Source organism: Scardinius erythrophthalmus (assembly GCF_964197995.2).
Source record: "Scardinius erythrophthalmus genome assembly, chromosome: 2".
Lineage (NCBI taxonomy): Eukaryota > Metazoa > Chordata > Actinopteri > Cypriniformes > Leuciscidae > Scardinius > Scardinius erythrophthalmus.
Genome location: NC_138222.1, coordinates 52,183,060 through 52,453,099, shown reverse-complemented (window position 1 = coordinate 52,453,099; position 270,040 = coordinate 52,183,060). Strand labels below are relative to the sequence as shown.

Genomic DNA, 270,040 nt, shown 5'->3' with positions numbered 1-270,040 from the left:
AAAAGTTCAAAGAACAGCATTTATCGGAAATAGAAAGCTTTTGTAATATTATAAACTACCGTTTAAAAGTTTGGGATCAGTACAAATTCATTTTTTTCAATATTTTTATTCAGCAAGGATGCATTAAATTGATCAAAAGTGACGGTAAAAGCATTTATGATGTTACAAAATTTATTATGTTTCAAAAACATAAAAAAATCGTACCTATCCCAAACTTTTGAGCTGTGGTGTATATAAAGGCCTAAAGTTGTCATTCTAGTCAGCTTGGTGTTGTTGGTTAAGGTCAGACTTGTGACTGTTAAAGAGTAGATTGTGGTTCAATGGGATGGGGTTACTAACGGCAACACCTTTTCAGCGCTGCAGTATGAAGTCCACACTATGCCTGTCTTTGTCCCCACAAGTGCTGTCCTTTGGTTAAAGGGACTCTTTCTTGTGAAGAGTTACAACCTGTGATGGATTACACCCCCAATTCATTAACACTCTGTGAAGCACTTAAACACACACTTAGACTCTCTTTCGCCCGCTTTCTCTCTCTCTCTCTCTCTCTCTCTCTCTCTCTGTCTCCAAGTTCCTCTCTCGTCCTCTCATACACCCAGTTCTCCTTTTGTCTCGGTTTGATCTTCAGCCTTTCCAGTCTTGCGAAAGCCAAGTCGTCCATACAAAACCTCATCTTTATCTGCCATTATCCTAAAAGAATCCTTTTCCTCTCTCACCCCACCTTCTCTTTTTCCTTCTCTCACTAGCGTTTCTCCTCCCATGTCTTCTTGATAGCTGAAAATACCTGCTGGCTCATTAGCTCCTTCCTCACGGTGCTGCACACGCATAAAGAGCAGCGATGGCTAACAGCAGAAGCCTTTAGCTCGCTGTCACACACACAAATGCACACACTCTCACGCACACTTCCCTTAAGCTTGTGGGCTGCTCTTATTGGGCTGAAGGATTGAGTCCCACACCTCCATTTTTAGGCGCATCAGACAGGAGTTCTGCTAGACATTGGCGGTGGGGGGTAACGCTAGCACGCAGCACACACGTACTCTGGAGTGTGATCCAGAGGACTCCACTCAAGCGACTGGTCAGGCCCGTTGAGGGAACGGCACAGTAACCCGTGGCCGACCTCGCCACTCCTGCACGTAATGTGTTTAAACTGTGTTTGAACCCCACTCATGGTTTGGGGGGAGGTGGGAAGGAGGGGAACGGGGACTGTGTTTTGTTGGGCGTGTGGAGAACGGACTGGAAGGGCTTCACATTGTATATTTGTTTGTGGTTCCTTTTGGGGAGTTTATCACTGGCAGTTCCAAGCGCCCTCCAGTCTTTAATGAGCATGAAAGGTCAAAATGGTCAACGGGTCCTTTCAGAAATGTCACTCTTTTCAATGTAAAATTGCAGAGAAAACAACAATAAGGTGATGAACAATTAATGGCTGGATTATATTACCCGACTTGAACAAAGATGTTAGCCCCTTTTCTAACATGATTTTAGCTTTTTCTTGTGGCTGTCGGCTCCAATCTGAATGTTTTGCATAGTCAGAGTTGTCTAATTTTATGTATCATGTAGTATATAGTATGATACAATTTTGTACAAATCTGAAACTCAACATTGTAATCAATGCCATTGAATAAGCTTGACCCATTTCTGCATTCTTTTCATTTGTTAAAAGTTGAGTAATGTATTCCATCTTTAAGGTGACGTCCCACTTGCCAATTTGAACAATTCGATAATCCAAAAATTAACAATTGTTATATGCTGTATTAAAATTAATTTAGTTACTTTAACCTGTGGTTGTTTGAATTTAGTTTTCAAAGCGTACTTTGCTGTAAAAGTACACTGCTGTTCAAAAGATTGAGATTTTTTTAAAAAGAAATGAATACTTTTATACACTTTTATTGAAGCATTAAAATGAAGCATTTATAATGTTTCAAAATGTTTCTGTTTCAAATATATGTTGTCCCTTTTCTATTCATTAAAGAATCCTTTGATTTCCACAAAAAATATCACAATATTGCTGTTTTACTGTTTTTTGGGGGGTTTTTTATCAAATAAATGTCACTTTTGAGAGCAGAAGAGACTTTAAATAAAATATTTTTTTTAAATCATACTGATCCCAAACTTATAAATGGTAGTGTATGTTTAGTTTCAGTGAGATATTTATATTCAATAACTGCAAACTGTCCGGTCACAGTTTTCCTATTTTATTAGTCATTTACATTTAAATGAACCCTGAAAAATGCTCAGTTACACAATCATCATGTATAATAGTCACTTTTTAGTAACACTTTATTTTACAGTGTCCTTGTATCACGTTGCATGTAGTTTCTATATTAATTACTATAAATTATGCATAACTACATGCAACTAAACCAATCCTAACCCTAACCCTATAGTAAGTACATGTAGTTAATTAATAGTACTTAAATGTATAACAAGGACACCTTAAAATAAAGTGTAACCCACTTCTTCTTCTTTTTTTGCTATATGATCTGTAGAATGATACACACGGATTCATGTAGGACAGTGGCTTGGCAGTTACAACACGCAGATAATGTCCACTTATGTTTAAAATGTTTGTGTAACTCTCCACAAAAGGGTTAACAAGCATTTTGAGAAGCTAGCTAGCAGAAGCGGAGGTGGTGTTCCTCGTGATACACTGTCATATCATATACTGCCTTCATTTCTCAGCTCAGCCAATCGGATATGAAAGCAGCACTTACACGTGTTTGTCCTCTGTGCCTTTTGCACCCCAAAGTACCTTGGGGGCGTCCGCCTCTGCATTCATATTCCGGCCAGCCAGTCCGCAAGGGTCTGAAGCCCCCAGCGTACATCCAACACCCATCCGACAGCACCCAGGGTCCATTCTTATGGCACCTCTCCAAATCCAAACGAGCAGAGAGGAGTGAAAACTCCCCCTGGACTCCTGACCTCTGCAGTCACTGGCCTAAAGACTCGGAGCACAGTGGACACAGCTGACCAGAGGGCGAGGTGCAATGAGAACGATACTGATTGGGGTACTCAGTTGGGCTTTCTTTTTTATTATCTCGGTTACTTTTACTTGTCCTCGGGTGCTTGTCACTTGGCTTGGATTGGATTTTGAATAACGTGCAAATGAAAAAGAAAATTGTGATAATTATAGTGCTGACGCCAGAAGTTATTACTTCACATTATTTCATGTCCGATGGTTCTGATATTATGTAGGCCCCCCAAATTGCACATTGTGAAATAGAGCTGTGTTTAAGAGCACTAACTCTTGGTGCTTGTTTAAACATGGTTAATTAAAAAAACCCACCATGCAGAAAACACAAATGGAAGTTTGCCAAGTAGTGTGTACGGATATACACATACATTTAATGTATATATAATAAATGTAATTTAATATATATTTACACAGATAAAAAAATACACTCGTCTGTGTGTGAGTGTGAGTGATTGTAAATACATAAAGAGGATCCCGTTAAATGGTAAAAGAAGCCATTGGTAATCTTAGCTTTCCTAAAAATTGACTTTTTGCATCGAGTACAGAGTTGCTTCAAGAATCACATAATGGCTGTTCCCACTGTTGTGATTTGTGATGCTCTTAATGCATTGATGATGGGTAAAAGTACATAATGCTAGACTTTCAGGAGATAAAGGAAACGGAAGAAAGTAGGGTGGTGGTCTTCGAAGAATCGTATTATACGGGTCATTGTGATCTGTGTGGAATAATAATGGTTCCAGTTACTCTAAGCTGGTCTTCTTCAGTAACCTCTCCTGTTGCCCTGAAACATGTATGTGCCTCTAAAGAATTTCATCAGCATTTAAAAATAAGAAGCATTGCTCTGGAAAATTTGCTCTTGTCTGTCAAACAAAAAGGCTTCTGGACATGTACAGTGTTATTGCATGGGATATTTAACATGTTTAAACTACAGTTTGTGCTTCTATGCATCATTTAACATTTTGCTTACGAAACGCAAAGCTTGGAGAAACATGAAGACACAAGCTTATTGTTAGTGTTGGGAATCAAGAGTTGGTTATTATTCTCAACTGGTTCCATTTAATATCAGAATCAAATTATTTTCATGATGTTCAGTAAGGTTAACAAGTCTGTATGGAAGCTTGTTTCCGCCACAAAATAAAAAAAATAAAAGATAATTGCGACTTTTTATCTCACAATTGCGAGTTTACATCTCGCAATTCTGACTTTATTTCTCAGAATTGCGAGATATAAAGTCAGAATTGCGTGAAATAAAGTCAGAATTCTGAGATATAAAGTCAGAATTGCGTGATATAAAGTCAGAATTCTGAGATATAAAGTCAGAATTGCGAGATATAAAGTCGCAATTGCGTCTTATAAAGTCAGAATTCTGACTTTTTTTCTCGCAATTGCGACTTTATATCACGCAATTCTGACTTTATATCTCAGAATTCTGACTTTATATCACGCAATTCTGACTTTATAACACATAATTGCGAGTTTACATCTCGCAATTCTGACATCTTTTCTCAGAATTGTGAGATATAAAGTCCAATTCTAAGGGGGAAAAAAGACGGACTTTTTTTTTTTTTCTCAGAATAGTTTATATCTCACAATTCTGACTTTATAACACGCAATTGCGACTTTATATCATGCAATTCTGACTTTATATCTCCCAATTGCGTGATATAAAGTCAGAATTCTGAGATATAAAGTCAGAATTGCGTGATATAAAGTCGCAATTGCGAGAAAAAAAGTCAGAATTCTGACTTTATAACACGCAATTCTGACTTTATATCTCAGAATTCTGACTTTATAACACGCAATTGCGACTTTAAAACACGCAATTCTGACTTTATATCTCGCAATTCTGAGATATAAAGTCAGAATTGCGAGATGTAAACTCGCAATTGTGAGATAAAAAGTCGCAATTATCTTTTATTTATTTTTTTTTGTGGCGGAAACAAGCTTCCATAAGTCTGGCATTCATTCGCGAGGTTTTTTTTTTTTTTTTTTTTTTTTTTAGAATTATAATACAATTTATTTCATAATAATAATATATTTGGTTTACATTGCATATAAATATATATAGAAAGAAAAAATATCTTTATATGTAATGTAAACCAGACATGTATGTATGTGTGTGTGTATATTTTATAATATATACATATATACATTTGAAGTAGATCAAAAAAGTTCATCAAAGTTGTCCTAAGACAAGAACGGGTATTGTTCAAAATTCATGTATATCTTTGATGAAAGGTTTTGATCCACTTCAAATGTTGACTACTGTGTGTATATATGAAAATGTGTTGCAAATGCATTACACATTGTGATCTATTCTTGGATAAAGTGAAGAAAACTTATTTTTGACACTATCCCAGACTTTTTGAGTTGAGGAAAGTTAGTGTGAATTCAGGTAAGTTGGGCTACGTGCTTTGCAAATTTCCTAATTTACCTGAATTCTCCCCCTAAGTCTGTTACTTCAATCCAAACTCCTCTGATCCCAAAGCACATTACGTTAAGTGTCTTAAAACACAATCTCCTGTGAGATTTGTGGTGATTCTTCACAAGTGCCAGTGCGACCAACAAGAAGTAGCTGGAGGGCTTTGAAGCTATTATCAGTGTGAGGTTTTGTTCGGCGTGGAGTGTTATTTGTAACCCTCTTAAGGAAAGCCACTCTTAATGTTCCTCTCGAGAGCCTCTTGTAAATCACTTCAAGTGTTTTAAACTGATTTTGTTCAAGTGAGTTTTTGGCAGAAATTGTTCTTGCTGTTTGCATAAAGCACTTCATGACAATGATTGCCTCTTAATAATCCACTCATCCCTTTAATGATCCCAGAGGTTTCTATTGGCTCAGTTGGTTGTTTTTTCTTTATGTTTTAAGTGTGTCATTTTCTTGGTTAAAAATTTCTCCTGTCTCAGCTTAATGTGCAATTATAACTAAACCATTCTGGTTTTGTTTGTTTGAAATGCTGAAACTGATGTGAGTCTCAGGTGGGGTTATGTGTTTGTTCGATCTGTGGCGGACAGCTGAAATATTCAGGAAATCTGTTTAAAAACAGTCAGTATTATTTTAAGTTTAGATGTTTACTACCTAAGGATGTGTTTACACTTCGCTTGGTATTCACACACATTTTTAACACTAAACCTGAAGATAAAGAACAATAAAAACATTGTATTGCTTGTTGGCAGCATTCATAACAGAGCACCCTTAGATTTAAACTGTACCAAATGCATTATGGGTGCACAGTTCCTGCATTTCCACAGACAGTTGGACATAGAGTGTTCAAGTGTGTGTCATGTTCAAGTACTCTTAGTCACACTCTCTAGTATTGATTGGTCTAGACTGCTGGGAGGCTGAGAGTAGTATTTGAAGGGATGATGATGATGTTGAATATTGTATGCAATAATGGACTTTGAAGAGCCAAGTCAAAGTGGTATTTTTTTATTTTTTATTATTACACTTCAGTGTCTTCAAGTCGATGGACTGTTTAATGCTAATCTTTAGGAGCTTGTATGCTTTGCAAAGTAGTGGATGTGACCCATTTTTTTTTTCTTGTAGGCCATGAAAATATTTAACAACTTTTACAATATTATATTTAAAATATAATTTAATATGAATATTTTTAATATTACCTTTGTGAAATATTATATTACATTAAAGCCAAGGAATATTTTTTTTCTTTTTTTAATTACACTTCAGTGTCTTCAAGACAAGGGACTGCTGAATGCAAATCTTTAGGAGCTTGTATGCTTAGCAAAGTAGTGTTGCAACCCTTTTTTTCTTTGAGGTAATAGAGTAAATACTATTTAGTCAGTTTTTTAATTATATATATAAATATAATATAAATATATATTATATATTAGCCTTTTTATGCATTTCAGTGACTTAAAAACAAGAAAATGTCACATGTTGCTTCTGGGCTTTGTGGTTGCAACCATTTTTTAGTAATAAATATTAGCCTTTTTTATTAATATATAGTATTATGTTTTATATATATATATATATATATATATATATATATAATATATATATATATATATATATATATATATATATATATATAAAAATAAAATTGTTTAACAGTTCTCCCCCTGCATATCATGGGCTACTTTTTTTGCCTGCCAACTCCTTTTTTTAAAGAAATAGGTACAAATTGAAATTGTCATTATGTACTCAACCTCATGTGGAACAGAAAATGACATTTTTGAAGAATTTGTAGCTCTTTCAGATACAACAACATACTGACCACATCTGTTAAGCATTTGGAAAGGTTTTGAAACGACATGAGGGTGAGTACAGAATTTACATCTTGTGGTGAACTATCCCTTTAAGTTCCAGCATTTTCCAATCTGTAGATCCCTTCTCATGTTCTTCAGAATTCCTTCTGATAAGCTTAACATTTTGATCCTGGGTGTCCCTGATTGGGATGCATCGTAGCCTTGAGGGTTTCAGTTGGAAAGGATCTGAAGCTCTTAAAGGCGTGTGGAAAAGGCTCAGGGAAATTACAGATTGTCCTGAGCTTACACCGGCCTAATTTTTTAGGAACATGATTTACCTGCCGTTCAACAGACAATAGGAGATTTAGAAGAGCATTGTTTGGCGGGAGATAAACATCAACCTGAGGAAAAAAAGCTCACCTGAATCAAGGCTGCAGTTGCAGGTATGTTTGGCTTGTGGCGATTTACTGGCCGTACAGAACTGCATTTAATCGTGCACTTGACTACTTTTGACACTATGTGTGTGTGTGTACCTTGTGCTGAGCTCCCTCATTAGCCTCTTTAGCACAAGCTTTTGGTGTAGCTCATTGCCTTGTTAGAGATTAGTGCCCATGTGGGGCCAAGTTACCGTAATAAAACGCTTGATTCTAATGACTCTCCTCTAAGCCGTAACTCTACGCACAAACCGCCAAAAAGCTTGAGCCTCCCTGAAGGGTTTTTAGCAGCACGCTAACAGTTACACTTCTCGAACCATTTAAGGTGCATGGCCAAGCGTCTAACCCGATTTGTGTTCACACACTCTGTTTCGTCTGTCTGCAAACATGGGCTAGGATGTTTTCTCGCCTGTCTTAAGTCTGCAGATCTTCGCTGTGTGTGGAGGCAAGAAGCTGAAACAGGCATCACTGGCTAAAGGTGTTTGTGAGGACTTCTTCATTTAAACTGATCTCAGATTGTAAAGGTTTAGTTTGTTGTATTCAACAATATACGCATGCTTTTTACAGTTTTAAAAGTAAAAAAAAAAAAGAGAATTGCATTGTTTCTTAGCAACAAGGTCAAATTTTATTTAAATCAATTGTGACTCAAGTCTACCTTGGCCTTTCTTTTCCTTTTTGTTTTTGTCCTAACCAGCTACGACCACAACATGTGTTCTGTTACGACAGCTCTCGGAGTGTTTGGCATGGTAATGATTATGACAATGTTGATATATTTGGTCTTGGTGGAATAGATCTGCTATTCTGCTGTTGGTTGTTATTGCTGCTGCTGCACAGCAAGTATGGGACTTGCTACTCCTAATACATACACGATATGCTGCTGCTGTACAATATAGCATACATGAATTACCCTTAGCAGATCTATACAGGTGGAGCTGGGGAAGGTGGAGGGTTTCTGAAAGCACTCTGCACTGCTACAGCAAATGCTAACCAGTATTTGGAGGTTGAGCAGCGAGCTCATTGGCTACTAATACTGCAGGAACCAGTCAGCTGTGCCCTATAGAGAATGATGTGATTGCAAGCAAATTGAGTTTTGGTATGATATTGGACACATCATGATATTGGACATGAATGCCCTCTCAAGTCGCAAGCTGACAATCTAGATAGCGTGATGGATGTTTATATGGTTGTCAATGAATGGGATGATGAATATCATTTTGGCTTTAATAGGATTTCCCCAATAAATTGGCAAGAATAAACCTGGTGTCCTCCATGATTCTTTTTCTTTCCGACAAAGCACTTGAACTCGACGAGCTCGTAAGCACGACTGCAGAAGTGGCAAGTAGGACATTTCCGATTAGTACGTGAAGGCAGCATAAACCATAAACCTCTTTATGTAGGATTTCATACTCTCAGTGAGGACAGAAATTATTTGACTTTGTAAACTTGTCAGCACCTTGTCACACCAGGTTAGAATGCAATGTATCGTGTGTATGTATATACATTACCGTTCAAAGGTTTGGGGTCAGTACGATTTTTTTTTTTTTTTTTTTTAATAAATCATTCTTAAATTCAGCAAGGAGACATTAAATTAATCAAAAGTGATAAAATGTCTCACAGTTTCCACAAAAAAAAATTAAGCAGTACAACAGTTTTCAACATTGATAATAATAATGCATGTTTCTTTTGCACTAAATCATCATCATAGAATGATTTCTGAAGGATCATGTGACTCTGAAGACTGGAGTAATGATGCTCAAAATTCAGCTTTACCATCACAGGATTAAATTTCATTTTAAACATATTCAAATAGAAAACAGTTGTTTTCAATTGTAAAATATTTCAAAATATTATTACTCTTATTTCTTTTTAATCAAATAAATGCAGCTTTGTTGAGCGTAAGAGCCTTTTCAGCTGCTTGAATATAATAATTCAGTTTTTATTATAGTAATTTCGTTTGTAGCTTTATTTTTGCCCTCCACATTATTCTTTCAGCCTTCCTCTTACATCCTCCCTCTCTCTCTCTCTCTCTCTCTCTCTTTCTCTTTCAGAGACTGCACTTGCCTCCAGACCTGTCAGAGACGGTGAGTCGAGTGAGTAAAACAGAACTGGCAGCAGGATGTGGTACCACTGCCACGGGCAACAAGCACCTAGATTTCTAGCGGATTCCCATCCTTCCTGCACCCTCCCCCTCCAGTTCCCAGCACCACCCCTGTGATGTTCAAGGGCAGGAGAGCGCTGGAGCTGCACTACGACAACACTAGGTTACGGTCACACCTGCACTGACACGGTTTCTGTGAATATTAGTGAAAGAGATTAAGATGGCACAGCGTTTAGTAATTACACAACTTGGAGAAGAACGCAAGACAGTGATATTCAGTGTCACAAGAACCTGACAAGCACCTGTTGCTCTCTTTGGATAAAGCGAGAATGTGACGCAAATAACGATAACGTAATTTGGCTACCAGTGTCTTTTCAGTGCACTTCATGGCTTCCTGGTGTTTATTAGCTTATGTAGCTAATAAATATTTGGTGTCAATAAAGTTTGTAAAAAAAAATAAAAAAAATGTCATGTTTTTATTCAGGTTCAAAAATAAACGTGGTTGCAGAAAATGTTTTTATCACTTTTTTTTTTACAAACTATTTTGCATTTCACGTTTATTTTTTCTTGATTGAATTATTGCATTCGGGAACGTTCCTTTAAGCTGTATGATTAATTCAGGTTCATAAAGTGGCTCTGTTCAGGATATAATTAATTAATGGGGTCCTATTATTATTATTTTCTTTAATTTGTAGTGTGTAATGTTACTGTTTGAGCATAAAAACGGTCTGTAAATTACAACGTCACTCAAAAGAAGATTTTCTCTATTACGCCATTGTAATATTGAATTTTCTTCCGGCAACAAACACGTCACAATATTCCTCATTTAAATCCCCCTGTGGTGAAAATCAAGCTTTTAGTGTTGTTTATATGTCTATGTGGTGATTTGAATATGCTTTAAGACAAACCATGTGTAAGCTTGAAACATTTGGCCAATCACAACACACTGGTCCAGCCGACCAATCAGAGCATGTTGCGCTTTTCAGAAGGAGGGGCTTCATAGAGTCAGGAACTAAACAAAGCGTTACTGACAGACTGGGAAGACAGGGGCTGCAACAATGTCAAATTTGTGAAAAATAAGATGAGTTTTGAAAAACCAAGCATGAAAACCTAATCTAGTAGAGCCTAAAAACACAATCAAGACTTTGAAAAGGGTAATAATCAGTCCCCTTTAAAGCTGAAATGTTTCTTCTTTTCAAAGTGTCCATTAGGCCTTTTGTCGTTTAAATGGTACTTTTTACTGGACAGAAGAAGAATCTGTGTCTTACTTTTTCTCTCAGCCAACAGATATTCACCAGTAAGTGAGGAATCTTAAATTCAGGGGTTGAGAGATGTTGGAGCAGCTCTGTGGGTTGTACTCCATAACGCCTTAAAAATAATGTTATTTAAAAAAAGGGGGGGTCAATTATCTCTGACCTCATTAAAATAATGAAAATTTATGAGGAAAATGTGCATACATTTTCACTCAAGTTAATTTTCCTAAAAATAGGCTTTTTTTTTCCTGAAGGAATTATACTTTATTTTGGGGTGAAAGGTGGACATTTTCATAATTTTTTAACTCAAAGCATTTTTTTAGACTCCACAATAAGATACTGCCTTTATTTACAATTTAATTACAATAAGATCCTTTTGCATTTATAATATTCAACATAAATTTCATCTGACGTGACCCGGCTTGACTTTATGGGGAACTGTATTTGTAATATAAAAATGCATGCATGCATAAAATTTTTATTTCTGCGAATAAATAAAGCTGTCTGTGAAAGCATGTTTTCATCAGGCAAGTATGTTTTTATACACGCGTTATTGTTTCATAGCCTCATTTTCGTTGTCTGTAAGTAGATATAGCTGTCAGTGTTCACAGTTTTTATTGTAACCGTTTTATTATTTTGAATTATTTGAATATGATCACCTAGTTTTCACAATTTTTAATTTTAGCAGTGCACTTAAATAGTCACATATATATTTTTAAAGAACAAACATAGTTTCTCAATTAATTTGAGCTCATAACTGCATGCACAAGGTAATAAGACTGATACTCTTTTTGATAGTGCAATATCACAGTTTTGTCCAAGTATAACTTGGCTTTAGTTGTGATTCAAGATTTCTCCATCCTTTTCTCTTTCCATTGCTGTCTTTGTAGGTGCGTTTGAGAGAGTCTAGAGCCGTCCTGACGTCCCATAGGCCACTACCTGACCCGACTAACGTCAGGACCGACCTACCACCCCCAAAAACCCTTCCACGCGGACACTTTCTCTCCGTGTCTCTCCCCTCGGCCCTCCCGCCGAGACAGCAAGTGAAGCAAAATAACTCATTCTGCCACACAATCGCTTCATCTCTCCCTCCGCTCACCCTGAGCTCGCTCGGACCGCTTTATTCTTCTCGTTTCTTCCCCCTCTCTCCTCCCCCCACGCGCGCTCGCTTTTTTTCCCTTCCTTTTAGACCATCGTAACTCTACCAAAACAAGAGCTGGCAGTGCTGAATGGCATAGGCCTTTTCTATTGTGGTGTGTTTTTGTGATGTCTGAGTTGTGTGGAGTCGGCTGGTGCCTTTGTTCACGAGCTCTTTGGTGGTTATGAGGTATGTGGAGAGAAGAGAGGGGTTTTGACGTGCTGGTGTGTCTTTAAATGGGAAGTTTGTGGTCATGTTTTCAATTATAACTAATACTTTTGAAAACGATGCATCGTTTTCATTAGGAGTGCGTTACGTTAAAAGGAAATTCGGAAACAGATACTGTACAAAATGTTTTAATAGTTTTCACAAAATACATTTAGAAAGCTTTTAAATAAAATTAAATTGAAATATCTGCAAGACAGGGTAGACCTTTTCGCTTTCCAAAGCATTGCTCTGACACTAAAACCATTACAAGTGTTCATGTTTCAGGTACACAACAAAAACGCAGAATTCAAGAGATGTCAACATGTTTTTTCAAACCACAAATGTTTGTCGATCATAAATAAAGGACTGCGTGATTAAGCCGCAGTCAGGTATACTTGAAGCCAGTGTACTAGAATGTAAAACGACGTTTTTTTTCCTTTACAAAATGTAGCAACACAAGACTAACAATAAAAAAAAGAGAGAAGATTAAGATTGTTGTGTAATAGATGAAATACAAAGGCTTTGGTCTGTTTTTACAATCAACAATGGTTTAAGTCTGATATGTACTTGTAAACAACTGCCAAACACTTACGTTTTTTTAAAAAACTCTGTCAAGCATTTTTAATCATAATTATTGGAATTAAATATTTCTAGTCTCACAAAATTATTTGACCGTAGGACACTATAATACAGCTATACCTAATAGACAACTTGTACCTGACCTAAAGAAATGTTTGCCTTTTTTTTTTTTAAACAATGCATGAAAATCTGTATAAAACAATTAGTTTTATTTTTCTCGGGGCAATACAAATAACAATATATTTATGTTCCGCGATAATTCCAAGAGGGAAAACAAATACTCACAATTGGACAGTAGCAGAATGGATGAATGTTATGTTGATGCCAAAGTCTACCGTACTATAAAATCCCAATCATGAGACGTCACAATTATAAGTTATCAAGCGCAAACGGCCTCAGAATCAGTTAGTCAGTTATCTCCAAACCCTTATACATAATCATAAAGTACTCAGTAATTTACATAATGGCTGTTGTTCCTTTAGTAGATACAATAGTGTCATCAACTGAAGCCGTTGTGGGTTGATTTGAGCCTCGTCCTTATAGCCGGCAACTCTCCCAAAGTGAAAATATCGCATGAATGGGCTCCTCCTCTTGGTGTGTGTTCTGCTTCACTGGTTTGATATGGGCCTGTATGAAGTCTGATCCATAATCCTGATATTAGCTCAGTAGAAAACAGTCACAATATATTGTTCTGTTCTCCGCCATTTCAAATGGATGCGAGACCAACATATCTTTTGGCTGTTAAATCGTCTTTTCCTCTTTACATAGAAATGCCAATGTACAAATATAACAAAAAAAAAATGGAGTTCGAAAAAGGTGGATGTAGCAGAGGTTTGTTGCGTTTTGTTCCGTTCAAGTCTCTCTAGCGTCCGTTTTTTTCCTCCTAAAGGTAGTGCCGTGAAGTTTTTTCCGAATGTGGAAAGAGACCACACGCCGTCTCGTCCTCGTCTTTGCTTGTGTGTGTCTGTCTGTGTGTTTGTGAAAATACTGCTGCAGAGGTCCAGGTTCTCTCTTAGTCTCTGTGTGGAAGTCAAAGGGCGAAGTAACTCTTTTCTTTACTGTAATCTTGACCAGTACTGAGACATGTCTGGCTCAGTTCCGGGAACTTGGACAGGGACAGATACTCCAGGGGAGATGAGTCCTAGAAATAGAGAGAGAATGTAGGTCAAAAACACGTTCCTTTGCAAACTTTATGCTTTGGTGTTGTGTGCGAATTTGCATAGATTGAGAAGGACAATGGATCATCACAAATGATTAGACATTGAAAAGGTCTTTTTTTTAAAGTGTTAATGCTAAAAACAAAACAAAAAGGTTACATAAATGGGTGAGGAACAAAGAAACACATTTTTAGATACACAAAATCATGCATTTCAAAGTAAACGCTACCGTTCAAAAGTTTTTGAAAGTCTCGTATGCTCACCAAGGCTGCATTTATTTGATCAAAAATACAGTAATAATTGAAAATATCAGTTTTCTATTTGAATATATTTTCAAATGTCATTTATTTCTGTGATGTCAATTACTCCTGTCACATGATCATTCTGATATGCTGATTTGATGCTCAAGAAACATTTATTATTATTATCAATGTTGAAAACAGTTGTGCTGCCTAATATTTTTGTGGAGACCATGATTCCTTGACAAATGGAATTTGTAACATTATAAACGTCTTTAATGCAATTTAATGCATCTTTGCTGTATAAAAGTATTAATCTCTTTCAAAACAAAAACGTTACTGCCCCCAAACCTTTGAACGGTAGCATAAATGTGCTATAGGGTGAGTTTGTTAATCGCACAATGAACTTATTCTGCCTACCTGTTGAGGCGGTACCAGAAGTTGCCATTGTTTGGCTGTTCATGTGTGCCTGCATATGAGGGGGTGTGTATGTGTCGTAGCTTCGCCCATTCACAGACGGACTGGTGGGCAACATGCAGGAATAGGAAGATGTCTGGCTTGGCTATAAAAAACAAGAATATATGTATATAAATATATAGCTTTAGTTATATCTACAGGCACAACTGTAGTTTCTATAACACACAGGAGTTTGGGTTAAACTTGAGCTTGACTTGGGTGATGGAATGAGAGACACTTAAGGAAGCATCACACACAGCACATTAATCCAGTTATCAAGGGTAGAGGAGGAAACGGTTGTTCGTGATGCTACTCACTTGCATAGGCAGGTTGTTAGACATTGTGAAGCTGGGCATCGGAGGCAAACCCGCGTACGTGTTGGTCAGAGCCGTGTCTGGGCGGCCCAGCATTGACCCTGCTGTGAAGGACACTGGGAGAAAAAGAAAACAGAAAAGGTTTCATTTTTTTTACATTTCTTTATGTGCTTTTGCCATTTTATTCATCTTTATTTTGGTTTATTTTTATCTCAGTTTTAGTTTTAATTTATTTCCAGTTAACAATTTAAGTGCTTCAACTTCAACTTAAAACCAAGCCAACATTTCAAATTTCTGTTTAGTTTAAGTTTTTTAAAGGTACACTGTAACTTTTTTATTCATAATTAACTAAATTGAGTCAATAAATTCCAAAGTCCCTTCTTCCAAAATGTGTTTTTGTCTTACCCTGATTCACTATGGTAAACCTGTTATACGTGTTTATATTTTAGATATAGCGGGATGGTTTTTGCTGGAAATTGCGTGCAGACATAATTCGCCCTTGCATGTCTCGTCATATCCATAATTACTTTGACGCGTGGATGGTGTGGGAGAGGTTAGTTGTAACAATATCAAACCTCAAACCTCTGGGGAATCACCAGTTTAAAAAAAAAAGCCAAACACAGGAGAGTCTGCTGGCAAAAAGAGAACGACGGAGCTCGTAATAAAACAAGAATCAACATTAGCTTGGCTTTTCAGAGATGGCGAGAACTGAGGGATTTGAAATGTTGTAAAAGCGAAGTGGAGATGTGTTTTTATTACTCAACAGGTGAGTAAGGTAATTAATTGAACAGATAATTTGCCATATGTCGCTCTCTAACAGAGTTCATGGTAAAGCATTATCTGTTGTGAAGGCTCATTTCATAATGGTTGTTGTAGCGCTGCACTGGATACCATGTCTATTGATGGGTATAACGTCTTCAGCTAGTCAGCTTGAGATCCTTTCCATCTAAGCTGGTTATATCTCTTAAGCCTAGTAGTGAATGTTTTACGAGCAGTGGATAATCTCTCTCTGTTTAGTTAGGCGAAAGAACCATATTCATCCGCACAGAGCCTAAGCGCAACCAAAACGATGTTCTTCTGCTAAATTCATGCAGTTTGGACTTGATGTGAGGACATTATGCCTTATATGTAACCCTCAGGAATTTAGGTTGCCATTTACCAGGAGTGGTGGGTTGTGGCATTGCCTGGTAGACGCTCGAGTTGAAACTGCTACTGATGGGAATGTGACTGGAGGAATTGCTGGCTTGTCTTCGCTGGTTCCTCAGCTTCTCTTCCCTCCTCCATTTCGCTCTTCTGTTTGAGAACCATACCTGCAGGCACAGAGAAGGTCAGCATAGATGTAGACAGTACTGATGGTGAACATGCATTAGTTATGGTATGGTATTAAAATGGACCTATTAGCATATTCTCACCTGTATTCTAGCTTCTGGAAGGTCAATTTTTGCTGCAAGTCTTTCTCTTGCGAAAACATCTGGATAGTGGGTTCTTTCAAACTCTAAAACCGATGTGAAAACAAAGGTTATGCTTTGAACCTCAGCAGGATATGGGAGACGTGATTCTTACACTTGATGCATACCTTTCTCCAGGGCTTCGATCTGCTCCTGAGTGAACGACGTTCTGTTCCTTTGCAGTTTTCGTTTCAATTGCAGCCGCATTTGAGTCTCGTCGGAGTCCTCGCCGTTTGAGCTGATGGAGTTAGTGTTCTCGCCACTGTTGTCCGGTTGCTGGCAACCGTCTGCAAAATAAAGAGGGTGAAAATTGTAGAATTATCACGCAAACCACTTTTTGCATTACCTTGAGTTGCATCAGTGTTATATTTGTATTATGTATATAATTCAATTTTTATTTCTAGCTTAAGTTTGAGTAATTTTGTTATGTGCATATTGTTGTCATTTTTTTATTATTATTATTTTTTATTTCTATATAGCTTTTTTATATATATATATATATATATATATATATATATATATATATATATATATATATATATATATAAAAATTACATTTTTAGTCATTTTAGTACTTCAACTTAAACTTATTTATTAAAGATAGTTGTCAAAGCTACATTTCTAATCAAAGTAAAAGTTTATTCAGTTTTAAGTTTTTCATTCATTTTATTTTATTTTAGCCTTATTTTAATTCAGTTTTAGTAATAACAACACTGAGTTGCATGTGAAATGAATTGAGAAAAAAATTATACATTTGCAAAGTATTCTATTTATTTATTTATTTATTTATTTATTATTGCAATGTAAAACATTTATATTTTGATTGCATTCAAATCATTATATATAGCCTATATATATATGTGTGTGTATATATATATATATATATATAATTAAATTGTGTTATTCTGTATTTTATAATGTAGTATATAAAAAAATACAAAATAACAAATTTATTTTATTATTTATTTTAATTATGAATAATTTTTATTTATTTTATTATATATATATATATATATATATATATATATATATATATATATATATATATATATATATATATATGCCTACGGTATATATGTATGCCTACAAAATAGAAATAAATAAATAACAATTATTTTGTATAATATAATATTATAATATAATTAATATAATATTTCAGACTTATTTCAGATGGAAAATTAGCATTTGGTGTGAATACACCCCAAGACTTGAGACAAGAATTGTCAGCATTATCTCCATAGTTCCGTAACAAAGTACCAAAAGAAACGCATTGAATCATCCTCAGGTTCCCTTGGATGTTTTCATACACAGCACATATAATGTATAGGGATTCTTAGTGCTATTCACCGTATGGGTGTCCAGGGACCTATTGAGGTGACCACCAACACTTGAATAGAGAGCTGCTTTTCTCAATGACACAATACCACCAGAAGAATGAGGGGGACCATTAAACTGTGCAGACAGAGATGGGCTGCCAGGCCTTTTTCGTCAGGCTCAAATTCTCCCGAGGGCACAATTGGAAAGGAACAACAAAAAGAGGCATGCAGTGCTCAGCATTGTATAACACAAGGATCTAGTCAACAGACCTTTCAGTTCAGTATGTTAACCTCTACACACCACTGTCATTAATCAAAGAACCCCAGGCCTGCCCTGTTAAACGCCAGTTAGGATTTATACGTTCAACAGGAGATGACCATTGAAAGACCTTTGCTTGCTTAGTTAGGATGGGTTGGAAAAGTCTCTCCAATCTGACCAGAATCTCTCCAGGCTATTAAAGCAACAGTAAACGCGAAATGAAAATCATTGTCATTTCTAACCTGTATGCTGTTGTTTTAAAAGTATAAGAAAACATTCAGTGTCAGTTCATAATAATGCCATTTAAGCTCCAAAAATAGTATATAGTCCATATACTTGTGCGCTAAACTCCAAGTCTTCTGAACCTATACTAAGTCTTCAAAGCATAAAGACATGAGAGTGAGCATTTTCATTTTAAAGGTGTATTATCCCTTTAAGCAACACAAATACATTAAAAGATCACTTGCATTATTCTTATTTAATATCAATGATATCAGATAGTGTTTGTGACACTGTGAATATCCACACGCAGGATTCATCAACCTGATTAGAAACTAACTATTCATCAACTAAACTTTTTATCATTGTCTCCTCTAACCAAAAGCCTGTGGATGTTCTTTCTCTCCCTCAAAAAAAAAACAAAACAAAAAAAAAAACAACCTCTAATGAGCAATTACAGAGAGACCGAGCTGTGCCTGTCAGAAATTCTTGCATGTGACAGAAACATCTTTTGTCCCGGGACACACAGTGCTTTTCTCTCACTCCCCATGGGGTGCAAATGATGTCGAGGGGGGAGGGGGCAGGTGGTACCGCATGGACACCTCCGCCGAAAACTCTGTTCCTAGTCACGCAGATCCAAGACCCAGACAGAAGCCGTATTGAAATGAGCGATTAATTAGCACTAACTTCTCAATTAATGAGTGGCCTTTTCTCATCCAAGCATGTCAATGGCACGCAATTCTACATTCTGTATATTCATCTAATGCATCTCTGGATGGATTGACATATAGACCTAATGACTGCAAGAGATTTCCTTCACTTTTTCAGGACAAATAAACAAATAAAATACTGTAGATTGTTTGTCAAGTTAAAAATAATATAAAATATGTACAAAATATGTACATATACTACATATAGATACACTGAATAGTATACTTTTTTTATTTAAAATTTTTTAATAATAATTGAATATATAGTATACTTGTATATTTTCATATAATTTCAGTATGAATATAGTAAGAAAATGAGATAATAATGTATAATATAATTTTTTATAATGAATTATATTAACATATTTTAAAATTATTCTTAATACATACATATATATATATATATATGTATTAAGAATGATTTTAAAATATGTTAATATTATTCATTATTATTCATTATATAATATTATTCATTATATATATATATATATAATGATTCATTTATCATTATTATTCATTATATATATATATATGTATGTATGTAATACATACATGTGTATATATATATATATATATATGTGTGTGTGTATTAAGAATAATTTTAAAATATGTTAATATTATTCATTATAAAAAATTATATTATTATTATTTATTTTTTTTGCTTCTGTTGTTTTGTTGTTGCTGTGCCTTTATGTTGTTGTTATTCTAATTTTGCTCATGACAGTGATGCTCTTATTACTTTTAGACTGTCTCACCTTGATTTGGTTGTCCTGGCACAGACGTACCAGGGTACCATCCCGGGCGCGTGCCCCACGTGCCGGTCTGCCCGTTGAGCATTCTCAGCTTGTCGTACATGCCATCTGCACCCATCTGTTGCTTTTCGCTAGCCAGGTTGCGTAGGACTCGATTTATCGACGACACCTGAAAGGTATGAAGAAGGCAGTCAGTCAATTACTGTTTTAATGCATCAGCCATAAAATGCCATTTTATTTCATTCTGTTCCATCATAGCTCCGTCCATAAATGCCATTTGTGTTTATACCCGTAAATTTGAGCAATTTGGATAAATGCGAAATAATTAGCAGAATTGCATTGCAATTGCAAGAACACATGTATAAAAATGCATTCTATTAAGAAATGTGGTTCATAATGACGTTTGCACAATCCAATGATGCAGCTGAATCATAATGTGCACTTACGCTCGGTATGTTATCGTTGGTGCACACCCCCTCAGACAGTAGTCTGTCACGAATTTCCCAGGCAAAGATAGAGGGACACTCCCTCTTGTACTGTGCTATTTTCCCGACCACTTCAGGCGTCGCTACTCTCGGTTTGCTGCCTCCGATGGCTCGAGGTCGGATGGAGCCGGTCTCATAATATCTGCCCAGAATCTTGCTCACGCACCCATTCGACACCTGAATGGACAGCAATATACACAATTCACATACATTATTTAAGACTAAATTGAAATAAAGTAATGTACTTCAAACAATTATACGCTTACGTTCTTATTGTCCAGTTGGACTTTTGCATCATCATGGGTCTATGAACACAGAAAATACGCCTTAAAATTGCTAGGATGATTTCATTACGTTTAAAAGTTTTGAGAGCTAATTAGTCACACTTTACATGAGCGTTTGCTTCAGGTTAGCATCTTGAATTTTTTTTTATTATTATTATTATTGTTACTGCTTTAATTAATTTTATTCAGCTGTACTATTTGTATTATGGACATTGTGTGACCATGATATGACTTATCACTAGGTCCCGTAAAGCTTGTTGGATGTACTAATGGGCTTCAGGGTCACCTGCAAAATCCTGGAGATGTCGCAGGGTCGCGCTCCGCTGTGAGCGAGTTCCACGATCTTCTGTCTGGTGGAGTCCGGTAGCGGTCTGCCGTTCACAAAAACCCCGCCGAGCTGGTTGACGCCACTGTGACCTGTGGCACACGGAGACATAACAAATTGGCTCGTCTTTCCCCCTCGAAAACATTCCCTCAATGGGTGGTGTCCCATTGTCCAGAATAAAGCTCCACTTCTTGGAGCTTCTCTTTGATCGGCGTTACTGACGACCCGAGTCAGATTAGAGAGAAAAAGGCTGAGTTCTTACATTGCAATGTCCATGTTATACAATATAACATGTCAGTGTAATCAATAACGAGAACTTTCTACAAAACCACTGCACTTCAACAACTTGAGCCAGCAAAGGAAACTTTTTTTAATGAATTCTAAAGTTTTTCCATCATTAATAAGCTATACGCCTAGTTTTGAATGCTGTTACACAGCTCATTGTGCCCTACAAATCAACACTGGAACGTCATGCGCTAGACTCGAATCAATCAACAAACACACAGAATCGACTGATGAAATGACCTCTGAGTCTGAACATCTCCATTCAAGTGAACTGAAATTTTCATAATCAAATTGTCCTCAAGAGAACAGCTTTCCACAAGACCGTGCGTCAGTGTTTGGAAACTCTCATTCACACCAGACTAACAAATCCCTAACAAATAAGCACACACATCGCCACTGAGGAACAACAGAAAGAGAGCAATTATCGCAAAGCATACGGCAGCAGTGCTTTCCATTGGAGTGTCCGTTAAAAAAAAAACATGTGCAAAACAATTCGATATCAGATACACTGCAAACACGAGCACTGTCTCAGAAGGATATGAAAAGCGCATACCAGCTCTGTGTATTTTGATGCGATGTGAAAGTCCAGTGAAAGTCAATTCAAAGCGAGCAACAAAAACAAAACAGAGGCGAATCCCTACGAAAAGCCTCCCCGGAGTGTGTGTGTGCTCTAGCTCTCTGCTCCTCTCTCGTCTGACTGCAGGAGCCCGAGCTCCTAAGCAATAAATAAGCTCCAAATATAGAAGAAGAAGAGGGGGGAAAATATGATGAGCCTCTCTGACATTTGTCTTTAGAATAAAGCTAGCTGCACGTCAAGTTTGAGCTTAATTTCTGGAAATAGGCGGAGGTCGCCTCGGATCATGCATGGAAGGCTCATTGAAAAGATCAGCTGAAGTACTTGTGGCAGGACTGTCACTTTATATGACACTGCTCTGCTTTTGAAAAACGCATCGTCACGACAAATAGTAGCATGATAAAACGACCCTTTCTGTCTGCATTTGGATATCAGACAAAATTGGATTCTGCTCTTGTTGCCTTCAAGGGAGGCTTCCTTTTATTTCTAGCTACAGGAGCAACGCACGAGGACAGGGGCTTGCATGTTTCTAAACATATTAAATCTGACAAAGCTTTCTTTTTTTTGGAGTCTGTCGTACTGTTTGTAACAAACCCAACATCTGCTGGAGCATTGTGGGAAATGCAAGTGTCTAAATTTGAAATATACAGAGGAAAAAAAAAGTGAAAGGAAGGTATTTGACCCTTTAAAATTCATTGGTGATTCAGTCATGTGAAATAATACTGTGAAAAACCCCTACGTTTTAAATACCACATCCAACCGGGCTAATTTTAATGAACCTGATTCATTTAAGCACTGATGCTGCACAACAAACGTGTGGTAATCTCTCCAAATCCAGTGGAATAATCCACTGCCATCCTCTCTGTCTTCAATAATTCCTGGATTAGTTGGATTTAATAGACTCTTGAACGTAAGGAGGAGATTCCATGAATCCGTTTGATTGATGTCACCATCACACAGAAACATGACCCGGCCTGTCATTTCACAGTTCAAAGGTTAAGTCTTAATAATCATATAATTCCCCATGGTGTAGGACTGTAGATCTGGCCTGGTGGCAGTCATAATGAGACTTGGATTTTATTGCTCCCCTACTAATGGGGAAACATATGTTGTGAATTTTAAACATCAATCCTAAATCTCCAGGGCAAACTGGGTTTTAAAACAACAGTTTCTGGTGCATGAATACGAATTTCTCAATTTATTAATTATATGAGGTCTGTCTTTCTACGGAAATATTTTTACATATGACTGAACAATATGTGATTACATTACATAATCTCAGAGAACTAATCCAAGCATTTATCGTATGTCAGACCCAAATGCAAGATCTAAGTGACACTGAGCCGTTTACAGACTAACAGAACTCGTGTTTTCCCCCTCAAGCAAGCACAGAAAATCTTAAAAAATCAAATCCTGGAATCATCAAACTGTTTCATGTGTCCCGTTCCATGCATTAGCTGTTTCGGGAACTGTCTGTGGAAGTTGGCAAATTTTCTGCATTAATTCAGCCAGAGCTGCATTTATTTGTTACCAACTCGAGCAGAAATAAACATCTCCTCCCCCATCAGCCATTCATTAATGTATGCTCGACATGTATGAAAAATGCAGTTTGTATTCCTATGGCTTTTTCTTTAAATATTAACTTCAAATCATTTATGTGGGGGGGAATATATAATGCGCATTTTTAATGCGTCTTCATTTGACCATAAATCAGACTTTAGCACCTTTTATATAATTTCCCATCATGCACGGCAATTAAAGTTTAATCGTAAATGAAAAGAAAACAGTCAGCCGTTGGAGAGAAAAAACAACAAAACACACGAGTGGCTTAATAAGAATTGCACTTACTGTTTTGCATCATGGACGCCACTCCTGATTCCCACGTGGGTTGGTTATGGTATTCTATTTATGACAAAGAAAATGTATAGGGTTAGTTGTGAAGTTCAGATTTATTTCTTTTTTAATTGCAGTTTTGCAACAATTGCGGCTTTGCGTTTACGGCCGATGCATCTCAACGCACAAGGGGGTTAAATGATGTATATTTGGGAATAATCCTTTCTAAAGGAATTTCAGCTTTAAAAACTTGCCTGGTAACAGAAGTTGACTGTCCGTTTAAAAATTTAGCCCTTCATTTGCCTCTGACTATTTAGATCGTTCCTAGGATAGAGCAAAAGAGTAATATTAGTTCGAATGACTTGTATTGAGTCATGTTTTTAATATATAATAGAGAGTTTTTTAATTGTACATGGCATTTTACGCAGCATTTTGCACCTGCCGTTTTAATTTATGGCAGAAGAAATTGATTTGAGTTATTAAATAGGCTCCTAAAAGTAAAATCTAATATATAGAAAGGAAGAGTTAACGTCTCAATTTCTTGGTGGTCTGTAAAATATGTTCAACCTTCCTCTTTAGATCTTCCCGTCAAAAGTGTACAGTGACACACGCTGTCTACTTCGCATCAGTGCTCTGAAAAGTGAGAACTAGAGGGGGTGAGAGGATCCTCACAAAGCCTGCTGGAGCTCAACAATGCGCCTCTTTTACCTTCTATACCCAAACCCAGCCATCACAACTCGGCCTCTGCAACTAGCAACACAACCTCCCACCAAACGTACCAATACTTGCCCGAATACAAAGAGCCGAGGGCACCCTGCCCCCCAGACGACCATACACACACACACACACACACACACACAGCATCCACTGTCACTTTCCTGACGGCCATGACCCCGGTGCCCGAACCCCAATGCGTGTTTCTGTTTGTGAGGTTTGGGGAAATAGAAAAGTAATTTCGCGTTATAAATATCTGTAGGTGTTTGTGTAACGGGTGTGGGTTGTTAGGGGTTGTAAAAGGATGCAACAGCCCAGTAGGGTGCTCAATTGGGAAAAAACAATTGCAATAAAGGATCTATTCAGCGACATTGCTAAAAAGGGGCCCAGGGAAGGAAAGTCTTTCGTTTCATTTTCTCTCCCGACGCTGAAATAACAAAACCGGTGTGTCCGTTTCCATTCGCTCTCTTCCCAAGGTTGAAGAACTGAAAGTGTTTAAACATTTTAAATTTAATTGAAAAAGTGTTAGAAACTTTAACATGACAGTAAATTTGTATTTATACAATCTAAAAATTTGCAATTAAGCGTTCTACCGTTTTTTTTTTTCCTTAAACATTTTTGTGGATTTGTTTCTAAATAATTATTTTTTGTTAATCTTTTAACTCTCATATTTTAATTTGATTATTTCCCCACCACACACAAGAAACTAATTAATATAGCCTATACATAATTAAATTGTCTAATTAGTTAATATATAGGCCTATATATATATATATATATATATATATATATATATATATATATATATATATATATATATATATATATATATTATTTTGTGCCAATTGCGGTTAAACTAATCAGTAGAATTGTCCAGAACCAATGTCAGATTGGTATACTGTAGTTTATATATATATATATATATATATATATATATATATATATATATATATATATATATATATATATATATATATATATATATATATATATATATATATATTGGATTGTTGGTTATAAGTAGGCTAATTTATTATGTGAGTTTAATGTTTTGTAATAGTTGTCCTAGATGAATTTCCCAGAAATTGAGCAGTAAAGCATATTCTATTCTATTTAGAAATAATATGTCAAGAGGTTGTCAGCTGTAATTTGCCTTCATAAGTGTGGATTTTTATTATTGTTTTAGTGCCGTAGGCCTATATCTTACAAAAACAAAACAAAAAAACAAGATTAAAAAAAAGTTAGGCTACGTCGATTGGAAACTACAACCCGAAGGTAAATTCTAAATACCTTTACAGCCTTATTAGCTCTTAATCACAGCAAATGTTAATTGTTTTGTGCTCCTTTAATTCGCACTCGCTCCATGCATTGCGACTCTGCGTGTTCCCGTTAATGATTTATCTAACGTCCTATACAGGCTGTTGTTGTTGTTTATGAGGTTAATAGGATCTCATCTGCATTTGTTTCGTTTGTGTAATCCTTAACTACAATTGCTTTAATTAAACATGCTTATTCAGGAAACAGAGTTCTCCATAAACATCATTCACATGCAGACGTGCATCTGTACGTGTACAAAAGCGCAGTGGGAAGTTTTGAAGGATCTGACATTAACATGCCCTAATCATCTTATACTGCCATCGATGGGGAAATCTTTTGTGTTTTTGTAGCTACATTTATTTAGTGAATGTTTAAGAGGACTTGAGCGTCCTAATGCTCTATAAGTAGGCCTGGTGAACATTTGCTGGATGCTAAAATAAACGAGTCCGCTGTGGTGGTTTGTTTAAGGTTTTAAATTAGCCTGATAAAAATTAATAGAATAAAAAATAGGCTACCTAATAATTTTATTTATTACATTTCATTCGTGCAATGTACTGATGTTTACGTTTAGGCTATATATATGGTAGGCTAACCCAAAAGTGTAAAGTCTTGACAGTGCAATAAAATAAAAAATATTGAACTTTATTATCTCTCCTTTTTACCAATTACAAAAACTCTAAATACGAATATTCCTATCATGCAAATAATAATAAACAAGCAGGTCCTCGTGAGATTCAGGGAAATCTTTAAGAAGGCACTCGGCTGATGAATCATTCTGACACCTTTCCTCAACGGGTCAGTGCGTTCCCGTGCTCCGCAAAAAAAAAAAAAAAAAAAAAAAAAAAAAAAAACACTGTTCAGGCCTAATGTGACTTCAAACTCTTTCCTCTCACAGATACATATTTACATATTTACATAAACAGAAGCGGTTTTCTTCCTAAAAAGTAGTCCGAAAAAATACAACATAATCTGAGAGTTCAGCTTTATTTAGTAGCCTAATTTAGTTTTACACTAAACTATTAACAGCACGTTTTTATTTGTATGACTTGGGAAACACCCCTAACAATAATCCTAATGTCAATAAATATTAATAATAATAATAAGGTGGATCACTCCAGTAAAATAGTACTGGATCCCACACGAACAACTAACTTTTAGTTTCAGCATGCGCGCACTCACCTTTTTGAGGCATTCTGCTCCACCGCCTGAGCCCTTCCGAGCAAAATAGTGAAACTGGGAAAGAAACAATGGATCTCCAATAGTAATTTCTTAAAATATAGTTTTTTCCAGCGTCCCTCTATCTGGAAGGAAATTCCCTGCGAAGGAGACACAGATTGACAGTGAGCGGAGATGTCAGGACTGCTCAGGGATTGAGAGTGTGTGTGTGTGTGTGTGTGTGTGCTCGCATGTGTAGTGAGTGAGTGAGTGAGTGAGTGAGAGAGAGAGAGAGAGAAAGTGAAGGCGCATGGAGGGAGAGAGAGCGCGCGAGAGAGAGAGAAAGAGAGAGAGACGGAGTTGAACACACCTATCCTGATTGTTGATAGTACTGATGTATTTAGTCTGTCTGTTCCCAGTCGCAGCTCTTTACTGCCCCATTAGAGAGAAGCAGTGACCCTCTGCCATCACAGAACAGAAAACAGGCCACTTTTGAACCAACTAATCATTCCGCGCATGCAAATGCCGAGCGCCCCCTCTCAAACTCACTCAATATTGCTTTATGCAATGGTGTAGCGTTCTGTTTCTGTTGGATGCACTGCTTAAATCTCACCACTGGGCTTGAGCTCACTCAGAAAATACATTTTAGTGTCTCTTTGTCTTATGTATTTTCATTAGACTTGTTAATATTTGTTAAAAATGTTGCTGCAATTAGTTAATATCAACTTAAAATTTGCTTAGATAAATTAAATATCCAACCTAACTAAACTAAAGTTAACTAAACTTAATATTTTAAGTCAATCACACGAATACGTACTTTTTTAAGTCGAAACATCACATTATTTCTTATTCTAATGTTGACATTTATTTAAATCATGTTTTGCAGTGCCTCGAAATGTGTGATAAGTAACTCGGCAGTTCACTTAGGCTACTTAAATTTTTTATGTAAATAAACTTAATGCTGCTTAATTGAAAAAAATAAGTTGTGAACTTGACAATTCCACGTTAGCCTACTTAATTTTTTCGATTAAGCATGAAGTTTATTTACTTAATAATTTTAAGGCAAGTTAAGTCAAGTGATCACTTTTTATTGAATATTTCAATGAAAAGAAATAGCTTTTATACTATAATTGTTATAGCTATAATTATTAGAAGGCCTACCTAATTATTTGAACGTAATTATGTGTATGGGCTGTTGTTAAGTGTTACAGCGAAAATCAGTTTTATTGAATATTCCTGATTGATTGATTGTTTGTTTGCTGCATGGGGCTTTTAAGTCCTGAGAGATCTGGCTCTCCATGACACTGATAAAAGAAAGCAACCTGTTGACAGCTGCGAATTCAAAAGGAGAACCTGTTTGCTCTGTGCATTAAGTGCACTTGCAAATGGTCCCTGGTGCAACTGGCTAAAACAAACGCAAACACTCTCCACGTGCTTTTGTTGACACTCACGCGCTTTTGCACCGTATCTGCGCGTGGAGGTTAGCCTACCTCAGTGTCCACGTGGCCCCCTAAATTGTTCACTGTTCACTAATTTTACAGCTCGTTAATCGGAGTCGCAAATAGTGATGACATCTGTTTACAACTTTCTGTTTGCAACAGCCCGCGACCAAGCGGTTTGGAGAATAGATGGATATATGCAAATAAAATACAACAATATTACTGGTCCCTGAGGTAGTTTGAATTTGTTGTAGCTCAAGATAATAAATATTAGGTTTTGAATTTTTGCTAATTTAAAGGCTTGTTGTAAAGCAACCATTCTTTCCAAAGTAGGCTATGATTATTGTATATCGACAGACAAATCCAGTTTTAAAATTCTATATTCTTTTTGCGCTGCTTCTCGAACTCAGATATATGTTCCCATAATTGCCTGCTACAAAATTGTTTAGAAATCTACACTTATGCCTATAAACTGTGCAAATAATTTATATTGTGAAGTGTTTCAGTAAATAAAGGCTATATATATATAGCCTATATATATATATCACTGTAAAAAACAAGTTGCTGCCTTAAATAATTAGGTACAGTCAACTTGGATGTTTAAGTCATTTCAACTTAAATTAGGCTATATTAAACTGACTTAAAAAAAATAGTTGAAGCTTGTATAATTTTTTTTTAAAGTTGACGATTGCTTAACTTATTTTGAGGAGCAATGTAAAAACATATGTTGTAATAACTTATTGATCATATAATTTTTTACATTACAGCAACTCTTCCGCGCCCGTATTCGGCTGTTGATCCCGAGTCTATGGGAGCCGGTTAAGAGCTCATGGGATTTTACAAAGAAAAGAAGAAAATATAGGCCTATATATAGCCATTGCATTAACTTCCCGGCGTATGCAAAGTTAGGAAAAAGCCCACGCTCATCAATAAACTATCTAGGAGGTGAATAAAGAGCTCCTGAGAACCATTGCGACCCTGACTGTGGAGACAAACGACGCTGCCAAGGAGTTATAAAAGGCCTTATGGGAACGGATAATGAACAGCACATTCCCATATTGGCCGTGCAGAGTTTCTCTCTTACTACTGCAAATGTTTCCACAAATGAGCTCTTCTTATCTGTTTCAGCCCTCTGATGACTACCTTAATATGTTCGTGTTTATTTCAAATGTATTATAAAGAAGCAAAGACACTGCATTGCATACTAACCCGACAATCAGAAAGCCCTATAAGCTTAGTAATTGCGCCGTGGCTGTTGATTTGTCATTTAGATCAGTTGTAAATCCTCTCCGTGTTAATGAGGTGTATTTAGGAAGTGGTCTGATTCAGGGCGCATCATCAGCCTCCAGGCCATACAACCCCTCCGCATCACACGGACCCTGCAGATAGCAATTCTACACGCAAAGCAATTAGCCCAATTGAGATTAGTAACTGCTAATACGAAGTCGTGAAAAGTAATCCCTAATCTCGTATAGCCGTTTCGCTCTTGGGCAAAGTGGTCACTGTGTCTTCTGTTGGAAACTTTTTAGAAAAGGAGAACGAGGGGAGGGAATGGGACTGACGTCATAGTTCAGGAGAACACAAAAGAGTGAATCGATAAAAATAAAATAAAAAGTCACGAACGGGCTGACAGATTGTTTATACAGTTTGGGAACCAAATAAATTTACTTATACCACCAACGTTTTTTTTTTTTTTTTTAGTTGATATTTTTCATATAAGATTTAGTTATGTTATGTATGTTGTTTACTTTCTTTTATTGTTGTTTATTATTTTATAATAAGAACAAAAATGTTTTGTTTAACGTACAATATTAATAGAAAAGGCACCTCCGATTTCACAATTATTATTATAATTAGGAAAGAAGAATGTTTAGTAAACAAATTAATTCTAATTGCTGTATCAAAAATGGAGACCTAGTTTAACATGTTCTTTCACTTAGCCTACTTAATTCTGATGTTAATTTGCGTTCCTAAAACTGTTAAAGGTAAAAACTTATTTTGTGTTGATGTAACGTGTGTAGGCTACTGTATCTGTACTGTTGAATTGACGTAATTCATCACATGTTATGAAAATGTATTAAAATAATCATTTCAAAAGCAGAAATATGTAGGCCTATGTCTAAATTTAACATAATACGCATAGGCCTATTAAAGATAGGATAATCAAATGTATTTTCCTAATGAAGATATGCCGTGCATTTGCTTTACTGAGGACGGTGGGAAAAACATGCAGTATTTCTTAACTTACCGGGATATTTCTGACTTCTGATCAATATCCTGCAGTTTCAAGCCCTTGCGATTGAATAAAATTAAAACGATCTCAGATCGAGTCCAGACCGTGTTGTCACGTTTGAATCCCGTTTGGAGTGGAAATGTCAGTGAGAATGAAAAAACGGTGTATAACCCTCACTCACTGTAAACTTTCTCTTAATATCAGCCTCAGCTCGTCAGCGATTGGTCAGATGACGCGCTACGTCACGCTGGAAAATAGTTCTCATACAGCCATGCATGCAACATATCAGGGGAACTCCATGCTCTCACATTAGCCTCGATTTTCAAGACGTGTCTGGCGTGATTATTGCCCTATATTTCAAGTGAAGAATTAGGAGAATTATGCTTCTGTTTCTGTCTTGGTGTTTCCTAAAAGAAGGGAATTTCTTTGATATAGAGCGGGGCAGTTTTATAATATCAATGTATAATAAAAAGCCATAATTAATGTAGCCTAATAATGTAATGATACTATTAATAAAATATAGGCAATTGAATAATGTTTATGCTATATTTAAAATGCGCACCACTATATTAATAACAATAAATCATTTTTAAAAATAAATTATTTATGGTTTGCTAGTTCTCAGAAATCATCCTATTTTTACACTTATGCACATGGGCTATAGTTAGTTCATTTAAAATAATTATCTTTGATATATTTCAGTAACTACAGAAAGACAAGTTTTGGCGGTTTTTTATAGCCTAGGCTATCTGCAAAAAGTCTATTTTTATAATGCAAATATTTGAAACTTTAAAACGTCTAATGTTATTTTATTTATTTATTTATTTATTTATTCAGCCTCTCTTCTTGATCCTAAGTTGCTATCCGTCTGTTAAGCAAATATTGGCCAAGGCGTCACGGAGATCTTATTTACCCTACTCATTCAGGTGGAAAATCAAATGGTTAACCGGTACAACAGCGCGTTTAGTGAAAATGTTTGTTTCCACCTAGCCGTGTATGGTTTTCTTTAATGTCTACGACCATTCCTGGACCATTTTCTCGATTCTTCCTAAAAGGAGAGCTGTTGCGCATTTAACTATAGGCTATTTCTGAAATTCTGTGCAGCATCTAAACAAAGAAAACATTAGAATATTAGCCTAAAGGCGAAGCAAAATGGCATTTACTTCATATGACGTGACGTACAGATGTCACTGTTCATAGTGCGCAAATGCGCAACAGTTCAGTGGTGTGTCTCTCAGGAAATGAATGGGTTGTGTTGGTTCTTTAGGACGTATGGAGCAGGTATGGGGCGCGCACGAGCAGTATTCAGCCCTTTGTTTGACGTAACCACAATTAAGGGCCACAGAAACCGTGCAACGCTGCAGGGTTCTCCAGGTGATCGCTGGAAACCGCACGGCTTATCATGCGGTCAATAAAAGAAGACGCTGCGCAGCGGCCGGGCCAGGTGCCTCCGTTCCCTGTTCCACGACGCCCCGCTCTCAAGAACCCGACCAGGCGTGAAGGAAAATCTGTTCAGCCGGCCTCTCAGCATCCTCTCTCTCCCCCACTCTCTCTCTCTCTATCTCTCTATCTGTCTCACACGCTCACATAGACACACACACACACATAGGCTACATTTCTCTTCTATACAACAATAACAAGTTTTCAAGTGCTGTTGTATTTCAATAACGAGTTTGATATGAGCAATTCAAATGTTCGTTATTAAAATTAATGAATGTTTAATATTTAGTTTTTAATTCTTTTTATTACAATAGGCTAATGGCATAATCGCTTATGTATACACAACAATTGATTTTACGGAATAAGAAAGGTTTTACTGACAAATGTAGAAATGGGTCCAAAGATAAAGGAGGGGAAATGCTTTTTTTTCTTAAATCCAGTTTTCAAAATATAATTCTTTACATTCACAATGAATCTTTACATTCATGTTGGTTAAATGCATTCTCTCTTTTTTTAACCGTTTTCTAGAAAACAAATTACTCGGTCTTTAAATACACGTGAGCGTCATAATTAGGCTATTTCAAGAAACGTTTTAAGACATGTTATAAGGTATACATCAATAATATCGTTACTAATTTTCCAACGTTTTCTTTCAAAACGCGCCTTTATTAAAATATTATTGGCTGTTCGTAAAATTATGGATTTCATTTTGATATGATTCGCCATTAAAGAATTAAAGAACTGAAAAGGCAGACGGTTTGCCTTCTGTTCTGCTATATTGGAATAACTTCTCTAATGACTGGCCTTACATCTGTCATGGATCTTCTGTTTACTTATAGGCTACTTACTGTTTGCTTACACACAGTAAATCAGGTTCAGCTCTGACCAGGCATTACAGATTACATTATTTTATGCATTGTCATCATGTATGAATGTGCAAAGCTTCGTTTCTTTTCTCTTTCTCTTGGATTCAAAAGAACAAAAGTGCATGAACAATCCTTCATAATTTTGCACTTATAACATTTCCCTTCTTCTCATCAAAACTAGCCTATACTTAAAGAGATTAAGATTTAATTATATGAGTATAGGAGGTCTCCTCAAATCTCTACCTTCAGGTCCTTGTCGTCCCAGTTTTCTCCTAGAAGCTGAAGACTTTGTGATGTGTATTATGTGTATTTCGGTTTTTCAGCAATATGTGTGAATCTCTCCCCCTTTTTAATTTAAGCAGTCCACCCCCCGGCCCTGGACAGAGACATTAGCTGAATTCCCTCAGGCTGATCGCAATCAATTTGTCCGGCGCAGACAGCAAAGCCCTGGATGTTAGAAACTCACTTTACCTCAATGTGACAAGCCTGAGTATACGACCCACAATCTGAAAGCACAGCCAGAATAAAGATTCAGCGCAAGCTTCAACTGTACAGTATAGGCCTATACGCCCAAAGCTCAAAACAATCATATATGTTGAACATGGAAACTCTGCAATGATGAACATGCAATAGTTGTTTTTTAATTAACAGATTTATTATACAGTCGTCCCAGAAATTATTTCACGTTTACAATATGTATAAAACTGTGCAACAAATGATCCAGTAGTTGTTTTTTTTTTTTTTTTTTTTTTTTTTGTGTGAATTAAGTTATTTCCTCTCAAATTCACACAGGTGTCCTGGAAAATGCAGGTGTTGTATCAGAAGCGTTTTATCCTGATTTAGAAAAGTACTGTACAGTCGCGGGATGAAATGATTGACACCTGGCCGTGATTGATCGCTCTGCTGCAGTGCTGCCAGCAATAACACGGTAAACGGAGAGAGGAGACTCAGTGTCCGGGGCAAACTGTGAGCTGACAGGGCGAAATGAGAGCTAACGAGGCTGTCAGAGGCTCTGACAACACAAATAAAAGCTCGTCACTCCCCACGATTTAATCACGTTTAGTGGAAACGTATTGCTCAGTTCAAAATACACACCGTATTAATTATGAGGGGTGAATTTCCGTGTTAAGGCCTGAGGTTAAATATCTCAAATAAAATATATATGTATCATAAATATCATGTCTATCTATCTATCCATCCATCCATCCTGTCTGTCTGTCTGTCTGTCTGTCTGTCCATCCATTCATGATCCATTCATCCATCCATCTCTATATATCCATATCACTCTATCTGTCTGTCTGTCCGTCCGTCCGTCCGTCCATCCATCCATCCATCCATCCATATAATTCTGTCTGTCCATCCGTCCGTCCGTCCGTCCGTCCATCCATCCATCCATCCATCTCTATATATCTATCCATCACTCTTCTTTACTGTCCGTCCATACATCTATCCATGCATCCATATCATTCTGTCCATCCATCCATTTCTATATATCCATCTATCACTCTATCCAACAGTCTGTCTGTCCATCCATCCATCCATCCATATAATTCTGTCTGTCTGTCCATCCATCCATCTCTATATATCTATCACTCTATCTTACTGTCCGTCCATACATTTATCCATGCATCCATATCATTCTGTCCATCCATCCGTCCATCCATCCATTTCTATATATCCATCTATCACTCTATCCAACTGTCTGTCTGTCCATCCATCCATCCATCTCTGTATATCTTACTATCTGTCTGTCTGTCCATCCATCCATGCATCCATATCATTCTGTCCATCCGTCCATCCATCTCTATATATCCATCTATCACTCTATCCAACTGTCTGTCTGTCTGTCTGTCTGTCCATCCATCCATCCATCTTTATGGATATCTGTCTGTCTGTCCATCCATCCATCCATCTTTATGGATATCTGTCTGTCTGTCCATCCATTCATGATCGGATAATTATTGTAAAATATATTGCATATTACATAATTACAGATTTTCATTCTATATGTCCAATTTTTGTTCAACTTCTCTTGATTTAGTTGATTATACAGTATATTTTTTTATTAGTTTGCCGGTTATTTAGGATAATTTAAAACCAATTCTTGTTCTGGTGTCATTTCTGTGGTCCTGCTCGTCCAGGTGTGACTTCCCTCCCTGCGTCTTACGATAGGAACAGGAAACTTGGTTGCTGTGACAATGAGTCGGTCAAAGTCATTGATAAAGTGCATCTATTTTTACCCCCCAGCCCACATGTAAAGCTGATATGGCGTTTACGCTGAGTGGTGCTTAACAAATGATGTTACCATGCCAGATTAGAGTTAAACAAAAGAACACTTAACTGTGCAGTGTTGACCTAAGAGATAGATGGAAATATATTTGTGGCTAATCAAGGGTGGTTTGTAAATTTGGGAAGTGTGTGTGTGTGTGTGTGTGTGTGTGGCTTTGGCTTTATTTAAAAATGTCCTCACAATAGAGAAACATGTCAAAAAAGAAATTTGAAGCAGTTTTCACTATCAAAAAAGTTCATTTATTGGGGGTTGCTTAATAAAAGAGTATCATAAATATCATTATTTTAGTGTGAGAACCATTGTCTGTGAGAAGTCCTGACTATATTACCCATTCTTTTGTGATCACAATGGCTAAAAATCTCTACAAAAGCTATTCGTTTTTCACCTCTAAAATGCAAAGAGCTGTATTTTAAGGTTTATGCCTTGTTATTGTAAAACAATAGGAGTCCGTTCCCATTGAGATACCTAGCTAAACATGTGTGTGTGTGTGTGTGAGTGTGTTTGTTTGGTTGTTTACTGCTGTGTTCATATGTTTTTAGCACATAGAGTATATCCTCCCCCAGCCGTGTTTATGTCTGTAGTCTTACGTGACATAAAACTGAAATGTGAATGGCAAAGTCGAGCTGTAAAGTGCTTCATGAGGGACTCTCAACAGGCCCGGCGCCACGAGGGGGCAAAAGGGGGCATTGCCCCCTCAGATCTGATTTGTGCCCCCTCAGTTTCATTTTTGTTTTTATGGTTACAAATGAAATGTTTAACCTTTTGAGCGGTACAGTTCCATATATGGGATTTTTTTTTTTCAGTGCCCCTGAGAGTACGGTCCCACATATGGGATTTAGAATGTTCGGTTACGTGACATAACTGCCAGATTCAAACTGTGCTTTCGCGCGTTGGTTGGCGCTGAGCCAGAGTCGGACGCGCTCAGCGCTGTCATATATCACAACTATGCAGTGTTTTCAACCTCACAATCACAATGTTTATTTTAGGTTTCAGACATTTAAATACACATTAAGCACTAGTAAAACAATACATTTGGAGTTTGTAAAATACACACTGATGTCTGTGGAAGCAGCAATAACAATCTATTCAAATATAATTTTCCGACGTGTGTTATTCATATATCAGACAAACACAGTGGAAGTAACTATAAAGTAGTTTACTCTATTCTTCTATTCCACTTTCTTGCATGTATTTCGGGAGAAATTGATGACTCACAGGATTCTCAGAACTGCGGCGCAAAGAAACAGCCATCTCACGTTATAACGTTAGATCAAGATCAAGATTATTTATAAAGGTTTTTAAATGACCAAACACACTCACATACACATTTTTGAGAATCGGAATATCGGATAGTTGATGACATGGTAAGCAAGTTTGTGAGTATTTTGAATAAAAAAGGGAAAAGGAAATAAAAGCGATATATCCGCGGTGTGTCACGTGACAAATATGACGCGTTGCCATGGAAACATTTAGGGGGAACGTTCTAAATTCTAAAATAACAGTCGCCTTGAAAAAACTCAGAGTCAGTTAGAATATTAAAATTAAGCGTGAAAGGGTTAATATATGCATAATAAATGACGCTGGCTTATCTTTTTTTACTAAGCAAGTTATCAGTGTGTATTGTTCATTGATGGTATAAAGATAAGCCCCCTTAACAATTTCACATGCCCCCGCCCTCAGTCATTTCATTCTACAGCCGGGCCTGACTCTCAATAATAAACTATTAATGAAACGTGGCAGAGTAAAACCCTCACAAGAACGTGCGTATTTATAACGTGCCACGTGCCCAAAAAGGGTCACGACAGCATACTCTCGCTCGGGGCGAAAGCATGGGCACAATAAGGAGCACCTAGCGTGAGGAACTCAACGCAGATCCAAGTGATAGGTTTAAATGGATCCTGTTGCTAACCCTTTCCGTGTTCGACAGCTCACACTAAATCAGGCAATAACAACAGCAAACCATCTGGAAAATAGACTCGGGAGAGACCCCACTCATCGCATCTTACATCTGCCTGACGCATTCTATCATGCAATGTGTGTTTTTAAGATAATCGAACTGATTGCTGGGTGCGAATCCCATCCTTGAATAGGCCTACGAGTGATGCAAAGGGGAAAAAATAGGCCTCTTTTGCCTTTTGTACATGTTTCTCATTTTAATGGAAATGCAAAGCATCAATGAATCATGATGCAGAATATGTACATTCTGAAATGCTTTTCTACTGTTTAAAATATGATGTGGTGGTGTTGTTTTGGCCTCAATTTGCAAACCGGGGCAGATCCAGACCTGTCATATCCGGTCGGTAAACTGAGAATCTCATTTCAGTGAAAGTGTCTACTGCTTCTATTGAACTAAATGGGTCTGGATATCAACATTTGTAATATCACATGCATTTTCTCTGATGTTTACTATGTAAAATATAGGTCTACCTCATATATATATATATATATATATATTGAGAGAACATGTTGCGAGTAACACTGGTTATGTAATCAGATTACTTTTTCAAGTAACTTGTAAAGTGATGCAAAATATTCAAACAAGAAAAAGTAACACAAAAGTAACTAAATGCATTACTTTCCATTAAAAGGAACTAATGCAATTAGTTACTTTTTTAGGGAGTAACGCAATATTGTAATGTATTACTTTTAAAAGTAACTTTCTCCATGTGTGTAGGCTATACATATATATATACAGTGCTATGCATAAGTTTAGACACCCATACTAAAGTTGACTAAAAAGAGGAATAAAAAATCATATTTTGGAAACTGAACTTAATGCCTTAATTTAAAAAATTAGGAAAAATCCAACCTTTAAGGACACCAATTTTCTTTGTGAATGAATAATGTATCGTAAATAAATAAATGTTCTTCCTTAAAATACAGGGTGCATAAGTCTGGACACCCCTATGTTAAATTCCCATAGAGGCAGGCAGATTTTTATTTTTAAGTATTTAAAAAAAAAAAAAATTTAGGATACTATGCATCCTGATAAAGTTCCCTTGGCCTTTGGAATTAAAATAGCCCCACATCATCACATAGCCTTCACCATACCTAGAGATTGGCATGGTTTTATTTCAGTTAGCCTAATAGTTTGATTTGCATTGAGAGATGATCTTATGGAAAGTACCCCATGCCAATCTCTAGGTATGGTGAAGGCTATGTGATGATGTGGGGCTATTTTAATTCCAAAGGCCAAGGGAACTTTATCAGGATGCATAGTATCCTAAAATTATTATTTTTTTAAATACTTAAAAATAAAAATCTGCCTGCCTCTATGGGAATTTAACATAGGGGTGTCCAAACTTATGCACCCTGTATTTTAAGGAATAACATTTATTTATTTACGATACATTATTCATTCACAAAGAAAATTGGTGTCCTTAAAGGTTGGATTTTTCCAAATTTTTTAAATTAAGGCATTAAGTTCAATTTCCAAAAGATGATTTTTTATTCCTCCTTTTAGTCATCTTTAGCATGGGTGTCTAAACTTATGCATAGCACTGTGTATATATATATATATATATATATGTGTGTAAACTTAAAAAAATACAAAACCATTCAAGATTTGTTTGTTTTTTAAAGAAATTAATACTTTTAAATTAGCAAGGATGCATTAAATTGATCAATTGATCAGATTTCTATTTCAAATAAATGCTGTATTCTTTTCACTTTTTATTCATAAAAGAGTAAAGAGTAATGATGCTGAAAATTCAGCTTTGATCACAGGAATAAATGACATTTTAAAATATATTCAAATAGAAAACGGATATTTTAAATTGTAATAATGTTTCACAATGTTTCATACTGGCCTCAAACATTTAACATGAAAATATATTAAAAAGAATGTTACGTTTTTAGACGCTTGTATTGTTTTACAATATGGTCTTTTTAAGACACTAATTATTCCCACTCATTTTCAAAGACCTATATTGTTTCAAAGATGAGATCACAAACCTGACCATCAAACCTGTTTAATCTAACCTTATACTGAAACTCACTAGGACAACAGTACAATGCAGGCGAGGAAGTCCTTCTTGACCTGTCACTGTACCATCTGCTCTTTGCATGAATCACTGTTGTAATTAAAGGCCGTAGAGAATAAAGGCCAATAATTGAGAATTACACTTTCTGAACCCCAAGCAGATGTACCGGGCTCCGTCCACAGATAGATAAATGGGTGGGGGTTTAGGGGGTATAAATAAAGTTTGTAGTGGATTAATCCCCCCCAGTCTTGAGAACCTGAGCACATTTGTCATAACCAAGTGGGAGGCTGGGGTTTACGGTGTCTGTCATGACTGCCCTAATAGTTCTGTGACATCTATTGATTGTGGGACAGCTGTAAGGCTCAGTCGCAGAAGCCAGAGGCAGTCACAATACATTAGCTTGATGGCATAACTCAGCCTCCAACAGGTCCAATACTGACCCAAATAATCCGACTTCTGCTTCTTAATGTCTTAACTAAACTGAAAGGGGAAATGTCAAGTGCACTCTTTGATTTTTTGTAGACTTCTACAGTATACAGCCCTTAGAATATTTCTCTAAAACATACATTTTGGTTTTTAATTAATGCTGTAATGCACACACTGTATATGCAATAATGGTGGCATCAAGGATCTCCACTGTCAAAACTGCAGCTATGGCTCGAATATGCAATATTTTAACATTTGATTATTAAATACTCTTCAGGCATGAATTACACCTCTTTTCCCACGGGTCATTTAGATGATGAGATCTTGCATTATTCACATAATTACTCTTCGGTATGCGGCCCTTTAAGAACCATTTTTGGTTGCCCACAGAATCTTTCAGGGTTTTTTTTTTGTCCTGCTTCAGTGGTGTTGTTGGATGATTAATCTCTCAGGACTCTTAGAGTGACTAAAACACAACGTGGGTGTAAAGTTGCCCTGGAGCAGTGAGCTGACTCTTTTTTAGCTTAGTGAGCCTTCATTAGGCTGCATTGGAAGAGGAGTTTCATGCATTTCAGTTTTTTATTTTGCTTTACATATTGAGTTGTTCAAGTAACAAACATCATAATAGGTTTATATTACAGTTAATTGGCATGCGATTCAAATATTAGATGATTATGAGCAAAGTAAGCCTATCAAGCACAAAATGGGAAAAAAAAGTGCAATTATGCAGCAAATATTTAAAATCCAATATACATACATAACTCTCATAAAACATCCATACGCGAGTCTTTTGAGTATTGTGCAGTGTGCAGTGAAGTGAGGGATCTGAGCCTTTGGGTCTTGTTGATGCTGTGTTAGTGCGCCCTCTGGTGGTTTCTGGATCAAATTAATTTAATATTTTGTGGTTCAGCTGATTTGAAAATGGAACAAGGACTCAAAACACGTGTCTTGGTGCACTGTGAATTCAGTGTTATACGTTTTTTAATTTTTAACTTTGAACTTTTCTTTTGAACTTCATACCATCATGTAACGATGATGTAATTTCTACATCCTGGTACCACTATGCGCATAAAAATGCCTTTACCAAAACAACTTCTAATAGCATATATGTTTAATCTCTACAAAAACAAGTGCAGGAGGATCTCATGTTTGTTGTATAATGCCAGCTGAGTGTATCCATCATATCTGCATGCATTGGACCAGGTCAAAGGTCACTTAGTCTACTTACAGCAGGCTACTGCACATAGATTCTGTTTATGATAGGCTAGTATTACTTTGTAATTCTGAAATTAAATTATGCTTGAATTATTGATAGACTTACAAACACACACACACACACACACACACACACACACACACACACACATGTATAGTGTGAATACTGACAGCTGATGGTGCCTATGTTTAGAGTTCAGGCAATAATTATAAACTGCAAATAAGATTTGAAGTATTTCAGGAAGGTGAATAGAGATATCACCTTTCACCCCAAAAGAATGTCATTACATAACAAAATATCAAGTAACATCTATTTTTACTTGACAGCACAAACATGCAAGCAAAGTTCTAAACAAAAACAAAAACAAATATTTGTCAAATATTTTGTTGCTTAATGCGATTGAATTATATATTTGAAGTGTGACTTAAATGTAGATAGATAGATAGATAGATAGATAGATAGATAGATAGATAGATAGATAGATAGATAGATAGATAGATAGATAGATAGATAGATAGATAGATAGATAGATAGATAGATAGATAGATAGATAGATAGATAGATAGATAGAGACTGATCAAACATAGATGTTTAAAGAAAAGAATAGTTTGATTTCCAGTAGCAGAAAGAAATGTCAGCGCCACTGGAGAGCATATCTTCATTTTCTCCTCCAGTGACCGCATTACCAGACGCGCGTGCACTTATGGCGCTGGCGCGAGCGTATCGTGCGCGTTACTTTCTAACTGAGCTCGAACTGGTGCCGATTCTTTATTACTCAGTTTACTCAATTCTTTATTACTTTATTCAAATCCCTCATAAGGTTTTTTGTTGTTGTTGTTGTTTTTTACCTTTTCTTTTCGGACAATTAATTCAGCTGCACTAACTCTAATTAATTCAGCTGCACTAACTCTAATTAATTCAGCTGCACGCCTTGATGTTCCCAGTCAGTCTTCGTCTTGAATGATAGGTGATATCTAGTCCTATGTGAAATAAATAAATAAATTAATTAATTAACAAACAACACAATAAATAATAATATGAATTAATAATAGTGAAAATCACTTTGGTCAATTTAACAAGCGATTAAACCTTCTGAAGTCTGGCCTTAATGCCAACATATAATAAAAGATCAAACCCAAAAGTGATGCTGGTGGGTAACTTCATCTGCTTCACATGCATCTCAACAACTGATCTTCATTGTCACTTTCTGAAAAAGTTTTGAGATCATTTTTACACCATTAAAAAGTTTAGATTCTCTGTGAGGGAAGAAACTGCTACTTTTATTTACCAAGGATCTATTAAATATGAACCAGTAAAGACATTTCAGGTTTTTTTCTATTTCTTTGGCTCAATTCTCGAATAAGAATGTTTTCTCTCAAAACATTAATTTCAGATCTCCGAACAATTCGCGTTTTTTAACAACCAGATTTTAATTCCTTATTTAGGCCTAAAGAGATAGTTCCCCCTAAAATTAAAATTCTTTCATTAATTACTCCCCCTCATGTCGTTCCAAACCTGTAAGACTTTCGTTCATCTTCGAAACACAAATGAAGATCTTTTTTATGTAATCTGAGGTTTTTTTTACCTTCCATTGACAGCCTATGCAATATCTAGGCGCGTTCACGAGAGCACCGCATGCTGTTGTGTTTTGACGCGGGAGTTGTAAAAACGTCAGAGATTAATATTTTGAAAATAAAGTGGTAAATTATGTTTTTTTTGTGTGTGTGTGTGTGTGTGTGTGTGTGTGTGTGTGTGTGTGTTTTTGTGTTTTTTTTTTGCAAAAACAAAGCACTCATAAAACTGAGGTTAAACCACTGTGTAGTCACATGGATTACTTTTATTATGTCTTTACTACCTTTCTTGGGCTTGAATGTGGTACAGTAGTTGCGTACCTGTCAATGGAGGGACAGAAAGCTCTCAGATTTTATTAAAAAGATCTTCATTTGTGTTCCGAAGATGAACGAAAGTCTTACAAGTGAGGGTGAGTAATTAATGACAGAATTTTCATTTTTGGATGACCTATCCCTTTAAGCAAACTGAAAGTTTATTGAAGTGCTATTGTCTTTGCACAATAAAAAATTAACACGGCTGGCTTGCTGTTCCAAACTGATGAGCTGATTCTCATTGAAACTGTCTGTAACAATGTTTAAGTTCAGGGAAGTAGGAGGCAGGAACCGGCGAACGTGAAACATATCTTAAATAATAAAAAATAAACTTAAAGAACAAAACTTATAACTTCTATGTCCAAGGCCTGCTCCTCTCTCCTCCTCCACTGTCGTCACTCCTCATTTTTATCCTTTCGTGGGACTCGAGAACGGTCATTTACACTGGCGCCACCGGCCTCAATCCGTTCCCACGGCTCTCGGCCCCGTCCTGCTTGACACACTGTCACACTCTTCACAACTTCAAAAGATGCTTTCGTCATGTGAGCAATCACATGCAAAATGAACCATTCAGCTATCAAAATCTGTCAGACATATACACGTATGTTCCATAAATGTGTTTACATGTAACACACTGCTACAATAATGAATGTACCGTATACTGTACAAATATATAGGTCTTTATTACATGGCTTGGTTGAATTCCAATGTAGAATGCGTTCTGTTATTTCTTGATAACAGACCGCTGCTAAGTATAACACACCGTTGCCATGAAAAACAGAGCGTTGCTATGGACGCAGGATTCTAACCGTAGAGACGGAACGGACTATTTTCTTTAGCGGAAGCAATGCAATCGTTTTTAAATCAATAAACTCCTTTTTAAATCAATATTTTGTGTCAAATTATTGATTTATTTGGTAGGTAGTCATGTAATAAGCGGGATAATGTAGAGCGAGGCGGTTGTTATAGCGAATACAACCCCTTCAGGCTCTACATTACCCTTACATATTATTCTTTGTGTAGACTACTACTTTTTCCAAGTAAGCTTTTACCTACGTTAAAATTAGTCTAGAATTTGTATGGTTTCTGCATTTTGCAGACATGCAGAGTAAAACAGTTGAGACAATTTACTTAGAGAATGTTAAGAATGAGTCAAAGCGATTGAGACAAACCGTAAAATGTATAAAAGCAGCACAGTGACTTCTGTAGCCTACTGTTCTGTGTCTGTTCTTCTGTGACAAATCTTTCTTGATTACTAAAGCAGCACATTTTTGTAACATACAGGATTATGCAACACAAGATTTTATGAATGGCTGCTTAAAATGGGGCTTTACCATCTCTTGTATTTGACCCTTGACCTCTAAAATCATGCTGGTATAACAGTCATGACTCATATGCTTCTGTGATCTTCTGTCACTTGTGACCCTGAACTGACTTTACCTTGTGTCTGCTTTTCTCTTATATCTTTCTAAATGTATGTATGACTGCTGTGTGGTTGAGCAGGCCTTTCCAATACACACACCACAGCTGTACCTGTTCTCACAGTTATGCCAGGCTGTGCCAGCCCCGTCTGTTCTGTGCCCACACCGAAACCTCATCCATCTGTTTCCCAGCCTGTCTCTTTCATTCTGTCTTTCCCTGTGGTCCTGCATGGCCATACACACACAGTTGATTCTCTATCAGCATTCACATTCATAGTGACATATAGTGAAGTTTAATAGTGAGCCAAAATGTTTTGTGTATGTATTCAGACACATATCTGACTAAAAAGGTCCAACAGCCTCTAATGCAGTGAGTTGGAACGCTGTGTTTGGAGCCGTCAGGTGCATGAGCCAGTTGAGTTTGTCATTCCTTTCTCTTGATGAGAGCAGGAAAACGGCTGGCCAATGAAAGCATCTGTCCATGTTCTTCCACAGCTGCAGACACCAGAAGAGAAGCCCCTCTGGACAAGCTTTATTCTGGGATCATCCAGACCAGCAGCGTCCTCTTGGAAGTATGACAGAGGAAGCGAGCGCGTGCAGAGGTGTGAGGAAGAACACGCACACGCTCTTTGCTCGCAGAAAGGTGGACAATTCAGAATGGAAGAACTGGCTTTGTCTCAATTCTTGAGTGTGAATTTGAACTGAATTGGTCACAAGTTGATTTGAAATGACAGGAAGAAGAATTATCTGAATGGACCCTTTTCACATTTCCAGGATTCAACTTCTTTTTTGGAGCAGAAGTCACCATAGTTGGGTAAACTTATATGGTGACTGGAAACTACAACAAATATATATATATAAAAAAAAATAAAAAATCCATGATAGCATTTCTATGACTTTCCAAAAGAAAAAAAATATATTGAGAGTTTATTCAAGAAGTATTAGTATTCTTCTTTTATACTTTGTCTACTTTTTGTGTACTTCTCAGAAATATACTTTATAGGCTACTTCTCATTCTGTATTTTTAAAATGAACAGTAGCCTGAATTTATTGAACAAAATTAAAAAAAAAAATTTATAAAAAACAAACAGAAAAAGTACAAACTTGGCTAAAACGATTGTTTGAACAAGTATTAAAATAGTCATTATTAAAAAACATAATTTAGCTAAAGTATGTTTAAATTTGTGCCTTTTGCCCTGTGTGGGGGTAAAAGGCCCGCCTTGCCAAGATTTTTAAACAAACGTAAACAAACCACTTTTTACTTTTTCATTGATTTATTTTTGCACAAAATCTCCATCAATGTTCAATAAATTAATTAAATAAATAAATAAAATATTTCTGCAATCGTGCACTAAGTGTCACGGTCAGTTTAGTTTCAGTTTAAACGGACCTTCTGTTTGTATTGTCAGTCACACGTGTTTCTTTGTTCAGATTCCCGCCACTAATCTGTCTCCTTGGTTACCGTCATTATGAGTTCATGTGTAGCAGCTGTGTATTGTCATTTCCTCGTTTGCATTCAGTTCTTAAGTTTCCCCTTCACCATCATTCAGTGTCCGGTCACTGTAATGTTTAGTTGTGCTAATGCTTGTCTGTCTACTCTTGGATTGCTTGTCATTAAATTATGTTTGGAACTGTATTTATCTGTCTTCGTCTTCTATGCCTGTGACACTATGGGAGTAGTAAAATGCACATTTTTCTTAAGGTGTGCCTTTATCCCCGCTGTACAATATTTGTGCACCAGCCAGCTTATTGAGGTCAGAAATCATTTTATGATTGTGTGACACTCTGGTCGCCTCTGGCCCTGGCTGAAGCGTTAGATAACTGGCCAAGGAATTGCAGTAGCTAAAAGACAGATTACCCATCTACCCCCTTTGCTGACTGTGACCTTTGCAGTGGCAGAACTACAGGCTCTGTATACCCTTATTAACACACACTAATCAGCTATTAATCATCTGACTTTCCTGGAACATTCCGGGGCCGGGGGGTGTGATGAGGGCCAACGAGAGAGAGAGAGAGACTGCAAAAGGGTCTCAAATGTTTTAGGTGAAAGTCTCACTATAATCGTGTCCATTTCTTTAACCGGTGCTTGGTGTTTGTTAACCCTGTAAAGCAGGGATCAGCAACTCCGGTCCTGGAGGGCCACTGTCCTGCAGAGTTTAGCTCTAACCCTAATTAAACACACCTGAACAAGGCAATCAGTGTTTTCAGGATTACTAGATAGATACAGGCAGGTGAGTTTTTATCAGGGCTGAAGCTAAACTCTGCAGGACAGTGGCCCTCCAGGACCGGAGTTGCTGATCCCTGCTGTAAAGCCTGACTTGACGTGGGGGGAAATCAGAGAGGAGGGAAGGTTGGATCCACATGCAAATAAGGTTTAATTCACGAGTTCCTTTGCCCATTTAATCTTTAAGCTAATAAGGTTAAGCGTATTTGGCTTGCTCTCCGCAGTGGAGGGGCTCGAGGAAGCAGCTTCAACTCGAGCTTAGATATACCCCCCAGTGGGACTACTAATGCTTGGATGATGAGTATAGCAAGATGCCTAAATTATGTTGGTGGATTTGGGGAGGTGGAGGGATGCAAAAACAGCTGATACCAGAGCAAGGTGAGCGGCTGCCTATATGCCCCGGCAGTAAATAGAAAGATTATATGGGTTCACTCCTCCCGAAATTACATTGTGAACTTCACTAAAGATATAAAAGAGCTAAAATAAACCTAGTAATAGACTATGGAACTCCATAAAGGAAACAGAACTGAGCACACTAACATAACAGCCTTGAAAGACCTGGGGTCTCATTTATAAAGCCAAAAATGGCGTACGGCAAAAAATATTCAGAATTATAAAACCGTGTGTACGCCAGAACAAGCGCAAAATTCCCTTTATAAATCCCACTCAGTGGAAGATTGACATAAGTCTCCACCCTGAAATAACCATATATGGAGCTTACAACGCCTATAGTTTTACTATGCATATCCTCATCTGCATATAATTTGCATATGCATATTCATCCACGTGGTACCATGTTTAATGGTACAAGACATTAGGAAAATATGAGATATCGATATGCCGTGCTAAAAATCATTCAGTAGCCTAGCCTTGCCTTGCTTTTGAATAAATTTCCACTGGCCAAATTGTATTTTTAATTGCTTTATATTTTTAATGGAAAAAGATTATTGTGCATTATTGATCATTATTTGTGTTGCTATTATCTTGTTGTGTTTTTAATGTTTTTGCGTTTTCTTATGTTATTGTTTTACTTTAATTATTGCTTGTACAGGACTTTGGTAAACCCTCGTTTTTTTAAAAAAGTGCTATATAAACATTGAGTTGAGTTGATTATTTGCACGAAAATATTCCATGAGTTCTGCTATTATCATGCGCCAAGCAATCCTTGCTGTAGTTAAAACATTAAAACACAATATGCACAGAAAAAGTGTTCAAAAGCATCGTACCCACTACAAATATTTCTATTTATTAGACAACACAATCTCATGAAATATAGCACGAATGATAATTCTCGTATAATTTATACGCCAAAACGAGTTTTAGCGTTCAAATGATACGCACTGCAAACCCCTTGGGTAGGATTAGGGGTGAGGAGGGCGTGCATATTACACGCCATAAAGTGCGTATCATATGCACGCGAAAACTGCGTATCATATGCACGCGAAAACTGCGTACCATATTTACGCTAAAACTCGTTTTGGCGTATAAATGATACGAGATATTATCATTTGTGCTACAGATACGCACTTTCATTAGAATATACAAAATTTTGAGTTTGGACGTTCATTTACGACAACAGCGTTTTGCGGGCCTGAAAACGCAAACTTTTGAAAGTGGGTTTCAAAACGATAACGTTATCATCTCTGTATAAACTACAAAAACGCAAATTTGTGAAAATGGTCATACGCATTCGTATAGGCGCGTAGTGTTTCTTTACAAAGTGACATCGCTAACCATGGCCTGGCATGAATAAAACAATGTTTTTAGCCGTTTTACCTGGATCTGTGAATGGGGATCGTTTTGACAATCGTGGCATTTGTATGCAAAAAATGCGAAGGAAAAACTTTTCCTTTTTTTTTTTTTTTATCATTGTTGTTGTATAAACGTATTTTAGAATGAAGGAAAATTTTGAAAAGACCTTTAACTTGCAAAAAACTATGAACTTTCAATCAGACGACAAAAGACATGTAGCAGATTGTGTACAAAAGGTTTTCAGCAAAGTTTTGATCATGTTGATAATTAACTGGCCTTCGAATTTTGTGTATCAAATATGAAAGGCTTTATAGGGTTAAGGCAAGAATCACAGGGATTTGAACAAGTCCTTAAGAATAACTACTAAACTGTTTGTGCTACAGTCATGAATATCTCAAATTACACATCTTATATTGGGTTAAGTTTGGTTGTAACCTTTTTAAACACTTTATGTTGACGACTTAATCTAGTTTGATTTTTGTCACTGTCTTATATGCAACAGAAGGGACAATATTTAATACATTTGCATCTGTTCCCAGATCACACAGTTTGAATGAGAATATGTCTTTCTTTTTGCAGGGCCATAAAAGCATTTGAGTTCTCGTGAGGCGCTCCAGTTGGCTGACCGTGGAGAGATGTGTCTGTGTTTCAATCCAAGCTTGATGGTTATAATCATCACATCACTCACTCCACACAAAAGCACATCTTTCTTCCTTTTGTTTCCTCTCAATCATTTTTGCATCTTATGTCACTTCCAGATTTGAGATCACAGGAAGCATTTGGTGTCACCCCCTGATTACCTTGTCCTTGTCCAACCTTCTCTTCTGAGATCATTTTGATAGATACTGAATAACAGACATTATTGCTTGGGTGACGAAGGAGATTATGAGTGTGAGTGATATTTGAACCTTACAAACTGAATTTTACTTGCAGTGTAAATCTATCAAATGCAGCCTTGTTGAACATAAGAGACTTCTGCACATAAACCCACAAATTGTCATTTCTTGTTCATCTTCCCTCTTTATTCTTCTTTGTGACTTTCCTCTAGCGTTTTATATTTAGAAGGCGAGATATAGTTTCCAATCTATTGAAAACCAAAAACAATCTACACCACTGGCCCAGCCTGGCAGTTTATCATCAGTGTTACATCATGATCAGTTGTCTTAATTTCTATAATGAATTGTCAGGACAATGTCTTATATTATCGAATAAAAGACATGTTTATGAAGGCTAATCTAATTAATGGAACATTAGTGCTGGAAGTCAAACTATAGAGTTAACACTTCCACCGAGATGATGAGATGATTAGTACAGCCTTTGGGTTCGGAAACTGAAAATAAGCACAATGAATGCTTGTTTGAAAAGCACTACAGAGTAATGCAAAGAATATGCAGCTAAAAAGCATCCAAAAATACCAGTAAGCTTCTTTGTAAAGGAATTATATTGATTCCCAAAACATGTAATACTTTTTTTAACGGCTGTGGATATATGTTCTACTGTCCTTTTTTTTTTGTACAGTAAATGCAGTGGACTACTGTTTCTTTTGGCCTTCCCAGCTCATCCGAATAACCACAGTGACAGGATGCTTGCTGTCGATATACTTCCAGTTGATTAATGGCATAAAACTAGTCATGTAAAGCTAGATTAAGATCTATAAGATATTGTGCTTAAAACACGTTTAAAAATCTTTCATGATGTTCATGCTCAAAGGAACATTTCTCTGATAACATGGTGCAAATATTTTCCTCACTGATGCCCTCCATTTGCAAAAGGCTTTTTAATAGAAGCACAGAGAGCGAACACGCACGAAAGGCCTACAGATCAATGGTTAAGAGAATAGTAAAATGTAATGGCCATTTTCCACTAGCTGCTTGTTCCTGGTCCTCTCTGTGTTAAGCATGGCAGCACAACAATTATTTGCCAATTTAAAGGGTTAGTTCACCCAAAAATGAAAATTATCCCATAATTGTCTGACCCTCATGCCATCCTAGGTGTATATGACTTTCTTCTTTCAGCCAAACACAATCGGGAGTTATATCCTGGCTCTACCAAGCTTTATAATGGGAGTGAATGGTACCCAAAAAAGCACATCCATCCATCAGGGCTCCAAGGCCTTCTGAAGTGAAGCAATGCATTTTTGAAAGAAAAATAATCATAGATATATATTTATAAACTATAATCACTGGCTTTAATGGTTGTATGCGAGTCAGTTATTACAGTTTATAAAGAAATATGGATCATTTTCTTACAAAAACGCATTGCTTCGCTTCAGAAGGCCTTTATTAACCCCTGCCATATGCATTACTTTTATAATGGATTTTCTTTTTTGGGCTTCAAAATCTCAGGCTTTATTCGCTTCCATTGTAAAGCTTGGAAGAGCCAGGATATATTTTTTGGCTGAGAGAAGAAAGCTGTAAAAAAAAAAAAAAATTTGGTTTAACTTAAAAAAATTAAGTTACTTGGTTGCCTCAAAATTTTGAGTTTTGAAATAATAAAAAAAATAGTTAATACAATAAAGGAGGTTGGTTTGATTAATGGAAACTCAAAATATGATGTTATTAGAATCACATTAATTATATAAGTTGTGATAAATCATGAAAATATTTTTTACAGTGAGTCATATCTATATGTACACATATATACACCTGATATACATAGGATGGCTTGAGGGTGAGTAAATTATGGGATTTTTTTTTCTTTTCTTTTTTTGGTGAATTAACCCTTTAACTGCTGGAGAAAGGCTATTATGATTAGCCGTACTCATCAAAAAACAAAGTGCCTTTATCATTTATAGTTTAACGATTTCAATTTTTGTTTTAAAAATTGGTAGCGTTAAAAGTTAAATGTGTATCTTTTCCCTAGTTCTTTCTGCCAGCCTAAATAAATAAAATGAAACACAAACCTAAACATGTATGATGTTCCCAGTGTAATTTTTAGCCAATTTAGTCAAAGATATTTCTATAAATGTATTCACAAGTTAATACATATTTCCATATGTTCAAAATTTGCATCAGCTCATGTAATGTACTGTGGGAATAACTTGCTGGCATTGTCATCTCCAATTCCCCTCTACAAACAGGCCAACATTAATTTTGTCATTCATTATTTGCATAATATGCTAACACATGCCATCTTTTCCAGCACAAACTGAGAGACACAGCTCTCTGTTATGAAACTAGCCTAAGGCCAGTGGCCTTTTATTTGAGTAATGAATTGTTAATGTATTTAAATTATATTTGCTCTATCAATTTAAATCAGGTCAATCTGGTGATATTAATGAAACATAGTTCTATCTGACACAGTCTTCTAATTCTTTTAATCTTTTAATGTTGACTTTGTAGACTTCATCTGCATCATCTTTTCTCTGTTATTTGACATGATGTTTCAAATACATTTTGCAGATGCACTGATGTACAGTGTGAAAGATCATTTAAAATAAACACATAAGACAAAACTAAGAAATTGCAAATGTCAGTGAACAACAAACAAAAATGCACATGCTTGAGATCTCTTGATCCACAATTTTACCACTATAATGAGGACACTATACAAGAAGACAGCTACATGTTTTCAGTCAATAACTTATTAGACTGTGTTTTTGTATTTTAAGGTACTTTTGGATTAAGATTGATCCTTCAGTCTAGCAGCACCGTCAATATCTAAACAACTGCATAGCAACCCTAAAAATAAATAAACTAAAATATATTTTAAATACATTTATTTTATGCTAATTATACATTTACATATTTATGTACTTAATATAAATACCCTGCAATTGTACTTTTAGCATCTAAGTTGGTATTTAAGTCTGCTAAACTGGAACTCATTTTGTACTTAATGCACTTTAGTTATCCAAAAATATTACTGAAGTTCAACTTAAGTTATACTTAAGTATTGCCCATTTTGATTGTGCTGAAGTGGGACTACTGCAAGTATAACTTTAGGTATAGGCTACACTTTAAATAGCTTGCATACAGAGATCGTCGTATACTAATAGTGATATTAAACACATTTAAGGATGTGCTTCATGCAATAAAGAAGTACTCCGTCCTAAGAGAGTTTAGTTATATAATATTTATATCAGTAAGTCTCTCAAGCGATATGTCAGTAAACATTTTAACGGATTATACATTACAGTAAATAAATGTATTTTAAATACATTTTGGCATAGGTTTTTTTTCACTAAGGAATGCAGGGACAAGGTCACAATTAATAATAAATCTAGTATGAATTTAAGACTTAAGACTGGTCTAAATTTTTATAATATCATTTTGAGTTCTCCTACTACTGTGGTATTCCTAATTAAAAGAAGAAGCAGGCGCTGTGCGTGTCATCTTGCAACGTGGCGTTCACGCCCATCTCGAGTAACAGACAACCCACTGGCCAATAGCAGAGCTTCTAACACTCCCATAATTAGTTAGCCGCGCTATGATTGGCTGTGCGTTGACACGCATCCATGCAGGGTTTGGTTGTAGCCTTTAGTGATCCGCCGGGTATGTTTGAATCGAAAATGACTTGTTCGTGTTCTGATGACTTGTGTTGTTTTTCGCTCCGAGTTGATAGTAATTGAAACGCGTCTCCCTGGCAGCCGCAGCTTCTGCGGGTTTGAAGGCGGTCGATCAAATAGTTACAGCTTTTAACTTTGTGCCAGTTTTAAACTCTGTCTTTGCGTTGGATTGCGTCTTTCAGACATGGATGTGTCGACGTATTTATGGTTTTTGTCTGTTTGCTCGTGCCTGGTGCACGGGAAACCCACTCTTAGGAAAGAAAGAGTTCATCACGAGCCTGAATTGAGCAGACAGCCTCACGAAGATAACCAGAGCTATCAGTACGACCACGAGGCCTTTCTGGGCAAAGAAGAGGCCACCACATTTGACCAGCTCACCCCAGAGGAAAGCAAAGCCAGATTAGGGTAAGATTGGGGGTTTTGTTCAACAGACCTTCTTGAGCGGTAGGCTATTGTTGCATATCTCTATATGTGGGGCAATAGCACATATGACTGTTCTAGATCACAAAAAGGAGAAATTGTTTAATAATCTAGTGCACAGTTCTTAGAAATGAAATATTTGTATTCATATTTGTTCATATATTCGTGGGGAGCATGTAATACCAGGTTTAATATTCTAAGGGTTACTTCATTTGACCTCAAAGAGAGTCTATAGTTTAAGGTTGATAGCAAAATGCCCCCCTGCATGGCGCTTGCCACACTGGCATGACAACGTTTTTGGTGCTTGATATCAGGGTTTTTCTTGTTCCTTGCCAATGTAACATGTTCTCCATTTGAAATGGGTGTAGACGTGAATCTGGGTGCCCTTCCCACAGAACTCCCTCTCCTGTACTGTTAAATGCATGGGAGGGCTCACTTAACATCACAACGTGGCATCAGAGATAAAAATAATTTGCTGTTGACAGTCTTCTAGTTACTTGGACTCTAGTTCCTGTCAAGAACATTTCTCGGTTGTATTTCAAACCAAAATAAGCATAAATTATATCTTGCTTAAAGAAAACGAAGCCAAGAAAATGAAAGTTAACCATATTTCCCACTCAGTTCTCATCATTGTAATGCAAAAACATGTTAAATATATACATTTTGTTACATTATAAAATGTTATATATAGTATATGAAACATTATATATATATATATATATATATATATATATATATATATATATATATATAGCCTATTTATTTATTTGATGTATTAATATCATAGTAGTAATACCATAAATGAAAATGATCCCTTAAAGGGCATACATCCATAATAAAAGAAATCCGTACGGCTCCGGGGGGTTAATAAAGGCCTTCTGAGGCCTATGTAAGAAAAAAAACAAAAAAAAAAACAAGTCCATATTCATAACTTTATAAACTATAATCACTGGCCTCCAGTAACAGTTGTACGCAAGTGTAGTTCAGGCGGAAGAGTGACCTCTGACCTGACGTATTGACGAACGCAGAGGATAGAGCAAAACAAAACACTGTTCATGAATTAGAAGTCTAAATCAAGAATTTTTACAGAGAAATGACAGAGGATTTCGATATAAGAGAAGAGGAGCTTTATTTTGTTGCCCAGCCCTATTTGAACTGTGAATGGCGTCTACTCTCACCGAAGCTTACATTACTTCTACTACGTCATGCGTCGGGTCAGAGGTCACTCTTCCGCCGGAACTAGACTCATGTTCGGCCTTTACCGGAAACCAGTGATTATAGCTGATAAAGTTAGGAATATAGATATTTTTCTTACAAAATGCATCACTTCGCTTCAGAAGGCCTTTATTAACCCCCTGGAGCCGTATGGATTACTTTTATAATGGATGGATGCGCTTTTTTGGGGCTTCAAAATCTAAGGTAACATTCACTCCCATTATAAAGCTGGGAAGAGCCAGGATATTTTTTTTATATAACCGATTGTGTTTGGCTAAAAAAGGGCGAGTAAATTATGGGATAATTTTCACTTTTGGCTGAACCAACCCTTTAAGAATGAGAATCACCACTGAAAAGGAGAACTACTAAAAACAAATGAATTACAGTAATGACAATTTTGGTCCTAAAAATCAGATTGATTATTAAAAAATTGTATACTTTTTTTCCCAATTATATTGGAATGAAAAATAACACAGAATCTATTTGATCTGAAAAGCTAGAAATGTGTCTCTGAAAACTCCACTGTATATGCAAATATTTATTCTATGTAAAATAAAATTCTTTCTGTGCACTTTTAAATTCTGTAGGAAAATAGTTGATCGTATTGACAGTGATGTTGATGGATATATCAGCACTGATGAACTCAAGGCCTGGATCAAGAGAGTACAGAAGCGTTACGTCTATGAGAACGTTGCAAAGGTCTGGACTGATTATGACCTGAACAAAGACAACAAGATCTCATGGGATGAATATAAGCAAGCAACTTACGGTTACTACCTTGGTGAGTCACACTGTTCTCAAACTATCTGAAGTTTTAATATTGATTAAATGTTTTTGTGATAGATCCCTTAGTGAAATTGTTTTCCAGCCAATCCAGAGGAGTTTGAAGATGCAACAGACCAGTTCAGCTTTAAGAAGATGCTTCCGCGAGATGAACGCAGGTTTAAGTCTGCAGATCTCAATGGCGATTTAGCTGCAGAGCGAGAGGAGTTCACTGCTTTCCTACACCCAGAGGAGTTTGATCACATGCAGGAAATTGTGGTTCTTGTGAGTGTCAGTTGGATTATGGGTTTTGAGTTTTAGTCAGTTTAATAATGCAGACTGTATTTCATAAAGTAACTGATTCATTGCTTTCCTCCCTTCTATCAGGAAACTCTTGAGGACATTGACAAAAATGGAGATGGACATGTAGATGAGGACGAATACATTGGTTGGTTCATCTGTATTTTTGCATGTGGGGTATTACAAATCTTCTAAATGGGATATGATAGTTTTTTGTGAATTTTAGACACGGATTTTTGGGAAAATTATCCTTTTAATGTTGCGCATCCAAGGGAAGATGTTTTCAGTGTTTTTTTGATATTTTACAGCGGACATGTTTGCTCATGAAGATGGCGGTCCAGAGCCAGACTGGGTGAGAACTGAGAGAGACCAGTTTTCAGATTTCAGAGATCTGAACAAAGACGGGAAGATGGACCTAGAAGAGATTCGTCACTGGATCCTGCCGCAGGACTATGACCATGCGCAGGCAGAAGCCCGGCATCTGGTGTACGAGTCGGACACTGATAAGGTAAGAACCTTTTGAGATACTCACCAGGAGTGTCTCTAATCCTGAATCAAAATGTTAGTATTGATCCTGTAATACATAAAAGGTTTGGGTTATCACCCAAAAATAAAAATTCTGTCATTAATTACTCACCCGTAAGACCTTTGATCATCTTCGGACCACAAATTAAGATATTTTTGATGAAATCCGATGGCTCAGGGGAGGCTCCATTGACAGCTATTTAATTAACACTTTGAAGGCCCAGAAAGGTAGAAAAAAATCTTTAAAATAGTCCATGTGACTACACTGGTTCAACCTTAAGTTTATGAAGACGAGAATACTTTTTGTGCACCAAAAAAACTAAATAACGACTTTATTCAACAATTTCATCTCTTCCGTATCAGTCTCTGACGCGCGTTCACGAGAGCACCACGGCTTTCCGTGCATGTGGAAAGCCGGGATCATCTGTTATACAGCGAGAAACGTGTCGTCTCTTCGTCTGAATTATCCAAACTTTCAAGATGTGGCATGACAATATCACAATCGATGCAGCACACACTCTCCTGTTCAGTAGGCATCGCATGGCACTGATGATCTGAGCGTGCGTCTTCCTCTACTTGTAAACACAGCCCTGCGTTTCCAGGTCATATGTCAGAACGCCAGCTCCCGCGTCATCACCACACACGCATGGTCGTGGTGCTCACGACTAATAAGGAAGAGAAGAAAGTTGCTAATAAGTTACTAAGATACTAATTGCTTGCCCTCATATTGTTCCAAATCCATAAGACTCTCATTCATCTTCTGAACACAAATTAATACTTTTTTGATGTTATGTCCCTTCATTGACAGCTACGCAACTACCACTTTGACGCTTTGAAAAGTTCATAAAGAGATCGTAAAACTAATTCATATGAATAGTTTTCATGAACAGCTCCCTATATGACATAATAGTCCAAGTAACATATATATATTACAAATTATGACAAGATTAAGGGGTTATAGCGATCACTAAAAGGGGAACTAAAAGAAAAAACACATATTAGGAGTATTATCTCACTATTTTTGGACACACTTTGGGAGCCGATGCTTTGGGCAGTGGAGGAGGTTTAAATGTTCCAGGTTAATTATTAATATTATTATTATAAGAATGCAAATGAAGAAACAAACAAAGATGACACTGACACACAAGTATATTCAAGCAAAAGACAGCTTATCTTAATTCTGAAAAACACAGCAAAACCAACTTTACTCACGTACAGAAAAGAAATAAAGCAAATGGAAAAATCCGACCCCCAATTTTTAAAGCTTAGTGTATTTATGTATAAAGAACACAAAAGTGAATTGATCATTCATTTTAAGGAGAGATTGTTTTATAATAATGCCTTATATGAAATATTACTTTATTCAGGACCAGATGCTGACCAAAGAAGAGATTCTTGAGAACTGGAACATGTTTGTAGGCAGCCAAGCCACTAACTACGGCGAAGACCTTACCAGGAACCATGATGAGCTATGAACCTGAGCGAAGAGTGTGGAACTCTACCTGATAAACTCCATGGCTTCCATTCCCTCAGAAGCCATGCCACAGACTGATCTATTGCAGCTCTACCTCACAGAACACTGGACATAGAGGAATCACTGACTGATGGCCATAGTCCCTGAAACAAACTTCGGATTTCCTCCTTAACTGTTCTTTTTGTGGGTGGTCAAGGAACTGTTATTGTCCTGGTTGAATGAGCTGCTGCAGATTTTTTTTCAGCTGAAGCTGAGCCTTTTAACCCAAATTGTTTTTGATGCAGTCACAGGACAACGCCTGTACTTGTACAAGTTGTGGCTGTTTTTGTCTGGTGTCATTATATTGGAGGAAACATTCTAATTATTTAGAATATGAACTTCATGCTTTGATAGTTTAACGTTTTTACTACGGAAAGCACTACAAGTCAGTGTTGATATATAGTTATACATAGATGTGTAATTATACTTTAGATTATCACAAATTTCCCATTGCTGGCCAATAATGAGTCTTATTTGTTTTGAACCTGAACTTTTGAAGCTGCTTAGATGAGGGTCAAAATGTGTTCGATAATTTGATAACCTATTCCAGTCGTTTCTCACTGAATTTTACCAGTCATTAACGATAACTACAAAATGAGTCCGATAGACCTTAATCAGGGTAGTGCCATATGTAATTTGAATAAAAACGAGGCTTTGAGGGAGAGAATACCGTGTTATTTAACAACATACCGATTGCTTACTAAACGTCTTTCCGAGAAGAAAAAAAACTTTCAGTACAAACTGGAATTGGCTGTGAAAATTACGTGATAGAGTGCCAGCGCTTGCCATTGTAAAGACTGTAAGTCTCTCCCTCACAGCCTCGTTTTCATCCACGTAAAATTCAATATGCTGTCTAACCTAACTGAAGTCTGCAGTCTTCGTTTTAATGCAGTATAATAGATAAGTATAGTAGATAATTTATCACCAAGACCTTCTTTTTTGGCTTGGCCACAGAGGCTTGCATGCATATGTTTATCTTGTGAAATGCTTTTATTTTAATTTAATTCACAAAATTAAATGGGACCATGTTATCCATGGCACCAACTCTTCATTTGAGCCACTAGTTTTTTCTTCTCAGTGATACTTTGCCGAAAAGTAAAAAATCTTCCATAAAACTTGAAAGTTGTTTTTGATTGATTTACTTTTCTTTTTTTTCTTTTGATTAATTGCTATATAATTGGTTTCAATTCACACATCAGATGAGAAGTATTGGAGAGTTTTTTGAAACCAATGTTTCAGGATTTCTGTAATTATGGCCATTGTTGTCCCCCAAACCACACAAACACTTTTTTTTCTTCTTTTTTCTTTTTTTTAAGCTTTGGTGCATTATTTATTTCCTGCAAAAGACAGAAGTGAATTCAATCTGGCATGTAGTACTTCAGGCAAAACTGCAGCTCCATCTGTTTACCTCCAGTGAAGTGACTCCTGGATTATTATTGGAGATACTGTAATATCAAATGTCCCAAGTGCATGTCTGCAGCCCAGCCGTCTCCAGTAAGATGCCCTGCAGAAGGCAAACATGGTGAAGATGCAACATTTATTAGTAAGCCAGTTAATGTAAGGATTACCTGACCCACTGCCTAAAGGTAAAGGTTGAGTATATACAGTTTGCAATTGCAATTTGTTCCCTGCTTCCAGCATGTCTCAGGTTTTGAGCCCTGAGCAGAAAATACCTCTGTCTTCATGTGAACAATGATTTATGCGCACTAAAACAATAGCATTCCGGTATTTTTTTCTTTTTCCTTTTCACTAGGCCTCGCAGAGTTTACACAAATGTGTATTTGGCCTGAAGTCCTTTGAAGTATTTGGCCTTGATAGTCACAAAAACGTTATTGTCTTAAAGGGTTTCTTTCAGTGATATATGTTTACATGCTGTTTTTGTTTCATGAAATGAAGTCTTTTTCCTCCCTCTAGTTTAATAAACTAAGAACGTTAGATGTTAAAGGTAATTTCTTTCTTAGAAAAAATATTTTCTCGTACCCAACTTCAGTGCAAAGACAACTATAAGCCGCTGATTTTCCCAAGTTTCCAAAAGTCATTCTAGTTTCAAATGGGGTGTGACCTAAAAAAAAATACATCTAATGAGTGCACCAAACTGTCCTGTCAAAAGCCTACAAATAAAATTTAAAAATAAACGTGTAAATTTACATTTTTATTTCTGTGTTTTTTTTTTATTAAGTTTTTGAATTAACATTTTATGAGCATTAACGTTGTAATGTTTACAATTCATCCATCAGTTCTTCAGTACATGTGACTTTACACCAAACATCTGTTTTTATAAATGAGGTTAAGTTGATGGTCTTATCCCAGGAGAGAACCCAGATTCCTTTAGGACTTAAAAAATACGTTCAGCCTTGGGGATCCTTGTTTCTCTTGTGTCTTTCTCTTTCCTTTTCCTCAGAGACCTAGAGGGCTTGAATCAGTCCCTCCCTGAAGACCTTGTGTCTTCTCCAAACCCTCACATGATGTAAATAAAATTAAACAAGTAAGAACTGTTTAAAGGAGCAGTTTACCTAGAAGAGGATGGGGACGGGTGCTGTTAAAGTCCCCCTAGTCAACAATTATATCCCTTAAAACTTATCTTTGATCACCAAAAATACATATTGAAAAAAAATTCTTAATGCTTTAAAATAGCTTGGACCCTTGCCTTATTTAGTATACGCGGTTCTATGAATATGCAAATTAGTCCCGCCTACACTCACACCAGCTCAGAGATCCACTCGTTGATGTGATTGGTTACAAGGTAGTTTGTGATGTCAGAAACACCAGTGATTTCAAACCGTGTTTTTGAGAGTCTTTAGATCAATGCAGTTTTAAGAAGAAAATACCAACCCGATCTCACGGCAATTCAAACATATTTTACGAGCTGGTTAATTCATACTAATTCATACGACCTCACTCGTACGAATTCGTAGGATTTTTGCTAAATCCTACATATTTTACGAATTGCCCAATTCGTACAAATGACCTACCCCTGACCCCGTCCCTAAACCTACCCATCACTGGGGTTTAGACAAATCGTACGAATTCGTTTGAATTAGCCACCTTGTACTCACTTGTACGAATTGGTTGCGACTGCGAGATATTGTTGAAAATACTCAGCAATGGTATTGACGTGAATTTGTATATTGTTTGTCTTAAAGAGTATTAAAAACACAACATAGACATATAAACAATGTTAAAAGCTTAATTTTCAACACAGGGGGCCAAAACTGACCAAAAAAGAACTACATGAGATGCATCGTATTAACTTATACTAATCTGTTCAATTATAATTGGTCACAAAGCTATTGTATGACTTTAAAAGATTTACGACTAGAGGCCTATATGAGTTATTTTTATTGTGATTTTTGGGGTTTAGCTCTATTCCATTATTTTATTTCAACTAAACCTAAAAGTAAAAATAGATACATGGCAAGGACAACAATGTGGTAAATCTGCATCTTATTATTAATATTTGCATATTTTTCCATCTCCACTGCCCAATATGGGTCGCTTAATATATCATGTAAACACTGTACATCCATATGTTTATATCACAAATGCATCTGTCTTTAAATACGTTTGTCTGTGTGTCTTGGGAATACTCTGGCTGTTCTTTTCGTCTGCCAGTTTCCTCTCAAGGTGTTGTCTCCTCTCTCTGGCTTCTCTATCTCTTGTCCCAGAGTGACTGCTTAGACGGGCCCCATCTGAGTCTCTGAGCTCCAGCTGCCAGGGGCCCCGGTGTCCCTGTGCCCCCCAGGCATTAAGCCATACAGCATGGGAGACGTCTGCATTCTCACAGCCTCTCAGGACACAGAAAGGCTCAGTCATATGGCAGACACACACACACAAAACTCCAAAGCGTCCAATGTGTATTGCGGTATTTCTTACCACAGCTGCAGAAGATATATAAAGACGTTGCGTTAACCTTGTGAGATAACTATATAACTCTGTAAGGGAGTTTAATTCTGGACAGCATGCTACTAAAATATACACTTCTTTATCTAAGATGACCTCTGAAGAGTATGCCATTCGTTAGTCTTCCCATGCATCCCATTTTCAGTGAACAGTTTTTCTTAGTGTAAAGAACATTTTAAAAATCTAGAACCTTTTTCCACTATAAAGAAACTTTTGTGGAATGGAACGATTCCATGGATGGATCTTCATGAAACCAGTGATGCCAAAAAAAGCAGCTTTATTTCTAAGATTGTATGTTTGTGTTAAAATGAGTGAAATATGACCATCTATGCCACACCGTACAGACAATTTCTGCAGAATCGAGGCCACGGTCGACAGGCATTCGGCTAATGAAGGGGTGTGAAGGGAACAAACTGTCCCTACGCTTCAGTGGCATTAAAGACACTGTTAAGACCTCCATCCTCAGCCGCTAATGATCTGTGTGCATCCCAAACAAATAGAGCTGCAGTGCATTTCATTGTCAGGATTCTGACTGTCTCATCATACATGACATTTAAGACAGTGTCTTGGCACTTCTTGTGAATTTATACAATTGTAATACAGAAACGGATGAGCTGTCTTCATTAAAGTAATGTGAAAAGAAAGTTTTTTTGTTAAGTAGAACCTCTCAATGTTAGCACCCTTGTTGGAATAGTTAAAAGTACCTAATGGTGGAAATGATAGATAATGATTTAGAACTGCATTGGACCATACACTTTAAAGTTTGAAAACATTTTGTCTCATGTATAATGCACACAAAATTGGTTCTCGGTTTTCTCTCATCACATAAACGATTTCTGAGAAACGCTGTTGAAAGTGGATGAGACCGAGCAGCACAACACACTTGTAGCCAATCAGCAGTAGGGGGCGTGTCCATTCATGATGGGGGAGGAGAGAGAGTGAGCAGGAGGGAGATTTGAAGAAAGACTGTAGAAAGAGAGGTGGCTGAGAGACATTACAAAAGAGAAAAGGTCAGAGGAATATCACTGGAAAAGGAAGGGTTATGATCAGGCAAGAGCTTTCGGACCAGCAGTAATATTAGAAAAGCTTTTCAGCACTGGAGAGACCCAAGAGGGAAGGCCAGATAATGGATGCCGAGGTTATTGTTGCTCCACACGTGAGTAACACTGGTTTTGCTATGTTTCACAGAACCAAGACATGCTGTTGTTGTAATGTTAGCACTAGTAACAGGACAGTTTTGAGTCATTTTTAGTCTGGAGCTGGTGTGCTGCTGCTGGCGACTAACAACCAACTCTTGCTTGTATTCTTGTGTACTGTATGTTAATTTTTTGTTCTTCCTTGTTCGTTCGTCATCTTCGCTTTATTTTGCTTTGCTTCAGCTATGATAAAGAGACATCAATTCTTTGTGCATTTTGGGGGCGGAGCAATGAAGGAAGGGGGTGTGTTTGTTTGGGTTGATTTCAAACATTACTATTAAAATATAGCAATCCATTTTGTTTAGCAATCCATAATCTTGAATTTGTATCCTCATATGCACTTGGAAGCTATTTTGGTATCTATTGGTTTTTCCAAACCACTAACCCTAAGTTTGAACAATAAACAGTGATGGAGTGAATTGATTTGGATTTGTAAGTGGACAAGAAGGACATAGCACTGTCCTTCAGGAGCATCTCTGATCTTTCCCACCTCCACTCAGCAGTAGAGACCAAAGGCCAACGCTTTATAGTCAAAGTGCACAGGATTATATGTGTCTGAGGCACAGAACACATCACGGGAATGCCCTGTCAAACATTAAATGCAGAAATGCAAGAACACTCCACTTCAAATGATTGCTCACTGGCCTATAACTAAAGAGGTTAAGTCTAATCCTCTCAGAGTTTAACTACCATCAATGTCCTGCAAGGAAATGTAACTGGAATAAAGTCAGGAGGTTTTGAACAGGAGAAGGTTGACTTAATGTTCAGGTTAGTTGACATGCGTGTGTCTCCATCATTTTGTAAAGCAGAGAATGAGGTGTATGCGTAATTGGCAACGTAGTGTGGTCATGGACTTTACAGCTTACACAGGATGGGAGTGACCTGTAAAGTGATGAGTCACGGTTTATTTTTAATGCACCTCTTAGGTGTGCGTGAATATGAAATAGACACCATAATAAAAGGCTGGTGTGCAACAAAGTGGCAACTCATGATCTGTTTACTTAAAGTATTTTTGATGAAATCTGAGAGCTGGCTCACACCTCCATAGGCTTCTATGTTATTGAAACTTGCTGGCCATTATGTCATTATGTCAAGCTATCAGTATGTTTTAACTGGAAAAATAGACAAGACACTAAGAAAATTCTATATTATTTTGCCATATGCAAATTCTGTGGGATGGCTGTGGGTACACCGTAACACAATAACCATAACGCGTTGTTCATTATAAATGTGGGATTATGAATTATATTGAGAACGTCGTAGAAAACATGCCGTAATGTACCCTGAGTGTAAACAGCCGCATTCATCGTGAAGCGTGCAAGCGATTTGCAAAGATTAATAGAAATATTAATATAAAGGTTAATAAAACGTTACACTCACTTCTTCTTCTGGAGGTGCAGCAAGAACACAAATAGCTGGTACCGATCCTTTTTTCAGGAGCAGCTTCTTAGCAAAACCAGCTTTATACTGACCCTCGTTTGTAAAGCAGTCTGGTGGGTGAAATGATTCGCGCAAACATGAAAGCATTGACGTTGATCGTGGAGAATATTCCCTTCGAAAACAAACTCAGCCACTGCGTCTTCAGCGGTTCAGATTTAGGAACATCAAAATGACTGCTGTGTTCCTTATTACACCCAAGAACAGAACACCACAATCTCTTAGACGCCATTCTGCTCATAGACAGTGCTCCATGCGTATCAACAATGACCGTGCCGGTCCGCGCGGACTATGATTGACAGCTCGCTCACGAGCGAGGGCGGGTCTGTGTTGAAACGCTGATGTCAATCAACAATCGTGGGAGGGAGCGAGTTGACGTCACAAAATCGAACGGCTTGATTTGAGACAGGGGAAAACATATAAGAAGATTTAAAAAAAAAAACACTGGATGGATTTTTATCATTTTATGATGGTTGTGTACAGGCATTGCCAACACACATTTCAGTACAATCAACTTGTAAAAGTGCATGTACCATTATATGACCCCTTTAAAGAGCACTGACCTCCACCACCTGACTGCTGCAGATTCATTCTGGCATTGATAGTTTTGCCATTGAAACGCATACATTCGAGTCACGAACCGCTCCGAGTATAACGTCACAGGTTTCCATCTCTACCAAATTACAGTAGTTATGGTGTGAACGCAGCATAAGTTTGTTTGCGGCACTCTGTGACTGGCGTGTGTCTAACTCTGCTTAGCATGGATAGCTGATAATGTGTGATGTCTGTGCGAGCGCAGGGTGTAAAATACATTGACTGGGTCCGAAATCGCATACTCTCTTGAGTAGGTACTTATTTTGAATAAATAATTGCTTCACGACCGCTAAAAAGGTACATTCTATATGAATGTGTGTTTAGTATAAATGTAATCTGGACGTACTACTTCTGCCATGTTGTATCATGTGACCTACCAGCATCAGCTCTCTTTTCTTCACTGTCATTCACAAATCATCTCCTGCTGTGACCTCATGGGATATTAAAGTGTCCATCGTATTCACACTTCAGAATCTCGCCGGAAGAAGTAGGTACTTTTTGCCTACTCTTTTATGAGTACTGTGAATTCGGACATACTTAATTTGTTACATACTGTTTTCGTCTACTATATAGTGCAGCCGTTGACAGGCAGGAAGGATACCGCAATGATTGGGCGAACATTTTATGATCCTATGTTACATGTAGCTTTAAACTCTATTATACCATGGTCTGGGTGAATACTCGATTCTGATTGGCTGCAGGGTGTCCGTTAAAAAGTGATAATGGACACCTAGGAAAGGCGTCCCGTCAATTTGCCTGATGACAGTTCTAAATGATTGCGCTGGCTCAAACTCACTGATCAACTGCTGCGGTCGGGTCGCTGTGGCCACGTTGCTTGGCAACGCCTGTATACGGGAGATATTAAATAGTGCGCTCGACTTAATAAATAAAAACCCTCACGTTTTTTATTCTAAAACACATTAAAGTATTATTAATTGATTAAATATTTCTTTCTTTCGTAAGTAACCATGGTATAAGCGGGTTAATGCCCTTCGAGGTGTCCATTATCAGGTTTTAATGGACTTCGGCAGAGGCTGCGCGTCGGACGGTTCACGCCTCGCCGTCGTCCATTAAAACCTGATAATGGACACCTCGTCGGGCATTAACCCTTACATAATATATTGTAGTGGGCTAGTATATTTTAAAATCTACTGCTTAAATAGCTTAACTAGCTAGTTGTTAGTAGGTTGTAGTGTAGCTGTCTACTTTTCTCAAAATAGTGACTGTAATTTCACTGCTTGGCAAGCTGCAATTTTTAAAGTAGCTTTCTTATCACTGGTCTGCATAGAATCAATTGGCATCAGTTGGTATAGTTTTCAGGTAGAGTTCAATAGAACTACTGATTGTCAAATTGAATTATCTGGATCACTAAGTCAGCCCGAAATGATTCGTCTGCCTCTGGCGTAATATCTTCATTCCCACAATGCCCTGAAAAGGCCTTGTCCATCTCTCTTTCTACAGTGTGTCTGGCCTAGATTCCTTTAGCTTGGAGAAGGGCATACGAGTGGGGAATGCTGTAGGTGTTTGGACCCCTCCTTTCCCCCATCATCCTCTCCCCGCTTCTCTTCCTCCTCAGGGAACGAAGCCCCATCTGCTACACAGTGTGTCTTGTGAGGAAACAGGAGAAAGGAGGCTGTTTCTGAGCTCTTTATAGGGGCCACTTTGGAGCTCCCTTTATATGCAGACAGATGATGGAATCTTTCCTTAGTTTGTTTTTTACTCTCAATGACTCTCCTCATGATATCTTGTTCACTATAATAGTTTGGTTGACTCTTATCTACACATAAACGGATGTTTAGACACTATAAAGGGTCTAAACAAATTTCTAAGGTCTTAAAATAATCAACATGATCAAAACTTTGCTGAAAAACCTGTTCCACAGTCTAATACCTTGTGTCATGAGATCGATAGTTTATACTTTTTTAGCAAGTAAAAGGTAATTTTAAAAACCTTGTGTCTTATTGTTGTGGTTAACGGAAGAATACATTTTATATTGTTATATTTCAAAATTAACTCATGAAGCAACTTCAATTTATTTGATTATCTGTACAAATATGATACATCAGGCTCTTGAGGAACATTTATTTATTTTGTACATCTCTCAACCATCATTGAATTGCATTGCTTTTACCCCCACGATAAAAACTAAGTTTGATCATATAGGACTGAGCAATATCACCTTACTAAGACATAAATATCAGTTGTCACTCTATGTCTTCCAATATTTTATGCAAGTAGTCTCCCATATTGTTTTCTCACTGATTTACATGACAAGATATCAGAATTCCATCTTACTTTTTGCAAGTGCACCATATTGCATAGCATATTTTGCTTATTTTGGGCATGTAAAACTTAGGTGTTTTTTTCCACTTTGAGTATGAGCTCAGGTTTATTAGGGTTAATGAGCAGACTCATGGAATATTCAATCAAACTACTGACTTCCAGTCTTTGCTGCTCCTTGCACAATTAGCTGTGTTGTTTCAGACAACTGCCCTGGCTATAAATTGGAATGAAGTCTAGGGGCATGATAGTATGATCTTGTTATCACATAACTCATTTTGATCTTTTGGTGATCTATTGGGGCTCCATCTTTGTGGCCAGACATGATGTTATTCTTCTGCTAATGGCTAAATGCTCACAGGAGCTAATTAGGACTGATTTTCTATGTGAAGAAAGGATTGAGAAGGAATAAGGGCTCAGCCAGGGTAAAAATAAGTATGTCTACCCAGTCTGTTGTGTCCCATTTGCACATCTCTACATGTAGCATATTTGTAGTGAGGAATGACTATTTCGGACTTTCTTTCTTAGTTCTACTCTTTAACAGCAGCCCTCTGATTATACAAAACGAGAGGGAGTGTTTAAAACTGAAAATAGTTCTAAAATGGGCCAATTACATGGTGTTAAGAAAGCCAGATTTTCACTGAAATTTAGTGTTTCAGTGTGCTGGTTCAAAAAGTATTCAGTGTATTTCACTATGGGGTGAAAGCGATTCAGGAATTCAAACTGTTGAGAATGAGATTCATGCTGCCTACTAGTTCACTTAAAAACGAAAAATCTGTCATTGTTTTCCTATAATTTTTATTGTTGACCTTTTTTTTCTGTGGAATACAAAAGACGTTTTAATGAGGGTAGATTCCTGCTAGGATGACGTATAGAACATAATCTCTGTTTATGATTCTAACACGTTTTGTTCGTCATGATAATCTTCACAGATTAACACAAACCTTTATGAATTTAATAGCCTTAATAAAAATCGACAGAAATAAAAAGCCACTTTGCACGGGGTTAAGTACGTCACCATTAGCTAGTCTAAACGTCTGACAAATCTATCAGTCTTTATTTAAAAAAAAAAAAAAAAAAAACTTTTTAGAAAGTTCTAGTTAGAATAGTTTGCAATAGCGCGAGTATAAACCATAAACACAGCGAGGCTGAGGAAAGTTAGTAGCCTAGATGAGTTTACCTGTTCGTTGTTGTTATGCTGTTTAATGTCCCCAACTGCTTGTGGTCCCATTTGCATTTAGCCACTTGTTGGGAACCGCCCCAGAATATCACAAGGGGGCATTTTTGTATTTTATGTCGAATAATAAAACGTGAAAATACCTTGAGCTTGTGTCAACCAGAGATCTTATTGGCATTTAGCCAAAAACCAATTTGAAAAAAAAAAAAAAAAAAAAAAAAAAAATACTTCAAGACGATAAAACGGAATGTGCTAAAATTACTTTCTGGGTTTCCTGCAACACTCTACGATGACTAGGACTTTATTTTTGGTTGAATTATCCATCAAAGCTTCTCTTGAGAAGAAAGCACCCCTGATATTCTGCTTTTTCAGTAGCGCAAAAGATGAACTGCAGGATAGGTTCCCATTAAAGGAAAACACTGCCACTATGTGGCTGAATATTCTCAAACAACCATTGTGTAAGGAATTCGAGGGTTATATTGCTTTATCCACATTCTTACTTACAGATCTGCATTTGTTTAATTCAATTAGCATTTATTGTGTTTATTCTGTAATATAAGATCTAAAAAAACTCATGAGAAGTAGCCTACACACCAAGCCATCTGTGTTTGAGTATAGTAAATGTTTACTGTTAAATGATTATACAAAATGGAAATATAGTCAATATAGAAAGCTAGTATAAAAGAGTACCAAAATAATTGTTCGACAACATCTGTGATATACCGCACATAATATCCACCTGAGCAGAAGAAAAGACTGGAAAATACAAATACAAGTGTACTTGCAGGCTTTTTTTATGTCCAATTACTGTACCACTTGAGATCCAAAACAACATCTAGAACCTTATATTGCACTAAAATCATTTTTTTAAGAGAGTGTAGTTAAAAATCAGTTTTCACCTTTGTTGTGAAAGTTTGTCAAAGGCACTTTCAATGTACTCATTTTCAAGTGAGTTTTTCCATGCAATAATTAAGACATGAATAAAAGATTAAAAATACATTAAAACAATGTGTTTACATAATAAAAACAAGTTCAAAAGAACTAAACCACATGGAAAATTTTGTTACAATATAAGTTACAGGTCTCTGTTTATGTACATTCAACAAAAAATGTGGCTCATATAGAATGAGACTTTACAAATTCCTTAAAACATATTTTACAAGTCTGATAAGACAAAAAAAGAAAATATAAAATAGCAAATCAAAGCATTACATTGTATTGCACTTATACTGTTCATGATGTGTCATTCAGGCATTGCATCTATAGATGCATATTTAAGGCCCAATGTGGTGTATTCTATACTTTTACCATTCAGTTTATCAAGTTACATTTCTTCATCACTCAATGCAACAGAGCCGCTGCTGTATAGAGTGTTAATATGTGTCTGTGTCATTAACCAAGGTGCTTCAGCACGACCCAGCAGTAAAGACCGGACCATCTGATGGGGATGATTTCACTCGAATAAAATAAGCACAAAGTTCAAATCATTCCCTGGCCGTCGTGTCCTAGCACCTTCAAAGGTTCTTCACACAGAATGTTCTCAGGAGACCAACGTTTCCCACAGTAGTGTCTACGGTGATGTTCTCTTTCTCTTAACCGGACTGTGAAGATTACAGCTGCTCAGTTCGGTGTACTGCGCCTGAATGAAGAAGAAGAAGAACTCAAGATGCGAGAAGCTTCCAGACAAATGAGCAAACTGAGAAAAGGCAGAGAAATATAGTCATCTAAGAAATAATAAAAAAAATTAAAAAGATTATTGCAACTTTTTTTTCCTCATAATTGTGTTTATATATCACAATTCTGACTTTAGAACTCGCAACTGCATGTTTATATCTTAATTCTGAGGGGAAAAAATACACAAATGCAAGTAAACATCTCACAATTCTGAAATCGTTTCCCTCACAATTGTGAGTTTATGTCTCAATTCTGAGAAAAAAAAAGAACAGAATTATGAGTTATAAACTTGAAATTGTGAGAAATAACGATGTAAACAAAAAATTCTGACTTACTTTAAATCGCAATTGTGAGTTTCTCTCACAATTCTGACTATTTCTACCAATTGCAAGTTTAAAATCACACAATTCAGAATTTTTCTGAAAAAAAAAAAAAAATAATATATATATATATATATATATATATATATATATATATATATATATATATATTGCGATTTTGTCTCACAATTCTGACTTTTTATGCAATTGTGTTTATATCTCAATTCTGAGAAAAAGTTAGAATTGGGAGTTATAAACTCAGAAGTTTGAGAAATAAAGTCAGAATTGAAAGTACCGTAACAATTCTGACTAGTTAATCACAAATGGGATTTTTTTCTTTGAGTCGCAATTTACTTTTTTAGTTTTTTTTTTTCAGTGGCGGAAACAAGACTCTTTGTCAGTCTAAATTAAGAGAAGTTTGTTTATTATGGTGTTAAATTGTAGGATGGGTTACATAGTCATGGTCATAAAAATACTAGTTTTTTAGATATTAAACTTTAGTCGAAAAACTTGCCAGGAGCTTTCAATTATATTGACATATTTATACCTTCAAGACATTGTACTGATAAATGGACATCAATGATCTTGTCCGTACAGAAAACACCACATTACAATAAAAAAGCTGAAGTTTACAGTCCTTATTTTTTTAGTAAATTCTGTGGTAATTACCATTTGGACATCTGAAGGCACTCTGGAGAGGAAATCCATCACCTCATTGTTTTCAATGGCATAAGGATTGCGCAGTTTCTTTGTGAATTTATGTATACCTAAAAAAAAAAAAAAAAGAACAATGCTGAACAATCTCTGGTACTGACAACTCAAATTTCCCATCACAGTCTAAAGAACTTCTGTATTTGAGTTCAATGCGTTTACTGATTTGAAAAAATAAAAAACATATTCCATTGTTAGACAGTAACACAGCTGTAATCTTACCCCATAATAAAATAATGTAGCGTACTGGAATAAAGTAAGTGATTACTGTGGCCATAACGAGAACCACGAAGGCCAAATTAGACAAGAACGGCACTGACCAGTTGAATGTACTGAGGAGAAGAAGAAAAAGAAAGACATTTTGCAGTTTTACAAAGAATATTTGAACTATTTTGGCACTCTTTTGATGCCCTCAAAAATAATAATTTCATTATATTCATTCATGGCAAGCTTCTGGGTCAATGGAAATGTGCTGGTTTTCTAAATAAATGACAATATATCCATGCATTCTTTTGAATATTTATTTAATGCAGCCTTAGTGAACATAAGAGACTTCTTTCAAAAACCATTTAAAATAAAATCTAACTGACCCCAAACATTTAAACGGAAGTGAATATATTATGCAATTACCTCTATTCTCTCAATATCCATTACTAATTTACAAATATAATGCGGTATGTGAGAGCAGACACAAAACACATACTTCTTTATTCTTTCACCAAAGCATGCTATCTCCTCCAGAAGATTCTGGACTGTAATGACAATCTCTTGAACCATGTGAATTTTCTCCATCAAACCTTTTCTCTCAGATTCCTGCAAGAAGACACACATTGGAAATCAAATGGCATGCTTATTCACTGGAATCAAAGAATGTAAGAAAATTTGTGAATTGGAAAGAATTATACCTTTTCATCTTCATCTTCCTCTTCATTTAACTCTATGGTGTCCTGCAAGAGAAAGGCCTTATTTTTAATCATTTTAAAATGAAAGTTAACAAGGTCTTAAGAGAATGCTTTTAAATTTAATCAGATGACAATACATATCAAACTGTGCTCATTCACATTTACAGTCACTTTCAAACCACTAAAACAAATGCTAAACTAAATTCCCAGCTGAGATGGTCCACTCCTTTTGATATTCTACAGTAAGAGACAACACAAGCTGGTTGTCTGGAGTCTCACTAAACTGTGCAATTAAGCCAAAAATCACCCACTAGGTCTCTGCTGACTCTCTCAGAAGCGATCTGGAGATAGTTCCATATGATGAGAAGGACCATGAACATGGGCAGCATGTAGAAATCCCAGTACCACACTGTAATAACAAAGAGCTGCAGGAGAACACAGAAGATTTAAGTTTCATGAAGACTGGAACTAATCAAGGGTCACATATTCATCATGTATTTACATAATCCCAATGCTTCTCTTAAAAGGATATTTCACCCAAAAGTGAAAATTCTGTCATAATTTACTCACCCTCATGTCGTTCCAAACTTGTATGAGTTTCTTTCTTCTGTTGAACACATAAGAAGGTATTTTAAAGAATGTGTTGGTAATTAAATTTTAAATACTTGACGGTAACCATGGACTTCCATAGTAGGAGACAAATATGAATGGCCACGGTCAACTGTCTGGTTACCAACATTCTTTAAAAGATCTTCTTTTGTGAGCAGCAGTAGAAAGAAACTCATACAGGTTTGGAACAACATGAGGGTGAGTAAATTATGACAATTTTCATTTTTGGGTGAACTATCCCTTAAGTTACACGATTAATTACATTCTATAGACTATAAGTAATGTTGCACATGAATGTCAACTAAGAGTAATAGTAGACTGTTAGGGTTAGTAGAATAAGTTGATATGTACTTGCACAGTTACTTATAGTCAATATAATGTCTGTTGTGAAGCATTAAAATAAAGCGTTAGCAGATATTAAGCAGATGGTTTACAAATGCTCTAATGAGAGTAGGGGTGGGCGATATGGCAAAAATATCATATCACGATTTTTTTCAGGAAAATCACGATTAACGATTTTATCACGATTCTTTTTATGTTGGTTTTACTATTTTGTGACTTAGCATTACAGCCAATCTAATGTCCATATTCTAAAAACAAAACCTTAGGTAACAAAATAAAAAATAAATTAAAAAAAATGGCAGACAGGGGCAAAGATAAAAATATTTGTCATTATTTTCTTTGTTATTAAATATTAAGATCACAGATACACATTACACATACACAACTTAATATACAAATTAAATAGGCTAAACAGTGCTTTATATTTTCAGCTACAGTAGGTGTATTTAACAGCAGCATTGAAGAAAGTAATTAAATGAACAAATATGAAAGTAAAACAAAACAGACTTCACTGTATAAATTAAACATTGATACTTATTAAAGCTACTATTAAAGTTATCAGTCAAGAGCAATGAGTGATTTTCTCTTTGCATTTTGTTGTTTTATTAACATTAAAGGATATCCCTTTAAGGACAAGCGGCAGCGTGTTTACTATTGCTACTGTCTCTGCTACTGTTGCGCGCGACGCGTCTAATATACACGCATTAGACAAGCAGATTTTCTCTCAATTTTCTCAAGTTTGCTTTCACTTTAGACATAAACGACTTTATGTAAACCTTGTGTGTATTTGACAGTATAAGCACAATAAGACTCGAAAGATAACTTAGTCCAGTATCCAGGCGCTGGTAGACAGGCTTTTAGTGCGTGAGCTTCACATGTACGCGCTGAGGAACACACATGTTAGAGCAGCGCATCAGCACGCGAATTAAATGTTTAACCGACAAGGCATTAAAGCACATGCAAATTATGAACTTTTGTGAACTGCAGTGTCCCGTTCCGCTGCGTTAACATTTTATGTGAATATACGTCGCGTTGTTCAGTATGTTGGGACAGAGGCGCCAGAACAGATATAGGCTAATGCACGATTCTACGATATTTCTTCAAAAGCAGATCGTGGAGACATTTTAATCGCCCACGATCAAAAATCGTCATATCGCACACCCCTAAATGAGAGTTATTTGACATGTAGTTGCAGTGTTACTAATAGCCAACAGAATGTCTAAAGGGGACCATAAAAATTAAGTGTTACCCAAAATGTTTCACTATATAACAGAAAAGTACAAAAAAGCACTTACATTTTACTGGATATGGTACCATGGCACTACCATTGTATTCTTTGAAATACATTTTACCAATACTATCAAAATACCATGTACTGTATATGAATATATGAATATATGAGTATATGAATATAATGATACCATGGTACTGAATTAGTACCATCTGGAACCACGAGTCTTAACTGTAAGCTAAGCTGCTATAAAAAAGTAACTCAGCATTTATATGATTTATTACTAAATCATACATCACAAAACAACAAAAATGAATAATGAACGAGATTGACAAAAAAAGTGTCTCACCATAAATGCTATGATGCTCCTCTGCACGCTTTCCCACTGGAAACAGCTTTTGATGAACTGGTTGACGTGGCACACTGCACGATAAAGGTTCCTCACGCGAACAACATTCCTGGAAAGAACCTGTTGATATAACAATTCCCAGCTCATATTTTTCATAAAGATAGGCTATTGAAAACTTCAGAAGACTTTTCTGTGTGAATGTTACCCAACTCATACCTTCTTAGAAAACTTGACATTGTCCTCAAGAAACTTCTGTTCTCTAGGCGTGAAGGTCCTAATGCTCGCTTTGACCTGGTCAAGACATTGAACAAACAAACACTAAAAAAATGTCCAATATCTAAGCATATGAAATTTAGGTAAGATGCTTTATTGTCACTGTACACAATACAAATCTAGAGTGGAAACACTCAGAGAGAGAAATTAAGAATTAAAAGTACAGTATATAGAAAGAAGTACACACACACACACACACACACACACACACACACACACACACACACAATACATACATATCTACAATATTATGCATAAATACAATATATTGCCTAACATTTATTAATAAAAAGATAACTTAAAAGTATGTATTACACATAGAATATGTATACTGCACATTTAAATGTACGTGAATATAGTACTTTGAAATGCATATTGCACATAAAGCCACTGAAGGCATATGGCAACGTTTATGAGGTAGTGTGTTATAGTGCATGCATTGTAGAACATTCAAGGTTATTAATAGGTAAACTTAATTTAAAATAGTCTTTGGTTGGCTGAGTGAAGTACTAAGAAAGATTATATTGAACTATTAAAGGTAGGGTAGGATTATTTTTTAATAAACACTGTTTGTTATACTGGTTGAAACTCTCTTCATATCCTAATAGCAATTATTAATAGAAGTAGTCTAGAAAAAAGAAAAAAATGTGCAATACATTCAACCTCTTCATGTCCCTGTCAACATATGTATTTCTATACCTCCAACAGACGTCAGTCACTGAGCGCCACACACAAACAGCAGCCGCCTTACAGTTCCTCCTGAACCAAAACAACGAGCTTATGCTGCGTTCACGCAATACAATACCCGTAATTATGAGATGGCAAACCGTGACATTCTACACGGAGCTGTTCACTTCCTCAGAATCGGATTTTTGCGTTTCTGTCAACACTATCAATGTCAAAATTATTCTGCAGCAGTCATGTGGTACAAGTAAGAGCTCTGTAAGTTGTTTATGTACATTATTATTGTATTGTTATGTGCTTTGAGACATGAGGTAATTTAATGCTGTCTCTCATTACACCTTGTAAACACGTACATGTTTTTGAAGGAGGCGTGGCTTTGGAGACGCTGTGAAGGGAGGGTGGGATCTTATGCTTTCAAAGCTAGCTTGCTATTGCTAGCCTCCCCAGAATTGCCAACCCTACCTTTAAAGATATAATCTCTCTGTTGTCATCTGTCAAGACTCACAGAATTGTAGATGACTTCCAGCTCCAGTACTATGGTTCCTTTAGACAGTCCTCCCAAGTTCTCTTTCCTGAGAGGACAAGCAACCTGCTGACTGTTACGTATCTGTTGCAATAAAAAACATTCAAACATATTAATATATCAATTCTAATAAATAAAGACGTTTTGCACACCATTGCTTTCAATGTAAAGAAGAATGTCAATATTCTGCACTTACTGAAAGTAAGGGAAGGACCACCTTCCCCAGGAAATCTGGGGCTTTGTCGCCATCCTCATCAAACACAGTCACTTCCAGAACTTCATGAATGTCTTTTACTGGGCTGGACATAAAGAGAAATTGAATAAATCTCACTATTATTTTGATATACCTGTAAATATAGAGTTGACATTGACCGTTCAAAAGTTTGTGGTCTATAAGATTTTTTTTTTTTTTCAGATAAGTCTCATATGCTCACCCACGCTGCATGCATTTGATAAAAAATACAGTAGTAGCAGTAATATTGCGAAATGTTATTTCAATTTGAAATAACTGTCTTTTAATTGAATATATTTTAAGTTTGAAATATAAAAGTTCTGTAACATTATAAATGTCTTTCATTTCTATTCAATTTAATGCATCCTTGCAGAATAAAAGTATTAATTAAAAAAAAAAAATCTTACTGACCCTAAAGTTTTGAATGGTAGTGTACTTTAATAAAGTTATAGTGATACTAACAAAGTGAAGACTTTATTCCACTCAGGGTTGAGGGTTTTGTATATGGTGTGGGTCTGCAGCCGGTTGTTTCCCAATTCCAGGACACAAAATGGGTCACTCTTTCCTAAAAATACACAGAAGGTCCAATGAACGTGGTTGTTGACATGCTCACACCCATGCTCTCAACCAAAAAAGGCTCTTTGTGTAATCAACAAATAATAAATAATACCATTCAGATCAGCAGCCATGAGGTCAGTGGCCTTAATCACTTTAACCTGAAGAAAACCAACATCTCTTATGTCCTTCAGAGAGTTCTTGAAACTCTGCCAAGACGGAGAAAAAAAAGATTTTTAAGGGAGATCAGGATTATTTGTTATACACATAATTAAAAAATACAATAGCATGCAGTATACACTGTGTACTATGCATAAAGAAGTAGTGCGGTAAAGAGGGCGGTTTAACATACGTATTTAACCAGCATATTGTCCCTCTCATGAGGCTCTTCCAGTGGAGGGGCGACGAGATCCGTGATGGATGCTCCAGTGCAGGGAGTGGGACAGACGAGGAACACCAGCTTGCCCGGGTCAAGCTCACTTGTAAACAATGTGGACTGATTCAAGGGAAGCCCAGACAAGTTGATCTCACACCTGCAATTTGCACACAGACACAAAAGGCCTTAAACACAAAAGGAGGAATTGTCTTTACAAGGAGGAATTTCATTCCCCAAAAAAGTCTTTTGAGTTTAATGTTCTGTGACTAATTCAAGTTAAGCTCGATCGACGGCATTTGTGGCATAAATTTCAAACTTGTTTCGGTTTTTCATTTTGTTTTTAATTGAAAAAAAATATATATATATTATGATTACAAATGTAAACAGGTTCATGCATTCCAAAGGTTTATAAGCAAAAATGTGTTTGTATTTTGTGTATACACTTCGATTAATTATGAAGAATATTATTTGAAATTATTTGAGCAGTAAAATTCAACATGTTTTTGTGGCTACTTTTATAAGTGTTCCCTACCGTTGAAAAGTTTGGGTTTGTAAGATTTTTAATGTTCTCGAAAGAAGTCTCTTCTGCTCACCAAGGCTGCATTTATTTGATCAAAAAATACAGCAAAAACAGTAATATTGTGAAATATTAGTGCAATCTAAAACTGTTTTCTATGTAAATATATATTTAAAAATGTAATTTATTCCTGTGATTGCAAAGCTGAAATTTCGGCATTATTCCTCCAGTCTTCAGTGTCACATGATCCTTCAGAAATCATTCTAATATGCTGATTTGCTGCTCAGGAAACATTTCTTATTATGATCAATGTTGAAAACAGTGGAAATCTTGATATATTTTTCTCCCCAGGATTCTTTAAATAGAAAGGTTAAAAGAACAATGATCATTTAAAATAGTTAAATTAGATCAGTTAAAGTCTTAACTGTCACTCCTGATCAATTTAATGCATCCTTGCTGAATAAATGTAAACATTTTAGAACAGTAGTGTATGTATGTAACTACTAGTTAAGTATTTACAATAGTTATATTTTAATGTAAAAAAACCCTCCTTGAATCCTTGCAATGAGCATCATCTGGTTTCATATAGTCATGGCAGGAGTTGAAATATTGGATACTGTATAACTTTGGACAGACAAGGTTTTTACAGGAATTCTATCAAACTAGTCTCATGCCACAATGTATAAAGTCTTGAGGATAAACTTTAGGAAGAGTATGGATTTGAACACTTATTTTTTCAGATGTAATTGATACTATGCAAACTTCAGTCAAAAGAGCTTAGTTTATTTCTTTAACTCACTGTCCGTAACATTCTTCATTTTTCCGTCCCTCTTTTCCCACCACTTCAATCTCTAGAATACTGGACCCGTTAGGGAACTGGTTGAAGTCAAACTTTTCTCTCCACAGTGTATTGACTTTCTTCACTTGACTCTGTGAAAATGAAGGCAAACTTAAAGCCTAATTCTTGCTAATCCTTTTTAAATTTGAATGTTTATATGAAGTTAAGGCGTTTGTAACTACATCAGCGAAGAGCTGAACAGGTCATACAGACGTTCCCCAGTAAGTACCTTGCTTTTGTATTTCTGATCTCCCAGTTTGAAGCGAACAACAACTTCGCCCTGTCCATCCTGAGGTAAGTTCCGCCCCTCCACTAGAGTGATGGTATAGATGCCGGTCCAGAGTTGACTCTTCTTCATAGACTCTGTGAGACGTCTGTTATGCTCGATTGTACTTCCCTGAGGATCAATAAAAATATTGGGATGTGATATTGAGATCTCTTATGCAAAGTTTCTGGATATTATTATCGCAGTGGTTCTGAACTAGTAAGATGCAGGGAAAAATAATTTTACTGTAAATGCAAACGATAAAATGCATGATATAGTTAATCACGCTAAATAAATAGACTTAATAGAATAGAAAAAAACACCATTTATCTTTTGTTGATGACATCAAAGGGCATGCAGTGTGCACCCAATCAAACTCTACAGTATTTCTGTCACTTGGTAAAAGCAAGTCAAGTTAGGCTGATGTCATCATGGTCAGGTTGTGTGGCATGGCCTAACTCTTAAAAACCATGAAAAATAATACACAAGATATAACGAAGACTAAAACCATTACAAATTATTTGCAATAAACATAGTTTGTGCCAACCACAATGTGCTTTCTGTGGTCAATTATTGGCTGCCTAGAGCAGGAAACAAAAAATATTTTGGTCACCATTTGACACGCAAAATAAATAAATAAATAAATAAATAAAATCAAGTTGAGAACCACTGTTATATTGGTTGTGAATTCAGCTTGTTTTAATCTTCATTCTCTTTGCATGCACATTAACATACAGACATCATTGTTTGTGGAACAATTTGCTTCGAATATATTATTACAGGAAGTATTTGAATAAATCCATGAGAGAGCGGTGTCTCGTCCACTCAAGAATCAAGATACGATTAGTAACAGATTAGAGGCAGTTTAAAACTAAACCTTCTCACCGTAGAGCTCCTTTTTTCCCTCTGGACCCATCTCTTCATAACAGAAACAAATAACGTGAACACAAGCGTTGAGTTAGTGGAGTGAGTTAGTCATTAGCTTGAATCCTTAAATCCATTACCTTGGCTAAACGTTTTTTGTTTTTGGCGTTCCTCACAGATAAAGTGATATCGATGACTATGACACCCATATCGTCCTCCAGGCTGTTGGGGTCGTCCAGTGGAAGCACCATCTCGCTGGTCCTGTAGAACAGACAGAACAAAAGCATCAGAAACCACACTCTTGGTTTGACCTTGAACACTTGACTTGACAAACACTGATGTACTATTTTATTTAATACTGTGAAGCTGCTTTGATACAATCTGTATTGTGAAAAGCGCTATATAAATAAAGTTGACTTGACTTGACTTAACACAAACATTTCAGATTGACCTACTTTTCAAGTTCCAGTGTATTCAGAACAACACCGTGGGACCCCATGAAGTCATCCGATGTCAGATCTCGATCGTAAACCTGAATAATCGATGGATGGGACTGCTTAATGTACCTTTACAGTGCATATCACAGCATAATGTGAAAGTTAATGGATTTATGCCACAGCAAAAGTAAACAAGTACCTTGATGAAGAGTTTCTGGTCCAGGTTGCGGATTGGGAAGGAGAAGGACTCGTTCCAGATAGGGTTGAGATTCTTATACACCACTTTACTTTTGTACAAGGTCTTCCCATCCAGTTTGAATTTCACATATGGATCACTTGTGCCTATGGAGACAGACGTTTTTTGTTTTTTATTGACCACCTGAAATTTCTGAGCTATAGTCCTTACATGTGTTAAAGCTCAGTGGCCTGTTACTCATTTGTATTTTTTTCTTAATATAAATGAAAATTTCAGTTAAATGTATTTTTTATTTAAAGATAAACTAAAATGCAGTTCCTACAGACAATGACTTGAATACATGTCTATACATGTCTACTACGATGACATTTTCATTTCATGATTCATTTTCTGAATGAAAATTTGGAGTATAAAGTAAAAAATGTAGTATAAATAAAAATAATTAGCCAATTAGACTTTTTTTTTTACAGTTACTTTGTCTTTAATTTATTTATTTGGAGATTTGCTTTAACATATCACTAATATTTGAACAAGTTTTGGTAATCAAACAGTGTACAACCAACATGCAGGCCATTGCTACATAATAACAAAACCATAAAACAGGAAATAACATTACAGAGAAAACCCCTGTAGACCCTCGTGATATGGCAATGTCAAATTAAGTAATATGTCCTTTAATGGGACAATAAGTTAGTTCAGCTTAGTTGTTTTTTTCTTCTTCATATGCATGATTAAGAAATGCATACAAAAATGTGTCTTAGCGTAATTTTTTTTTTGAAAACCTGTATAAAAATAGGATGCATACACCGGTGTATTCAGTGTGTAAATAAATGTGATATTGCATTTTACTTGATGGTCACTTGACATTTGTTAGCATTGACAACTGAGAAGCATTAATCAAAATCTGTCAAAAATCTATGAAACCAAATATGACAAACTTGGAACATGTGTATCTGCCAACTCAGACATAGTAATTTGTCAGTGATATAAATATGTGGCCTTAGTGTTTCTTCGAGGTGATTTGAAAAGACTTTAGGGAAGGTATAGTAAAAATATTTTTCTTAACCTTTTAATGGAATCTGAAAACTTCATGCAAATGCACTCCCAATTGTTTTCCCTTCAATCAGATGACATGTTCAGCGCATTCAGTTAGTTTAGTCATGTGTGTGGGTTTGCTTCTGAGTCTGACAAGGATGTGGTTAATACTTAAGTGCAACATCAGTGCATGACGCAAAACCAGCACGCTTCCGTGAAGACTTTCATTTTGAAAGAGAAAAAAAAGTTTGCACTGCAACTACCCCTGGTAGGGTCAGCTGCTATAAAAAATATGGATAAAAAAGGGGGCTTCAATAAGTTTAAAAAAATACTAATCACTCTGCCAAGCTGCCTGATAACCTGGTGCACCAGTAGAGGGCAGCATTTAGTATGTCTGAGCAAGACCGGTCCTCAGTTGCTCCATTATTTACCCTCTTCATCAAAGTCAGCTTTAAAGTTCCTGGTCTTATTGTGGAAAAGTAATTGTTTAAAATACTTGTATTTAGCAGACACATTACAATGATCAATAGTGACTGTAAAGATCAATTCTTTTTGAACTTTCTATTCATCAAAGAATCCTGAAAAATATGAAGAGAATTTTCAACATAGGTAATAATAAGAAATGTTTCTTGAGCACCAAATCAGCATATTAGAATGATTTCTGAAGGATCCAATGAAAGTGAAAGTACACTAATATTAAAGTAGAAAACAAGTAGAAAGTATTTTTATTCAAATAAATGCAGCCTTGGTGAGCATGAGACTTCTTTCGAAACATTAACTACCGCAAAACAAACATTTGAACGGTAGTGTGTATTTGAAATGTCCTGTTTGCTGAATATTCTTTACAGAAGTAAAATGTGTCGTAATCAGCCAATCATGTTGACTTTGAAACAACAATATGATATCATCAACAATAAGTGCATGTGTACGAACACTGACTATAATATGCAAATACTGACTGTAAAACCTCAAGGCGCTCTATCGTATAAAAAGACACTGTACTGTAAGAAAACCGCCAATGAACAAATGGTGGGAAAAGGTCAGTAACAATATCCTAATCTTTCTAACAGTGTTTTTCTAAACTCTGGTAAAGGAGGAACAATTAAGATCGGTTTCACATTCTCGAGAAAACACGGCAACAGGATAGCTCTGAAACAGCTTAACAGGCCTACGACCACAAATCATGAAATTAAAGCAAAACACACAGACTGGTAAACGGGAAAAGAGCTTGATCAATGAGCCACGTATCAATGCAGAAGCAATAAACAGCAGTAAATAAAAGGGAAGTCTGCCCATGCCTATCCTAGTTCCCACCTGTCTGTCTGTTTTTACATGTCTTAAATGAGTGTCTCGTGTGCCAGTAAAGTCAATAGTCAGAGGTGTGCCTTTCAGGTGTGGCTGCAGACAGGTTTGAATGTGCTGTGAGGAATGTTGTCTGATGTATGAAAGCAATGCACGCGTTATTAAAAATGTGAAGTACATAGTCCTGGCTGTGTAGATGGAAGAAAAAACAAGGTGAAATGGACCAATCCACAGAGCACCACAACACACTCTTGTAGAAAATCAGCAATTCACACATGTTGGGGGAGGAAAGAGAGAGTGAAAGTGGGACTGTAGAAAGAGAGATGGCTGAGACAGAGTTTCCCTTTTTTTACTTATACGGTGGCGGCCTGCCACGGTCTAATCTGTGCTGCAACGGTTTCATAATAACCCCAAAATATAAAAAAACGTAATAATAACAACATAAAAGGTCTATAACATTGTTTTGCACCATTGCTTTGGCAAAGTATCTGTCAAACGAACTAAAATTGAAAGTGCGATATGGCTTTGTGCCCTTACCAAATTGCAAAAGACTGCAATTTGATTAAATAAGCATATAGTCTGTTTGTGCTGTGTCTTTCAAAGTGAAGTGCACACTTTGCTCATGCCATCGGCTCGTGGTCCGGTGTTTTTCGCATCTCAGAACGGCTCAGTTTTCAATTCGCATATCGTCACCTTCCTAAAATATTCAGGTTTCTCAGAAAACACAAAAAACTGAACCTAACTTCAGAGGCCGAGTAGACTTTCGTTCTTCTTGATGCAACTGCCATCTTGAAAAGCTTGTAAAATTGCCTAAGTCTCATTGTCTTTTGACTTAGGCAAAATAAAACAGCCTAAGTCACACTCTTGACATAGGCCATTATACTACAGGGGTAGAAATGCATGATCTGTTCAACTGAGGATGTGGGCGTTTTTAACCAGAGGTGGCCAGCATCATGAGAAGATGACTTATGCAAAAAAATCATTTTTGTCAAAAAATTACTTAGCCAATTATTTTAGGAAGGTGACGATATTGAACATGAGTTGGAGCTCTTAATTTTGAACTAAAGTGCACCAGATTGATGAATTTAACGTTAATCCTCATGCACCTTAATGAGTCATTTGCGGACAAATTTGGGCACAAATGTCACAGGTGTGATCACATTTAAAAAAAAAATATATATATATCATAACACTATCTTCAAGCAAATAAAAACACTAAATGTATGCATTTATTTTGTAATTTTTGGGCTATTTTTGAATTTTGAATTTGAATTACCTCTAAAAGTACCATTTTTTAATGTAAAATATGCATATTTTTATATAAACAATGTACAACATGTTGTGTTTGGAAGCATCAACACATTCACAAAACAATTGACCGTGTGTGTGTGTGTGTGTGAGTGCTTGCCACATTGAGATTGTTGTACAGGCTCACCACTTCATTTATGTGTATGTACTGTATGATCTGCATTGTGTTGGATTTATTGATTTTATTGGAAATAATATGCTCTGAATTATAGTCTCACCCATTCATTTCCTATGGGTGCCCACTATTGTCCACGAAGGACAAATTAAGGATTTTTTTTAACCACTTAACATTGTTGAATCAATTCCAACTTTTTTGTGTGTTCAGGTGGCAAACTTAGGAAAAAGTAGCCAAAAAAACGCTAAGCTTAATGAAATTTTGCCCACATTTGTCCCCAAGGATCACTTAGAGTTAAAATGTCCATAATTGTCTTACCCCTCACCACAGTCTCACAAAATTCTCTGGAAAACACTAGCTGAGTTATTACCAAAGAGGAACAGGTCAGAGGAATATCGTTTGGAAAAAGAAGGGTTGCAGCTTTCCAGCACTGGTGAAACGTTACTGTAGATAGTGGGAAGGCCTGAAAACGCACACTGTTTGTTGTCGTTGATTCTGCTCGAGATGTTAGTCACATTGGTTTTTGCTATACTTCACAGAACCAATATATGCTGTTGTGTGCTGCTGCTGTTGTTGAATCACAGCTGATTGTGAGAGTGTCTGATGCACCAGCATGAGCTATGTTCACACAGCCAGTCCAAATCCGATTATTTGTTTATCTGATTGGAATCTGATCTACATTGTTGACTGTCCACAGAATTGCAACTATTCAGATCCGATTTGTGTGTCCCGTGGGCCGTGGTGCTCTTTCGTTTTCCGGAATATCAGCATTGGTTTCTATGGCAATGGTTGGTAGATCGACAAAATCGACAACAACAGCAACGTGGAGGGGTTTGCAATACAGATGTCTTATTTTACAACATGACAGTATGTATCCGCCGTATTAAACTACTACATCTTCTGAGGCAGAAGAGTAGGAGGCTCTCAAAATTCAACATGTCTCCATTATATTGTAATTTTCTGCTTGACCGGTACTGCGCAACAACACAACCTTGTTTCTGTAGCGACTTTCGGCATGTTTTCTATAACCAGGTCAGACATATTTACCTTTTACGTGAGAAAGTGATATAAATCATGCGAAATCCGATTAGAGCGGTCAGACTGAAAAGGATTTCCATTAATGGGATTTAAATGGGATTTCAAAGAACATATATCTCAATGTGCATTTGTAAAAATCACACATTTCATGTGATTTTTTTTGCCGTTCACACTTGCTAAATATGATCAGATTCCAATTGGATATGCACAAAAATCAGATTTGGACTGACAGCGTGAACAAGGCGTTAGCTGAGTTGCATAGCATGTTCACTACTTTGGAGGCGGGGCAATTAAGGGAGGGAAGTGTTTGTTTGGGTGTCGATTTCAAATATCAAGCGTTTCTCAGAAATTGCTTAATGCGCCTTTAAAGGTCAGGAGTGTAATTTCTATGTCATCACTAGCACTCAAGGGAATTGCAAAAATAATGATTTGAAAATAATGAGTTTCTAACCCCTGTCTGGTCAGACAAATACAGTAAGTAAATTCTCTGCAAAACGGCTTATTAGAAACAGTGCTGCCCAGACTCACGCCACTGGTTACGTCAGAAGTAGACATGTCAGACCACTCAAACAGAGCAATGTTTTGAAAGCTTATTTACATTTGTCTCTATACAAACTCAGGAAGGAAGAAGCATTTTAATGACAATACACACGCCACCTTAACGCATCTACACTACAATCCCATAATGCTGGGCTTCGATACCTCCCACTTAACAAATAAGCACCAATACAAAAAAACACTGATTGTTATTGAAATGTAGGATGTGTGTAGTGCTTCAGGGTGTGTTGTGTTTATACACAGATATTTGACACTCACCGCAGCGGTCTCTAATGACCAGTCCACGTCCCTCCTTTAGGCATAGAGTGAGCAGATATGTTCTCTGAGTTTCCCTCTGATGCTCACTAACTCCAGCTGTCTCTGTCCTCATGTCCAGAATCTGATTGAAAAATAAAAAAATTCTAAAATAAATGAGAGAACCTTTTACAGCAAGCTTTCATATGGGTCATTCGAACGCTAGTATCTGGATAGTTGACGTGACATTTCAAACAGTGACAGCAGTGTGATATGTTATAATTAAAAATATTTTAAGCAAAGAAATGTTGTCATTGCTCTATAAATTGAGTATTTTGACTATTTAGTGAACTGCAAAAACCTAAATGGTTATTAAAAATAGTGAAAGAAATCTAGAAGAAGTTGTAACCAGTTACTACATTACAAACATATGCTTTCGTTTTTAATAGTACTTTCAAGCCACGTTATCCCTCTTACTTCTTCTTTTTTTTTCTTTACTTACTGTTTTTCATTATAATATTTTAAGAAATGTATTATTACATTTTTAAAAAATCTCCCATTGACTAACACTGACTGAGTGCTAATATTTCATAATCTAACAGCTATGAGGTCATATTTGCATATGAATTGAAATTGGGTCTTTTCTTACACTACCGTCCGTTTCAAGGTTTGGGGTGTGTATGATTTTTTAATTGTTTTTGATTTTCTTGTGCTCATCAAGACTGCATTTAATCAAAAATACAGTAAAAACAGTATATTGTGAAATATTATTAAAATTTTAACACTTCTAGTTTCATAGATTTTAAAATGTGATTTATTTCTGTGATGCAAAGCTGAATTTTCAGAATCATTTCTCCGGTCTTCAGTGTCACATGATCCAATAGAAATCATCATAATGTGATGATTTGCTACTCAAAAAACATTTCTTATTATTATCAATGTTGAAAACAGTTGTTCTGCTTAAATTAATAGGAAACCGTGACGCTTTTTTTTCATGATTCTTTGGTGAATAAAAAGAACAGAATTGATTTGAAATTGAAATCTTTTATACAATTATAAATAACTTTCACTGATCAATATAATCCATTGTTGTTAAATACAAGTATTAATTTCTTTTACAAAAAGAAAAATATTACTGACACCAAACTTTTTGAACTGTAGAGTACATTCATTTGCATACCAAATTTCAATTAATAATCTTTACATTGCAAATGCTCATGACGAAAGAGCACCATCAGCTACCATGGTAAAATGCTATGTTTTATTCAACTTCAACAAGGTGAGGAAGCAAACCTTGAGTCTTCAATGTCAGCTCAGGAAAAGAACACTGTGGTGAGAACACAGTATGGTCCATTTCATGGGCATTTAAAGTACGATGTCAGCTGCATAAACCCATGTCCTTTCATATCATCTAATAGTAGACTAAACAAAACACACACACACACACACACACACACACACACACACACACACACACACACACACACACACACACACACTGATACTTACACTATTGTGCTCGTTGTCATGTATGGAGTATGTTTCTGAATCATTTCTGTTGTAATGCGGCTTCTGTTTCCCAAACACAACAAACGGAAGAGTGAAATGACCAAAAAAGCCACAAATTCGCAAACCATTGGTGTGAATATATTTCCTATTTTTTTCACAGTCCATCTCTTGAAGTCAACAGTGGTAAAAAAGAATTGACTTTGTCGTGCACATATTTCTAGAATAACAGAAGATCATCTGTCTTAATAAGTTTATTAAAAAATCCTTAGCAGTGGAAACTTTTTAATTCCTCAAGTTCTTTGTTGCATGTTTAATGCGGGCATAACTGGCTTAACAGATATGTTCCCTGGGGCTAAGGAATCTAAAAAAAAGCAGTCAAGGATTCACATTACAAAAGCATCAACACTTGTCAATTAATTTACGCTTAATTTAAAAGCTTTTAAGGTTCTTTGACGAACAAAGCAAAGTGTAGGGTTTTCCTTCTTTACTGAAAATCCCAAGTTCAACTTTTAAGGTCAGGTGATTCAATGTTTAAGGTCTTACACGCTCTCTGAACTACCTTGAAAACTCAGCGGCTGACTCACCCGTAAAAACAAACATTCTCGCATCCTATCCACGAAAGCGGTGCCCATATGAAGCATACAGTATGATAACTCAGTAGAATAGAAAGTTCATCGATGCAAAAGGAAGCAGCGTTACATAACAAACAAAACGTCTACCCCCACCTGACCACTAAAGATCTCCGTTTGTGTTTATTTTTGGTGCCGTTCAGTACCGTAAAGGTAGCATGACACTTCCCGGGTGATCATTTGCATTTTAAACAAATGGAGAAGCACCGACCTGCTCTAAATATGCGTTGCCACATTTCAGGGCTACTGTTATCACAAGTTCCTGCAGTAGTAATGACTTGCTCATGTTCAGAGGAACTGCATTTCACAATAGAGAGATGCTTTGCAATCTACCCTAAGACTAAATTAAAATGTTGACAGCATGCCAAAGCAGTGAAAGCTAGGAAAAGCATGCAAATGTTATAGGCCTACATTCCAACAGAAAAAGTTTTACTATCAGTTTGTAAAAAATGAAGGAAAAAAACAAAAACATGAGGAAGTAGGCTACTAAGTTCACCAAAAGAATCAAATACAAACAGGTTTGTGTAACACAGATGGTGTCCACAAAAATTAGAAAACTTCCTCCCACCCGTGATGATTAACCCAACTGAAAGATCAAGAACGCGGACACGCTTTACCTCTGCAAAGCTCTCTGATGAAGGACTCTGTGTGTCCCTCAAGCGCAGCACCTGATCCATCTCATCTGTGGAGTTGGAGATGTTGTGCTCCTCACACGGGGAATCAGTGACTGACTCCTGCGAAGGCCAGTCGTTGGAGTCCACCAGCTTGGTCAGCCCGGTTCCTCCCCCTATGTTTCGCATACTCTTGCTGAGGGCTGTTGTTGCTGGGCTGTTGATGCAGAGGGAGGATGGCCGGACTTCAGCTGGCTGCTGGTGGGAGAGGTTTATTAGGGAGGTAGCCCGACTCCGCTTGAGGAGGTCTGCCACAGAAACGCTCATCTGCTCCTCCAACAAGCTATCGTCACTGACCCCTGACTTATTGGAGTTTTTGTTGCCAACCCGCGAGGTTCGCAAGAGTTTGGCTTTTCTACGTAAAGTGCCCATTATAGACTTTTTGTCCTCCATGAGAAGGGCGTAAGAAGGTGTTTAGGTGAATTTCGCAGGTCAGTCGTACAGGCCTCTCTCTCACACACTAGAGCTGGTTTAGACCTGCAAGGACAGTATGAGAAATTAAATTAAACACAAAAAAGTCACAAAATGTCAATATATTTTCCTAGCATTAGTCCCCCTCATTTGCAGGGTTCGCTTCATGGTAATTATTTGCACACACATTGCATGGATTTGGCAATGTCATGACGAAAGCAGGCGTTCACATTCGCAGTTTCAGTTTAAAATCAACATGAAAGGAAAACGGACCCAAATTACTTTTGTAGCACATGTTCCTGATTTTACAACGGATGAATAAACACCGTAAAACTGCACCACTCAAGGGCTGTTTGAAGTATCGTCACATACAAGTATCGATAGCGATGACGTATCGATTCTGCAGCACGTGCACACCAGTGGACCGCGCTTAATTTCAATATAGTAGCATTCAAACGGAGTGGAAATGTGCTGAAATTAATGAATAGCATAGAATTTATATAGGCTTAACAAGGTTTAATCTGTCCCGCAGATGAGCACAACTGGAGTTGCCTGATAACAAGAGACATAATCCCCTTAATCAGAGCTTCACATTCGTTTTAGCCTACTTATTTTTCTCAACCTGGCCAAGCACGGGCTTTCTGAAAATATCGGTAAGCTTGCAGTTTAGAGATCTCCTGTTCGACATTCTATTCAAAGAAAGTGTAGTACACTTTTATAGTCTATGCTCAATACTCTGTGTTCATTTACGGCCCCCCTGAGAGAGAGAGAGAGAGAGAGAGAGAATTTGAATTTTGAAAAAAGTCTTTATTACATGTTTTCAACAAGTTAACAATTACCATTTTACTTTACATTTTATACCACAAAGAAACACAAAACAAAACAAATCACTTTTCTACATTAGTAGAGAAAAAAAAATTTTCCATCAATGACAGAGCACTAGAGCCTCATTCTTACACCATTTAATTTTAAATGTGATAACATCATCCATGGAACTATACAAATTAAAGTCAATGAGTATTCTGGATTTAACTGTGGCTAAAAACAGAGTAAGCCTATTAATATCTTGATCTTTTTGTTTCTAGAGAGAGATTTTTAGCTCAGATAATTACCTCAGTCTGTGCCGCGTTTCTCTATTAACAGTGAAGCGGTGAGTTTAATTACTTAAAAAAAGTTATGTTACCAAATCCTTGCTGAAAAATATAAATGTAGCTCTTCAGTGGTGAAGGTGTTTTATTGATCGCGTTTGTGGCAGGAATGAAAGTCCCGCCTTTCTGTTAAAGAGTCAAATCGTCTTTTTGATGGAGGTGTTGCCTGTTGCCTGAATGCACATTAACCGGGAAATCCAGAAAAAAAAAAAACAATGATAACAAGCCAAATTTATGATACCACACCTCTTACGAGTTTATTGTTGGTTCAAAAAAAAAAAAAAATGTACAAAACAGTTTTTTTTTTTTTGGAGATTTTGAGTTAAATTTCAGAACAATTCATCAGTGCACATAATTCCAGAGAAAATAAAATCATAATAAAATAACATTTGCACTGACTTTAGGCAGGCATTTTGATTGTTCATACCAATTTCTTGTACTGTGTGAAAATCACAATGCTGAACATAAAGAAAAAATGGCTCTATAGGCTTACATGCACTGCTTGCTTGTATTAACTGCAGTGAGTTTATGAATGTGCATGACTATGAAAAATGTTTACTTTCACTCATCGTTGTCGAATGACCACCAATAAAGTGCAAAGTCTGTTGTAATATAACTAAACCCTTTTTAAACTGACATGTCTATCTGGTTGTTAATTTATGTAACTTGACTTGCTATTCAAGCAAAGACACAATGCAACATTTTTCAGTTAGTGATTAACTTTCATATACTTTTAATACATTTACATTCAGTCATTTAGCAGACGCTTTTTTCCAAAGAATCTTACAATTTAGGACTAAATTAAGTCATCGTGAAGAGGCACACAGCAATGCAAGAAGTGCAGGCATTGCTCAGAGTAGCATAAGCCCGATAAGGAAGGATTAGGATAAGGAAAAGGAAAGTTTTTTTTTTTTTTTTTTTTTAACGAGGTTAATTGCTCACGGAAGAGAAGCGTTTTAAGTTGTCTTTTGAATGTTGTCAGGAATTCTGCATTGCGGATGAGGGAGGGGAGATCATTCCACCAGCATGGAACTGTGAATGAGAATGTTCTGGAAAGTGATTTTGTGGCTCCCTGTGAAGGAACCACGAGACATCGCTCATCGACCGATCAAGGCTTCTGGTAGGGATGTAGACCAGTAGAAGCGAGTGAAAGTATGAGGGAGCTGAGCCTGTTGTAGATCTGTAAGCAAGCGTCAATGCCTTGAACTTGTTGCGAGCAGAGAGTGGTAATTATTTGCTAATAGTTATAATTTGGTTATAATTATTAATAGTCTCACATCCTGTAAAGTTTAGTGTTTACCATTGTTTACAAGTTTGAATACCCATTTCAACAACCCTTTGTCTTCACTAGTTCCCTTTAAATGTCCCTGTGCTGTGACACAGATGTACAAATATTCCGTGTAGCTTCTCAATTCAAACAAGCATACAGGATTTCATTACATCTGCATGCACAACTATAAAATCTTTGTAGCAAAATGCGGTTTAAAAATACATTTACATGGAGAATATTGTCACACCACAAAACATGTCAACTTTCCAAAACCTACCCAAATACTTTTTAATATTTCATTTGTTAGAGGCTCAGGGAAGCCTATTCTAAAACAACGGAAAATCTATGAATCATCTACAAGTGACCAAACATTCGCTGTACCTTCATATTGATTTTTTCCATTCCTTAGTTGCGAGGGGGAAAAATCAATGAAGAACATACAAGTTCGAGACTCACATCAATCTGCACTGTCTGTGCGTGGTTCACAGTGTCAGTGTCAAGGACAGATTTAATTTCATTTGCTTTAAACTGGCCTAACACGTTGTGGCTGTAATTCAAGCCACAAGCTCATCCCTGTGTCTTTGTGTGGATGCATAATTTGATTTTACAGCTACACATCAGGTTTTTTTCACACACCAGTGATAATGAAAAAGAGACAGGTGAGACAGGTGTTTGCTAAGTCAAGCGTCACTATTATTATTGCTCACACGTAGGTTTGATTATATGAACAAACCTCTGACCCGACCCAAGTAAATATTCAACTTTTTTGATGTCATCTGCATCATGATTTTTGCCTGGCCATCCAGAACACCGTAATACCATTCCAGGACATGTACAAACACTCGGGAAAGAGACTAGAGAGTATAAATTGTTGAAAAATAATCCTTTAAGCTGCACTTGTCAAAATAGGACATGTGTGTGAGTCATAAAAAGACAGAAAGTGATATCTAGATTTTTGGAGAACAGCAATTTCATTTTGTTTGTCATTATTATTATTATTGTTGTTGTTGTTGACCTTCCTATTAATTTTTTTAACGATTTCATAGAAATAAATTCTTAATAAAAATAAAATATACGTTAAATGTACACTGCAGCTGTTCAAAATTATGGTGTCAGTAAGATTTTATATATATGAAGACCTCCGATGCAAAAGCCTCTAAAAGCCATACTGTATGTCAAAAATGAGATAATAATATTGAGTGAATGCTCTCTGCACATAGTATATGTTGATTTCACTTCAAACTCAATAAATCCCAGCCTCAGCCCATTCAGAAATGTCGGTACTTAGGTAGAAACCTATTCATAGGAGCCAGATAAAAATGCTAATATTAAAGAAAAATGTTAGACGGATTTAGAGGCTTTTGCATCTTAAGTCTTCATATATATATTTGAAAGAATTTTACATTTTTATTTAGCAAGGATGCATTAAATTGATCAAATTGACAATAAAGACATTAAAAAAATCTATATCAAACAAACAATGTTCTTTTTAACTTTCTATTAACCAAGGAATCCTGGAAAAAGGCTCATGCAAAAATGCAAAAGCATATTAAGCAGCACAACTTTTTTCAACATTAATAATAATAATAATAATAAATGTTTCTTGCTGCAAATCAGCATATTAGAATGATTTCTGAAGGATCACGTGACACCGAAGACTGGAGTAATGATTCTAATAAGAGACTTCTTTCAAAAACATAATAAAAATATTACAGAGCCTAAACTTTTGAACTGTAGTGTAGGTATGGGAATTATTATGTCTAAAGGCAAAAGCTGCATAATGCTCTTAAGGGTTTAAATACTGTGAACATGAACTCGAGATTAAAGTTTAAAGCTGCAGGATATCATGCTCACATGCCAAAAAACAAAACAAAAAAAACCTCAAACTGTGTCATGGATGCAAATGCATTCAACTCGACAACAAATCTTGACTTGCCTGCCTGGGATCAATCTCAGACATTGTCAGGGACTGGATTACAGCAAATTAAGCATTATGAGGAAACGGCCGGGTAAATACCACTGCTGAGGTTGAGTCATACCACAGATAGTTCTTGTTCTGTGAAAATCATTTCAAAACTCTCATGCTAAAAAGGTTTAGCTTTAGGTTTAGGTTTAGCTTGCAAGATTTGAGTCTGTTTTGTATGTTATCCTGAATTTATATTACACAATAGAAGAAACTTTCAGGAACTATTAATATATTACTTTTACTTTTACAATTACTTGAGGAACTATAACCTCTAGTAACTACAATATTTTACAATCAAATTTCAGAAAATATCCAATAGCCTATTGCAAAAGTCACTAAATTTCATGAATACTTTCACTTTGCAGCTAATTATCTACCAGAACCCTACGATCGGTCAATGAACAATGTCTCGTGGTTCCATCCCATACAGAAAAAAAAAAAAAATATATTGAAATATATTTTAAAGTGTCAAAAATATATGTGGCATATATTCCAAATACATTGAAATATATTTGCATTGTTGTTCACTTATATTTATCATTTTGAAATATATTCTGAAATATAACAAAAATATATGATGTTAAGTGTGAAATATATTTACATTTATAACGTAATGTTATAAATAATATGGTCATAAACTGTTTAGCTTGCTAAAGAAGGGTCGAAAATGTATTTTGATCATAGTAATTCCTCTACCTTTTCCCCTATACACAACAGTAGGCTACCATATTTCACTACTGTATTATGACACACAGCTATAATAAATACTGTACTTTCATTTAAATGACTGCAATGTAAAATGACAGATAGTTGCTTTCCTAGGACTATTAGGCCATATTAGGTGGCACGTACCTAACACTAAGTGCAATTATTAGATTTATTGTTGTTTTATTGACATCTTTCCTGAAGTCATTTAAATATTGAAAATATGCACAATATCTATGATGCAAGTATAGCAATGACACTCCAACAGTGAAGTGCACTTAAACAATAGATAGAACTCAGTGTCTAACACTGCATACACACACTATTAAATATTATTAAACTGTATTCAATTCTGTAAAAAAAAGGGGAAAAAAAACTCTGTGCAACATTCTGTGTGTTATTTCCTACATAAAATTGTCATTTTAGGCCAATAAAGTCAGTAAAGGGGCAGCTGTGGCCTACTGGTTAGGGCTTCGGGCTTGTAACCGAAGGGTTGCTGGTTCGATCCCCGACCAGTAGGAAAAATGTGGACGGGGGAAGTGGTAAAGCACTGCTCTCCCATGCCCACATCCACAGCTGAAGTGGTCTATCTAAGAAATTAATGGAAAATGTGTTGTTTGTTTGTGAAAATGTTAACTTTTTGAATTTCAAATGAAACAATTTGCAAAAGTTAAAACATATGAACATTTATGTAAACATATATGAAAATATATTTACATATATTTAACTAAAATATATTTATTGGGCCAATTTCAAATATTTGCATATATTCCAAAAATATATTTAGAAAATATATTTCAAATATATTTCTTTTGTGTATGGGATCACAGAGAGCCACAAAATCATTCTCCAGAACATTCTCATTCACGGTTCCATGCTGGTGGAATGATCTCCCCACCCTCATCCGCAATGCAGAATTCCTAACAACATTCAAAAGACAGCTGAAAACCCTTCTCGAGTAATTAACCTCTTAAAATTTTTTTTTAAATAAATTATTTCATTTTCCTTTAATCCTTCTTTATCGGGCTTATGCTACTCTGAGCAATGCCTGCGCTTTGTATTTTGAGCACTTCTTGCTTTGTTTTTCCCTCTTCACGATGACTCGCTTAATTTAGTCCTAATTTGTAAGTCGCTTTGGATAAAAGCGTCTGTTAAACGACCTGTTAAATGTAATTATAGCATAACCTTAACTTAAATCTCTTGGACCAAAAAAAACAAAACAACAACAACAACAACAAATGCAAAAAAAGAAAAGAAAGTAGCCTAAGGTCTATAAGTGTGTAGTATGAATGTAATCCAGACAGACTACATTCGCCATGCAGTCATTATCAAGTCCTCTACAGTCAGTTGCCTCGCTTCACTGCCATTCAGAAATCCTCTCCCGTGGCCTCATGGGATAGTAAAGTGTCCATCGTACTCACACTTCAGAATCCCGCCGGAAGTAGTAGGTCATCCAGGTACTTTTTTGCCTACTCTTTTATGAGTACTGTGAACTTGGTCATACTTCTTTTGTCACATGCTGTTTTTGGCCTACTTCATAAGTAGGGAAGTATGCGATTTCGGATGCAGCCTCTGACACACCGACATCAACCAAATTGGGCGTGAGATACAACCGCTTACTCAAACTGCATATAATCATTAACTTTTAAGTAAACAAAGCTGGCTGTAAAGTTAGGTTTAAGCTAACAATTATGGTGGATCGATCCAAATAGCGTCCACTTGGTTCAATGGACATCACTTCATTCAGTTGTACAGTCAAGCTCCGTCCCAGCCGTACAGTGAGCAACATGCAGCTGTCAGAGGAATGCTTTGTGATATTTACAACCCATCTGTATATACACCTGAGTTTGTTTAGTTTCCTCCCAATATGCTTGCTATGTTTATATTTTGGGCCTCATTTTTAGACAATTTGTAAATATTGGGAATAACATAATGCGAAAGAAATCTGAATTCAGGCCCAAATCCACAACTGATGTGTAACTGCAAAAATATATCTGTCTGTCTATCCATCTATTTGGTTCTCACACATTTAGACCAATGGATGTACATGAGAAACCTGTTCCAGTGTTATGTAAAAAGAAAGTAACAAGAATTTTTTAACTCACAAAAGAAAAAAAAGTCAGAAAGAAAGCTGAATGTCACATAGCACAACATTATTTTCTCCTACTGATCATAACTTAACATGATAATTATACATTGTCCCTCCCACAACTCAAAAGATGTGGAAGATATATTACTGTCTACAAAGTGACAACCAAAAATGTGCAGAATGCCATTGTTATGAAGCAAACAGATAGCCTAACTGAAGCACATGCATTATACTGAGTCTTATCTGTCTGTCACAAGAGTGACATACAAAAAATACTATACAAAAAAGACATTTCAAGTGTCATAAAATAAATTGAAATCAATCAAATGCATGCAGGTTTACTTGTTGTGGGACAGTCCCAACAGGTAGATGGTCCAACATTCAAACATTTCGTTCATTCATTTGAATGTATAAATAATAATTTGAATAAATCACTAGGCTATATCAGAATTATTCCTACCTGAGTTGCAGCGTTTAATCCATTTCCATTAAACCAAAGACGTTTGGGACCAAATCTCATGTGTTCACAGCAGGACTTTCACTAACTTCCGACTCTAGTACGAGTAACATCAGTAAAGCGGCAACACTTCACTGATGAGTCACAGAAATACAACAAGTGAGTAGAACGGCAATTATCATGCATCAACATGTGCCCGGAAGATGTCCTTAATTGGTCAGGATGGCTAGGTCTAAAAAATGAATACGTTAAAATAACTATTAATTGCGTATTTAATTAATATAAACGTTTCTCAGTGCCATTACGTAGTTATACATTTAATGCCCGGACCTCTGATCAACTAGCACCAAAGTCCCTTTAAAGTCTTTGCTAGCACGTTGACAGCGTTGTCACGCGACACCTGTTACTTTTCTCAGCTCTGTCAGGATGGACCAATCACAGTTGTTTGTGATCAACGACTTAACTATTTTATAGAGATTGGTGACATGCGTTTTAAGTTTTGAGCCATGTATAAATTTAAAGCAAAGTTGAAACGATTATAATTGTATAAATTTCTCAAGAAAAGATAAAAATGCTACTGAGATTTGAATGGGTCTCAATGGAGAATTCGCCGTGCTGAGCCACCAAGCGCCCTCTGGAGGAACAAAGACTTATTGTCCCTTTGAAAATAGGTATTTGCCGCTCAACGTGGTCGTTCTTTGGCCCATATAATTCAAGGCTACTGTAATCTGTCACATGGCTCAGATTGTAATCCTTACAGTGTCTCACTAGAGTCTGTCTGCTGTCAATCTCTTCCAGTTGTGAGATAAGTTTATCATTAACTGGGATATAAACAGACTTGTTGCATGTTTTCTCTATACTGACCATAAAAATCTGTCAAAAATTGCCTCAAGTAAGGAATAATGGATATATAAACTTAGTTTAGTTTGTTTTTATGGATTAATTGATAGTACACTAGGTCGTCATCATATATTTTCGGGCACTTGGCCTTCATGTTGATCCAGATTTATCAAGCATATTGTAAGAAGCCTTAGATAAAAGACAAATTAGTTTGACTTTATCTTCTTTGCAACTACTAATGCAATACATCACTGACTGAATGCATATTTATGTATAGTAAATGTAACTCAAAGCATTACTGTATGCATTCTTGCAGAAATAAATGCACATGTATTATACAAAGGTAGTTTGCTCTTGACTACATTTAAAAACCAGTGGAGTTACAGTAGGCTATGTGGTAGCCTACTTGAAACTGAGAAAAAAAAAAGGAACAATGTGAGCCCTGCATGCTTCTGTGGTGATGAGGGAAAAACCTCAAACATCATCAAAGAATTCACATCCTGTTAAACAACCGTCAACATAAGTAAACAACCTAGTTAATCATTATATACACGAAAAGTATAAAAGCGGCAGAGCTGATTAACATGATGTTTATTGCCATTTATGATGGTGTACAAACTATAAAGGGGTCAGCATCTTGATTTGTGAACAAAATTGAGACAACCAGTAGTAGGAGTTCCATAGATTGCATTGACATCAAGTGTGAAATGATTTTGTATGGCATGTAAGAATATTTACCGAATCAGTAAAGAGGAAAAAATCTAGCCGCAAAAATCGACAGTGGGCTCAATGTTCACATAACAACTAGTAAAAGGACTTAAAGCTCAACTGTTCCTTTACATTCAGCAGAGTCTGAATAAAGGATAAAAACATATTTAAATATACTGTATATAATTTTTAAATGCTTGTTAAATACAGGGGTTTTTAAGTAACAGTATTTACATCATATCAGTTATATTAAACATCAAATTCACAAATTAGTTTTCGAATTTTCTGCAAAATTGACATTTTTAAACCGCATTCTCTTACAGAGGGATTGTAGTTTTAGGAAAGGCAGTTTCATGATTTTTTAGCTCATTTTATCATCCTCTAGGGGTGTTAATAGGTGGGACATTTTATCATCCTTTCTCCACAAATCTTGAGATATCTGAAAGTGTCATTTGACTGACTGTTGATGATTGAAATGCAGAGACCTGAGATTCATCTAAAACTTGACAGACACACTCCACAGAGGTTTTTTAAGTTTTAAAATTAAGCAACTCCCAATCAATATTTATACGCTTTTGATTGAGGATTCAGATAAAAACACAAAAGATTAAAAAAAAACCCACACTTTTAAAAATAATATACTGCAAATAATGCAGCAAGGCTAATCCTCAGTTGACAAAAAAAAAATAAAATAAGTGTAAGACACTTCATAACTTAGATCTTTAACAATATGAAAATGTACATTTTAAAACAATACAAACACCTGCACACCTTTATAAGAACTTTCACTGCTGCTTTAAAGGCGTCTTCACATTGTTTGTAGCACAAAACGTGATAGAGCAGCAGTCTGCATATCTGTCGACAGAAATTTGACTTGTTTAAAGAGCCATTCACTGTCAAGTGTCCCAGCTGTCTGTGCGCATGCGTTTGACTGAGTTCTCCATCTCGGGCGATGATCTAGTGCCCTGTGCTGATATAGCGGTGGCCGTGTGAGAGTCCGGCCGCTGGTCCTCACGGTCACTGCCCTCATACGAGCTCCCAGAAGAGCTGAGGCTGTCGGCAGGAGAACGGTCCTGTGTGGAGTTGGGCCGCGGCCTGGTGTGGATGGTGGGGTACACCGGGTGTCTGGGTGGGGAGACGGGCTCTGATTTGATGCTGATGGAGACGGTGGAAGAGTCAGAAGCCCGAACTTGAGGTTGTGTGGTTCTAGAGATAACAAGGACGGTTATCAGTATTTACACTGCCGTATTTACTACTTTTTTTGTTTTGTTTTTTAAGAAATTAATACTTTATACAGCAAGAATGTATTTAATTGATAGAAATTGACAGTAAAGACATTTGTAATGTTACAAAAGATTACATTTCTTTCTATTCTTCAAAGAATCCTGAAGAAATGTATCACTGTTTCCACAAAAATACTGCAGTGTTTTTAATACTGATAATATTAAGATTTTTTTTTTTTCTGAGCAGCAAATCAGCATATTGGAATGATTTCTAAAGGATCATGTGACACTGAAGACTGGAGTAATGATACTGAAAATTCAGCTCTGTATCACAAGAATTATTTACATTTTAAAATACATTCCAATAGAAAACAGTTACTTTAAATTGTAATAATATGTCACAATTTTACTATATTTTGTATCAAATAAATGCAGCCTTGATGAGCATTCTTGGTGAGAATTAAATATTCTTTCATTAAACATTAAAAAATCTAACCGACCAGTTTAAGTTTTTTTTTTTTTTTTTTTTTTTACTTTTGAATAAAAGAGAAAAAGAAAGTTGCCTCTGAAAGAATGCTAAAACTGCTTTAACTGGTTTTACAGGTCGGAACAGATGAAATAACTCCACTTTCACTTTTCAAACAAAAAACTTTTTTCTTTTTTTTCAACTCTTCTCTTGAATGACAAAAGACTGAAAGTATTTGCCAATGTGCTTTAAAGGGCACCTATTATGCAAAATCATGGTGTTTGGACACAAATGTCAGTTGGTAGTGTGTGAACACAATGACCCAACAATGTTAAAAATCCACCCACTCCTTTTTTTTTGAATCCCCATTAAATCAAAGCAGTCTCATTAGACATGCCGTTCTGTGTGACATCACACTGCTCAGGCCCCGCCCACGGTCGCTGACTGACAGTCCTGCATTACCATAGTTTATAACCATAAACACGTTTGCTCTGCGCAAATCATTTCACTCCAGACTGCTTTGTGAAGGAGGGTTAATACAAAGGGAAAATACAAAACACAGGCTTTGCTAAAAAGTTGTTACTCGAGTCTGAATGAGTACCAACTGTTCGTGATCCAGCTTCCAGTATCCGGAGCGATACTGGTCACGGCAGTAATGAAAGGGAGAGCGCGCACTTTATTACAGTTCATAGGAGTTGTTTTTTTACGGATACAAAGTTGACCAGTTAATTAAGCACCCCCGAAAAGTCATAAGTCTGTATATATTTGTTTACTATTATTTGTAATGAGTGTTTTGTGTAATTCACTGTGTATGCTGATGATAACGCAAGAGAGAGAGAAAGTTTATGGATAAGACTTTATTGCGCACTTCTTGTGTTGTGATTTATTCAGCTCTAACAGTAATTTTCTGGAGTGAAAATGGACGCTTCAACTTTTGTGTGATGTATATTAAACTTCATAAAATTCATTAGTAAAGTTTTGGCCATCATTGGGACGGGGTTCGCTAAAACAGGCTTGTAGTGGATAAAAGCAAGGTGGCAACATAAGTTATAACCGTAATCAAACTAAACTTATACCTGTTCTATCTCCATGCAGCACATATTCTCTGGCTCTGTAGGCATTATTGTCCGACCTGAACACTGCTAGTACAGTTGTGTGAGATTGTCCTGATTTGTTGCCACCGGAGCATGAGCTCTTGAAACTCCGCCCTCTTCTTGAAAACTCATTTGCATTTAAAGGGACACACACAGAAAAGGCGCTTTTTTGGTCGGCCACCAAAAATTATAGCAATTTTAACATGCTATAAAAAATTATCTGTGGAGTATTGTTGGCTAAAACTTCACATTCACACTCTAGGCCTAGGGACATCAGAGACTTATTTTACATCTTGTAAAAAGTAGCATAATCGGTGCCCTTTAACACTTTGGGTGAATGAAGGAAATTCACGCCCAAAATGAACCACAGTGCGGAATCACCTCTATGTCATGTTCTCACCTCTGAGCACTGAACCCTGGCTGACTATGTTGGCTGTGTTTCCATGAAGACCCTGGGCCGGATGTGACATCGTCTGATGAACTGAAGCCTTGTAAAGAACTGGCCTCTGCACTGCTCAAGGCAAAATCTGTAAGGAATGAAAGAGTTAAATAGTAAAATAGTCTTTCGTAGTGACATGAGGTCCAGGAGAACAGAACCTGCTGTTATTAGATGATTTATTATGTTTAGGTCAATGATATACCTGTACTGAATGATGAGGTCATGGCTGAGTACACAAAGCCCTGGGGATGCAGACTGGGGGTTGCCATGGATACCACAGGAGTAGTCAGTGATTGGCTGGACTGAGAATTGTCTATTCTCTGAGGTTTAAATAGAAATGGTGGAAACAACAGGGGTTGATTTGTGTGGAGATAAATGGGCAAAAAAAAGGTATTCAATCTATACTCACTATTCATTGTTTATCATACATCACTATTCATTACACATCACTGTTTTGCAAAACAATGCAGAGAGCTGGAGATTTTCTGAAAAAAACATTATCAGATGGATGGATGGATCGAGTAGACGGACGGACGGACAGGTGGATGATGGATGGATGGGTGGATGGATGGATGGATGGATGGATGGAGTAGATAGACAAATGGATGGATGGATCGAGTGGACGGACAGACAGACAGACAGACAGACAGACAGACAGACAGATAGATAGATAGATAGATAGATAGATAGATAGATAGATAGATAGATAGATAGATAGATAGATAGATAGATAGATAGATAGATAGATAGATGAATAGACATACAAATAGATGGATGGACAGACAGATGGGTGGATGGATGGAAGGAAAGACGGAAAGAAATATGGATGGATGTGTCTTAAGTGTCCAAACAATCTATGGTTTTCAGTTAAACTTGTATTATATTAAAGGAGAACTCCGGTCAATTTTAACATTGAGCTCATTTTTTTGTACATTTGGAGTGCTGTCAATACAGAGAACAACGACAAAAATCAGTGTTGCCTACACCGTGTTATCCTCTTTTTAAAATTTGCACCCTGTTGACTTCAATGGGGCAAGTTTTAAACCTGCTTTTAGCCTCTTAACATCCTTGATGTGTCATTACAAGTGCACAGCCATGTGAGTGATTCCTTCAGAGTGATCACGGGTGAATCTGACTGCAGTAGATGTGAAAGATATGTATAAAAGTGATGTTTATTCAGCCAGCGCACATACCTGCATTTTCTTCCTGTTTTCGGTCGAAGTCCACAGTAGTCGATTGTCAAGTTCACGCGCGTGATCATAGGTAACTAAACCTATGCGTGTGAACTTGACAAACGATTACTATGGGCTTCGACCGAAAACAGGATGTAAATACAGGTATGTGCGCTGGCTGAAATAACATCATTTTTATTCATATCTTTCACATCTACTGCAGTCAGATTCACCTGTGTTCACTCTGAAGGAATCACTCACATTGGCTGGGCACTTGTAATGACACATCAAGGATGTTAAAAGACTAAAAGCAGGTTTAAAACTTGCCCCATTGAAGTCAACAGGGTGCACATTTTAAAAAGAGGATAACATGGTGCAGGCAACACCGATTTTTGTCGTTGTTCTCTGTATTGACAGCACTCCAAATGTACAAAAAAATTAGCTCAATGATAAAATTGACCGGAGTTCTCCTTTAAAGCTTTGACTGTAATGTGTCAAAGAACCACTAGATGGCCTCAAAGCATGTAAATGTGGAACATTAGCCAGCTGTAATAAAAGTGATTTTCTTAAAATTTTCATGACCTAGATAATGAGTCATTGTTGAAAAGCTTTTCTGAATAAAACATGATCAAATACCCCTTACCAAATGCTCCTCTCCTTCTTCTGGCAGCTTGCAAGAAGAAGATTTAAGGGGCATTTCAGGCAGGTCAATATTCTCTCATTGTCTAATGATTTCAGGATGTTTCTCTGACACATGGCAGATAAAGCTGCTCTCACCAGTGAAGAAGCGCTGCTCTTGCATGCAGGAGGAATGAGCACTCTCAGATCAGGTTTGCGTCCCACTATGGACGAGGCTTGAGGTTTTGCAGAAACGACTTTTCCCATTCTACTTCCTTCCGAGCCACTGACGAAGCCATTGGCTGAATAAGGCACAATAAAAGGGAGATTATTACAAGTTTGGGTGAGGTGTAGGTTAACATAGTCATAGGTTAGCACAGTTAATGCAGTAACCTAGTCAGATGAGGTTTTATCATTTTTGAAAGAAGTCTCTTATGTTTACCAAGGCTGCATTTATTTGAGCAAAAATACAGTAAAAACAGCTAAATTGATGTGAAATATTATTACAATATAAAATAAGTTTAAAGTTGAAATAAAATGTTATTTATTCCTGTGATGCAAAGCTGAATTTTCAGCATCATTACTCCAGTCTTCAGTGTCACATGATCCTTCAGAGATCATTCTAATACCCTGACTTGCTGCATCCTTTGATTAAAAGAAATTTCAAAAGAACAGCATTTATTTGAGATACAATTCTTTCGTAACATTATAAATGTCTTTACTTTGATGCATCATTGCTGAATAAAAATAAAACATTCAGATACTTTCATAGAGGGTTAAGAACAACAAGTACAGTATGTGCAGTTCAGTATAGTGCAAATCTGATGGCTTCATGCTGATAATACAGTAAATCTGTCTACAAAATACAAATCCTGCTCTTTAAGAAACATGTATCTGATTTGTGGATGGTTTGAATGTAAATCGTATTACAGAGCAAGTTTAGAAATAAATTAAGTGTTCTTTAAACAAACTGTTACTTAGTGGAACTTTATCATCACGGTCAGACACATTGTATAAGTTAACCAAAAATGCACCTACCCACATGACTGGAGTGCACACCATTTGGAAGTGGGACGTCTGAGGAACCTGGTATACCATCTGGACATAAATGAATCAAAGAAACAAAACCTTCTTTTAAAGACCCTTAAACCTAAGAGACATAAATTAATGTTTAATTTCAAAATGTATGAGACCGATTCCTTAAAGCATAGTTTGACAAGACATACACACTATGAACCAAAGCAATTTTGATATTTACCATGGAAATGACTGATTATCATATTCATCAACCATTGGCATTTAAGACTACCTCAAAACCTGGAATTAGCATTGAACACCACAGCATTATGATGGTATTGCGTTGAAAAATGTATGGTAATGATGTAGATCCTGACCCATGACAGCAGTGCTGTTGGTGCTCTGGAAGCCGTTGGAGGACAGAGACAGTATGTTCGCCCCGCTGAGGGACACTGGGGTGTCCAGGGAGCTGTCTGTACTGTAGGGAAGGGTGGCAGGGTTGGTGACGGGCAAAGTCAAAGGCATGGAGTAACTCTGGTGACCCAAAGCAGCCGGCTGATGAAGACAGAGAAGAGACAATATTGAGAGAGACGTCCAGTGATGAAGTTCGATTGAAAGCACAGTTTGTAAATTTCACCACTAGAGGTCGCTTATTCAAAACAATAACAAAGGCGTGGCTTGATGACACTGTGAGCTTGGAATCATGAGTTGCTGTCTTCTTCTCCACAGCCGATGGACGGGACTCAGGTAGAAATGATGTTCATGGGTGAGCTAATGTATTAAAGTTTTATTAACGTTACTGTGGTATGAAGCAAGGCGGAGCCAAGAGTCTGGGACATTTTACGTTGCTGTCTTTATTATGCTTATGCTGCAGTCGGTCGCTGCCGCTCCTTTCGTATTGTTGTTTATGGCTATTATTGCAGTTATGTTTAATGTCCGTCTCCTTCTTCCCTAAACTTGAACATTGTTACAGTTACGTTTGATCACTTAAATTCACATTTTAGTTACTAGTCATACAAGTCACTTTATTTGATGAATTATACATCAACACAGGGCTGTTTTACTTGGTCAAAACAATCATAAAATACATTTGAGTGGTTTGAAAGTTTTAATGTTACTCTGTGCGTTCACTCAGTGGCTGCTATGAGAAACCAGTTCTTTGCGTCTTTGGTGTTTTCATGGAAATCAATGACGTCATTGACAGGCGACATTGACACGGCCGTTTCACTGGTTAAAATAGCTGATTTCTCTGAATTTAAAGTCCCCCTGTGGTGAAAATCAAGCTTCTAATGTTGTTTATATTTTTTTATGGTGTTTTTAATGTGCTTTAAGACAAACCATGTGCAAATTCATAAGTCAACACCGTTGCTGAGTATTTTCTCCTTAAAACTGCAGTGAACCAAAGACAGTCTCAAAAACGCGGTTTGAAGTCGCCGGTGTTTCTGACGTCACAAACTACCTTGTAACCAATCACGTCAAAGGGTGATCATCAACGAGTGGATCTCTGAGCTGGTGTGATAGAGTGGAGGCGGGGCTAATTTACATATTCATAGAATCGCGTATACTAAATGAGCAAGGGTGTAGAGTTTTTATCAAGGAAAAAACTTTTAAATATGCCATTTTGGTGATCATAGATGAGTTTTAAAGACTAAAATTATTGACTACAGGGGGGCTTTAAACATTGTTGGAAACATTTGGAATAATATAAGTACACAAGTGAACAAAATATATAACATTGTTTGGTTTTTGGATATTTTAATCCAAAAATCCTACATATTGTGCCTTTAAACAAGAAAACATTTCAAATGTTTCCCAAATTAGAATCACGATAATAATAATAAAAACATGCTATGACTTTCTGGATGCAGGACCGGCACTAAAGGGTGATTCCTATGAAGGGGGGCTGCTTTTTAGTGGGTCGCTACATACCGTATGTGGTTTCTAGGATGTTCTTGATGGTTGGAACTAGGACAGGCTTCATAAGACTTCAATAAGACTTTCAAAAACATTGAAATAAACAAAATTTTTACTACCCTAAACTTTTGAAAGGTAGTGTACTTAACAGCGATGCCACGAAAACCAAAAACAAACCGCGTATCACACTTTGCTTACAATTTTATGATTTCTCATCATATTGTCAAACTCTTCATTAATCTTCTGATATTTCTCCTCCGAGTGAGGCGTGAGGACGTATGAAGACTCTGGATCTGGGCTGTCACAACCTCTGTGTTCCTTCTTGCTCAGCACCTGTAGGGAGCAGCAAAGAATGATGTATGATGGGATTAAAAATCACATTGGAAATGAAAGGTCAAACTGAGTGCAGGTATTCAGTTGATGCAGAATATTTTCAGACCTGTTACAGAACATTAGAGCGCTAAAGCAAAAGTGTAAGTGCAGGACAGTTATTATCTCATCTCATTAAGCTTATCTCATCCTCAGGTGTCTGTAATGCTGTAACTCTGTGCTTTAATGTTATAACTGGGCTTGTATCACACCAATGGCTTCAAGAGTTCACCTAAGAGATTCTGACTATCTATTAATCTGGAAAACAAATCTACCCTTTAATAGTAAATAAACCAAAACCAAAAAGATATGCAATGACTGATTTGACAGGATCTGCCCCGAACAAATCATCACCGTCACCGACTCCAGGCCGTCTAGGCAGGGGCGGTTTCTTCATTAGGGCGATTGGGCGACGCACCACCAAAGTGTGAAAGGGACTTTTTCAATCACATTCACAATCTCATTCAACCACAGCGTTCTTCCGCTAGCCGTCACTGTATGTTCTGCCTCTGGATATAGTCCAATCAGCGTCATGTCACGTTCTGTGGAGTACCGCCTCTTTTTGGGCGATTTCACTGTGGCTGAGAATCGCCCAGAGTGTTCCCATAGACTTACATTTAAAGATTTTTTTTTTCGAACTGCAGGCACTGCATGCATCCTCTATGGCAGGGTTCACCAATCTCGGTCCTGGAGGGCTGCTGTCCTGCAGAGTTAAGCTCCAACCAGCTCCAACACACCTGTTTGAAAGTTTCTAGTATGCCTATAGTGAGACCTTGATTAGCTGGTTCAGGTGTGTTTAATTGGGGTTGGAGCTAAACTCTGCAGGACAGGACCGAGATTGGTGAACCCTGCTCTATGGGTTCCGGGAGGGCTCGCACTAACGTGCTTATGTCATCATACGTCATTCCTGTCAACACTCCCGTTTTCCCCGGGAGTCTCCCGTATTTCACACCCATCTCCCGCCCCCCTCCCGTTTTGTTATTTCTCCTGTGAAACTCCCGTTAATTGTATGGCCCAAATGTTGTTATATGAATAATCACATCAATATATTATTCCAAGGTTGTCCAGTTGCCAGATCTTGTATGAAACCCACCCTACTCACGCAATCAACACATCATACACATTTCAACCCATTTGTGAGCTCAAACTGGCAACCTACTACCCAGTTGTGCCGTCGATATCTGCGCAGGTAGCGTTACTGGTAGAAATGGGAAAAGACTCCGTGGTAAGTAAATATTTAACACAATTAACGCAGCATCCGTTTTTTTCTGTCATCCTTTGGCTGTATGGCGGCTGTGCTCAGATTTGTAAACCGTAGGCTACAGATGCTTTGGTTTTTCAATCCATACCCGTTTCGCCCCGTGGCTCAAAAGGGACACAACAAAAATAGGGACACACGAGAAAGCCAAAATAGAATGCAAAATTTATTAACAAAATCGAACTATACAAAAAATAAAATAAATAAATAAATAAATAAACTACGTACAATGGTAACAGTGAACAAATTCATAATCCGTGCACGCTTTCGCAATCGTTTTTGTAAATCGTTCTTTCGCAATAGTTGTTTGTAATATTCAGTTCCTGTGAAAAATTGTGAAATACTGTTCCAATAGGTGAAGTTACACAACAATATGCTGATTGATTACATAACAATATTTGGATGTAATATTCAGTTCCTGTGAAAACCAGTTAATGGGAGTAGCCTATACACAGGTGATGTGTAATATTCAGTACCAGTAAACTCCACCCGCTGGAACAGTTTCTTACAGTAACTGAATATTACACAACATCACCTGTTCAGTTTTGAAAACTGTCCTACTCACAGATTTGTGGCCTATACCTTATTTTAGAAATTTGCTTTTCTGTATATTGATTTGATGTGTATTGTTAAGATGAATACAACTGTCTTAACTGAATTTTTCTATGATTTGGCGATGGGGTGTGTAATGCATAGATGACATGAAACCGCATGTGGTTGAACTGAATACGCATACGGTCTCCCGTATTTTGGTACCCAAATATTGACAGGTATGTCATACGTATCCTTAACTTGTGCAGCGATTGGTGGGAACAAACATACACTATTAAAAATCTTTAAGATTAAGTGACAAATAATATTTGAAAACAATTTTGAATTTGAACAACAAGAAAAAATGAAACACTACTTTAATATCTTTATCAAATGTGATTAAAAAATACAAATAAAAAAGAGAGCGAGAGCGAGAGAGACTGTTGGGACATCTTGCGAGTTGAGGCCAGTTGAACTTGAACAACATCATGGCAAACGCAGTTAATTCTATCGTGTCATTAAATCTTTGATCACTTTGCTACTTTGAGAGAGAGAAGAGAAAATTTCAGTATAAGTAAGCAGTGTATTAAGCGAGTAATGTGATGTAAGCAGTGTAGGCCTAATAATAGTGAGTAATGTGCAGGGTTCGTACGGGTGCTTGAAATCCTTGAAAGTGCTTGAATTTTGATGTGTTTAAGGTTTGAAAAGTGCTTACATTTTGGATAAAATGCTTGAAAATGTAACTATATTTCTTTCACAACAAATATTTATCTGACGGAATAGTTTGTTTATTAAATGGAGAAATAAAATGTAGCACTTCAGATTCAGAGCGATTTGCGCTACGCTGGCCTGAGCAAGTAACGTAAATAGTGAGTTTTCAGTTGTTTCTTATTAAATTGAAACTGTTAATTTATCCATTGCATGGGTGGACTTTATCCTTATCAATCATCCAAACATTTGCCCCCCCCTGAGAGATTTTGCAGGAGCCGCCACTGCGTCTAGGTTTGATGGCTATAGGATGTTGGAGAAGTTAATGCATTTCATGACCACTTTCGGTCTAGTCATTGAGTAATCTATGAGGGTCCTCCAATGGTAGACCTCCAATAAAAGTTGATAAATACAAAAATTACACAATAATGGAATTAAATCTTCTGGTATACTATAGAGGAGATTCTCTGAGTTTGATGCTTCATTTGATCGAGCACCTGCCAAGTCTTTTGGATGTGCGCACAATTTATTTTTTGAATACTGTATTGGAGACACATGAAAAGCAGGAGGCAAAAGCAAAATTCTTAAATTTAAAACAAGGTAGGGTATGCTAATGTGAGACCAGCACACATAACTTTGATTCAGAAATGCATTCCCGGTATACGCCAGCGATTTGTGATTAATAGACGCTAACGAGCGCAGCGCTTGCCAAAAGTGCCACGTCCTTGACTGATAGTATCTCAGGTTTCCTCGGTATGAATGTTGGATAAGACTGGATCTTTATTTTTAGCTACAACCAATTAGCACCACTCGCAGAAAATCTGTTCACATGACTTCAGCACCAGCATTTAGCTACAGATAGCTAGACGCTGAACATTCACCATTTACTTTAAATCTGGCATCTCAACAGAAAACAGTCTCACAATCACAACAAATATTGCATGTAGAAAAAATGTGGTTACAATAAATGAATAATTAAGATTTTTTTTAAAGAAGATTCCTATCAAAAGACAAAAGTGATAGTAAAGACATGTATAATGTAAAAAAAAGATTTCTATTTCAAATAAATGCTGTTCATTCAAAGAAAAAAGACACTGAAGACTGGAGTAATGATACTGAAAATTCATGTTAAAATATATACAAATAGAAAACAATTCTTTAAAATTGTAATAATATTTCACAATATAATGTTTTTACTGTATTTTGGTTCAAATAAATGCAGCCTTGGTGAGCATAAGAGACTCTCAAAAATATTTTTAAAAAAAATTAATTATATCCAAACTTTTTTCTGGTAGTGTATGAGTCGCTTTGGATGAAAGCTTCTATGAATAAATCTTAACACAGATTCATAATTGCTTATATACCTTGGCAAAAGGACAAGCACAGAACAGCCTTGGCTAGCTTCACATGTTAATTGTAAATGGAGCAAATGCATGTGAGAATGAAGATGTAATTTGAGCACATGCCTCACAGAAGACCGAGATCTATAATTACTCCAGCCTGCGTGCTCGAGATGCAGACACAACTGTTTGTTAACTGCATTACAACAACGGTAAACGCGGCCCTCATCTCCAGATGCTACTGCTACAAGGTGCATTTGCGCAATCTGTTAAAGGCCCTTCTGTGAGATCCTAGTGAGATCCGATATGGGTCATAACAGTGAAAATACAATTTCAGATATCAAGAATTAGTTTTTACTAGTTGAAATTCAATTGTTGATATCAAGAATTAGCATTTTAACTAGTGAAAATAGTATTACAGATATCTAGAAATGTCATTTTTACAGGTAAGAATAGCTATGGTAATGAGTTTATGAATATTAATGAGAACGGGATGTCCCATACTCCTCTTTTAGCGCCAGTATAGGTCAAAAATGGAGAAAAAACATCCAGTCATAGAAACGCCTCCTTGTTTATTTATTTATTAGTTGTTTCGTCAGTTTCCACAAATCCCTTCACTCGATTGGGATGTTCTCTTTTATTCTGGACGGCAAGGGCAGTGACTGTAACATCGAGCGTATTTTGCAGTATTAAACACGTATTTTTTCAGTGCATCTTTTACCTTTACAAATTACTTTATAATATAAATAATGCTTTAAATAAAAAAAATGTTCAATTGAGAAATATGCAATGATGGTAAAAAACAAAGCGGTGGCGGCAGGTCACTGTCTTTATGAGTGAGTCATCGAGTCATTCATTTATTCAGTAATGAAGCAAGTGGCTGTAATTATGAATGAATCATTGAAGCATTGACTATCACGATTTGTTCAAGCCGCAGATTCATTCACAAACACTGCTGTGTTCTGCTGTGGCTTTCGTGGAGCTATTATTGTGTTGAAAAAAATACTGACAATACTGTGTTTCAAATTAACATCACTTAATATTAATACCTTCCGTTTGTTGAACTGTTGTATAAAATCAATGTCACATTTGCAATCGTGTGGATATTCGATTAATGTGATCTACATTAAACACAGGAACTCACACAGGGTATGTTTTTGTATCGAAGAGTGTTTAAATTTTAAATCGATCTCTATACACAGTCTGTGTCTATATTTGTCCTTCATGCTAGTAAGTGCTAAATCCCCAATTTGACAAAGGTAGACTACATGGTCGAGAACGGCAGTAGGCTATAGCACGATTAGCCAAGGCAGCATTGTTGAGTGAATGCAGTCAGTTTTGACTGCAAAAGATGAGGTCATTTGATCGGATGTCATGTATTTACAGCATTTTACCTGCTAGAAATACATGCTCAGTTTTAATGTTATTTTAAGGTGGGGTAGAATTAAATGAATGCAAAACTCAGCATTTTGTTCCCTTCTGTCACCTCACGTACTCCCAGGGATAGGGAAGAGTGGGGCACAACCTAACGTGGGGATAGTTGTAACACCCTTGTTTTAAATACTTCCACACATGCTAGCATGACGAAACTTAGTGTATTTACTAGATGCCATATCAACACTCTATAGAGAAAATTTAAAAAATGAAAATCTTTGGAAGATACCAAAGTCTCTGGCACGGACACCAAAGTCTCCGGCACGGACACCACCGTCTCCGCCATGGACACCGGCACGGACACTACCGTCTCCGGCACGAACACCAAAGTCTCCGGAAAGGACACCACCATCTCCGGCACAGACACCACCGTTTCCGACACAGACACCAACATCTTCAGCACTGACACCACTGCTCCGGAACAGACACCAACAACTCCGGCACGGACAACATCGTCTCTGGTACGGACACCGGCGCGGACACCGGCGCGGACACCAGCGTATCCGGCACGGACACTACCGTCTCCGGCATGATAACCAACGTCTCCGGCACGGACACCATCGTCTCCAGCACAAACACCAATGTCTCCGGCACAGACACCACGGTCTCCAGCGCGGACACCAACGTCTCCGGCACGGGCACCAACGTCTCCGGCAGGAACACCAAAGTCTCCGGCATGGACACCATCTTCTCCGGCACGGACACCACCGTCTCCGGCATGATAACGTCTCCGACACCAACGTCTCCGGCACGGACACCAATGTCTCCGGCATGGACACTAGGATGGACACCAGCGTCTCCGGCACGGACATCGGCCGGAGACACCAGCGTCTCCGGCACAGACATCGGTGTGGACACCAGTGTCTCCGGAACGGACACCATCGTCTCCGGCACGGACACCACCGTCTCCGGCACGGACACCAACGTCTCCGGCACGGACACCAACGTTTCCGGCACGGATACCGGCGTCTCCGGCACGGAAACCATCGTCTCCGGCACAGACACCATCGTCTCCGGCACGGACACCACCGTCTCCGGCACTGACACCACTGTCTCCGGCACGGACACCATCGTCTCCGGCACGGACACTGGCACGGACACCACCGTCTCCGGAACGGACACCAAAGTCTCCGACACAGACACCAATGTCTCTGGCACGGACACCAATGTCTCCGGAACTGACACCAACGACTCCGGCATGGACACCACCGTCTCCGGAACAGACACCATAGTTTAATGTGCTTAATGTGGGCTGGTGTGGCCAGGGCTGAATTTTATTCCCAGTCTGCCCCTGACAGTTGCTGTTCTAGCCAGAGCAAGTAGATGTTGCAGTGGAGTTAAAAGTCAAAGGTAAAGTAGGCTAAAGTCAAATTTACATACCGTAAAACTTCAAATAATAGCCCGGGCTTTTATTTTCCCAAATCGCCGAACTGCACCGGCTTGTATTTAAGACAGGCGTCTATAAGAGACAGGCCTTTAATTCAGTGTTGATGTTGTTCATTGAGTGTAGCACATCCATAGAATTTAGGCTGACAGACAGAAAGCATGACAGTAAGAGTTTACCACATTATATTACGTTTTATTTATAATTCGAATGTGTTTAACAAATCAGTTAATGTAAGAATTACATTATATTGCGTCGTGTCACGTCTAGGACAACTCGAGGTAACGATATCACACACCGGTCACACTTGCTCAGTTTATGGCCAGCAATATTTTTATGTTTAAGGACATTATGGGGTTAATATAATGTCTGTACTGTACTATGTTATGATTGTACTGTACAATTAAATACAATCGTTGCTAAGTCTGCAGTCTGAACACTTTACCTCAGAGCGTCCGTTAACTGAATGAATAGATAATATCATAATACCTCGAGTTGTCATTGACGCAGCGTGGCGCTTCTCGTCTTGTGTGCGAGATTATTGGCAGCATAAAAAAAACATTCATTACTATCATCTTCACCGCGATACACCTCAACTACAAGTTCATTGGCGAATTCCTCCTCGCCGCTCCCGTCCACTTCTCCCTCTCCGCCTTGCTTGCACTAACAGCTCCCGCCCAGATGCGCACGGCTCTCTTGCGTGCGCAATCTGCACCATAGAACTGGTTTAAAAAGATGATCTGACAGGTTTTAGAAGATTAAATACAAACCGAAACAAAAAAACCGACCAGGCCTCTATTTGAGACCGGCGTTTATTTACCCAAACCTGTCGTCACACCGGGCGTTTAAAAGAGACAGGCGTCTATTTGGGACTCGGCTATTATTTGAAGTTTTACGGTAATTGTGGTTGTGATTTATTTCTGTTATAGTTGTCTTCAGCCATGTTTATGTTTAAATTTACACTGTGAAAAACAAGGTTGTGTTCCATATTGTGGTGTTCAGCAATTTTAACATAGTATCGTCATCATATCAGTGTAGATGTAGATTGACCAAAATAAAAACATTAAAATATCAAGTAAATATATTGTGATACTTGGTGCCACAGTGACACTCTTGTCCCAAAAAGTATTGCTATACCACAATACTCAATATGTTGTCCCACGGTGAGTCAATTTTCCCTGTTGCACCTACACAAAATTTTGAAGGTTCCCCCACCTGCCAAATCCCACTTTAACCACTGGTCATAAGATTCAGAAGAAATCAACCACTACTAAAAGAGATATCTGTGTAGGGAAGCACATTAAATGGGTTATATGCAATCTGTATATCTTAATTCTTAATTCTTGTTTTTTTTTTATGGAATATTGCAGAGTTTATTGTAAATGATTTATCCGTGCATTATTATTATTCATGTGCCCTCGTAATCTTTGTTTTAAAAAATGTTCTCTTCCTTCTCTGATAACGTGTTTACTGGCGTGAGGGCGGTACAACCTGTCACTCACATGAGAACCACCAATAGCAAACCAGCCAATCAATTCTCAATGGACAAAATCAAGTCCCGCCCTAAATTTTTTCTTGTTTGAGAAGCTGATTCACTCGGATATACGTCACAATAGGGAAGAAAAGACCACCGCAAATTCCATTTCATGCCGACTTTAAAATCTTTAATCTTTTTCAATCAATTTCAAACTGGTAATTAAATCAGAACAAATCATAACTGAGATTTAATTTTGCTTTTGAACTGCATAGCCACTTACTTCCACAATGTCAGAGTTGGTTCTGCTCTCGTGTGGTTCATTGTATTCTGTGTATTTCAGCAAGACTTTGTCCATATCCGTGCTGGCGTACTGGAAGAGCTTGTTGGAGCTGTTGAAGATAATCAGGGCTATTTCACAGTCGCAGAGAACACTGAGCTCATATGCCTTCTTCATGAGACCAAACTTCCTCTTCGTGAACGTCACCTATGAAAATTATAGGAGAAACAGCAGAAATCAGAGCTATCTCCTTAAAGGTGTATATATTATCATCCATGACATAGATATCAAATTAAGAGTTCAAGTAACTTGAATAGATCTGTTCACTGTTGACTGATGTGGTTTTTGCACAAACCAAAAGATACATCTGAAAAAAGCTATATCTAAAAACAGAGAAATCTGTAAATTATGGATGTAGAAACAAATAAAACTCTAAATGTCTACCTCTACACGACACTATTTATTAAGAAATTAATACTTTTATTCAGCAAGGATGCATTAAATTTGTTTAAAGTGAGAGTAAAAACATATATGATAAAAATAATCAAATAAAATGAACAATAAAATCAAAACAAATGCTGTCCTTTTGAACTTTCTATTCAATTGTTTTAACATTGATAATCATAGGAAATGTTTCTTGAGCAGCAAAAAAAAAAATTCTGAAGGATCATGTGACACTGAAGACTGGATGAAAATTCAGCTTCAACATCACAGGAATATATATATATATTTTTAATATTAAAAAACAGAAAACACTTATTTTAAATTGTAATAATATTTCAAAATATTTATATAATAAATACATTTTATTTTAAATAAATGTAGTGTAGGTGAGCATAAGACACTACTTTAAAAAACATTTAAGAAAATCTTACCGACACCAAACTTTTAAACGGTAGTGTAAATACAATTCCAAGCTTTTAATACTCATACAGCAAGTACTGTGATTCTGTGCTGTTTTTCTTTTCTAAGTGTGTTCATTAATAGTATCAGAAGAAGCCATTCTTCACAGCCATCTGATGGGACCCAGCTGTCAGGGTTGCCAGATCTTCTCATGTTTCCTGCCAATTATCACCCTCCCTGAGGAATCTCAAGCATCGCTACCACTTCACAGGTGAGGGACACATTCTTACAACAGTGCACGAAACACTGAGAACAAACTCCTTCAATGTTTGCTGTCAATGTCAAAGTGTATAATCACATTTGAAAAAGCTTTAACATAGTTCCAGAGATGAATGTACATATTAGTATCTTAAATGCACATATTAGTACCTTTTGAAAGGGCCCCGCCCCAGTTTAGGCTTTTTACATCTGAAGCCTTAATAAACTTGCTGATATATGTAAAAAAAAAAAAAGATATATGTGTGTGTGTGTGTGTGTGTGTGTGTGTGTGTGTGTGTGTGTGTGTGTGTGTGTGTGTGTGTGTGTGTGTGTGTGTGTGTGTGTGTGTGTGTGTGTGTGTGTGTGTGTGTGTAAAAAAAAAAAAAAAACACACACTGTGTGTACCAAAAATAATCTTCCGAAAAAGAGCGCTCAGACAAGATAGGGTCTGTGGAGCTGGTTAGTATTATAAATGTAGATCCCAATGCAGACTAGGTAAATCCAGGCTTGTCTCTGTGGTTTTGCTGTGAGTGATGGCCACCAGGGGCAGAGAGAGAGAGAGAGAGAGAGAGAGAGACTGTACAAGCCCTCAGACTGACTAGTCTTCTAATGAGAGATGTGGAGCCCTGAACTGCTCTCATTACTGCGACCACACCACTGGAACTGCAGTCCGCTGAGGAACACACACAAGAGCTCCTGTGTGCAGACGCATGGAGTCTGACCTGTGCATTCATTAAACACGCTTATGAGACATGGGGCACTCCCGAGCGGTCATTTGAACAGAAATAAATCACGTATGTTAGGATTGAAGGTGTGGGACGTTCCTGGTGCTCCAATGGTCTACAAAGATGAAGGGATTTGTAAGAAATCTTAAAAAAAAAGCATCTAAACAGATTGAGCTTATGATGATATATTTGGCTGCATCTGATGCTGTTCATTAAAGTAAGAATAAATGGGAATTGTAAGGATTTTAATGGTCAGATTTCTTAATAATTGTGGTTTAGTGAAGAAACGTTCTGAATGATTTAGTAAATGAGTCAGTGAGTCGCTTCAAACGAATAACTCGAATAAGTTTCTGTCTTATTTGATTTGTCAGTCTTTTTGACCAATTCCTTTTTTTTTTTTAAATTGTTCATAATACTATAGTTATCCGCTCATGAACCGGATTGTACTGGTCTCTGTTGTTGTGTGCAACCAGCAAGGAAATTAAAAAAATGGAACTGGTTCTTGATTCCAAATCTTAAGATTGATATCTAGAGACCATAACAGTAATATTGTTCATGTGAAGACAAAGCTGAAATTTTAGCATCATTACTCCAGTCTTCACTGTCACATGATCTGAAAACAGTTGTACTGCTTAATATTTTTGTGGAAACCATGATACATTTTCCTCATGATTCTTTAATGAATAGATAGTTGAATGAACGAAACCAAAATATTTTGTAACTAGAAGTCTTAACTGTCACTTTTGGTTAATTTAACGCATCCCTGCTGAATATACAGGAAGTATTAATTTCTCTAAAACATCTACTGACCCCAAACTTTTGAACGGTTGTGTATATAGCCAACATAATTTTTGCAAATGACTGAAATGGACATTTATCAACACAATATTTATCTATAACAGAAAATGTGCAAGGCTCTTTGTAGATTTAAGAACTGATTCACTTATATTTGGCAAAGTATGGCGAATACATTAGTCTGTTGAAGTAGTAACTTTTCAGATTTCAGATCTACATAGACTTGGAAAACACCGGACACATTTTTTCCAACAGGATTTGTAAAGCAGACGTCCTCATCTTACCTGTCTGTTTCTCTCATCCATTATGCGGGTAATCTGTATCTTCTTTCGGCCCATTGTCCCTTCCCTTTCTTTCTTTTTGCTAATGGAAATCTTCTTTTCTCTCCCGTGGTTATGGTACTTTATGTTTAGGTTTCACTGCATCGTAAGAAAACACCTCCTCTCTGCATTCTTCACCACAACAGAACCTGCAAGAGATGCAAGGAGATGTTAGGCACTGTACAGAATTCACATGAACAAATAAGAGTCACTGATGACGTAAAAATTTGCAAGCAACATTTCAATGACACCTGACGCATAACCAAACAGATTTTCGAACGTGTCCATTTTTAGAGATCTCTCTTGTAATCTGATTTGCTGGCTGGTGTAAACAACAGCAGTATTATCCTTAACACACTGGATTATAAGAGCAGGAAAAGCCACTGTCAACAGTGTTTATCATTAACCTGAATTCAAGCCATTTTATTTCCCATTAAAACCACATCATACAGCTGTTAGTGCACACAATCTACCACAATCCCTCATACACATCTAAAATTACAACATGTAATCTGGGGAATCCTGAAAGAAAACCATCCATCATCACTTTAATTTACAACGCATGTTGTCGTTTCCTTCCAGAACTGTACAATAAACATCCAAGCCTAAGAGAGAGATAAAACATTCCATGAAGGTCTTACTTTTGCTTGTATTTATTCCTCACTCAGAATGCTTCCCAAGAAATATAAGAAAAGATCACTCCAACTGTTTATGGAGTTCATAAGATCTAAAAACTGTCCGCAAGGACTTTTTTAAAGCGGGTCCTTCGGAAACCTGTTTGTAGAGAATTCCCACCTGATGTTCCCAGTGAAGGAGCGGATCTTGAGATCTGATGGAAGACAAAGGAACAACACCCGTATTCCTGCACTTTCACACCTTCCAGCTCAGCTCCACCGTTACCAGGGCAACCAACGAGATGCCTTACATATGATCCATCAACTCTAAGTGCAAAGAGAAGTCTGTTTAAAAGAAGGAACCAATGCGATATATATCACTGTATATTTCAGCCATGTTTAATAGGAGTGTAAGTTTGGATTTCATGTGAATAAAAATAAAAATATGGTGTTATACAAAGTGCCATGTCTTACTTCACAAGAGAAAAGTTTCAACTTTTTTTATTGTGAATTATTTACCTAACAGATGAAATGCATGTGGGAATGATATGCTATTCAAATGCTAAGAGAGTGAATTTCATAGCAACGGTGAGATACACTTTGTGACTTTGAGCCGCAAAGGTTTTGCATTAATGTAGTTTGCATAGTGGTACTTTCACTCGTTTAAGAGGGTTTGCATCTGTGTTTAATAAAACACCAATTTTCATGAGGGAAAAGTGCATCCAATCCATCCATCTATCCATCCTTATTCCTATCTATCTATCTATCTATCTATCTATCTATCTATCTATCTATCTATCTATCTATCTATCTATCTATCTATCTATCTATCTATCTATCTATCTATCTATCTATCCTTATTCCTATCATCCATCCATCCATCGTTCCAATACATCCATCCATCCTTATTTCTATCTATCTATCTATCTATCTATCTATCTATCTATCTATCTATCTATCTATCTATCTATCTATCTATCTATCTATCTATCTATCTATCTATCTATCTATCTATCTATCTATCCATCCATCCATCCATCCATCCATCCATCCATCCATCCATCCATCCATCCATCCATCCATCCATCCATATATATATATATATATATATATATATATATATATATTATATATATATATATATATATATGTATCACATGTTTTTCATCAAGTTAGATGTTATCATAAATTATGTTAAATGTTGTTGCCAATTGAACCGGTTTGACTGAATCACTAGAAAGAACCGACTCAAATCAAACGTCACTAATTTGAAACCCATTCTCACCCATTGCTCCACTTTCAGATAAAAAAGAAAAAGAAAAACATAATTTACAATGAGTGACTCAGATGGATGAATGTTTCCAGCAGACCAATACGATTCAGTCAGAAACACCACTGGCATTGTCACACAGCACACAGACATGACATAATCTTACTTATAGCCTTGCTCTGGAGTGTCTGGCCTCCTTACATAAATCCTTCTTAATAATGCATTACACAAAACATGAACACAGCATTATACCCTGTGGTCTTATATGAGGACGACTGCATCCAACCTACTGGGCCTCGTCTGTTAATTAAGAGTTGTGGGATTGTTTCCATTTCCATAATAAACGCAGGCTGACACAGATACGTTCTGCAAAACATCTGGCTTCAGGGGTCTCGTGTCTTATTTCTTTTGTTGTTGAACGTTTTATTACTGTATATCCTTGTTTTTGCTATTCAAAGAGATCTGCATATGTAGTTATTTCTATTATGATGTAATTTAACTAGATTGTTTTATTGCATGAATGTTTGTAGAAGTATTCAGACGGATGGCTTTACAAAACAATATACTGAGTTTCTTGAGTTTTTGGAAATGTAATCAGGGTTTAATTGTACAAGTTCTGGACGGGTTTATTTAAAACTCACAACTGCCTGAAGAACTTCTGCATAACTGTGTACACTGTATAATCAGTTTGGAGTAGTCCAAAAACAATGACGTTTACAGCAAATTTCAATATGATCCCATTATTTTTCATAGATACACTGCCATTCAAATGTTGGGGGTCGGTTTTTGAAAGAAGTCTCAAAAATAAATACATTTTGAGTATAATCAACTTGGATGTTTAAGTAATTTCAACTTAAATTACATTAAACTGACTTAAAAATTAGTTAAATCTTGTATGACTTAAAAAAAAAGTAATACAATAAAAGTTAAAGCAATGTAAAAACACACATTGTCAACTTATTGATCGTATAATTTTTTTAAAGTGCAAGGCTGCATTTATTTGATCAAAAAATACAGTAAAAAGTGTCTTTTGTGAAAATTGTGACACATTTTTTCAGGATACTTTAATAGAATTAAGGTTTACAAAAAAGGCATTTATTTGAGCTCAAAATATTTTGTAACATTATAAATGTCTTTACTATCACGTTTGTTTGACTTAGTGCATCCTTGCTAAATAAAATATTATTTTAATATTTTTGAGAGAAAAAAAAGTTTATGGAAGTGTGCTTTACTGTGATGTCGCAATTGTAAAATATTAATTAACTTTGAGAGATTAAAGTCACAATCATATGAACAATTAGTTGCTGAGAAATAACATTCCAGTGAGAAATAATAACCTAACAATTGTGAGATAAAAAGTCGCAGTAATAAGGTCACGGCATAGATATATGAAGAGTTCAGATGCAAAAGCCTCTAAGTGCCATTTGAAATTTTCTTCTAGAATGATAATTTTTTATCAAGCTCGTATATTTAAGTTAAGTAATTTCACTTAAATGACAAATAATAGGTAATCTTCATTGCCATTTAAGTGAAATTACTGAACTTAAATATACAAGCTTGATAGAAATGATCATTCTAGAAGAAAATTTCAAATTGCACTTAGAGGCTTTTGCATCTGAACTCTTGAAGTTGCAATTGTGAGATATATAATCACAATACGAAAAAAATATGTACACAGTACCAAATAAAATGAAAGAGATCATCCTGCAGAAAAAGCATGGCACAAATCACTGATTAAATGAATTCATTTATAACAGTCATCAAATAAAGCCCAATCAACCTCATCTTGCATCTAGAAGAAAGAGCTCAATCGCTGTACATTGACTGCTCCGTCCAAAACACATTTAATAAGATCTGCCAGATATCCCCAGACTCCTTTTCCCTCCAGGCTTCTCAAAGTGTTTTTGCAAGAATATCAACTCCTCAGATTTGTTTTTACTCTTTCGTTAATATTCGGCCCTTTCAGCAAATAGAACATTTCCTATTTATGGTACGACTTAAGCACACACAACCAAAGAATCCCTGCTGAGTCCCAGACGTAAGAGCTACCGACAGACTCCATCCTGCTGTGCTTGTTCATGATATCATAAAGCTCACACTGAGAACTAATGTACATTAATCTTATGCTGCCTCTGAATTAGTTCGAACCAGGAATGTCTCAACCTGAAACCATTTCTTTATTTGGTTCATCTGGTCAAAAACAGCATATGAATGAATGCATGCAATGAGAGCAGGGGCAAAATAACCAGTTTTCTGTCCTGAGTTTTTACAGAAGAAAGTCAAGTCTTATCCATCACAATAACAACTGATGTAGATATACCAAATATTGACTACGTCGTTTGAACAACAGGGCTGCCAACTTTTGAGTTCAGCTTGGAGTGAGAATTCATGAGCCTAGATTTGATCACGATCTTGATTCAATATCAATTCATTTGGATACATGGATATATAGTGGTACTCTGAAGGAAAAAAAAAAACTTTCTAAACTAATGTTGTAAACTATACAGGGAACTCTGTCAGCTGGTACAGTATTATTAAAGTCCCCCTGTAGTGAATAATTGTATCCCTTAAAACTAACCTTTGATCACCAAATGTCCTTGAAAAAAAAAAAACTTGAATAGCTTGAATGTAACTCTATAGATGGGTGGTGATGGCGCAGTGGATAAGACCTTTGGTGTGAGAGACCCGGGTTCGAATCCACTGTGAGACACCAATGTGTCCCTGAGCAAGACACTTAACCCCTAGTTGCTCCAGAGGCGTGCGACTTCTGACATGTATAGCAATTGTAAGTCGCTTTGGATAAAAGCGTCAGCTAAATGAATAAATGTAAATGTAAACTCTACACCCTTGCCTTATTTAGTATACGCTATTCTATGAATATGCAAAGTTAGCCCCGCCTCCACTCACTCACACCAGCTCAGAGATCCACTCGTTGACGTGATTGGCTACAAGGTAGTTTGGACGTCCGAAACACCAGCGATTTCAAACTGTGTTTTTGAGACTGTCTTTGGTTCACTGCAGTTTTAAAGAGAAAATACTCAGCAATGGTGCTGACTTATGAATTTGCACATGGTTTGTCTTAAAGCATATTAAAAACACCACATAGACATATAAACAATATTTAAAACTTGATTTTCACCACAGGGGGACTTTTACAATTTTTAATTAACAACTGATTTGTATACAATTGCATTTAAGGCCGTTTTTATAATGCTAACTTTTTAATGGTGTTAGAGTCCAAATATAATGATTGTAATATAGTGCAGTTTTTTTGTTTTTGAAAAAACATCACTCTAGAGTAAATTTTTCTTGCTTACTATGAAGTTTATGGACATTGAATGTGTTTTCTGAAGTACATGACATTTTTTACACACTATTTTATCCGCAGTTGAAACACTTTTTGAGCGATTACATGAGACATGATAAATTTCAGTAAGTCCCTTTCAGTCGGTCGGTCATTCAGTCGGTCACATTCGATGCTACGTCGGAATTGACCGAGGAATTGACGTAACGTCTCCGTTCTCTCCTTCAGGGAACGAGGGTTACGTAACTGAGACGTTCTTTCGACACACCATCTGAGGCTCCTACATGTTTATTTCGTGCTATAACTAGCAGTAAGCAGAAGAGATGATCAGCTGACGTACGCCCAACGCTGCTGCTTTGCTTGAACTGAGGATACAGCGATCTGTCGAGAGCGCCAAAACGGTATTTATTGTTTGAATTCAGTAATAAAACGTACAAAATTTAAAAGCTGAGACTTTGTTTCATATCAAAAGCACATTGCCTGTGTCAAATATGGACGTGTGGCGTGAGAACAGTGTCAATTGCGTGACTCGTCTTAGTTATACAGTGCGGATATTCAGTCCTAAAAATAAGACTTGAAACCAAATCTGAAGTACTAGCTGCGTGAACAAAGCACAGATTGTGCAAAATACATCCTGGATGGAAATACTGTAATTGCTAACAAATTACATATTACAACAAACCCTCAACCCTCTGAAGAAGCAACTATTACGAGAACAATTCCTTCTATAAAATATAAAAATCCTGGCACACAATCCAGTTTATTTTAAAGAGACAATCTAAACTCCCTGTACCTGCAGAAATCTACTTGTCAGGCCCATAATATGTGAACCGCTATGCAAGTCTACCATTAAAGGGTCAAAGGTGACACCAAAGATCCTTAACAGATCTAGAGAGGATTGCTTTGAGGAATCAGATTAAAAGAAGACTTAGCCAACTCCAATTAGATCAGGAAACCTCATCCTCCATATTGACTATAGGTCAAAAGAGTGAACGGAAATGAAAAAAGACAGAACTGATGTTCTTTAGGCAGGTGAAAGTATGAATGGAACTGCACTTAAGTGAATCAGATTTTAATCGATTCTGATTGATTCTGATCTGATTGTAAGTCAGTCAGTTGGTCATTATCACTTATTCAGTGACTGTGCTTGTATGATTATTAGATGGTTATTTACCAAATACTCTTTTGAATGTAAATTGTTTTATAACATTAGAAGAAAGAGTGATGCGAGAAAATAAACTAGTTAAACTATTTTCTCTCTCTCTTAAAGTCCCCTGTAGTCAATAATTGTATCCCACCAAAATGACATATTTAAGTGTTTTTTCCTTGAAAAAAAATCTTCATGCTTTTAAAAAAGCTTGAATATAACACTCGTGACTCATTTAGTATATGCGGTTCTATGAATATGCAAATTAGCCCCGCCTCCACTCACTCACACCAGCTCAGAGATTGGCTACAAGGTAATTTGTGACCAGGCTTGGGAGGGTTACTTTAAAAATGTATTCCGTTACAGTTACAAGTTACTTCATAAAAAAAGTATTCAGTAACGTAATCCAAGTACTATAATATGAAAGTAATGTAACTGATTACTTTTGGATTACTTCAAGGTCACGTATATAAATAAAGTCAAGCAAGAAGAAATATTATAAAAAAAAAACTATATTTGCAAAATATACACACCGGCCTGAATATATATTTATGTAAAGGGCTATACAGACATCTAGTGGCTAATTTATGGTATTACAGATTATTTTGTTTTATTTTTAACTAATTTTTTACTAAAAAATAAAAACACAACATTTAAAATGTTTACAATCTACATATTAGTTTATTTTAAAATAGGCCTACATGTTGACTAACGCCGTGATCTTTCTTAATTTGCCTGACTGAACTTGGGGCGTTGGCAGTGGGAGTTCCCCTACGCTACCTAGACAGCGAACATCCCGTTACGTGAGAAAAGATTAAGAAAGGACATTTGGGGTACTAAAAAAGCTACTCTCCTAATTCCTACAAAATAGCAGCGGAATTTCCATGAATTAAAAGCGATTTTACCCGCAGACAGCATCGTTTCTACTAGCAGCAGTGATTCAATCTGCGTCTGAGGAGATTGTAGACAGCTGTTATTTGCGCATGTACCAGAGGGTGGCACACGTGAGTCATTACTGGCAACAGAACCAGGAACTACTGTATAATCAAGCAGCGCTTAATATAGTGTTATTATGCCAAAATACTTATTTGTTTAGTTTTAAATGAAACTATTGTAATCCTGAAAGTATTCCCCCTTTTTTCAAAATGTAACTATAATCTGATTACTACGTTTTTTGACGTAACTGTAACGGATTACAGTTACTGGATTTTTGTATCCTGATTACATAACGCCGTTACATGTATTCCGTTACTCCCCAACCCTGTTTGTGACGTCAGAAACACCAGCGATTTCAAACCGCGTTTTTGAGACTGCAATCTTTGGTTTACTATGGAAGCTTGTTTCCGCCACAAAATAAATAAAAATAAAAGATAATTGCGACTTTTTATCTCACAATTGCGAGTTTACATCTCGCAATTCTGACTTTATTTCTCAGAATTGCGAGATATAAAGTCAGAATTGCGTGAAATAAAGTCGCAATTGCGTGTTATAAAGTCAGAATTGCGAGATATAAAGTCAGAATTGCGTGAAATAAAGTCACAATTGCGTGTTATAAAGTCAGAATTCTGAGATATAAAGTCAGAATTGCGAGATATAAAGTCAGAATTGCGTGAAATAAAGTCGCAATTGCGAGAAAAAAGTCAGAATTCTGACTTTATATCTCAGAATTCTGACTTTATATCTCAGAATTCTGACTTTATATCTCAGAATTCTGACTTTATTTCACGCAATTCTGATTTTATATCTCACAATTCCGAGAAATAAAGTCAGAATTGCGAGATGTAAACTCGCAATTGTGAGATAAAAAGTCGCAATTATCTTTTAAAATGTTTTATTCAGTGGCGGAAACAAGCTTCCATAGTTCACTGCAATTTTAAAGAGAAAATACTAATTTACACATGGTTTGTCTTAAAGCATATTAAAAACACCACATAGACATATAAACAACATTTTCATCACAGGGGGACTTTAAGATCCCTTGTCTTCCAACCATATGCACACAACTTTTTTTAATTGATAAGATTATACTTGCATTACATATAAAATATCCTCTATCCTTCCACTTATTTTCAGGTACATCTTTTAAGAACATTTTTTTTTTTATCCTTCTCAAGTCAATCAGTTGGATAAGAATTTTGCATTTCTTTCATTTTCTTTCTTTCTTTTTTTCTTTCTTTCCTTAACCTGTGTAAAAGTCATCATCATCATCATCATCATCATCAAAAAAACAAAAACAATAAAACGTTTCCCTTCAAAAACTAAATTGTTAACAGCGGCTTTATGTGAAAATGATTAAACTGCAGAATGCCACGAGAGAGCCATGTAATAATAGAAAAAATTCTCAAGAATAACATTCTATTCTTCAAAAATCCCCTTAAAAAATTGTCATCCCAATTCTCACAAACTAACCTTGGATAATTGTTTCTTACACCATTTTATGAGAAGATACAACAATGTGCAACTTATTACTTCTAAACCTTTGCTACAGATGTAGTTTAGCACAATGAAACAATGCCATGTTCACAACAGAATTGTATTCTGTATTATACTGTATTTTACACATTGCCAGACAGTTTAATAAAGCCTGGAGTAGTTGGCAGTCCAGTCCCAGAGGCACAGCGCCAACCCCCCTCAAGCCCTCAGGTTTGGCTGCGATCACTAAATCTTAATAGTCTGTCTAATAAAGCGCACTCATGCTCCTTCCTCAAATCTAATGTACAGTTTGATTTGGCTAGGCGCAGACGTTTCTATTTCCACTACACAAAAGAAAGCTTCTTGGGTCTGCAGGAAGCCAGACTGGGGAGCTAATATTTAGAGACAATTATATTTGATTTCTGTATTTATCGAGTATAATTTCTAAAGGATGGCAACTCTATTTAGTTTCAAACATGTGGAGCGGCGGTCAGGCAGAAGGCAGCCAGAGGTCTATGGCTGTGTTGTTGGAACAGACCCCACATGAGAATTAAGTCAATTCTTCTGAAGTACAGACAGCTCAAAAACACATAAAGATGTGAAATGGTATGATATAAAAAAAAAAAAAAAAAAACACGCATATGATAGGTTAGATATGCTGTTAATCAAATGTAATGGATTAAATATAAAATAACATGGAGAAAAACAACAAGCATTAGCATTAGTTCGAAAGAGTCCATATAAGTAGGTAAATATCTAGGTAAAGCGTTGGCTTAGGGTGCATTCAATTCTGATAATCTGAAGTGGTCAAATGCAGATGAGCTACAGTAGAAAGAGAATCAATGCCGTGACACTGGTACTCGCTTCTAACAACAATCAACTTGATGTATTGACTTTTAACATCATAACACAGCATTGTAGTCAGAATATTTGAAGTCAATTTTTCTTTACATCAATGTCAATAAACAGTTAAACTCGTGAAGTTAAGTAGAGCTTTTCTTCTGAACCATTTTGCTATTAATTTAGCATTAATTGCATCAACTGATGTCAATTTGATTTTTAGTGTTCACACAGTAGGCAATTGGAATTAACAATGGACATGCTCTAATAACATTTAATATTCAGAAAGCATCACACTACATTTTTGCCATCATTTTGAACAGTAATAAACAAATAAATGCCACTTGATATTTTCTTATAATGCATTGATATTATTAATCAAATCTCACATACACTCTGTATAAATTAGCCCACACATTCTTTGTGAATATTTGTATAACTGAATTTGGATTATTTATGTAAACCATCACAAGGTGATACATATGCCTACATCAAAGAACCAAAGAACTCTTAATAAACAAAAGTAGGCTAAATGTAAAAAAAAAAAAAAAAAAAAGAATTTTCAAGAATTTATCACAAATAGCATACGACTACAGTGCAGTTTATAATGAACCCTTTTTAATAAACCAAAGTGGCAGCAACTACTTTCTATCTTCCATCAAGCCCAACATGACTGACACACACGTTCAACAACGAAAACACGTAAAATCGACGAATGCTGACGTCACACACTTGCTCGTAACTGAAGTAGGCAACGGTTATCAACGAAATTAGTTAGCGAATTAAATCAATGTGTAATTACGTTACTTAATGCGACTTATTAATTCACCAACAAGCGTTTAAATCCACGTCGCTACATCAGAGAGCAGAGTTCTCACCTTCAGTCGAGTTGCAGAAAGACAAAAGGAGCGCAAACCGAGCGAATGGATTGAAACAGCAGGACTCATGTACACTGTATAATCCCGAGTCATTGTTGGACTCGTGCACGCGCTGCTCGCTGCTCCTCCCTCTAGTGCTACATCAGTGTGTCCTTCAGAGACCTTCCACTCCACCTCACACACACACACACACACACACACACACACACACACACACACACACACACACACACACAGGTCACCACATAACATGATACATTACACGAGCCTGCTGCAGTACAATGTATTCACAAGTACAATATTCATATCACAACAGTTTCTATCTATCTATCTATCTATCTATCTATCTATCCATCCATCCATCCATCCATCCATCCATCCATCCATCCATCCATCCATCCATCCATCCATCCATCCATCCATCCATCCATCCATCCATCCATCCATCCATCAGCAGAAAACACATTTGTACATAAATAATGTGTGAGGACACATACGAAATAACATCTGTGCACAAAAAAAGTACATTTGCACACACACACACACACACTTGAAGATAAAGTAAAACTGATAAAGGAAATGTTAGCAAACTACTATGAATCCACTGAACTGTAGATGACTAAATGTCATAGTTTTAGTGAGAAGATGAAGAGCAGGCAGGAGAGACATCTGTTGGCCTGTCACGGGGAATATATAGTGTCAGGGACAGCAAAATATATTACAATACGTTTCATTCAGGGTGATTTATGAGATGTCTTAGGACAGAGGCCAGAATGTTAACGGTCTCCGTGAAGTCAGTGACAATGCAGGACTGGAGCTTTTTCCAGGCTGAGGAACAAAAAAATTGAATAAAATCACCTAAAATACAAAAAAAAAAAAAAAATACATTTCACAATTAATAAGTGATATAACAGGCGCTGAAGTATTTGCATCTTAATTTATGTAAAATGATGCAGACAGCACTAAGGAAGAAAAAGTCTTGCTCCTGAGATGGGCTGAAAAACTGATGATACACTGTAAAAATAAAAGGTGCCTGGAGGAACCTTTTGGGGTTCTTCACTTCGCCACACCGGCGGAACCGTCTGTAGATCCTCTAGGCACCCTTTAAAAAGGGCCGGTTCTCTGAGGAACCACACAGGTTTCCTGAGGAACTCTTATATTAGGCACTGTGTGGAACCACTTTGGGTGCCTCCAGGAACCAAATTTCATTTTTTTTTAAATATTTAATTTCATGTTGTTACTATGGTTACCTTTGAGTTCTATTATAATAAACAAATTGAACCAAATACAAAATAAGAATTGTTTATTACATATTTGATATTCATTTTTATACATACACTTCCATGCACATGGGGAAAAAAGCTAACTACAGATTAATATCAATGACTACACAAAAAAATAGTATAATACATAAGCAACATGAATAATCAACCATGTATATACAATAGATAAACAAGAAAAGACATCTCAACAAAATGCATGGAAACACATATGTTCCACTAAATAAATCAATGTAAAAAAATTACATTTGAACTAATTAAAAATGTCCATCATACTTAACTTTAAAACATTTGTGTTTCAGTCCGATAGTCTGACATCACTGTTTCCAAGTCCAAAAGCTCTATCAGATGCTAAAAACAAACAACAGTGCTAATATACACTAATTGTGCTGTAACCTTTATCTCTATACTGAAATCTCAGATTGTTAGTTATTCAGCTATTTTGAATCATAAAATGTTTAAGTCTGGGATGCCATTAGACTGGAGACTGTAATGTACACTATGGCTTTTGAAAAGCTTAAATGTGTGACTTGAATCAACAGTGTTCATAAATGGTTGTTGAGTATTCTCATGAAACAAGATAGAGGAAGTAGAAGTAGAGGCTTCGACCCGAAACAGAGTTAAGGTGCAGTAAAATGATCTGTTGTTCTGTGAATGTTCACTGGTGAATTCAGTCATTTCAATATGAATTCACACGATCAGCAATTTCGTTTGTGGTCAAAAATGTCACTATGGGACCAAGTTGGTGTGAGGTACTTAATGAGTTAGAAAAGTGAAAAGGTACAGCATCGTTTTCCGTTTGTTTTTCCTCTTTTCTGGTGGATGGTCCAGGCACTTCAATGATTTTCAGGTCTACAGGAGGATTTTTATTCTTGGTCAAACTTGTATTTCAGCTTACCGAGATCCCTGCAAAGTACAAAATTTACTGTTAGTAAGGTTATTAAAGTGATAGTTGTGAAATTTAAATAATTTCCTCAGCCTTGTGACGTTCCAAACCTGTTTGACTTTCTGTCTGTGGAACCCAAAAGCAAATCTCAGGCATAATGCAACCCCAGTCACCGATCGCTGACAATGCATGAAACACAAGCAGAAAACAATTGTGTAAATCATTCATGAAACCATTCTTATGTACACTTGTCTAGTTCAATTCAATGCAACAATTTATGTAAAAATGGTTAAGCTCCAAAAATGTCCCAGAAAAGATCCTAAAAATAATCAATGAGTTCACAACTCATGTGTTATGGGTTGTGTTGCAAGTCTTCTGAAGCCTAATTGCTTTTTCCTATTTATTTATTTATTTTTTTTGTCAAAAAAGACTAAACTTGAAGTTATAATTCAGAGTTAAAATGTCTATAGCATTTTTTGTGAATCAAACCTGTGATATTATTTTTCTGAGTAACATGAATGAGATTTGAGATCATGAGAAAAGATTTTCAGAGAGTAACTGATTAAAAAACACAAGTACACAGTCAAACAAAACAATTTCACACAGAGAAAGTTCATAGTAATAAAGTACAGCATGTGGTGCAGGTAACTTACTGTAATTCAATGTTGCCTCTGAAATGTTCAGATTATTTTAGAAATGTAATGGTTGTTCTGGGGAAACAAAAGAACAAAGCTGATTATTCACAACATAATATTTATTGACCAGTAAATGGCTTTAAAATGGTATTTGAGAGAATGAGGGCACCTGTAGTAAAGTTAGCTAGGCTAAACAAAAACAGAGCAAACTATAACCTGTTTTTGTTATTCATAACAAACGCCAAGAATCAGAAAATTTTCTAAATTAGTTAGGCTATATCAGCAATTTGAAGACACAGTTGTACAAAATATGTTGAATTGAATGACTAAATCAATCTAAGACAATAAGTCAATCATTTCCATTTGTTCATTAGATCAACATAAGTTAGTTAGCATCGCTGCTAAAACCTTCATACCAGATACTGTGCAATAAACGAGTGGTAAACACTGTAAAAACGTAGTAATGTATAATAAATTTAGTTTTTATATATGTGTGTTTAAATATATAGTGAGTAGACTCTGTATTTATATTTATTTGGCGAGTTTACAAACCTTGTAATGGAGAGCCGAATAAACGGCGGAAGCTTTGATGAGGGGAGCCGTTACTTTCCTGATGACGATCAGCTGAGCTTTGTTGCGCGCGAGCATCACTGAAGCGACGACAGCAGAGGAATAGCAGCAGTTTCGTGACAGAATAATACTTTTCTCCTCCTGCTTCTTCTTTTTCATATAATATTATTATTATTTAGTGTTGTTGTTTAAGGTTTAAATGACTTAATAAAATAGGCCTATACTAAATATATGTAAGCTACCCAAGTGAAAAAGACTAGTTACTGTTAAATGTATTAAAAATGCATTAAAGTATATTTGTATTGTAGGTCTACTAAAAACACACTCAAGTACATTTTTAATACATTTAATAGTACATCTTTTTCACCTGGGTATGTATACTGAATCAAAAACACACTCAAGTACATTTTTAATACATTTAATAGTACATCTTTTTCACCTGGGTATGTATACTGAATCAAACTTGCCTATAATAATAATAATAATAATAAAAATGCATTAAAGTAGGCTATATTTGTATTGTAGGTCTACTAAAAACACACTCAAGTACATTTTTAATACATTTAATAGTACATCTTTTTCACCTGGGTATGTATACTGAATCAAACTTGCCTATAATAATAATAATAATAATAAAAATGCATTAAAGTAGGCTATATTTGTATTGTAGGTCTACTAAAAACACACTCAAGTACATTTTTAATACATTTAATAGTACGTCTTTTTCACCTGGGTATGTATACTGAATCAAACTTAAGTAGCCTATAATAATAATAGGATAATAATAATAATAATAGAATAATAATCTAATTCGGGCCTCACTGAACCATTGGGTTCCTCCAGATGCTGGCTTTAACATAAGAGATCTTCCAGGAACCACTTAAATGTTAAAAGATCTTCCAATAACCCTTTTATCGCATTTAAGTTCCTCTATTTTCCCCCAAAGCACTTCGAGGTCTTATGGTAATGAAAAGGTGACTCCAGAACCTCTGAAGTAAATACAAAGTGCTTAAAGGATCCCATAAGTTCCAGCAAGAACCTCAAAGATTGTCAATGCTCCTCCAGTAACCCTACTATAGGAAAAAGAGCTCTGAGGCACCAAAATTACATTTTGAAGTTCCTTGAGTATCCAACAGGATACTTGAGGCTCCTTTAGTTTTTACAGTGTAGTTTGAATGAAGTGAATATCTGCTTCCAGATCCCATGAAATCTGTCCATACTTTCTGTTATAAAATTATTATTATAAAATGATAAAATAATCAGTTTCTGCTCTCAGTTGAGAAATAGTGTATACCAAATTTTCCATTTGCAAAAGCAGTTAGACATGATTATATTTGCATATATTTACATATCATTAGAATGACTATTAACCACTCCCAAGTAAAATGCACAGCCACAGACCCCAAATTGTTTTGGAATATATATATACAAAGTCGAAGCAAAAAGGTTCTCATTTTGAGAAAGCACAGTACTGGATGCAATAGTTTCTTCATGTCTGAGCAGTTGTGATCATGGAAGAGAAAAATACTGTAAATAATACCCTTAAAGATCCTATTTCAATTCTCAGATCCACAGAGCAGACATTTCATTCAACTCTGTTTTCGGAGTATATCCAGATGATGTACATAGAAAAATCACAAGCAATATTGTTCCCAACTGTCTAAAAGCAGAGTTCACGTGTTTCTAAATTCTGTTTAAAGACGCAGTAAGCCATATATGTCCATATAAAACCATATGACATACATATATGTCATATAAAAGCCATTTGCCAGCTCTGAGGCAGCTTAAGTTAGATGCCACATCAGAGTTGTCTTATTTAAAAAAAAAAAATGTTGCCATTGTCATTTAATCAACATCTTGAAAGAATCAACATTCAAACACAAACCAATGTCATGATTCTGTGTATTGATGCTGCACACTGTATAATGCACAGATGCAGCTTCAGTGCTGCCATAACGGTTACATTCAGTCAAAATGGTGCTCAACATGAATGAAATTGAAATTAGAAAACCAACAAGAGATGTTTTAAACATTGTTATTATTGCCAAACATTCGAACAACAGCACAATTGCATATAAATGCCAACATGAAACAACAACATAGTAAAAAGTTAGGCTGAACAAACTCTTCAGAGAAAATAAAGAACTGTAATGAAACTGTAACAGTAACATCTATACATTAACTTAGTAAGCTGAACAATGTCGGTGTTTTGCTGCTGTATCGGCACAATGACTGACGGCTGTAGTGTAGTATCAGCAAATCTCATAATTCATGTCTCAGTCTTTTGAAAATATTCTCTTACACAAAAATAGTACTATTCGAGAACAATCCATTGAAGCTGCCTTCAATGAGAACAATCAATTTCATGTTTTCATTAAAGTCAATTGGCACTTTATAGCGTTCTGTAGTCAAAGCTTCACAAAAGACTCGTAACACAAAACAACACACATGTGATTGTGCTTTAAAAGAGCTGAATCCTGGTCACTCATACACTTGGATTATGAGCCTCAGATTAAACTGACACACGTTTATATTTAAAAAGGAAAGAATTGGGTCACAGTCTTTAAGTACTATTTAAAGAAACATGACTTTTCAGTAATATTTTCAGTGATGAGCTCTAAAAAAAACAATTCTATTTTCCTTTCAAATGAAAACAAAAATATCCATATCTCACTTAAAAATTAGTTTTAAATGTATATATGCTGGTAATCTTTAAAACAGAATAAATGTTAAGTTTCTCAAGAAACCTTCATCCTTTCTGGTTACAGCAAACTGTAACAATCCCAACACAAACAATACTTTATTGATCAATTGATTCTACATTCATTTGTGAAATGTAATCAGGTTTAACCAACTGCTGGCTTTCTTTAGAGATGCTACACTCAGGACAGGAGGACATACTTTAATGTCTGTCATGAAGATCTTCGGGACGGTGGGCTGTCAAATGTTCCTGAAGCTCAGAAAGGTATCAGTTCCACAGAAAGTCTCTTGCGATATCCTTTGTGAAGATGAAAGCACCATGAGCAGTGCTGTGAGGTTATCGTGTGTAAGACGTCAGCCCTGCAGGTCAAACGTCCTCAGACACTGGCTAGAGCAGCAGTACGCTACAAAACTTACTGTGGTTCTGTGGAAGAAAACAGACAAAATCTACTTAAATCAAGTAGCACTTATACCATTCTCCCCCGGTTTCACAGACAAAGCTTAAGATAGTCCCCGACTAAAATGTATGTTTGAGCTGTTTTGACTGAACGCAACTTGCACTGACACTTCTTGAAATATGTCAGTGCCACTGGTTTCAAAGCCATGTTTATAAAAGCAACTTAAATGTCCTACTTGAACTAAGGCCTAATCCTGGCTTAATCTAAACCCTGTCTGTGATACCAGGCCAATAAGTTTAAAATTTTAAGTTTGTGCTTACTAAAACCTAAATGAAAACACTTGATACGTACAAACTTTCAAAACTTCAAATAAAAGACAATGCAATAATTTGAGGTATATTATATGAAGTTTTGCATTAATCAGAATGTGCGTTTTTTCTAAAGACGTGACCACACACAATTTTTTGAATGTTCAGAAATTAACTTAAACGTAGAACATTAGATGAAAACCCTCAGGTCTCTTCTTCAATGCAAAACTGATGAGATTTCTTTTTGGTTGACCAATAAAGCTTTTCTTTTTTTGGCCAAAAGCGATATCTTACACAGTCACTGACCACTTTATTAGTTACACCTTGCTAATTGGTCCCCCTTTTGCCTTCAGATCTACCTTTATTCTTCGTGGCATAGATTCAACAAGGTTCTGGAAACATTTCTCAAGAAATTTTGGTCCATATTGTCATGATAGCATCACACAGTTGCTGCTGATTTGTCGGCTGCACATCCATGATGCGAATCTCCCATTCCAGCGAATCCCAAAGGTGCTCTATTGGATTGAGATCTGGTGACTGTGGAGGGCATTTGAGTATAGTGAACTCATTGTCATATTCAAGAAACCAGTTTGAGATGGTTTGAGTTTTGTGACATAGTGTGTTATCCTGCTGGAAGTAGCCATCAGGAGATGATACACTGTGGTCATAAAGGGATGGACTTAGGAAGGCTGTGGCATTTAAACGATCCTCAATTGGTACTAAGGGGCCCAAAGTGTGTCAAGAAACTATCTCACACACCATTACACCACCAGCAGCCTGAACCATTGATTCAAGTCAGGATGGATCCATGCTTTCATGTTTATGTCAAATTTTGACCCTACCATCTGAATGTCGCAGCAGATTTTGAGACTCATCAAACCAGGCAATGTTTTTACAATCTTCTATTGTCCAGTTTTGGTGAGCATGTGTGAATTATAGCCTCAGTTTCCTGTTCTCAGCTGACAGGAGTGTCACCGGTGTGTGTCTTCTGCTGCTGTAGCTCGTCTGCTTTTGGTTTGACATGTTGTGTGTTCAGAGATGCTCTTCTGCAGACCTCGGATTGTAACGAGTGCTTATTTGAGTTACTGTTGCCTTTCTATCAGATGGAACTAGTCTAGCCGTTCTCCTCTGACTTCTGCCATCAACAAGGCATTTTTGCCCACAGAACTGCCACTCACTGGGTTTTTCTCTTTTCTGGACCATTCTCAAGAGATGGTTGTGCGTGAAAATCCCAGTAGATCAGCAGTTTCTGAAATACTCAAGACAAGCCCGTCCAGCACCAACAACCAATGTCAACCATGCCAAGTTTAAAGTTACTTATACTACAGGGCTGTTGAATGCTTGAATCTGATTGGTTGAAGAATGTTCTAAGGTGTGCATTATTTTCAGGGAAACGCACAGCTAAAGTAGTTCCAGGCAGGTCTTGACCGCATTACAGTTCCATATCACTTCGCGTAGTTAATTCATAACAAGAAAAAAACATTTAGCCCCATGTGCTTGATCTGCAATTTTCAATGTCTAGCTTCACAATCAATAGAAACATGCAGTTTAATTTTAATAAATAAAGTATATAGTCCTAGGTTATCTATAATCAATAGAAAATTAAACTGAATATAGGCTAAATAAATGAAAACAAAAACAAATTAATTATAACGAATTGAATTAATAAATAAATAATAATATTGACGCACATGCTTTTCTGTCTCATTATTGCAACATCTCTCTCTAATAACTGCATTAATAACAGCAATAAGCCGGGGACACACTTTAAGGCCGGTTATGAATGTAATTTTTTACTTATGACTGATCATGCCCAAACGCGTGTTCAGCGCGTTCAGTCTGTGTTCAAAGTCGGTGTTTAAAATCTGCTGCAGTCGATGAAAACAGTCAGAGAATGTGTCAGCTAGTCATGTGTCCCAGCATTAGTCTGCTATCAGTGGCTCAAACCTTCCTTACTAACTGTAAAATGACGTTTTGGAATTAGCAACGGAGGCATGGGATTAGATGCGAAAGAAATTAGTCCTACATACAAGAGCGTTTTAATGACAACAACTTTACAAACGTCTTGAAATACATAATCTGAACAATGTTTCGAGGTGTGGTAACTGTAGTATAAGCGGAATAATTGACGTCAGGCCGTTGAATTATTAGAAAAATAATGCACACCGAGGTGTAACAGCCACTCCGCTTCGCATCGTGACCGCATTACCACCTCGAGTGTGCATTATTTTTCTAATAATTCAACGGCCTGTCGTCAATTATTCCTTACTTAAATCAGCTTTCTTCCCCGTTTTGATGCTCAGTTTGAACTTCAGCAGATCGTCTTGACCATGTCTACATGCATCGAGTTGCTGCTATGTGATTGGCTAATTAGCTATTTGCATTAACGAGCAGCTGAATATTATATTATAGAATATTTATCAATATTTGAAAATGAATCAATGTGGGAAAAAATAACCTGATAGGAAATAAATCTGTAAAATAATCAGATTTAAACTTAAAGGGTCATTTCACCCATTTGAACATTGTTTTTTATTTAAAGTGGGTCATATGTGTAGTCGAAATGTAAAATAATTTTTGAATTTGGTGCCTTCGTGACCGAGAAAAGACAAAAAATAACTTCAGAACGCATTTGTATGAAAGACAACAACTCCCACAATGCACCACATTGCACAGCTCCGCAAGCCACTCCCACTAATCCAGAAAGCGCATATCTGCCTATAAGAGAAATCACTCTTCCGTCTACAAGGCTAGCTACTACCAGAGCTTGAAAATCATTTCACATTCACACAAAATGTCTAGTTAGTTGGCGAACTCATATAGTGCATTACTCCTCGTTTGTATTTCTTTTGAAAAGGTGAATTATTGCATGGTACCTGGATGTTCAGTCAGAACATATGCGGTGCGAAACTAGGATAGTTCACAACACAAACGTCCGTGTCCTCGTCTGATTCAGAGATTTCGTCCAGGAGAAATTGTCATCGTTGAAATTCTTTGCCGCAGACGGACTCTATCTCTGTGTTCATAGCGGTTCGTTGCTGCATAGTGAGATCACCGGCGCCACCAGTCCGCCCTAACTCGAGCCAGTCCGGGCTCCTCGTCCGCGGCAGGCAGGTCTTCTGCCTCGGCTGCTCTTCGCTATAATGCGGCTTGTAAAGGTAGCCACAAACACCTGATTCAAGCATCAGACTTCCGAAATCCTCTTCCTCTAGTCTATATCATATTGAGCACTCTCCTCCGCTATTGTCATAACTGTACATCTGTCTCCACAGCGCCTGTTAGCTTAGCTTCAAACAAGATGGAGGATATTGCTTTCAGTTTCAGAGAGTAAAGTACCACCCACTGATCTGTAATAGGTCTGTAGCGTGAGCGCGCCCCACCCTGGGAAAGATGAGAAACTAGTGTCTGTAGTCTTAACAGAAATCCCCCCCTCTAACACTTCCTCCTACAATGACGCAAAATGACGATTTTTGCGTCATTGTAGGAGGAAGTGTAAGAGGTAAATAACAGATTTCTCCCGTCTCAGGGGAAAATGAGAGAGTGTTGCACGACCATTCAATAGAATGACTGGGTTTCTAACAATGCAAAGCTTAATGCAAATGGGTGAAGTGTCCCTTTAAAGGAACCGTATGTAAGACTGTGGCCAAAACTGGTACTGCAATCACTTTCAAATTACTGTAGAGTGGGGTACTACCGGACTACTGTTGACAGTGATATAAGTATTTGAAATGAACATGATTTCTTAATGTCTAGTGACATATCAGGGCCATTTTATGATTAATTGAAATACATTTCTTACATGCGGTTCCTTTAAGATAGCAACTTTTTGATTCTGTAATCAATCATATTATAGTATTTTTCCCAAATAAATAAATAATTACAAACATGAGTAAAAAGGAAATAAAAGATAATTAATTAAAAATAAAAGTCACCAGATGATACTGTATAGGCATTGGCGAAATATTGGTTGAACACAAATTTTTGTGCACCCATTTTATTGTCTGCCAAGCTAAAATTGGTTTAAACTTTATTTTAATGTGAAGTAGTTACATTGTACCTACTCAAATAAGTACGGAGTAATATTAATTAACTACATGTACTTAATATACAGTTACGGTTAGGTTTTGGTTTAGGGCTAGTTACTTGTGATTATGCATAATTTACTTATTATTAGTTATTACTATAGTAAGTGCATGTAGTAACATGCAACTACGTCACCTTAAAATAAAGTGTTACAGATAATTTTAAGCCTGATCACTTCCAAAAGTACACGCACAGCATTTAGGTTTAGAGATTTTTCAAACCCCCTAAGATTAGGAGCAACCAAGTAAGATTCTCACCTTACCAAAAACCAATACAGTATCAAAAACACAGGTCAAATGCAAAAGTTTGCAAATTTCTAGTATGGTTAGTTCAAGTAAAGCAATCTCACAGGGAAAGAGATGTTTTAAAATAATTTTTATGAGCTTTCATCCCTGAGCACTCAAAATATGCAGCTTAATGTATGCACATATAAGGGAGGTTATTTTACTCCCACAACTTGCTTTCATAAGCATGTTGATGAAGTGATATTGAAACAGCGGGAGCTAACCTGATGACCTGCGACTGAAAACGGAGAGTATAAAAGGTGAAAAAGAAGCAAATGGAAAAGAATTCCCTTAAACAAATAGCTTTTCTCTCTTTCTTTCGACCAGCGCTGGTCTGCAAACGACCGTCGAACACTCAGGGTAAGAGGTAATTGGCGAGTGGATTAGATCTCTTAATGCACGTGAAGTAGCTGAGAGCAGCAGTCCAGCAGGCTGATTCGGTTACGCTACTGGATGTTGATACCAAAACCACAGCGTTGCATTACAGATGGAACATGACGGGTATCAGAGCAAGCACAGCTCAATTCAACCAATCAAACAAGCAGGAAGATGAGGAGATAGGGGAAGTGAGAGGGGTCAGAGAGTGAGTGTGTGTATGTGAGAGAGTTTTCTGAATGCAAGATATATGAGATATATGAAAGAGAGTATGTTTTTGGTAAATTAATATGCACATAACAGCAAATGCGCATGCATGGTATTTAATATTGAACATTTAATATTCAACAATATTATTGATCTGCCTGCATTGACACCATTTAATGAGAACTGAACTGAGCTGGACGATGACATCACGTTTTTCTCCAGAGTGGCTATATATACATACATATATATATATATATATATATATATATATATATATATATATATATATATATATATATATATATATATATATATATATATATATATATATATGTGTATATATATATATATATATATATATACACATATATGAACTAAATTAAAAACTTTTTTACAACAAAACACTTAACTTACTTAAGCTTGACTGTGACACTATTTTCTTCTGAAAACAAACTTTGTTGCATTATTTTCCTGTTATCACCGTAAAGCTGCTTTGAAACAATCTGTATTGTAAAAAGCGCTTTATAAATAAATATGACTTGACTATTGACCTACTCAATCCCAGAATGCATGTGGATTTAAAGGGGGCATCCACTACTGCTCAAGTTTGCTACGTTTTATGCTCACCAAGGCTGAATTTATATGATGAAAGCAAAATACAGAAAAATCGTAATATTGTGAAATATTATTACAATATAAAAGAATTTGTTTCTATTTGAATATTCAGCATCATTACTCCAGTCTTCAGTTTCACATGATCCTTCAGAAATCATTCAATCTTTCAGAAAACACTGAAGTACAGTGAGAGCGAACCAGTATAACTAAAAGTGTTTAAAAAAACATTACCTATGTTAGCTTTAATGTTAAAAGAATTTAATGTGAGTTGCAATTTCATTTTGTGTGACATTTATAGCCATACTGAAAGTGACAATGGATAATTCACCTCAGATCTTGAAAATAAATGAAAGGAAACAAGAACGTTCAAACTGTGAACTCAATGTGAATAAACAATTGCATTCTATGACGAAGTCTGTTTCAGTCATTCAGTATGTATTTTTAATTACTGTATGTTAAAATAGTCTAATATCTATGAATTTGATTACGCACTTAATCCATTTTTTTGCGAGTGCAGTGCACAGTCCACACACTCATCCGATTGGCTGTGATTTTTGGTTGTTTTTGTCGCGTCTCGTAGTCGTGTCTAGTACAAACTGCTTGTCACTGGAATCTTATCTTATTGTATCGCGTCTGCCAGCTTAGGACACGGTGTAAAGTGGAATTCCAAAACACACACTTGTGATATGATGTTACTACAGCATCAGTACCTCTTGTGCACCCCTGCGAGCGCAGTCTCTCTGAGCGGGAACAGTTTGGTGTAGACGATGGTGAACATGGGCTGACTGCAGCGGTGACAGTGACCCAGAGGACACCGGACGACTTCCAGCAGACTCTTGGGCAACAGGAACGGAGTCAGGAACTTCACGTCTGCACATAAGACATGTTGTGTTGGTTTATCTACACTAAAAGACCACAACAGCAGCAACATGGAGGGGTTTACAAGACAGATGATGTTTTACTACAAGACAACGTGTAGCTGTGGCGCTGAATAACTACGACTTATGAGGCAGCGGCAGAAACTCAACAGAAACAAACAGCAGATATGTTTCCTACATCAGATATGTTTGTTTTAATGTGGCATAAGAAAGTGACTTAGCTAGAAAAACGACGTAGAGAGGTCAGACAAACAGATTTCCAGAAATGCGATTAAAATTGTGAATGTAAAAAACGTATTTCATGTGATCTTTTTTGCCGTTCACACTTGCTAAATAGGATTGGATTCCAATCGGATATGCACGAAAATCAGATTTGGACTGACAGTCTGAACAAGACATGTTTTAGTGGTCAAAACATTTGGTTGGTAAATGTGAAGGAACCCGATGAAATTGTCGTAGGTTTGTTTGCGACTCTTACACTTACCGGTCCAGTTGTGGGCCGCATGTAGGACTCTGCATGCCAGCTCTTCCAGAGGCAACACACCGTCAGTCTCGGAGCCGATGGCCTTCACTTCAGAGGGCAGAGGAACAGTCACATCTCCAAGAGTCAAGCAGAGCTGCTTCACGTCAGAGACCTGACCAGCTAGACCACATCTGTGCGTGCATACAGATAAATAACCTTGCATGAACATCGACACATTAGACCAGGTGTCCATCTGAAACAGCCAGGGATCAATCACACCAAATATCATGAGAAGCAATATATAGCCACATCAGCACTTAAAATGTCAGAAAACTTGTGCATTTTCCCACCCAGACATTGTTACTGAAATGGTGCACGGCTGGAACATCTGAGAATCTCTCTTTGGAAAATGTGCAACAAAAGCAGCAGAGCGTGTTAAAAGTGGATGAGCCAGATTCAAGTTTATAGTTTATAGAAGAACTTTTTGTGAGATTTACCAAAGTGAATCTTGAGTTTTGATGTCTGTGTGAGGCAAGTAAACTCTTACATGTGTGAAAAAAATCAATGTTGTTTACTTTCAGATGGACGGAAAATCTGACCAAAGACTCAACACACATTTTCCACTAGTTTCTGCTGCACCGTTTGTCCAGTAGCTGACAGGGTCTGGAGTGCCACAATCTCAATAAGCTCCACTTTATCGAATGCCCATCTATAATTATGTCAAGTCATCTATTTCAGACTTAACTAGCCATACTATCACATTAAAACATAAAAAAGGCATAAGGTAACAGAAAAAGGAAATTAACTCTTATTATCTTGTGCTGAATCTATTTGTTTCTTTATGTCTTTATAGTTCGGCTGGGAAAAATAACACATTGATTTCTGTCAATTTAAACAAACTTTAAAGAGGGGAGAAAATAAACTTACCGCTATATATTATTGACAGAGAGTGAAATATCACCAAATACACTGTATACAAGGCACCGCCAAATCTGACATTTAGTATAATGGGTTTATGCAAAAGGTTCACTTAAATAAAAATGTGTTATTATGTTTCTAAATATTGTTTCTATATACAAATATTCTATAAATTGTAGTTCTGTCAAATCGATTAATTGCGATTAATCGCATCTAACATAAAAGTTTGTGTGTGTGTGTATATATATATATACATATTATATAATATATATATATATATATATACACACACACACAAACTTTTATGTTAGATGCGATTAATCGCAATTAATCGATTATATATATATATATAAACACACATTATATATTTTCAAACTTTTATGTTAGATGCAATTAAAGGCACAATATGTAACTTTTTTGCTTTAAAATTAGCAAAAAATCATTATATCTATGTTATATATTTTTTCTAGTTATGTACTGACATTATCCCGACTGTTTCCAACATTCAAACCAGGAGAAATTTTCATTTAATTTTTAGACACTGCACGTTTCTTTATTTCCGTTTTGTCGCAGTCAATGGCGTCATATCCGCGTTGTCCCTGGTTTCCGCTCGTACTGCCATGGTAACCAGAGCTATGAGCAGAGTCCTCTGATTAACCAAAGCGACAGACGCAGACAACTGTGTAGTTCGCAATGTCTATTTGCACGCTGTTGTTGTTTCGTTCAAACATTACGGACCATGGCAAGCAGACTTTGGATAAAAAAGGAGAACTAAAACAAGAATCAATATCAGCGCGGTGTTTTCGAGATGCCGAGAGCTCCCATAGATAGTATATAAACGAGAGCTCCACGTCCGAGACTTCGACCGCTTCTACATGTACTTTATTAAACAGGTGAGCACATTTACATAAAACTAATCAATGTTATATAGTTCAACAATGATAAAATGTTAGAATATGATCTGTATGTTATTCTAATGTTGATCTAGCTTACTGCTAGTCTCATACAGACAAACTAACACATAAATTTCAACACATTCAAATGCAGTTTAGTGTGCTAGTGTAACGTTAGACCAAGTGAAACAGCGCTGCGTTTCCTCACAAGTTTAATTTGTCTAATAAACTGACCTGTGAGTAGTAATTCTGCACTCGCGTGTAGTTCGGTAGAATGAAATGTCCATATTCCTTTTATATCCGCGGGAGCTCACGTCGCGTGTGGAGCTGATAGCTGTCTCTTAGCAATCCCGAACTGCTTCATATCACAGTCATGATAAAAGCATTGATGTATTCAGTCAACAATAAAAATTATTAGATAGGTCGGCTTGACGTTGACGACAACATCCATAATTCTTAGCTTGTGTTGCGTCATCAAACTACGCCTTTGTTATTGTAAAGAGGTTAGCGACCCCTAGTGGAGAAAAATTCCATACTGTGGCTTTAACTGTGATTAATCGATTCGACGTTACTAATATATTGTAATTATTATGATCACAACTAGCAATAATTGCTTTAATGAGCTTGTTTCTGCTTAAGTGAATACATGATGTTATCTAACTGCATGATTTGTATTATCTGAGAACTGTACATCCTGAAATATAGAACCGCCTGCTCTCTGTAGTCACCTTTAATAACAGATTACTCTAGATTGTAATGTAGAAACATGCATTTACTTTAAAGCTGCTTTGAAACAATATGTATTGTGAAAAGCGCTATACAAATAAATGTAAACTGAATTCAATGTTTTGTAATTTTTCAGCTTTCAAATGTTAGGTGTGATTAATCACAATTAATTACAAAAATAGGTGCAATTAATTAGTACATTTTTTTAATCGATCGACAGCCCTACTTTATAGAAATTTTTAAAACATAAAAGCTGTGATTTTGATAGCATACTACAACGACAGAAAAGAGCTCACCCACTGCAGCCGATGACTTTGTTATAAAGATACGATGGGAGAGCCTTCAGATGAGTGTTGTTGTCCACAAAGACAAACTGCAGCTCCATGGAGCGCCCCATATCTGACAGAAACATAAAGCATCAGTATATTGCAACAACATCAGTACTCGTGAAATATAGTCCTCTGGAGTCATAAAAGAGCTGTGTGTAACCTTCCCCTTAACTGTTGCTCTCAAAAATGCTAAAAATATTATTATAATGATTGGTTGAGTCCCGTTCAAAGCCACTCTACAAACATAAACCTGTGACCTTATTACACCAGTATAATGTTATATACAGTATTATTATTATAGACATTTTATAAATTGAAGCTGTGGTTTACAGTGAATTTACATTAGCTGTTCTAAATTCACTGTAAACCACGGCCTCATGAGTCTTATTGCTTTAATAACCTTTGGTCTGCTCCTCACATAAAGCATCATATGGCTTCAGAGAACTTGTATGGAGTATTTGGACTGAATTTAGGCAAACTAGACTATGGAAACTCTCGTTCAAAAGTTTTTGAGGTAGGATTTTTCTAATGTTTTTGAAAGACGTTATGGTCAACAACACTGCATTTATTTGATCATAAATACAGGAAAAACAGAAATATTATAACAATTTAAAAACACTTTTTTATTTTAATATAAAATCTACTTTATTTCAGAATTTTCAGCAGGCATTAATTCAGTCACATGATCCTTCAGAAATCATTCTAATATGCTGATTTGCTGCTGAGGACAATTCTTATTCATATTTTTTTATATTTTATTTATAAAAGAATAGCATTTTATTTGAAACATGTTTTACTGTCACTTTGGATTCATTTGCATTCTTTCTAAATAAAGGTATTCATTTCTTTAAAAAAAGAACTGACCCCAAACTTTTGAACGGTAGTGACTCGAATACACTGTTTCTTTGGGTCTGCCAAATGCACAAATGTAAATGTATTGTAAATGTTGTGTCTTGATCTGCTCACCCAGGGGCAGTGATGTCAGGCAGTTGGCAGCCATGGAGAGCTCATTGAGGTCAGGCAGCAGACAGAGCTGGCGAGGGAGCCACTGCAGCATGTTTCGGTCTGCTGTCAAACACTGCAGGGACAGACACTGGTGCAGACGCTCTGGAAGAGTCCTCAGGAGGTTCGTGGACACGTCCAGAGTCTCCAGCTCTCGGAGATCTCCCAGCTCTACCAATACAAGTCAATATACATTTATGTTCAAATTGGCATGAAACAGAAGTTGCGGTTATGGCTTACATCAGAGTGAAATGGCTTCTCTAACAAACAAACAAACAAACAAATATAGGACAGGACTTGATTTTGTCTATGGGGAATTGATTAAAATTGATTTGCTATTGGTCGATCTCATGTGAGTGACAGGTTGCCCCGCCCTCACGCCAGTAAACACATCATCAGAGAAGAGATGTAGTTGCAAGAGGGAGGGGAAGTTATTTTGATTAAAGATTAAAATGGCACATGAATTAAAACAAATAATGATGTGCATGCACAGGTAAATCATTCATAATAAATACTTCAATATTCCATAAAAAATCTGAATTGTCTATTTTTTCCATGCTATAAAGTTTCAAGTAAGAATCAGGTAATAACAGGCTTTTATAACTAGGGTTGTCAAAATTAACGCGCCAACGCATGTGATTATTTTTTCAGTTTAACTGAAAAAATATATAATTAATGCAATTTACGCAGCATCCATTTTTTTCCATGTCATCCTTTAGCTATCGTTACATTATATGATAATGCTCTTATTCATATATCAATTCTCAAAAAGTGAATAAATGGATTATAATTTAGTACCATAAAATCCCCTAAAAATAAAAAGTATAAAATAAAAAAAAAACATTTTCGGACTAAAATATAGTACAATCATTTCATTGAAATAAAAAATGTAATTTTTAACCAACACGTGAAGGGTTAATCAATCAAAGAATAAATGAAACTGAGAAAAATAACTCACTGCTCTTGACTGAATAACTTTTGTAGCTTAAACTACATTTCATTTTTAATTTATACAGTGAAGACTTTGAAGAATTTGAGAACTTAATTCAATTTCTGTAAATTTCCTATCTGTAAATATTTAAAATATACTGTCTTTATGTTGTTTCTACAATAATTTGGAGATTAAATGTGAAATTATTACAACATAAAAATATAATAAAAACTTTAATGTTAGCGTGATTAATTACAGAAAAATGTAATCGATTAACAGCACTAATTATAACTATAGGGAGTGTCTTTATGGCTTTTTCTGGAAAAAAAATACAAGATCATACATTATGTAATACTGAAAAGGAACTATAATTGTGTAAATACAAAAATAACACTTCTTTCAAACATGTGTGCAATGAATGTCACTAGATAAAATATGCTAGAAACTGTTGTAAAAATTCACTGTAAAACACTTAGTTTGGAACAATTCACGTATGATAAATTAAAGCCATGAACAGTCTCGGCTTCAGATGAAACATTACCCAATTTAAATGGAAAAGAACAATAAAAAGACTGATATAAAACAACAGCGTGTTTTGAAGCAAAGCAATTAAAGAGAGTGTCAAAGAGCTTAGTCATTTTCCCACAGTCTCTTTATGAAGTTTATATGAAACCATTTAAGTGTCATGCTGAGCACAAAAATCTCTTCATTAAATGAAGTTTAATAACTGCAACATGTACTGAAGTTTAAAAGCTTCTGGTGATGCAGTGTCCTCATACTCAGCTGGCGAGCGAAGACATTATTTGATGCAGTTAAAGCTGCTCAATTACACAAGAAAAAATATCTTGTGTTACAAATAATGTCCATGACAGAATAAAAGGGGCTGTTTACCTAGAAACATTTTTAATTACAAAGTTGCAGCACCGTACTGACTTTCCTGAGGACTTCATTCAACCTTTGGAATATTTCAGGTTAAATGCAAAATACATGTATTTCTATGTAATCCGAAATATTATTTTAATGCTGGGTAGCACAGGTAAAGCAATAAAACTAAATATACAGCAATTCATGTTTTTGTTATAAAATGATTATTATTCTATTATTAGATATGCATAGAGGAATTGATAATCAATCTAATCAGTTGCAGCAGCTCAATCATTCTCAGTGTTTTAGATAAATGTGCACGACTCACCTTGCGGGAGGAATTTCAGTTGATTGTTGGCCAATCGCAGGTGTCGTAATGAGCGCAGTTGACCAATCTCTGGGCAGATGATTTGAAGAGCGTTGTCACTCAGGTCCAGTGACTGCAGCTTCACAAGGTTGCCAATTGCTGGAACAACAACAACATCATGTACCGTGCAATGCATCTTGTATCTGACATCAAAATACTTATGTATATAATTATAAAATTAAATTACCTTGAGGAATTATTGCAATATTGTTTGAGTGCAGGTATCTTAAAAAAAAAAAAAAAGTTGTGGGATTACATTTCATAATCTCGTTTTTCATCAGATGCAGTAAAAATGTAACTAAAATAATTTCATTCAACCAAACTCATTGCCCATCCAGTCATAGTTATTTATGTATGGTTGGTAAAACATCACAATGACTCAGGGACATCTACTGGGCAACAGTAATATTACAGTTGTGCAAAATTTACTGTCCATTGTTATAATAACAGCATAAACCGAAGTCACAAGAGTATAACAAAGATAAATACTCACAATTCAATAAGGTTGGGAAGTTTCTGAGCCAGATTCTCTGGCTGACAGGAGGAAAACAGGTAAATATATCATTACAATATTTCAATACAGGGCTGAATCAAAACTGAAGACTAACAGCACTGGGACTGAGATCTTACAAGGGATGTGAGGGAGTTTCTCTTCATGAAGAGACGCTCCAGGAACTGCATCCCTTCATCTCTGAGCAGCTCCACAGGGAAGCTGTTGAGGTTTCTGTAGTTCAGGAAAAGATTCTTGTGTCGCTCTTGTTTGGCCATAAAAATTGCTGCATGGAGTTCAGCGGCCATGGCGGTGAGAACCGTCTTTGGTTGAGAGAGTTTTCCCCTCTTTCAACTTCTACTTTTCTAATCTGAAAAAAAAAAAAAAAAAAATAAGCAAGTAAATCAATCATGTTGATAATCAGTCATATTCACCCCAAAATCAAATGACAGATATAATGAATTAAATAAAATAATAATAGTAGTAATATTGGATCTCTCACTATTCTTCATATTGATTTTAATGGACCAAAGGTAATTGCAATAGAAAATGCTAGTAGTAAAACCCTCTTATGAACTGATGTTTACTAGTAAGTTAGTAACGTTAGCTATAAAAGCATTATGTAATGTCAAATACCAAATGACGTTACACTAACAGTATGAACCAATACGAGCTCAGATATTGATGCTATAATGTCCTGCGAGTGTAAATTTAGACCTAAGTCTCTGCAGAAATCTAATCATAATAATTGCTGGCTAACGTTAGCTCTTTGAATGCGAAAAAAAAATAAATAATTGACATATGAAATACACAACACAGCAATAATCATCACTGATGAATTGCAACTTACATTACATCCCTGTAGTAATGAAATGGAAATGGTCCCCGTTTAAAACCTCTGGAGTTGTATTTGTGCCGCACTGGTCTTCCGTCTGAGAGAATACGCGTCACTTGATACAGACAGAGAGCATCATGGGTAATGTAGTTTTCCTTACATCACAGCCGCTGGAGACACATCCACTGCATATATATAATAATGTAATGTAATACAATAATATTTGCTACACAAATATTTTACTATAAAAGTTATTTTACCTAAGAGAAATGTCAAAACAGCCATTTAAATACAATTAATTTTAATTTCATATTAAAAACAGAAATCATAAAGCTATTTGTCATAATAATAATATAATAATAAGTAGGCCTAATATTAATTAAACTTATGAATGACAACTCTGATTCTTTTGAATGTTTTTGATGCTTTTTTTGAGTCCACTACTACACAAAATAGCTTATCACTGACATTTTATTATTAAAAGCTACTACTACCAATATTGATTAACTTATTTATAATAATGCTTGATTTAATTATTCACATGACATCACTGACACAAAATTTCTCCCTGACATGCTATTTGCAGCCAATGCAGGTGCAAATATTATTTTATATGCTGTCTGTCTGTCTTATGCATCAACTGTACTGCCACAATTGAGTTTACAGTTCTTTCGTAATCATTCATTCAATCTTAAAATGCAAAAACAGACATCACAAAGCTATTCAACTGGATTTATTATAAGTGTTTTTGAGCAACGTGCCACCATAAATACAATATGTTAATCTTCTCCATCTACACTCCTGCGACACATTTCATTTTTCTTCAAATGGATACAAAAAGAAAACAACACAAATAAAGTTAATAAGTGCCTTTTTTAATCAGAACAGCCAGGTTTGAACAGACTTGGACCACAAAACTTTTTCCATTCTCCCCTCCCCCGTTCTGGATCTGTAACCCCTTTACATAACCAACACACACATATCTAACACATCTCAACAGTTCACTGAACAACCAAACATTTTTGCTCCACCAGCATCAGGGAGTGAAATACACGACACATCCCCTCTCCAGGTTTTAGATGGCGCCATCAGATCACGAACACCTCCGAGCAGCAGTTTTCAGCAGCAGGGTAGAGTGAGCGTCGAGGAACGGGTCACTTCCTGTCCCGTTGACGCCCACTTGAACCTTCAGCCCTGAGAGGATCTAGCCCATAGGCAACAGATCTGTACTGACAAATCAACCATTGGTCTGAGATGGTCAGAGGAGAGCATTAGGATGATGATCTTGGAAAAATGTGAAAATCTTATGAAAAATGCTGAAAAAAATGACCACAGGTACGAAGACTCTGGAGGAGGGCGTGATGTTGGTATTGCTATTTGATTGTTGATGGATTTGTAATTACTTTTTCCAAATTGGACAAACAAATCTGGCGAATTTCGCCAATTTAAACATTTCCCTTTTATAAAAATGCTTTAGTGAAAATTTACAAGAATATCTTGAATCTGGATTTTATAAAATGCATATTTAATCAGCCCACGAGTAATTTTTGTTAAACCGCTATGAAATACGACATGGGGGAAAAAGCTATTGGCTCATAAACCAGTCATTTCAGCTAACAAACTTCTCTTACCTTTATATTGCATCTGCTCAATTATTATTATTTTTTTAAATTATGCTAAAATGTTTGTGTTGATCTTTCGCTTGGGCTGATTGGGAAATTTTTTTTTTCCAAAGCCAGCACAAAACGTATATACATTTGATGCACCTGACAAACAGCAAAAACTTACAGAGGGAACGTACATAAATCCATTTTTAGTTTCAATGAACATTTGGTTTCTGATACAATAACAGTATTCCAATGAATGTATAATGCAAACTTCAAAATAATAACAGTGGGATTCAGAGACATGAAAGGGAGAGGAGATCAGAACCATTATATCCTCAAAAATTATTCCATCTGTTGACTTTTGCCCTCAAGTTAAAAGATGGATAAATTAAACATCGACAACATTCCAGCACATTTGGAGTCAATTCTGTCAGATCTGTTCTTGTTTTAATAAATAATAAACAAATTTAAGCGAGATCCGATAGGAAAGAAAGCAGCTAGTCATACAAAATGTCCGTAATTCGGTAATTTCTCCACTCCGAGATTGTGGTTTGTAGCGTTTATGAGGTTTTACCCAGATACAGAGAGCAGTAATATTGTCCTTTTCATGAAAAAGGTCAGATGTACTTTATATACAGGTACATAAAAAAAGAGTGAGGTAGATAAATGTCTGAAAAAAAAAAAAAAAAAGTCCCAATGTCATGAAAAAAAAAAAGCATATAAAAATATCTAAAATGTTGCACTTAATCAAGGGGGGGGGGGTTTACAGTGATTATTAAACATATCACATAAACAGGAGAGAGGAAAAAAAATAAAGAAAATAAATAATGAAAATAAAAGGTCAGGATGTGGGGAAAAACATAAAAGGTGACAGTTTTTCCTTTGAAAAATCCTTCCAAAAGAATTAAAACAAAAGTCCCAAAAACTGGCGCTCATAGTCAAACCTGTATCTTAAATGTATATAAGTGATCTATGTTACAAACACAACTTCTGCATAGAGATATGCTGAATCATATCTGTATAATCGGTGTTTATCAGGCTCTGCTCGGAAGAAAGGAAACGCAGAGTTTAAACATTTACAAAGGGCGGCAGGATCAGTCACAAATAAGGCTGAACAATCAATCCAAAGTGTGAGACGAGTCTATCTTCAAGGCAAGCGATGAAACGAATTCAAACTTTGCCAAATTTTTTAGTCATATCTTGTCGGTTACAGAGGAATGAATAATGAGAGAACAAAACATTGGATTCTGAGACCGAAACATTGAGGAGTTTGACCTGAGAGTATTTTTCGCGCATTAATGTGATGAGAGACACAGTGTTCAGCTGTTATAGAGTCGCGTCGAACGAGGTGCCGCCATTAATGGCATGAAGAAAGAAGTGTGTTCTATTGCCGGTTTCGCTATCAAAAAAAGAAGGCATTAAACAACTTTACATTGGAAAACTCAACTGTTAGATTGAGCCTTCTATTGGTTTTTTTTTGTTTTTTTCTCGTTTTGCAGAACTATAAGCATCATAAAATGGACTGTAGTGGAAAGGCAAAGGATTACACCTGAAGAATCTCTTTACAATTTTACAACCACAAAAGAAAAAACAAGAATAAAATAGCAGCTTTTTTCAGCACAGACATATAAATGATCAATCTGAACTGTAAAAAAGGTACAAAAGTGACCGACAAACGACGCACACGCTCTGTGGTCCGAAGTACGATTGTTGTGAAGATTTCAAATGCCACAATTTTAAATCTTTTGAGCTTCTTTTAGACCCAATTCCCTTTTCTTTTTCTTTTTTTTTTCTTTTTGTTTCTTTGCGATGTAATATCTGCTGCATTTGTTCTTCCACTTTTGCATTATTTCATCCGAAATGCAAAAAAACCCAAAGCGAGAAGACAGAAAAGTAAGAATCAGGGAAATGTCACTCTATTGATTGTGTTTTAAAGTAAAAGATGCTTTGGATCACCAGTGTAAAAAAACAAACATATGCGGACAATTTTGCATATTTTGGGGAATTGTAGAGGAGTATACAATTTGGACACATAAAAAAGAGATTTGGCAGATTCGTGAATTTCTTCACTATGTTGCACGGCCAGATAATTCGGAGAGAGAGTGGAAGCCAAAGATCTCCGTATCTAGATTGGAGTTGGGTCTTACTTCTAAGATGGGCGGAAGAGGAACTCTCACACCTTTCTCTAATCTAGACGCACGTCTTTGGGAACAAAGACAAGAGAAAGCGCTTCGATGTAGGATTCGCTTGGAGATATGCAGAGCGTTTCGTAATAATAATGCCACCGTACCACCACTGGCTCTGATAGACCTTCAAACCAGTTTTGGAAGTTTAGAAAAGTAACAAAACGTAACAAAAAAACAGTCAGCCTATCGAGTGCGAGAGTGAAGGTCATGGTTTTTCCAGTCAGTGATCCAGTCTGCGGAAATAACAAATGAGTTCATGTCAATCAATTCAACAATTCAATCGAAATACACAAAAAACAAAGAAAATTCAAACTTTGTCCGTTGAGGTATGATTGAAAAAATTGATTGCCTGGACTCTCAGTTTATACCGTTTTTTTTTTCTTTCCTTGTCTCTTTATTTTAATATTTCTTCTCAGGAGACCACACAGTGGCTTGACAGACAGAGACACGTCCATGTTTTCGGAAACGGGGTCGGGCCGCTGATCAGCAAGCCGACGACTGGGGCAGAGGCAAGGCACGCTCGTTCTTACGCCCCCCGTTCATGTGAGCGTAAGGCTGGGACTCGTCAAACGGGCTCCGGAGAACCATGGAGGGCCCGTTTGCCGCCGATGAGGGGAGCGGGTGCTTGTCCGGGGAGCTGGGGGAGGAAGGCGGTGACGACGGGCCGGCTGGAGTGGCGGAGCACTGGGGCGCGGGGGAGCACTGTTGAGGGGAGGCTAAAGAGGGGGCGAGGGGCTGCAGGCTGGAGGACGGCTCCAGAGGAACGTTCTCCATGGTTCCCACGTTCTCCATGTCCAGCTCTTCCGTGTCGGGAGGTTTGTTCTCCTCGCTGTAGAAGAAGCTCATCTCCTTGAAGCCCTCCTCCAGGTCGTCCTTGAGGCTGCTGATGATCTCCAGGAAGGACGGACGCATTTTGGGGTTGAACTGCCAGCACATGCGCATCAGCTCAAACCTGGAAGATCAAAACAAAGAGAAGCTAAGCGACACGATCTTCAAGAAAACATCAGAAATGACCGGCTGATATTTGGCCGTGTTGAGATTATCAGCATCCGATGACATTCAGGCTGATAAACAGACTTGAGTTGAAGTCAGCACAAAATAAATAAATAAATAATATATGAAGTTTTTAATTTTTAGGAATTTATAAATGACTTTTAGGGAATGTTGTGTTAAAATGCTATTGTTAATTTGTATTGAAAATATTTCTAATAATTTCACCTTATACTTTGTGTTGTTAAAAGAGTCAATTTCCAATTTAAAATGTATATATGGTATATTATATATAGAGATGCCCCTTTAAAAAATTAACTATTGTAAATAATAAATGTACTGTGTGTGAATATATATATATATATATACACACACATATACATATACATATATATATATATATATATATACATATACATATATATACACACACACACATACATACATACATACATATACATACATATATATATATATATATATACACATACACACATATATACATATACACACACACCAAAGATTACATTAGCCAAACAATTTCTGACAATGCTAAATTGCATGGATAAAGTGCAACCATGTATATTTACATACATTCATAGAGCATTACTAAACATGTAAACAGTACTATTTAAGATGATTGTCATAAAATCACTCAACACATCTTGTTTATACCGTCCACGCCTACTTTGCGCAGCTCTGAACAACAGGTGGCAGTGTGACGAATCAGTAACATAAACATGCATGCTATCAGCGGTTACGTCCTAAACACAGCTGCAGTGAGCTCATGGTGAATGCTGTGACCTCTTTACTGCACAGCAAACACAGAACTGTGATGAAATCACACTGCAAAGCTGGGGAGAGCTGTAAAGGAGGCCCGAGAGCGACAGCGAAAGGGGAACTGCTACAGTTACGGAGAGAAAAAAAAGAAAATAAGACTACGATCTCGCTGACACTTGAGCATTCCAGTTCACCATTTTAATTATACACAAACAGACTAAGAATACCAGAGGAGTCCGCTGAAAAAAAATACTCGGATCCCTGTGCCAGCTCACACACTAGTGGAGTAACACACACCATTAGTCTTACAAACACCAGCGCCGGCTACACACCCACACACAGCTAGCGCAAACATCAGCTGACAGTTACAAATACCCGTGCACCACATACACAAACATTCACACCAGCATATCGTTTCACACACACACACACACACACACACACACACACACACACACACACACACACACACACACACACCGACCGGGGCTTTTGGCTCTCCAGCTGTGAGACAGAGGGATTGGACTCACTGCCCTCAGTCTCCAGCTTGTTTTTCCTGCACAGCACTAAATGAAGTTTCCATTGATGGGGAGGTTCAATCGGATTCTAGCACCTCCAGTGTTAAATTGCTATAGGAACTAGATTAAAGCCTGCAGTAACCTTAGAAAGTCTGAATGTTTTAGGGCCAACAACAATACATGGATTCTTTTTCAGAGATATGATGAAAAATCTAATTCAAAATGCAAGTGAGAAGATCTTAGAATTGTTTTAATGCATTCATATTGGTTTCACACTTTTGGGAAATAAATACAATAATACATACAAATTTAAATATTCTATCTATCTATCATCTATCCATCCAACCATCCAACCATCCATCCATCCATCCATCCATCCATCCGTCTTGTGTGTGTATTTTGTTAAATAACGTTGTTAAAAGGCAAAATTGAGTAACCATAAAGCAAAAAGTAGTTCTTTTTTATCTTTACTTTCAAAACAATTTCAAACATTTTCAAGGTAAATATAAATTTTTCTTAAGGTAATGCAATTTGACCTGACTAACTTCAGCTTTTAATATTTATTTATTTATTTTTAATGGCTGACCTTGCTATTACAGCAGTCTCAATGTATAATTTATTATATAATAAATAATTATAAATTATATACAATATACTATACAATACACACATTATATAATTATTTAAAGATTAATATTATTTAAAATATCCAGACAGCTGCACCAAACCTTTTACTTTTCTCAGATCCCACAAAAATTTCAAAATGAATTCAACTCATTCAATTCAACAAAATGTGAAAAAATAACAGTAAGAATAATAATACAGATTTAAGGTAACGGTTTTGCATTAGCAATAATATTAGGAAATATCGCTGCGCTGATACATTTTATGAAAGCACTGAAATGCATAATTCAGTCTGTTTTTGTTACATAGAATTCCAAGTGATCCTGCTCTAGCTTCTTTTTTTTATTGCTAGAGCAAAAATAAACAAAATAGCTGGCCATGTTTTGAGTAAAATATCAATTACATTTTCAAGGCAGAAGTCAACATTTTACTTCTGTGAGAAACGGGATATTAGCAACTAGAAAGAATGTAAGGAAGGACTTGATTTCATACATCAGAAATAGATTGGAAAAATGCACGTACCAAAAAGGAAACAGGCGGAAGGTAAAAAGGGATTGAAAAATGATGTAAGCCGAAAAAGAAAATCATTTCGGAGGTGGAGCAATTCTTTTGATAACACTTTACATAAAGCCTGTACTGTATATATAATGCATTAGAAAAGTATTTTTAATGCATTCATTATTACTGCTTGTAATGCACCTTACAATGCATTGTATGGTCTGATGAATAATTGTAACCGCCGTAATAATACATTATTAAGCTTATCTATTCACTGAACACACCTTTAGAAAGTAAAATGCATTAAATCACAAGGAATCTGCAAATATTAAAATGCATTTTAACTTTGGCTACAATTATATATATATATATATATATATATATATATATATATATATATATATATAAAGATATAATGAATTATAACGTACACCATAAATACTTTTATAATGCATTGTAAAGAAGGGCTTTAAGTAAAGTGTTACCATTCTTTTATTTTGATGAATGGTTACAAAGTATTACAGAATCTAAATTTTAGTACAGTCCAAATGTTTTCCTAGTAGGAGGCAGTGGCTTTTGCTTTTTTTGTGGCAATTTTATTAACAATATCACATCAGCTGCATGAGCACCATCGCTCAAAGCCTTTGTTCCAATCGCTACACTGCACATAATTTCCACTTTTAATCTAATATCTGGACTTCCTTTGAGGTTTAACTTGGGTGACCCGTTGTCACTGTTAGAAGCATGTACCAGCCTGAAAGCCTCCCACATGCCCTCCTCCTCCACTCCTGTTCTCGCAGCTTTAAAGACCACTTCATCCTTCCTGGCACTTCTCTGAAAAAGTGTTAAAAGGTGCCAAACGTCGGCCAACCACAACAAAGACCCTAAACCAGACCGCCTTGAGATGAAAATGAGGCACAGGCCAACGCAAACTATTGTGCACTTCCCGTCAATGGACAGTGAAACAACACATCATTGTTCATTTGTTTCACCAATAAGCATGGCTTGTGAAGTTTCCTTTTTATTTTATGTCTTTAAAAATTAAAAAAAAAAAAAATCTAAAAGGCCTATGCAACATAATATTTGCATATTAATTTCATAAATATTATATATATTTTATATTATTAATATTTTTTTCATATTAATTGTATATATATATATAATCAGAAAAATATCTAAATCATTTAATTAACTATATTTTTATTTGAATTGAATATATATATATATATATATATATATATATATATATATATATATATATATATATATATATATATATATATAGCTTTTTAAAATGGATAAATATTTAGAAATGCATATATAGATATAACATTTAAATTTAAATATATAACACAAGGCTGAAAAATATATTTTATAGATATTTCATTTTAGCTATATCACCATAGACTGTAAAAAAATATGGACGTAGTGTCCGTGACGTCACCCGTAGGTTTCTGGGTAGGGTTGCACCAGCCGTTCGTAAGTTCTTTCTTAAATTGGAACGTAAAGTCCACACTAGAGGCTTAGTAACTACTAGCTAGTTTGTAACTAACTCTGTACTTTATTCCGTTGCACCATTTGTTCGTAAGGCAGAACGTAGCTAGTAGGTCGTAAGCTCTCCGTAAAGTAATTCGTAGTCGCATAATATGACGTTTAGCCTCGGTTATCCAATAGCAGCCTTCAAACACGTGAGCAGATGTTGTGTTGAAATGCTGTGAATTTCAGTTTATCCTTCATTCTTTTGCCTCACGTTACTAACGGTAAAAATAAGTTTCCATTAATACGATACTTGATCATGAATAGCATAAGTGTTTTTATATGTAACATTCAGAAACTTTATTTGAAATGAAATGAATAAGGATCAATAAATAAATATTGATACAAAAAGCATAAGAAATTACGTTTATTGACTATGACTGATAGGCTATTTGACATGCACACCATGGACCGATGCACACAGCGACATGCTGTTTAGGATGGGTTTGTGTTAAAGATAGCCTCTAACAAAGTAATCTTTTCACATAATGTTCTCTCTCTTAAAATGTAAGCGAGTGTAAATGTCTGCATTATATATGTATTAAGAATTGAAGTCTGTCAGGTAAAAGAATAGCTTATTGATGCAGTTCAGTGTGTTTGATATTTTATTCCAGCCGTTACTCCTGATCGGAGGCTGCCGTAAATATTTAGTTTAAACGTAGAGTTACGCTTCAACTAAGTTTAATGGTGCAACGCAAAAATATTTAGAAGTGCGTAAGTCGTAACTTAGTGTCCATTTACGTCAAAACTAGGCTAAGTTATAACTTACGCACAGCTGGTGCAACCGGCCCCTGAAGAGCATTTTTGAAGCCTAAAGTGGGCGGAGCCGGCCGTCGCCATCTTGGCCTTGCGTCACTCCCGGATAACAGAAAATAGGCAAACAGGCGGGGCGTGAGTGGAGCTGAGGAGCCTGGCCATAGATATGAGCCTGGCTATCTGAAATCACCTAGCTCGACGTGATCGAGTTAGCTGATGATGTAAAGCCAATTAAACGTTCCTATTTTTGCCCTTCGAAATATTATAATAGTTAAAAGACATGGCTACAAGTGAGACTGTGTATTACTTCGAGAGTGTTTGTGTGTGACAGTGATTTATGTGCATACATGTCCGTCACTCTTTCATGGTCCGTCAGCGCGGCATCGCTCAAGTTCGTAGAGAGCTTATTCAGTCCATTTTAAATTCTGATGTTGGCCGTCTCTCAAATGGGTTAAACCGTTAAACCATATTGCCTTTGAAGTGCAAGTAAATGCGCTAGAAAATCCGCGCTCATTCATATGCATTTATTGCATGGACGGAGAAAGCGCCGACGCCTGCATGATTTCATCTGACGGTAACTTACATAAGCATATTATAATCCATCTGTTCCGTGAGAGCAGAACGAACGAGCATTTATTGACGTTTTAAATTTGAAAACTCCAAAAAGCAACGAAATTGTCAGACATCCATTAGTGCATGTTCACAGAGGAAAACAACTGAAATACAGCGCTGGTTGTTCTCTCGAACGATAACGACGGAATCCAAAGACGTGGGCTTTGTAACGTTACCCAAGTATTAAATTGTATGAAATAATAATCCCGAAAAAAAGCACAAACACTGCAGAGATGGCAAGTTCAGCAGCTAACATTTGCTGAGGTGAAGTGACGGCTAGTAACAGCAGACAAACGGCTAGCACTGACAGCGGCAATCCATCTGTCACTCAAGTGGCTTGGCCACACCCTTAAATTTAAATATTAATCAACTAAACGGACAAGTTATAAAATAATTCACCCCCCTCACAGTTGTTATGAAGGGCAAAATTAGCTGTATAGACCAAAGCCACATAGAGATCCAGGCTGTAAACATATTTTTTTCTGCTGTAAAGTTGGTAATTTTTACATGGGGGAGATACAGATTTGACTCACTTCTGCAGCCAGGCCAAGCGGCCAGTCGATGAACTGCAGTTTAACTCACTTCCGTGTTGGTTTCAAGAGAGAGACGGGGAGGTTGCCGCTTGTATATCACCCAAATTTAACAGATTAATTTGGTCATTTATTAGATTAAAAACACAAGATGTGGCTGACAAAAAAATGTTGGTGTTAAATGGCCAAATGGGAACGTAAGCCATCTCTGACATCCAAAACTAGCTTTCCATTGTTTGTACCACTTTCTTCCCAAAACACATATCTATCTACCAACTTTCCTGATATAATGTTCTATTATTAAAAATGTGGCATCCTTGTATAGCTCCGAGTGCTCGTATTTCACTGCCAGCTCTCACACTTTAGATAAAACACGGACTTGAAGCCAGATGCAACCTCACTCAAACCACGCCAAAGAAAACCCAGAGCTTGGAGGCTCACATAGATAAACAAATTATACTTAAATTTAGCGCACAGCACACACTGGAAGAGCATTAGACTTAGCAGTTTTAAAATCCAAAACAAATAATAGCCAAAGTCAAAAACTGTTACCACTGATTCTCAAGCTAATCTAGATTTTTTTGTCAATTCTTGTTTTCAGTTTTGTGACATTACCACCTGAATCAGGCAGTAGGTGGCAGACTTTCTACTTTTTAAAAGGATTGTTCACCCAAAAATGAAAATTCATCATCATCATCATCTATTTACCATCATGTCCTTCCAAACCTATATGAAAATTCATATTGCGCAATTTCAAAAGTGCCACAACAAGATGTTGCACCAGGTTTGACATCAATGAAACCTAACTAGGATAGAAAGAAAAGTGATATTGAATTTTGGTCTGTTTCTCACATAAAAATATAACATACATTAAAAAGACTTAGAATATAGTGCAAGAGTTATATGGATCACTTTCATGTTTTTGTCCTTTTTGGAGCTTGAGATCCTCTGATAACTGTCTGCTTAAAAAAACAGCATCAAGCTTTTTAAAATTATTGTGTTCCATTGAAGTCAAATAAACGCATAAAGTGAGTGAAAGATGATGAATTGAATGAATGAAGTGACTTACAGCATATCAGGGCAGTTGTCTGGTTTGTCCAGTAGTCCTCCCTCCATGACAAACCGCAGTACCTGCTCATTGGACATGCCCTGATAAGGTTGCTCAGCCAGGGTGGCTATTTCCCACAACACCACCCCAAAGGACCTGCAAGAAGAGAACAGACGAGAACAGTTAGAAAAGATCTACATTGATAGCGACTAGGGATTTCAGTTTACATAAATTCCCATAATCGGTCAATGTTTAAAGGGTTCGTTCACCCAAAAATGAAAATTCTGTCAGTAATTACTCCCCCCTCATGTCGTTCCAAACCCGTAAGACTTTCGTTCATCTTCGGAACACAAATAAAGATCTTTTTGATGATATAAACATTCATCAGCTCACACATCAGTTGTGGAAAATAGAAGCTCAACGATGTTGGCTTGACGTGCAAGAACCAATGAGGTTTGTTCTCATGTGTTACGCAGCACGTTTGAGTTTATGTTTATGTTAGCGTATCAATGTTTATACAGTGAGGAAAATAAGTATTTGAACACCCTGCTATTTTGCAAGTTCTCCCACTTAGAAATCATGGAGGTGTCTGAACTTGTCATCGTAGGTGCATGTCCACTGTGAGAGACATAATCTAAAAAAAAAAATCCAGAAATCACAATGTATGATTTTTTAACTATTTATTTGTGTGATACAGCTGCAAATAAGTATTCGAACACCTGAGAAAATCAATGTTAATATTTGGTACAGTAGCCTTTGTTTGCAATTACAGAGGTCAAACGTTTCCTGTAGTTTTTCACCAGGTTGGCACACACTGCAGGAGGGATTTTGGCCCACTCCTCCACACAGATCTTCTCTAGATCAGTCAGGTTTCTGGGCTGTCGCTGAGAAACACGGAGTTTGAGCTCCCTCCAAAGATTCTCTATTGGGTTTAGGTCTGGAGACTGGCTAGGCCACGCCAGAACCTTGATATGCTTCTTACAGAGCCACTCCTTGGTTATCCTGGCTGTGTGCTTCGGGTCATTGTCATGTTGGAAGACCCAGCCTCGACCCATCTTCAATGCTCTAACTGAGGGAAGGAGGTTGTTCCCCAAATCTAATCATCTAATTTAGGAGAATAAATGGAGTGGAGGTGGACATTTTAAAGGCAGACTAACAGGTATTTGAGGGTCAGAATTCTAGCTGATAGACAGGTGTTCAAATACGTATTTGCAGCTGTATCATACAAATAAATAGTTAAAAAATCATACATTGTGATTTCTGGATTTTTTTGTTTTTTAGATTATGTCTCTCACAGTGGACATGCACCTACGATGACAATTTCAGACCCCTCCATGATTTCTAAGTGGGAGAACTTGCAAAATAGCAGGGTGTTCAAATACTTATTTTCCTCACTGTATATGAATGAAAGACTAAAATCAATCTGTTCATTATGTAAAGGAATTGAGTAGAAATTTGGACTAAACCACTCAATTCATTAGTTTTACGACCTCTTTATGACATTTTTGAAGCATCAAAATGGTAGTTGTGTAGCTGTCAATAGAGGGACAGAAAGCTCTCAGATTTCATCACAAAGATCTTCATTTGTGTTCGAAGATTAATGAAAGTCTTACCGGTTTGGAACGACATGAGAGTGAGTAAATAATGACAGAATTTTATGGGTGAACTACCCTTTAAATTAACGATCAATTAATCGTTAACCTCTTGTATCCGAAGCGGTGAATAAAGGGAATATGACCATCTCTTAACAAGTGCTTTTAAATTTGCTGACATATTAGAAGTGATCAATTTCCACAGCGTGAAAAAATAAATGCTTTAAATTTGATCTGTAAAATCATTGTAGATTAACAGATAGACGTATCATATATTGTCGACTAGTAGAAAAAAAACAAGCATATTTGTTTCACAGAGACCAAACTACACCAAGTATTTGAAGTAGTATGAAAAAGTGAAGCACATTTAAACAGTATATATATGACGCTTTTGTGCCACATTTTTGTTTGTAACTTAGCAAAACAATTGTGAACCATATGATAGTAAATCACATATCTTCATTTAGAGCAGTTGATCTAGAACAAGCCCAAACACAACATAAGACAATGCGCAGATAGAATCGGGCATTTATATAGCGATATATGTACTACTGTACCCCCAAAGCGCTTTACAATCATATCAGGGGATCTCTCCTCAACCACCACCAGTGTGCAGCATCCACTTGGATGATACGACGGCAGCCACAGTACAACGGCACCAGTGCGCTCACCACACACCAGCTAAAGGTGGAGAGAGGAGAGAGAGTGATAGAGCCAATTCAATGTAAGGGGATTATTAGGAGGCCATGATTGGTAAGGGCCAATGGGTGGAATGTGGCCAGGACACCGGGGTTACACCACTTCTCTTTGCGAGAAATGCCATGGGATTTTTAATGACCACAGAGAGTCAGGACCTCGGTTTAACGTCTCATCTGAAGGACGGTGCTCTTTTGACAGTATAGTGTCCCCATCACTATACTGGGGTGTTAGGAGGACCCACACAGACCACAGGGTGAGCGCCCCCAGCTGGCCTCACTAACACCTCTTCCAGCAGCAACCTGGTTTTCTCAGGAGGTCTCCCATCCAGGTACTGACCAGGCTCAGCCCTGCTTAGCTTCAGTGGGCAATCAGTCTTGGGCTACAGGGTGATATGGCTACTGGCATAGTAGATCACAGAGTGACATGACATGCAGCTTGGCTTAAGCTATATGGCTTCCAATCCAGTGTTTTCCAACACCAACCAACGTCATTTGAAAACTCAATCAATGGATACTGGATCTCCGGTGTGGGGGGTGGGTATGGACGATATGTAGAGACCAATCGCACAACGTTTCCCAGCTAGAGCACACTTAGATTGGTTTGATTGCTCAGATTGACAGGTCTTAATTTACCATGCGCTACAGAATCACTCATAAAACCAAGATCTTCACTTGTTTATTCTATGTACTTTTATTGTGGGGTTTACACATGTAAGTAGTTCTTATGTTCAGCAAAATCACTCGTTTGGAGGGTCTTTTGGTTAATTATGTTTCAAAGTAAACGGCTAGCCTTACTAATCCATTGCATGGCTTGACATATATTTAGAATACATAACATGTTCATTTTCACTCATTTGTCTGCTGCACGTGTTTTGCGCCTGAGACACACACACCTCAAAAATACGCACTCTAATTATGACCAGATACGTTTTATCGATTAAATTATTATCGACAATTAATCGATCATCGATTAATCGTTAGCATACCTAAGTGTTCAAGCGCCTTCAAGTTACTGATTTTCTGTTTAATATCGGAGTAAGTTCAGTTGAAAGCTGCTCGCTCGTAAAAAGAACGTTTTTTTTCAAGAAATATCAATATTTTTACTGAGAATGAGAGATGTGTGTTATACTTACCTAAAACTTTCAAATGGGAGCAAGTTGTCATTATAATGAGTCAGCCGCTCTGACAAACGATATAATATAATGTGGTCTGTTGATAATAAAGCTATTAAAGCACATAACAAAAATACCTTCAGTCGTGCTTCACTCGAGTAATCTTTCTTTTGGTTCTTCTTATTCTTCTTATTTTTTTATAAGTGTTGTACATCTAAATTAGATACAAAAGTGATTCAAAGCTTGCAACAAATAAATATAGGCTGTTCCAAAAACCGAATGAGCTGCTTTGTGGTTTACAACTGCATAAATATTGGAAATGCTTTACATTAGGCAGCAACTCATAAAACACAACTATTGAATGAAATACATTTTAATTGCACTGAACTATCTGCAATCAATACTTCACAGTACTGAATAAAATGTTCCTTTGTAATCCACATTTCTCTCGCGCCGTTCACCATATTGGATTTATGCATTCTGGTGTTGCCTTTTACACAAAGCACAGATGTGACTACACACACTATAGCATTTCTCACCAGGCTTGACCAACACTGACTGCAATATAGCTGACGTTAACATGTTGCGAAGCACATTTAAATATTGAGTGAGAGATTTTTTTTATTTATTTCACACTTAATTAACTAGTGTCTCGGGCTGAAGCAGGGAAACACCCTGGATGGATGGAAATTAAATTAAACGGGAAAAAAAAGGATAAAAACTTGGATATTGTGCTAAATAAAATTTTTATTTTTATTTTGCTCATTGTAATGCATATGCAATGCAAGGAAATGTGATGCTGCATACCAATTCAGCTAAAGCAGAGCATATATTACAAGATTTAGAACAGAGCCTGAATACTAACACTTTTATTCCCAATAAGCAGAGGAAACTATAAGTAAGCCATTTTAGGTTTAATGCTCACCGGCTGACAATGGATGATAGAACAATGTCCAGGAAATCTGTCTGAAATGATTCATTATTTTAAAATGAGTCATCATTCATTATTTTGCACTTCCGTTTGGTGGCGTGAAAATGGGCCCTTTTTAAATTTCTGTTTTTTTTAGAAGTGGAAGTAGTTATAATTGGGTAAACTTCTTTAGTGGTGAATGGGAGACAACAAACGATAAAATGTTTTTGCATTTGTTCTGAAAGCAAAAGAAGAAAAAAAATCCGCAATAGCATTTCCACAACTTTCCAAAAGAGTGAAAAAATACAGAGAGATTGATTCCAGCAGTCAGAAGAAAGAATGATGTCAAATTTGCCGTCACTCCCTCAGCCGTAGTATTAGAAACACCACTTTACAATAAGGTTTCATTAGTTAAAATAAGTCAATGCGTTAACTAACATGAACTAACAATGAATAAAACATTTGTTACAGTATTTTTTAATCTTTGTTAATGTTAGTTAATAAAAATAGTCAATTCATTGTTTGTACATTTTAGTTAAAGGCACAATATGTAACTTTTTTGCTTTAAAAATAGCAAAAATCACTATATGTGTTATATATTTTTTTTAGTTGTGTACTTACATTATCCCGACTGTTTCCAACAACTTTCAAACCAGGAGAAATTTGTAATTTAATTCGAGAAACGTCCCGTTTCTTTATTTCCGTTTTGTGCCAATGGCGTCATATCCGCGTTGTCCCTGGTTTCCGCTCGTGCTGCCATGGCAACCAGAGCTATGAACCAGAGCCGTCTGATAGTAACCAAAGCGACTGACGCGGACAACTTTGTAGTTCGCAATGTCTATTTGCACGCTGTTGTTGTTTCGTTCAAACATTATGGACCATGGCAAGCAGACTTTGGATAAAAAAAGGAGAACTAAAACGAGAATCAATATCAGCGCGGTGTTTTCGAGATGCCGAGAGCTCCCATAGATAGTATATAAACGAGAGCTCCACGTCCGAGACTTCGACCGCTCCTACATGTACTTTATTAAACAGGTGAGCACATTTACATAAAACTAATCAGTGTTTTATAGTTCAACAATGATAAAATGTCAGAATATGATCTGTATGTTATTCTAATGTTGATCTTGTTTACTGCTAGTCTCATACAGACAAACTAACACATAGCCTACATTTCAACACATTCAAATGCAGTTTAGTGTGCTAGTGTAATGTTAGACCAAGTGAAACAGCGCTGCGTTACCTCACAAGTTTAATTTGTCTAATAAACTGGCCTGTGAGTAGTAATTCTGCGTGTAGTTCGGTAGAATGAAATGTCCATATTCCTTTTATATCCGCGGGACTCGCGTCGCGTGTGGAGCTGATAGCTGTCTCTTAGCAATCCCGAACTGCTTCATATCACAGTCATGATAAAAACATCGATGTATTCAGTCATCCATAAACATTATTAGATCGGTCGGCTTGACGTTGACGACAAGATCCATAATTCTTAGCAAATGTTGCGTCATCAATCTACGCCTTTGTTATTGTAAATAGGTTAGCTACCCCTAGCGGTGAAAAATGCCATACTGTACGTTTAACCTTTTATTTTAATAATGAATTCGAAAATGTTGAAATTAACATTAATTTAGATTAATTAGTATTTTTCATTCTTAATTCATGTTACCTAAAGTAGTGAACTAATGAAACCTTATTGTAAAGTGTTACCAAAAACTTTACTAGATTTGCAACGTTGATAAGCGAGTCATCAGAGTCCGTGAAAAAGGTCCATTACACACATAACCTTTAAGATACAGCCATTATATTTAAATTCTGATCTTAACCACTGTCGCAGAATTTCTTTCACATGGTACATTTGTGATTACTGGTGAAACACTACTCCACTCCTATGTCTGATCCTTGTGTAAAGTTTACCAGACAGAAATTCATTATTATCAAGGCCTGTCGGTGACCCTGGTCAGACATGAAAGGTGAACTGTTAGGGCAGACTCTCCAAACACCTGGAAGGATACTTGAGAACATTGTAATTAAGTTCAAATCTCTTCCTGAACAGGGAGTGCTTGATTCTGATCCTTAACAAAAGATTTAAGTGTGAACCTCCCAGCGAGTCCAAAGAGCTACTTATGACATGGGAGGACGACTCGACCAAAGATTCCTTGAGACTCTGGAATGCCACACATATCAGCCACAGCTGTTGTAGTTTCCGGAAAAGCGCGGTCTAGACTCCCCGAGGTTTTCTTTGAAAGTTTGTTAAATGAGACTAGCATATGAGGGAAATGTTTCTAGCTCATATGAGGGCTGATGAGGCTTGATTGCCAGCTTCATTTGAAATATATGGAAAGATGTTTCTCCTCATTGCCTACCGCATTAACGTATGCACTATGTAATGGAAAATGTGTGTTGAGCTGCGCAAGTGTGGTTTTCATTTCTCGTTTAGCTAGCGGAGGAACTGTAATGGACACAGATGTCGTTCCACAGCCACGGTGACTAGACTGATGCACCCCGCTATGTTGTGCACTATACGTCTCAGATGATTTCTCGATGTGTTTTTAACATAATTTAAACATGCACACACTGATTGTCTGTATAATACATAAAAGCTTACCAGACATCAGACATTGTGGTAAACACTCCATCTTTGAGGGACTCCGGGGACATCCAGCGCACAGGCAGTAGTCCCTTGCCTCCTTTTCTGTAGTAATCTGTCTCATAAATGTCCCGCGTCATGCCAAAGTCTACAGATTGAGGATAAATGAAGTGAAATTACTAAGGTTCTATAGTTTTCCTGGAGATTTAGCCAAACAAAATGAAGAACATTTAGAGCATTTTCAGCGACTCATTATTTATTCATAATGGAATAATAAAACTGGCGATTCAGGGATACTATAACTAAAAGCTAAAATAAATATTTTTCAGGTTACAAATGAATCTATAGGCATAATGAATGCAATATAGCAATGTAACGGTTATAAAATTGAAAGTATGAAAGTATTTAGAGCTACAGTGCATGATAGTTAAGTAATACAAATCATAAAGTAGCTATGTAATGGAAGTAGCAACAGATCCTATTGCAGGTATTGCAATGTACAACCAAGTGCAACGGATTATCAAAAATAATAAAAATGTAGGGCAGGGACTTAATTCAATAGGTTGTTGATTGGATAGAGGCAGATCTGAATATGAGTTTGCAGTCGACAAAGAAAGGGGTGCAGTTTTTTGTATAAAAAAATTATAAGGTGAACATTTTTAAAAAAAAAACTGGAACATGCATGGATGAATCATTTACAGTCAGATCAATAACATGTATTTATAAGATAGATTTCCATTTCATGCCAACTTTAAAAAAAAACAAAAAAACAATTAAACATTAAAAATCTATTATTAAATATCTGTATTATTTAGTATTTAATTTTGTTATGAAACAATGAGCAATAGTAGAAAATGTCAAAAGGTGTTAAATCTGAGGTGTAATTTGTCAATGCAATATTTTTCAATTTAATAACTGTGAAATGATCAATAATTATTGTGAAATGCCCCAGCTTAAGATAATTAAAATATGCTAAAACCCTCTCAGAGAAGCTGCGTCTCAAAATTCATTTTGCTACTAAAACATAATAAAGCTAAATGAAAAAAATCCATATTTTAATGAGTCTTAAATAGTCATTCATATTGCACATAGTTGAGAAAAGCAAATACATTTTTTCTCATTTCATCACATACCACCAATTTTGACTGCAAAATCCTCAGCCACCATGCAATTCCTTGCTGCCAAGTCTCTGTGAACAAACTTGTTGGCGTTGAGGTAAGCCATGCCATCCGCTATCTCTCCTGCCATCTGAATCATCTTCTTCAATGGTGGCAAAGGCAAGCTGGAGGTGTTCTGAGAAAGGACGAGGAAGAGGAGAATGACACTCTCAAGCTATGTTCCAAAACCCAGTGAGTCTTGCTGAAACTTTGCATCATGCAAATAAGTCTCAGCCTCAGACCGTTGGCTGAACGTCTGATGCATAAGCAACACAAAATGGGAAACACTTCAAAGTCGTCATCTGATAGGTTGAATTCTACAGGATTTACGGGAGATTTGTGTGTCACATTCTTTAATGGTCCGCCTGGAAACAAAAATGAGGTGAAGCCAAACCACCTCATGGAAGAAGAATGCAATCGTGTTTACAACGGAGACAAATGAGTGCTTTTCAGGATAAACTAAACGCTGGATTTTCAAAAAAATATGTGAAATTTGCAGTAAACTTGCACAGTGTTCTTGAATGAATAATTCATTAGATGCACGATCTGCTATCGTAGGAACATTGACATTACATTTTCACGGCCATAAGCATGACGCAGAACAAAACGAACTGTGATTGGTTGCTTTATATGTCGGTCAGATGTCCTCTTGGGCGATCCTTGGCCGATGAATGTGTGTATGCAGAATTGCTGCCTGCCAAGAACATTTCAAATCAGTCACTCTCGAGGTTACGTTTTTCATTAAGGATGAAGCCTTAGAAAGTAAGGTAAGCTAAGCTCACTAGGTTTGGGAATAGAGATCAAGCAACTGAATTGGAGGAGCTTATAGACTAGAGGCTGCATCCCAGGAGCGCACTGCAGTGAGCAGTCCATTTAGGGAAATACATTTGTGAATGGAAGATTAATTCTGATTATTGGAAATCGCTCAATTACGTATCATAATTCCACCACAATTCCAGGTGGCAGTCTTTAACTTGCTGGAATTCAGAACGGTTTGGAAAAAAATCAGTCTGATTAGCCAAATATTTGATCAACGATGTGAAGATGTCTCATGTGTTCCTGTATTCACCTCAGCGGATCGAAGCGAGCGTAGGTAACTCTTCAGATCTCCTCGTGTCATCAGCTCCATGATCACCAGTGTGGGCTGACCCTGCGAGACCACACCCAGTAGACGCACCTAAACCAATCACAAAAGACATCACAGGGTCCCAAGTCAACATTATTTAACACTTTTAAGGCTACTATACACCAATACTGCGAGTATAAGATGAGATTTATCATGAGTTCTTTGACTAACCACATGGTGACAATTGAATTCCTTCATCACAGAGGCTTCATTAAGGAACTCAATGCGTTCATGCAAGCTAGCCGATTCGTTGACCGTTTTGATGGCCACCCTGGTTTCCGGCTCATCTTTGACAACACCTTTCGCGATGCCCTCATACACCATACCAAAAGATCCTTGTCCAAGCTCTCGGCACATGGTGATTTTCTCTCGCTCCACTTCCCATTCATCCGGCACATACACTGCAAGCATTAATTACGATAGAAGTTAGTCACAAATATACTGAATATTTACAAAAAACTGTTTAAGTGGAGTCGATCCTGCCCTTGATTGAATACTCACTCTCTGCTGCGCTGAAGTACTCTGGGTTAACGGATGCGTAAAGGACTCCATTTCCAAGCCTGTCACTGTTTCTGTGGATTCCAGAAAGCACTTATTTAGCAAAAACAGCATGTAATAGAGAACAAGTGGTAAATATTCTCAAGTTTCTATATCACTTTTTTATATATATTACAAAATCTGGAATTCTCAGATAGGTACATTTCATCCAGAGGGTATGCTGTTAGAATCATTGCCTATGTTGTTAGAATCAATGAGAATTTGGAGAGTATAGATGTGTTAAAACTAGTACCGTTTCTTGTTCACCAAGATGAAAGCCACTGCAGCGAAGGCGGCGAAAATCAGGATGATCGGGATAATCATGAAGTACAGGAAGTGTTCATAATGTGTTTCTTGAGTGTGCAAGAAAAAAAAAAGTCAAAACTCAATAACGTGTCAATTTCTTTTTGAAATTCGTATACTTTTGGAATTGAAAGAGATGAAAATCATGGTAAACCTACGTTCAACCTGAATCACATAGAAAGCTATGGGTTGAGTCCACGACCCGTTTCCGGCGAGAGACGTAGCCCGCACACGGGCAGAATAGTTCCCAGGTCCCAAATTGGAGAGTTTTACCCCTTTGTGCTCCCTGTAGTGTTGACGGGATACACACTCATGCTTCTCAGGCTGTAAAAGGAAAAAATAAAACAAAAGATCAACACATAAATCAATGGTTGATAAATTAGTTAACAATAATTGCAAAAATGCAGGGGGGGGGGGGACCCTAACTGGGTCATTTTTTGTATGCAGGTTTATTCATTTAAGTAAATTTATTATAAATATATTGTTAAATATATTATTTTAAATAAAAATGTTAAAATATTATCAAATATTAGTCGGTAACTATAATAATTCAACTACATGTGCTTCTCTTAGGGAGGCTGATAGGCACGATGTGCAAAGTTTTTATCAGTATCATGATTGTCTAAAAACTTGCGATACTGATGTTGATCAATCCTCACATAATTATCATTTCATCCCCAGAAATTGAGAAAAAAGCCACTTAAATAAAGAAATCAGCAGCATTATTGTTGATTCTGGTCTTCATTCAAACTACTTAAAGACTTCATTAAACTAAGATTGAATGTGGAAATTTTTTTTTAATTGTAATTAAAATGAATTAATTGTGATTAATTACAGAAATATGTCAGATTAACTAGTAAATGTTTTGTAATCAATTGACAGCATATTGTTATACAATATTATATATATATATATAGGTGTGGTGGGGCATTAAATCAGCAATATGGTAAAATGTAACTGATTATAAGGCTAAATAAAAAATTTGCTTTTTAAAAATATTTATAATAATAATGTGCCAAACTACTTAAAGTAGATTTTTAATGAAGTCATTTAAGTACTAAAGTTTGTTTCAAAATATTATTGACATTTTTTGAAAGACTTGAATGTTAAAATCAAAATTTTGTTGGAGATTTTATAAAACCTTGCTTAAACACAAGGCACTGATTTTAGTGGTTAAAATGCAAGAGGCACCTCTGTCCCAAGACGATACTGAATCTCATACAGCAGGATCAGGCCGTTGGGTTTATGCGGTTCAGGCCACTTCAGGAACACCGAATCCTCCAGACCTTCCCAGGTCACTGAGCCAGGAATGTCATCGGCTCTTTCTACAAGAAAACGAAGAAACCAAAAGGTTTGTCATTGATGTTTTTGAATATAGTGCTTCACCACCAATTCCATGTACATGTCCTGATCTTACCTGCCGGTTTGGTGCGGGAAAAGACAAAGGTGGCCGCGCTGCAGTGTCGAACCTCTTCGTTGCAGGCGTGCACGTCGATGCGGTAAACGGTAAAGGGCTGCAGGCCACTGATGTCAGCAGTTCGCTCCTTCACCTTCCTCTCCAGAAAAGAAAATACCCGTCTAGGCGGCTCATCATCTGAGAAGTTTCCTTCAGTCAGGTTCCAGTTTCCTGACAGCAGAGTGTGGATGGAAGTTGTATTGGCCACGCCAAACAGATCTCGCTTTCGCCGGTCGGGAGGTCTGGAACGAGAAAGATGAGATATATTGGAGGAAACCGTAAAACTTCAAGCGCAACTTCTGCTGCTGCAGAAACTGATATATTTACAACTTTTATAGAAATGTTCATTTATTTAAAAAAGTATCTGCACAATTGAGCTCTGTTAACACCTCTGTTATTTCATATACAATAAAATGTACTATTTGAGCTGTAAAGTTGTCAAAATTCATCTTTTAGGCAGAATACCTTTAAGTAATATGTCCACACATGAAATGTTTAAGTTTTGTGGTTATACTTTTGAAACTGTATATGTTTTAATATTAATTACAGTGTAATGACTTTCGTCAGACTTCCTATGTAAGTGCATGTATATGTACAGTATCTATATGTACTGTATATGTGTTTGTTATCTGACAAACAAGTCAATATTTATGCATTTAATTAATATTATAATTAATCTACCTTAAATTTTTATCTTGTATAAAAATGTATTTTTAACACAGATATACTATAGAAAGTAGAGGAAAGAAAGCACAAAGTTAACTTACACGCAATAAAAAGCACATAGTATAAAATCCATTTCCATTTATACATAAATCACCACTTTAATTAATATTGGTTTTAATTATTTTTCAGGATCTCTCCTTACATTATCAAAGCCTGGTCAACATATGATGATTATATAACTAAATTAGAAAAAAACAAGTTGTTGAACCTACAATAAAACAATGACTGAATTAGTTGATTAGTAGATTACTAGTGGATTAAGTTCAAATTTTCTGTGCTTATTGACACTTCAAGAGAAGCTTTTTCCTCAATACTGAGGAGACCATTTTTATCCCCATTTGTGAACGTGTGGGGTAACAACCACATGAGCAAGTTATTCTCGTCCATGCCAAAGCAATCACGTTTTCTGTCCTCAGATGATCTGGCAACGACTCCAACCCCCCTGAATCCTTTCACACACACTCACACACACCACAGCTGGTCTCCATTCCTCGGCCTGCTAACACTCACACACTGGAGCAGTTTGTCACTCAACTCTCAACAAGTTGCAAGTCCTTCCTCTGCCTGCTAGAAACACACATCCTAGCACCACAGATGGGTTGAGTTTGACAGAGCATGTGGCCAGAGAGACGTGATATGAAGCTATACATCTCTGTCTGTATCTGATGCACACTGGATATTCTGGCCCAAGCCCCGTCTTGCCTAATCGCTGGCCTATTGTCTATTGCATAATGCAATCTGTCAGTGAGTTGTTGTTTTTTTTTTGTGACAGAAAACACATTTATGTTACTTTTTTTTTTTTAGAAATGCTGTTCTTTTCAAATTTCTATTCATCAAAGGATCCTGAAAAAAATGCATCACGGTTTTCACAGAAATATTAAGCAGAACAACTGTTTTCAACATTGATAATAAGAAATCATCAAATCAGCGTATTAGAAATATTTCGGAAGGATCATGTGACACTGAAGACTGAAGTAATGATACTGAAAATTTAGCTTTGCCGTCACAAGAATAAATTATATTTTAAAATATATTAAAATAAAAAACTGTTACTTTAAATTGCAATATTTCACAATATTACAGCATCTTCTGTATTTTTGAACAAATAAATTCAGCCTTGGTTGGTGAGGAAAAGAGACTTTAAAAAACATATATATATTTTTTTTTTACTTTTGAACAGTACTGTACATATTAGTATATAAGCTGCATACACTACATCCTATTTTTAACTGTATTTTTTCCCTGAGGTTCACTTATAAGGTCAGACAAGGTTTCTGCATCGAAAGAAGCAATAATTTAGTTTTTGCAAAGTCAACATTCTCTTTCCAAAGAGTAAAGCATGCATTATAGCGTACAGTACATGTTCATAGTCAGTCCATGCTGAAATGTGCCGCTCAAACAGTTATTAGTAGCAGAATGCGATCATGCACATAAAAATAGTCAGTAAAAACACTGTTGTCTTCACGTTTGAAATAAAGCCAATTTTCCATCGCAAAAAAAAAAAAACTTGTCACATGACGTAACTCCCTCCATTAATTAACAGCACATTTAATTGATATGTACCATTCAAATATTTTGGAGTTGCTACAGCTTAAAAAGAAAAAAAGAAGAAAAGGAAAAAAAGTTTTTGAAAGAAGTCTCTTATGCTCATCAAAGCTGTATCTATCTGATCAAATATACAGTAAAAACAGTAATATTGTGAAATACTATTACAATTTAAAATAACTGTTTTCTATTAGAATATATTTTAAAATGAAATTTATTCCTGTGATGTCAAAGCTGAATTTACAATCAGCATCATTACTCCAGTCTTCAGTGTCACATGATCCTTCAGAAATCATTCTATGATGCTGATTTGCTCAAGAAAGTTCAAAAGAAAAGCATTTATTAGTAAACAATAAATATTTTTTATAATTTTCCTAAAAATACTGTCACTACTGATCAATTTAATGCATCCTTGATGGATAAACTATTCATTTATTTCCAAAAAACAACAACAACATGTAAACGGTAGTTACTTTAATGATGGAATGGATATTATGCAAAAGCCACTTATTTTTTATGGTCTCAAGCAATAAATAAAAAAAACTAATCCAAACAATTTAAAAATCCACATGGTTTGAGGTATCAAATAAAACCCCTAAACCTTATTATGACCACACAGCTTTTTAGAAAGTACCACTAAATATAGTACCAGCAGTGTTAGTTAGTATGCCATTCTGAACACTCCCCATCTCTAAACCAAGCGACTTTCCCTCGTAATCTCTGTCCCTTCTGTTCCCACATGCCCCTGAAACAGCTTTTTCATTCTCTCTCAATCTTCTTTCTGTAGCTCCCTCCGTGCAGAGCGGCATTCATTGATCTGTGTGCTCTCCGGCTGGAGGGGAACTTCCCTTTATTTCATTGGTATTCCAGATGGAATTACTGTGCATTTCCTGGCAGCAGAGCGGTTTGAGGGGGGAATGGCAAACTGAATGGATATGATTTCCTCTCCTTCTCGTTCCCCCTTCCTCTGGCTCTCTCCAAATCCTGAACTTCGAGGGAACTCGAGGCACTTCCCTCAATATCTCGGTTTTCAATAAAAACAGGTTGTGCTGGCCAGGGTACAGACATACTTCTCAGCTGCCTGACATAGTTCTGGCACCGTTGCTTTCGTCGACAGCCAAGCAATGACAAACACGCAGAGGAAAAAAAAAGTGGATCAGACAGAGCAGGATAATCCAGCCCTGAATCACGCAGGCCAGGATGGAGAATCAATGCCATTTTGATGTCCTGCATCGCCTGAAAGTCGAATTCAAAACTACATTGATTTTAATACAAGTCTGCTCAGGTATACAGCGATTTTGGCTCGCTCGGCAGGACACATGCGCCGCCCACCCCGATGATGGATGATAATAGGATACAGATGTCGGTCCTCATTTTAGCACATAACACTTAATGCGTTACACCTTTGAGATCAGAGAGAAAACGAGGCTTACATAGTCATTTACATTTGCTTTGCATGGTCTCCCGTGTTATTTGGATCCAGACCCAAGAGCCCGTACCACACAATTACCAACACCAGCGCCGGAGGGAAACAATTACTAAGGGAACGCTGAAAATGTTCCAAAACAACCTCTCAGACGAGAAACAAAGAGCCATTACAAACGCTAACATCCAGAGACATCAACAGTCCCTTTCAATCTTTATCTTTGAGATCACAAAAGGTTAACATGGATTTATTTACTATTACAGGTTTTAATTTCAAGTTAAATGGATGCTTTGTACCGGCTGACGCATCAAAACTTGAACGAGGATGAGGTCACATGTTTTTCGAGGCTTCAACTCTGACATTAACTTTAAAGTTCTTGCCAATTTAAGTATTAGTTAATGCTTATGTCATTACAAATAAATAGCATGAGAAATACAAAAGGAGACTCTTTTTAATCCTTTTCTGTTAAAATACAGTTTATAGCAAAATAAAAGTACCGTAAAAGTGGTTTTTATGGTCAGTGAGATTTTTTTTTATTTAATACTTTTATTCAGCAAGGACACATTAAATTGATCAAAAGTGACATTTACAATAGAAGTTGACCGATACGGTGATTATGATACTAAGTTAGTAATTCTGGCCGATAATCAGTTATAAGAAAACTCAAATGAAAATAACTGAAAAGTATTAGAAAATGAATTATAATAAATTGTATACCCCCCCCCCTTTTTTTACATCAATTATAGATTTACTGTAAAAAGAAAAAAAAGGAATGTCAGATGAAACCAGATATTTTACATTGTATTAATGATATATATATATTTATGATATAAATGTAGACTTGGTGAGCATATAAGACCTCTTTCAAAAAACATCTGAAGTACTATTTCTGGAAAAAGTAACAATCATATTTGTGATCAAACTCCTGGGTTTACCTGGGGGTGAATACGGCATTATGAAGGAAATTCTCAAAGGCTTTAGCGAGGTAGAGATCGTCCTCGATTTGCTTCAGATCCTTCTCTGTTTTAGGGCATTGACAACAGGGGACTTTGTCCCTCCCCCCTGTTTCAGGATTGGTGGGTTTGGTGTCTTCGGTTTCTGTCAAACCCGTGGCTGAAATCCTGACGGGGATCTTCAGTTCTGTCAGGAAACAACATAAACATGGTTACATTTTTCCTGCAGTGATCTGGTATCATTTCAATATGCTCAAAATGTCAATTCTGAAAGCCCCACAGAAAGAAAACAAATTAAATCAAAGTATGAGTAATAGTAGGCTTAGAGAGCAGCACTAACAATATACAGACAGAGTTGAATGGTTTGAATATGCTGCACATTATTTTATTATGACAAAGCTTCATACATTTTGGAGAGTTTTCAAATAGAATTTGATCTAGTTACCCTAGATGCGCCGACACTGGATGCTTCAGATGTTCTCAATAATATGTTTATCTGTTTCATGGTTAAAAGTTTGAATTGCTGTTGGGGAAAATGGTGCTCAGTTTGAGTGTGTAATTCAGACCAGACCTTTGGAGCAGTAGTTGTGCTGGTAGAGCTCATGGTCCTCGGCCTGCTGCTTCCAGCGGAGCAGGTAGTAGGTGTTGTTTCCATTCGGGGCCACAGGTGGAGACCACCGCACCACCAGCTTTGATGAAGAGTTAGAGTACGCACGAATGTCTACAGGCATTGAGGGTGCTGAAAAAATAAAAATAAAAATTAGCAAACAAATCATCCCTTCTGGGGGTTGAGCACACAACCATTGAGTTACTAGATTTTAAACCAGTAAGCTGCAACACCCTGCATGGAATAAGTTGACGCTGCTAAAAATCCTATTCCTAATCAGCATCTAAAGTATTGAAATGTTCTTTAAAACAAGATAAATTTACTTAAAAAGCAAAACTGCATAGTATCATTCAAAATTGTGGGCTCTGTACGATTTCATAAAAATATTTTAAAGCTCTGAATTTTCTGTATCATTACTCCAGTCTTCAGTGTCACATGATCCTTCAGAAATCATTCTAATATGACGATTTGCTGCTCAAGAAATGTTTATTATTATTTTTTTTTTCAGGATTCTTTGATGAATAGAAAGTTCAAAAGAACAGCATTTATTTGAAATATATATTTTTTAACAATTTAAAAGTCTTTACTTTAATAATTTAATACAATTAATCACATTAAATTTTGACTGCTTAATAAAAGTTAAGAAAAAAAAAATCTTACTGACCCCAAACATTTAAATAGTCGTGTATATATAGAGAGATAGAGATATATGTAGTATAAGTCTTTTATAGTATTTGCAAGTCTATTAACATAGTAACAAAACATGGCAATAGAACAAGACAAAGTTATTTCCACAATATACTTACCCCTTTTTACACTCATAAAACCACAGATCTATATTTGTACCTTCAACATTAATTTTAGCGAATCATATCAAAATATTCAAATTAAGCCAAAATGTCACATTCCAAATAATCAAAACCAAATCATAACATCAGAGCAAACACCCTTACTTAAATCAAAATCAATCAAAATGAGAGATTTGTGGCTTGTATTCTACAGTATGTCTGTTAGATCTGAGCCTAAAAGCTAGTGTACTCCTAAAGGCTGTAACACACCAAGCCGACTAGCAGTGACAAAAGCCAATTTGTGTTGTTGCCTTGCGTCGTCTGAATCTGGGCCAAAAAGCTGCACTTGAACACACCAAAAAGACTACAGCAGGCTGCCAACTAGCATGTGTGTGTAAGGAAATAACTGTCTATACCAGCAGGTATTAATAGTCTATATTCGTCATTCAAAAAGGTGTGTGGCTTGATATGCCACGGCCCTAAAAGAAACTTGCTGTTACAAAAAGAGAAATAACACTAGGAGGAATGTTAGTCGTGCAGTCATCTCATGGATTCTTTCAATTTCTTTTGCAACTTAATCGGGTAATAAATCTTTTTTAAAGGATGTTTTGAAATTTCAACAAAAAACAGGATAAGGGTACTGATTTCTGTGGAAAAAAATGACTTCAATTAAATTCATGATTGACCTGAATCTAGTTCATTACCTGATGGTTTAGTCCAAACATACACCACTTCACTCTTCGCCCCAAGATGCTGTCTGTCCTTGTCCCTGTCCTTGTCCTCCACAACTAACGTTACAGCTTTAACAAAGATGGCATACTGAGTCCAGGGCTTCAGCATGGACAGGGTAACACCCGGATTTTGGGTTTGGTCCTCCGGTAAGTCCACGTCAACCATGTTCCAGCTGTCTGATCCGCAACCGTCCTGACCATCAAACTCTGTAATGTTCTGGAAAGGCCTAAGAGAGAACATGACGGATATTTACAAAGCTGCTTAAACATTTGAATGGTATTGAGAAAGGCTGCTCAAAATATCTGAATAAAATGTCCACAAGACTTACGTATCTTTGTAGTATACAATAAAACTGACGAGGTCTCTGGAATCGGGGGGTCGATAAAGTTCCCATGTCAACTCGATCCTATTACTCTTCGTGCTATTCGATAAGAACTTAAGAATTTTACTCCCACCTGAGAAAACAAAAAGAAATTTACACATATAAAAATGGAAATTGAATATGCATAGAAAGTTTAAATGCATTCTATCAATTGAGAACAAATAATATTTACAGCTTGCACGGTCTCCATTGTTGCGGAAATCTCCTTCCAAAAACTTCTCCTTAATTCCTGTTTTCGACCACATTTTGCGGATCTCGGACATGCAGAGTTTGGGGTTCAGGCGGAAGTACAGTTTTCCAGCATTTATTGTGAGATTGTGCTGGGACCAGTCCCACAGAATTTGGAGATGCTGGTTATCCAAAGCAGCAAAGGCATACGTGCTGAAGACAACATAACAATAACAATGAATAAGCGACAAAACAGATAAAACAATTAAATATGCTTCATCTGGATACAGTACGCTACCTACACACTGTACAGTTTTAGGAGTGCAGGAAATTTAAAGGGTTAGTTCACCCTCAAGTTGTTCCAAACCTGTATGTGTTTCTTTCTTCTGTTGAACACAAAAGTAGATATTTTGAAGAAAGCTGGTAACCAGATGGTTGACGGTAGCCATGGACTTCCATAGTATTATTTTTTTACCATCAACTGTTTGATTAGCAACATTCTTTAAAATATCAGAACATTTAAAATAACAGAAGAAAGAAACTCATACAGGGTTTAAAAAAACTTTAGGGTTAGTGATGACAGAATTTTCATTTTTGGGTGAACTATCTCTTTAAATGCAGGACTAATGTTGTGTGTGTCTAAAACTCAGTTGATATAGTGACAATAATAGCTACACTTTTTATCAACATGCAGCAATAACAAGAAAAATAGCAACAGTTAACTAATTTGATATTAGTTATTTTTCAACTAAATATTAGTGACTAAGGCGTATAAAGGCGTATTATCATCTGACAACAGAGATGCCAAATTAAGATGGTTCTTTCAGGGTTTCCACAACTTTTTTTACCAATGCATTTCAATGAAATTTCCATGAATTTCCAAGACATTCTAAATTATTGCTCAGCTTTAAAATGTTTTATAGGCTAGAAATTGCTTTCAATCTCAAACAAATTCGATCTATAAAACTATTCATTTTTCAAATTTTCAATGGGATAGTTCATACAAAAATCAGTCATCATTTAACTCAAGTTTCAAAACAATTTTTTATTTTGGGGTGAACTATCCCTTTAAGTCTAAAAAAATAATAATTTGATATAGATTGTACTTGCACAAAGCAATTTCTAGTCTATGAAATGTTTTAGAGCTGAGCACTAGAAACAGACTACATTTTATATAACTCACAATTTACAAATTCCCTGATATTTTCCCATTATCGTTAGATTATTCTTTTTTTATTCTTTTTTTTTTACTAAAGTTGTTTTTAGATTATTTCATGGCTTTTCCAGTCCTAGTAGTCACAATTTCCAAATTCCCTAAAACTTTCACATTTTTAATGATTATGGAAACGGTGTCCTTTAAAACAGTGTTTTTTCTCTGGACTGAAAGTTTACTCATTAACCACAAGGTTGGTGTATAAAACTACAGTGGCGAGAGACACGATGGTGTCAAAACTTGTGAATCATTAGTCAATGCACATACCTCCATCTAGTCTGGTTATGCACACACTATGTAGATTTAAAGAAAAATGCAGATATCACTACGTGAAACTTTGAGGAGTGGATTCAGATGATTGTCACTTCCATAAACACCCAAACTCTGTGTGTATGTTGCTGCAGGGCCTTGTGGCCATTACTTTACAGGACATATAAGCTGATGATTCACCCGAATTGACGTAAATGATCATAAAAGATAAACAGCATCAGTAAAAGCTAGCTTTGGAATGTAAGCACTTCATGTGCATTAAAAGCAACACACTTGAAAGCTTTAGTCTGACGCATGTTTTGCCACTTTTGCAAGTGGCACACTGACATGCTTATATTTATCAGTCAAGTCAATATAATACAAATGCTCTATTTGCTGCATTTATCAAACAGGTATATTACTGTTCTGACGTTTGTTTGATGGTTCATGCTTAAGGGAATGGTAAAGGAACAGACTTTTAAATGTTAAATGTGGATGGAGGGCTTGTTTGTTTGTCTCTAAAAGCGTTCCCAGAGCTCAATTTAGTCTTTCGTAACAACTTTGCACAGAGAGGGATGTTTTGATCTGTTTTGGAAATGGGATAACAGTAAACAAACAGGGATTGAATTAAATTACACATTTCTTCTATGACGCACGGGACCCATTCAGTCTAATTCCGTATGGAACCCTTATAAACCAACAACGCCTAACTCCTGCTTTTAAATGTCAAATGTTTAATAACTTAAACAGTAAAAATACAGTATAAAATCAATTCTAAACTTTGTTTTGTTATTTTTTTAAATGACGATGTGGTGTTGCACTGAGTAGCCCCACCCACTATAAAATCTCATTGGTCCACTATCCTACCATCATTACTATTCATGAAATATTATATATCTTCTGATTGGCTGTGATTTGCCCATTTTGAGTAGTTTTGCATTAAAGAGGTGCTTCATCGCTGGCAAAACTGGCTTTCAATAAAACTTGGCTGCCTATACATTAAAAAGGTGAAAAGAAAAAATGAAATCGGTGCTACCTGACTAATGATGAACCAACCCTTACAATACCTGTTCTGTTAATAACCCTCTGTCGACCCGACGGTCCAGGTAACATGGAGAATGAGTAAACATTGTTCATTTACATATACTACCGACATACAAAGTGTTTTTAAAATTGGCGAAGACAGACAAACCCTGTTGGGACATGGTGCAAAGTGTTAAATTCACATCTTACTCGTCCCAGAGTTCCTCTCCGTGGATGTATCTCAGGCTCTTGAGGAAGGAGAGCGAGCTCAGGGTGTGTGATGAACGTATCTTAATGTATCCCGTCACCGTCTTGATGAGTCCCAGGAAGTTCTCCAACTCCGCGGCGATGTTGGCTAGAGAGATGGAAAAGAGTGTCAGTGAGCAGCGCGGTGGAAAGTCAGTAACAGAAGCTGCTGAGCCGCAGATACTCACTGCCACGGCGGATGTTGATATGCAGGTTTCCTTTGATAACGGTGCAGCCCTTGAGGGACTGAGCCGCGTCCACAGAGTCAATGACCTTTTCATCACAGATCTTGTCACATGGGCCGTTACAGGCAGTGCAGATCATGCTGCCAGACACAATGGGACAAAAGGACGATCAAAATGTGTCACCGCAAAACCAACACTGATAACCAAATATCTCACTTTCACATTATCACGTGACCTTCAGTTCAGTGAAAGCTAAAGTTTGAATGCAACGGAACTTTTTTCAATCTTTCCAACAGAAGAACATTTGAAACGGCCATATTTGAAACTCCTCTCAGGCATGCAAGTGCAGCTCCCATCTCTTTGAATGGGGAAACATTCTCCAAAACTGTTCGCCAAGCTTACAATTAAATTTCATATTTGAAATCACCAACGAAATCTGACAACAACTCTCTCATAATGCGCATGCGCAGTCCTAAGCGCGCGTCTCAGAAGACTGACTGTTTCTATAGGAACAGGAGCTTCTAACTGCAGCTGCAGCGACGCAATGACTTTACCAATCGGCTATTGGCTCTTTTCTTTAGAAGACGGGACTTATTACGCCATATTGCGCCTTGCACTTTCTCCCATTCATAGTAATACGAGTGCACTGTCTTTCTGCATATATCTGTATAGTCTTTGGTTTAACCAGAAAACATTTTTCGTTTGGGTTAGTCTGATTGCTTTGTAGGAACACTTTTGTCAGGTTTTTCAGGCACTTATTGTGAGGGAATTCTTTATTGGATTTTAACACTACAGTCTTACTGGTAGATGAAAGTATAATCAAATTTGTAAGGGCCATTATAGCTTTTTACTGTCACTTTTGATCAATTTAATGCATCCCTGCTGAATAAATGTATTTATTTCTTTACAAATAACAAACAAACAAAAAGAAAACCTAACACTAAAAATATTTTTTACAGACACTTAAAATAAAATAATAATAATAAAAAAAAGTTCAAATAATGATATGAATGATTTGTAAAACTTTGTCAGTGCAGGATATTCATGTTACTCAAACTCCAAAAGGATGTTGGAAAGTAAAACAAACTAAAACATTAAAATATAACAGAACACATTTGAGACAAATCAAATATAATCTAAAAACAGAAACAAAAATTCACAAATCACAGATATGCTTTGATTTACTCATTTTCACTAAAAAAATATAACCATTTATCAGATGCACACTTTCAAAATAAAACGTTTAATGCACAGAAAGTCTTCGTACCTCCGGTTCTCATCACGCGTGAAGCCGGGTGGGCAGTCAGACATACACTCTCCTCCGTGGATCACGAAACGGTCATAATCAGGCAGGTGGACCTTGGAGCAGAAGTCCATGGTGATGCAACGCCAGCCCTCGAACTTGTACGTGTTGTACGGACAGTCCTCCACGCACCGGCCCTCGTAGTAGTAGTGCTGGCAGGCGGCACAGGCCCTGTCGCTGTCGGGCACGGTGCAGCTGCCCAGACACTGGGGGTGGCAGCACTCGCCCGAATCAGTACACGCCCGCTGTCCACACGTCTTCGGACAAACTGGAGGGAAACACAGGGTGGAAGATGTTGATATGAATATTTTCTGGGTTTGTGTCAAGAAAACTACTATTGTAAACTAAATTAAATTAAAAACTTGTATTGTATTTGTGAAGAAAACAGTTTAAAGTTTAAAACCCCCCTCAGACCATTAAGTTTGATTTTACAACATTAGAGATAAACCGTTCCATAGTCTCTTATAATATCAGAAGGTGTCTATCATTTACTTTTGTTAGATATTATTGTCATTCTCACAAAGAAATGTCATATTCGACCACAAAAAAAGTGTTATCATCCTCATCCAGAAATCATCATGTTTGAGTAATGACTTTAAAATTAAAGAACGGTGATTAAATTGAATTATGATATAGAAGTACAATAAATACTACCATAATGTAAAAATAAACAATACACAATATACCTTGAAATAATATACATATTTGCATTACAGTACCTAGAATTTGGTTGGAAAAATGTAAAAAATAGTCTAAAATAATTTTTATAAATAGTTTTTCTTTGCAGTGAGCTACACATTTTTTTTTTCAGAGACTAATAAAAATGAGAAAAGAGATACACAGAGAGTAGTGGGTAAAATTAGACCTATCAGTGTTGCATACTTCTTTCAGATCCTCACCTTATTTGAACTAGTTTACAACATTCAGGAAGTCAAGTCATGCAAGCTCAAATAAAGTTAATTTCATAACCCGGCTGTGAGGCAAAAAGCCTGGCTTAAGCCCAAGCGGTTTGCAGCTCTGGGTCAGGGACATGTGATCGCACGTCCTCTCTCCATTACTGTCTGTTTCTTCTTGACCTCTGTCTTTCAAGCTTGACTGATAAAGGTTACTGCAAACAGCCTCAAGGATACAATGCTGTACAGTTCACAAACAAGTACAGGCACATACTTCACCACAGTCAAAGTATTCCTTCACCTTCATGTATACAATGCATTCCCTTTTGCCAAAAAAACGATCAAAACAAATGACCAAATCACCATTAAACGCATTGGCATGTTGAGACAGACTACATTATTATCCAGTGTTAACTTGAGGCAAACCACAATAGTACAATAAAAAGAAGTTAAGGAAGTACCTTATGCAAAAAATAAAATAAAAAATATATATAAAAATAAATAAACAACATACATTTTATATGCAACATTGTTTATTTTGTGATATCATTTAATTATGCTAATTGATACAACTGCAGTTTTGGAAAGCACACTGATTGTCAACAATGCATTCTCATTTCAATTTCTTATTTTTCATAATTTTTTGTTTTGTTTGAAATTCTAACCGAGGCTGCAAATGCTCTAGAAGCCAATATATAGAGCATCTGGTTGCATGACATTTCATGTAACTTAATTATTCTGTATTATACCTTCCAACTAAACTAATAACTAACTAAATATTAAGACATTAATAGATGATTCCACGGGGAACGAATAAATAAATATTAGTAAATATAGAAATATTGGGGATTATAAACTAAAATAAATAAATAAAATAAATGGTAAGAAAAAATAATCCATCACATTTGTTAATAAATGTTCATAAAAAAAATTACAGGGGGAAAATATTCCCCTTCCAAACAAACTAGACTAAATTGATAACACTTTAAGCTTTCATTAGTTAGCATGAACTAAGAATTAACATTACTTCTACAGCATTTATTAATCTTAATGTTAATTTTAACATTTACTGATACATTATTGAAAGTCAAAATGTTGTATTTCTTCACATTAGTTAATGCACTGTGAACTAACATGAACAGCTGGATTTTTAACTAACATTAACGAAGATTAATAAATACAGTAACAAATGTATTGCTCATTATTCGTTCATGTTAGTTAATACATTAATTTATGTTAACATATGATACATTATTGTAAAGCGTCACCACTAAATCCAACATAAAAGTTAATAAATCAACAAGAAAAATTATTTCAGGATGGAAATATTGCCACTTAATATGAAAAAAAACCTACATTTGTGATATTGCAAGACACACAGTCACGCATAACCAGTGTGTTTTCCTGTAGTCATCTCTCTTTTCCCCTATTCTCATATGGCACATACAGGCGATACATTCAGTGTTAACTCCAGGCCCACTTTACAAACAAATCCAGTCCGCATATTCCATCCGACCGAGACTATGTATAATTCGACCAGAGTCCTCTGCTATCATTCTAAATAAGAGCGCATTGTAACAGGGGAGAGGAAAAACTGATTCAGGTCAGAGCACCAGCAAGGAAAACACCAGCTTTAGTACAAGAATGGCCTACATTTAGAACAGAGAAACTCAGCTGCCCGATCTTTCCTTACGCGCTCTTTCTACAGCCTGGAACGCAGGAAACTCGCTGTAAAAATGACTATGGGTAGACATCTCACATATCTCACAAAAGCCACAGAAAGACTATTTGGTTTCATTTTTAAATGTTGGCCTTTCCACGGCGGCAAAGGTCTGATGGTTTTTAGGGAGGGTCTCCGTGAGCGTATGAATTCAGATAACCTTACAGAGAGAAAAACAGGGAAACATTCAAGCTGTAATTTACATGCAACAGTTGTCCTGGATGACGCTATAGCAAATAAGAGTTAAATCATAACGCTTTGGTTAAGAACACTAGCCTGAGGTTTAATGTGTATCTGAGAGAGTTATTGTTCATCACGAGCCGCGTTCAAAGAGCAAATTCTTGACAAACGAGTCAGCCGTTCAGTTTAGGACACCTATAGTTAAAACATAAATATCTGTTTTGCATACAGATCCTGCAAAGCACCATTTTAGCTATCATCAGGTCGGAACGAAGACAACCCAGCTAATTTGGTCTGGCTGAGATATCCCGTCTTCAGCTGATGACACTTATGGTGGAGTATTCACAAGGCCACCATGCTGGAATCTCTGTTAGTCTAAACACGGAAAAAAACAAACCAGAACCAGACACCCTTGACTGAGAGCCTTTGTCAGGGAAGATAGAGAGGGCGTTTCTACATCCTTTACCAACAAGTTTAGGCTCAGAAATCATCTTTAAATAGAATAGCTAACACTATTTTAATGCACATTATTACCGATAGATAACGTACACTCATTCTCAAGGGCACAATGTGATCATTCATGGATTGGCTCTTTTTTTTTGATAGGCTCAAACCTACAGCGTTCCAGTTTCTAAATTAGTTGTTTACCAGTAAACCACAACATTGTACATAAATATGAAATCATAATGTGAAATGACATTAAAGGGTTTTTCTTTTTTTTCTTACTTAAAAGTTGGTAAGATTTTTTTCATGTTTTTGAAAGAAATCTCATATGCTAATGTGACCAAAAATTCAGTAAAAACTGGAATATGATTACATTTAAATAACAGCCATTACTCAGTCTTCAGTGTCACATGATCTTTCAGAAATAATTCTACTATGCTGCTCAAGAAACATTTCTTATTATTATCATCATCATTGTTGAAGACAGTTGTGCTGCTTAATATTTTACGGATTTTTTTTTATTTTTTTTTTTAAGGATTCTTTGATGAACAGAAAGTTCCAAAGAACAATTTGGAACTTTGTTCCAATTCTTTAAAATAGAAATCTTTGTAAATTGTATATACATGTATTTACGGCTACTTTTGATGCATCCATGCTGAATAAAAGTATTAATTTCTTAAAATAAAATAAAAATCTTACTGACCCAAAACATTCGAACAGTAATGTATAGTCAATCAATAGCCCTTTTTAATGTTTCAAAACATCATTACTGTAGCATAGAGGAAAGCAACGAAGACTACATTTTTACTCTTGGACCGTGTGGATTCTGAAAACCCCTCGTGTGCTACAGGTGAATGATAATGAACACCTGGCTAAGGAAATCTTGGATGTTCTCTCTCCATCCGGGAGCTGATCAACTATTAGATTACTTTCTGTTTTCATACACAACAACATATCCAACATGAACACCTGGGCCCTCAGGAAACAAGCTAGACTCACATTTTTTCCCTCCCTTTTTATGATTATTAATAGCTGGAGGAAAATCAATTGAAGTAATGAGAAGTATGTAAGTATTGTACATGACGAAATTGCAGAGAAAAACATTTACCAAAATGTTGCATTTAAAATATTAACAATTAACAACTACAAGTATATTTTTTTATACAACGCCACATAAGTGTCACAGAGAAGTTCCCTGTTTTTAGCTTTTAGTATCTGAAAAAAAAAGCATGCTTTTAAAATACTTAGGTCTGGATTTGTCTCAGTCTGAATCTGAGAACCGAAGAGTTCATTTGCATTGTTCGTTTCTTTGCATCCAGCTGCAGGGACGTTCAGCAAGCAGTGATTCCTACCATACTGGTCAACAACGTTGATTTGCAGTTGTGGGACCAGCCAGCTGTGCAGCTTTCCATGTCAACAACACATGGCTTTTTGTATATATTCAAAAGAAAATTGGAATACATGACTAAACAGATCGCGATAAATTTCAAAACAAATCAGGAGTAAAAAATTAAATGAAATAAATAAATAAAGTTCTATTTGTCTATAATATAAAATAAAATAGAATAAAATCCATTTACATAACACGTCTTGTAATGGAGCAAAACCACCCCTAAAAGCTGGCACTTCGTATTGACTTTGTAATGTAGCTAATTTCCACAAGAACAAATAGTAATGCTGACATTACAACCGATCAAAGATTCACAGCTTTTTATAGCAACCACACTATTGTAATTAAACTTTTTCTTGAGCTAGCCCTGCTAAAGCCATCCACACTGTGTTCACCACAGAAACGCAGACATCCGTCTAACCCTGTTGGGCCAAACCATAATCTACATTGTTTTGTTACATTATGCTGAAGACGAACAAGCTGTTTTTTTTATTTATTTTTATTTTGTATCATAAAGTATAACATTTGTTTTATCTTCCCATTATTAAATGGATAGTTCAGACAAAAATGAAAATTCTGACAATTTACTCACCCTCATGTCGTTCCAAATCTGTATAGGTATGACTAAACTAAACTGATTCCAATAATTGCTTTTAACTAAAATAAAATAGGCTGAAAAAAACAACACAAAACGGTTGGTTGCATTCCTGTTCAGATTTGCATATCATGTAGTTACTTGCATCAAAGCAAACCTGTCTGAATTTCAACAGTGGCACATAAAAAATTTTTTAGCAGAATGTTCACACTGAAAAGAAACACCATAAAAAGTAATACACGTACAACTTTTGCACTTTACTTTGAGTCTGAAGCTATATGATAGCTTTGTGTGATGAAAATTTTTAGATGTTACTTTCTGATTTTCAGGGAATAACATTACCTGATATTTTAGGCGTCTCAGAAACCAAAAAAGGCATTCGGAAAGACATAAGGAATTGTCATTTTTGGCTGAACTATTCCTTTAATGAATTACTATTAAAGGTGTGGAGGGGTGGGGATGCCAAGCCCTGTTAAATTAAGCCGGCTCTCACAGAAGACCCCCTCAGAGAGTCCCTGTATTCACCATCATGGCGCTGACAGTCGAGGCACAGAAAGGACGCCTCAGGCTTTTTTATTTTTAGTCAACATCGTCACCTCAGCCCCTCTTCCTTATTAATTCAGGAAACTCTTCAAGTTCATCTGAGGTCTTTTCATCACCGCTGATCTTGGCTGCCACAAACCAGCATGTCTGAGAAAAACAGGTTGCATGCGCTGGCACAGTGTGTTCCCTCTCGCTCTCCATCAGAGTGAGAGTGTGCGAGAGGACACCAGCAGATAACGTGCAAAGAATAAGGTGTAACATCCATCCCGAAATCTTCCTTTCGTCCCCCAGTGGGATGGAGACCAATAGGAATGTATGGCTCCCAGTTCTCATGAATATTTCTGTATTATTAAGTCTCAAAGACATCTAATCTAGCACCACAAGGTCACATCTAGTCTTATGTGTGGTAGTGATGAAAATTTGTGGAGGATGAAATTATGTTCCTTCCTCGAGAACGTCGCTGATGTGTGTAGGTGCAGTTATATTTTAAAATGCGGGATTTAGCATAAACCCAAGTTTTACTCTAACAAATCTATTGAGATAAGTCTCAGAGTCAGTCTAAAGTCCGAAACGCACCCTATCATGCATGCGAATGCGAAGCAGTAACCAACCTTGATTGAATTCCCTTCAAACATCTGTGCCATTAAACCAAGGCTGCATTCGAAATCGCACACTTCCCTACAATATAGATGAAAAACAGTATGTGACCAAAGAAGCGTGTCCCAATTCACTAACTCTGATAAAACAGTAGGCAAAAAGTACCCGGACGACCTACTACTTCCGGTGAGATTCTGAAGTGTGCATACGATGGACACATGATGATGACAACATGGCGAATGTAGTACGTCCGGATTACATTCATACTACACACTTTTTTTAATGGTCGTAAATTACTTATTCAAAATACTCAAGAGAGTATGCGATTTCGGATGCAGCTCAAATGTGTAGCTAGCAAGTGTGCCACACATGTCCTGAAAAGTGAAGCCAAAATATTTTGATGACCCCCTGGTGTCTGGCTGCAGTTTAGGTCATAAACCCCGCCCTCATAGTGTAAATAATTGGGATGGGTCACGAGAGCCACAAAAAAAAAAAAAAAAAAATCCAATTACCCAACTATTTCCCAACATTTACCAATTGGCGATCGGCTCTTAGGGACTTATTCAGACATATTGCGAGTTGCACTTTCTCCCATATTTAGTAATATGAGTTCCTCACCTCACTATCACAACTGAGCAGACTCTACCTCCAAATGACATCATCAGCGCAAGAAGGCAATGTTTCTGGGACATTTTGGCTTCATTTTCCTTCAGTGGAATGGAAGTGGAGGAGACACATCGACCATCTCTTTTTACATTCAATGATAGCTAGCCCTAAAGTCGAAAACTGACCACAGAAGACAACAAGCATCTTAATTTTGTTTTTTAACAGAAACGTGCTGCAACTTATAATCCAAAGCGATTTAATGCAATTAACTTCAATCATACAAAATATGCATAAAGCGCACATATTTAGATTCGTGCCAAATGAGAGGAATGAGTGCCAAAGTTTTTTTTTTTTTTTTCAGTTTCACTTTAAATAAATTTATAATGAATATCACTATAACTTACGTTTGGTTCTGTTGTGAATAGTGTTCATTTAAATGACTTCTTGTGGACTGAGAGAAAGAAAATACATGTTTATAGTGTTTGTAAACATTTAGTTTTATTTACTGATATTTTACATTATCTCTGAATATAATATGTAATATTCATGCATACATATTAATAATTCTGGTTAATAAAACCCATTCAATGCAACAACAACAAAAAAACATTACAGAAATCGATACCACTACATCATCTGTTATCTATTACCAAGGATGAATGTGGTTACTTATTTGTTAAGCTAGAAATTGTGACACCTCCAATATAAGAAACAAATCCAGATCATAACGTTCATCAAGCACTAGCAGTGACGTAAAAGGGCTCGAGCTGGACAGCGCATCACTGCTCTAGCTGTGACACCTGTTCAAGAGTGACACCTGATAGAGTTTCACTATCATATAAGATGGCAAATATCACTTGCAACACGCTTGGGCACGATAAAAACAAAATTCAGCAGTTTCCTGAGTCAGGCCTGAGTCAATGACTTTCAAAATATCTTTTGAGTTCTGCAGAAGAAAAAGGGGTTACACTTTAGACATTTCACTAACTATAAGTAACTTTTTAACTACATCTCACCTATCAGTCATTAGAGTACTAGTAGACTGTTAGCCTAACCCTGGGTTAGTAGAATAAGTTGACATGTACTTGCAAAGTTACAGTACTTATAGTCAGTAGAATGTCTGTGGGAGACCATCAAAATAAAGTGTTAGCAGATATTAAGCAGACAGTATACTTATTTCTAAATTATGACTATTTTGGATGTAAAAATCATACTAACATTATAATTGCACCTCGGGAAACATTACAAAATAAAAAACGCATTTCCCTTTAACCCATCCCAGGTAGTGCACACACATTAGAAGAAGTGAGAAGTGAGTCGTGGGTATTGAGGGCTGTTCATTCACTCGCCCACCTAAATTTTCCTGCCGTTATTGAGAATCGAATCCGCAACCTTCGGGTTACAAAAACATGTCAATATGACGTGAATGCTGTGAGCGGATGATATGATGGCATTATAACAGAACAACAATAAAGAGGGACGGCTGAAGCTACCAATGACCAGACTATGTCTGCGCTGGATAAACAAATAAACACACAAATGACTTTTTGAACTGAAACAAAAATCAATTAGACTTTAATAGGAGACACCGTCCAATGTTCTCGCCTTTCGGTGACTAACACTGACATTTTCTCTAACGTCCTTATTAGTCTCCCGCTCAAATCTGGCGAAACTAGTAAAAGCCGTTTTACCTGACAATATTAGAGTGTCTCATACCTGTCTGGTCTCACATAATAGGACCCGCACCCTGTAAAACCGCTTTAATAAGCCCAAAATCTTCACATTTACTGTACTCAATCCCAGCTTGCAGATGGAGGGCTGAACAGTTATTACAAATCAGACAGTTGGCTAGGTAACAGTCTACCATAACATTGCCTAACAATTTCCAGATTTTTAGACCTAAATACATGAAGTGTTCAGGGGCCATTTTCCCCATGTGCCTTGCAAAAGAGTGGCTGTTTTTGACTTGTTCATGAATAGTATTTAGCCTGTTCTCTTCTCTAAGATTGACTCACAAAGAGCGACTAGCGCTAATAACAGAGTCCTCATCCAGACAGCCCGAGGGACTAATGTTGATGGTTCAACGCCTGTGATGCAACACAAAAAAATAGGGGAAAAATCAACATAAACATTGTGAACTTTTAAAATCCTCTAAAGACAGTGCTGCACGCATAATAAAAACAGCACTCAAAGCAGGGCTGCAGACCAACGGCGATGTAGACATAAATTAAGGACAGCATCTGAATGACAGGAATAAGTAACTCTTTTGAAAGCGGATTCCCGTCACAGGTCTGCGGTTTGAATCTGGAAAGGCTGGTGGGGGTGTACAGGGCTCACAGCACTCGTGGGCGTTTGAGGTCTTGCGATGTTTCGGATGGCATGGTGCAGGATATGCCCGGCTAGCTGGCACAAGAGAACTGGCTTGGCTTGTACAGTCACCTCTGCTTTGTTTCCTCCTGTCTTCATGCTCTACGGAGGCCAAAGGTGCTGGCAGTACAGGCCATCCTGCGGTGGCAGGCTTTTTTACTCACCGAGCCTAAGCTTCCAGCACTTCCAGTGTCTTTGCTGCCTCTCCTAGTTACAATCTGCGTTTTAAATGCCAGACATTAAATATCTGTTACAAATTCAGCCCACAATATGATTGTCTTATACAAGATGCTTTGTATATAAAACGTATTTAATATATTATAGCATATTTAAATAATGTAATATAATATAATATAATATAATATAATATAATATAATATAATATAATATAATATAATATAATATAATATAATATAATATAATATAATATCCGAGCTGACAAAATGAGTCAGCATGCGCACAGGCTAATTACGAGCTACAGGCAAAACCAGTAAAAATATATATTTTTTGAGGTTTTCACAAAAATAAGTTCATTAGTACCCCATCTAGTGATCCCAATGCTCCAAATAGCAATTAAACATCTAAAAGTATCTTTTTTTGCAAGTTTTCTGAGAGGAGTATCTTTCCTTTGTCCAAGAAAAATGACATTTTTCTCTACACGCTTCTCGACAACTGGTGCTTGCCCTCAGCACAACTTTGGTATCGTTGTAAAGTGCAGCATTCCAACTTTGAGAATACTCATAGCGAATTCTCGATGATGTGAGTCCGAACCAATAAAATGTAATTTTCAAACTAATGCTGATGTTAACAAAACGATCTTACTCGCGCTGACTGACACATCAGAAGCGTACACATAAAGACTCTCAGACAGCGCGCAATCCCGATATACACAGTTCTTCAAAATATTTGTCTTGGTGAGTTTTCAAACAAGCATGATTTATGTCTTAAATTAAGGTTTGGTTAACTGTTGGGGAAAATCTGATGTGTAACATTATATTAGATCCGTGTGGTACAGTAGGTCTTAATATATAGGCAGTTTGTCTAAATGTTAATCAAACGATTGTGGTATAATGGGAAAAAAAAGTTGAATATGTATTTCTTCTATAAATATGGGTTTTGACTTGGTGTTTGCCAAATTTGGTGTTATTACCAGGGATTTTAAGGTTTGGTTGCTAGGTGATTTTGTTTTGGAACCTTCAGAAAACTTTTACTCAGTTCTTCTCTAAATTGACTTTGCTGACTCTATCGACTTGAAACAGGTGTAGCTCATTCATTTCTAGGCTGATTCCAACAAATCATACATCATTTTGAAGGTTTTTTTAGAATTAGAATGCGAAAATAACGATAACTCATTTTTGAAAATTTGGTCATTGCGACATTTTGCCAGCACGGGTCACATATAATAAATATAATCTAATATAATATAGGAAAAAGATATCAAATATAGAAACGGGGATAAGACTGGTGCTCTGGCGTAAGGTTAGTTTTCTCAATAAACACACACGGTCAGTTGACGGTGGGCTCTTTGCAAGGGGCACAACACAAAAACATGAAATCCCATCTAGTGGTGTCGTCAGTGAAAGGTGAGAGAGCAGGGCACTGCTCCAGATGGTGGGGGGCGGGAGGGTGTCAAGCCTCTGGAGGAACAAACCAAAAGAGGCCAGACACCTTATAACAGGGACACTCCTAATATTTCATACTGTAACTGTATTGAGAGGGTATATCAATCAATTTCAGCTTCATGTAGCATACAACTAATTTAAACAATTAAACAAAGCGTATTTAGGCTTACTTAGTTTAACCTCCTTGTACTAATATTTCTCTAGCATCTATTTCAAGTAACACCAAATAAAAACCGTAAACGTGTTTGATGGAAATGTGGATGATCCAGAGTTCCACAGGGATTACTCTCTAAATAAACATCTACTATATCCATCTTATATTGAGCTGGTCATTCCCAGAAACACTAGCACATGTGGATGTAAAATTCAGTAACTGGCACTATTTCAAGCAAGTCAATTCTTATTATAGCCTAAACCATGGGCACATTTGACCATGACAGCCTACCAATAAGAAACTAATTGTGTAGCATTTGTAAATGGAGATCTGCTGACAGTTTCATTGTCAAACCAATTAATTCAGTCCAGTTTAGATTTGATTCATTACACACATTTCATCTAAATTAAAATACATTAGCCAATTAATTAGTCTTTTTTTGTTTAAAAAAAAATTGGAAATTTTAAACAAATAAAAATGAAACATGCTAAATTAAAAAAAGACTCACTGATTAAAGTGAAAAGAATATACTAAGTAGATCTTTTTTTGGAATAATAATAAAAAAGCAACTTGTTCACATACAGAATACATTATGGATACAAATATACAGAATACAAGGATCTTTAATTTCTATAATTTTTTATAGCTTTTCAGCTTGATTACAATGAAAAACCATGCAGAGTATATATAATAAATAAAATGTTTTTAAATAATAATAATAATTATTATTAGGGATGCACCGATGTGAAAATTGTGGCCGATACCGATAACCGATATTAATATTGCTGTTATGGCCGATACCGATATTTACCGATGTCGATATCTCTGTATAGAAAACAAATTTTAATGATTATCAAATAAAGAGCTATTTTCCAAAACACTTTTTTTTTTTTTTTTTATACTTTAGAAATGACTGATATTGGGCACCTTTACCTGTATGCAAAATATGTCACACATACAACACACATGCATTATATTGCATTGCATATAATGTGTGCTGGTCAACTTGTCTAAAATTAAGAAACCCTTAGAAAACAGGAAAAAAAAAACAGGAACATTGTGTACAATTAAGATAGGCTACTTAATTTATTATTCCAATATCCAAATATGATACTAAATACCACAGGGAAAAGGGCTTCTATTTGTGTCGTGCTGTCTTTGCCTTTGAACATTGCACATTTTAAACAGGACAGGCATTAGCTGAATAAATGTTAGCCAATACAAACATATTTATAGAAAACAGTTGACAATGAATAGACAGGAGTCCAATAATAGCATAACCAATCACTTATTCTAAAAATAATAACAAGTAGGCTATAAGACGAATCCAACATATGGGCTGTGTTAACAGTAAAACGTCCGTCATTTAACGAATTTTAAAAACATGGATGGATAATACAAAATGCTTTCTGACATTTTGATAGAAAAAAAAAACAAGCAAGAACAAAATTTAAACTTAGCCCGTCAATTTTTCATTTTACAATTATCTTCTCTCTCTGCGTGCGCGCGTCCGTGTTTGTGAGAGAGAGCTCGCGCAGCACTGATACAACGGTAGCCTACTTTTTAATCCATAAGTAACGAACGCGCTAGTTTTCATACAAAATAAATATGTAACATAATTAGATAGGCTACTTTAGTTATTATTAACACAATAACGTTACACATGAAGGCTACGTTTCTCAACACTGAGAATGAATAAATAAACGCCTGTTTCTCCACTCGCGCTTATCAGTAATCCACAAATCACACGTGCTGTCACTTTTGAGAAAAATCAAATTCGAACGGGTATCAAATATCATGCAATATATTCAAATATTTACGAGTCAAAAAACGATCAATCAAAAATGTGTCATGAAGAGGGAAAAAACATAAGTCGCACTGGACTGCGTTAATGTTACTGACGGGACAGTTCTCTGTTACGGACGTCTGAAAGCGGCACTAAAAGACCGCTTTAAAACTTTCACAGAGACCTCAAACAGAAAGCACAAAGCCTGTCTTTAAATTTAATTTTGTTTTGTATTAATTGTATCTTAATTTTGATCAACGTTAGATCAAAAATAAATAAGAAGTAAATATTAGAAAATATTTAATCAGGACATGGAGGCGACGGCGCGTGAACAGAAGCGCGTCTCAAATGAACCGAAACCTACCTGCCTCACAGACCTAAGACATATAGAAAGCTTGAAACATCTATTTTTAAACAGAACAATTCAAAACGAATGAAAACAGACTGTTCTCTGCTTATGTCATCTGTATGAAATGTGTATTTCTCTCAGGCGCGTTCACTACTGCTAAGATCGCGAGTCAGCTTCACACTCAAATATTGGCCTGTTCACATCGGCACTATTTTGACATCGGAACGATACTGATGTGTAAAAAAAATTACCATATCGGCCGATATTATATCGGCGGCCGATATATCGTGCACCCCTAATTATTATTATTATTCAAAAATAAAGAGAAAATAAAACATTTATTGTTTGCCTAAATAGTATAGCATTTAATATCAGCAAATGACCGGTTTTCAGACCATAAAAAAAACGAAAATATTTAACAGCTTATAAGCATCAGCTAGAATAAAGAAAATAATTACAAGCAATAGGACAAAAAACTGCAATAGAACAAAGACATATGAAATAGACCTACCTGAAAAACTTTAGGCATTAGGAATAAAAAACTGCAACAAAGCAGGTTTATTAGGCTGCCGTCACTTTAAGAGCGAATGCACTGATCTAATACTGATAGACATGCATGTTCTTTCTAAACCATTTACGTTCACTTCAGACATAAACAAATGTGTTTATGAGGATACTCGCAAAGGTGTGCATTTTGATATATAAGTGTTTATTTGACTGTTCAAGCCCAATAAGGTGTTAAAAAGAACTCTAGGCACTAAGTTTACTCACGCACCGTATGAGCAGCAGCTTTATGTGTGCGCATGCTCAAAAACAGTCTCTCAGATAGTATATCTGCATATATATACCGAATATATACCGAAATCAGTCCTTTTTTGCTGCTTACTGCGCTTGAATGGTTTAAAATCCATTGTTTATTAACCACAAGGCTTAAAAACGATACAAGGCATTCAAACGATAAGCTTTTAAGACGGCACAAACGGCAAAAAATTTGTCAAGAATCTCTACTGGTTTACAAATTTCTACCAGTTAAACATGTCTACCGGTATATCGCCCATCCCTAGTCCACTGCAAAGATAAATCCGGATACTGATTCATGACCTAATGACCAACCTAATGAACAATGCCAGTAAGCTAAACCTATCAAACTTAATCCTAGTCTTTCCACTTGGTCAGATGAAGCAAAGTCGGAATCAGATGTACTAGATAAGAGTCTTATTCTGTATTTCCACCTGATCACAATCATGTAGTGACGCACTTCACTAGCTTGCTTGCTCAGCACCAGCGATGGGAGTTTAGGAGGTGCCACACGTGCCACAGCCGTGTGGAGAACGGGAACAACAACGAGGGATGTAGCGGCAGCCGGTAAACAGCAGCAGGCTTAGGCAGGTCTGAATCATAGGGATTGATCCCTGTACCAGACAGGTGTCCTGTTCCTGCCCTCACAGGGTGTGTGCTCACTGAGTCAGGCAGTCTGCTACGGGCCAGGAGGATTAGCTTGGCCGGGTAGATTATGAGGGAGTGAAATGCTGTCCGCGGTGGGAGGGGTGGTCGACAGGGGTTGACTGCGGTAGACAAGACAATGCTTACTCTATTCCACCAAGTTTTGAGAGCAACGGTGTGACGCTGGGCCTCCGCATGGCCACATTAAGCGATAGCCAACGGACAAAGGTGTGTGGAACAGGCGCTTACTGTACTTAGCCAGACACGGGATAGAACGCATTTGAGCAGAAATCAGCACGTTAATGTGTGTGTGTAATGCTAAATAAAAACAAGAAAAATGAAATCGTCCCAGCTGTTACAGCTAAAACTGCTCTAAACGGATCAGTAGCACAACTGTCTTGAATGTTAGTGTTGTGTTGTTTTTCACTGTTGTCAGATGTGTTTTTCACTGTATGTTGTCAGCCACCATATAACCCTGTAGCCCAAGACTGGTTGCCCACTGAAGCTAAGCAGGGCTGAGCCTGGTTAGTACCTGGATGGGAGACCTCCTGAGAAAACCAGGTTGCTGCTGGAAGAGGTGTTAGTGAGGCCAGTAGGGGGCGCTCACCCTGTGGTCTGTGTGGGTCCTAACACCCCAGTATAGTGACGGGGACACTATACTGCCAAAAGAGCACCGTCCTTCGGATGAGATGTAAAACCGAGGTCCTGACTCTCTCTGGTCATTAAAAAAAAATTCCAGGATATCCTTCGAAAAAGAGTAGGGGTGTAACCCCGGCATCCTGGCCAAATTTACCCCTTGGCCTCTATCCATCATGGCCTCCTAATCATCCCAATGTACTGATTGGCTTCATCACTCTGTCTCCTCTCCACCAGTAAGCTGGTGTGTGGTGGGCGTTCTGGAGCAATATGACTGCCGTCACATCATCCAGGTGGTGCTGCACATTGGTGGTGGTTGAGGAGATTCCCCCTTCCATGTAAAGCGCTTTGAGTACCCAGAAAAGCGCTATATAAATGTAACAAATTAATATAACTGACAAATAAAACCAAAACGTCAGTAAAAGGCATAAACAACTCTAAGATATGTACCACAAATGATCAGCTAAAGCCCAGAGAAAGATTTAAATAAATTAACGTTAAAATACAAAATAGAACCACAAATACCAAAATATTGGTTTTAAAGAAGTCATTTTGAGCCCAAATTGAATGTGACAAGAAAATAAAACAGTGTACCTAAAAATAATGGCAAGAAAACTTTTCTTTCAATTGGCCTTGCAGGCTTCACGCAATGACTTCAGCATACAGTACAGCAGAGCAGTCCGATTCAAGAACAAATAACACTTTTAAACTGATTCACAAACAACAAATGACTCTTTGTTGCCCCTCATAGTCGACTAAACGTTAGTCGACAAGAAGAGGCTAACATTTTATTAGTCGGTTAGTCGAAGAATTTTATTATTCGGTTAGTCGCCGGCATGATCACTTGCATTTTTTCCTGATAACAACTTAAAATACTCATGCAGATAAGAGTAATATATCATTCGAAACTGTTATTTGTGTAAACTCAGAACAACAACAAAACATTGTGCTTTTGTAAAATAAAGAAATAAAAAAAATAAAGAAATAATTAATAAATAAATAAATAATGACGCCTTGCATATATATATATATATATATATATATATATATATATATATATATATATATATATATATATATATATATATATATATATATATATATATATATATATATATATATATATATATATATATATATATTAGGGCTGTCAAAAGATTAATCGCGATTAATCGCATCCAAAATAAAAGTTTGTGTTTACATAATATATGTGTGCGTGCTGTGTATAATTATTTTGTATATATAAATACACACACATGCATGTATATATTTAAGAAATATTTGCATACATATACTGTATATATTTATATATAATTTATATTATATATAAATATAATTTTTTTATATATAAATTACACATTTTTCTTAAATATATACAAGCATGTATGTGTATTTATATATACAAATTTAATTATACACAGTACACACACATATATTATTTAAACACAAACTTTTATTTTGGATGCGATTAATCGCGATTAATCTTTTGACAGCCCTAAAATATATATAGTCATTTTAAATCAGAATCAAAATCTGAACTGAATCAACAGCTTGTAAAATCGGACTAAATACATCAATATCTGCATCGATACTCAACCTATAGACAGTTCTTAGAAGAACCTCCTTAGCACTTGACCAGGCAGCAGTGCACACTCTCAAGATGTGTCAGGGAGAAATACCCTGATGTCCGAGGTTTGATACTTAACACACTCAGCAGGGTGTGAACATGGCGCTTTCATTTCCCAGACGATTGATTTGTTTTCGTCCTCAGCCTGTCTCCGGCCGTTCTTGGGGGATTGGTTGTTTGCGAGGCTTCTGCGGCCTCGTGCTGACGTTCCACAACTGGAATCTATACCTCTCCCTGTCCAAAGTTTCCGCTCTCACCCTTATGCTATAACGCGTGCTGGCAAAGCAAAATTTGACAGCGTTCACATTTCCTAGAACAGCCATCCCCACCTACAGTCAGAGACAAAGAAAAGCGCATACCAGCGTCAGCAATCCTATAGACCGCAAAGCTTATCTAATCAACAAATAAGCTCTTCACGCTGACTTCCAAGAAAGGAAATAACCAAAAACTCAGCGACTACTAGTTGAGACACGAGTACAATGGATCGACGGACTTCTGGGACCACAAATCCGCCGTCGTTTCATTCATGTTTCGGAGTGAATAAATCTAGGAGCTCCTGGGGCCCACCGGCAACACATTTAAATGCATACCTAGGCTTTATAACATCATGCCTTTGTTGACTCTGTTGAAAGACATGCTTGAGGGAAAACAGAACACCTTACACTGCCAGAAAAAAAGAGAAGGCGTTCCGCTCTTAGATCGGCTAACCTTTCCGAGACAAAAGGGGAATAGAAGGAGTTCTCTATCAGTTTTGGATGTTCTCCCAGAGGTGAACAGTATAATACAAAGAACAGAAGAAATCTAAGGTGTCCTACTATATTTCACCTACTCACACTACACACACACAATCCTCTACTATCTGATACCTACATCTCTCTTAACTGTGGGAACTCACCTGTGCAAGCACTTTCTACTTGCTGCATTACACTAATGGTCCCGATTTCCGACAGACTTTGCACACACTCCTGCGACAAAACGTCGCTAGTAAATGTACTTTGAGATCAGCTTGGTCAATAATAATCTAAAAGTCTTGGGAAAATCTTGAAGGAATATATCCGGGTTCAGTTCAAGCTTATTTGACATTTGCAAACATAAATATACTGTTTCAGTAGAATTACAAGTAGTTTCAATAGAAGCGACAAGATGTAAATAAGATTTTAGTATGGAAAGTGTAGCTTTGTCCTTTTTACAATTTAGATAACATAACGTCTACAGTTATGAATTTTGGAGCTCACATAATTGTACACATTTTAACAGATTTTAGAAGTCTTTATAAAATTTTACACGTCACATTTCTTCTTTGAAACCTTCCAAAAATGACCATATAGATAATACTGTATATATACTGTATATGTATAATATTTATAGCTCAAATAATAATGTTAAAAAGTTAACAGAAGAGTATATGTAAGTGCTTTTATAAAATTATAATGTAGCCTACACATTTCTGCTTTTAATCCATAAAAAATTACCATAAAAATGAGAACAATTTTACAGTTATTTTTTGATAATCAATAAAAATGTCAAAAATCCTGTTGAATGAGCTTAAATTTGTATTGAGCCCAGAATATTCCAGAATGATTAATACATTACCTGAGCTAAACATGCATGGCTGGGTAAGTTTAGCTATCACAAAGCAAACCAGTAAAAAATATAATAAATAAATAAAAACAAAAAATAAAATAAAAACTCTTGCTCATCTAGGTGCAAGAAAAGGTCAATTCTCTACATTTTCAGAGCTTTGCTTATGTCTAAACTCACATTATAATCAGGTTAAGGAGGAAAAACAGCATTAAAGTATAAGTCCTTCAACTTCAAAGTTTCTGAAAGTCTGGCGACGAGCACAAGGCCTCAGTGACATCTGTGTCTGTGTCTATCTTCAGTGTCTGCCACAATCCCCGCTAACAAAAAGATTGCCAGACATGACAGCAGGTGGCTTCACTAGGGCACTGCTGCAGAAATAATACAGCAGGACTAACAGGCACCGACTGAACCTGTCTCTTTCACACGACTCGGTTTCTTTATCGCTGGAGGGAATTGGCAGAATAGACATGACACAGTAATGTGAGAGTGAGTAGATAAGATCAGAACTAAAGGCCAGTGCAATACTTCAGTGACCTCTATTTCCACATTTCCACACAAAGCGCTTAGTCAAAACCACATTGAACTATTGCTTAGGACAACAAACGTCACGCTGATTCTTCATATATCCCTGTTGGGGTTGTACTTTCAAAGCCAGACAAATTTGACTAATGCAAAGTGCAAGACAAATTAACAGCCTGAAATTATCCCAGCATCCTTAAAAAACACTGGCTCATGTCTTCACTCAGCTGTAAAACTGATTAATCAGTAATATGGGTTGTTATTCATCTCAGTGTTAAGGAAAACTAAATGAAAATATTTTAGTTAACTGAAATTAAAAAAATGAAAACAAACTAAAATGAACTAAAACAGATAATAATTGTTGTTTTTTTATTAAATAGTTTTTAATCAAATTTTTAGCTTGTGATGCATGGTATATTATACAAAAAATTCTCATGAAAATGGCACTAAATCGCAATAACAACAGACCATTTTAACCACATATATATATATATATATATATATATATATATATGTGGTTATATATACACACACACACACATATTATATATATATATATATATATATATATATATGAAAAGTTTGGGACCGGTAAGACTTTTTATGTATTAATTTTTATTCAGCAAGGATGTATTAAATTGATCAAAAGTGACAGTAATGCTACAAAAGCTTTCTATTTCAGATAAATGTTCTTTTGAATTCATCAAAGAATCTTGAAAAAAGTTGTACACAACTGTTTTCAACATTGATAATAATAAGAAATGTTTTTTTGAGCCGCGAATCCTGCACATCCTCTGAGAAAAGCCACTTAGCTTTAGCGTTAGCATTCAAAGTAACGATATCTGGCCTCAATCAGGGGCGTAATGAAGCAAGTGTCAAGGAACAACAGCTGGAAAACGAAAACCATTTACAGAGTTAGAAATATAAAGCTAAACAGAAAATATTCTCATCATGAATAAGCTGGAAATTGTGAGTCTCATAACCGGCCTATCTGGGAACGCTTGAGAGCTCTGTTCAATAGCGCATGATGGCTCATCTGAAAATCTTCCTACTGCACAAAATGACTCAATGAAGACCAGATCACTGGGGTGAGTGTTAGGAATGGATGTCGTCATCCCTCAAAAGAGGTCTGATAAAAGACATGCATCACCACCCGCCGCCGTCATTAATAATCACATATTTGGCATGTGGACAGATCGGAGCAGTGGGACACACTGACGCGGGATTCACGACGCGAACTACAGTAGAAGCACATGCTGTCACCACAGGGACAGATGCAACAGGGTGAGCAGACGGAGCACTTCCTGTTAAATACTATGCTGATGCCAGCCAAATATGAGGCCTTTGCAGATCATTTACTTTAATCTTAATTTAAGTTTACTCTCTGAATGCAGTCGCTAAAAATGTGGAAAATATTTCACAATATATATATATATATATATATATATATATATATATATATATATATATATATATATATATATATATATATATATATATATATATATATATATATATATATATATATATATATATTCACAAGATATATACATAACATAATTATGTATAAGATATAAACATAAACTAGGGGTGGGCGATATACCTGTAGACAGAATAAACAGGTTTTGAACTATCGTCTCTATAGAGGTTATGTGCTGCGCAGTCACAAAGTATTATCATTTGCATGTGTTTTCAAAGTGGTCCTATAATGCCCTTTTCACAAGATGTAAAATAAGTTTCTGAGGTCCCCAGAGTGTTTATGTGAAGTTTTAGCTCAAAATACCCCACAGATATTTTTTATAGCATGTTAAAATTGTCACTTTTTGAGGGTGAGCAAAAACGTGCTGTTTTTGTGTGTCCCTTTAAATGCAAATGAGCTGCTGCTCCCGGCACAGAGGGCGGAGCTTCAAGAGCTCGTGTGTGTTTGCAGCTTCGATTACCTCACACAGACACACTGAAAATTTCAAAAACTTTTAGCCTTTTATGTTCATCCGGAGTCGGATAAAGATGGAGAGACTCAAGAAGACGTCACAACATGAAGAATGCAACAGGACGTTTCTGAATGGTTAATTGATGAATTTGTAGCTGATGTGGAGTTAACTATCTTCTAGTCATTGATTAGCATATTCTGTCATGATAAACTATAAATAGTGTTCCCGGGGGCGGGGTTTATGCAAATTTTAGGGTTAGTGACGTCACTAACCCGTGAAGAAGCTCAATGTAGTCCCTACCAACCGTTTGTTGTAGTCCTTAAAAAGCAATTTCTGTAAAATGTAAGTAAAACATTGCTTTGAAATGTTGTTTATGCTCAAACAGCAACATAACACACTATCTAAAGTTGGAAAAGTGAAATCATAATCAAAAACAAGTGATTTTAAACCGTTGACGTGCAATAAGCAGCGAAAAATAACTCATTTCGCTATATCGTTTCTCTTATACAGACCATTTTCTGTCAACTACAGTCTAGACCATATCCACTAACCTCTACGGCATAGATCTGACAATCTGCATTATGTGATTGCATGCCACAGTCCCTAACACACAGTTAACCCAGCAGACTATTGACTTCTGTGGCTTTTATTAACTTTATTGATCAAAATCGGAAGCATTTCTCTTCCACTTGGCAGGAGCTCAAATTTCCCTGTTAGAAAAAAACCCTGATTACTTCATAAGAAAGCAAAACACATTGGATAACGTAAACAAGTTTTGAGTTCATTTTCCCAAAAAACGCTGATGAATAGGCAGTGAACAAGGATGTGTTTGTCCTCAACTGGCGCCATGATTTGATAAAGGGTGTGAAGTCATAACAGGCTGACTGTGCTGGAGAACAGAAACACAGATATAGGCTACACACTAAATGCAGACTAAAACGGCCATAGCGAAAACAAACAAAAAAGGTCACCGGTCTTGACTCCGCCCCTATCCAGAGAAATCACATGCAGTGAGGAGCTGTAACTTCACATCTTCAGTTCATTTTCTGTTTTCAGTGGTCCAGATTTAATGATAAATAGATAAAAAAAAAATTATTTTGATTGTAAATTCATTATTTTATATTTACATTCACAATTTCTCATAATTTAAATATAAAATGTATGTGTGAAAAACATTACAATTTAACAATTTAAAACATTTTTACAATAAATAATAAATGTATTTATATAAAAAAGGATATATTTCACACAAATTTCTTTCACCAAATGTTTACTTGTTTTTTTATTATATATTTAAAATGAGAAATGTTTAATTATTAATGTAAACGTAACAATTTTGACAGAATTTAAAAAAAAAAAAAAAGATCTTGTCCTTCTTCACGTCACCTTTATTTAAATAGACCTAGCGATTTATACAATACAGATTGTTTCAAAGCAGCTAGTGTTGTCAAAGGAAGCGAATTCTGTACCAAATCAGTAATGAAATTGGCTACAATGATCAAGGCTTCAAAAACGTGTTGTAAATATACATCAATGAGCGCATACACACACACACGGGAGCGTTTGAAAGCAGGCGTCTATCAGCGGATCCGTGCGCATGCTTTCAAACCGTAATGCTCCCATGTGTATCTGTGTAAGCGCTCGGTGAAGAGCGTCTATTTACAACATGTTTTCGAAGCATTGATCCTTGTAGCCAATCAGAGACATATGTTGAGCGCATGAACACAACGGCCAATCAGAGGTTTTTAAGAATCCGTTCAACAGCGCACAAAATGCTAGATTGGCTGGTAAAGTCCCATTTTTTTAATTTGGTACCAAAAGTCGGTTCTTTTGACAACACTAAAATCAGCTTCACATAATAAACAGGAAAATAAACAAAGATGCAGACTTCATCAAATATGAGACAAATTCAATAGTACTGAATACATTAGAACAAATCAGTTCAGCGTTGCTTCAGTTCAATAACTGTGTAAAGTTCATCAATTATGAAGTGACGTGAAGGCCAAGTACGGTAACCCATATTCAGAATTTGTCCTCTGCATTTAACCCTTCCAAGTTAATGCACACAAAAATTAGGAGCAGTGAGTAGTGAACACACACACACGCAGACAGAAAACTGTTGACACACACACCCGGAGCAGTGGGCAGCAATTCACTGCGGCGCCCGGGGAGTGATTGGGGGTTATGTGCCTTGCTCAAGGGCACCTCAGTAGTTTCCTGCCGGTATTGAGAATCAAACCCGCAACCTTGGATTACAAGTTCGATTCTCTAACCATTAGGAAACGCCTTCCCCTAAACAAGTTCAATTCAGCTATAAGCAGCCCTACAGAAGACAATATTGTAATTATTCACCTTAGTTCATTTCAATGTTGATTCAATTCAGTTCAATTACAGTGTCAATGTTGCAATATTCTTTAATTATGAAAAAGTCGATTTAGCGATAAAGCAGCTTTACAGAAGAAAGTAGTGTCATCAATCCAGCTCAATTCGTTCCCCTTCCCCTTATTCATTAAATGGCTGTTACAACTTGAGGGTGATGTCAGAGTTTAAAGTTTTGGGTGAACTATCTATTTAAACAAAAATCTATTTAGTTTTGAAAAAAAAATTTTAGATTTCATTTTCAATTTTCTTACATTTAAATGTTACATACAAATTGAAATATTAAATGTATTTTAATTGTATATTTACATTTAAGATTTACCAATTCTCATTTGAAACAATTTAAAAATAGATGACATATAGAATATACAAAGGTGTGGAAAATGTCTATTAGTAGATTTTTTTTAAATATGATTTTATACAATTTAAGAAAATTTTACATATTTATATAAAAAAAATAACTTTCATAAACAATCATTTAATTTTATAACATTTTCTTTACACAAGTTTTACATGTGTATAGAAATTTAATATAATAAATGTAAATAACACTTTTTTACATTCTGGCCCCAGACAAAAGAGCATCCCTAAATCTTCGATGTTAGTGGTCCAGATAAAAAATAAATAAATAAATAAAATAAATAAAAAAGTTTATTTTAAATTAATAATTTTTATATTTACATTCATAATTTCCAATTTCTTATTTTAATGTATAATTTAAATAGACATACGAATGTGTGAAAAACAAATAACTTTTTTTAATAAAAATAATGTATTTATATAAAAATATATATATAATATATTTATTTCACACACTTTTTTTTCCATATATTTAATTATACATTTAAAATGATCAATTTTATGTCTCAACACTTTTGATATAAAATTAATCAAATGTTACGTTGTCTTTAAGAAGAATATTTGCAATACTAGCAAGGAATTACAACCTAATTAAACAGAAACTCTAAGGAAGTCACGGTTTCTAGAGAAATTATGGCACACATGGCAAGACATTACTGCTTGATTTGCCATTTTCAACCCATTGTTATTACTACCATCATCAAGAAATCTCAATTGAACCTCATGATCCCTGGACCAGCGGATCATCCTTATTCAATTCTGCAAGTCAAATACTTAAGAATAGAGTTTACAAAAATGTCGTCGTTACTTTTAGTTGTGTTTGAGCCTGCTCGAGGTGTTATGAGGGTTTCGCTATGTGCACAGAGCATACTCACAAATTCACACACATGGGAGCTTTCATGCAGCAGTATAAATATTTTAGCTGCTAATTATGGTGAGGGGGCACAGACATCAGGCAACATAGAGCTTGTACGTGTATGCGTGTGTGTGTGTGTGTCTGTGTCTGTGTCTGTGTGTGTGTGTGTGTGTGTGTGTGTGTGTGTGTGTGTGTGTGTGTGTGTGTGTGTGTGTGTGTGTGTGTGTGTTTGTGTGTGTGTGTGTGTGTGTGTGTGTGTGTGTGTGTGTGTTTGTGTGTGTCTGTGTGTGTGTGTGTGTGTGTGTGTGTGTGTGTGTGTGTGTGTGTGTGTGTGTGTGTGTGTGTGTGTGTGTGTGTGTTGATGGCGAAGCAAGGCTACCGAGAAGACCGGCAGAACAGGACCAACACAAAAAGCTTTTTCAAAAGGCCGGAAAACGAGTCGAGTTCCAGGGTCTTTGTGGGAACTCCATGCTGGAGCTGCACAGGTCGGCCTGTGTGCTGAGAAACTAGGCCACAGTGTTTGTCAGAAAGGTGAGGGGCTTATGGGTAGAGGAATGGAAGGGAGACAGCAAAGCACCCAAATAACCTCTTCTCTCCACCCACTATCTGGCAAAGCCATGGCTACACACTCCTAGCAAATTCCACAGGCCGACTACAAACAGTTCATACCTGTATGAGGCCACTGAGTGAATGCAGACACCCAGTTAAAGAAAAGCCTTAGCAGCATCCAAAGAACAGAGAGGGAGAGGATGGTCGTAAAGCGTTAGGAATGTGATTTTGCGATCTTTATAAGGACAAAAAGGCCATGCCAAGACACGTCAGAATCATCTGACTGTCTGTCCTTTTTTTAACAATAAAATAAAGAAATTGGTGGGGGTCAGACGTTCTGACATTGCAATTTAAACCATGTATTACGTTGCAAGAAAGTTTATTTTATTTACTCGCCAATGGCAATTATTTACACTCATTTGGAGCTTAAGGTGGGATCACTTTGGAAGCTACTTGTACATGCAGCTTTAGTGGTTGCATCAACAAACCCATTGCAATAGAATCTGATAAGCTGGTATTGGTTTTATTTAATTTTTTTGTCTAAAAGCTGATAAATGACTGATTTTATAAAGCTATACTACAAAAATTATTAAAACACAAACTAAAATTTAATAGAAAGCAAATGATTAGGCATCACACAATATTGACAAATATCCTTTGAATTAGAAATCAGTGCTTATATTAAAATAAATTCTGAAATGATTAATACTGGCAATACTTACCAATAACATTTATTTTTATTTATTTTTTTAAAGTAAAAATTAAGGATGTCCCAATCAGGTTTTTTTTGTGTGCCCCTGATAAGTCATTGAATATTGAGTATCTGCCAATACAGAGTCCCAATCCGATACTTGTATTTTCTTAGAGTTTGATGCACACTTCAAGTACATTAAAGTTATTAAAATCAATCCAATATATACAGGATGTGCAGAGAGTTTCTCAGGGGCTCAAATGTAAAAAAGGGGCATATATCACTATGGAGTGATTTCAATATAACTTCTCTCTCTCTCTGATATATGTGAATATCAGACTACCGATATGAACTACAATAAGCAGGATAATTGCATTATAAAGGGGGAAAAAGTGGATTTAAGGTTAGAAAGTTTGACGCTTGCAGTGTCAAAATGGCAGTTAGTCAAGTCCGAAGACGCAACCCACAGCAACATGTTTAAAAAAAAGATTGATTAAGAAAAAAAAAGCCTTCATTAAATTCAAGAAATTTTATGTTTTATTACATATTCATGTATTTCAAATATATATATATATATATATATATATATATATATATATATATATATATATATATATATATTAGGGATGTCAACGATTAATCGACGATCGATTAATTGTCGATAATACATTTAATCGATAGAACTTATCGATCATCGATTAAGCAGGTCTTCATGCGGGTTCGCGGCGTGCTGCTCAACCGCGAAACATGTAAAGCGAGCGCGCCGGAGTTATGTTTGGGACCATTTTACACCTTCATCATCATGTAAGTTTGCGTGTGCATTCGCAGCCTTTTGTTTTGTTCAAATGTAAGTTGTAATACTGTTTATTTTGTGTATGCCTATCTATATCTGATTTATCTCATATTGGATGCATTTGGTAAAGAACTCTGTAGTAAAGCGTCAGCTTCAGCGCGCGCAGCTCAAACGGCAGTGCACGACTAATAATGACTATTGGGACTGTAATATTACATAACATTATAAAGAGAACAATATTGTAATAAAAAATTGTGAATTATTTGGGTTTAGTTGCCGTGTCGCGTTGCTTCAGGAAGAGCGCGTCCACAAAAGGAGTAGTTCTGAATGAATGGCACGTAACTTAGTTCAAGTTCACTTGTGCATGAATTTGCGTCATTTTGTGCAGATATAATTTGTAATATTGTTTATTTTAAATATATCTGATTAATCTCATATAGGATGCGTTTCTTTTAGATAAATAACGTGCTAGCAAAGTGCTCCAGTTTAACGGTTGCAGATTCATTCAGCGCGTGCAGTTGTTCCAGGAAGAGCGCGTCCACAACCGTCACACATTCTAGCGCATATGAGGCGGCGCTGGTGACGCGTTGTATTAGTAGTTATATTTGATTATTAAATAATTAATTTAATTATCAATCACATCGAAACATTTTACAATCCTACTAGCCCTTTTATTTAAAACCATTCTAATCGATTTGGTGAGGAACATTAGCATTTGCAGACCCTGTCATGCTGTTGGCCATATGCCACTGCAGTTGACGCATATCGCAGTATTAAGGCTAACGATTAATCGATTAATTGATCGTTAATTTAAACGACGATCGATCATGGGAATTTGTGAAAATTGACATCCCTATATATATATATATATATATATATATATATATATATGGGCCTCTCTGCTCTAGATATCAGCGTTGGCCATTGAAAACCTATTTTAGTCGAGCACAAATAAAACCCAATGCACCTTTGATGTGTTGATGGTATCAAAGCCTGAGGACTCAGTACGAACCCAGATGTTAGCAATAAGTCACAGGTGTAAGTAGGAAGCAGAAAATAAGCCCAGTTCTCCTGAAGTACTTCAAAGGGATCTTCACTTAAACCTAAGTGTTTCCCTGAGGCTTCCCGAGCCTGAGACAGGGGTTTTAATAAAGAGTATGAGAGCTTCATGATGGTAATTACAGAATGGGCAAGAGCTATAAATCCCACTTAAAGGGCTGTGCAAGGTATTATCCAGGAGGAGAACAGGAAGAAACCATCAGTGCAGGATATGAGGCAAGAAGGGTTCATCTTAACTACCTTCAAAATGAGAGGAAGGCACAATATTTGGAACAAACATACATTGTTGGATCCAAGAGTAGATGCTCTTCAGTTTAGAGTAGCACAACAAAAGTGGTCAAAATGTGCAAGATGTCTGGACAGGGAAGAAATATGAGGCTCTTAAAAAAGCTGAGAGAACATGCCGCTTTTTTATGGGCATTATTCTAACGGGAAAGCAGCCCAGAGCAGGGTACAGTGGTCGGGTACTTCCTGTTGGAGTTACATATAGCATCCACTGAGGGGAAAACATGAGGCACGGTATGAGTGTCTGGGATTATAGTGTAAGTCTAACAGGCTCATATAGCCATAAAAAAAATGTAACCAACAGGGCTGCCCCCAACTAAAGATTTTTCTAGTCAACTAGTAGTCGTTCATTTAAGCCATGCATTAAACGACTAATTGCACATTTATATTAATTCAATTACTTAAATACTGAGGAGAATACTAGACAATGCGTTTAATAGACATAATATATAGCCTATTCCGCATAAATCTTGCCACAAAGCACTGGCAAAAGTATTGATTATGAATGTGTCAGGAAAAAATAGCAAGGTGACATTTTAATTATTTATTAATAAACTAGTGTTTTCTGTCAGTGCCGGCTAAAAAGATGGAAGTTGATGATGCTGACTCACCATCTCTGCAGTAAAGTGTACGCGCCTATAGAGAGAAAAGCACCTTTCATACGGATTACATAAGCAGAGAGTATTTTAATTGGTTTGTTTAAGCATTTCAAGCTTTCTACTGTATGTGTATGTATGTGTGTAAAAATGTTTAAACATTTCAAGCTTTCTACTGTATGTGTGTGTATGTGTGTATGTATGTGTGTATGTATGTGTGTATTTATCACGTCTGTGAGGCAAGTATTCGCTGAGTTTCGAGACGCGCTTCAGTTCACACGGACACCGAGATGGCAGAAAGTGCATCCTGTTTGTTTTCTTTATTTTACAAAGGCACAGCGTTTTCTTGTTATTGTGAGTTTACACAAATAAAAGTAGTTACAGTTTTGAATTATGTATTACTCTAACTTGTATGATGTAACGTTAGGAAAAATTTCTCACGACAAACTCTCTTGACTTACTAACAGACTAAACTTGATTTGGCAAGTTGACGTTACTGTAACTAGTTACCTAATGTTAAGTTAGTTTACAAGCATTACATCATTGGCAGCAAACTTACCTCAGAATTGTTGTAGTATAGTACCGTGAAAAGTTGACCATGGGAAAAGAAGACTATGCCCTAATCTTGGCGCTGCACCAAAGATGTTTTATTGGGGAAAAGATCACGACAGCTTGAGAAACGTCTACGGCCTCACGAATCACAAATGACATAATTTGATTAAAAATGGAGAATTTTGTCAATAAGTGACTAGTTTGTAGGTATGTTGCAAGGTCATCAAGTACAAACTCTTGCCAGTTAAAACTGAGCCACAATATATGACTATAAAAATAAAATAAAATAAATCACAAACTTACTAATAACTATGTTCTTACAAGATTCTGCAAAGTTTTTTTTTTATGTTTTATTTAAGGACATAAAACTTGGGTTCACTGAATAAACATCATTATCTGTTGTTCACTTGATGGATCCGGTTACTCAAACACAAGCAAATTCTATAAATTCCTCAACTGAGGTCCCAGTGGGGGGAACACTGCGTTCAGAAAACACAAAACAAAGACATTTGTACTGTCATAACTCAAACTAAATACACCACAAAAGTAGTTTACACAGAATTTTGGCTGTGGTTCAATAATCTGTTTTGAGATATGACGTACGGGAATATTATTCATAATTAACTTGATCCAAAACCTCTGATTGAGATCATTGCTGTTCCTTAGTGTTTTTTTTTTTTCATGAGTCAGTATGTAAATGGCAAAGGTGTTTTTGAAACTTTTCTTCTCCATCTGAAACTACCTACTGTGATACAGTGACTCAATGTTGATTACACTTTTTTTCTTTTCTATTTTCTACTGTAAAAAAAAAAAAAATAGTAAAAAATAAATAAATAGTAATAAATAAATAAATAAATATATACACGCATATATAGACACTTTACATTTCTTCTAGAATGATCATTTTTATCAAGCTCGTGTATTTAAGTTCAGTAATTTCGCTTTAATGACAATTAATAGGTAATTTTCATTGCCATTTAAGTGAAATAACTGAACATAAACATATAAGCTTGATAAATAAGAAAAGAAAATTTCAGATGGCACTTAGAGGCTTTTGCATCTGAAGTCTTCATATACACACATATATATATATATATATTTATATTAATTTTAAAAGTAAAAACGTAAAAGTTTGTGTAAATAAATACATTAAAATAAATTGTAAAGTAAAAGAATATATGAAAAACGTAACAATTCAATAATTCTTCAATAATTTTATTTGAATGCTTATTTGAGCCATGCCACCATCGCTTAGCAACATGTTAAAGGCACAATATGTATTTTTTTTGCTTTAAAAATATAAAAAATCACTATATCTATGTTATATATTTTTTAAAGTTGTGTATTTACATTATCCCGACAGTTCCAATTAACTTCTAAATCCAGAGAAATTAATATTTTAATTCGAAGACACGGACCGTGTCTTTATTTCCGTTATGTCGCAGTCAATGGCGTCATATCCGCGTTGTCCCTGGTTTCCGCCTATGGTGCCATGGTAACCAGAGCTATGAGCAGAGCCCTCTGATTAACCAAAGCGACAGACGCAGACATCTGTGGAGTTCGCAATGTCTATTTGCACGCTGTTGTTGTTTCGTTCAAACATTATGGACCATGGCAAGCAGACTTTGGATAAAAAAGGAGAACTAAAACGAGAATCAATATCAGCGAGGTGTTTTCGAGATGCCGAGAGCTGCCATAGACAGTATATAACGTTAAACGAGAGCTCTCGACCGCTTCTACATGTACTTTATTAAACAGGTGAGCACATTTACATAAAACTAATCAATGTTATATAACGTTAGTTCAACAATGATAAAATGTTAGAATATGATCTGTATGTTATTCTAATGTTGATCTAGCTTACTGCTAGTCTCATACAGACAAACTAACACATACTTTTCAACACATTCAAATGCAGTTTAGTGTGCTAGTGTAACGTTAGACCAAGTGAAACAACGCTGCGTTACCTCACAAGTTTAATTTGTCTAATAAACAGACCTGTGAGTAGTAATTCTGCGTGTAGTTCGGTAGAATGAAATGTCCGTATTCCTTTTATATCCGCGGGAGCTCTCGTCGCGTGTGGAGCTGATAGCCGTCTCTTAGCAATCCCGAACTGCTTCATATCACAGTCATGATAAAAGCATCGATGTATTCAGTCAACCATAAACATTATTAGATCGGCCGGCTTGACGTTGACGACAAGAACCATAATTCTTAGCATGTGTTGCGTCATCAAACTACGCCTTTGTTATTGTAAAGAGGTTAGCGACCCCTAGTGGAGAAAAAATCCCATACTGTACGTTTAAAGTCAAACTCTGTCACATTGTTCTCATAAAAACAAGTTAGTACCATATATTATTTATCATACTGCCATTATATTTTTTGATTTAAGATGCAATGATGCACATCATCTCAAAAGGGAGGATATGGGAAAACAAAAAAGACATCAACTATACATGCTGCATTCCTGAAGTCCTGAGATCACGCTGACCTCTTACATTCACTGTAAATTATAGATGTGAGGGCACCAGCACTCCCTAAACCATTTCACTCAAATATGTGAGAGCAAAGACAGTTATGAAAGCAGGAACAAGTGGATATAGGTAATCAAGGAGAAGGTGTGTGAGTCATACAGTGAGTATTCCTCTGTTAATGCCCAATCAGCAAATTCAATATAGCGAAAGCTTTGAGAATCCACAGCAATTTTCACAATAAACTAAACCGATTGACTTTTAGATGAAGTCTGACAGTGCAATGTGAAGAGCCAAAGAGAATTCTTCATTTTCACTAAAAATACATTTTATCAAAGGCCTGCGTCTGTCGCATATTACACAAATAGTGGATGATAAAAGCAGTAGAGAACTGAAAATTACTGTAATTGCTTTGATTAAAGGGAAATGAAAGGCAAAGAGGCCATTATACTGTAGCTACAAATCAGACGGTCGCATAGAAAAAGCATTAAAGCAGCGCTGACACAATCTAAATCGCAATTAAATAGCTAGAAGTCACCAAGGTACGTCCTTCTGGTTGCTAGAAAGAATTCCCACTCAATTCCCATTGGTAGTCACTGTATCCACCCATCCATCCGTTCGTTCGTTCATCCGTCCATCCACCCAGCCAACATTCAGTCTCTCTATCTACATAATTAATTGTCCATAAAATTGTCCATAAATTGCCTATAAAACCTATAAACCCTTCTAACTTCAAGGCAAGCTTGTCTTGTCAAATTGAGTTTACTAGTTAAAATGTAATTTTTAATTTGCAATTCAAGTTGCAATTTTGCATCCTGTTTGCTACCTCAATCCAAATAAAAATTCTGATTCAAGAAATTAATGTCTACGACGCGCATTCCAGGTGTGTGAACGCTGCTAAACGTATTCAGCTGCTTATAAAACAAGCAATCTTTGAACATAGACAAAGTCAGGGGTCTGATGTGTAATAAAGTTTCAGACATTCTGTTGTGAAATTACTTGGATGTACTTAAAACCCACTGATACCACACCAGAATCTCTGGCGATTCCCAGGAATGTGTTCACAAAACAGCAGAATCAGTTCCTGAGTAGCACAGTTTCTCCTCTTTCCCCAGTGCTTGAGCTATTGGAAAGAATTTTACCATATTTAATAGCTCGAGTTTTATTTTCATGCAAATTCGTGACAACGAAAGAAACAAGATGAACCATCCTCTGATCCTCCATCTCTCTGCTCTGAGATGCTTGCATTACTCACAACAATACTTGCAATCACTGCAATACTTTTTTTTCCTCCCCAGACACAGCTGTAAACTCAAATGTGTTTACTGGAAGAGGACATCTACATGCGAATTTCACCGGTCATCTGTCTGGTGTGGGCGTTACAACCCCCCTAAAGTTCCCGAGTTTGTTTACTTTTGCGGCGAGCAGTCCAGTAAAACATTGTGTTCGGTTTCGTCACTCAACGGCCAAGTGCTAATCATGCCATCCTGGCTGTTTCGCATACCACTTCTTCACCATCTGAAAGAAGAGACTTCCAGCTCCCCGAACAGATTTAACCCTCACACTTACAATCTACCACTTGAGACACTTTAAAGTCAACATGATATGCGTTCACAAACATTTGACCTACATATCTGATGTTTTTCCCAAGCGATATTTAACAGGATATTACAAGGAAAAAAGGTAATGGGCTGAAAAATAAGAGGTTTGGTGATGTCTACTGAAATGAAAGTCAGTTTAGAGGCAGATTTTGATTAAATCAATGCAACAATAAAAGGAAGATGTAATAAAGCAAATATGGTCAATTTTAATTTCATGTTGACTTTAAGTGTAAAAAAAAAAAGGCCACAATGTCCCCGTTTTCCCCTTTTCTCTTTATATATTCACTAACGTACCAATCCAAGCACCTAGCCATCTCAAATGTCTATAAAAGAACACCAGGTGCCAAGCAATAAACAACAGACATTAGATTGTTTGGCCAGACATGAATAATCAGACGTTGGTTGCGGTGTTCAATAAGCAAATGTAAATGCAAAACGCCTTACGCAAACAAATCTAGTCTCTCGCAAGGTCAAGACAATGGACAGCAGGAACAATGGCAAGTCCTGATTTATTGCTGCACACAGTATGCGGTGCTATGCCGAGCCTCCGTGATATCTTCCCATGTCAGAGCGAACAGCAATTCTCCATTCCAGAGAGCGGTCTGGGAACTTTAGCACCTGCATCACCTGCTCAGAAACAGCTGTGAGAGCTGGAGAGGAAGAAGGTAGAGGAAGAGAGAGCACAGAGGGTCACATGGGCTGTATATACTCAGCTACAGCTGCACTTGGCCCGTGTTTGCTCCATACGACACTGAACAACAACTGTGGCCTATATGGATTAATATACTGTTCTAATATCACAACAAAAGGCAAAAGCAAAGCACTGATTTTACAGTGAGATAGTAAATGCTAAAGATAACAGTCTGAACGCAACGGTTCGATCCCTGCAAGAAGCGAGACTTGATTGTGCTTTTGAGAGGGAAGCTAATTTGTCCCTGTAGTATGACCATAGTGCCATGATGACATCTCGTACAGATGAAAATAAATTCAAGCACTCTATTCTACTCTATTCTACTCTATTCTACTCTATTCTACTCTATTCTACTCTATTCTACTCTATTCTACTCTATTCTACTCTATTCTACTCTATTCTACTCTATTCTACTCTATTCTACTCTATTCTACTCTATTCTACTCTATTCATCTAGTCCAAAATGTACACAACTGTTTAAAATTTGAGGTCTGTACAATTTTTTATTTGTGTTATTGAAAAGTATTTTATGCTCACCAAGGCTGCAATAATTTAATCAAAATACAGTAAAAAAAAAGTAATATTGTGAAATATTATTACAATTTAAAATGTAATTTATTCCTGTGATGGCAAAGCTGAATTCTCAGCATCATTACTCCAGTCTTCAGTGTCACATAATCCTTCAGAAATCAGACTAATATGCTGATTTTTTGCTCAAAAAACATTTCCTATTATTATCCATATTGAAAACAGTTGTGCTGCTTCATATTTTTGTGGAAACCATGATACATATTTTTTTAGGATACTTTGATGAAACGAAAGTTCAAAAGAACAGCATTTATTTGAAATGGGAATCTTTTGTTACATTATAAAAGCAATTTCAGCTATAGGACATGTACTGATGAATCGACTGCAGTAACAGCAGGAATTGCATTCAATGTTGATTTCATGTTGACTTCAAGAAGAGCATTATAAACATTATAAAACACATTAAACCTTATTGTCTTCATTGGTTTAACTGATGCCCTGAGGACAAGAGGTTAAAAGACCAATATTTCAAACGGGTTGAAGAGGTGAAAGGGCAACTATAACGCACAACAGTGAACTCGGTAACTTTCCATCAACTGTGTCCACAGCTCAGTCGAGTGAGCACATTAGCAGGGGTGAGCGGAGAGGTGCTGAGCTATTAAACAGACACGTGTAAACACACTCTAAGCTGGATACACCAACACTGAGCGGGGGGTCAGTGTGGGTGCTGCTCATCTCCACGGGCACAAAAGATACGTTCTTACACATCTCCACTTACTTTTTAGGGATGGGCGATGCGGTCAACAATATTGTCACGATATTTTTTTCCATGTCATACGATATTGATATTTACCACAATATTCCCTTTCCATTAATGGGTAAGGAAATGCTCTCCACATATTTGTTAGTCCTTTAGAATGAATGTAAACGTGGAAACTTGTTTGTTCACATAACTCCACAGAGTAGCATACCTTTAATTTAGGGCCCCACGAAATCCATTTAAATGTTCCCTAAATTGTGTGTTTTACATTTCATTTTTTGGGGATTCTTTGTTTTGTGATTTAAAGGCATAGTTCACCCAAAAACGAAGATTCGGTCATCTTGTACTCACCCTCACGTCCGTTCCAAACCACTAAGACTTTCGTTCATCTTCGGAACAAAAATTAACATATTTTCGATGAAATCTGAGAGCTAGCTGTCCCTACATTGACATTGAGTCATTGAACCACATTGAGTGGTTTAGGCAATTTTCTGAAGACACACAATCGCTTTACATGATGAACAGATTGAATTTAGGCTTTTATTTACATAAAAACATTGATCAGTGAACATAAACAGAAACTCAACCTAACATGCATATCACATCTCAATATTATATATAGATATGACCCAGACCTAAGTGGCATCCAAATGAACCCGTGTTGAGGTATATTTAGGCCTCTGCAAAAAATCCCTGTGTCAAATGAACCAAATTTCAGAAGATGAAATCAGATGAAAACCAAAATATTAAAAGTCAACTTATAATGAAACAAAGATTGCTTAAGTCAACAGATTTTACTAATAAACCTACCAATCTCTGAGTAAAAACAAAATAATGATGCTGCCATCTTTCTAAAGTTATTTTTACAGCCCTCTAATTTGGCTCCAAATCTCAGGAGAAAAATGTCATTTTGACCCCCCGTCTACAAATTAGTGGATTACTCAGTAAATATACCTCTGTGACATTTCATATTTTGGCTTTCAAAAAAAAATATGAACAAAATCACAAATTTGAGACGGGGACCTCATGTTGACCTCGGAATGACCCTATATGTGCTACTGGCTCCAAACTGGCACGGTTTACCCACACTCATGCAGCCCATGATACAGTGGTTCACCGGACCACAAACTACCCCCATGCAAAGTGCAGAGCTTCACAAGTAATCTGCGCTTTTTGCCCTTGCCAGTTCATTTCATAAGGAACAGTTTTTAATTGGTATTAAGGTACACCGTGTGTTCCACTAGGCTATATATAACCCGTACTAAGTCCATATTATCTGATGATGAAACCGTAAAACACTTCATACTTATCCTCTTTTAATCTCTGACATTACTGGAGCAAGACAGCAGCCATATCTGCTCACACATCCGTCTTAGTGTCACGAGTGTTCGCTTTCACCTGTGGCTCAGACATTAGGCCACTTACCTGGCTGAGAACAGCTCCTACACCCTCTCACCTACTTCCAGAGGAAGTTTCTGAATAACAATGCCTTAACTGCCAGGCTGCGCTTCTGTATGCATAACAGAGATCCTGGTCAAGCAGTAAGGAAACAGCGATGGAATAGCAATGATATTTGTCACTTAAAATGCATAAATGATAATGTCTGGATGAGGCACCTTTGAGATATCATATATATGAAAATGTTGAAAAACGTGAATCCTATAATAACGCTTCAAATCTACAATATCACCTAAGAATAGTTTATTAGTGGTTTATCATTATTAGTATTGCTCATACTTGGGGTAAGAGTTTCAAATCCCAAAATGATTTAGTACAGAACAACATTCTAATTGACTTGTCTTTGTCTTATGAGACACTTCTTTTTTTAGTGAATAAAAAACAGACCAGTGTAATCCAATTCCCAATCAAACAACTCCCTATAAGAAGCTTAATAAATAAAACAAATGAAAACAGCTCAATAGGCATTGAACAAATTCAAATCAAATGACTAATGGGCTGGTTCTTTAGGGAATCAAAAACATTGCCTACAGCACGACCAAAGTAGTTCAACTGCCAAACAAATGATTCCTATGAGGTTTGTTAGGGCATAAAGACACAAATAACAAAATAAAAAAAATAAAAAAGTGCATGACTGCCATAGTAAAAAATTTAAACAAATGATTCTTATGAGCTGGTTCCTTATGAATCATCAATACACGACCAGTGTAGCTTGACTCCTTATGAGAAGCTTCGTTAGTAAATAACAAATAATAAAAAAATAAAACCAGTATAAATTGCATTGTCCAAATCCAAAATAATTGACTCTTATGAGCCAGTACTTTTTAGAGAACCAAATACATGCAGCGGCCGATTCTCGACAAATGACTCCTTATGAGAATCTATGTTAGTGAATAATTAATAAATACATTGAAAAACTAAACAAGCATGTGCCTTATGAGCCGATTTTTTAAGGCGTATATACACGTACAGTATATACTAGCCTATACGAAGAACGAACTGGTGTCATTTCAAACAAAATCAGGCAAAAACAAAATTAAATTTGTGTTCGTTTCATGAGTTCAAAACAGCTTGCCAAAGCAAATTTCCCAGAAAAGTTCGTTGGACCTTCAAACTACCATTGGTCCATGGCGATTGCGTAATAAGTAGGTGTGGCTCTGAGGATCCGCCTTCTTTGTCGTGGAAATCTTTTTCAGTTCATTTCATTTCTTCTTGATGTTCAGTCCGTCAAGGTCAGACATCCATGGGTATGAATAAAGCTGCTTGCTTTTAAACAATCTATTGTATAAAGTGTTATATAAATAAATGTGACATGACTTGTGAGCTTGTGCAAACATACAGACATCGCTATAATTCAGTTTTTCACCACAGTCATTTTTGTTGTGTATTTTGTTGTTGAAAGGAAAGCCCACATTATATATTTACATATTCATATAAATGCTGCTAACAGTATATCGCTGGTCACATATTTCAAACTTCTTTTGACCCCTAAGCGAAGTACGAAAAATAACTTTGCTGAGTATATCGGGCCTTTAGTGAATTAAAAACACTTATGAATAAATCAGATTCACTTACTGAAAAGCAAGTCATTAAATTAAGAAACCAAATCCTTATGATTCCCATCCCCGTCTTTTAAAAACACTCCAACTTGTTATGCTTAAGAAAACCCCAAAGCTGTGGAAAAATAACTGTTTGTCAACTCATTATTGCTGTATTTTAAGATGGTCTAATGAATCTCCATTAGAGACGGTCAAAAACAAGTTTTTCAGATTCAGGCTTGGTTTCTTGCAGTGGCTTACAAACAATTACGCCACAGAAATATCTGGCGAACTTTAATGAGTGGCACGCTGTAAATCATTCGTTGTAGCTAACGGACAAGTAAAGCTGGGTGTTCCAGAAGAGACAGACAGGAAGACAGCTCGACAGGGCGCTCCCAGCTACCTGTGGCCATTAGGGACAGCGCTGACAACCGTAATGAGGCCCTGGATTAAGTCTAACTGTCTGCTCCAGGACGGGAAGGGAAACACATCAGCGTCACAAGCGAAGATGAAGCCCTTAAAGACAAGAATAAGCCCTACGTTGAACCAAGTTGACAACACAAATATTTTGACACGCGCCAACATCAGCAGCAACATCATTCCATCTAAATTCACCCGAGGAAAGGAGGATTCAACTAATAATCCGGTGGCTTTCAAGGTCATTTTTGGGAAAATCTAAAAATGAATCTTTATTCTTTAGTCTTATTAACTAAGAAGAAGAAAAAAGGACACAAAATGTGACGGTGACAAAAAAAAAAAAAAAAAAAAAGAGACATCGTTACTGGCATCACACTCTGACTGCGGGTAATCTACAACCGAGCGTATGAAACAGGAAGCGACATCACGCTAGTGTTTCTGTGAATGAGACACTGAGTGTGTGGGATGAATCACAGCCTCCCTGTAAATCTGCAGGAAACTCTCTCCACGCATGGCACGCGAGGCCCAATTTCCCCTTCGTATGCTTCAGTCGCACAAGAGGAAGAAACAGACGGATCAAAATGATCTCCGCTTACTCCACTTCCTGCACTTGTTCATGTGGTGGAGGAGTCTCACTGGATTGGTCCTACCATCAAGCCAGAAAAAAAAAGGGTCTGAAAACAAACTGCAGAGATAGCGGGGAGGATGTGCTAATCTAATCCACACAGATATTTTATTAACAAAGAGGGTCATTCAATTCAGACCAATTCAAATGCCAGCAGAAATGTCAGAATGTTGCATCTTTTCATATAAGCAATAAGCCTTTTAACACTAAACTTAAACTTAAAGACAACACAGAAGGTCTTTTTTTGCAGCCTCTAAGGACAAACTCAACAGGAAAATGTTTTTTTCTTCATTATACACTACTGTTCAAAAGCTTGGTGTAAGATATTTTCAGGGTTTTTTTTTAAGAAATTAAGTTTTGTTTAGAAAAGATGCATTAAATTGATTAAAAGTGTATTCTATTCCATTCTATTACTCTATTTCATTCAAATAAATGCTGTTCTTTCCATTTATTAAAGAAAATGTTTTATGTATTAAGCAGCACAGCTGTTTTCAACATTGATAATAATATGAAATGTTTCATGAGGAGCAAATCAGCATATAAGGGATAATGTATAGAGAGGTGGTCGTTATAGCGAATAACAACCCCGACAGGCTGAACAGGACCCCGACGCGAAGCGGAGGGGTCTTGAATCAGCCTGAAGGGGTTGTTATTCGCTATAACGACCGCCTCTCTATACATTATCAGGCTTATTACATGGCTACCTACAAAATAAATAAATAATTTGACACGAATTATTGATTTAAAAAGGAGTTTATTGATTTAAAAACGATTGTATTGCTTCCGCCAAAGAAAATAGTCCGTTCCGCGTCCATAGCAACGCGCTGTTTTTCATGGCAACGGTCTGTTATACTTCGCAGCTACATTGGAATTCAGCCGAGCCATGTAAAAAAAAAAAAAAATAAAAAAAAAAAATTATATATATATATATATATATATATATATATATATATATATATATATATATATATATATATATATATATATATATATATATATATATATATATATATATATTAGGGCTGGGCGATATGGCAAAAAAAAAAATCACGATAATTTTTTTTATATCAGTCGATATCGATAATTAACACGATAAAAGTCAAATCTTTATTTCTTTCAAGTTTAAAGGCAGATTTTTGCTCCTAAGTGAAAGTTGTAGAAACCAGAGCGTTAATTGTGGTTTTAAACTACTCTTTATTATCAGAACATATCAGAACCAACACTTGCCCAACTGGTGAACATTTCACAAATCTGAGGTAGAACATTCAAACATTTGTCATTTTTCCTTAACAAAATAATATCTTTATTGGACAATTCATTTCTTAGTTTTCTGCATGTGCTAATTTTTATTTGGTAAAATGTAATATTCTGACTGTTTGAGTTTTATTAAACTTAACCATTGGTCATCCAGTATCATGCATTTAGATCATGATAACCTCACTATCATGGCAAAATGTACCTTTATTGTTTCTATGGTATTTGTATGAAAAACAGTAGCCTAAATACATTATTAAATACTGTAATTATATTCCATCAGTCCTTTAATACATCGTCTACATTAATAATATAATACAATTCAATATGTATATCCCACATTTCATGGTGCAGTTAATATTACTAGGCTAACGTTACAGTAAATCCATGGTAAATGATGGGAATTTGTAGACGGAAAAGCCTTCTGACTGTATCGTTGCGCAGTGTTTCTCCTGTTTGTCAGCGCTGTTTCATCTGCCTTTAAACTGATCTGATAACTGATCAACTTATAAACTTAAACTGATCAACTTAAACTGCCGTTAAATCACTGAGACATTGTGTTCCTCACTGAATTCAAGCGCTTCTCACTGGATCTCGTGACGAGAGCGATCAGAGTAAACGTGTCGGCCCCACTGATCTATATAGAATGACATTATATAGATCAGTGGTCGGCCCCCTAGTGAGCTCGCGCTGCCGTTTGGACTTTGAGCCGAGCGGATTAATGGTCCGTGTGGCGCGAGGTTCAAATGAGTTTCGTTCCGCTTTTGGCGCATAAACATTATCGAACATTTATCGAACTCTTGATATCGTTTTATCGCGAAAAATTATATTGCGATAATTATCGTTATCGTTTTATCGTCCAGCCCTAATATATATATATATATATATATATATATATATATATGTAAAATAAATTGTAATAATTTTCACAATATTACTGTTTTGATCAAATAAATGCAGCATTAGTGAGAATAACAGACTTCTTTCAAAATCTTACAAATCCCAAACTTTTGAATGGTAGTGAACATTTACATATTTGTTTTATGTAATCAGATTTAATTCAGATGCCAAAACTTGCTGTTTGGTTGCTTCTTACTGGCCAAAGACAAAAAGTCCACATCCAAGTCTCTAAGAAATATTTTGGTCTCTAGACATGGATCTCTTCAATAAGCAGCATGATTCATCTTTCATGTCTGTAGCACAAACGGTGTGGGAAGAGGTAACACCATTTCGGCAAGTGTGATTCATGTTGTCTTTAAAAGCATTTTTTTTAAAGTGCAAAAGTTGCGCAATGGCCTTTTATTAAGCATTTCCAGCCGCTTTCCTAAACAAAAGGCTTGCGACAAACAATAGGAAAAGATAAGCCTTCCTTGAAGCCATCACCTATGCCGAAACTTAGATCATTCCTAACGTGTTTGGGCAAAAGTCTGGAATCCTACTGGTTAAACAAGCGGTGCCAAAATCACACAACCCCAGACTGCCCTTGCAAAGCAACCCCTGCTATCACCACAGCAACCCCACCCCTGCCCCCACGATTTTCACACACATTCTTGCAGAATGATAGAGCGAGCCAGTGGTCCCTGCAACGGCTGAGAGCGATGGTTTTCCCCTTTATCCTCCCCATACAGCGGTGACTAAGCCAGCTGGAATTCCTGCCTAATTATATGCCCACTTAAAGGGACAGATTCCTCTCTTCCCGTTTGCTCCACCGACGCCACACACAGGCAATCTGATAACGGATGTTTCGGCATGCCTGAGCAGACGCTGCAAGAATCCGACTAAGAGAGTTGGCCTATACGGAGTGTGCACTTAAATGACAAACGGGACTCAATGTACAAGCCTGTATAATGCTACACTGTTGGGTCTACGTCATATTTCACCCCAAAATCAAAAAGAAAATAATAATAATAAAAATAACAATAATAATAATATACAATTAATCAAATAAATGTAAAATAACAAAATAAAATAGCATTAAAAAAGCCCATTCTATGCAAGTTATGTTTGCATCTTGAAGGGATAGTTCACCCAAAAATGAACATTTTGTTGAAGTTGTTGTGATGACAGAATTTTCATTTTTCTCCCCAAAATCTCTATGATAAAAAAAAAAGTTCTTTATATAATAACGAACGATATTGGACAATATTTTGGCACACAATTTAAAAACACAATTTAAAGGCACTACAACAAGTACTATAATGGTGTATAATCACACTTTAATATTTTTCCTTTTCGCATTATAATAATGAGAATTTTTGTCATTTGAAATGATAGGCTTGGGAGTATTTATTTCATTGCCATGAAAACATTCTCACAATGTGTATTAGAGCTGGGCATCAAAACAAATTGCACGATGTGATTCACAAGCTTGTGATTCGATTCTGATTAGATTAAATTAGACAGATTAATTAGGGCCTACCGGGTACAGAACAGGAAACTGTACTATACAGGGAACACAAGTTGGCACATCACTATAATATGAAAGGTTAAATAATTGATTTTTTAGGTTACATTTAAATTACACAAGGAAGTTTTTATAATAATAATATTAATATTAATGCTACAATACATTTGTAATACATAAGGACAATGTTTCTACTGCTTTTATTTTATTTTTTTATATATAAACATTTATATGGTGGCTATCATTAAAATATGATGTATTTATTCAAAAATGCATTAAATATTAAAGAACCGAAGTATTGAAGAATTGAAGTAAAAATACAATGAATATGCAATAAATTCCAACTATTCAGTCGCACCACATTAAAGAAAACCAAAAAAATATTTATTGTTTGAATTTCGTAAAAAAAAATTGACAGAATTCGAAAGCTGAGACTTTGTACCATCAACAACAGTTATAAAGCACAAAGCTTATTGCAATTTATTTTGAAGGCAAGCTACAAAGCTTTTTTCATTCATCAAATTAAAAACAGCATAGACTGAAAGATCGATTCTTGGTATTTAGGAATCGATATGTGACCCTGGATCACAAAACCAGTCATAAGTCGCACGGGTATATTTGTGGCAATAGCCAACAATACATTGAATGGGTCAAAATTATCGATTTTTCTTTTATGCCAAAACTTATTAGGATATTAAGTAAAGATCATGTTCTATGAAGATATCTTGTAAGTTTCCTACCATAAATATATCAAAAATGTATTTTTGTGAATGAATGCAGCACTATCGCCAACAGAAATGGACAACTTTAAAGGCGATTTTCTCAATATTTCGATTTTTTTGCACCCTCAGATTCCAGATTTTCAAATAGTTGCATCTCGGCCAAATATTGTCCTATCCTAACAAACCATACATCAATGGAAAGCTTATTTATTCAGCTTTCAGATGATGTATACATCTCAATTAAAAAAAAAAAGACTGGTACAAAACCAGTTTTTTAAATTGAGATGTATACAGGGTCCAGGGTCACATATTCGTTCTTCAAAATAAGAATAGATTAAAATCGAGAAATCGATATATTTAACCCAGCCCTCATGTTGCTTATAATTTATCTATCTATCTATCTATCTATCTATCTATCTATCTATCTATCTATCTATCTATCTATCTATCTATCTATCTATCTATCTATCTATCTATCTATCTATCTATCTATCTATCTATCTATCTATCTATCTATCTATCAAAATAATTTTTAAATAAATATTTATTTAAAACATTTTATACGTTTTTATTTTTAGGGCAAGAAAAGATTATTCATTCCAGACATCCATAAATTACACTAGCATGCAGCTATTCCACTGAACTCAACCGTCACATGCAGTTCTTGTCTAAAACAAACTGTTGTTAGCCACACAACAAAGTTTGACAAACATGTAACCTTGATGACAGCCAAGACTATTCTGCATGACACCATCAAGGGCAGACTGTGTCTTTGACAGTGACTCCGGCATTGAGCCGTTCTAGCGAAGACACAATGCTCCGGTGAAAGAGTTATACTGTCCGCCGAGGTTAATGAAGTATGTGGGAGAGGCAGAACACAAAGAGGAAGTCACACTATTGTGCTGCCTGGCCAGGCAGAAACCCAGCCTTTACATGTGGGCAAGATAAACGGACGGTAATTAAAACAAGGCCCCCATTCTCCGGTCGGCCGTTTTGAGAGAGTCCCCCAAGCGTTTGTCGGGAGCTGAATGTTTCCGGCCGTGGTGCAGAGCGGATGAGATCACTCAGAGGCAGCTCATTAAGTGATGAGTGCTTTCCCTCCCGCGGGGCGCCGCGGCTCGTTCTTCGGCTAGATAACAGAGACTGTGCTCGTAACTTAGTCAGCCACATTGGTAGTAGTTAAACGTCTACATTTGAAATCAAAACAAACGTTTTCGCCTTCGGTTCTTTACACTGGCCATTTTTCAGAAAGCATTGACAAACGTGAACGTTTTTTTTTTAGTGGTGTTTGCCAAGGCAAGGGTCACATTACTGCTGCTGCTAATACTTGGTGTTAGAGATGACAAAAAAACTAAAAAACCCAAAAACCCTACTGCAAAAGTTACTACAAAACCCTAACACTGTTTTTATACACTGTAATTTTTGTTTAATTTATAGTATCAAATATGATGTCTAAATACATATTTTATATATTCCTCCTCAAAATAACTCTACATTACATTTTACATCATTTATATACACATCAAATGTATGTTTTTTGTTATATTTTAATATTGTAAAAATACACTGTAAATAATTGCTTAAATTTGTACTTGAACAATAACTAAGTTATATAGCCTACTGCATTGATGAAAACAGCTTTGCTGGAAAATGAACTCCTTCAACTGAACATCCGAGATTACTTGCATAGCAACGCCCTAGCAACCACCCTAGCTTTGTGGCAGTGACTAGACTACTTCAGACATGACTAATAAAGGCCACATAACATTTTGGAGCAATTTAATAATAAAACTTGTTTTTGCTTATTGGTGCTCTTTCCTGTCAGCGTTTTATGGATCGGAATCTATTAGCGCACACCTTTTGACTTAGTGTTTGCCTGAAAAAGAAAATGGGAGAACCAACTACACAGCAAATTAAAAACTGCCTAATACCTTGCGTTATTCAGAGCAAAGAAGAAATCTCCAGTTCTGAGTCATAAGACATTGTAATCTATTCGGCTAAAGCGCTTGACATTTCAGTGACATTTTCGCTTGGTCTCCACCCAACGGTGGTCAGCAGAGAGATGAAAGAAAGCATTCACCTGTCACCTGTGAAAAACCACTCCAAAATCTCACTACTTCATCAAATCTCATGGCAGACATCCAACTCACTTCTACTGCCGTCCCAAAGAACATCACGGCAAACCAGGCGGCCAAAATTCCTTATTTGCATCTTCAAAAGACACGTTCCAGAGCTGCCGTTCTGGCCTGGACAACTTATTTTCCACAAACAACTTATAAGATACTTCTAACCTGTAAAATAAACAAAGACGCCAACAGACAACAGCAAAGCTCTTCGCAAACACAGAAAATGGCTAACAAACAACACGTAGTGTGATCCAAACAAAGTATAATTTAGATTTCAATCTAACATCGAAACCATTTTTTATGACCTATTGCCTGATGCAGATTTTGTGCTGCAAAGGAAAACACCCCTATAAGGCATCATATTGCACTGACGCATCTGTTACTGCGATAAATATCCACTACGTGTGACATTTACAGCTTCAAGGTTAGTGTTATGATCAAACTGTAGCTAACAAGGTATTGAAAAGGTCATGTTTGGGTTTGCTAGTTCCTGTGATGTAATCACCTCGCATTGCTGTCTTGGATCTCTTTCTGATGAGTCAAACTTTTTCTGAAGAGAAATATACGGTAGGTAAAAATTGCAAAGTATTAAATCTGAATTCTTCACATTCAAAAAGCACACAAAAGTAGCATAAGAGCACATACGACACACTATATTCCAAGTCATTTGAAGTCATTTGTGTGAGAAACAGACTAAAATTTAATTTGATATTCAAACAAAAGAAATCATTGAGTCAGCAAAATGAAGTGATTCTTGTACAAATCATTTAGATTTTAAACCAGACCAAGTGATTTATTGAAAAGATATGACTGAAAAAAAACGATTCTTTGAGGAATCAGACATCGCTGCTACTCTCACCAAGGAGAGAAAGGGCTAATGTCAAGATCTTCCATTAATACTTACATTTATGACTATTCATAAAGCTATTGTGTATGGCTTCAAAAGATTTGGAAAATACAACAAAAGCCATATGGTGCTTGAGAGTCTGTATTTGTTTTATGTTTGTAACCAAATGGTTGTTGGGGCACCATTGACAATTTTTGGTTCGATGGAAGTCAATGGTGCCCCACAACTGTTTGGTTACAAACATTCTTCAAAATATCTTCCTTTGTGTTCAGCAGAACAAAGAAATGTATAGAGGTTTGGAACAACTTGAGTTTTAGGCTATCCCTTAGCCACAACACCCCAGCATCGTAGCGAACAGAGTTTTGCGCAGCAACAAGATGATAACTGTTCCAGATCTGCTGAATATTTTGCAAGTCAAGTCAACTTGAACTGTTAAGTAGTCTATCTGATGTGGGCTCTTTCCTGTGTGTAGACATTTGCAGTAAGCTCTGTCTACTCTAAATGTAGCTGAAATGCAAAGTACAAGGCTGGTGAACAACAAGTCCTGACTGGGTAATTAAAGAGCTGGGAAGAAAAAAGGCAAGGCAGACTGACTGGAAACCACTACCAGCCCTTGAAGAAACATCTGTGTTAAAGGAAAACAAGGTAATTATATGGAAAGTGGGAGGAACTGCTAAAGTATTTTGCCTTCAGAGAGAGGCGCTTTGTCTGCCACTGCAGCATCCTTCTGTCCAAAAAAACCACAATAGTGGAAGACTACAACCAGACCTCTCCATGCATGCGATCTGCATGTATTTCAAGTTTATAGTGGCTTTCTGGATCTTTCTTTCACCTTGTTTTTCTCATCTTGATGAAAAACAAAAAAAGTAACGAATTTGCTTGTTTTTATCCGGTTCACTACCACTGTCAGGAATTCGATATTTCAAGGACGCTTCCGGACACAAACTTTCCTGTAGACAAGGCCATTATCTTAAAAGTCTAGCACATATGAAACCCCCTGCAATGATCAGACTTCATTTTTCATTGTGAAAGTAGCGTAAGTCAAAGAAGAACCAGAAAAATACTAGAATATGCCCTGTAGCAAATTTGCACTTTCTTCTTCTCTTCACTGTAATGCATAAACCAGCCAAGATATGAAGCCTAATATAGGTAAAGAACGAATGCTTGATGATCCCTCTCTTCTTAACAGATAACAACCGGAGAAAAGCTTTGTGTTGACAGATGCCTGGATGTAAGGAGATCACTGACAGACAGAAACTGCACAAAACATGATATTGTGACACAAAAGGTATTGCGAAATGCAGCAATTTCTCAGCATTACCACAAGGGGTACTATAGAGTCCATTAGCACAAACTGTAGGCCTACATTTTAATTTCTCTTTAAGAGGTGTTTTTCCCAAAAGCATCGTTAGCCAACTACAAGTTCTGTTGTTACCAACATAGTTCAACATTGGCGTTTCCCGAAACCAAACCAGGGTGTGTTTCCAAAAAGCATCGTTAACTATGATCGCAAGTTCTGTCGTTATCAGCATAGTTCAACGAGTCGTGTTGCCCGAAACCATAGCTCCAACGAACATTCGCAAACAGCATGGCAAAGTTGTGTGGTTGGAACGCATGACATGTAGACTCAAATACTTATCTTGAGCAAAATAAGCAAGCTGACATTAAGTACAACCTGTGTCTTTTATTTAGAATACATACAAATGTCATTTACGTCTTTTTAGTTTGTCAAGAGATTTAAAGCGTCGTTTTTAGAGTGCGCATTTGCGAACACGCTCTACTAAGTAAGAACGAGCCTATGATTGAATCTGAAAATAAAGCAAAATAACTGAGAAGTATCAGAAATAGTCATCAGATGCCATGTCCGTGATTTATAGCAAAACATCTCCCGTTAATTCGATCTCGAACAGATTCATTAAAAGTAGTTATTACTTCACCACCTGCGTGACATCATTAACCAACGTGGTTGAATGGAAACAGTCGTGACTAGCTAGTTAATTTCTTCAACGAAATTTAAAATAAATTTAAAATAAATTTTGCTATGGTAGTTAACCAGCGAGTTTTCAGATTTTTTGCCGTATACATGACTTAATTCGGTTTAGTTTTTCGCAGTCTGAACAGCAAAAAAAATCTGAGGTTTAAAAACCTTATCCAAAAAACAGTTAGGACAACATGTATAACATGATAAAAAATGCAATATTGTCAGGAGCCATGTCCGAATTCACTAGTATTTGCTGACTTTTTCCTCATATCGCAAACTACTACATATCATCACTATACCATCCAATGTCAACACATCAGATATTGACTTTGCTGTCTGAAAAAGTGGATCAGATCTCTAAAAAAAATGGCCTGCAAAACATAAAGACAAAGAAACCCAGTAACTCACCTTTCTGGCAATGGTTGGAGGTCCAGCATCTGTAATTGTCATTGCCGTTGAAGTTGGTCTTGATACACTGAGGGTTGTCCTCATTGATTCCCAGGCAAACATCTGTACACTCCTTGGACTGTTTATTTCCAATAATGTTCAATTCAGCATTCATAATGAGAGACCAGTCCACAGAATCTAAGTAGCAGAGCTCGGGATTCTTCTCAATTCGTATCGCACCCCGTGTGATGTTCCGCAGGTTGTAGAGGCCGATGTCCTTCAGGCTGGTCAGCTCAAATATGACCAGGGCGTAGTTGTAGAACAAGTTACGGCCCCGGATCACAGCGAGATTAGGAAAGAGGGTGCTGAGGCTGTCCAGCCCGGATACACGGAAGAGGAGAAGGTAATCCGTAATCATGGTCAGTTTGGGGAAACTGAGGGTGCGGAAGATCTCCTGGTTGTTATTGTTTTTGCCTCCGATGAGGAGGATCTGCAGGTATCCCTCAACCACTGTACAGTTCTCCAGACGCTTGAAATTACTGATGTCATTGCCAATGTCAATGCCTGGACCACAGACTGGAAGGAGGAAAACAGAAATATTCAGAAGATAATCAATGCAATTCAACAGTAATATTCAACAGTCACAGGTGGTCGCAATGCTTTCGAGAGATTTTAATGATGCTAAAAACTGACCTTGAATATTTGAATGAATAGATTGATTCATGGAAATCAATCTGTTCGTTCAAATATTCAAGGTCAGTTGGTGCATCGCAACTGTCAATTTACTTAAATGTGTCATTCCAAACCTGTGTGACTTTCATTCTTCAGTGAAATGCAAAAGAATACATTTTGAAGCTATCTTGGGTTCCAAAGTTGTTTGCACCTGAATGTTCCTTAAAATATCTTTTTTTATGTTTCACTGAAGAAGAATATTGCATATAGGTTTGAGAGTGAGTAAATGACGACAAAATGTAGGTACCAAGGTACACAAAAGCATTTACCAAGCGCTAAATAAACACAAGTCGAATGATTTAGGCCAAAAAAACGAACACTTATTTACTGACTGTCAAGCCAGAGACGTGTGAGAAGTTTCAACCAACTGCAGTTTTTCTTCTGCTACTGACACACTGCCATGAGCCATGAGGGAGCCTTTATAAGATAAATTTTTGTGTTTTTATGACAGGTATCCTGAGACAGACATCTCTGCTTTCACTACCACCCTTTATGCTGTTTATTTTCCACGGCGTGATTTGCCCACAGGCGAAACACAAAGAAAGATGCTAAAACATTTAGGCCGAGCTAAAAAAAATGAACCCTGGAAAATGCAATAAGATAATTATAGAGCTCTTGAATTACAGAGCTTAAATGAAACTTTAAAAGATAACATTACCTAGAGTTTATAACCCTTTAAATCTTAGATAATCTCAGAGAGATAAGGCCCATTCCTTCCTCTTGAATGTCCTTTCTTTTATAGTCATCCTTAAATTCTGATTCTAACAAGTGTGCATTGCTGTATTATATTCATTATGCTAGAAAACAGAATTAAGCTTTGGCAAAAACAAGCATCTTTCACCACGCTGGAAGACAGACAGCACCCAGTCTGTCTGCGGACTCTAACATTTTCACACTGCTGAGTAAACAGTGCTATCTTTATTGCTTTGATGGCTCTCCAAATCTCATGTTTACATTTGATAACCCAATTCCAGCCCACCATAGCGAACTCTCAAAGGTAGCAGAGTGGAGGCATTTGGAAATTAGGTCATAAACTGATGTCACTGTTTAGAAATGAAGCAGGGGGGGAAAAAGCTTTTAAACCAAGCTAGTAAATCCTAACACTTCAAATTCTACAACAAAACAGATCGCAACAGAATGCGTTCATATGGAAATGGGATACGAAACCAAAAATCAAGAAGGCCTCATATTTTTGCTAGCAGAAGTTCAGACGGTACTTTCTCTGCTCATCATTTCAATGCTGACATCAAATGTATTTATCTTACATACATTACAAATATATTTCTGCAATTGTTTACATTTGTATGTTTACATTTGTCCCATCAAATATGTCTTTATAAACTGGGGTAAAAAAAAGACTTAACTTTTAAAAAACAGCAATCATATTAGTTAAAGGAACCGCTCACTTAAAAATGAAAATTCTGTCATCACTTACACACCCTCAAGTTGTTTCAAACCTGTAAGAATTTTTTTCTTCTGCTGAACACATAGGAAACTATTTTGAGAATGTCTGTAACCAGACAGTTGATGGACCCCACTGACTTCCAAAGACTTCCATAAAATACTATGAAAGTCAATGTGGTCCATCAACTGTTTGGTTACCGACATTCTTTGAAATATCTTATTTTGTGTTTAGCAGAAGAAAGAAACAACTTGAGGGTGGGTAAATGATGACAGCATTTTCATTTTAAGTGAACTATTCATTTAAATCACAAAAACAAATAAATGAACATGGTGTGATTTTATATCCACAACAAAATGGCTTTAAATAAACATTAAAGGTGTTTCTTTATATTTATTTTTCTCTAAACTAAGCATATTGGGGATATCGTTTTAAACTTGGAATCAATTCGTAGGTTTTCCTTAATATCACTTTTTAGTCTTTTCTAAAATCACTAACAAAAGCAAATTCTTTTATGACATCAACCTCTAAGAAATGACATCATTTTTAGAACTAAAACAGCAACTTTTATGACATCAACCTCTAAGAAACGACATCATTTTTAGAACTAAAACAGCAACTTTTATGACATAAACCTCTAATAAATGACATCATTTTTTAGAACTAAAACAACAGCACAAACATTAGTATCAGCAATTCATTTGATGAGTTATGTGATGCTTTTTTGGAACTCTAATCTAAAACATTCCATCCTGTTTGATAAAATTACAGATATTGCTATTAAAATATTGATTCAAAAAAATAACTAAATTAATTTTAAACTGACAAGTGGATGTACGAGAATCACTCTGTATTTAAAGAAAGAAGCAAAAACTGCTTTAACCCAACCAAAAATGCAGATCAACTAATAAACAAATCGTTTGATCTCGAGATCAATCAACCAGTTAACCGGAACCACATTTATGCCCCACTGGGAATCTCTAACCGACCTGTGCCAAGGGAGACAGGTTATACTTAGGATTTCCACTAAGAACCTCCTCTGCCTCACTACCTCGCTGCCCTGCAACCGCTGGGGTTAACAGTAAAACCCAATTACACAGACTTCACAAACTCCTCACTCTTCCAATCAACAAAACCGGGTCTGTTTTGCTAGAGCGGGTGTTTTTGCATGTTCTATTTTAAAAACTGATTTTTTTCCCTCCCTCTCTCTTGATGAATCGGATGAATCAGGGGGTCTTTATTTGCAGTTTACTTGGAAACATGGAAATTTTGTGGTGGTCAAACATTAAGGGGAAGCAAAAATTGCTTTTTTTTGTAAGAACTTACAGGGTTATTGATTTTAAAGAGACAAAAATATCTTGCATGTTTTTCACATACGTATGGGGACAATTTTAGTATAATTGATGAACGCGAGACAGTTTTGCTTGGAAAAACAGAAGCAAATTTGCATAGCCCATTATATTATTACTCTAATAATAAAAATGACTCATTTCTTCCAGCATGTTGGCATGCAAAAGTTAATTCTCCAAACCCATCACAGCATGAACAACATGAGACATACAGTAACAAGTAAACAAACACGCCCGTACAGAGCATGTCATGGTTTTTTCTCTTCTAAAATCACTTTCATTTACTGGCAACCACATCACAGCATCCAATGTATCCTACTAACCTAACAGAGACCAGCTCTTTCCTGACAGCGATCGCACAAACTGTAACCAACCACGCTTATATCAATATTATCTGTTAGTTACGTTAACCAAAGAAAACAAATGATAATCTGTGGCCAATTTTGCCAGCCTTTAACAGACAGCCTAATAGTTAGTGACACGTATGTGATTTATCAAACTCTACATTAAACAGTTGTGAGACTACTCAAGTTGTACATAAAACTATTTAGGAAGATCAAACGCTTGCAAAGAGAAAACGAGAAGGTTACTAAAGGATTAAAAACCAGAACTTAAGAACTTAAGTTTTAAAGTCTGATTTCCAGAGTATCTTATATGAAATAAACATTATTATTGTTTCAAGGACTGGCTTAGAGATAACCATGTAACAGTGAACGCTCTCAGAACTTCCCTAACATTCTGGCAAATTTCTCGCAAAGATATAAACAAATATTCTTCCAGTAATGTTAATAATCATTTAAAGTTATCTGGTCTTTAACATTATCAAAACAGTAGCACAAAAATGTTAGCTACTCATTCATGGAACATTTTCCTGAAACATTTTAGTCGGACGTTAGTCTACTGTTTTTTAAACGATACTACAGCCTAGATGATTCAGAAAACATTCAAAAGTAAGGTTCCCATAACATTTTCAAAATGAGAAATATAAAAAGATTTTTAAAACGTTTAAAAAACTGAATGTTGAATATTCAGAAATAATGTTTTTATAACTTTACGGTAACATTGGCAAAACGTTCTTAGTTAGAACATATTTTTGTTAGCATGGATGCATTTAACTTCTAGTCTATTAAAGAAACTGTTGGTTTAATTACTTTAAACAGATACTTCAACAAAATCTCCCATGCTGCTATAACATGGTCATGATAACTCAAGTCTGACTTTCATACTTCTGCTAAAGTGCAGATCTATATCTACAGGTGCACATGATGGCACTTGTAAAACACAATTAGACATTCCAGAATTATTTGATATATATAGAAGTAAAATGCCCATGAAAAGACCATTTAAATGGCAGTGGTAGCGTGACCAAAGTTGACTTTGTTGTCTTTTTTGACTTTGCATAATCAAAACACTCTGTGACACTTCTGTGATGCATACTATAAGCCTGTTCCCCATGTCTTTTCTATTATGAAACATGCAAATCAAGGAAAGCAGGGAACACGTGCATTTAAGTGAAAAGTAACAGGTTGGTCTGAAATTTGAAACAGTTTTCTTGCCATACATCACAAATGAAAGCTTAAAACATCATTCATTACACATGTGAAATCACAAAGCAAAAAAAAATGAAAGTGAAGGTTTTCTTAGACCAGCAACAATTAGGCTATATGTTTCTCTAATCCATATGCATTCACTATAACTTACTTTCTCCATGACAGAGCGTGGAGAGGGCCAGCACCAGACCACAAAACATGGTCCAATATCGCCTCTGTCTGCTAGACCTCATTCCTGTACAAAAACAAGGCAAACACTTGTTTTAAAAAATATATATTACAAAATAGGGGAGGCAGCTCAACCCTTCAAAGTAGATGATGCTTGACTCTTGAAGTCTTCTCAGTACAAAAATATGATCAAAGTTGGTTTATCCAGCTTAGTGCCTCCTTATGGAGGGGGTGAAAACAAAAATATAGATAAACATGAGCTGGAAATAATCAAAGAAAACCAATTTCTTCCATCTTCATGGTGTTTTGCTGGGATAAATGACCCTCCAGACACCCCAGCGAGATTCTCCAGCAGACTCAGCCCGTTATGCCCACACCATGAGGCGGATTCAACCGCACTGATTCTCGGGCTCCTTAAACGTTTTTGATATTATTTTTTACAGCTTCTCTTTGTCGATTTATGTGAAAATAACCAAGAAAAACACGTAACGGCTTGATATTCCGCAATTCCCTGCTCCATGGCGTGGGAAAAATGGGGAAAACACGTTGCAGGTCTCCTCGCAGGCTGGTTTTCGCTGTAGTTGAGTGAAACCCGCTCAGGTCCGCTGGCTAAAACAGTCTGGACGAGTGTGTGTAAGTGTGTGTGATCTTCATCAGCTGCAAGATGCCCTGTACTTCTCATCCAGCGTTTTGAAAGGCCTAAAATCGGTGAAGAAACTCAGAAAGATGCCACATAATATTCGTCCAGGCTTTAAAATGGTCTCTCTCAGCCTCCCACCATCTTCAGTCTGAGATTTCAAAGCTTGATTTTTCTCTTCAAGAAGCGGAGTATGGAGGGCACATATGATTTCTGAAGGATCGGATCTGTTTTCATTTAAGAGATGCGAAGGATGTGGAGTAGATCATGTAGTCTCTCTCCGTTGAATTGACGCTGTAAACAAGGCTCGATCTCTCTCACACACTCATGCACTCAAACGCATAGTAGGCTAACGTTACGTTGGATAAAGGTGTGAGGGAAAACCCGGGCTGGATCACACACTCACGCAAAAAGGATTTGGATCTGATTTTGGATCTACTGGCGGTGTCAATACCTTTAGCTGCCTACATAGGTGCTGCACTTTTGTCAAGTGAAATATTAATTTAGCCTACTTATTTATTAGGCTACAATTCACAAGACATGTATGCAGTTAATAAAAATAAATATTTATTATAAAATGTTTATTTATTTAAATTAGCCTACAACTAAACAAATGAAAAAAATCAATTAAATCAAACAATAAAATATCACAATCAAACAATAACATATTATCAAATATTCAAAAGGAGTTTTTCCTAAAATTGCTACTACAGTCTCAAACAGTAAACACAGCAAGTTTATTATCAGGCCTCTTTTGGGAAGATGCAACACGTGTAATTTAGTCTCACTGTAATTTTGTCTCACAAAGGACTCTGTGTTCTGCCGGTAGGAAAACACTCATGTAATATGATGTCATAATATGACATCATTGTTTCATCCATAATTAGTGTAAATTGACACAACCCGATTTTGCATGTTTCATGTTTTTTGCAGTAAGAATACCAAACATGTTATTAGTAGTGTTTTAATGCTAAAATAATACTATTTATTGGATTATCACATAAATCAATGGCTGCCACGTTTGGCACTTAACTATTCATGTTGAAATCCATAAACATTGCATCAGAAATATAATTCTTAAAATATTTCAGATTAAAATATAAACCAAATGAAAGATTATAATAAAAGAAACACAAATTTTATACTTCCAAATTTGTTTATATAAACTAGTTTACATTGTTTAGATTGGTCATTATGTCCTTTAAATAGATTTTGGTTCAGGTTGATGTCAGTTTCCTGAAAGCAATCACTGTAAAAAATGATTGTGATTTTAACAGTAAAAGACTGTAAAAATGTTACAGTGAAAACCTGTTAATTGGTAAACAGAAAGTTTCCTTACTATATACGGTAAATAACTGTGATAGATCTAATGGTACATTTAATGTCATTTTACTGTAAAATACTGTTAAATTTACAGTTTTTGGAAGTAAAAAATGAACAAGTCATTGTATAATTTACAGTGAAAAAAACGTAAATTGACATTCCCACAATTCCCTGCATGACACTTCACATTTGATGTATTTTTGTTGAAATAACTATGTTTCGTCATAGTTTTCTTTTTTTTAATAATCAGTTATGTACATTAGGGTTTTATGTTACATTCAATGTTGTTAAATTAATGTTTATTGTATTTTTTTAAATTTAACACTGATACATTATGAGTTAAAACATCAAAATGAATAGTTCAAGTATCACACTTGTTTTCTATGAGACACTGCAAAATAGAAGACTCTAAAAACGAATGACAAACCATCTATTCATACCCTACATGTCTAAACAAGGAGTTTACAGACTAATACATTTTTACATAGTTAATGTGGTCAGATTTTGGTTTAGTTTTCAGTTTTTGGTTCAGGTTGATGTCAGTCAATTCAGGTCAAAAATCTCTGAATTCACATATTTTAGACATTTTAGATATTCTAGAGATTAGAACATATCTCCCTTCCAATGCTGAATATCATAATTTAACCGTGTGGCTGATACAATCCGCTTTCAAACAAACGGGATATAGACAGTGCAACAAGCTCAGGGTTTGTTTGGATGTTGGTGGTCCTTTCTCTAATGAAACAAGAAAAGCTTTTTTGCTGAAGTATAATCTGTGACAGTCTTGATTATCAGCATAATTACAGAGCTCTTTCGGCCCAAAGAGGAGAGCACAAAAGAACTGTGTTAACGCGGCACAAATAACTCGATCCTGGCACACACATTTAAGCTCCTGTCACATTTAGAAAATTATAGGGAGAGAGCACACATACACCCATTAAACAATGGACTGTACATCCATGGCCACCCAAGACTACAACTACTGCAAACCAGCCTTGAACGAGCACAAACTGTACCAACGTGCCCTTCCGATCTCCCCCTCCCCTTTCCACCCGCTGAATGTTTTGCCTGTCTTCTTGCATTTGTTAAATCCTCATAAACCGTCCCCATAAAGACGGCATACAGCCCACCTACCTCGAGCGCCTCTTGTTGGTTTAATTCTCTCTCTGCGCTCAAGTGGAAATAAGCTTACCACCAGCGGGTCACACATGCTAATGAGCGACTGTTTGTTTTTGAGGAGGAACGGAATTCGGGATGAGAAGGGAAAAATTATATAAGTGCGTGAATCCAAATATCTTTTTACACTTTTAAACTTAAAGGGTTAGTTCACCAAAAAATTTAAATTCTGTCATCACCCTCATGTCGTATCAAATCCGTGAGAGTTTCATTCATTTACGGAACACAAATGAAGATCTTTTTGATGAAATCTAAGTGATTTCTGTCCCTCTACGCAACTACCACTTTGACACTTCAAAAAGTTGATAAAGAGATCGTAAAACTAATTCATATGAATTGAACAGTTTTCATTAAGGCTTTTATTCACATTAAACATTTAACAATTAAGCATTGTTCAGCGAACATAAACAGAAGCTCAACTGAACCTGCTTGACGCATGAGAATGAACCTGATTGGTTCTTGCTGAACCTCAAACGTGCTGCATAACACTAGAATGAACCTGATTGGTTCGTCCTGAAGCTCAAACGTGCTGCGTAACACGATAATGGACCTGATTGGCTCTTGCTGAGGCTCAAACGTGCTGCATAACACACGATAATGAACCTGATTGGCTCTTGCTGAGGCTCAAACGTGCTGCATAACACGAGAATGAACCTGACTGGTTCTTGCTGAAGCTCAAACGTGCTGCTTAACACAGGAGAATGAACCTCATTGGTTCTTGCTGAAGCTCAAACGTGCTGCGTAACACAGGAGAATAAACCTCATTGGTTCTTGCTGAACCTCAAACGTGCTGCGTAACACAGGAGAATGAACCTCATTGGTTCTTCCTGAAGCTCAAACGTGCTGCATAACACGAGAATGAACCTCATTGGTTCTTGCTGAACCTCAAACGTGCTGCGTAACACAGGAGAATGAACCTCATTGGTTCTTGCTGAACCTCAAACGTGCTGCGTAACACAGGAGAATGAACCTCATTGGTTCTTGCTGAGGCTCAAACGTGCTGCGTAACACAGGAGAATGAACCTCATTGGTTCTTGCTGAACCTCAAACGTGCTGCGTAATACGATAATGAACCTGATTGGCTCTTGCTGAGGCTCAAACATGCTGCGTAATACGATAATGAACCTGATTGGCTCTTGCTGAGGCTCAAACGTGCTGCATAACACACGATAATGAACCTGATTGGCTCTTGCTGAGGCTCAAACGTGCTGCGTAACACAGGAGAATGAACCTCATTGGTTCTTCCTGAAGCTCAAACGTGCTGCGTAACACATGAGAATGAACCTCATTGGTTCTTGCTGAAGCTCAAACGTGCTGCGTAACACAGGAGAATGAACCTCATTGGTTCTTGCTGAAGCTCAAACGTGCTGCGTAACACAGGAGAATGAACCTCATTGGTTCTTCCTGAAGCTCAAACGTGCTGCGTAACACAGGAGAATGAACCTCATTGGTTCTTCCTGAAGCTCAAACATGCTGCGTAACACGAGAATGAACCTCATTGGTTCTTGCTGAAGCTCAAACGTGCTGCGTAACACAGGAGAATGAACCTCATTGGTTCTTGCTGAGGCTCAAACGTGCTGCATAACACGATAATGAACCTGATTGGCTCTTGCTGAGGCTCAAACGTGCTGCATAACACACGATAATGAACCTGATTGGCTCTTGCTGAGGCTCAAACGTGCTACGTAACACGAGAATGAACCTGATTGGTTCTTGCTGAAGCTCAAACGTGCTGCATAACACGAGAATGAACCTGATTGGTTCTTGCTGAAGCTCAAACGTGCTGCGTAACACAGGAGAATGAACCTCATTGGTTCTTGCTGAACCTCAAACGTGCTGCATAACACGATAATGAACCTGATTGGCTCTTGCTGAGGCTCAAACATGCTGCGTAATACGATAATGAACCTGATTGGCTCTTGCTGAGGCTCAAACGTGCTGCATAACACACGATAATGAACCTGATTGGCTCTTGCTGAGGCTCAAACGTGCTGCATAACACGAGAATGAACCTGATTGGTTCTTGCTGAAGCTCAAACGTGCTGCATAACACGAGAATGAACCTGATTGGTTCTTGCTGAAGCTCAAACGTGCTGCGTAACACAGGAGAATGAACCTCATTGGTTCTTGCTGAAGCTCAAACGTGCTGCGTAACACAGGAGAATGAACCTCATTGGTTCTTGCTGAGGCTCAAACGTGCTGCGTTACACAGGAGAATGAACCTGATTGGTTCTTGCTGAAGCTCAAACGTGCTGCGTAACACAGGAGAATGAACCTCATTGGTTCTTGCTGAAGCTCAAACGTGCTGCGTAACACAGGAGAATGAACCTCATTGGTTCTTGCTGAAGCTCAAACGTGCTGCATAACACAAGAATGAACCTCATTGGTTCTTGCTGAGGCTCAAACGTGCTGCGTAACACAGGAGAATGAACCTCATTGGTTCTTGCTGAGGCTCAAACGTGCTGCGTAACACAGGAGAATGAACCTCATTGGTTCTTGCTGAACCTCAAACGTGCTGCGTAACACAGGAGAATGAACCTGATTGGCTCTTGCTGAAGCTCAAACGTGCTGCGTAACACAGGAGAATGAACCTCATTGGTTCTTGCTGAACCTCAAACGTGCTGCATAACACGATAATGAACCTGATTGGCTCTTGCTGAAGCTCAAACGTGCTGCGTAACACAGGAGAATGAACCTCATTGGTTCTTGCTGAAGCTCAAACGTGCTGCATAACACGAGAATGAACCTGACTGGTTCTTGCTGAAGCTCAAACGTGCTGCGTAACACACGAGAATGAACCTCATTGGTTCGTCCTGAAGCTCAAACGTGCTGCGTAACACGATAATGAACCTGATTGGCTCTTGCTGAGGCTCAAACGTGCTGCATAACACATGATAATGAACCTGATTGGCTCTTGCTGAGGCTCAAACGTGCTGCGTAACACATGAGAATGAACCTGATTGGCTCTTGCTGAAGCTCAAACGTGCTGCGTAACACATGAGAATGAACCTGATTGGCTCTTGCTGAAGCTCAAACGTGCTGCGTAACACAGGAGAATGAACCTCATTGGCTCTTGCTGAAGCTCAAACGTGCTGCGTAACACAGGAGAATGAACCTCATTGGTTCTTGCTGAACCTCAAACGTGCTGCGTAACACAGGAGAATGAACCTCATTGGTTCTTGCTGAAGCTCAAACGTGCTGCGTAACACAGGAGAATGAACCTCATTGGTTCTTGCTGAACCTCAAACGTGCTGCATAACACGATAATGAACCTGATTGGCTCTTGCTGAGGCTCAAACGTGCTGCGTAATACGATAATGAACCTGATTGGCTCTTGCTGAAGCTCAAACATGCTGCGTAATACGATAATGAACCTGATTGGCTCTTGCTGAGGCTCAAACATGCTGCGTAATACGATAATGAACCTGATTGGCTCTTGCTGAGGCTCAAACGTGCTGCGTAACACGATAATGAACCTGACTGGTTCTTGCTGAGGCTCAAACGTGCTGCATAACACGAGAATGAACCTCATTGGTTCTTCCTGAAGCTCAAACGTGCTGCATAACACGATAATGAACCTGACTGGTTCTTGCTGAAGCTCAAACATGCTGCATAACACGAGAATGAACCTCATTGGTTCTTCCTGAAGCTCAAACGTGCTGCATAACACGAGAATGAACCTGACTGGTTCTTGCTGAAGCTCAAACGTGCTGCGTAACACAGGAGAATGAACCTCATTGGTTCTTGCTGAACCTCAAACGTGCTGCATAACACGATAATGAACCTGATTGGCTCTTGCTGAGGCTCAAACGTGCTGCGTAATACGATAATGAACCTGATTGGCTCTTGCTGAGGCTCAAACATGCTGCGTAATACGATAATGAACCTGATTGGCTCTTGCTGAGGCTCAAACATGCTGCGTAATACGATAATGAACCTGATTGGCTCTTGCTGAAGCTCAAACGTGCTGCGTAACACGATAATGAACCTGACTGGTTCTTGCTGAAGCTCAAACATGCTGCATAACACGAGAATGAACCTCATTGGTTCTTCCTGAAGCTCAAACGTGCTGCATAACACGAGAATGAAACTCATTGGTTCTTGCGGAAGCTCAAACGTGCTGCATAACACAAGAATGAACCTGATTGGTTCTTGCTGAGGCTCAAACGTGCTGCGTAACACGATAATGAACCTGATTGGCTCTTGCTGAGGCTCAAACATGCTGCGTAATACGATAATGAACCTGATTGGCTCTTGCTGAGGCTCAAACGTGCTGCATAACACACGAGAATGAACCTGATTGGTTCTTGCTGAAGCTCAAACGTGCTGCATAACATGAGAATGAACCTCATTGGTTCTTGGTGAAGCTCAAACGTGCTGCGTAACACAGGAGAATGAACCTCATTGGTTCTTCCTGAAGCTCAAACGTGCTGCGTAACACAGGAGAATGAACCTCATTGGTTCTTGCTGAACCTCAAACGTGCTGCATAACACGATAATGAACCTGATTGGCTCTTGCTGAGGCTCAAACGTGCTGCATAACACGAGAATGAACCTGATTGGTTCTTGCTGAAGCTCAAACGTGCTGCGTAACACAGGAGAATGAACCTCATTGGTTCTTGCTGAGGCTCAAACGTGCTGCGTAACACAGGAGAATGAACCTCATTGGTTCTTGCTGAACCTCAAACGTGCTGCATAACACGATAATGAACCTGATTGGCTCTTGCTGAGGCTCAAACATGCTGCGTAATACGATAATGAACCTGATTGGCTCTTGCTGAGGCTCAAACATGCTACGTAACACGAGAATGAACCTGATTGGTTCTTGCTGAAGCTCAAACGTGCTGCATAACACGAGAATGAACCTGACTGGTTCTTGCTGAAGCTCAAACGTGCTGCGTAACACACGAGAATGAACCTCATTGGTTCGTCCTGAAGCTCAAACGTGCTGCGTAACACGATAATGAACCTGATTGGCTCTTGCTGAGGCTCAAACGTGCTGCATAACACATGATAATGAACCTCATTGGTTCTTGCTGAGGCTCAAACGTGCTGCGTAACATGAGAATGAACCTCATTGGTTCTTGCTGAAGCTCAAACATGCTGCGTAACACAGGAGAATGAACCTCATTGGTTCTTGCTGAGGCTCAAACGTGCTGCGTAACATGAGAATGAACCTGATTGGTTCTTGCTGAAGCTCAAACGTGCTGCGTAACACATGAGAATGAACCTGATTGGCTCTTGCTGAAGCTCAAACGTGCTGCGTAACACAGGAGAATGAACCTCATTGGTTCTTGCTGAACCTCAAACGTGCTGCATAACACGATAATGAACCTGATTGGCTCTTGCTGAGGCTCAAACATGCTGCGTAATACGATAATGAACCTGATTGGCTCTTGCTGAGGCTCAAACGTGCTGCATAACACACGATAATGAACCTGATTGGCTCTTGCTGAAGCTCAAACGTGCTGCGTAACATGAGAATGAACCTGATTGGTTCTTGCTGAAGCTCAAACGTGCTGCGTAACACGATAATGAACCTGATTGGCTCTTGCTGAGGCTCAAACGTGCTGCATAACACATGATAATGAACCTCATTGGTTCTTGCTGAGGCTCAAACGTGCTGCGTAACATGAGAATGAACCTGATTGGTTCTTGCTGAAGCTCAAACATGCTGCGTAACACAGGAGAATGAACCTCATTGGTTCTTGCTGAACCTCAAACGTGCTGCTTAACACACAAGAATGAACCTCATTGGTTCTTGCTGAGGCTCAAACGTGCTGCATAACATGAGAATGAACCTGATTGGTTCTTGCTGAAGCTCAAACGTGCTGCGTAACACACAAGAATGAACCTGATTGGTTCTTGCTGAACCTCAAACGTGCTGCGTAACACAGGAGAATGAACCTGATTGGTTCTTGCTGAACCTCAAACGTGCTGCGTAACACACAAGAATGAACCTCATTGGTTCTTGCTGAGGCTCAAACGTGCTGCATAACACAGGAGAATGAACCTGATTGGTTCTTGCTGAAGCTCAAACATGCTGCGTAACACAGGAGAATGAACCTGATTGGTTCTTGCTGAACCTCAAACGTGCTGCGTAACACACAAGAATGAACCTCATTGGTTCTTGCTGAGGCTCAAACGTGCTGCATAACACAGGAGAATGAACCTGATTGGCTCTTGCTGAAGCTCAAACATGCTGCGTAACACATGATAATGAACCTGATTGGCTCTTGCTGAAGCTCAAACGTGCTGCGTAACACACAAGAATGAACCTGATTGGTTCTTGCTGAACCTCAAACGTGCTGCGTAACACACAAGAATGAACCTCATTGGTTCTTGCTGAACCTCAAACGTGCTGCGTAACACACAAGAATGAACCTCATTGGTTCTTGCTGAGGCTCAAACGTGCTGCGTTACACAGGAGAATGAACCTCATTGGTTCTTGCTGAGGCTCAAACGTGCTGCGTTACACAGGAGAATGAACCTGATTGGTTCTTACTGAGGCTCAAACGTGCTGCATAACATGAGAATGAACCTGATTGGTTCTTACTGAGGCTCAAACGTGCTGCATAACATGAGAATGAACCTGATTGGTTCTTGCTGAACCTCAAACGTGCTGCGTAACACACGAGAATGAACCTGATTGGTTCTTGCTGAAGCTCAAACATGCTGAGTAATACAAGAATGAACCTCTTTGTTTCTCGCATGTCAAACGAACATGCCACAACTTTACCACAACTGATGTGCCATTGAAGAATGTTTATATGTGAATAAAAGCCTAAATTCAATCTGTTCATCATATAAAGTGATCGTGTCCACTCAATTCAGATGAATTAGTCAACGGAGGGACAGAAAGCTCTCAGATTTTATCAAAAAGATCTTCATTTGTGTTACGAAGATGAACGAAAGTCTTACAGGTTGGGAAAGACATGAAGGTAAGTAATTAATGACAGAATTATCATTTTTTGGTGAACTATCCCCTTAAGTTTAAAATGAGATATCTGAATTCAGGCACATGTATAATTTTTCATTATCAATCGTGAAGGGTCAGTTTCATTATGGTTGTTGTTGTAACGCTGTGCTAGAATTTATTTTCAAGGAAGTATCATGTATTAATAGTCAGTTTGAGATCATTTCCATCTAAACAGGTTATATCTCGAGTCTTAAACCTAACTGTTTTATGAGCAGTGGGATAATCAAAAGATCCATAATCATCTGCACAGTCATGGAGAGCCGAAGCACAAAAAAAAAAAAAAAAACTTTTTTCTTCTGTAAAATTCAATGTTTTTGTTTTTTAACCGCTAGAGGTCCAAAAGTTACATAATGTACAGAGCATTTAGGCAGTAGATGACAGATCTGTACGTGCACTTAAACAAAATGTTCAACGTTATCTTGTGTTGGTGCGGACTTATATTGTCGTTTAAGTTATGATCAGGCCTTTTTATGGCATTGCTGCGAATACTCATTCTTGGAACCTTTATTTTTTTTATATAGTGTAGGCCTATAAATCTGGGATTTATCAAAAGGTTCAGTCCATGTGCTTACGGCTTACTTAGAATCTTTTTTTAGAATGATTCCAGGAATCAAGCGAGCATTCGGACCGTGGCTGACTAAGACAAAAATTAGTAATCTGCAATTTCTGAAGAATAGATAACCAGACTGACTGAACGTTGGCTAAAAAGGACGTTGCTATTTTAGTTATTGCGTAAGTCGTCTCAAAACTGAGTGAGTCATCTGGAAATCATTGGCTTGTAATCAAGGGTTCCATTCATAAAAACAGTTAAGACACTACACTGTACTTTTAGTAAGATGGACTGTACAATAGTTGGGCCAACAATTATTATGTTGAATGGATGCATATATTACACTTCAGACAGTCAGACTGCATTACACTAAAGCAATTTAGCCAACTCTGTCTGCTGCAAGGAGTGATTCATAATAGGCCAACTGGCATGATGACAAACCAAAGCAATGGAATAGAGTCCTTTCTAACCCAAAAAGGTTTTATAAAAATCATTCTGGAACTAATTAAATATCATCTTACTAGTCCAATGTAATAAATTACAACCAGGGTGCGATTTGCCGGGGGGGATGCGTGGGATTTCCCCCTTTCTGGTCAATGTATCCCTGCCTCTGCTTAATTATTTTTATCCCCAGTGGGGATAAATTTATCCCCCCCTCAAAGTGATCAGTGCTACTACACTAGTGGCGAGGCGGATCACAAAACTTATCACGGATCCGTGGTTTGATTAAAGTCCATTTTATTTTAAAATGCGCTACTTTGACTGGCTCCGCGCAGCCTCTATCACCACTCTGAAGACTTGCTCAATTTCCCGCCCACGGCGCTATATGATTGGTTACACCTCACGAGTAATAGCCTATCAACACTTGCGAGACGGCTGCAGGTCTTTTTTTACGCCGTATATTCAGCATATTACTGAAGCGGGAATAAAAATCACAATCTGATTATCTGTTTCTATGATGACAAGCAGGGTTAGTGTCCCAGTCACACCACTGAGAATGGCCGAAGTTACACATACGGTGTTTTAATCAATTGAGACTAAACGCAAAGGTTTTTTGATTACTCACTCACTCTTGAGTTTCTGGCGCGAGTGATTTCAATGTAAAGACGCGTTTACGCGCGTCTAGAGGTCCTGCGGCGCGGTAGACGCGAAGCCCGAATGAGGCGAATTGACTTTGTCGGCCCTGCCCGACACGTTAACTGTAATCATGAGCCCGAGCCCGATTTATACCCGTCCAGAGAGAGAAGTTTTACACACATTTTTTTTAATACGTGGGCCGTTATAACCAGGTGGCGCCAGGGAAGTTGAGATGAAGCAAAGATGAAGTTGACGATCGCCATCTCCGTAGTGAATGCACATTTATGGAGAAATGCATGAATTACATCAGAGTGTTGCCTATTTCTTTTCGTTTTAAATTGTTTCGTTTAAAGACATTTCAAGCTTTCTTTAGATATATTTCTTAATATTCTCTGTGTGAGGCATACACTGAGTTTCGATTAATTTATGATGAGATGCGCAGTGCAAGTGACCAGGGCGCGCGGGCGCCTCCATGATTAGCCTATAGCCTATGTCTGCTATATTTGCTTCTTAAATACATGCAATTCGTTGATGAAAAATGTATTAAAATTAAGATACAATTTATACAAAACGAAATTCACTTTAAAGAAAGGCTTTCTACAAAACAAAACTTAATGAAGTGGTCAAAATCATGTCTGACCCACTCCAAGTCTCCCGATATTCTGCACATCCTATCTTCGTGCTGTTCACTTTTCATAATCAACATAGATGAAAAAAAAAAAAAACATTATAATATTTTAACAAATATGCAACTAAATTTATTTAGTTATTTATTTATTAAATTTATTATTTAATGGCTAGGCTACAACACATAGTAGGCCTACAGAATCTCTACAAATTTCTGCACATTCATTTACTGCTTCTGAATTTTACACACAAGTTGAAAGGCATTTGTTTGTGCATAGTAAAACATATCTGCAACATTTATCAAGTTCACGGATAATTGTGCGTGCATTTATTAATTATTATCTTAATTAATAATGCAACAAGGACAAATCATGGTAACTGTCTTGTTTGTTTATTCAGAATGAAATGGATCGCAAATGGATCCGAATGAAGAAATGTAAAAAAAAAAAAAAAAAAAAAAACGTGGACAATGATGAACACAGAAAATAAACATGAATGAACTTTGGATGAACTTTGGATGGCCTAGGAGGAGTAGGCCTAGTAGGCTACAACTCTAATTCAACAAGGTTTTAGAATATAGAATATTTTTTAAACAAAATAAATATTTTTAAAGTTTATTATCCCGGGCCCGGTGTGATGCGTGCGAGTGGAGGAGACGCTGAACATGACACGTGACGTGTTGCATTTTGTAACACAAGTGCTTGATCAAGGGCCCGGCCCGGTCGGGTCAAGTTCAGCTCGGGCAGAGAATCTAAGCTCTGATTTATCTGATCCTGTCCATTAGCTTTGATCCATGTACGGCTTTTCAGAATGTCACCAAGTAGCCTAAATATTTATGTAGCCTAATTTTTCAGCGCGAAAACTCTAGCTAGCTAGCTGGGAACAATGAAAAGGGTCCAGAGCAGCAAATGCAGTGAATGAAGTTCATGTTCTCATGGTTTATTTTTATGAATAAAAATGTTTCAAAACATCCCCCCCTCTGTTTTTTTCACAAATCGCACCCTGATTACAACGCATCCAAAATATTTGTGTAGAGACCTGACTAAGTTGATTTGTTAGTCTGACCAGCAGAGGGCACCAGAAAACCAATTTACCGCTCTCATCACTGGACCAAAACAACTGTGGGCTGCCCTTCTCAAAAAAGCATCGTGAGCTAATTTGATCGAAGTGATGTTTTGGGGAATTTGAGAATGATGTCTGACTTAAAATAATTATGAAACAATATTTAAAATAAATAACTTGTGGAAAAAATGTATTTTAAACAAATACAATTCGCCTACAGAGTTTAGTTGGATGTTATTTTAAAGGGTTAGTTTACACAAAACGTAAAATTCTGACATGTTTTACTCACCCTAAAGTTGTTCCAAACTTGTATGAGTTTCTTTCTTCTGTTGAACACAAAAGAAGATATTTTGAAGAATGTTTGTAACCAAACAGTTGTGAGGCATCATTGACTTCCATAGTATTTTTTTTCCCATACTATGGAAGTCAGAGGCTACCGTCAACTGTTTGGTTACAAACATTCTTTTAAATTTTAAATGTAATTTTTCATAGCTTCTGTCTTGGTATTTTGTTATTGTTATTTGTTATTACTTGTGTCCCAAAAAAAAAAAAAAAAAGTGAGAGAGAAAAAAAGAAAAAAACTGCCAATGGTAGCACTATCATTAAAGAAAATGAATATCACTATTATATATTTTCTATTTTCTAGTACTGTCAAATTGATTAATCACAATTAATCGCATCTAACATAAAAGGTTGTAAATACACTAAACAAAATTATAAACGCAACACTTTTGTTTTTGTCCCCATTTTTCATGAGCTGAACTCAAAGATCTAAGACTTTGTACACAAACCCATACCATAACCCCACCGCCACCATGGGACACTCGATTCACAACGTTGACATCAGCAAACCGTTCACCCACACAACGCCATACACGCTGTCTGCCATCTGCCCTGTACAGTGAAAACCGGGATTCATCCGTGAAGAGAACACCTCTCCAAAGTGCCAGACGCCATTGAATGTGACCATTTGCCCACTCAAGTCACTCACTCAAATTCTAAAAGAATGTGTGGAGTTTTGTTCTCAGGTCCAGAACATACTGAATTTCATTTCGATTTTCCGAAGGTTCCTCCCTCCCAAGTTTCCTTCAGGACGTCTAGCACCCGGCGGGGCTGACGTCCATAAAGTAGCTCGAAGGGGGAAAACCCCGTGGAGGCTTGCGGGACCTCGTGTACCGCAAACAAGAGGGGTTCCAACCACTTATTAAAATTTTTGGCGTCTTCGTGAACGAACTTACGAATCATGTTCTTTAACGACCAGGCCGTCCGTTTGTGGGTGATAAACGCTGGTTCGAATCGATTTAATGCCCACCACGTTGTGTAACATACGTGACACAAACGCCATGCCTTGATCAGTGAGGATCTCTTTCGGGATCCCCACTCGGGAGATCAAACGAAACAGTGCGTCTGGGTATCGCGTTGCATATTTCACTATCACTAATGCAAAGCGATGCCCCCATGCAGATCGTTCTAATGGCCCGATGAGGTCCATGCCAATTCTTTCGAAGGGGACCTGCATTAATGGAAGGGGGCGCAAAGGCGCTTCTGGGGAGGCCGGCGGATTTACCAGCTGACATTCACGACAAGACGCGCACTATCTGCGTACGTTCTCGTGAATGCCCGGCCAAAAAAAAACGAGCCATGAGACGATTTAATGTTGTTGTTTGTCCCAAGTGTCCCGCCATGGGATTACAATGAGCCGCCTGGAAAAGCATTTCCCGACGGCTTTTTGGTACTAATAACTGGGTTGTATTTTGTTGGTCTGAGCGTCTTGTGTCACTCAATACAGCCAATCTTTTAAAATAGCAAAATATGGATAGGAGAGCGGACGAGCAGGTTGGAGGGGTTGACCATCTATAAAACGGAACTGTTCAAAGGCTTGTTTTAATGACTCATCGAGTCATTAAAGCATCGAGCTGGTACCAGCCAGCCTGACCGGGCGCAGCCTGTGGGACATCCGGGACCTGGATCATTGTCCCCACCTCCATCACCGGACATCTGTCAATGAAATGCCCCGGGTCCCCGCAACGACAACAGGCCGGCCCAGACTCTAGTGGTAGGAAGTGGCTCAAGCGATTGGCGTGAAGAGAGGGCAGGGGAGATGAAGCGGCATTGGTCCCGGCGGAGGTCAGCCACCAGCGTAGTCCAGGCCGGACCCACCCCGAGGACGTGGAACTCTCAGCGGGCCTGGAGGACGAGACATGGGGAGAGGAACGGGTCGAGGGGAAGAGGGAGAAAGAGATGAAGGGAGAGAGAGACTGCTGGGAGAGGTTTGCCGACCCCTGGGCACACCACCATGTGATCCTCCGCCAGCTGTATGGCTGAGTCCAGCAATGTCGGGCGGTGCCATTGGACCCACTCTGCGGTCTTCCTGGGCAGGCAAATTATGAATTGTTCCAGTACCTCAACCAGGAGCCATTTGCGTAAGGAGTCCCGGAGCTGTTGGGCCATCACGAAGGGTCAGCCGCTTTCACCCAGACCCAGGGAACGGAACCGCTAGCGATGTTGCTCTGGGCTCCGGCCGACCCGCTGTAAGATGGCCCGTTTCAGGTCGTCAAAGACCAGGAGGTTCTGGACAGGCAGTTGTTGGGCAGCTACTTGCGCCTCGTCAGACAGAAGGGGGATGAGGCGCACCGGCCAGTGGTCCCGTGGCCACCCACCTGCCTCTTCCGTCTTCTGGAATAAGTCTAAAAAAACCTTGGGCTCGTCCTGGGCCCCCATCTCATTCAACGGCAGTTGGGCGGGAGCGATCTGGCACGCTGTGGCCTCTGCCCGAACCTCCCGGTCGATCCAGCTCCGGAACTTCTCGCAGCCCTCCTGTTGGGCCTGGATAATGGCATGGAACCGACGTTCCTGATCGGTCCTCAGATCCAGTAAAGCTTGGTGTTGTTCTTGATGGAGGACAGCGAGGGATAAGATGACATCCGCAAGTGGCGTCCCTGACAGAGATTGCATGGCGGCAGCTTCTTCTTCTGTCCCGGGTTTCGGCACCACTGTCGTAAGATTCGTCTAATAGGTGAGGGAAGAAGATGGGGTCGGCTTGTCTGAGACTCTGTGATTTTGTGATTTTATTTAAGTAACAGTAGATCACAAAATAACACAACAAGTCAATAACTCTTTCCACCAGTGCTCTTCAGAGCTTTAAAACAGTCCAACTCTTCCCACTGGCTTTCGTTCACAAGTCTCAAGCAGTCCCTCTCTGCCGCTTCACGTCTCCCAGGTGGCTTTTATCCAGTCTCTTAACACCAATTACTGAAACGAGATGGTGTTTGCAAACAGGTGTTTGTCATTTGCACTTGACCCACTTACGCACTGCTCCTTTCTCTCTCTCCCGTCACAGATCTCGCTGAACCACGCCCCCCTTGCCGCACTCACATTGAATAAAAAAATGTCAAAAAGAGGTGGTGGTCTCATCATGCTGCAAGTGGTCAGTGCTGTAATGAAATAATGCTCATGTTAACCACCATTCTACCATGACCATCCTATAAACTGTATAGACAAAAAGCTCATAAAAAGACACTGTAATGCATTTCTTGTATTATAGCCATGTAAATAATATTGATGGTGTTATGAATTAAAAAAAGTTCAGCAATACAAAAGTTCAATAAATTCAACCAAATGTAACAATTCTGGATAAAAAATGATCAGCACATGAGACAGTGATATTAACGAATTCAGCATGAGCAAGGAATGTGAAGAGTGTAAGGGGAATTTTCAGACTCTCTGGACAGGATGTCTGGATTTCAGCTATGACAATAGAAGGAAAAGCTAGATCAGAAAGGAGAAAGAAAATATAAAGGGAAAATAATAAAAACACACCTATGCATTGCCTTTAATACATTGTTAGCTAACTGCATGATATGTATATGTATATTTCTTAAATGCATATCTCAGACACAGTCCCCTCTGATAACAGATCACTCTAAATTGTAATGTAGACACATGCATTTTTTGTAAAGCTGCTTTGAAATTAGATGTATTGTGAAAAGTGCTATACAAATAAATGTGAATTTAATTGAATTTAATATTTTGATGCTGAGGGTCAGTGCCTTATTATGACTGCTGCTAGCGAAAGCGGTCATATAGGGATTGTCAAAGTTTTTTTTTTTTTTTTTTTGTCATCTACTGAATTTTTCGTCAACGATACCAGGGACACCGAAACACTGGGGAACATGAAATTTGGTGGGCATGTAGCCCAACTAGACTTTTACGGAAAAATTTCGTTTGGTCCCCGGGGGCCACTCCCCCCCCCCCGCGCTGCCCCCCCCCCCCCAAACCCAAAAAATGCAGTTTTTCCTAAATAACTACCTGAACCGTGGCACCGAGGATGAAGAAATTTTTATGGTATGTTGGTCTTAAGGGCCCACATCAACCTAGCCCATAATCACTCATTTGTGATTTGCGCCCCTTCCCATAAAAAATGAAAATGCAATATTATTCTGCTTTAATCGCCCCTATCTTCAGTTGAGATGTTCAGAACTGCACCATATTTCATGTGTATGATTAACTTGACATCCTCTGGGGGTATGCTAAGTTTCGTAGAATTTCATCCATGGGGGTGTATAAAATAAATTCATTTATGTGCACATTTAGTGACTGTACACTCATCGGCCTGTAGATGGTGCTGTTGAGCGAAGGGTTGCTGGTTTAAGATGATACTGTCACACACACACATGCAGGAATACAAACAAACGCAAGCATGCACACACACTGACATCCACACGCACAGACACACACACACAAACACACGCGCACACACATGTACGCACGCATACATACACGCACAGACACACACACACACAGACACACATATACACAAACACACACACACACACACACACACATACACACACACACACACACACAGACAGACATGCACATACTACTACTTTTTTTAGGTATCAGCCATATACCCGATTTACCAATACCCAATGTGTTATGCTTGGGCAGTATACTAATGAGGTGGGCGGGACATGTTTCATGCCATGTTAGATCACATCCTGAGAGTCTACGCTTTCAGAAAATATATAGTTTATATAGTTGAATCAGTTTTCTCTTCATGGTACAGACCAAAATGTATTATGTGTACACTTTCTTCACCTAAATCCATAAAATCCCATTAATTTCAATGGGACATTTACTTAAGTGTTCTACTAGGTACAGTGGGAATGAGTTTAATTTTGTTAACATTGTTTTTTTTTAAAACTCTGGGACCAGGGCTACAAGATAAAACCACTTTTTTGGGGAAAAAATGTTTTTTATTTCAGTAAAACACAACAAACCCATGCCAAAGTCAGATAACTGACTTTTACCATCAACAGGCACCTCAACCGTTTGGTAGAGGTTTGTAGAAATTGTCTGTGAATTATTAAACAAACTGCCGATGTAGCATGAAAAAGACTTGCTTGAACACAATAAGTGTGTTTTTGAAACTCATTTTTGTAATACATTATGTAGGGAAAACCACTGTTATGGATGTGACGTTTTCACATTATGGATGTTAAATGTCTAAACTAATGACTTTTGATATAAAACTTAAATAGTAATGGCAAATAATTACAAAACTCTAAATTATCCATGATCCACAGGAATACTCCAGACAGACTTTTAAAATATACAACTTATATACATAAACACTAGGGGTGGGACGATACAGGTACCTCACGATTCAATTCTGTGGCGATATGTGGTCCACGATATGATAATATCACGATTCGCGATATCTACGATATTCAATATATTGGAAGAAATTTCATCAACGATATATCACGATATATGTGACTGAAAAGAAAAAGAAGGAATAAGGAAATAAGGAAATTTTATGCATTTATTAATGCCAACATTTCCAACATTGTGCAAAGAAATATGCATTTGCATAATAACTCACTGCCTCCTGGTCTTAAATGTAAACACTGTACATCTAGACAGATAAAAGTGCATGAACATTACAAAACAACATGAACATTAACATGTGTAAACCATAATACTGAAACGTCAGTAGCGAACGAGGTGCATTTGCAGATTCGTAGTGTTGCTGTTATATTTTATCTTTGCAAAGCAGTTCTTGCAGATTGCATAGTGTTTATCCAGTGCCTTTCCGTCGACTGTCTCGTAAAACCCTTTAGAGTGGAAACTAGCGGGTGGGTCTTTGATTAGTTTTTAGCGCAATTTTCCACCGGACAAAATTGCGATTGTTAACGTACTTGGTTACTTACGTAACCTCGGTTCCCTTAGAGATAAGGGAACGAGTACTGCGTTGCAAACGCTGTGGGGAAAACTCCTTTTCTCGAGAATATTGAAGCCTTTATTTTAAAACGCATTGCATGCAGCACAGGCGAGAGCATCAAGCTCGCGTGAGCGAGCTGATAGGCTGTGCTGTGGGCAACTGCACGAACCAATGGCGGATCGGCAGAGGCGCGCGAACCAATCAGGGAGCTTGGCACACTGCCAGTGTCAAGCGCGCGAAACTGCACGTGACCAAAGCATATAAATATAGACAATATTCCGCCATTTGACAGATATAATCGACTGAAGCGAGAACACCTGACATAAGAGAGATTGCACGGCAAGGCAACGCAGTACTCGTTCCCTTATCTCTAAGGGAACCGAGGTTACGTAAGTAACCAAGTACGTTCCCTTACGAGAACGTTCTCTCGTACTGCGTTGCAAACGCTGTGGGAACGCTTATTTAAAACGCCGTGCAATTAATCTCTTATGGCCGCTCTGACTCACCAGAAGTTCCGGGAAGTTACAGAATAGCCAGGATAAAACGAGACCGCATTTCGGGCCCATAAAATATCCAATAATAAAGATCTGGGCCAAGGGCCAGATTAACTTCACCACAAGTCCAGTGACAACTGAGTGTCCAATTTCACAACTAGTCTGGGTCCACAGAGCCAAAGTCTAGAAGGAAAAATTGTTTCTGCAAAGCAGAGACATATAAGTTGAAAAAACTCAAAAATGTGGACGGAGTGGACTTAGCCGGCCGCCACACAAATATCCTGTATAGGAACACTCACGTGTTCAGGTCTGAAGTCAGACTGAGTCCGCAGAGCCAGGTTCTGAACAGAAAAGAGCTCGTGCCTGCAGAGCAGGAACATCCAAGCTATAGAATCTAACAAATGTGGACGGAACGGACCAACCGGCCACCGCACAAATGTCCAGATAAGAACACTCATGTGTCTGAGTCCTAAAGTCAGCCTGGGTCCGCAAAGCCAGGGTTTAGACAGAAAGAACTCGTGCCTGCAGGGCAGGAACGTCTAGGTTATAGAATCTGACAAATGTGGACGGAACGGACCAGCCGGCCGCCGCACAAATGTCCTCGATAGGAACACCACTCGACCAGGCCCACGAAGAGGCGACACCTCTCGTGGAGTGAGCTCTAACACCTATGGGACAGGAAAGGCCCAGTGAAGTGTAAGCCAGAGCAATGGCGTCAACTATCCACCTGGACAGCGTGAGCTTAGTAACAGGAAGGCCCTTGGTTCGGCCCCCGAAACAAACAAAGAGCTGTTCAGACTGTCTGAAAGAGGCCGAACGCTCCAGATAAATTCTCAAAGCTCTGACGGGGCAAAGCGTGAGAGAATCACTGTCCTCTTCGGAGGAGGGAAGAGCTGACAGAGAAATAACCTGGGCTCTGAACGGAGTTGAGAGCACCTTAGGAATATATCCATGTCTTGGCCTAAGGATGACCTTGGAGTCATTAGGGCCAAACTCCAGACAGGAAGCGCTAGTAGAGAGCGCCTGCAAGTCCCCTACTCTTTTAACTGACGCCAGTGCCAGAAGCAGGGCGGTCTTCAGAGAGAGGGGCTTGAGATCTGCTGACTGAAGTGGTTCAAAGGGAGGTCCCCTAAGAGCCCGCAGGACCAGTGAAAGGTCCCAGGCCGGCACAGACGGTGGCCGAGGCGGGTTAAGCCTTCTGGCACCCTTAAGGAAACGAACTATAAGGTCGTTTTTACCTAAGGAGGCTCCGGCTACCAATACATGAAAAGCAGCGATGGCTGCTACGTACACTTTGAGAGTGGAGGGGGAGCGACCCGCGTCCAACATCTCCTGTAGAAAAGAAAGCACTTTTGGCACTTCACAAGTGTGTGGGTCGTGGTTTCGAGCTAAACACCAGCTGGAAAACACTGACCATTTTAGGAGATAGAGGCGTCTAGTAGACGGAGCTCTAGCCTCCATAATAGTGTTTAGGACACCTTCTGGGAGATCCTGGGGTACCCGTTGAGTGGCCATACATGTAGGGCCCACAAGTCGGGACGAGGATGCCAGATTGTCCTGTCGGCCTGAGCCAGAAGGTCGCACCTCAGTGGAATTGGCCAGGGGTCTATTACATCTGGGTCCGCCAGAGAGGAGCCACCAAGAGGACCGCGCTTTTGGTGTTCCTGATCCGTTCGATGACCTGAGGGAGCATCGAGACCGGAGGAAACGCATAGAGAGGGAGGTTGGGCCAGTTGTGGGCCAACGCATCCCTGTTCTTTGAAAAGAATATTGGGCAGTGACAGTTGTCTTCTGAGGCGAAAAGATCTATTTCTGCCTTCCCGAAGATCTCCCAAAGCAGGAGAACCGTCTGAGGGTGGAGAGACCATTCCTCTGGGGGAACTCTGCCCCGAGAGAGCATGTCTGCTCCTGTGTTCAACGTGCCTGGCACGTGAGCTGCCCTGAGCGAGCGCAGGTTGGTGTGAGCCCATAGCAGGTGGGACCTGAGGCCGCCCTGGCGATTTATGTAGGAGACCACTGACATATTGTCCGTTCGGACCAGCACGTGGTGTCCAGCCAGGTGAGGGAGGAAGGTTTTTAGGGCTAGAAAAACTGCTCTCATTTCGAGGCAGTTGATGTGTAGGCGTTTCTCCGAGCTCGACCAGAGGCCGGAGGCAGGCCTGCCCTCGTACAGCGCTCCCCAACCTGAGTTGGAAGCGTCTGTTGAAATCACCCTCCTCTCTGAGACCACCCCCATGCTTACGCCCTGCTGGTACCAGCTGGCGTCTTTCCAAGGGGCCAGGGCTTGAACACAGCGCTGGTTCACCTTGATAACCAAGTGGCCTGAATGCCAGGCGTGGGGTGGCACCAGAGGTGCTAGCCACAGCTGAAGAGGACGCATACGCAGTAGGCCGAGTTGGAGTACTGATGATGCGGAGGCCATGAGGCCAAGGATCCTCTGGAACGTTCTGAGGGGTACATAAGAGCCCTCTGTGAACGATGCTGCGAGCTGCTGAATCGTTAGAGCACGGGCCGGTGTGGGCCATGCTCTCATAAGTACGGGGTCGAGAACTGTTCCCAGGAACGTGATACGTTGGCTGGGCAACAGAATACTCTTGGCAAAATTGACCTTGAGCCCTAGACATTCTAGATGTCTGAGGAGCCAGGCTCTGTGAGTATGTGACTCCGCCTCTGACTGGGTCAATATGAGCCAGTCGTCGAGGTAGTTCAGGATGCGCATTCCCCGCTGTCTCAGGGGGGAGAGAGCTGCATCCATGCACTTTGTGAAAGTACGAGGTGCCAGTGCCAGTCCAAATGGTAGGACTGTGTACTGGTATGTCTGCCCCTCGAAGGCGAATCTCAAGAATGGCCTGTGGTGGGGGTTCACTTGAATGTGAAAGTAAGCGTCTTTTAGATCTATTGAGAAAAACCAGTCGCCTGGGCGAATTTGCGCCAGGATGTGTCTGGTCGTGAGCATTCTGAACGGCCGTGACATGAGAGCCTTGTTCAGATGTCTCAGATCTAAAATGGGTCTCAGGCCGCCGTCTTTCTTTGGAACAAGAAAGTAACGGCTGTAAAAACCTGACTCGCTCTGAGAAAGGGGGATCTTTTCGATGGCCCCTTTGGCCAGCAGACTTAACACTTCGGTGCAGAGGACATGACTCAGTGTGCTCCTTACCGTGGCTTGTATAACCGCATGGAAACGCGGTGGTCTGCGGGCGAACTGAAGCGAGTAACCGCGCTTTATGATGTTCATTACCCATTCTGAAACTCTGGGGATAGCTTGCCAAGCTAGAGCCCGCAGAGACAGAGACATTATCATATCTGGAACGCCCAGTGTTGGGGGTTCGAACTGACATGTATGTGAGGGAGAAATTTTGCTCGATTTGTGCTTTTTGTGGGTCGCTGTTAAAACAGCGTTTGTGTGCAGGGGTGCGTGACAGGTGACGGGCCCATGTTCTGCATTTAATACTGCTCCAACCGCCTGAACTGAAGAGGGGGCTGAGAGTAGCACTCGAGCGATCTTCGGGGCTGGTCCGGCCGCGGCGGGACAATGACCCCTCTTTAAGCCGGTTAGGACGGCTTCTTGGGCTCGTGATCGAGCGTGAGCTTCGGCCGCGGGCCCTGGCGCTTAGGGAACGGGAACCGTTTTGCAGGCTTCATGCGCTGGCTAGTCTCAGCCACTGGGCGGGGCTGGAGGACTTGTGAAGCTACCCTCTCAGGTCGCAGCGTGCTCTTGGGGCGCCGTTGGACCGAACTAGAGCGTTTAGGGAGGAAATGCTTCATGGCGCTGGAGGCTTTCTGAGCCTCAGTGAAGCGTTCGGCGAAGCCGCTGACAGATGGGCCAAAGAGACCAGATGCTGTGACCGGAGAATCGAGGAAGGCGGTTTTGTCTGCGTCCCTGATTTCGGTCAATGTCAGCCATAGGTGGCGCTCTAAAACTACTAGGCTGGCCATGTTGCGGCCCAGTGCTTGAGCGGTGGTCTTAGTGGCCCGTAGCGCAGATCTGTCGCACTTCTGAGGTCCTTAAAAGTGTCTGGGTCAGGGCCTGACTCATCCATGGAGCGGAGGAGCTTTGCCTGAAACACTTGGAGGGACGCCATGGCGTGGAGAGCAGAGGCGGCTTGACCGGCGGCAGCATAAGCGCGGCTGGCAATGGCCGAAGTAGTTCTGCACGGCTTAGATGGGTGCACAGTCTTAGACCTCCAACTTCCTGCAGTGGGAGGGCATAAGTGTGCAGCGACCGCTTCCTCCAGTGGGGGGAGACACACATAACCTTTTTCTTCAGCGCCGTCAACAGTGGAGGGCGTTGAAGAAGCAGATGAGCGCGTTCGCGCTGAAAAGGGCGCGCGCCAGCTTTTAGTGAGCTCTACGTGGACCTCAGGCAGAAATGGAGCGGCGCACTGACGAGGGGCCTGTTGGCGCCCCGGCAGGTACCACTCGTCGAGGCGGCTTCTGGCAGGCTCAGCTGGAGAAAAACCAGTAGAGTCCCCGCTCGTTGACAGCGCGAGACATGACGCGGAAGAGTTCGACGTCGATGTTCGCTCGAGTGTCAGAAGGGTCTAACTGAGACGGGGGGGAGGGGTCCGCGGAGCCCAACAATCCTCGTTCTCAGATGCCGCCACGGAACTGCGTCATGCATTAACATCAGCAGATCCGTCAAAAGAGACGAATCCCGCCGCTTCAGACAAGGGGCGTTGGTCGCTCTGAGAGAACAGAACTGAGAATAGCGTGGGGGAAGCACGTGGAGAAAAGCCCAGCGTGCATCCGCTAAACTCACCGCGTTCAGGACGCCTCATGCGCCGCTTCTTCCTACGGGGCTCGCGGGGCGCCGAAGACGGAAGATGGGCGGGATAACTCACCGACGAAGCGAGAGCGAGTCTCGAGCGGAGAGTAGAAACAGGCATCCCGTCGCAGAGAAAGCAGCCGCCTATAGTGAGCGCTGACTCGGCGTGCTCAGACAGGCAGCACACAGAGTGTGTGTCTGTAAACACAAGCAGGGGAAACCCGCAGTATTCACAGATAGAGAGCGGCATTTGAATCAACACCGCGCGCTGTGAAAACAGCGAATTTGCTCTTTTAGGATAGAGAGAAAGAGAAAAAGGATACTCGTCGGATGCCACAGGGAAACGCTCAGCTGGCAGATGCCGGGATACGAAGCTGTTCCGCTGGACGGCTGTTCAACGACGAGCGGCTTCTTTATCCGGAGAAGATCAGCGACGAGGTGAGTCGAGCTGAAGGAGATAAAATCTGTCAAATGGCGGAATATTGTCTATATTTATATGCTTTGGTCACGTGCAGTTTCGCGCGCTTGACACTGGCAGTGTGCCAAGCTCCCTGATTGGTTCGCGCGCCTCTGCCGATCCGCCATTGGTTCGTGCAGTTGCCCACAGCACAGCCTATCAGCTCGCTCACGCGAGCTTGATGCTCTCGCCTGTGCTGCATGCAATGCGTTTTAAAATAAAGGCTTCAATATTCTCGAGAAAAGGAGTTTTCCCCACAGCGTTTGCAACGCAGTACGAGAGAACGTTCTCGTAAGGGAACTCATGATTTCTGTTCTGTCTGTGCGCACCAATCTTGCACTTCTATCTACTCCTCAACCAGACCACCTAGAGACTTCAGGTTTTCGGCATTATGTTAAGGAAGGTCTAATCTCGGGAACGCACAAAAAAAATCCAGGAAAAGATTTACTATCTCTTAGTGTTGTGATCCCATGAGGTGAGAAAATTGCGCTAAAACACTCACCGAGTTTTTATTACTTGTTTATTGTTTTCCGCCATTCTTCTTGCTTCTCTTTTTTTCTGCAATTCTCTGTTGTTGTTAGTTAACTTGTGTTCTTCACCGGCCGCTGTTTGCGCCACTTTACCCCTAATTACTCGAACAGCGCCCCCCGCAAACAGAATGGTAGATATTGGGTAGTGACAGTGACACTGACAACGGGTAAATTAATCATTTTGTGTTGTAATAAAATATCGATATTGGGCGTTAGTGTATCGATTATTTATTGCGACAGAGAGCACAACAATATATTGCAATATCGATTTTTTTTCCCACCCCTAATAAACACGCAATACAGCCAAATTGCTCCACGTCATTTATTTTTGTGGAAAGCCAGTGCAGGCCTGAGCGGCGGTCATATTTTGTACCGCCATGCGGTACATCTAGTTTACATTATACCTTACAAATTATATAGACAAAAGGTGTAGCGGACTTGTGTGAGGCTGGTCTTACAACCGGTCAAGATGTGTTTGAGAGTCGCTGGAGTTGGGCAGAGGGCACAGGTTGGGAGGGAGTTTTTTTGGAGATAGGAACACATCTTAGGTGGCTCTGAATGATGAAGCTGATGTTGCTTGCCTTCATTTCCCAGAGCTCCCTCCAGCTGAGCTTTCTCCTCTCCAGACCTTCCCACCTCATCCATTGTCCCTGCTTGGCAAGAGATACAGCCTTTGCGCTTCTTTCTGCCTCCTCCTGACAGCGCACCTCCTCGACCACCATTTTCCTCTTCTCTGATGTTGAGGCCTTACGCCTAGTTGGCATTCTTGCTGTAAGGCCAAAGCCTCCTCTTCCCAACTGGACGTGCCCTACAATGTCGCTGTGCCTCAGGGCTGACGTAGCTTGCTGCGCCGCATCAGATGGTGTCCATTTTCGTCCAGTTAACGGGTGGAACAGCATTGCTGTTGTTCTCAGCAGTTCTACAGTTTTGTAGAACCGTGTTATTGTGTGTTCCTTCTTCTTGCGAAGTTTCCTCAGGTTATCTGCTCTTCGCAAGGTTACCGACCGACACCTGATGTCCCCTTAGAGTAGCAGGAGACCCTCTCTCTCTGCATCAGAGGCCTTCTTCCACTGCTTTCTCAGCTGCCTTCTCTCTCTGACCAGCCTTTCGATCTCTTGCTGGCTCCTGGATTTGCCAAAGGTCACGAGAAACAAGAAATCATCAATTTGAGTATTGAGAAACAACCAGGGTTCCATTTGGGACAGGGCCTAAGTAACATAAACAAAGGTTAATAAATTCTGTAAAAGTATATTGCTCATTGCTATTTCATGTTTGTTAACGCATTAACTAATGTTAACAAATGATTACTTATTGTAAATTGTTAGCAATATTAAAACAATTTTTTTACATAATATTTCTTTCTCAGAAGTGTTCAGCTCAGTACAATTCCCGTAAATTGTTTTGCAGCCAGTCAGTCAGTTTAAAGTTTACCATTTTGAGAAAGCTCTTGCCATTTTTGTGTACAATATGCATCAGCCGGCCAGTCAACAGACTTGGGCGGTCCATGGGTGTACCGTCTGAGGCTGAATCTCTATTTGACAGCACTTTATCTAAACACTTCCTGTAATGAAGGTCACCGAAGGCCAAGTGAACCTGCTATTGCTCCTCAGATCTCCTGAAAAGCATAACAGCCATGCATTCAGTGCGACAAGGTACTTGATCTGAGAACAGCAGTCGGCTGTCCAGGGCCACCCACCACTGCTGGGCTTTCTGTGAGCTCTACAGGAGGCTGGTGTCCCTGCCACAGTTGGGCCTTGAACTTCACAGCTGTAAAGCATCAATGCCATCAGCCTGTGAATCAAGCTCTAGTTTGGATATTCACTATATAAAGGAAACTGTTGGAGACATGGTCTGCCAAGCAGTGCATGAGCTCTGACATGTCACGCAGTGATGGGTTTTAGCCATAGTGTGATTATCAGCCAATAACATATGTAACAAATCAGCTTCCTCAGTGGAAGCTCTTTTTATTAATAATGCACATTTACTTTAATTTTCAGTTTTTTATATGAACTTAAAGTAAACATAAGTATTTGTACCCCTTAATTTTTTTCACATTTTATGTTGTTGCCTTATATTAAAGGAATTCTGTCATCATTTGCTCACCCAAAAGTTTCTTTCTTCTTTTGAACACAAAAGAAGACATTTGGAAGAATGTCGGTAACCTGACAGTTGACGGTAGCCATTGACATCCATTGAAGGAAAAAAATAAACAGTCAACGGCTGTCTGGTCCCCATCCAACCTGACAGAATTTGAGAATATTGGCAGAACTTGAGAAGAATGGCAGAAAATCACCAAATGCAGGTGTGCAAAGCTTGTTGCATAAGACCCAAAAAGACTTGAGGCTGTAAAGGTGCTTTAACTAGGTACTTATACTTCTCTTATAAGTTTCTTCAAGTGTCTTGGAGATGTTGCTAGAGTTCTTCTGGATTTAGTAAGCCTCAGTTATTTCTGTCTCTTCATGTAATCACAGACGGACTCGATGATGGTGAGATCAGATCATACAAGCTGTTGTCAGACTCCTAGTGCATACAAAAATGTCACTGGATTATTGCAATTATAACAAAGGCAAAAGGAATGTTTGGAAATGTAAACTGATATTTTCTACTGACACACTGCAGCAAAAGATATAAATAACTTTCTTAAAACCATTTTTTTTGGGTAAAAAAATCTCAGGATCTCAGGGCGCAGATGAAGAGCCAATGGAGCAGAGCACCATCATTGGCACAGGAGGCCTAGGCGATGTCGCGGCGGCGAGCGTCTGAGTGTAGCCCCTCCAGTTTGCACCGCCCGTCTATGTGGGACGTGAACCCGGCCCCGTCAGCATGGGAGGTGGGCGCTCTAACAAGGACACTAAAGACTGCAGTCTCTAACGTGAGTCGCTAGAGTGTCTCTTGAGATTAGGGGAGTGAGGTTTACACGCCCAGCTCTCACTAGTCTACGTCTGTTACGCTCACCCCACTTAACCTCAATCCCATCTGGGTCACGGCACCACTGTAGCCCCTCCAGCTCGCACCGCCCGATCTAAGTGGGACGTGAACCCGGGGCTGTCCGCATGGGAGGCGAGCACTCTAACAAGGAGGCGGAGTGGGGAGTGAGGTTTCTGGGAGGTCTATGGGATGTTGGTAGTTAGCCCAGAACAAAGACTTCAGGGTCTCGTCGTCGAAGGGGCTGGTGACGGCAAGACGACAGAAGTTTTTGGTGAAAACGAAAAAATCTCTCACAAGCCAAAACAGCAAATTGCGATGCATGATAATCCAAGAAGAAGATGATGATAATAGGTTCCAGTACAGACAGAAGATGTAATAGTGCGTGCGTGCAATAAACGCAAAAACAAACATCTGATGAGTGGCAGGAACATACTGATGAGTGGCGGGAAATTAGAACAAAGGAAATACATGTGATGAATGAAAACAAACTGAAAGTCAATGAAAACGACACTAGGGACAAACACAACAGAATAGGTGTGACAATTTTAGCAATTTGCATATATACACAAACATGCATATACTGTACAATACATATGTATTGTACAGTATATGCATGTTTGTGTATATATGCAAATTGCTAACTATATATATATATATATATATATATACACACACACACAAATTGTTAAAATATCTGAAAAATATTTACTTTTTATTTAGTTGACAGCATAGTTGATATTAACACTTAACACCTTTTGTAATAAATGGATATTTTCTCCAATGTCTAAAAACTAGTGTTGTTCAATAAGACATAGAAAAAAGTTTAAAAAAGCATAATCAAATATAAATATTTACAAATTGAATTTGAAGTGAATGGATAAAAACACTCAGCTTGCAAGGAGTAACAGAACTAAGCAAAACAACTATTAAGGTATAAGCAAAGCCTGTTGATTATTATAAAAAGTATACAAGCTATTATATGCCACCTACTTTGCTCTTCACAAGAGTTTTGTCTAGCACATGGGAATCGATTTGTGCCAATACTAATGGATTAAATTAATAATGAAAATCAGGAGAGAAATGTTTATAAACGCAAAGCTCTGCACTCATAATTGGCATAGAGTGCACACGATCCAAAATAAAGACCACCACAATAAACAACAGCACTTAAAAGACAAGACAATGATCACCAGCTGTCCATGCCCTCATTTACACCAGTTAGAAAATATATTTACCAAACTTCTCAACACTGCCCGGACGCTTGAAGCTGAATCTCTCTGAGAAAAATCCCTGGGCTAAAGTCACTTAGTGAAAGAGGTTACATAATACGCAATAACAGACACAGTGGCAGAAGTCAATAACTTCAGACAGAGAAAGATGTACTCTGCTCTAAAAAGGTTAACATAGTCAAGTGATGTATTCTAAGGGTCCAAATGGCCATCTTGCATTCATTTTCACACAGGAAATGAGATTCATGTGTTTTGAGGCCAAGGTATTTGAACTTAACCACCTTGAACCACAGAGACCAACATGTCCTACATTTTCCTGACAGTGGTGAAATTCTTTTGTGGAACTAATAGAATTCTCACCAGTTCAATTCTCTCACATTCAGCACATTTCTTTTCTACAGTCAAAACAGTTTGATTTCATGCAGTCTTAAAAGTAAAGGTTCTTTATTGGCATTGATGGTTTCATGAAGAACATTTAACATTCCACAAAAGGAATGTTAAATGATTCAAAAAAGATGATTCAAATGTTCTTAACAATTAGGGGGAAATGGTTCTTTTAAGAACTGTTCACTGAAAGATTCTTTGGGGAATGGCATCATGGCGAAAAAACATTTCTTTTCAAGAGTGTAGGCCTACATATAAAACCTAAGAAAATTGAGACAATTGTCATTATTTGCTCACCCTCAAGTTGTTCCAAAACTTGTATGGCTTTCTCTCTTCTGTAGAAAACAAAAGGAGATATTTTAAAGATGTTCAAATGTTTTTGTCGACACATTGAAAGTCAATGGTGTCTAAAAAGTCTGTCAAATTAACAGCCATATAGAAGAGACCAACTAAATGACAAGTACAGTGAACAAGTCACAATATTGAGAGTTATTATTTCTGTCAATCATTTTTCTACATGTGGCCTGTATATGTACAACATTTGGTTCTCCTTAGAAAGTACACACACTTTCTATATAAAACCATGAGTTTCTTGACTGAATTTCATGGTACTTTTACACGACAACGATGTACTAAAACCAGAAAAGTTTTTTGTTCGTTTTTTTTTTTTGCATACAGACGACACCATTGTCAAAACAATCCCCAGACACATGGATTCGGGAAAACTTTGTAAAGAAACACTACCTATTGAACACGTAATATGTCACCATTTTCACAAATTCGTGTTTCATATAGTTTCCAAACCTTGCACTTTGAAACCCATTTTCAAAAGCTTGCATTTTCAGGCCCCCAAAACACCATTGTCGGGTAAATGAACGGCCAAAACGCATAAAAAGTTTTCAGTTTTTAGTTGAAACCGGTGTCGTGCAAATGGCCCCTTAAGCAATCATCACATGTAAATTTTCCCGTTAAGGAGAAATGTCTTAAATAATTGTATAATATTTTCATGTTAAACGGATTATCTAACAACAAAGTATGTTTATGAGCTGTTTAATTCATAAAATTCAATCAAAAATCAATCAAAATAAAATGTTATTAATTCATTCAAATTTAACACATTAAATGATCCCAAGATGAGAACCCCTAAAAGGTTCTACATACGACACACCTGACAGACTCTGTAAGGTTTTATTCAGAACCTTTTCTTCTAAGAGTATGCATGATATATCATGAATTCATGAAATGCATGATTTATTGCAAGATTTAACTAAAAAGAGGAAGATTTTATGAGTGTGACCCTCAAACACCTGAATGTGTTTCCCACATAACCTGAGTTGAAAATAAACTGAGGTATATTTAAGTAGCCTATTAGTTGTCTGCATGTAGTATCTTTTCAAGCCTTATCTTATGTGTGTATTGGATGCAAAATGTACTTTCATTTTAGCCACCTAAAGAGTGTCTTAAAGCTGTGATTTTCTGGTTATTGCTGTTTGAAACACATAACAGCTGTTCTTGCAGGAAATTGCTTATCTTTGCAGGCCATATCTCAGTGATGCTTTACAGCTCTACAGAGGTGGAATAAGATCTCTAACCTTTATAAGGGGCAACATGTGCAACGACACATATTCACACTTCAAAACTTAGACAATTTCCATCAGATTCGGGGTTAAGTTATTATAACTTGTTTGAATCATCTCTTGAAACAATAGCTGAAATAATATGAGGATCACTTCTGGCTGTGAACATTTCCATCAAGACTTTCTCTCTATCTGTGTGGCATTCCCTGTGCGCTGCATTTATTGTATCCTGTGTGCAAAACACTATCACTTGCATACTGAGAACAGATGAGTTTCTATGAATTTCATACGGTTTGTTAAATTTCTCCTTTGTTTTTAAGCCATACATTTATGTTGCATTTATTCATGTAGCACATGAGGAAAATCACCATCTCATCATCTTACAAATGAGGACCATTACAAGTAATTCATCATAATATA

General features: G+C 37.3%; 7 protein-coding genes across 17 annotated transcripts in view; 2 read left to right on the top strand and 5 right to left on the bottom strand.

Moving 5' to 3' along the window:
- Window positions 1–10,208, top strand: part of elp4 (elongator acetyltransferase complex subunit 4) — a 65,822-nt gene extending 55,614 nt beyond the window's left edge. The window contains exon 10 of one of the 2 annotated variants that reach the window (XM_081355664.1): window positions 9,651–10,208. In XM_081355664.1, coding sequence (XP_081211790.1) covers window positions 9,651–9,761 — 111 coding nt within the window. In that variant the 3' untranslated portion in view covers window positions 9,762–10,208. The remainder of the gene's footprint in view (window positions 1–9,650) is intronic. The other variant, XM_081355665.1, reaches the window with a different exon arrangement.
- Window positions 10,209–13,932: 3,724 nt separating this feature from the next.
- On the bottom strand, window positions 13,933–26,756 carry pax6b (paired box 6b; the record flags this gene model as incomplete). 3 transcript variants are annotated; one of them, XM_081350074.1, is made up of 12 exons in its annotated part: window positions 13,933–14,018; window positions 14,694–14,835; window positions 15,047–15,159; window positions 16,203–16,353; window positions 16,456–16,538; window positions 16,620–16,778; window positions 19,751–19,916; window positions 20,194–20,409; window positions 20,499–20,537; window positions 20,803–20,933; window positions 23,549–23,602; window positions 26,744–26,756. In XM_081350074.1, 12 exons carry the CDS (start codon window positions 26,754–26,756, stop codon window positions 13,933–13,935), a joined length of 1,353 nt encoding a protein of 450 aa, XP_081206200.1. The 3 variants fall into 3 exon arrangements, with proteins under 3 accessions (XP_081206200.1, XP_081206201.1, XP_081206202.1); XM_081350075.1 differs by lacking the exon at window positions 20,499–20,537 and having other exon boundaries at window positions 20,803–20,962; window positions 23,545–23,602; XM_081350076.1 differs by lacking the exon at window positions 20,499–20,537.
- A 25,573-nt stretch (window positions 26,757–52,329) lies between these two features.
- Window positions 52,330–59,280, top strand: rcn1 (reticulocalbin 1, EF-hand calcium binding domain). The gene is made up of 6 exons (XM_081358947.1): window positions 52,330–52,804; window positions 54,622–54,815; window positions 54,903–55,081; window positions 55,184–55,244; window positions 55,405–55,604; window positions 56,989–59,280. Exons 1-6 carry the CDS (start codon window positions 52,584–52,586, stop codon window positions 57,094–57,096), a joined length of 963 nt encoding a protein of 320 aa, XP_081215073.1. The 5' UTR covers window positions 52,330–52,583; the 3' UTR covers window positions 57,097–59,280.
- Window positions 59,281–68,187: 8,907 nt separating this feature from the next.
- mctp2b (multiple C2 domains, transmembrane 2b) lies at window positions 68,188–96,409 on the bottom strand. Of its 3 annotated transcripts, none has more exons than XM_081347672.1 (22): window positions 96,065–96,395; window positions 87,962–88,492; window positions 86,716–86,778; window positions 85,231–85,351; window positions 79,620–79,762; window positions 79,439–79,515; window positions 79,124–79,244; window positions 78,084–78,251; window positions 77,816–77,946; window positions 76,476–76,656; window positions 76,239–76,332; window positions 76,031–76,133; window positions 75,533–75,635; window positions 75,319–75,420; window positions 74,073–74,147; window positions 73,857–73,976; window positions 71,637–71,750; window positions 71,329–71,370; window positions 71,127–71,236; window positions 70,646–70,755; window positions 70,382–70,479; window positions 68,239–69,357 (listed from the first exon to the last, which is right to left on the bottom strand). In XM_081347672.1, the coding sequence occupies exons 2-22, from the start codon at window positions 88,406–88,408 to the stop codon at window positions 69,289–69,291; spliced, it is 2,592 nt and encodes an 863-aa protein (XP_081203798.1). In that variant the 5' UTR covers window positions 88,409–88,492; window positions 96,065–96,395; the 3' UTR covers window positions 68,239–69,288. The 3 variants fall into 3 exon arrangements, 2 of the variants coding, with proteins under 2 accessions (XP_081203799.1, XP_081203798.1); XR_014028863.1 differs by having other exon boundaries at window positions 68,496–69,357; window positions 71,221–71,236; XM_081347673.1 differs by lacking the exon at window positions 86,716–86,778 and having other exon boundaries at window positions 68,188–69,357; window positions 96,065–96,409.
- A 1,066-nt stretch (window positions 96,410–97,475) lies between these two features.
- Window positions 97,476–127,869, bottom strand: mef2ab (myocyte enhancer factor 2ab). 5 transcript variants are annotated; one of them, XM_081391841.1, is made up of 11 exons: window positions 127,737–127,869; window positions 117,236–117,420; window positions 114,334–114,537; window positions 105,751–105,885; window positions 104,016–104,193; window positions 103,660–103,719; window positions 102,781–102,923; window positions 102,647–102,673; window positions 101,034–101,151; window positions 100,793–100,919; window positions 97,476–98,815 (listed from the first exon to the last, which is right to left on the bottom strand). In XM_081391841.1, the coding sequence occupies exons 2-11, from the start codon at window positions 117,287–117,289 to the stop codon at window positions 98,506–98,508; spliced, it is 1,356 nt and encodes a 451-aa protein (XP_081247967.1). In that variant the 5' UTR covers window positions 117,290–117,420; window positions 127,737–127,869; the 3' UTR covers window positions 97,476–98,505. The 5 variants fall into 5 exon arrangements, with proteins under 5 accessions (XP_081247967.1, XP_081247969.1, XP_081247968.1 ...); XM_081391840.1 differs by lacking the exon at window positions 127,737–127,869 and adding an exon at window positions 118,067–118,210 and having other exon boundaries at window positions 97,477–98,815; XM_081391843.1 differs by lacking the exon at window positions 102,647–102,673 and having other exon boundaries at window positions 127,737–127,827.
- A 5,072-nt stretch (window positions 127,870–132,941) lies between these two features.
- On the bottom strand, window positions 132,942–148,891 carry lrrc28 (leucine rich repeat containing 28). 2 transcript variants are annotated; one of them, XM_081351739.1, is made up of 10 exons: window positions 148,789–148,887; window positions 148,079–148,308; window positions 147,942–147,982; window positions 147,636–147,673; window positions 147,410–147,547; window positions 145,251–145,457; window positions 144,252–144,354; window positions 141,440–141,609; window positions 140,788–140,947; window positions 132,942–134,231 (listed from the first exon to the last, which is right to left on the bottom strand). In XM_081351739.1, the coding sequence occupies exons 2-10, from the start codon at window positions 148,244–148,246 to the stop codon at window positions 134,162–134,164; spliced, it is 1,095 nt and encodes a 364-aa protein (XP_081207865.1). In that variant the 5' UTR covers window positions 148,247–148,308; window positions 148,789–148,887; the 3' UTR covers window positions 132,942–134,161. The 2 variants fall into 2 exon arrangements, with proteins under 2 accessions (XP_081207865.1, XP_081207866.1); XM_081351740.1 differs by having other exon boundaries at window positions 132,993–134,254; window positions 148,789–148,891.
- Window positions 148,892–150,812: 1,921 nt separating this feature from the next.
- Window positions 150,813–238,602, bottom strand: igf1rb (insulin-like growth factor 1b receptor). The gene is made up of 21 exons (XM_081358725.1): window positions 237,583–238,602; window positions 232,420–232,974; window positions 183,447–183,750; window positions 182,183–182,319; window positions 181,959–182,103; window positions 179,268–179,476; window positions 179,042–179,168; window positions 178,686–178,939; window positions 177,158–177,325; window positions 176,569–176,773; window positions 171,898–172,178; window positions 171,672–171,805; window positions 170,639–170,804; window positions 170,431–170,530; window positions 170,142–170,212; window positions 169,812–170,041; window positions 169,584–169,691; window positions 168,491–168,650; window positions 167,376–167,505; window positions 160,480–160,614; window positions 150,813–153,518 (listed from the first exon to the last, which is right to left on the bottom strand). Exons 1-21 carry the CDS (start codon window positions 237,662–237,664, stop codon window positions 153,050–153,052), a joined length of 4,170 nt encoding a protein of 1,389 aa, XP_081214851.1. The 5' UTR covers window positions 237,665–238,602; the 3' UTR covers window positions 150,813–153,049.
- Window positions 238,603–270,040: the final 31,438 nt, after the last annotated feature.

Excerpts from the sequence above, each read along its gene's own strand:
- lrrc28 (XM_081351739.1), bottom strand. The coding sequence starts at position 148,246 with ATGGCCGCTGAACTCCATGCAGCAATTTTTATGGCCAAACAAGAGCGA. Across the intron at positions 147,983-148,078 it reads GAAACTCCCTCACATCCCTT|CCAGAGAATCTGGCTCAGAA; the intron begins GTAAGATCTCAG and ends TCCTCCTGTCAG. Across the intron at positions 140,948-141,439 it reads TGCGGCCCACAACTGGACCG|ACGTGAAGTTCCTGACTCCG; the intron begins GTAAGTGTAAGA and ends TCTTATGTGCAG.
- igf1rb (XM_081358725.1), bottom strand. The coding sequence starts at position 237,664 with ATGAGGTCTAGCAGACAGAGGCGATATTGGACCATGTTTTGTGGTCTG. Across the intron at positions 160,615-167,375 it reads ACCACAATGTCTGATGTCTG|GTCCTTTGGGGTGGTGTTGT; the intron begins GTAAGCTTTTAT and ends CTCTTCTTGCAG. Across the intron at positions 153,519-160,479 it reads GACAACTGCCCTGATATGCT|GTTTGAGCTGATGCGCATGT; the intron begins GTAAGTCACTTC and ends TTGATCTTCCAG.
- mef2ab (XM_081391841.1), bottom strand. The coding sequence starts at position 117,289 with ATGGGCCGAAAGAAGATACAGATTACCCGCATAATGGATGAGAGAAAC. Across the intron at positions 102,674-102,780 it reads AGAGCAGCGCTTCTTCACTG|CTGCCAGAAGAAGGAGAGGA; the intron begins GTGAGAGCAGCT and ends TCTTCTTGCAAG. Across the intron at positions 98,816-100,792 it reads CCAGGGTTCAGTGCTCAGAG|AACCACACAACCTCAAGTTC; the intron begins GTGAGAACATGA and ends TGTTATCTCTAG.
- mctp2b (XM_081347672.1), bottom strand. The coding sequence starts at position 88,408 with ATGGAGGACAAAAAGTCTATAATGGGCACTTTACGTAGAAAAGCCAAA. Across the intron at positions 79,516-79,619 it reads ACCAGAAACTCTTCATCAAG|GTTTACGATCGAGATCTGAC; the intron begins GTACTTGTTTAC and ends TCGATTATTCAG. Across the intron at positions 75,421-75,532 it reads TGGTCCTTCCCTTACTTTCA|ATACGTAACAGTCAGCAGGT; the intron begins GTAAGTGCAGAA and ends TTATTGCAACAG.
- rcn1 (XM_081358947.1), top strand. The coding sequence starts at position 52,584 with ATGGATGTGTCGACGTATTTATGGTTTTTGTCTGTTTGCTCGTGCCTG. Across the intron at positions 54,816-54,902 it reads AACTTACGGTTACTACCTTG|CCAATCCAGAGGAGTTTGAA; the intron begins GTGAGTCACACT and ends ATTGTTTTCCAG. Across the intron at positions 55,082-55,183 it reads TGCAGGAAATTGTGGTTCTT|GAAACTCTTGAGGACATTGA; the intron begins GTGAGTGTCAGT and ends CCCTTCTATCAG.